General features: G+C 44.6%; 7 protein-coding genes, 1 long non-coding RNA gene and 1 pseudogene across 12 annotated transcripts; 5 read left to right on the top strand and 4 right to left on the bottom strand.

The window, feature by feature from the left end:
* Positions 1-14105: 14105 nt before the first annotated feature.
* LOC473870 (actin-binding protein WASF2-like) lies at positions 14106-37154 on the bottom strand. Its single transcript, XM_054676479.2, has 4 exons — positions 37040-37154; positions 35224-35273; positions 16596-17418; positions 14106-16557 (listed from the first exon to the last, which is right to left on the bottom strand). Exons 1-4 carry the CDS (start codon positions 37152-37154, stop codon positions 15914-15916), a joined length of 1632 nt encoding a protein of 543 aa, XP_054532454.1. The 3' UTR covers positions 14106-15913.
* A 32547-nt stretch (positions 37155-69701) lies between these two features.
* LOC134809345 (uncharacterized) lies at positions 69702-99582 on the bottom strand. Its single transcript, XR_010154830.1, has 4 exons — positions 99388-99582; positions 81954-82763; positions 81637-81733; positions 69702-70496 (listed from the first exon to the last, which is right to left on the bottom strand). It is a non-coding gene; the product is annotated as an uncharacterized LOC134809345 (long non-coding RNA).
* Positions 87302-88444, top strand: LOC473592 (spermine synthase-like; annotated as a pseudogene).
* Positions 99583-147776: 48194 nt separating the features above from the next.
* UXT (ubiquitously expressed prefoldin like chaperone) lies at positions 147777-154944 on the top strand. The gene is made up of 6 exons (XM_016943667.2): positions 147777-147910; positions 148877-148958; positions 149101-149168; positions 149450-149557; positions 154596-154659; positions 154845-154944. The coding sequence occupies exons 1-6, from the start codon at positions 147777-147779 to the stop codon at positions 154896-154898; spliced, it is 510 nt and encodes a 169-aa protein (XP_016799156.1). The 3' UTR covers positions 154899-154944.
* A 974-nt stretch (positions 154945-155918) lies between these two features.
* Positions 155919-171224, top strand: ELK1 (ETS transcription factor ELK1). 3 transcript variants are annotated; one of them, XM_016943664.4, is made up of 7 exons: positions 155934-156323; positions 156720-156825; positions 165262-165505; positions 167406-167849; positions 168562-168993; positions 169631-169732; positions 169818-171224. In XM_016943664.4, exons 3-7 carry the CDS (start codon positions 165296-165298, stop codon positions 169914-169916), a joined length of 1287 nt encoding a protein of 428 aa, XP_016799153.1. In that variant the 5' UTR covers positions 155934-156323; positions 156720-156825; positions 165262-165295; the 3' UTR covers positions 169917-171224. The 3 variants fall into 3 exon arrangements, with proteins under 3 accessions (XP_016799154.1, XP_016799153.1, XP_063660692.1); XM_016943665.4 differs by lacking the exon at positions 156720-156825 and having other exon boundaries at positions 155919-156323; XM_063804622.1 differs by lacking the exons at positions 155934-156323; positions 156720-156825 and adding an exon at positions 161617-162921.
* A 5437-nt stretch (positions 171225-176661) lies between these two features.
* On the top strand, positions 176662-182592 carry CFP (complement factor properdin). Its single transcript, XM_521039.8, has 9 exons — positions 176662-177008; positions 177104-177254; positions 178503-178678; positions 179139-179309; positions 179448-179639; positions 179834-180007; positions 180261-180452; positions 180611-180722; positions 182365-182592. The coding sequence occupies exons 1-9, from the start codon at positions 176933-176935 to the stop codon at positions 182528-182530; spliced, it is 1410 nt and encodes a 469-aa protein (XP_521039.3). The 5' UTR covers positions 176662-176932; the 3' UTR covers positions 182531-182592.
* Positions 182593-186949: 4357 nt separating this feature from the next.
* SYN1 (synapsin I) lies at positions 186950-235039 on the top strand. Of its 2 annotated transcripts, none has more exons than XM_016943248.4 (13): positions 186950-187455; positions 199683-199740; positions 199845-199936; positions 201509-201665; positions 201821-201910; positions 229440-229502; positions 230301-230443; positions 230535-230609; positions 230708-230810; positions 231667-231813; positions 232166-232253; positions 232351-232939; positions 233976-235039. In XM_016943248.4, the coding sequence occupies exons 1-13, from the start codon at positions 187079-187081 to the stop codon at positions 234001-234003; spliced, it is 2010 nt and encodes a 669-aa protein (XP_016798737.1). In that variant the 5' UTR covers positions 186950-187078; the 3' UTR covers positions 234004-235039. The 2 variants fall into 2 exon arrangements, with proteins under 2 accessions (XP_016798737.1, XP_016798736.1); XM_016943247.4 differs by having other exon boundaries at positions 233938-235039.
* TIMP1 (TIMP metallopeptidase inhibitor 1) lies at positions 220104-224726 on the bottom strand. The gene is made up of 6 exons (XM_016943251.3): positions 224464-224726; positions 223402-223530; positions 221892-221971; positions 221576-221702; positions 221226-221350; positions 220104-220372 (listed from the first exon to the last, which is right to left on the bottom strand). The coding sequence occupies exons 2-6, from the start codon at positions 223520-223522 to the stop codon at positions 220202-220204; spliced, it is 624 nt and encodes a 207-aa protein (XP_016798740.1). The 5' UTR covers positions 223523-223530; positions 224464-224726; the 3' UTR covers positions 220104-220201.
* Positions 235031-245759, bottom strand: ARAF (A-Raf proto-oncogene, serine/threonine kinase). Of its 2 annotated transcripts, none has more exons than XM_016943249.4 (16): positions 245623-245759; positions 243808-243962; positions 243541-243644; positions 241971-242073; positions 241730-241884; positions 241519-241617; positions 240090-240246; positions 239959-239986; positions 239739-239884; positions 239438-239640; positions 237979-238155; positions 237840-237886; positions 237216-237334; positions 236849-236980; positions 235861-235995; positions 235031-235613 (listed from the first exon to the last, which is right to left on the bottom strand). In XM_016943249.4, exons 2-16 carry the CDS (start codon positions 243901-243903, stop codon positions 235479-235481), a joined length of 1836 nt encoding a protein of 611 aa, XP_016798738.1. In that variant the 5' UTR covers positions 243904-243962; positions 245623-245759; the 3' UTR covers positions 235031-235478. The 2 variants fall into 2 exon arrangements, with proteins under 2 accessions (XP_016798738.1, XP_016798739.1); XM_016943250.4 differs by having other exon boundaries at positions 240090-240231.
* Positions 245760-283051: the final 37292 nt, after the last annotated feature.

Here is a 283051-nt window from a genome sequence, read left to right as displayed (position 1 = left end):
CGGAATGCAAAAGGCACGTCTTACATGGTGGCAGACAAGAGAGAATGAGAGACAAGTGAAAGGGGAAACCCCTTATAAAATCATCAGCTCTCACGAGACTTATTCACTACCATGAGAACCATATGGGGGAAACTGCCCCTGTGATTCAATTATCTCCCACCAGGTCCTTCCACAACACATGGGAATTATGGGAGCTATAATTCAAGATGAGATTTGGGTGGGGACACAGTCAAACCATATCATTCACCAAATAAAAAATTATCCAATCCAGGGCTGTAGGAAAGACAGGGAACTATGTGATAATTAGACTCTAACCCTCTAATGTCTAGAATGTTGAACTGGGCTCCAAAAAGGGTGTGACTGATCTGAGGGCACAAAGATAGAGGACACCAGAGCTTAGGAACAAGCCCTTTAAAAAAGTCTTCCCTACTTGCTGGGTCAAAAGGTTCTTCAGCTAGCATAGAGTCTCCTACCACAGTCAGGTAGGGCTTCTCATAGGAGGTACTTGAACTGGGTGTTGCAGAATGTGTAGCAGTTCATCCATTGAGGGGATATATGGATTCTTATTACCTCTGCCCCTCTGACATCTCCCAGAGGGGCACTGGCATCTCCATAATTTTCTATTTGAGGTGCTAAGAGGCAGCAAACTGGTTGTGGGGCAGGGTCAGAAATGTGTCTTAATGCTATGCTTCCATAGGAATTATGAACAATAAAATTTTCTAAAAGATGTTTTTGTTGACACATATTAAAGAAAACAACTAGTAGCCATATCAACTTAAGACTTATTTAATTGATACCTATTATTATTTCAGTTGAGATGGCTTGTGGGGGAGCTGATGGAGATTATGAGGATGTTTAGGTTCTTACTCCAACCACATCGCTCTCCTCCCATCACCAACACAGTGGGACTGGACAGTACCACTCTGATTTATCTCCCCTCTCTCCTCATGGTATCTCCTGGATGGGGACTGTACCACTCCCACTGCATCCTTTCACATCCAGTAGTATCACCAAGGAGAGGATGAATCTGTCCACCAGGAAGTCTACCCAAAGAAGTGTTACTGGCAGTGAGTCTGGGCAGGGTCTACAGTCCTCAATTCTTGTCTTCTTGAGAGAAAGAATTCAGCTGAGAGACAGAAGTAGATTTAAGGCAGAAATGAGAGTTTATTGAAGCAAAGTACACTTGAAAGGAACCAAGCAAGCAACTCAAAAGATGGAACGCCCCACCTGATTGTTGGCTCAGGGCTCTTATATAATAATTATAATATAGAGTTACTATTTCCTGATTCTTCCCAGTCTCATCCTTCCTCTTGGATAGGCTGTTGGCTAATCACCACAGGCACAGTGACTTGCCAGTATCTGGGAGGGGCGGCATGAGCCATTTGATGATTGAAGTTATGTGCATGCTGTCTTAGGGCAATTTTCACTTACTGGTCTAGTGCCCCTGGAGGAAGATCATATATAGGTCAGACTCCACCATTTTGCCCCTTACTGTGCATGCCTGGACATGTTCCCAGAGGAAGATCAAACTTTGCCATTTTAAGTTCTTATTGGGAAATTGTTGCCAACAAGCTCAAGATGTCCCTTGTTTGTTAGGAAATTTTCCCCTCCCTGTCACCAGCCACCTGACAACCACCTGACAGTCAACTGAGAGTCACTTGACACTCTTTGGGGCCCTATCCTTTTCTGCTCGTATCTGCCTATCTACCTACTCTAACAGCAGTGCAGGCCATTTCTTCCCAGGGAAGCACCACTGTTCTGCTCTGTGAGGTGGGAAGCCACAACTTCTTTCACTGTATAGCATGAACACCCTTCCAATGATATCATCTGCAAATAAAAATGATTACCTCTCCTTTCTTAATATATAATCAGTTTATTTTATCTTCATATTTCATCGCATTAGCTAGAGCTTTTTCAAAACACCGTTGTGATAGGAACAACTGTATGTCATTACTAGTTTTACGGGTAGCAACTTCAGCATTTTACCTTTTAGTAATAGGCTTCCTGGTGATTTTGAGCCTGTAATCTTTTCTGAATTTTCATATTCCCATTTTAGTCTGGTTTTAGTTTGAGAATACTGCCAAATTGTGTCAAATGCTTTTTTAGTATCCATTGATGTGATTTTGTCGTTTTCTCCTTTATTTCTTGATGTAGTGAAATAAACAGATAGATGTATTAACATTAACGATCTTTACCTTGAAGTTGAAGTAGGAGACGTAGTCAAGAAAGTAGCCATGTCTATCAGGATGTGTTAACACAATGCTTGCTTTGTGGTCATGCTCCTCTGGCTTAGGCAAGACCTAACTTCAGTGGGGACTTCAGCCAGTAGAAAGCATGCACTTTAATTTTACTTGTCCTTGGGCTGACTTTTTGCTCATTATACTAGTGAAAAACACACTACTGGGTGGAGATTTAAGATGCTAATGAGATGTGATGTATGAACAAACATGTACAGTTACCGAACATGTGCACCTAGAGGACCACCCATAACATACTTACTAGCAATGCCCTTTCCCACCCTCTTAAGAATAATCATGTAAAACTCCCCTAAAGGGAGCTTCCCTAGTGTCAGCCAGGGGTGTCTCACTCTTGAGCAGCCCACTCTGACTCAGCTCTCAGAGTGCTCTTTCAATTTTGTAATAAACTGGTTTATGGCTGTATCTCCCTTGCTGTGTGTCTCTTGCTTAAATTCTTTAAACCAAGAAGACAAGAACTGAGGACTCACAATCACCATCAACAGCCTTACTGGAAAATCCAGTTTGGTCATGGGGTAAATTTTTCTTTCCATACTTGCTGGATTCAAATTGCTAAAATTTTATTTAAGATCTTTCCATCCACAAGACAAAAAAAAAAAAAAACCTCCAGATGTTAGAGTAGATAGATAGATAGATGATAGATAGATGATAGATAGATAGATAGATAGATAGATAGATAGATAGATAGATACATAGATAGACAGGACAGACAGACAGACAGACAGACATGAGCAGGAAAGGCAGCCTCAAAGTAAGGAAGCCCTGGAAACCTTACCCCACTAGCAATCAGAAAAAACAATGGCCATATCTGGACTTGCAGTTAGGCTTATCTGGCCCTAACTGGGACTTATCTGGCCCTGGCAGGACATAACTTCAGTAGGGACTTTCCCCAGCAGTAAGCATGTGCACTTCAACTTGGCTTGCCCTCAAGGTAACGTTTTGCTCATTTTAATAGTAAATATATATATATATATACACACACACCCCTGGGTGGAGATGTAAGACATGTAACATATATACTAGCATGTACAGCCACAACGTATGCACACCTGGGGACCACCCAAAGGTGAGCATATGTTGCATCCCATTTTTTATTGTAACATCCCATTTTTTATTGTAAAAAATGCATAACATAAAATTTAGCATCTTAACCATTTCGAGGTTTATAGTTCAGTAGTGTTAAGTATATTCACATTGTTGTGCAACTGTAGCCACCTGAGGGGTTCTTCCTGCCCACTGCACAAAGAAAGACCACAGTATTGCAGTAAAGAAAGAGTTTAGGCCAGGTGTGGTGACTCACACCTGTAATCCCAGCACTTTGGGGGGCCGACGCAGGCAGATCACGAGGTCAGGAGATTGAGACCATCCTGGCCAACATGGTGAAACCCCGTCTCTACTAAAAATACAAAAATTAGCTGGGCATGGTGGTGCACACCTGTAGTCCCAGCTACTCAGGAGGCTGAGGCAGGGGAATCGCTTCAACCTGGGAGGTGGAGGTTGCAGTGAGCCGAGATCACGCCATTGCACTCCAGCCTGGGCGACAGAGCGAGACTCAGTGTCTATTAAAAAAAAAAAAAAGAGTTTAATAGTCACAAGGTGGGCCACGGCATATAATAGACAGAGTTATTATAGTACTCAAATCAATCTCCTCCAAAGCTTGTAGGTTGGGGGTTTTTCAAAGGCAGTTTGGGGGAAGCAGTAGGGGTGGCTAGGCTTGCTGCTAATTGGTTGGGGCAGAGATGAAATCATAGGAGGTGAAAGCTGTCCTCCTGCATGCTGAATTGCCTCAGGGTGGGGCCACATGAGTGGGATTGGTGAGTCTAGGTGGAGCCATGGGTGTCAGACATGCAAAAAACCTGAAAAGATATCTCAAAAGGCCAATCTACAGTAGTGGTGTTATCTGCAGGAATGGCTGGCAGTCTATGTCTAAAACTTAGCAGTATCAGGTTCCTCTCCAACCCTTAGCCTGATGGCCTTCCATTAGCTTTACAATGATTTTTGGGAAAGAGCTATTATCATTTAAACCATAACCTAAATATCTTCCAAAGTTAGTTCAGCCCCAAAGCCCAGGAATAATTAAGGAAAAGGCAAGAGGGGTGGTGGGCTAGATCAGATCTCTTTCACTGTCATAATTTGCTCACTGATATAATTTTTGCAAAGGCAGTTTCACAACTGTAACTGAGTACTCCCGTTTTCCTAAGCAACAGTTTTTTTCTCTTTTCGCCTTTCCCCTTTCCTCCTACTTCCCATTTAGCCCTTTTTCAAGTGCAAAATAACTTCTCACCTCCCCCTCTCCAGACATTTCCTACAGGGCAAGTTCATCTGTGTGCTCCAAGAGGGAACTCCCACCTCCAGGGTGTTGCCTCAGGAGGACATGCCCAGAGCATGCCCACTTAGCCACTTTTACAACTTACTTCTGCCCAGGAAGGTGGCAACACAACGGCCCAGTAGATAAGGTACAGATAAGGCTAGCAGAAGAGCCCTGCCCTTGCTCATTTCCTCCCCTACATTATATAAATGCCCACTTTTTGCTCCAAAGGTGAAGCAGTACATTTAAAGCTGGACACTTTGTGCACTCCCCCAAACTAGCTTTGGAAATAAAATCACTTTTCTGGAAAGTACCAGGACTCATTCTTGTTAATTGGACTCTACATTCAGCAAGCGACTAACCCACTTTTTGGTTGCAATTTTTGGTGGCCCATACAGGGACATGCTCTGTGCTCCAGGTAGGCTTGTGCCTGACCACCCAATTTCGCTATCAGATGAGACATGGGGTCACCTGTGAGTGCCAGCTGCTCATGGCTATCAGGTCCCACGATGAAAGCATTAGGGAGCTTCCCAGCAGCTGCAAAAAATGCTTTCTTATGGGGAAATTTCCCTTTTGCTCCCCACTCCCAGCACAACATTTGCTGCCTTCAATGCATTGCCTGTGCAAGGGAAGTGAATTCTGGGAGAAAAAGAGAAAGAGCTGACAAACTTTGGAACTGGGTAATTTGGTTGGCAGTGCACCTGACCACCCTCTGTCTCTTTTGGGGTGTCACTGAAGCCCTGCTCTACTTAAGACCTGGCTGTTAGTGACATCATTTGACCATTTTAATGCATTTGTATTTATTTGTATGTGCGGCACCATGGGACCTGTGCTCGGACTGGACTTAACAGCCCATGGAGCCATTTGGAACTGGGGAGAGGGATTCAGGACCTCACCCAGCCCCCTTGGTTGGGGAGTCGTGTGGAAGCATGCTGTCTGTTTGCATATATGAATATATGACTTTGTGTATGGGCCCTGATTTCTTTCGTCTCTACCTCCAACTTCACCCTTCTATCTTTGGAGAGCCGCTTACAGCTTTACTCTTCTCAGCTGCAGGCAGCTCTAGCTCCCTCTGGCTGGAAACAGTTTGCCTGACCAGTGACTTGCAGAAGTAGGAGGAACCCATCCCACACTGTGCAGACTTAGGGTGCTGAGGCTCTCCCTGATGGGAGATAAATGATGGTGGTGGAAGTATCAACCTCACACCACTCAATGTCTGCAGGAGGGCTCTTGAGCTCCCTTTCCATTGCTTTATTCTCTCATCTCTTTCTTCCCCTCTCTCCCCCTACCTCATGCCACCCTTGCAGAAGGCCAGGTGATATCTTCCTCTGTTTATTTTCGGCCTGCTTAATATGAGTGTGTATGTGTGTGTTTATGCATATGTACATGTATTTTGTTATGTATTGTGGTCACAAGAAACCAAATTCCTTAGAGTTAAGACGTACTCATAAATTAAGTAAAATCTTTAATAAATAAGCTGGCTTTACATTATTGGTAAAATAATATTATAAATATCTTAAGAATTGTCAACATACATTTTCATTTGAGTTTATTGATCAAGCGGTTTCATATTTATCTCTGCCAGATATCATTAGGTGCCAAAATTTGGCATAAGAGTTATAAAACTATAAACCCAGCCCAAGACACAATGATCTTTGTGTAATTTTTGATAAATAAGACATTTAATATTGTTTGAGGAAAATAGCTAAACCTTCTGAGTTATCAACAAAATGCCTATGTGTTTTAACTTTAAGGTTCTTACTTAGATGAACACATGATGTTCACAAGCTTTAAAATGGTTAACAGGGAATTAACTTTCAATAATGACTACCTCTGTGGTAAGATCTCAGTTTTCAGAAGTAATCTAAGTAAACGGTTAAAAATGGGAGAATTATATGCATATAAATGAGATAAATGCTTCTAAGTAAAACTTTTTTGTATGATTTAAGTTCTTAAAATCATTGTAGATGCTTGTTGAATGTCTGGGTCATTTCCAACTAAGAAAGGGTTATTATATAGGAAACATGTTCCAAAATTATGGACTGGTTCTCATTTATAAAATGGTAATATCTGATAGGCAGTTCAGAACTTCTTGCTTCTGGCTGCTGTGCCAATGGAGTAGCCATTCTTTATCCCTTTATTTTCTCAATAAACTTTCACTTTACTCTGTGGACTCGCCCTGAATTCTTTCTTGTGTGAGATCCAAGAACCCTCTTTTGGGGTCTGGATTGGGACCCCTTTCCACTAACATCTTCCTGGTGAACCACAAAGGGACTCTACTGAGGAGACCCCCTGATCCAGAGGAAATAGACTGCAGCACCAACTGGCTGATTTTGGGTAAGTGGTGGGGTATATTTTACCTGGGTAAAGGGTGGGATTGAGTTAGAGGCCCAACTTAGGATAGACTCTCTTAAGATAGAGAGGGTTAAAGGCCCATCTTAATAAAAGGCAAGGCTTCTTGACCAAACTTGGGTCTCAGGCCCAATTTAGGAAGGTTAGAGTCCTTCCTAAGATTTAGAGGGTTAAAGGCCCCTCTCAGTAAAGTCCCTCTTGGTTAAAAATGAATTTGGCATTATGGATTAATGCCACCGCTATTCTCTTCGGATTAATCTGTCTTATACTCTTTGCTGACGACTGTGGGTGACAGGATTAGGCATATACAAGACCGTGGAACATGGGGAACTTTTTCCTTCCCAAAAGGGGAAACTTGAGAGCTGATGGGACTGCTGGAAAAGATCCCTTCACAACTGACAAGTGGCCATTTGAACTTTTGATTCAGTGTTGCTTCAATGAGTAGGTCTTTCTCTGGCCTCCCTGAGCTCTTCACCTTCCCCACCGCAGGGAATGCTTTCTCTCTCTCTCTCTCTCTTTTTTTTTTTTTTTTTTTTTTGAGACGGAGTCTTGCTCTGTGGCCAGGTGGAGCGCAATGGCGCGATCTCGGCTCACTGCAACCTCTGCCTCCCGGGTTCAAGTGATTCTCCTGCCTCAGTCTCCCAAGCAGCTGGGACTACAGGTGTGCGCATCATACCCAGCTAGTTTTTTTGTATTTTTAGTAGAGACGGGGTTTCATCATGTTGGCCAGGATGGTCTCAATCTCTTCCTCGTGATCCACCAGCCTCGGCCTCCCAACGTGCTGGGATTACAGGCGTGAGCCACTGTGCCTGGTCCTCTCTCTCTTTCTCTCCTTTCCCTTTCCTATATTTTCTGTTACTCAGAGCAACCATCCTGCCCAAAGACCACATGTTGAAACTCCTGGTTGTAGACCTGTGAAACAAACAAAAAAAACTGGATGAAGTTTCCCTCTCATCTTGTTTTATGTCCTTGGGAGCTTGACTTTGTAACCAGGTGGGTGGTACTTTCTCTTGGTCTCCACCATCAAGGGAACAGGAATTTTGGAGTTCATGTTATAGTTAGCCTTAAAAATTATCCAGAGCAGTTAAAAACCTTTGCAAAAAGCTCAAAATTGGCTGACTCTAGACTCCTAGGAAAAGCAATGAAAACTGCTCAGTGCTGTAGCTCAGTAGCTAAGGCTTTGCCATTTTACAGTGGTAGCCCAGGCTCTCAATTCCCGGTCTAGGGAATGAGTACTTTTTGGTTGATATCTGTGTGACCTTTGCCATTTGTTGATTCTCTTCCTCTCCATGAACAACTTCTGACTTCCCTCTTGAATTTTCCTTTCTCTGAGCACCTGGGAAGTTATCTTTGGTAAAGTTCAAAAGCCAGAAATATTGACCATTTTACTTGGCTAAAAGTTGGATAATAAGAAATTTTAAAAGACTTTTTTAAAAAGAGCACTATGGTTAAAAGTCAGCTTAATTAAAAGTGGATATTCAAGCTATGGGTATATTGAAAAGGCCTTTATGGTTTTTTCTCAAATCTTGTTTTTCTTGAGAAAAAGTTTTTCTTTTCAGTCAACTGAAAAGTCATTTTTCTCCATTTTGTTTTCTTGCCACTCTTGATGCATACATGAGAGGACCTAAGAAAATTTCTAACAGGCTGGGACTCTTTGGGGAAAACAGAGGAGGTGCCACACACGCTGTTTGGGGAAAAACCTCTGTTTTCCTCATGAAACCCCAGGAATTGAAAGTGGATAGATCTCTCCCAAAATCTAAGGCCCTGTTCTGTTTTACATTGTGTTGTCTGATGTTTTTGACATTTGGGGGTATCAGAAATTACTTCGCATTATGAGAGAACTTTGGTGTCTAATTACTCAGTAGGAAATATACTTTTAGGGCTGGCTAATGGCAGTTATGGGCTTTTATGGGAGATGGACTGATTCCCTCCTCTTTGGGATCTAAGATCTGGTATAAAAATGGGACCCTTAATTTTGGGGGATCTGTTTTGCCTTCCAGCTGTGCCTGCTTACTAGGCCCTTGAAACTGAATGGTTTCCTGGCCCTGTTCCTCAAAAGGCTCTACCCTGAAGCCAGTAATCCAATTGAGAAACAAAAACTGGCAAATGAAAAATCTTACAACTACAGAATCTTCTGACTGTTTGTGTATTTATATGTGTTGTGTGTGTGTGTGATGTGTGATCAAATATTTTGTTAGAAAAATAAAAACTGTAATGCCTTTTAGTTCACATAACTTTAGTAATCTTTGAGAAATAAAGATAGTTTTAAAGATTATTGGTAAAATAAAAATGTCTTCAAAATTTAGACATTTGGTCTAAATTAGGCAGGTCAGATATTAGGTTTGATGAATGCTTTAAGGTCATAAGTTATTTCTTTGACTTTTGAAAATTGTTCAACTTACCTGCTTTAGAGCCATTAGTTTCTACGTAAGGCCTGGGGACATGTGGAGTTAGCCATAACCCCTAGCAATGCTGAAAAGAGTCAGACTTTATCTGCACTTCTGTCTGATGTCCTAAGCCCCACACCTAGTACATAATTAAAATTGCTTACTTACTAAGTTTTTCACCAAAAATAAAAGTTACTAAGAGTTAATATTGTAACATGTAATTGAAACTACTGAGGAAACAGTTTTACATGCAATGTGTGTAAGGAAAGTAAAATGTGTTTTTGGTAAAAGATTATAAGAAGGCATGGGAATGTGGATTTTTTTTTTTTTTTGCCTAGATTAAAGGGTTAAAGTCTTGTTTTAAGTTTGATAGGAAAAAGCTAAACTTTTGAGCAACTTATGGAAGGTTTATGAAAGATTAATCTTGTAAAAGAAATTCTATGTGTGAACACTGGCTAAAGTTAAAGGGGTATTCAGTTTTTTCACAAGTTGAACATTGGAATAAAAGCACAATAGGTTTTTCTTAGAGCACTGATCTGTTCTTTAACAAAAATCTGTAAAGGGTTATAAAAAGTTTATGAGACTCTTACCTTACGGTCAGGCATGAAAATTGGATAGATTTGTCTATAAGGTTTTATTAAGAATTGGGGTTGACATTAATAGCACACCAATGCAAAGGGTGAAATTGTCTTTCTCTCTTGAACAAGATTTTCATGTTATATTAAAAATATTGAAAGATTTTTGTTTGCCTTTTGAATAAATTATAGTAAAAAGAGAGGAAAGAAAAGAAACAGATTGTTTGGAAAACTAAGTCTTCCCTGTATTAATGAGTAAAGGTTTTATTTATTTATTTATTTATTTATAATAAATATGTTATTGGTATGTGTTCCAAAATTATGGAACCTCAAGAGGAGAGGAATTTACCTGACTCATATAGGCATTTGACAGTACAAACCCATGGCTGGGGCTCAGCTTTAAAAAAGGTCTTATCTGAGATTCTTTATGGAACGAAGTTTCATCAAAGCCAATTTTTAAAAAGCCTATGTGAAAATAATTATTCTTGCTGCACTTTATACAAATAAACAGGCCAAGTATAAGACTAAAGCTGATTTTATAAACAAATTAGCCCTATTATGATTTGTTTTTAATAAAAATGAAGACTGGAAAGAGAAAAATTATGTTTCAAGAACTATGGCACACCTGTTATTAGATTCTAGTCTCATCAGTTGTTTTTGTTTTTGTTTTTTTTTCTGCAATTTAGACTAACCCTGCTTATTCCTGTGAATCAACCAGTGATCTTTAACTGGAGCTCAGAAGAAACAAGAGGGATGGGTACTGTAGAAATTTGGATCAATATTCTAATTCTGGGCACATATTGGAATTGGCTAGCAACCCCGTATCAGTTTGGTCCCAACAGTTGCCCAGTTCATTGAATGCCTTATTTTTTTCATTTACTTAGAATAATTTTGCTTATTTTACTTTACTGTTGTGGAATATATTCCTGCTGTATTCTGTGTAGAAATGCTGGATAGGTAAGCTTACTCAATGTTTTCTTAAATTGAACACATACCAATCTTCCAGATATCACCTTTGATCAGAACTCGGAGTTATGAATGGCCCTCAGTGTAATGATGTTTTCTTACTGAGCTCCTCTCTACCCTGGATACAAGACACCCCAATAGTTAGGCAGGAATGTCATCGCCCTGTTTGGCCTGAAAATTACAGAAGATGGATCTTTGTCCCTCTACAATTGCTAGGATTAAGGGTTCCCTTGTAAAAGGGAGGGGGGAATATGTCAGAGGTGTTCGAACCAGAGTAACTCCATCTTGAATAGGGGCTGGGTAAAATAAGGCTGAGACCTACTGGGCTGCATTCCCAGGAGGTTAGGCATTCTTATCTCACAGGATGAAATAAAATGTCCACACAAGATTCAGTTCACAAGGACCCTGCTGATAAAACAGCATACAGTAAAGAAGCCAGTCAAAACCCACCAAAACCAAGATGGCAGCGAAAGTGACCTCTGGTAATCCTCAGTGCTCATTATACGCTAATTATAATCCATTAGCATGCTAAAAAACACTTCCACTGGTGCCTTGACAGTTTACAAATGCCATGGCAATGTCTGGAAGTTACCCTATATGGTCTAAAAAGAGGAGGACCCCTCAGTTCTGGGAAATCCCCACCCCTTTCCCAGAAAACTCATGAATAATCCACCCGTTGTTTAGCATATGATATGGTTTGGCTCTGTGTCCCCACCCAAATTTTATCTCGAATTGTAATCCCCATAATTCCCACCTGTCAAGGGAGGGACCTGGTGGGAGGTGACAGGATCATGGGGGCAGTTTCCCCCATGCTGTTCTCGTGGTAGTGAGTGAGTTCTCACAGGATCTGATGGTTCTGTAAGTGACGGTTTCCCCTGCTCTTTTCTCCCATGCCATCTTGTGAAGAAGGTGCCTGCTTCCCCTTCTGCCATAATTATACATTTCCTGAGGCCTCTCCAGCCACGCAAAACTGAGTCAATTAAACCTCTTTCCTTTATAAATCACCCAGTCTCAGGGAAGTTCTTTTATAGCAGTGTGAAAACGGATTAATACAGCATATAATCAAGAAATAACTATAAATATACTCAGTTGAGCAGCCCATGCCACTGCTCTACCCATGAAGTAGCCATTCTTTATTCCTTTACTTTTTTTGTGTGGCTACAAAGACTTTATCAAATTATTTAAAATGTTGGCATTTAAGTATTCATGTGTATACAGTTACATGGAACCTTCAGGTCAGTGGGGCACAAATGTGGTATACACACAATGAGCCTGGCAGGGAAGCAAATGAGACCAGGCTTGGAGCTACAGGGCTTTAAAAAAATTGGATGTCTTTCTGAGGGTCTGAGAAGAATAGGGCAGAAGATGAAAGGGTCACTTTAGGGGTCTGGCTTAACCCACTGCCCAGATCTCCAACTGAAGAGTTCCTTTCCCTTCCTCAGGGGAAGAGGGCCTGTTTTCAAACGGCATCCCTACTACACATACACCCCTTCCCTAAAATCTTGTTGTGGCAAACACACCCAAGAACCCACTGGAATACGTCCTTATAAATATGTTTGTATCAGAGAAAACAAGGCACTTTGGGAGCATTATGGCTTACTCTACTACATGTACATCATTCTAGACAGAAGGTAAAAATTGGTTAGTTCCTCAAGTTAATTAACTGGATAAACTTAATACAATGACAAAATTATTCCCTAACCCACACTGAGGCACGGTTAAAGTGAACACGGCAGGAGGCACAGAATGAGGCACATCTCTGCGCGACACCTGGTGCCAGGTCAGCTGGACCCCAGCAGAGCTCAAAGCCTGATGCCCCCAGGAAGCCTGACATCTCTCAGAAGCAAAGTCCCCTGGCCTTGGGGAACTGGCTCCCTCCCTCCCCATGCCCTGAGGTCAGGTGAGGGGCCGCAGTGGGAGGCAGTCCTAGAGCAGAGCTGGGACCCGGTGGGAATGCTTAAGCAGAGTCAGCAAAGCCACAGAGACCTCAGTCTGTCCAAGCTGGTGCTGCAGAGTCGGAGGATCAGCGCCACGGGAAGAGATTTCACATTAGCCCTGACAACACCGCCTTGGCTCTGCGGTGACATTGGCCAGGGTTGTTTTTGACGGCGCTCGAGCTTCCACTGGAGGCGAGCTGGAGCCTGGGCCAGCTGCTCTGAGCCTCCAAGGGCTGGCTGAGCCTGCCCCCTCCCCCGGGCTGCTCCTTTAGAATGTACCCATCTCACAACCAAGGCAAAGCCACAAGTCACTTCTGACACTATTGGAAGCTGGGCCCCAGGGCCATAGGAATGGGAGCAGGTCCCCTGGGCGGGGTGAACCAGGAAGGGAGGAGGCCCCCTGGCTTCACCGCTTAGGAGTCATTATGGGCCATTGTTCCATACTCTCACTAGCTTAGGCCCAGATTAAATAATCACTAAATTTAGCATTCTACATTACATGAGTCCAAAAACAGGATTACCTGCATTGGGTCCTTTATCATCTTAAAGGGCTCTGGGTCTAAAGAAGCCTTTTTTTTTTTTTTTTTTTGGTGCATATGCATAAGTGGAGCCCAGAGGGCCTCCCGGCTCACTGGGTCCCCGGCCCCCCGAGCTGAGGAGGCTTCGCAAGGCCGGCTGTGACAAAGTGCTGAGCTTGGCTGCATAGATTTTAATGAGAGCATCAGGCAGAGCTTTGCTGTTGCTCTCCGGGACTTGCAGATCATTACCAAACCAACTGTAGGATGAGAACACAGCACATCGAAACCCTAGGAGGTCACTGAGCTAATGATCTAATCCTACCTTCCGCAGGCAGTGCCCCTCCCCACCTCCTCCTGCCCCCAGCCCTTTCCACGATGGACTCAGTCCATTCCAGAAGCCAGGCCAACACCGCCCCCTTCAAGGTCAGAGCAGAATGACAGTGAGTGGCTCTAGCTCTCCCTTTTCCAGAAAGGAGGAGGATGGGGGTAATTCAGTCAAAGCCATTAGGCCCAAACCCTGGCCTGGCCAGGCCCCAGGTCTCCTATTTGGGAGAACCACTGCCCTCTGCCTGCCTCTCCAGCTACTGCTGGGCTGCGGCCCAGGCGCCTTCAACGGCCATTTTAGGATTCTGATGAAAGCACCTTCGGCTTCTAAGGTACAGGCTGGGAAACAAGGTGGGGGCCCACGTAGCCTGGTGTCTCAGCATGGAGCTTGGTGCCAAGTCCTGTGCTAGAGACACCTGATCTGGAGAGAGGGAAGAGGGCATACTTGGGAGTGGCCACAGCAGGAGGGCATGCTGGCCCCTACAGGCTCAGTCCCCACACCCTGAGTTCCAGGAAAGAAGGCAAAGGGGAAGCGGCCAGCAAGGGCACAGAGGCAGAACTCATGACTATACACTGTCTCCTCAAGCCGGAGGGCGTTACGAGGGCTTTGGCAATTACTACAACCATTTGCTGTGCTGGGTAGGGACAGATCCTGTTTCTCTTTGTTTCAGGGCTCTGAAAGCCAGATAAACTGGCAGAAGCCAATTTCAGCATAAGAGGCTACACAATAGTTAGGGCAGAAGAGAAGAAACCTCACTGTTGGTTAGAGCTGACCAGTTTTTTTCTGAATAATAGCACCTGTGTATTAGCTCTGGGAAAAGTGGGGAGGGAGGGAGCTTCACCATGTGCAGTGAGGGGAGCTGGAAACAGGACCTGGAGCCCCTCTGCCTTTCAGCCTGCTTCACGACTGCCAGGCCCCCCCAGGCAGGTACCAGCACAGCTGCCAGCCTGAGGGACTGAAGTTTCCACAGTTGGCAGAATCTTTGTTTAAATTGGGGAAATAAAAGGGGGAGGAGTTGCAGAGGAATTGAAAACAGCACCTGTCAAAGCTGCCTATCCCCTTCCTTCTCTCACTACTTCTGGTCCCCCAGAGGGGCTGGTCCCAAGGCTATGTGGTTGGTTGGTGACAGAAAAGGGGCAACAAAGAGTGACAAGAGAGGCTATGAAGGTCTGAGCAGCACTGACAGGGCTGGCACAGACCCTGAGCCCTCCTACTGGGACCCCAACCTATGGTGAGGTCTGGAGTAGCAATACAGCCAAGAAAGCTCTGCCCAGACTCCAGCAGGTGCCCATTCTTTGGTCCCAGAAAGCACAGGTGACTTGGAATCAGGAATTCTGGGCTCTAGCTATGTCACTATCCAATTGTGTGACCTTGAGCAAGTCACTTCCCATCTCTAGGCCTCAGCATCCTTAAAGGGTGGGACCCACGGGGCTCCACTGTTCTTCCAGTCCTGCAGCTCCAAGTCTTCAGGCTTTGCTCCTGACAGCCAGAAGAGGCCCCTGTCCTTATGTGTCAGGGATAGTTTGGTCATGGATACTAGAGGTTAAAACTGGGCCGTGTTGCCTGAAGGCATGTAGAGGTGGTGCTGGCGCATCCTGAACACCACACTCACCAAAGGGATCCTGGGAGGGAAGCAACAACACCAGCCTACAGAAGAGCATCATTTTTGGGCAGAGGAGGTGAGACATTCTTTAGAGGCTTAATGTCTCCTGGAATAAAGGGAATCCCAGGCATAGAGATCGCTTAGCAAAAGGCAGGCCCACCCTGCTGATTAGGGCAGAGGGTGAGGCAGTTTGGCCGTTGGAGCCTTCGGCCTGCTCTGCCCTTTCAGTGCACGGGAAAGGGGCCAGCTGTGTCCATTCAGGCCACTCCCTCTGCTTTAGAACCAGAAGGTGGCTGGCATTATTCGAAGTGGTTGAGGGCACAGGTTTTAGAAGACTGTAGTTGAATATGGCTCCTAAGGGAAGGCCCCATCTCCAACGGAAACCCAATCAAAGGAATCTGCTTTGGGATTTCTCCTTCCTTTAAACATGCAACAGGCACTTGAAGGAAAGAGGGAACATCCCAGCTACTGAATCTCAGGAGCCCCACAGGGCCTGACAATGGGAAGAGGAAATACATGTGATTTGGAGGAAGCACTTGGATATAGCTTTGGTTGCTTCAGGGAAAGCTTCGGCCCCTTAAAATTATGTTTTTCCTCCCTTTTCTCCCCTATGGGTCTGTTGGGGTTGGCATCAAAGAAGGCAAGTAGGAAGGAAAGAAAAAGAAGGTGGGCAGCAGGCAGAAAGAGTTAATCAGACCAGTCGTCCTCATCAAATTCAGAGGAGTCATCTTCTGAGTCACTGTACTCAACAGCAATGCGACGAGACAAGATGGTGGCCACGTCATTGCCCATGACATCCCACTTCTCTTGTTCCTGCTGCTCCTCAACCCTGCGCAGATGAAAACCTTGACAGATGGCTGAAAGCAGGTTGCTACGGGCATCGCTTATGGCAGGCAAGGAGGACTTGGGCTTGGTGGTGTCAGAAAGCGGTGGTGGTACAGCAGGCTGGCCATCTGCACCAGTGAAAGGGGGAGGAGGGGGCCCCGGAGGAGGAGGAGGGGGAGGAGGAGGTGCTCCTCTTGTTGGCTGGGACAAGGGAGGTGGTGGGAGAGTTGGGTAGTCAGCTGCCGGTGGTGGAGGAAGAGGTGGAGGGGCAGCAAAATCAGGGTGAGGTGGGAAAGATGGGCGTGAGGGTGGTGGAGGCGTCCCTGGAGACCCAAATCCTATAGGCGGTGGTGGAGGTGGGATGCCTATCATTGGAGGCGGGGGTGGTGGAGGGGCAGGTGGTGGAGCAAACCCGGGTTTAGAGCTTGGTGGAGAGCCTAGAAGAGGAGCTGGTGGTGGATGGCTTGGGCTGACCACACTGGATCTTTTGGGTCCAGCCAAACCGGGCTGACCACACTGGATCTTTTGGGTCCAGCCAAACCAGATCCTCTTTGGTTGTCCACTGGGTAACTGAATTCTGCTGGTGGAGGAGGCAAGTTGTCCTCAGAGAAGGAAGGAGAAGGTGAAGAAGCAGAGTCTGACTGTGATGGTGGTGGATAGCTACTTGCATCCACGTTTTCAACACAGCCAATGCTGCCATTCTGGTACACCAAGGTGGGTGGATACCCAAAAGGCCCCAGCTTTTCTTTGGACTCCACAAATTCTTGCCCCATCTTAATTTTCTCCCACTCTTCCTTACGTGTCTTGATTTTACGTGGGTTTACATTCCCTCGATTTGGATTATCTTTCTTTTCTTTCCTGTGCTTTCTCTTCTCTTTCATGATATCCTTGGTGTCCTGCAGCATCTTCTTCTTCCAAAGATCAAAGAAGTATGAAGGGTCTGTGTAGAATTTGAGTGCCTCTGTTCCATCGTCCCTGTAAGGGGTAAGATTGTTGAGAGGGGGAGGAGTATCACAGGTATTGTATGTTTCTAAGACAGGCACTGGGAGAGAGTTTCTGTCAAAAAGCTTCTGGTCTTGAATGGTGGAGCTTCTGAAGGCTTTTCGGGTGTTGATTCCTTGCAGTGACACTTCTTCTTCCTTGGGATCCAGCTGAGTGACTTTAACTTGTAGTCCGTCGACCCTCTCAGCAAGGGAGCTTACCCGAGAGGCAAAGGTATTTGCCTGAGTAAAGAGCTCTCCAAAATTGTCCTCTGCATATTTACTCAGGCTGCCCAGCTGTCGGATGACATTTGCCAGGGTGATGTTGGTCACGCATTCCAGCTCGCTTCTAACGCTAGGCAACGTCTGACGGCACAGGTGCCTTGGCTACTAACGGCACGGTGGACCTGCTTCAGGCAATGTTCTGAATGATGAAAAACAACCTGGCCTCCCGCAGTCACCGTCAGCGACAGGAAGGGCAGGCTGGCCGCCCAGTCTCTGCACAGAGTGTGCTCCCGCGGACCGCCTCGCGGGCTGCCACACAGCCGGCTATTCCTTTACTTTCTTAATAAAATTGCTTTCACTTTTTCAAAAAAAGAATTTCTTGCTTCCTAGTTTTATAGAAAATGTGACAAGGAAAATATGTTCTTATTGACAAAAAAAAATTTTGTCTAATTCAAAAGTTATTTAAAAGCTAATTCAAATTATGGACTTAAAAAGGTTATTGTATCCATGTAAGTTTCTGTATTGTCTTTAAAGTCCTTGCGCCGTTAAGTTACAGGGCTTTGACTCTTGAGACTAAAAAGGACACATGATTGTGTTATATCTAGTCTAAATTTTCTTGAATAGTTAAAATCATTTGCAAGCTCAAAAATGACTGCTCTAGACTCTTGGGAAGAAGCAGTAGTCGTCACCTTGTACAATAGTTCAGGAGCTAAGATCTTTGCCTTTCACACTGGCAGCCTGGGTTCAATTCCCAGCTTAGGTAATTAGTCCTTTCCCATTCGCTATGTGTGTGACTTTTTGCCATTTATTGGTTCTTTTCCCTTCCATGGACAGCTTCTGATTTCCTGTCTTGAAATTTTCTTTTCTCTGAGCTACCTTTGGAGCAATTCTAGATCTTGTAAAAACCGCTTGCTGTCTCATTGAAGATACTTCATGCACCTGTGGTAAAGTCATACCGTTAGTTAAGGCTTATTGATTTCATGTAGGAGGTAAAAGAATTCAAAAGCCAGAAATATTGGCCATTTCTCTTGACTAAAATCTAGTAATAAAATATTTTAAAATGATTCTCCTTTGGAGAGCTCTGTAGTTCGAAATCAACTTAATTAAGGCTGATATTTGCACTATATGTGCATGGATATTGTTTTAAAGCCCCTGCTCTGCCTCTAAAACCTCCTCAGTGATGGATATCTGTCTAATTCTGCACCTGCTCCTGTCTGTTCCTCCTTCCTCTTGCATCTAATCTTTTGTCACCCTACCAAATCATCTCCATATCTGTGTATTTATATATGATGTGTGTGATGTTTCGCTACCAGAATATATGACAGTGGTCTAATTTATTGGCTTAAGAATGATAAGCACTTAAATAAAATATTTTGTCAGAAAAATAGAGACTTTAATGCCTTTTAAGTCACAATGTCTCTAACAATCTTTGAAAAATAAAGACAGCTTAAAGATTATTGGTAAAGTAAAATAAAAATATCTTCAAAATTTAGATATTTGGTCTAAATTGGGGGGATCGGATACTGTTTGCTAGATGTTTTAAGGTCATAAACTGCTTCTACGACTTTTAGTAATTGTTTGACTTGCCTGTTTTACAGCAATTAGATCCTAGGTAAGGCCTGGGGACATATGAAGTTAGCCAGGCCCCCTGGCTAGGCTGGGAAGTCATGTGTTCTGCAATCTTATACATGGTTAAAATTGCTTACTCGCCAGGTTTTCACCAACAATAAAAGTTGCTAAGAGTTAACATTGTAATATGTACTTGCGACTACTGGAAAAATAGTTTTACATGCAAGGTGTGTAAGGAAAGTAGAATGTGTTTTTGGTAAAAAATTATAAGAAGGCATGAAAACATGGTTTTTGTTAAAGGGAATGTAATTTTGTCTTGTTCAGAGGTTAAGATTGTCCTAACATAGAGGAGTAATGGGACAAAACTGAAAGTTTAAGCAAGTTGTGAAGAATTTGTGAAGGGTGGATCTTATAAACGAAGTTCAGTGGGTATAAGCAAGTTGCCTAAGATTTGAAAGGGATGATTTAGTTTTTTTGTGGGTTGAACATTGAAATGAAAGCACACTGATGCAGGGCCGGAATCTGGGCCCCTGTGTCTGAGTAACAGGGTTTTCTTAGAGAATTGATCTGCTGTTTAATAGAAAGCTGTAAAGGATTATAAAAGGTTTCTGGAAATTTTACCTTATAGTCAAACTAATTAAGATTGGATAGATTTTGTTTATAAGGTTTTATTAAGAATTGGGTTTAACATTAATAGTACACTAATGCAAACAAAGGTGAAATTTAGCTTTCTCTTTTGAACAAGATTTGCATGTAATATTAAAAGATAGTGAAATATTTTTGTTTACCTTTGGAATAAATGACAGAAAAAAGCGAGGGGAGAGGAGACAGATTCAACTGGCCTCATGCATCTTTATTGGGTCCTGTTTGGAAAGCTGTTTCCCCTCTATTAATGAGTACAGATTTTTCCCTTTTATTAATGGTGACCTAGAATTTTATTTTATAATACTAAGTGTTTAAACCTTTGATATTTGACAAACTTTCCACAGTCAGATTTTAAATTAAGCCCCCTTTTTTGATCTGGTTAACACTTTTAGATATTGGGTCCCCTGAAGTCCAATAGGGACATATTCAGCTTGTTCTGTATATTAAAATCATACAGGAAGTATTGTCAAGTACAAAATGGTTTTCAGATCTCTTTGGGCTGTATTTGTATAAATGTGTTATTGGTGTGTGTTCCAAAATTGTATATGATTCTTGCAATTCTGTTATGTCTCAGTATATAAGTAATAATTATAATTGTTATATTAAATTGCTGCATGCCACAGAGATGTTCAGACTTTAATCATGGTTATTCTAAGACTTTTGTCATCCACAATTGTTTTACTTTGATTATTTTCAAACGATTTTATAATCAGCTATAGGACTCTGAGAGCTGCTCTTAAATGCAGCTTTCTGATAACTTCAGAGATTGTGGCATCAGAATAGAGGCAAAACTTCCAAGACTCCCATAGAGAGCTAATGTGTTCATGAATATTGAGTGGAACAGGACTTAATTACATAGACTGAACCAACAGAAGACCAAAATCTTTTTATGGCATTTTGTTTAAAACATTGCTAACTCTTGTTTTTCAGAGTCCAGAAAAACTTTTTCTTTTGAGCTATTTGCAGCTTTTAACAATTGCATAAAGTACACTCCTGTGAGCAAAACTTGAAACACATTTCTTTCCCTCTACTTGCTTTCTCCAGAATTTTAAAACCATTTGTTAGTATACTTAAGTTATTTGCATAAGTTCAATAAGAATCTGTTTTCTTATCTAACAAGACACAACTGGAGATACTGATTACTTTACCAAGGCTTTGGTTGGAATGGCACACTTTCATACTGCTTTAAGGAATCAAAGTTGACTTATAAAGCCCATAAAAGCCCCTTGGAAAAACTGGCCTCATGCATTGTCTGTGCAGTCCCTGTATAGGGTTTTTGACCTGTGGTAAGTAAAGAATGTCATTCTCTGACAGGCCTAGGAGCCCCAAGTTATCTTGGGACCTGAAGTGAGGAATTCACCCAAATCATACAAGTATTGCAGGCACAGATGAATCCATGGCTGGGCTCAAGGCTTTGAAAGTCTAATCCAAGATTCCTTATGGAATAAAGTTCCAGCAAAGCCAATTTTCAAAAGAGCCTATATGACAAATAATTATTCCTGCTGACTTTATGCAAACACTCAGGCCAAGAATAGTAAGACTAAAATTTATTTTGCAAATACATTTGTCCTACTGTGATTTGTCTTTAGTAAAAACAGGGACTGGAGAGAGAAAAAGTATGTTTTGGAAAAAAATGTAGTACACTTATTGTTAGATTCTAGTTTTGTTCACTGTTGTTGAGTTTTTATTATTTTCTACAATTTGGAGTGAATCCTAAATTATTTCCGGGCTATGAGTCCCCAAACTAATGTTTTCCAATTTTTTCTTTTACTTTTCTGACTTGGATTCAATGAAATTGCTAGTACCTTTTTCCTGAAGCCTTGCAAGCTGCAGCTTATTCCTTGTAACATAGGTGAGAAAAAAGTGTCAGATTGCCTCTTCCTTCCTCCTCTATAATTAAGATACTGGAGTCTAACATCTGAATAAATTGTGCCCAACATTAATCTTTGTTTTTCTTCTGTTTCCATAGAAATGCCTCTTATTAAAAATTTGTTTGTCTCCATCAGAGGCAGAGGCCTAGCTCATCTGTAATGCCGCCTCCTGGATGAGACACAGCTATTTAAGCTGATCCAGTCTCAATAACTGGACAGGGCTTATCACTACTTTCATGAGTATTCATAGCTCTCTCTGTAGCCTGTTAAATATATATACTTAGCCAACCTATCATCATATCTGGTTGTGATTGGCAGTGGGGAAACTGCTTTATAATTAAGAATTCAGGAAATGCCTCAGATAGCCCCACAAGACATGCACCAACAAATCAAAGCTATGTCTGGCCACACATTGTCTCTAGACTAATGCTTAGCATCCTGATTCAGGTCAGGACAATTCTAATGGCAAAAGTTGCTTATAACGTTAACCCGGACCGCAGGGATAGGCATATCCCTCTGTTGTGGAGTTTACTGCTGTTGTACCCTCTGTGTGGGAATATAAGGCAGGCTTTCCCAGAGACTTTATGGATGTTGCACCATAATGCTCCAGACAATATCATCTGTAAGTCTGGGTACTCATGAGTATTTCCAAATCCAAATAGATCAGTTCCATTCTGACTTCCAATGTCTATGTCCCCTTTCAGCAGCTTATCCAGAGACCTGCGTGTTTCAGTGGACTGTATAATGTAGTTGATGGAGGAGAGGGGGGATGTGGAGGGTTCAGCCCCATGGCCTAGAGGAGAAGGGAGGCAGCTCCCTGCTGATTCTAGACTCTGCAAGGTATCCCCTCACTTGTACATCCTCACTTCCCCAACTCTGACTTCATAGATCCCTTTTCTTCTCTACAAAAGAACCAGAAAAGACCTGGTCTCTGCTAAGTCATCATTTGTTTCTTTGTTTAGTTACTGCTTCCATTTACCATTGGATTTAGGAGGTTTATAATAATCAGAATAGTAACATGAATACATGTGAATCTATAATATGATCAGGGAAAACACAGACAATGTTGACACAGTCAACAACAGAGCATCAGTGGACTGTAAATATTCATGCAGTGTTGAATGAATTTTAGTAACATAGATACGAAACAGGTTCACTGTGCACTGATTACCAACTTCTCTGAGTCCAGTGGGACAGAACATCCACACACACACAACAAGTTACATGAATCAGGTTTATTACTTACAGACAGGCAGCAAGGGACAATGGAAGCCTAGGAATCATTATGAGCGGGTCCCCTGAGGCTCAGGAAAGCTGCCAGAGAAGGAAGGAGTCTTGTCTGTGTATGCCTCACTTGCCCCACAGCTGAGGGACCCCAGAAAGCAACTCACCCTGGGTTTTGTACCCTGGGGGATACATGACTTGCTTTCCTGGAGAACTGAAGGACATCTTGTTTCTAGGCATGACTGGAACAGAGCCCCGGCTGTTCCAGCCAGTCCCTGCCTATTTCAAGATGTTGCCTTCCCAGAATGTTCTACAGTTATCTTGAGAACTGCAAGTGAGAAAAGAGGGAGAACCGGGTCAGTCCAAGACCACCCAGAGAAGTGTCCTGCAATAGTTATTAAAATTAAACTATAAAGTTGTGTTCTTTGTGGCAGATATAGAATGAAAGAAATATAAGCAATTATATAATTTATATTTAATTGTCACAAGGACAATGTGACAATTCCTCTATAGTAAAGACTCTCTGGATGGAGTTTTCAAAAGATTTTTGATAAATCTTCATATAAATTGATACATGGGGGTTCTGTTCATAATTATGCTATAACAACTAGTCACAGAACCCTATTATTAGGCTGACTATATGTTCAATATATGACTATATATTGACTAATATATAATGTTGTTATTTATAGCAATATAATAACTCTGGGTGGCCTTAGACTGACCCGGTTCTCCCTCTTTTCTCACTTGCAGTTCTCAAGATAACTGTAGAACATTCTGGGAAGGCAACATCTTGAAATAGGCAGGGACTGGCTGGAACACTGGGGCTCTGTTCCAGTCATGCCTAGAAACAAGATGTCCTTCAATTCTCCAGGACAGCAAGTCATGTATCCCCCAGGGTATAAATAACACTGTTATTTATAGCAACTCCATCACGTGTATAGTAGTAGTATGGCAGTCCCCCCTTATCCGCTGGGGATATGTTCCAAGGCCCCCAGTAAATGCTTGAAACCATGGATAGTACTGATTCCTACATATCCTGTGCATGAATGTCCTTTTCCTTCTTCACAATTTCATGGAAAATTCATTCTTACTGTAGATCTTAACAACCTCAGCATACAAGTCTTTTCTTTTATTAAGTCAAGAACTTTCACTTTTTCACTTACAAGAAGTACTTTATGGCTTCTCTTTGGCATATCCAAATTGACACCATCACTACTTTTGCACTTCAGGGCCATTATAAAGTAAAATAAGGGTGACTTGAAAACAAGCACTGTGATTCCACGGGAGTTGATTTGATAACTGACATGGCTACTAAGTGACTAACAGGCAGACAGGGTATACAGCATGGATGCACTGGACACAGGGATGATTCATGTCCCAGTCAGGATGGAGTGGGATGGTATAAGATTTCATCAACGTACTCAGAACAGTGCAAAATTTAAAACTCATGAATTGTTTATTTTTGGAATGTTCTATTTAATATTTTTGGACAGTGATTGGCCATGGGTAACTGAAACCACAGAAAATGAAACCATGGATAAGGGGAGACTACTGTATTGTGTTTGCTTCTGCTATCTTCTAGAGCAGGACTTGGCAAGCTTTGTCTGCAGGGCCAGATAGTAAATATTTTAGGCTTTGTGTGTCATATGGTCTCTGTAGCAACTACTCAGTTCGGCTGTTGTAGCATGAGAGCAGCCATAGACTGTGTGTAAACAAATGAGGGTGGCTGCCTACCTCTGTTCTAGAGCATTCTTCAGAGGCAGCAAAAGGTCTAGGGTCAAAGCAAATCTCAGCAAATGTATTATAACAAGCAACCAAGAGTATTTGAGGACACACCTTTCTGATGGCCTGATTTCACACAAAGAGAAAAAGTTAAATTATATGTTCAGTGGATGGACTGAATGCATTTCAGTGACATGTAATAGTTTTCTTGGGCAGCTGTCTTTGTTCAGGCTGCCGTAACAAAATGCCATAGACTGATGGCTTAAATAACAAACATTTATTTATCACAGTTCTGGAGGCTAGGAAGTTCAAGATCAAGGTGCTGGCAAATCTTTGGCTGGTGAGGGCCCTCTTCCTGGTTTGCAGATGGTCATCTTGTTGTATCCTCACATGGCTGAGAGAGAGAAAGAGATCATCTCTCTCGTGTCTTTTCTTATATGGGCAGTAATCCCATTTATAAAGGCTCTCACCTTATGACATAATTACCTCCAAAAGGACCCACCTTCTAATACCATCACATTGGGGGTTAAGATTTCAACATATGAATTTTGGGGGAACAAACTTTCAGTCTATAACAGCAGTCTTTTGACAGTGCTTGAGCCACAGATAGATCAAAATTATAAGGGGAATTAGTTATATATATATATTTTTAGTACAATTTTAGACCGTATGGGAGCCCATTCTGTGTTCATTTCCTCCTTTTTTCTTAAAAACTGTCTATTTTTTTCATATTACAGAACTTATCCATGTGTAATTTATAATATTCAAGCTACTCAGAAACACAAAAATAGTATAATGAACCCCCTTGTATCCATCATCAATATACAACAGTTATCAATAGTTATGGGCATATGACCAATCTTGTTTTATCTACTACTGCTGGGTTATTTTAAAGAAAATCACTGAAGTAATATCATTTCTTCCTTACTTTCTTTAGTATGTATCCCTGCTTAACTACAATGCCATTATCACACTGAAAATATTAACAATATTAAGAAAATAATTTCTTAATATTATCTGTTCCTACACTGTGTATAAATTTCCTCTCTTAGACCACTTTGTGTTGCTATAACAGAAAACCACAGACTGGATAATTTATAAAGAAAATAAATTTACTTCTTACAGTTCTAGAGGCTGAGAAGTCCAAGGTCTGGCTGGGCGTGGTGGCTCACGCCTGTAATCCCAGCACTTTGGGAGGCCAAGGCGGGTGGATCACCTGAGGTCAGGAGTTCAAGATCAGCCTGGCTGACATGGCGAAACCCCATCTCTACTAAAAATACAGAAATTAGCTGGGCATGGTGGTGGGCACCTATAATCCCAGCTACTCAGGAGGCTGAGGTGAGAGAATCACTGGAACCCAGGAGGCAGAGGTTGCAGCGAGCCAAGATCATGCCATTGCACTCCAGCCTGGGCACCAAAAGGGGAACTCTGTCTCAAAAAAAAAAAAAGAAGAAGAAGTCCAAGGTCAAGGGGCCACATCTGCTGAGAGACTTCTGCTGCATCATAACATGGCAGAAGGCATCACATGGCAAAAGAGCATGTGTGTGTGAGAGAGGAAGGGGACCAAACTCATCCTTTTTATCAGGAACCCACTCCCACAATAACAACATTAATCCATTCATGAAGGCAGAGCTGTCATGACCTAATCACCTCTTAAAAGCCCTACCTCTCAACACTTTTGCATTGGAGATTAAGTTTCTAACATATGAACTTTGGGGGACACATTCAAACCATAGCATTTCCTTAATAGTCTCATAAGTGTCCTTTTAATTTAAATTTGTTTAAATTTAAATAAGAATATTGATGTTGATACTATATACTGTTCTTTTTCAGATTTCCTGTTTTACTTGTACTTATTTGTGTATTTAGTTTTGTACAATTTTATCACATGTATAAGTTTTTATATCCTCCACCACAGTGAAGATACAGAACAGTTCTGTCACCATAACGATCCTCATTGTTGCGATTTTATAACCATAACTATCTTCTCTTCTTACCCCTTTGTCTTAAAACCCCTGGCAACAACTAATCTAGTCTCTATTTCTAAAATTTTATCATTTCAAAAATGTTATATAAATGGAATCATGTGCAGATGGTCTCTGGCCTACAATGTTTTGACTTAAAATTATTTAACTTTTCCATGGTGCAAAAGTGATAAACATGCAGTAGAAACTGTACTTCAAGTATCCATACAACCATTCCGTTTTTTCACATTCAGTTCAGTATTTAATAAATTACATGAAATATTCAATGCTTTATTATAAAATAAGCTTCCTGCTAGATTATGTTGTCCAACTGTGCTAATATAAGTATTCTATGCACATTTAAGGTAGGCTAGGCTAAGCTATGATGTTCAGTAGGTTAGGTGTGTTAAATGCATTTTTGAATTATCGTATTTTCAACTTAGGATGGGTTTATCAGGATGTATGTCGAGTAGCATCTGTAGTATGTAACCTTTTGGGATTGGCTCTTTTCACCTAGCATAATTCCCTGGAGATACACGCAAGTTATCTTAGCACAATTAATCACTGTGCTAAAATTAATCAGTGGGTTCAGGTGTTGTTGAACCTGATCCATAGATTATAAAGCTCCCTGCAGCCTTTCACTTAAATGTTTAGCATCCATTGATGATCATTGCCTAGGTCCATTATTTCATTAGGATTTTCAAAATAGTGATATTTTAATGCTATCCCTCCCTCTTTGCTTATTAGCTGGAATACTTCTATAAAGAACAACTTCACTCATGATTTGGCTCTCTGTTTGTCTGTTATTGGTGTATAAGAATGCTTGTGATTTTTGTACATTGATTTTGTATCCTGAGACTTTGCTGAAGGTGCTTATCAGCTTAAGGAGATTTTGGGCTGAGACAATGGGGTTTTCTAGATATACAATCATGTCATCTGCAAACAGGGACAATTTGACTTCCTCTTTTCCTAATTGAATACCCTTTATTTCCTTCTCCTGCCTAATTGCCCTGGCCAGAACTTCCAACACTATGTTGAATAGGAGTGGTGAGAGAGGGCATCCCTGTCTTGTGCCAGTTTTCAAAGGGAATGCTTCCAGTTTTTGCCCATTCAGTATGATATTGGCTGTAGGTTTGTCATAGATAGCTCTTATTATTTTGAGATACGTCCCATCAATACCTAATTTATTGAGAGTTTTTAGCATGAAGCGTTGTTGAATTTTGTCAAAGGCCTTTTCTGCATCTATTGAGATAATCATGTGGTTTTTGTCTTTGGTTCTGTTTATATGCTGGATTACATTTATTGATTTGCGTATATTGAACCAGCCTTGCATCCCAGGGATGAAGCCCACTTGATCATGGTGGATAAGCTTTTTGATGTGCTGCTGGATTCGGTTTGCCAGTATTTTATTGAGGATTTTTGCATCAATGTTCGTCAAGGATATTGGTCTAAAATTCTCTTTTTTGGTTGTGTCTCTGCCCGGCTTTGGTATCAGGATGACACTGGCCTCATAAAATGAGTTAGGGAGGATTCCCTCTTTTTCTATTGATTGGAATAGTTTCAGAAGGAATGGTACCAGTTCCTCCTTGTACCTCTGGTAGAATTCGGCTGTGAATCCATCAGGTCCTGGACTCTTTTTGGTTGGTAAGCTATTGATTATTGCCACAATTTCAGAGCCTGTTATTGGTCTATTCAGAGATTCAACTTCTTCCTGGTTTAGTCTTGGGAGGGTGTATGTGTCAAGGAATTTATCCATTTCTTCTAGATTTTCTAGTTTATTTGCCTAGAGGTGTTTGTAGTATTCTCTGATGGTAGCTTGTATTTCTGTGGGATCGGTGGTGATATCCCCTTTATCATTTTTTATTGCGTCTATTTGATTCATCTCTCTTTTCTTCTTTATTAGTCTTGCTAGCGGTCTATCAATTTTGTTGATCCTTTCAAAAAACCAGCTCCTGGATTCATTAATTTTTTGAAGGGTTTTTTGTGTCTCTATTTCCTTCAGTTCTGCTCTGATTTTAGTTATTTCTTGCCTTCTGCTAGCTTTTGAATGTGTTTGCTCTTGCTTTTCTAGTTCTTTTAATTGTGATGTTAGGGTGTCAGTTTTGGATCTTTCCTGCTTTCTCTTGTGGGCATTTAGTGCTATAAATTTCCCTCTACACACTGCTTTGAATGTGTCCCAGAGATTCTGGTATGCTGTGTCTTTGTTCTCGTTGGTTTCAAAGAACATCCTTATTTCTGCCTTCATTTTGTTATGTACCCAGTAGTCATTCAGGAGCAGGTTGTTCAGTTTCCGTGTAGTTGAGCGGTTTTGAGTGAGTTTCTTAATCCTGAGTTCTAGTTTGATTGCACTGTGGTCTGAGAGACAGTTTGTTATAATTTCTGATCTTTTACATTTGCTGAGGAGTGCTTTACTTCCAACTATGTGGTCAATTTTGGAATAGGTGTGATGTGGTGCTGAAAAACATGTATATTCTGTTGATTTGGGGTGGAGAGTTCTGTAGATGTCTATTAGGTCCGCTTGGTGCAGAGCTGAGTTCAATTCCTGGGTATCCTTGTTGACTTTCTGTCTTGTTGATCTGTCTAATGATGACAGTGGGGTGTTAAAGTCTCCCATTATTATTGTGTGGGAGTCTAAGTCTCTTTGTAGGTCACTCAGGACTTGCTTTATGAATCTGGGTGCTCCTGTATTGGGTGCATATATATTTAGGATAGTTAGCTCTTCTTGTTGAATTGATCCCTTTACCATTATGTAATGGCCTTCTTTGTCTCTTTTGATCTTTGTTGGTTTAAAGTCTGTTTTATCAGAGACTAGGATTGCAACCCCTGCCTTTTTTTGTTTTCCATTTGCTTGGTAGGTCTTCCTCCATCCTTTTATTTTGAGCCTATGTGTGTCTCTGCACGTGAGATGGGTTTCCTGAATACAGCACACTGATGGGTCTTGACTCTTTATCCAATTTGCCAGTCTGTGTCTTTTAATTTGAGCATTTAGTCCATTTACATTTGAAGTTAATATTGTTATGTGTGAATTTGATCCTGTCATTATGATGTTAGCTGGTTATTTTGCTCGTTAGTTGATGCAGTTTCTTCCTAGCCCCAATGGTCTTTACAATTTGGCATGATTTTGCAGCAGCTGGTACCAGTTTTTCCTTTCCATGTTTAGTGCTTCCTTCAGGAGCTCTTTTAGGGCAGGCCTGGTGGTGACAAAATCTCTCAGCATTTGCTTGTCTGTAAAGTATTTTATTTCTCCTTCACTTATGAAGCTTAGTTTGGCTGGATATGAAATTCTGGGTTGAAAATTCTTTTCTTTAAGAATGTTGAATATTGGCCCCCACTGTCTTCTGGCTTGTAGAGTTTCTGCCGAGAGATCTGCTGTTAGTCTGATGGGCTTCCCTTTGTGGGTAACTCGACCTTTCTCTCTGGCTGCCCTTAACATTTTTTCCTTCATTTCAACTTTGGTGAATCTGACAATTATGTGTCTTGGAGTTGCTCTTCTCGAGGAGTATCTTTGTGGTGTTCTCTGTATTTCCTGAATCTGAATGTTGGCCTGCCTTGCTAGATTGGGGAAGTTCTCCTGGATAATATCCTGCAGAGTGTTTTCCAACTTGGTTCCATTCTCCCTGTCACTTTCAGGTACACCAATCAGATGTAGATTTGGTCTTTTCACATAGTCCCATATTTCTTGGAGGCTTTGTTCATTTCTTTTTATTCTTTTTTCTCTAAACTTCCCTTCTCACTTCATTTCATTCATTTCATCTTCCATCACTGATACCCTTTCTTCCAGTTGATCGCATCGGCTCCTGAGGCTTCTGCATTCTTCACGTAGTTCTCGAGCCTTGGCTTTCAGCTCCATCAGCTCCTTTAAGCACTTCTCTGTATTGGTTATTCTAGTTATACATTCGTCTAGATTTTTTTCAAAGTTTTCAACTTCTTTGCCTTTGGTTTGAATTTCCTCCTGTAGCTCGGAGTAGTTTGATCATCTGAAGCCTTCTTCTCTCAACTCGTCAAAGTCATTCTCCGTCCAGCTTTGTTCCGTTGCTGGTGAGGAACTGCGTTCCTTTGGAAGAGGAGAGGTGCTCTGCTTTTTAGAGTTTCCAGTTTTTCTGCTCTGTTTTTTCCCCATCTTTGTGGTTTTATCTACTTTTGGTCTTTGATGATGGTGATGTACAGATGGGTTTTTGTTGTGGATGTCCTTTCTGTTTGTTAGTTTTCCTTCTAACAGAGAGGACCCTCAGCTGCAGGTCTGTTGGAGTTTGCTAGAGGTCCACTCCAGACCCTGTTTGCCTGGGTACCAGCAGCAGTGTCTGCAGAACAGCGGATTTTCATGAACCGTGAATGCTGCTGTCTGATCGTTCCTCTGGAAGTTTTGTCTCAGAGGAGTACCGGGCCGTGTGAGGTGTCAGTCTGCCCCTACTGGGGGGTGCCTCCCAGTTAGGCTGCTCGGGGGTCAGGGATCAGGGATCAGGGACCCACTTGAGGAGGCAGTCTGCCCGTTCTCAGATCTCCAGCTGCGTGCTGGAAGAACCACTGCTCTCTTCAAAGCTGTCAGACAGGGACATTTAAGTCTGCAGAGGTTACTGCTGTCTTTTTGTTTGTCTGTGCCCTGTCCCCAGAGGTGGAGCCTACAGAGGCAGGCAGGCCTCCTTGAGCTGTGGTGGGCTCCACCCAGTTCGAGCTTCCCGGCTGCTTTGTTTACCTAAGCAAGCCTGGGCAATGGCGGGCATCCCTCCCCCAGCCTCACTGCTGCCTTGCAGTTTGATCTCAGACTGCTGTGCTAGCAATCAGCGAGACTCTGTGGGCGTAGGACCCTCCGAGCCAGGTGCGGGATATAATCTCCTGGTGCGCCGTTTTTTAAGCCCGTCAGAAAAGTGCAGTATTAGGGTGGGAGTGACCCGATTTTCCAGGTGCCGTCTGTCACCTCTTTCTTTGACTAGGAAAGGGAACTCCCTGACCCCTTGTGCTTCCCGAGTGAGGCAATGCCTCGCCCTGCTTCGGCTCACGCATGGTGTGCTGCACCCACTGTCCTGCGCCCACTGTCTGGCACTCCCTAGTGAGATGAACCCGGTACCTCAGACGGAAATGCAGAAATCACCTGTCTTCTGTGTCGCTCACGCTGGGAGCTGTAGACCGGAGCTGTTCCTATTCAGCCATCTTGGCTCCCCAGCCCCTTGTTTTTTTTTTTTTAATATGTTTATTTTAAGTACTACTGACAGATTTTATTATCTGAAACATGACATCTATTTTATGCTCACTTTATGAAATGAAATGGAAGTTACTCCCTATTATGTAGCAAATGATCATTAAACTCTTCTCAGTGACAACAGTCCACAGATTTCTAGTTGAACATTATATATATTCTATAACTCATGTTCTATTCCATTTTTCTCATTTTCCTTGATGTTTCCTACATATGAAATTCCTCTCTGCATCTTGGCTGTTGATTATTTAAGGCTGTTTCTCTCCAGATACAGGTTTCACTAGTTCTATTAAATTTAGTGTTTAATTACTCTAGCATTGAATATCTTTCCCTTTCTTCACCTTCCATCCCTCAGAATTTCAAAACTAATAACTTTTCCCCTTTATTTTAGTTTTTAATTTAAATTTTTGGGAGAGATAATATATTTACAAGGTTTGAAATTCAAAAATATGAAAGAGTACACAGTGAAAAATCTCACTCCCATCTCTTTCCTCCCATATCCCTCCCCAGGGACTACCAATATTAATGGTTTCCTTCCAGAAATATTTATATGCAAATTATATATTTTCAAATTGTATGACAGATGATGATTTCCCTCCTAGAGCTTTTCTAAAATCCTTAAGAATAAAAGTGATAGCAATATTTTATTCTTAATTTTTTAGTGGAAAAACGGATAAACCAGTTCAAGTACTAAAATTTTTGGTTTTGTGGAGATAGGTAAACCAGGGTGTTTTGTTTCAGTGGGATTGTTTTCAGTGTGTTGAAAAGTGTTCAAAGAAACAGATTGTTAGTGGGAAGGGAAAACATGGCTTGAAAACAAAAAGAATTCAGGCTTTATTCATTAATCATTCCAGCAATGTGGACAACTATTATTTAAAAAGCATAAAAGTGGGTAACATAGATAGTGTCTGCTCTTAAAATTCAGAGAAAATCATGTCTCCCTAGAAATGTAGTTAGATCATGAGATTAATTTTCAGAGCATAGGACTCTTAACTGATCTGTGAATCACATATACATTTTGAATCGTCACAAGGCAGAAAAAGCAAGCTTAATGAGGGAAGAATATGTGAATAATGATTGGATTTAGGAATACACTGGAGTTTAGAGTAAATATTACTTACTAATGGAATGCAAACTCACATATACTATCTATTTTTTCAGACCAATGACTGTATGTGTGGCCTATGAAGTTGGTGGGCTCAAGAGTGTTAAAGATAACATTTTCAGCACAGGCATGAACTTTTTACTTTGAAGAGTAGGAGCTGTAACTAAATATTTTTGGCTCCATTAAAGGGTTTGTGTTTGTGTGCGTGTGTTTTTGTGTGTGTGTATATGTGTGTGTGTGTGCATGTATGTGTGTTTGTGTGTGTATGCTAAATGAAGTACAAAGTTCAAAAAAGTTCCTCATCTGTGCCTATGAATTGACATGCTTAAGAATAAATGAAAGAAGATTTATGGATATAAGAGTATAGCATAAGAGTGAAAGTATAGTGGAGTTTTGGGGACAAGGTTCTGGATGCCAGTATTTTAGCCTGGGCTACAAGAGGAAAACAAATGGGATTTTATGATCAGATCATGCTCAGTATCTTCAAACTTGGTAGAATAGAATAATGGTGTAATTCAGGGGTCTCCAACCTCCAGATCACAGACTTGTACCAGTGGAAGATAGTCCGTGGCCTGTGAGGAACCAGGTGGCACAACAGGAGGTGAGCAGTGGGGCCGGAAAGTGAAGCTTCATTTGTATTTACAGCTGCTCCCTATCACTCACATTACCACCTGAGCTCCCCCTCCTGTCAGATCAGTGGGGGTATTAGATTCTCATAGGAGTGCAAACTCTATTGTGAACTGAGAATGCGAGGGATCTAGGTTGTGCACTCCTTATGAGAATCTAATGCCTGATGATCTGTCACTGTCTCCCATCACCCCCAGATGGAACCATCTAGTTTCAGGAAAACAAGCTCAGGGCTCCCACTGCATTATGGTGAATTGTATAATTATTTCATTATATATGACAGTGTAATAATAATAGAATAGAAATAAAGTGCACAGTGAATCTAATGCACTGGAATCATCCCGAAACCATCCCCCCTCCCTGGTCCATGGAAAAATTGTCTTCCACAAAACTAGTCCCTGGTGCCAAAAAGGTTGGGGACTGCTGGTGCAATTTATGCATTTTATAAATATTGAAAACCTGCTATAGTTCATCTTCTGTAAAAATAATTGAAATATTAGTGATTTCCTCTTCTTGGTAAGTTGATTTATTTATTACTTAGGGTAAAACTGAGCTGCTATAAGAACTAACTGGGTACTAGATAGCCTATGTAAATGGAGACAGGCTGGCTTGGTTTAAATCCAGTCTACTTGACACAGGACCCATGTCATCTTGGGCAAAGTATTTACCCATTCTGAGCTTCAGCTGTTTCTTCTGAAAGCATGTATAATAATATCTACCTCAGAGGGTTGCTATGAAAGTTAAATGAGTTTAAATATATGTATTATGTATTAATACTTTTATATTACTTAGAAAAGTACCTGGCATGTTGTAAGTGCTGTTTAAGTGTACAGCATATGATAAGAATCATCATTATCATCATCATCATGTGATTTCTCTGTGTTCAGTCTGGATAAGTTGCATACGGCTTCTCTATACTAAGCTAACTGTTCTATGTTTCAATTTCACCTTCTTTTTCTCCTTTTAGGAGGGAAGTGTGGGATTGAAATTCTTTAATAGTAAATTTCTGTTAAAAGCTTTATTTCACAATAAGAGAGTAGGTGAATTCAAGAGGGACAATTCATTGTTTCCATTTTTAATGAAAACTGTGGCAAGATGATGAACAGATAGACATGTAAGGAAAACCAAAATAGACCTTTGAGTCATTTGCTTTCATCAACAGTAACATATTGAATAATGAAAAAGATTATGAATATAAGTACATTGGAAAAACAATTCACATGAGCCCATATCTAATTAGTTCACAGAAGCCATCCCTTAAATATGATTCATTTGGAAAGGATTTGAAACATAATTAAAACTTATAAGTCCCAATAGAAGCAATGCAAGAAAAACCTTGAGATTATTAATTATAGTCAAATTTTACTTACAGCTTCTTATACTATGTTAATTCTCATACAGGTGAGAAATTTTGTGAACCTAATCAATGTAGAAAAGTCCTCAGTGACAAATTTGGATGAAGAATGTGTCCATTCTTCATCCAAAATTTCTCACTGGGAGGATAGCCTATGTAGGCAATGAATGTGAAAAAGTCTTCCCTCAGAAGTCACACATCTTCACACATCAGACTTTTCATTCTGGGGAAAAGCCCAACGAATGCAGAGAAAATGAGAACGCTTTCACCCGGTAGTCAATATTCAGTTTGCAACAGAGAATTCACACCGAAGAGAAACCCTATATATGCACTGAATGTGGGCAGGCCTTCATCCAGAAGACACACTTGATTGCACATCAGAGAATATATAGTGGAGAGAAGCCTTTTGAATGCTGTTACTGTGGGAAAGCCTTTCATTCCAAATCCCAAGTGAATGAGCATGGGAAAACCCACACAGGAGAAAAACCCTATACAGGCACAAAATGTGTGAAGGTCTTCTCCAAAAGATCCAATCTCCTTGCACACCAGAAGACTCATACTGTAGAGAGCTTATGTCTGTACTGAATGTGGAAAGGCCTTTACTTACAAATTGGTCTTGATTACACATCAAAGATGAGAAACTTTATGAATGTGGCAACTGTGGGAAAACCTTTACTCAGAAGTCTCACCTCAACATACATCTGAATTTTCACACTGGAGAGAAACCCAGTGTATGTACCTGAACATGAAAAAGCCTTCAACCATAAGTCAAACTTAATCACACATTAAAAAGTTCATGTTAGGGAAAAACTCAATGAATGCAGTGATTGTGGGAATTCTTTCAAGTCACAACTCCATGAGAATCAACAAAGTCATGCAGGAGAGAGACCCTATGCATGCACTATTGTGTATATGTACCACCTTTTCACTTTCCATGGTGTATATGTACCACCTTTTCTTTATCCAGTCTACCATTGATGGGAATTTAGGTTGATTCCATGTCTTTGCTATTGTGAATAGTGCTGCAATGAACATTCACGTGCATGTATCTTTATGGTAGAATTATTTATATTCCTTTGGGTATGTACCCAGTAATGGGATTGCTGGGTCGAATGGGAGTTCCTCTTTTTGCTCTTTGAGGAATCACCATGCTGTTTTCCACAACGATTGAACTAATTTACACTCCCACCAACAGTGTTTAAGCAAGCATTCCCTTTTCTCTGCAACTTCACCAGCATCTGTTATTTTTGACTTTTCAATAATAGTCATTCTGACTGATGTGAGATAGTATCTCGTCGTGGTTTTGATTTGCGTTTCTCTAATGATCAGAGATACTGAGCTTTTTCCATATGCTTGTTGGCTGCATGTATGTCTTCTTTTGAAAAGTGTCTGTTCATGTCCTTTGCCTACTTTTTAATGGGGTTGTTTGTTTTTCTACTGTAAATTTCTTTAAATTCCTTATAGAAACTGAAGATTAGACCTTTGTCAGATGCATGGCTTGCAAATATTTTCTCCCATTCTGTAGGTTGTCTGTTTACTCTGTTGATAGTTTATTTTGCTGTGCAGAAGCTCTTTAGTTAAATTTGATCCCATTTGTCAATTTTTGCTTTTGTTGCAATTGTTTCTGGTGTCTTTATCACGAAATCTTTGCCCATGCCTATGTCCTGAATGGTATTGCCTAGGTTTTCTTCTGGGGTTTTTATAGTTTAGGGTTTACATTTAAGTCTTTAATCCATCTTGAGTTAATTTTTTTATATGATGTAAGGAAGGGGTCCAGTTTCAATCTTCCGCATATGGCTAGCCAGTTATTTCTTGTATTCTGCTAGTTTGGGGATTGATTTGTTATTGCTTCTCTAATTCTTTCAGTTGTAATGATAGATTGTTAATTTAAGATCTTTCTAACTTTTTGATGTGGGCATTTAGTGCTATGAATTTCCCTCTTAACATTGCCTTAGCTGTGTCCCAGAGATTCTGGTATGTTGTATCTTTGTTCTAATTAGTTTCAAAGAACTTCCTGATTTCTGCCTTAATTTCATTATTTACCCAAAAGTCATTCAGGAGCATGTTGTTTAATTTCCATTTAGTTGCATGGTTTTGAGTGATTTTCTTAGTTTTGATTCTATTTTTATTTCACTGTGGTCTGAGAGTGTGTTTGGTATTATTTTGGTTCTTTTGCATTTGTTGAGAATTGTTTTATGTCTAATTATGTGGTCAGTTATAGAGTATGTGCCACGTGGTGATGAGAAGAATGTGTATGCTGTTGTTCTGGGGTGGAGAGTTCTGTAGAGGTCTATCAGATCCATTTGGTCCAATGTTGAGGGTCTCTGCTCCTTCATTAGTCCAAGGTTAGCAAGGGCAGTTCCACTGCAGAGGCAGTGGCAGAGAAGCTTTCAGTTGCGCCTGGAGGCTCTGTCCAGGGAGTTGCACAGCTGCTACTGGCTCGATAGCTCTGGCAGGAAGTGGCTGGAAGCCCAGGCCTAGAGGATCTGCCTGGTGAGGAGATACGGGAACGGGCACCCTCATAACAATCTGGCCACTTTTTCATAGGGCTGCTGCAGTTTTCCGGGGGCCCACTCCAGTGCCTTGTCGCCTCGGATTTTCCAGTATCTGGAAGTATCATCAGTGAAGGCTGCAAAACAGCAAAGATGGTGGCCTGCCCCTCTGTCTGGGAGGTCTGTCTCAGGGAGGTACCAACCTGCTGCCAGCCCGAATGCACCTGTAGGAGGTGGCTGGAGACCCTGATTGGCAGATCCCACTCAGTGAGGAGGAACAGGATTTGGGACCCACTTAAAAAAACAAGCTGGCCACGTTTTTGTAGAGCAGCTGTGCTGTGCTAGGGGTCCACTTCAGCACCTGGTTGCCTCAGACACCCCAAAACCCAAAGGCTGGAACAGCTAAGTCACCCAAACAGCAAACATGGTGGCCAATCCCTCCTTCTGGGAGCTCCATCCCAGGGAGTTTTCAAATTTCTGTCCACTGGAGAACACCGGGCAGGTGGGGGTGGGGGGAAGTGGGAGGGGGGCAGGGTGACTGGAGGCCCCGGTTGGGAGATCCTGCCCAATGAGGAAAAATGGGATTGTGGACCAGCTTTAAAAAGCAGTCTGGCCACATTTTCATAGAGCAGCTGTGCTGTTCTGGGGGATCTCTTCCACCCCAGTCAGCTTGGAGCCTCCAAAGTTGGAAGGCTGGAATGGCTAAGGTACCTGAAAAGCAAAGATGGTAGCCTGCCCCTCCCCCTAGGAGCTCTGTCCCCTACTGCTACTGGTGGCTGGCTGGAATTCTAAGCCAGTGGGTCTTATTCTATGAGGTGCCCTGAGGTGGGGCCTGTGAACTGTCACTGCTCAAACCCCTGGATTCAGCCTCTTTCCTAGGGGTATTTATGGGGGTCTAACCTCCTGCTTTTGCCAGGAAGCCCAGAAAGCCCAAGTATCTATGGCTTCCAGGTCTCTGCATGTGCCTGAGTGGCTGCTCTGCTGAGACTCCAAATAGCTCTGTGTGTCAGAGTGAAGGCCCTGGTGGAGTGGGTTCACAAGGGGATCTCCTGACCAGAAGGTTGCACATTCACTCATGGCTTACCTGGGCAGGGGAGGTTGCCCTAGCTCTGTGTCGCTCCTGGGTGGGCTTGCTTTTCTCCATTCTCCGTGGGTCAAGTTGTTTCCTTGATTAGTCCCAATGCATGTACCTGGATGTTTCAGTTGAAGGTGCCGTATTTACTCATCCCTTCCGTTCCTCTCAGTGGGAGCCATGCACACTAGCTCCTTCTAGTTGGCCACCTTGTCAAAGGAAATTTTTAAGTGGGAAGCAGTATGCTATAGGTCAGAAACTTGGATCTACATAAATAAATAAAGTGTCAGAGCACACATGGACATAAATATGGGAACAATAGACACTGTGGACCACTAGAGGGTGGAGGGGAGACGGTTAAAAAGGTAACTTTTGGGTACTATGCTCACTACCTGGGTGATGGGATTCATACTCTAAACCTCAGCATCATGCAATATTCCCATGTAACGAATCTGCACATGTACCCCTGTATCTAAAATAAAAGTTGAAAAATTTTAACAAGAAATGAAATAAATGAAGGTAAAATGCGATATTATTTTCCATATTTGTAATTGATCTAAAATATGATTGGCCATTAAGCAATAAAGTAACAGTGTATTGAACATTTATAGCATCTGTAAATGTGAAATGTACTGTCATAAGGTCCTTATACTACATGTGAAGCATTACAGTATTATTTGAATATGGACCCAGATTATATTAAAACATATATATTAGGAAACATTTCAAGGTTTACTGTGATACAATGAAAGTAAGTACAGATCACGGTGGAAGACTTCCAGCCAAGTGGTAAGATACTGCCTTACTGCAGTCACAGCACAGATACAGCAGAAAGGAGCAAGTATTTTGATCTATTTCATCATTGGCTGTTATACATTAGCATTCTTTTTAGGGCAAGTAGAACGGTGTAAGCTGACTTGTGTATAGCTGATTGGTTTCATTTCTTTGAATCACACTAACAAGGATGTCCAAAAGCTTACATTTTGTATTTTGTTGATGATTAGAGTCCGTGTTGTGGGGAAATAAAGATGACTTACATTTTGGTTAAGTGATTATGGGTGGTTGGTCTTGGGGAATATTTATACTGTAGCCTCCATTTTAATTTTATAAAACATATATTTTAAACCCTAGGACAACCACTTTAAAAGTCTTTAAAGCCAAGCTTAGTGGCTCACACCTGTAATCCCAGCACTTTGGGAGGCCAAGCCAGATGGATCACCTGAGGTCAGGAGTTCAAGACCAGCCTGGCCAACATGGTGAAACCCCGTCTCCATTAAAAATACAAAAAAATTAGCCAGGCGTGGTGGCGGGCACATGTAATCCCAGCTACTTGGGAGGCTGAGGCAGGAGAATCGCTTGAACCTGGGAGGCAAAGGTTGCAGTGAGCCAAGATCACACCATTGCACTCCAGCCTAGGCAACAAGAGTGAAATTCCATCTAAAAAAAAAAAGTGTTTAAAATAAGTATAAGTAGTAAGTCAGTGGAATCATAGATAATAGTCAATAAAAAATAGAGAAGGCAGAAAAAGAGGAAAAAAGAAACAAAGAACAAATGCAACAAAGAAAAAATAACTAGTGTGATGGTAGATTTTAATCTAACTATACCAATATTACATTAAATGTGAAGAGGTTAAACATACCATTTAAGAGGCAGATATTTTCAGATTGGATAAAGAAGCAAGATCCAACTGTATACTGTCTTTAAGAAAAACACTTTAAACATGAAGGTTTAGATCGTTTAAAAGTAAAGATATGGAGAAAGATATATTATGCAAACACTGAACAAGAGAAAGTTGGAGGGGCTATATTAATTTCAAAGTAAACTTCAGAACAAGGAAGATTATCAGGGATAAAGAGGAACATTGCATAATGATAAAGGGATCAAGTCTTCAAGAAGACATAACAATCTTAAATGTGCATGCAACTAACAACAGAGATGCAAAATACATGAGAGAAAAGCTGATGGAAATGAAAGGAGAAATAGATAAATACACAGTTAAAGTTAGAGAGTTCAACATTCCTCTCTCAGTAATTGACAGGGCACATAAGCAGAAAATAAGTAAGCCTATAACTAACCCAAACAGCACTATCAACCAACTTGGCTGAATTGACACATATAGAATACTCCACCAAATAACAACAAATTACACATCTTCTCAAGTTCCTATGGAATATGCACTAAGATTGACCATATTGTGGGCCATAAAACAAGCCTTAACAAATTAAAAAATAAAAACCATACAAAGAATATTCTCAGATCACAGCAGAGCTAAAATAAAAATCAATAACAGAAATATATCTGGAAAAATCTCCCAAATATTTGGAAATTAAACAATATACTTCAAAATAAATTTGAAATTTCAAGAGAAATTTAAAATATGTTGAATTAAACGAACATGAAAATACAACTTATCAAAATTTGCGGAATGAAGAGAAAGCAGAGAGTAAAGGGGAATTTATAATATTAAATGCATATATTAGAAAATGGGAATTACCTTAACTAGTAACAGACATTTATACATTAGAAAACAAGAAAAAAGAGCAAAGTAAACCTTATGCAAAAGGAAAGAAATAATAAAAAATTAGAGCTGAAGTCAACAAAATTAAAACAGGAAATATAAAAAGAAATCAATACAACAAAAAGGTGACTGAAAATATAAAATTGATAGACTTTTAACCAAGCTAACCAAGAAAAACAGAAGACACTAATTACCAATATCAGAAATAAAAGGGTACATCACTACTAACATAATAGACATCAAAAGGATAATAGAGACTACCACAGACAATGGTAGGTCTATAAATTTAATAACTTAGATGAAATAGACCAATTCTTTAAAAGACAAAATCTACCAAAACTCACTGAAGAAGACACAGATAACTTGAATAGCTCAATATCTATTAAATAAATTAAATTTGTAGCTAGAAACCTTCAAAGAAAAAAAAACTGTAAGCCCAGATAGCTTTATTGGTGAATTCTATCAAATATTAAGAAAGAAATAATACTAAATCTACACAATGTCTTCAGAGAAAAGGAGGAAACACTTCCCAACTCACTTAATTAGATAATTTTTACATGAATACCAAAACCAAATAAAGGCATTACAAAAAAGGAAAACTACACACCATTATCTTTCATGAACATAGATACAAAAGTCCTTAGCAAAATATTAGTACATTGAATCCAGCAATATATCAAAAAAGATAATACATCAAAAATAGTTAGATTCATTCCAGGAATGCAAGACTTGTTCAACATTCAAAAATCAATCAATGTGGGCCCAGCACGGTGGCTCACTCCTGTAATCCCAGCACTTTGGGAGGCCGAGGCGGGCGGATCACCCGAGGTCGGGAGTTCGAGACCAGCCTGACCAACATGGAAAAACCCCATCTCTACTAAAAATACAAAAATTAGCCAGGCGTGGTGGCACATACCTGTAATCCCAGCTACTCAGGAGGCTGAGGCAGGAGAATCGCTTGAACCTGGGAGGCAGAGGTTGCGGTGAGCTGAGATCGTGCCATTGCACTCCAGTCTGGGCAATAAGAGTGAAACTCCATCTCAAAAAAAAAAAAATCAATCAGTGTAATTCACAGACTGGATAAGAAAAACCATATTATCATATTAGTAGATGAAGAAAAAGCATTTGACAACCTTTCATGATTAAATCTCTTAGCAAACTAGGAATAGAAGGAATTTTCCTTAACCTAATAAAGGATATCTAAAAATAAAACCCAGAGCTAACATATTTAAAAATAAAACCCAGAGCTAACATATTTAATGGTGAGAGACTGAATGTTTCCCCCTATGATTGGAAACAAAGCAAGGACATGGTCTCTTACCACTTCCTATTTAATAGTGTACTGGAAGTTCTAGCTAGTGCAATAAGACAAGAATAAAAAGCACATAAGATTGCAAAGAAATAAGTAAAACTTTCCTTATTCACAGATGGCGTGGCTTTCTATGTAGACAATCCCAAAGAATCTATAAAGAAAATGTCCTGAAGTAATACGTGATTTTAGCAAGTTGCAAGTTACAAGATCAATATACAACATTCAGTTGTGTTCCTATACCAGCAATAAACAATTGGAATTTGAGATTTTAAAACAATATCAACTATAATAGCACCAAAAATAATCAAGTACTAATGAAAATATATCCCATGTTTATGAATTGAAAGAATTAATATTGTTAAGATAAAAATATTCCCAGGCTGTTTTGATTACTGTAGCCTTATAGTTTAGTTTGAAGTCAGGTAATGTAATGCCTCCAGCTTTGTCCCTTTTGCTTAACATTGCTTTGGCTATTTGGGCTCTTTTTTGGTTCTGTGTAAAGTTTAGAATAGTTTTTTTCTAATTCTGTGAAAAATGACATTGGTAGTTTGATAGGAACACATTTGAATCTGTAGATTGCTTTTGATAGTATGGCCATTTTAATGATATTGATTCTTCCAATCCATGAGCATGGAATGTTTTTCCATTTGTTTGTGTCATCTAATATTTCTTTCATCAGTGTCTTGTACTTCTTGTAGAGATCTTTCACCTCTATAGTTAGATGTATTCCTAGATATTTTGGGGGTTTTGTGGCTATTGTAAAAGCAAAAGAAACTATCAACAGAGTAAACAGACAACCTACAGAATGGGAGAAAATTTTTGCAAACTATGTATCTGACAAAGGTCTAATATCCAGCATCTATAAGGAACTGAAACAAATTTACAAGAGAAAAACAACCCCATTAAAAAGTGGGCAAAGGACATGAACAGACACTTCTCAAAAGAAGACATACATGTGGCCAACAATCATATATAAAAAAAGCTCAGTATCACTGATCATTAGAGAAATGCAAATCAAAACCACTATGAGATACTATCTCACACCAGTCAGAATGGCTATCACTAAAAAGTCAAAAAATAACAGATGCTGACAAGGTTGTGGTGAAAAAGGAACGCTTATACGCTGTTGGTGGGAATGCAAATTAGTTCAACCATTGTGGAAGACAGTATGGCAATTCCTCAGAGACCTAAAGACAGAACTCCCATTTTACCCAGTAATCCTATTACTGAGTATGTGCCCAAATGAATATAAATCATTCTATTATAAAGACACATGCATGCATATGTTCATTGCAGCACTATTCACAATAACAAAGACATGGAATCAACCCAAATGCCCATCAGTGATAGGCTGCATAAAAAAAATGTGGTATGCATACACCATGGAATACTATGCAGCTATGAAAAAGAATAAGATCATGTCTGTTGCAGGGACATGGATAGAGCTGGAGGCCATTATCCTTAGCAAACTAACACAGGAACAGAAAGCCAAATACTGCATATTCTCACTTATGTGGCAGCTAAATGATGAGAACACATGGGCTCATAGAGGGGAACAACATACACTGGGGCCTTTTGGAGGGTGGAGAGTGGGAGGAGGGAGACGATCAGGAAAAATAACTAATGGGTACTAGGCTTAATAACTGAGTGATGAAATAATCTGTACAACAAACCCCCATGACACAAGTTTACCTATGTAACAAACCTGCGAATGTACCCCTGAATTTTAAATAAAAGTTTTAAACAATAATAAATTAAATAAATATTATTGTACTTGATTTTATTATCCTGATTTCATATCTATATCTTCTCATAGAATAATTCAGCCTATTAGATGGAATGTAATGATGAAATAACTAATTTTATGCCTTTGATTTTATTGTTACCATTTATTCTTCTTTGTTTTTCTCTTTCTTTTTCTTTTACTGGCTTAATCAAGTTTCTGTTCATGTTCTTCTTCCACCCACCTTGTTGATTCAGCAATTTTTAATTCTGTAAATTGTTCAAGTGGATATGTTCCATTCTTAATAAGCACAACTAAGGCTGTCATGTTTCTATAAACTTGTAACTCCACCTGCACAGACAGATGCCTCCTCATTCCCATTTTTTCTCGGCAAGTTAAACAATTTTAGTTCTGAATATTTCAAATATTATTTTAAAATGTTAATTCCCAGCTATTTATATTTTACTTATGGCATGTTTCTTCTGTTTCAAGAGTCCTTATGTAACTGTTTTTATTTCAGATTCACAATCACATTTTCTTCCTTACAATTTAATTACACATATATACATTGAATATATATATATATGTGTAATTAATATATATGGATGTGTGTGTGTGTTCACAAGAGTGATTGACTACCTGCCTGGAGATCTCTCTGCTGATTCAGTTTTCACTTATTTAAAATTCTTCCTTGAGTTTTTTCTCTAATATAGTATGGTATGCTCCTTTCTAATATAGACTCTAAACATCTCTGCCTCTTGCTATTCACACCCTTGTTTAATCTCCTCTTGCATGTAGACTGGCCCTAGGGGCTTGCTTCTAATGAATAAAATAAGGCAGAAGTGACAAGATATCACTTCCAAGATCATATTATAAAATCTTGGGTGTGCCCTTGCTTACTCTATCTTGGATCACTTGCCTTGGGGGAAGCCAGCTGCCATGTCAGGAGGCACCCTTGTGAAGAGGCCCTCATAGGTGAGCTTGGAAGCAGATCTTCTGAGACTCACCAGTAGCTATGTGAGTGAGCCTAGAAGTGAATCCTTCAGCCTCAGTCAAGCCTTCAGATAAGATTGCGGCCTTCATGAAAGACACTGAGCCAGACACACTCAGCTAGCCAATGCCTGGATTCCTGACCCACAGAAACTATGTAAAATAATAAATATGAGTTATTTTAAGCTGCTGCTAAGTCTTGGGATAATTTGTTATACAGCAATAGATAACTAATATATATGATAAGTTGGAAAAATATTATTTAAATATTTTTATGTCTAAAACTGTCTTCTAGTGAATTTTCAGTCAAAGAGGAATTTTAAACTGAAATGAGTTTAGAAATCAATGATAATAAGAACACCACTTTTAAAAACCTCTGGGACCCAATTAAGGCCATAACAAGAAGATTCTGAGCCTTAAATGATTTTTATATTACTAAACAAGAAGAAAAAGAAAAGGAACCAAGATTTCAACTTATTTCACATGTCCCACCCACTGCACAAATGTAATAACCTTGCAAGTGCATAATTTACAGAGAAATAACAAATCTTAGCAATTTGGTGGATATCCCTCGAGAATATTTTTTTGATAGGATACCTTTATTATGTTTTTAGTTTTTTTCTAATTAAACAAGGAAAATATGTGTGTTCCAGAAATATCTTTTAAATGATGAGCAAGATGGAGAAAGATGAATTACCAGTAATTTTATCATCTACATATAATATTTCTATATGTTTATAGATGGAAAGGTAGATACATTTTACCAATATGAATTTATACTATATGCAAATGTTTGAATTTTTGATTACTTAAAAATAATTTTCATATTAAATATTTTATGTCAATAATAATGATTCTTTGTCTGCTATTTAAATGGTATTCCATTACATAAATTTTTTTTTTTTGAGACAGAGTCTCACTCTGTTGCCCAAGCTGGAGTGCAGTGGCATGATCTCGGCTCACTGCAACCTCTGCCTCCCAGGTTCAAGCAATTCTCCTACCTCAGTCTCCTGAATAGCTGGGACTACAGGCACGTGCCATCATACCCAGCTAATTTTTGTATTTTTAGTAGAGATGGGGTTTCACCATGCTGGCCAGGCTGATCTCGAACTCCTGACCTCAGGTGATCCGCCTGCCTCAGCCTCCCAAAGTGCTCAGATTACAGGCATGAGCCACTGCATCTGGCCCTTAGATGTTATATATTTTATTTTAACCAAGATCTTACTGTTGGTTATTTAAGTTTTTCATTATTTCCTGCCTTGATTAACAGAATTGTGCTGACTATGCTTGTGATTTTTTAAATTACTCTCTTTGGTTATTTCCTTAGCATGTATTTCTAGATTATAACTTTTGAGAAAAGGGCATAGCCCATTATTAAGCTTTTTTATATTCTTTGCCAAATTACCCCTACACTGTTGTACGCTACTATAAGCAGTGCCCATTAGCCCACACTCTGACTAACCCTAGATGTTATTATGTTTTACCTTTCTTAATTTGATCTATGAGAGATAGCATCCCATTTTTATTTAATTTCCATTACTTTTAAAAATGAAATATACCTTTAAAACTCTTAAACTGTTCATTATTTTTTAAAAATTTGTTTTCCTTTCCCTTGATGATCTATTTTTCTATTGATTGACTTAGCTTACCTTTTTTTTTTTTTTTTTGAGACGGAGTCTCACTCTGTCACCAGGCTGGAGTGCAGTGGTGCTATCTCGGCTCACTGCAACCTCCACCTCCCAGGTTCAAGAGATTCTCTTGCCTCAGCCTCCTGAGTAGCTGGGACTACTACAGGTGTGTGCCACCACACCCAGCTAATTTTTTGTATTTTTAGTAGAGACGGGGTTTCACCATGTTGGCCAGGATGGTCTTGATCTCTTGACCTCATGATCTGCCTGCCTTGGCCTCTGAAAGTGCTTGGATTACAGGCTTGAGCCACCAAGCCCGGCCGGTTTATCTATTTTTAAAGAGCTTTGTATATATTAAGGATAACAACCTTAGTAAGATTGATAATAGTTTCTCTTATATATAAATTTGTGACTATTTCTTGCTTCTTTGTCATTTGGATTTTTTTTTTTTTTGAGACAGAGTCTCACTCTGTTGCCCAGGCTGGCGTGCAGTGGCGTGATCTCAGCTCACTGCAACCTCCGCCTCCCGGGTTCAAGCGATTCTCCTGCCTCAGCCTCCTGAGTAGCTGGGATTACAGGCACACACCACCATGCCTGGCTAATTTTTTGTATCTTTAGTGGAGACAGGGTTTCACCATATTGGCCAGGCTGGTCTTGAACTCCTGAACTCAAGTGATCCACCTGCCTCAGCCTCCCAAAGTGGTGAAATTACAGGCATGAGCCACCACGCCCAGTCATCATTTGCATTTTAATTAAGGTAGATTTTTGAGAAAATTATAGACTTATCAAAATTATATGTGCATATCATAAAAATAATCAAGTAGTTTTACAAGAATTGTTACAAAAAATAGTTGTCTCCTGCTCTGCCCCACCTCTCATCCCATTCTCTTATCCCAGAGGCAACCACCTTTTACCCTTTTCAAGGATTCTATTGGTATTTACCTTCATAACTGTCAGAAACATAATTAGATTGCTCTTTGATTTTTCAATATTAAGTATTCCCTACTGACTGAATTCCTACTGGAAGAAGATGTAGTTCTCTATCTCATCCCATATGCACATCACTCGCATACATAATTCTACTGCCTCCATCCTCCTAATATAGATGCATCATAATTGTGGTCAGACTTAGGGTCAGTGATAATTATCATTATGGCTTTGTAAACTGTAGTCACAATTGAGTTTAATAATATAGATACTGTGATTACTATTCCTTTTCTGTTTCTCTCTTTGTCTTCCCTGGAGTTAACAACTGTCTGGCTTAGTTTGTTTATTTAATTTTCTATACCTTTATTATTAGTCCATCTCCAAATTTCCACTCTGATAGATTGAAATATATGGCTGCATTATGTTGCAATTCCTCCCATCAAGAGATGGAATCAATTTCCCCATCCCTTGTATCTGGGCTTCCTTGTGACTTATTTTGACTAATAGAATACAGTGGAAATATTGTGTCAGTTCCAGAGCCTGAGCTTCAAGTGGCCTTGCAGCTTCTATTCTCATCTTTTTGCTGCCTTGAGACTACTATGAAAGGAAACCTGGGCAAGACTATTGAATGAGGCAAGATTAAGTGGAGAGAAGTACCAGCCTTCCAGCTATCCCCACCAAGACCCCAGACCTGTGAGTGAGCCCATCTTAGAACATTTAGTCCCAGTCAAGCTGCCAGATGACTGTAGGCCCACTAATGACATTAGACAAGACTAGCAGAACCACTCTGCCCTCCAAATGAGCCAAGTTAAAGCTGCTGTCCTATAAAATCATGAACAAATAAAATGGTTGTCGTTTTTAGCCACTAAGTTTTGGGGTAATTTATTTTGTAGCAACAAATAACTGAGATACTTTCCAAGTGTGTAAACCTCTTCTCTATAATCTCAAATGTATTAGGTAATAACGTTAGCAATTATACTTGCAAATGCTCATATAATATTCATGTTCCAGGCAAGTCTAAGTGCTCTACCTGGATTAACTCATTTCATCCTCATTGAGGAACATAGAACAAGTAACCAGTCTAATGTCATATAGCTAATAAATTCTGGGGGTGTGATTAAAATTTGAGTTGTCATATTAATATAATTCACTATTTTTAATGAGCCTAAAAAGAAAACTTGTATGATTATTTCCATAGATACTGAAAAGATCTTTATAAAATTCAACATCCATTCATGATAGATTACATACTATATGATCTCATTTATATAACATTGTGGAAATGACAAAACTATAGGGATGAGGACAGATCAGTCATTATCAGGAACTGGTGGGGAGGAAGAATTTGGCTACAAAGAGGTAGTATGAGGGATCTTTTAGAGGTTATGAAACTGTTCTGTATCCTTACTGTGATGCAGACCCAAAAAAGGTCAATTTTACTGTGTGAACATTTAAAAACCTTCAAGAAAGGTGGAAATGATGGATACTTTCTTAACATTTAAAAATTTATATATCTCAATCCAAAAGCCAGGATCTGTGTGTGTGTGTGTGTGTGTGTAGAACTTTTTCTTTCTTCCATTATTTTATTTTGTAGTATCTTTGTGGGTCGGGAACAATTATTATTATCATCATCATTATTATTAATCTTTAAATGAAGAGATTTCTTCCTAGGCAAACAGATTGCAGAAAATGTAAAGCTGTGTTCCAGATTAATATTGCAGCTTCCTCATTCAAAGTGAAAGCCCTGATGACATAATATTGTATATGTGTGTGTATAATTTAAATGTGTGAGTGTGTAAAAGGGAGAAAAGTGGAATTATATATCTGTAGTAGTGATGCCTAGTGTGGCCACCAGAGAAGTCTGCTTCCAGTGGTCATCTGAAGTCCCAGAACTATCGTACAGAATAGCTGCACAGTAATCAAACATACATGTATTACAATGGCTTCTCAGAGCTGAATCATTGATAGATGTACATGACAATATGACATAATTTGTAATAGTACTGATATGGTTTGAATATTTGTGTACTCCAAATCTCATGTTGAAATGTGACCTCCAATGTTGGAGGTGGGACCTGGTGGGAGGAGTTTGGGTCACGGAGATGGATTCCTCGTGAATGGTTTGGTGCTCTCCTCATTGGTAGAATGAGTTCTCACTCTGAGTTCACGCGAGACTTGGTTGTTAAAGAGTATGGCATTTCCATCCTCCCCCTTTCCTGCTCCTGCTCTCATCATGTGATGCGCTTGCTCCCCTTTTGTCTTCTGCTATAATTGGAAGCTTCCTGAGGCCCTCACCAGGAGCAAATGCTGGCGCTATGCTTCCTGTACAGCCTGCAGAACTGTAAGCCAATTAAATCTCTTTCCTTTATAAATTACCCAGCCTGAGGTATTCCTTCATAGCAATGCAAATGGACTAACACAAGTATACACGCACTTGTTAGTTGATAAAACCTAGCCAGGGCTTTAAGAAATGTTCTCCTCCCGTGAAACTTCTGCTTGGGACACTTAGGGAAATTAATTTGTGGCTGGGAAGATAAGAAGAGCAGCTCTTCATGGAGATCCTCACTCAGTATCACTGGAATTCTGATCCTCTTCAATGTTTTTTTCCATAATTTTCTGTTGAACAAACCACATATTACAGAACGTTTTCAAATTTTGTTAATGTCTTGCAACACTTTGATGCAGAATTTCCAATTGATCTTGCAGCATGGCTTGCTACATGGAAGAGATGAGATGATCGGGGTAAGGGTAAATGCATTCTGGGATTGCCTGAAAGGGAAAGAATGTGCCCCCTAACCAGGGGCCTTATTGGTACAGTACAGGGAGTCCATATGATGGGACAGAGATTAACAGTGTTCCCAGGGCAGTTAGTTAAATGGGTATACTGGGAAGAAGAAGTGGAGGTGGAGAGTCTAAAGTTCTACTCACAGTGTCTTACATAGTATTTACCCTCCTAGGTACTTTCTGGAGTCAAGTCCAGGAAAGAGAATTAATAAAATGTCAGGGATGTGGGCTATTTCAGGACAAGTTAAGGAGTGAGTTCAGATTGATGAAGAGAAAGTAGATGCTATAGAGGAAAGAGTGGTTGCTCACCTGCAGCCCCTTTTCCAGTGAAGGGAATAGCAGATTAGTTTGCAAATGACTCAGCCTCAGAGAATAATCTACCTTACCTGTCTTTGCTGTTCATAGTATTCCTAAGGATAACAGGGAGGTACACATTGCCGAGTACTAAGCCCATGTCCCCCTCATACCTACCTCTTGACAGAGACCAGTTAATTCTGAAGTAATTTACAACAGTCTTCCCTCCCTCAGACTCAATACAACTCTGAGAATCTTCCCATCTCATAGGCACAACCAGCTGTTTCTCGCTGGTTCAACCTATTGTTTCTCATCCATGTAGTTTGACTTTCCAAGTTTCTTGAGGGGAATATGCCAGACTACCTACTTGGCTTCTTGCAATCCCATGATTAAATCCCAGATGAGAAAATCAATGGAAAATTCAGGAAAAGCAAGAATTTTTAACCAAAGAGTTACAAGATATCAATGCCCCCAGTCAAAGATCACCAAGAACATAGCTATACTTGAGTAAGTTGGGTTATTACTCATTGTAGCAGGAGAGAGTGCACATCATGGGGAACCATGGAGCATCTCAATAAGAGGATATTAAAAGGACATATTATAGGACTTGAGCTTTGGTTGGGCAATTTGCTGAAGGGTTCAAAGAAGTGGAGACCAGCTCTAATTGGGAGTTGTCAGAAAGTAGAACAATTCTGTGATTGAGTATCTCAACAAATCTTATCTATAGAGAAGGCAAACTAGATAGAGTGAAGATAAGGCTAAAATTGATAAATAAGCAGAAGTCATTCATTTTAGCCAAGAAAAGGGGGATATTTAGTATTTTGGGGGTTGTGCAGTGACTTTGTCTTTGTTTGTGCTTAAAGAGATAGCTTCTTTAAAAAAAAAAAATCCCAGTCTGGTCCTCAGCAGGGATATTTCACTGTCATTCTACTCTGTGGAGATGTGGATTTTGGTAGCAGAAGCCGTCATCTAATCAGGAGTCTAACTATGACTGAATGATTACATAACCCTATGGTAGAAGAGACAATGCAAGCCCTGTATGGGGTCTGGTGGTATTTTAAATGGCACCACCAAACCCCAGTGTCAGGCAGCCAAACCAAAACTGAACACATGTTATGCAGTGAAGTAGTTCAATTCCTATGACAAATTAGAAAAGAGTCCTCATTGGGCTCACACCTGTAATCCCAGCACTTTGAGAGGCCTGGCAGGAGGATCACTTGAGCCCAGGAGTTCAAGACCAACCTGGGCAACATAGCGAGACCTCGTCTCTACAAAACATAAAAATAAAAATATTAACTGGGCATGATGGTACATACCTGTAGTGCCAGAAACTTGAGAGATTGAGGTGGGAGGATCGCTTGTGCCCAGGAGATTGAGACTGCAGTGAGCTGTGATTGTGCCACTGCACTCCAGCCTGGGTGACAGAGTAAGACCCTGTCTAAAAAAAAAAAAAGTCCTGGCCTTGATGTTGCCATTGCCAACAAGAGCAGCTATTTGGGTTGAGGCCTTAATGAGATCATAACATGGTCAGAAAAATTCAAACGAGTCCAAAGGCAAAGGAATACAGACAGGTGAGAGAACAAACCTAAACAGATAACAGATTTATGCGGTTACTATACAAGGAGTGAAAAGGGAAAATCAGAAAAACTTTTTTGGCAGTACCCATCTTACTCCAGTCAAACACCAATAGAAAAACCTGACCCCACCCATTTCAGCAAGATGAGTGGGGACCTGATCCCCACCCCACCACCTTGCAGAAAGCACAGGGCAGCACTCTCATCCCCTGCTGGGGTAGTGTCAATGGGACAGAGCAGGGAGTTAATATTTCATCCTCTGCCCAGTGGAAGCATGTGGCACTCTCACTCTCCTGCCAGGTTAGTGTCACTAAGGTGGGGTGCAGATCTGATCTTACATACATCCCCCTGCCTGGAAAAAGCAGGCAGTCCTCCAATTCTTCCACAATGGTAGTATCAGGGAGGTCCGGTGTGAGCTGGGCCTCCACTCTACCTGGTATCAAAAAGACTGAACAATGCAGCAAAAGTCAGGGCCAGTCAGAACTCCACTTGCCTCCCCACCCTTGGGTCAGTGGGGCCCAGTGGGGCCCATCTAGAAGGAATGAGACTGAACAAGGCCACCACTTGGGTGTCAGTGGATCCCAGTTAGGACCTGAGAATCAAGCCACACATGGCATCAATGAGGCAGAATGAAGTGGCGGGAAACAGCTAGAGGACACACTGTTTTCCTCCACCCTTGCCATCAGCAGGGCCCAATAGGGAGCTGAGCTTCTGCTCCCACCCTGCAGCAACAGGCAGTGTGTCCGATCCTGCTTTTCCTCTCCCTCGCATCAGCAAGGCTCAGTGGAGATGACCTTATACATTGACATGTACTCAATGAGGCAGTGCAGATGTCCCCAAAGTCAAGGTGAAGTTGTATTTCTGTGCATTGGCACATCTCTTTGCCAGGGTGGTGAAAGCAGGAACCAGCAGGAAGCTAAGAGTACATACCCAACTAATCCTTGTGCTACATCTCAACAAGGTGTTACTCATACGAGTGGGTTTGATTGCTTGGCAGTGACAGTCCAATGACCACAACCAAGGAGGATTTAACAAAAGGATTTTATTACTTGCAACAAGGAGGACACTGGGGATAATTCCTCAAAGCAGCACCTCCTGGAACGAAGGTGAAAACAAGGGCTTTGGTGGGGCTGGTTAGCCGAGTCATTGTATGTAGAGGTGGAGTAAAGGCAGCACAGGTGCAGTCGTGAACATGCTTCCACATAGAAGGTGGCAAATAAGCTCCTCCCTGAGCAGGGTTTTAAGTATGCCAATGAGGAGAGTTGCCAAAGTCATCTCTAACTCAGGCATCTCTGGATCCAGCTGTTTTTGTTTGTTTGTTTGTTTTGCTGGGGCTGATCTTCTTCATGGAACTTTTTGAAATAAGAACCCAAGGTGCAACAGTTAAAAATGGATACTTTTTCACAGTACTGACTCCATGTTAGACAAAAGTTTATTTGTTTGAATATAATTATTACTTTGCTTGAGTTTGTAGATTATTCAGGAAAAACAGCCTCAGGAAACATGACCTTCAATAGAGATAAAAGAAAAGACGCTGACCAACAACTCTGGGACATGCTGACCAGCCTGATAAGAATATACGCTGATAGCGCCTGCAGAAGGCCACAAAACATTGACCAAGAAAGCAATGATTAACTGCCCACCCGAGACTGCACGCGTGCAAATGTTTTGATCATCATTTCCCCTAATTTCCCTTAAACCTCCCTGATCCAGAGACACAACTCGGTAAGGTGGTCTTTGAATCTTTGAATGCTAGTTCACTGCCTCCCCTAGGTTGCTGGCTTCTCAAGTAAAGCTAACTTTCCTTTTACCAAAGCTTGGCTTTTGAGCTTTTGGCTTTCAAATAACTAGTGGCCCAGGCCTGAGTTTGGTCACATACTCCAAAACCCAGGGACCCTGGGTTGCAAAGAGAGTGCCTACTGAAAAAGAAGATTAAAACTCAAAACGGAACAGCTGTGACTGAGCTGTGGCCTAGTGAAGTCATTGGACACTGTGATGATTCAGGCTATTTGGATGTCAGAAGACACGGATCAGGGCCAGGTAGAGTAGAAAATGCTGTTCTAGGGGGTGCTGATGGAGTCAGTAGACGTTGCCCTTGCTGTTGTTGGTGATTCACAGATACTGTGCTGGGGTCCAGTAGGGAGTCACAGAATAATAATGTGATGGAGGCTAATGATGATAGCGACAAGAGGCAGCCAAATGCCTAGGAAGATAGGGGTGGGTCCCTGGTGAAACCCCACCTTCAAGCTGAGGACAGTCCCAGGTAAAACCTTGGACCAGAGTGAAAACGTCTGTTCCTGTTTGCCTGCCCCTCCCCTATTCTGAGCCCATGAAAGCCCCAGACTCAGACACATTGCAGCGGAGGGTGGGGGGTTGGGGGGCTTTCCTGCCTTCAGGTAGGGGGACCACCCACGTATCCCCTCTCCACAGAAAGCTATTTCATCACTCATCCCTCAGTAAAACCCCCCACCTTGCTCACTCCTTGATAGCACATCCTCATTCTTCTTGGATGCTGAACAAGTGTTCAGGACCCACCTAGTGCAGGTACCCATAAAGGTTGTTGCACTGGCCCTTTGCCCTCGCCAGCAGAGGGCAGCCACCCCACACGATGGGGCCAGGAGCCAGCTGAGCTGCTAACACACCGCTGTTCAATGGGCTGTGGACAGCAGAACTAAAAGAGCTTATCCCACACTCACTTGCTCATGTGCTCCCTCCCACAAGGGGTTGAGTGGCACGGGCTGAGTAGAGAGGGTGCCCTTGCTGCGAGTCTGGCAAAGGGGCTGAGAGAAAATTCCTGTGTCAATGAGTTCATCATTAGCCCCCATCACACTATTATTCTGTAACAATAAGGCTAGTGACAATAAGGCTAAAAGTATTGGGTGCATCTGCTGAGCGCAATTGACAATCTAGAAAATGATAATAAAAGGCAGAGAGTTGTTAACAGGCAATGAAACCAAAGTGTTTCAGGGGTTATGTTGGGGGAAAATTGAAGGGGCTCAGAGAGTGTTGGGAGATCATATAGTGTCCTCAAATCCCTACTGTCCCCTGAACAGCATCTATTGTTTCCCCATTTTCTCCCAGCAGTCTGCTCTCCCGCTATTTCCTTCAGCACACCATTTGCTGAACTTCCCGTTTTCCTCCATCACGGTGTTTGTGGAAAACCTCGTGAGGTCCTTTCACTGGGCCTCACTGTTATTAGAAAAGAGGGTCCCGATCCAGATTTCAATAGCAGGTTCTTGGATCTTGCACAGGAAAGAATTAGAGACAATTCACAGAGCACAGTGAAAGAAGCAAGTTTAGTGGAAACTATTCTGTTACAGAGTAGGGTGTCCTCAGAAAGCAAGAGGAGGAAAGCATTGTCCTTTGTTAGTGTCCCTACTTATAAGAAACTATAAGGAGCTAGAATTAAACTTGGAAAGTGCAGATGTGTTCACTATGGGTAGGAGCAATTGGTGTTATTAATGACCATTAATCCTTCAACCTAAACTTGCTCATTAATGTTATCTTTAAGCAAAGTGGGCTGCATGCTTAGGACATGTGGACATTCTGCTGGCTTGGTGGGAGATGCTCTGTATGGCCGTAAATATTCTGTATTTATAATTGATGGTCAACTTAGAATGTGGCTATTTTCAGATCCTAAGTATTAACCCTATAGGTGCCTTGTGAGTGCCTAGTTACTCACTCCAAAATGGACTCACTCTAGTCACATTTTATTAAACCAGAGGCCCGGTAAGCAGGGATTCCTGTAACATCAAGATACCCCATTTGCTTTCAGCCCAATGTCTGTTGAACAACTCCCATGGTCACCGTGACCTACCACCCAGATCTCTCTTCAAGGAAAGATGGTTTCCCAGTTATCAGCTGACAGTATTCAGGACTGTAAATCCCTTCAGGAATTGCCTGAGATGCACGGAGCTACCATGCCCAAGATCATGCCCTTTCCTGGGGCAGTCCCCATCCAATGTCTGATCAAGTCTAGGGAATAAAGACTCAGCACAGCAAAGAGCCATTCTAGCTCCAAAGCTCCCTGCAGGATTGGCTAAGGCTGTCATTTGGTCTGCAGCACAGCTCAGCTTCTTCTGTTCACTCCAGCTTCCTTCCACTCTTTCCCACAGGTGTTTCTCCCAAGGGCCCTCCCTAATAAACATCCTGTACTCTAAACTCTTTCTCAGGGTCTGCTTCCTAGGGAACTCAACACATAACAATTAGTATCAGAAGTGCTCTGAGAAAGCAAGCTGTGGATGAAATGGAGTTCTGGAACTACATCACCCACTGCCCATCTGAGAAAGAAGTCATCATTATTAGTAGCAGGTGGAGTGCAAACAGCTCCTGGAATAAATAAACAATTCAATTGTTAAAACTCTCACAGGTGGTGAACTGGGCTGGCTACTGGTGGAGGGGGATGCACATGGGGGAAATAGTAACAATCAGGCTAAAAGTTTTTGGTGCCTTTGCTGAGCTCAATTGACAGTCTAGAAAACGACAATAAAAGGCACAGAGTGGTTAACAGGCAATGAAACAAAGTGTAAAAGCCTCAAGGGGCTTCCTTGGCAGCAGCATATGAAGAAGCTTTCATGTCCTGAAGTGGAAGGGCAAAGGACACTAAGGACAAGGCTCAGGACTTGGTCAGAGCAGCAGAGTACAAGGAAAGTGAAACTCTCAACTAAGGCAAATCTTCTATGCCAAGGTCAGGGCTCTGACTGGGAAAGGAAGCAACCTTGACACAGGGTACATCTGGGTTGATGACCTCCAAAATCCTGAATCTCCAGATTCCTTTTATTCCAGTTATTATGGCTATGTTGCAAATTTCTCCAAAACTTAGTTATGTAAAACAACCATTTATTATGCCTACATATTCTGTGGGTCAGAAATTCAAGGACTTGCCTCGGCAGTTCTTGCTTAGGGTTTCTCTTGTGGTTGCATTAGATATTGGCTGAGGCTAAAGTCATCTGTAACGCCATCTGGTCCTGGAGTGTCCACTTCCAAGTTAGCTCATTCACATGGCTAGCAAGTTGGTACTGGCTGTTTCTTGGCCAGGAGCCTCAGTTCTTCCCCGCATGGCTCTCTCCACAGGGTTGTTCTCACAGTGTGGCAGCTGGCTTCCCCCAGAGTGAATGATCTGAGAGGTCAAGGAAACAGCTGCAGTGGTTTCTATGACGTAGACTCAAGTGTACTGAATTGGTCATACAGGATCAAGTCCTTAACCAGTGTGAGAAGGGACTATACTAGGGCATGAATACCAGAAGGCAAGGGTTATTAGGGTCCATCTTGGATGCTGGTTACCATATCTCTGAACACTGTAAGCCTGCAGAAGTGGCCCATCCCTCCCTGTTAAGGACTATCACACCCCTATGCTGAAGTACAGTGCAGCCCCTCCACTGTGCCCCCATCAGGATCTACCCTCACTTCCCCTCTTTGCCACTATACCTATAAATAAGGTTAAGCCACGGCATAACCCACAGATATGTGCTGGGCATGAAAAGGGAGGAAAGAGGCTATACTGCAAAGGCGATGCAAGGCCTGGGCTGCATGTACCAACAAGAGCCAGAGGAGTACATATGAGGCAGAATTTTGAGGGTGCTTGATCAAGAGGGATTCTGAGGGCATTGGATCAAGAGGTGGTGGATGGGAAGAACACAAGAATGGGTAAAAGAGAAACACAGGATTTAACATCTTGGCAAGGACTTCAGGAAATGATGTAATTCACCACTGAGATGGTTCCTTACAATATGGGGCAAGCAATAATCTGTGCTAAGGGATGTTGAAATGCCAGATTTGCCATGGCAGTTAGTGGGAGAAGGGATGAAAAGTCTCAGGGAAGTGGACCTGCTGGATACACTACCAGAAACTGGATAATTACACTCCACGAGAAGTCGTATTTACAAAGGCCATTAAGAATTTTCAGGTGAGAGGGACACCGACATCACTAAGTTCAGTGGTGTCTCTCCTTTCTAGGTCAGGGCTGGCAATAGGAAAAGCTGTTACAGACTTTTGCTAACTGATTGCTTTGAGGATAGGACTGCAATGCAACAGAGGCGAGTTTCCAGACCTGAGCCACTTTCAGACCCAGAGCGCATTACCTGAAGAGGAGGTTGGTCCCAAGGAGCAAGGACACTATAGTACCACAGCAAGTATACATGATCCCTAGGGGAACACATGATTATATCAATGGATATACAGTAGGCATTGGGCACAAATTGGCAGTCATTCTCAATCAAAATTCAAACCAAAGCAGGAATATTAAAACCTTAAATACAATAGAGATCATTTACTGAAAGTCATCAAGAAACATAACACTGAATTGAAAAATACTGAAGACGTCTCCACTGAAGAAAACAACAAGATAGGCTCCATAATCACCATTACTTAGTATTGTTTTGACAGCTTTCACTACTGCAATAGAAATGAAAAGGTGTCTGCAGTGCTGTAGGGCAGGGAATATGGCTGTGCCCACTTGGCTCTTCACTGTGGGCATCATTATCTGGGGAAGGTGTCCATTCCATACAGAAGACGAAGGCAGCTCCTGCCTCACAGAGCAGAGTTGTGAACTTATACCAGAGCAGCAGGCAGCAAGGGTGGGGTCCTCCTCTGGACAGGTTTTCTGGAGGGAAGTGTCTTTGGAGCTGGTACCTAGAGCTTGCAGCAATATTTAGAGAAGCAGAGGTGCCCCTCAGTGCATAGCAATGGTGTCAAGGGACCATTTGCTAAGAAGAGGATGGGAAAGAGCCAGGAATGAGAGCCTAGGAGATAACACTGGGGTAATTGTCAGGATGCTACATGCTGTTCTGGGATGAGAATACTAGGGAAAATGAGGAGAAGATACTATGACAGCACAGCCCACTCCAACTGTACTGGTGGCAAGTGGAGGCAGGGTTCTAAAAGCCCCTCTTAATAACTATCAGAACACAGCCCAACCTCCAAAGTAAAATAGAAGCAATTATTATTAATATCTAATATGGACAACTGGTGTTTTCTTAGTCTCTATATTTCCTTGGATTCTGCTCTTGCAGATACAGGAAATGAATCAGCATGCAAAAACGACAACACAAGAAAACGAAAACAAACAAAACAGGCGAGGCATGGTAGCTCACGCCTGTAATTCCCATACTTTGGGAGGCCAAGGCAGGAGGATCACTTGAGCCCAGGAGTTCGAGGTCAGCCTGGGCAACATAGTGAGCCCCCATCTCTACAAAAAATAAAAATAAAAATAAATTAGCTGGGTGTGCTGGTATGCACCTCTGGTCCCAGCTCCTCAGGAGGCTGAGGCAAGAAGATTGCTTGAGCCCTGGAGGTCGAGACTGCACTAAATCATGATCATGTCACTGGACTCCAGCCTGGGTGACAGAGCAAGACCCTGTCTCAAACAAACAAAACAAAAACTCTGGCATGAAGGATCAGGTGTACTATTCATGGAGCACTTACTAACTCCACTTCCAAGTGCTTTATGTGTATTAATTCAGTTTTGTTCTTACATCGAATCTATGAGGTATCTGGATTTGGGTCATTTAGAAGGCCTTTCCTCACAACTGCTAGAAAGGAATTCACGTATATTATATTCTAGTACCTATATAATTTCATTATTTTTACATTTAGATCTGTCATCCATTTACAGCTTATTCTATCTAAAAACTTTCAAATCTGAGACTGAGCTGAAAAGTATAAGAAATGCTTTATTCAAACTGCTCCACAGCAGGGAGCCCCTGATCTAAATCAGTGACTTGCTGAGCAAAAGGTAACACTGTGCCAGACACTTCCTAAGTTGTAGAGAAAGGAGAGACTTAGAGTTAGCACATCTGGCGTTCTTTTTTGTTTTGTCTGTGGTCCACTGTGCTGACAGGGTGGTCCTGTTTTTATCTCTTGTACTGGGAAATTGTTTATGTTCAACAGCAGAACATCAAAGCCTAGCTGTCGGGAGAAGGCCAATTCCCAGCTGAAAGAAATCAGAGGCTGTTTCATCTTCTAAGCCCCACTTCTTCCCCGACCACACACTTTTCAGTTTTAGTTTAAGACAAAGGTTAGGATCTACCTGGGGTCTATTACTGGGCTCTTACAATTCTCATGTATGGTGCGAGATATAGATCCAATTTAATCTTTTTTTCTAAACGGCTATCCAGTTATTTAAAAGTACATCTTTGCCCCGGTGTCTTTTTATAAATTAAATTAAAAAAAATAGAGAAGGGGTTTTGCTGTGTCAGCCAGGGTGGTCTCAAACTCCTGGCCTCAAGTGATCCGCCCTCCTCAGCGTCCCAAAGTGCTGGGATTACAGGTGTGAGCCACCGTGCCCAGCCTGCCCCAGTGTCTTGAACTCTTTTCTCATACACAGTACTATAATTTCTACATATACTTGGGTCTATGCCTGGAATTTTTATTTCTAGTCTATGGTCTGTCTGCCCATTCCTGTGTCAGTATCCCATTGCTTTAATTATACGGGGGGTGGGGGTTGTAGTAGAATCTAAAGTTGGGCAGTGCTAGCCTCTCTCATTTCTCCTCCTTTTCTTGCATATGTGTTTTTACTATATGGATTTTAGAAAGTCTGGCTCCAGAGCTGAAACACCTACTTATGCTCTACTCCCTCTCTCTATGATATTTATTGACAACATTGTTTTGGGTGGAAAAAAAAAAGTAGAGAAATTGTTAAAAGAAAAAAAAAACCATTGTTTTGTGATAGATGAAGTCATTGGCCCCAACCTTTCAGCCCTTCCTGCATCTACATCCTTGCCTTGCCCTCACATGAGCAGAGTATACTTCCCTGTCTCTTCAACTTGGACTTGCACATGTGACTTACTTTGGCCAAGAGCATGTGAGAGTGAGTGTGTCAGCTCTAGGTCTAGGCTTTAAGATGTACACAACCCCATCACTGATCGCAAAGATCCTTAGTTATTAACTACACAGATTTCCTCATCACTGACCACACAGAATCCCTCCATAACCCATACCACAGAGCCTCATTAGTCACCCCATAGTTTTCCCATGTCCCCTTATGTTTCTGCCATAGCTGTGAGAAGAATATTCCCATGGGGAACCTCTGCCCCTAAAACTCAAGCCCCACACTGAGAGAGTTGAAGAATAGAGATGCCACAGCTACCGCAACCTTAAATAGAGCCACTCAACCAAGCCTAGCTTGGATGAACAGAACCCCAGCTGAACTGTAAATCTGTGAGAATGAACACTTATAGGTACATGCCTTTGAGCTCTCGTGTTGATTACCTGGTGACTAACTGACACATGAGTAATGGTTGGGAAAATTCAATACCATTAAAAGAGGTGTTAAGCAAAAAACGAAGATGCAGGGATGTGGGAATAACAATGTTACTTTTCTAAAACAGAGAAGAAATGAACTCCTATACAAGTATAAGTATGTAGAGATAATTTATGTGTGTATATATAATTATAAGCACAGGGACAAAAATAAAACAGATCACACTAGATGGATATCTCTAGGGGGTTGCTGATGTGGGTGAAGATGCAATGAAATGGGACAGAGGGGGTGGAAAAGTAAACAAGGAAGATAAAAGATATATTACATAAGCCAGTATCTATGATTAGATCATGTTCATGCATTTACTAAAAACTAAACATACACTATTGTGTATGTATAGATGAATAAATTAGTGTCATGATTTTTATTTTAGAATATGTTGCTAGAGAATGTGAAATGCAGTTACTTTAGATTTTAAAAATAACAATACATTTATACTTCCTGTTACTCCTTTTACTTTGCAACATAATCTTTATGGATTTAAGAACATGTTTCCCTCAGAACTGTATTGTGAACCTATCATTCATTTTTTCCACACTTTAAAATGCATAACTTTCCATGGTGTATAGCATTATTATTTATATAATTTCCCACAAACTTTTCTACCAAAAATCTGTTTTGAAAAATTTTACAAGAAAGCTTTCCTAATGCATTAAATTGTCAACATGAAGATTGTGATAATCAATAAGGCTGGTGCAAATAAGAAATTTCCTGGCCGGGCATGGTGGCTCACACCTGTAATCCCAGTGCTTGGGAGGCCGAGGCAGAAGGATTGCTTGAGCCCAGGCGTTCAAGACCAGCCTGGTCAACGTAGGGAGACCCCTTCTCTACCAAAAAATAAAATAAAAAATATTTTTAAAAGGAATTTCCCCCCTTCCTGCCATGCATTCTTAAAGGTTCCCTTGAGAATTATTTCCCACATGTACAGTAAGGAACAACTTCTCACTTAAGGCTTTTCCACATAAATCAATCAGATCTGATTCCTGAGAAAGCTTTATCGTTTTTCAAAAACAAACAGGTTTTCTCGAAAGTATAAATAGTTCCACACATAATGAGAACAGACTTCTGAATGGAGACTTAGCACAGTCACTACACTTGTAGGGTTTATCTTAAATGCAAGTTTTGTAGCATTTCTCCAGCGTGGAACTGTTGGTGAAGGCCTTCCCACATTCAGAACATATATAGGGTTTCTCTCCTGTGTGAATTTGCTGATGCAGTTGGAGGCATGATTTCCTAGCAAAAGATTTCCTACAGACACTGCATTAATAAGGCTTTTCTGCAGAATGAATTTTCTGATCTATAATCAACTCTGGCCTCTGTCTGAAGGTCCTCTCTCAGTCAGTACAGAGTTTCTCTCCAGTATGAGTTTTCTGGTGTGTGAGAAGGCTTAATTTTTTGGTGAAAGCACTTCCACATTCGGTACATAAATATAGCTTGGCTTCAATGTGAACTTGCTGACTGCCATAAGAGTTGTGGCTTGGAAGTTAAGAATTTCCCACGAGATTGCATCCTAAGGTTCTCTCCAGCATGAATCATCTGGTGGGTAATGAAGTTTGACTTCCAGTTGAAGGCCTCACCACATTCATTACATACATAAAGTTTCTCTCCTTGTGAGTTTTTTGATGCATATTTAGTATTGATTTCTGATTGAATGTTGTACCACATTCACAATATTCTTTTTTTAAGATATGGGGTCTCACTATGTGGCCCAGGCTGGAGTGCAGTGACTGTTCACAGGCATGATCTTATCATGGCACACTGCAGTCTTGAACTCCTGACTCAAGCGATCCTCTTGCCTCAGCTTCCCAAGTAGCTAGGACTATAGGCGCACACCACTGCACTTGACTATCGTATTCACATTGCCTCTCTTCAGTACAAATCATTTGGTGTTTCCTGAAACGTGAAATCCCAGTGAAGGCTTTTCTACAGCCACTGCACTTGTCAGGTTTCTGTCCAGTGTGAATTCTTTGTTGGACCTTGAGTGTTGCCTTCTGGATGGAGCCTTTATGTATTCACCACACTCACAGAGTGCTTTGTAGCACTGTAGAGCACTCTATGAGTTTTGTGAATACACATGCTACATGGATTTCATTTCCATGGATTGCATTTTAAAATTTCTCTCCTGCATAAATATTTTCATGTTTATTACAGAATGAACTACACATGAAAATAGTCAATAGTTAATCTTGTCAAGGTTCTTTGAGGTACTGCTTCTATTATCACTCTGTGAGTCTACATTTTGTTTCCAGTTCTTTACAAATGAATCAAATTAATGGGGTCTGTTTGTTAGAGGACAATGTTTGGAACCACTTGAAATACTTTTACAACATAGTAATAATCATAATCTCTCTTGTATTTAATGTTTTCTTTTTGATGAAAGAAATATGACTTCAAGGTTTGTTTGGATGTTCCTGATATTTCTCCATCTGGTCATCATAATTTTTTCTAACAGGAAGCATCTCACTGTGAAGTCAAGTTTTTTCAGAATTTACTGCTGTGCGACTTCAAGCCCAAATTCCCCTTCTGAAATGTAAAAGACAGAGTAATTATAACTGAAAGAATAGTTAGAGGATGGAGGAGAAAGCACATATTGTTCACCCAATTGGAACACAGGGAAATATGAGTCATATGACAATGATGATGATCATGATGATCATTATTATTATAAATATTTATGTGGCAATTACTATTTGCTGTGTATTTATCTGGGACTTATAATCTACCAGGTACTGTTATTTAATGCTCTCTAGGCATGGTGGCTCATGCCTGTAATCCCAGCATTTTGGTAAGCTGAGGCAGGAGGATCACTCTAGTCCAGGAGTTCGAGGTTGCACTCAGCAGCGTTAATCCACTGCACACCAGCCTGGGTAACAGAGAAAAACCCTGTTTCTAATTTTATAAAGACTTTTTAAAGAAAGACTTAATGCTTGCTTTGCTGGGTTTTGGACTGGCATGGAGCCTGTTACCCATTTCTCCGTTTTGGAATGGGAATTTACCCAATGCCTGTACCAGCATTGTATATTGGAAGTAAATAACTTGTTTCTTATTTTTATTTTATTATTATTATTATTTTTGAGATGGAGCCTTGCTCTGTCCCCCAGGCTGGAGTGCAGTGGCCCAATCTTGGCTCACTGCAACCTCTGCCTCCTGGGTTCAAGCGATTCTCCTGCCTCAGCCTCCCGAGTAGCTGGGATTACAGGCGTGCACCACCAGGCCCGGATAATTTTTGTATTTTTAGTAGAGACGGGGTTTCACCGTGTTGGCCAGGCTGGTCTCGAACTCCTGACCTCAGGTGATCCTCCTGCCTCGGCCTCCCAAAGTGCTGGGATTACAGGCGTGAGCCACCATGCCTGGCCTTTTATTTTACAGGCTCACAACTGTAATTAACTTGCCTTAAGTCTCAGATGAGATTTTGAACTTTGAACTTTTGAGTTGATGGTAGAACGAGTTAAGATTCTTGGTAACTGTTGGGGAGGGATGATTATATTTTGCAACACGAGAAGAACATGGGATTTGTGGGGCCAGGGGCAGAATGCTATAGTTTGGATATTTGACCCATTCAAATCTCATGTTAAACTTTGATCCCCAGTGTTAAAGGTGGGGCCTAGTGGGAGGTGTTTGGGTCATGAGGATGGATCTCTCATGAGTGGCTTGGTACTGTCCTGGCAGCAATGAGTGAGTTCTCACTCTGTTAGTTGCCACCAGAGCTGGTTGTTAAAAAGAGTCTGGCGCTTCCTCCCCTCTCTCTCACTTTCTCTCCCACTGTGTGATCTCTGCACAGACTTGCTTTCATTCACTTTCTGCCATGAGTGGAACGGTGATGGAGGCCCTCACCAGAAGCAGATGCTGGCACCATGCTTCCTGTACAGCCTGCAGAATACATGGGCAAAAATAAACCTCTTTTCTTTATAAATTAAAAAATAAAAATTTTAAATGCCTGGCATTAAACTAGAAAAATGAAGCTATCCATCAGCTGATGAATGGACAAACAAAATGTGGTATATTCATAAAATGGAATATTATTCAGCCACAAAAAAGAATGAAGTACTGTTACAAGCTACAACATGGATGAACCTTGAAAACATTATGTTAAGTGAAAGAATCCAGACACAAAAGGCCACATAGTGCATGATTCCATGTTTATGAAATGTCCAGAGGGCAAATCCAGAGACAGAAAGTAGATTACTGGTTGTCAAGGGGTGGAAGCAGGGAAAAATTGAGACTTCTTTTTTTTTTTTGTCAACAAATAATTTATTAAATTTTCAGATTTCCTGTAATTTTCCATTACTATCCATCATACATTTCTCTGCATGGTCACTCTAAAGATACAAATTCATCACATCCATTCAATAAATCAAGAAACTCAAAACTCACAAATATAGGGCTGGGCGCGGTGGCTCACGCCTGTAATCCCAGCACTTTGGGAGGCCGAGACGGGCGGATCACGAGGTCAGGAGATCAAGACCATCCTGGCTAACATGGTGAAACCCCATCTCTACTAAAAATACAAAAAATTTAGCTGGGCGTGGTGGCGGGCACCTGTAGTCCCAGCTACTCGGGAGGCTGACACAGGAGAATGGCGTGAACCCTGGAGGCAGAGCTTGCAGTGAGCTGAGATTGCACCACTGCACTCCAGCCTGGGCGATAGAGCGAGACTCTGTCAAAAAAAAAAAAAAAATCACAAGTAGAATCTTCAACTCTGTAGAATGCTACCAAGAGGTAAAATAAGATGAAGGTAGAAAGATTCACTTTGAAATGCTGCATGCAACGATATAGCAACACATTGGAAAATCTAGAGAAAATGGATAATTTTCTAGAAAAACATAAATGACCAAAACTAACCCAAGAAGAAATTTAAAATGTCAATAGACCAGTTACAAAGAAGACAGTGTAAAGTGATTTTTTAAATCCATAATTTAAAAAGTACTAGGGTTGCAAGAAGGATAATTCCAACGTTGTTTAAAGTATCCCAATAAAAAAAAACTCACCAATCATTTCATATAGCCAGTGCAGCATTAATATGAAAACCTGATAAACACAAGGCAAAACAAAACCATAGGCCAGGCACAGTAGCTCACACCTGTAATCCCAGCACTTTGGGAGGCCAAGGTGGGTAGATCACCTGAGGTCAGGAGTTCGAGACCAGCCTGGACAACATGGCAAAACCCCGTCTCTACTAAAAATACAAAAATTAGCCCAGGCCAGGAATGGTGGCTCACACCTGTAATCCCAGCACTTTGGGAGGCTGAGGCGGGCAGATCATGAGATCAGGAGATGGAGACCATCCTGGCTAACACAGCGAAACCCCGTCTCTACTAAAAATACAAAAAAACTAGCTGGGCATAGTGGTGGGCGCCTGTAGTCCCAGCTACTTGGGAGGCTGAGGCAGGAGAATGGCATGAACCCAAGGAGGCAGAGCTTGCAGTGAGCTGAGATCGCACCATTGCACTCCAGCCTGGGCTACAGAGTGAGACTCCGTCTCAAAAAAAAAAAAAAAATTAATCCAGCATGGTGGTGCATGCTTGTAATCCCAGCTCGAACCCAGGAGGTGGAGTTGCAGTGAGCCGAGATCATGCCACTGCACTGCAGCCTGGGCAACAGAGCGAGACTCTGTCTCAAAACAAAAGGAAAAAACCAAAACTATAGACCAATCTTACTTATACATATGAATGAATATTCTAAGTAAAAACCCAGCACTGTTATTAATAATTGCAACAACAAAAAAGAGTAATACACTATGGCAAAGAGCATTGTATTTCAGGAATTCAAGGGTATTTCAATATCAGTTAAGTATATATATATATTTTTTTAATTTTTATTTTTTTAATATTTCTTTTTGTATTATACTTTAAGTTCTGGGATACATGTGCAGAACGTGCAGGTTTGTTACATAGGTATACACATGCCATGGTGGTTTGCTGCACCCATCAACCCATCATCTACATTAGGTATTTCTCCTAATGCTATCCCTCCCCTAGCACCCCACCCCCTTGTAGGCCCCAGTGTGTGATGTTCCCCTCCCTGTGTCCATGTGTTCCCATTGTTCATTTCTCACTTATGAGTGAGAACATGCGATGTTTGGTTTTCTGTTCCTGTGTTAGTTTGCTGAGAATGATGGTTTCCAGCTTTATCCATGTCCCTGCAAAGGACATGAACTCATCCTTTTTTATGGCTGCATAGTATTCCATGGTGTATATGTGCCACATTTTCTTTATCCAGTCTATCATTGATGAGCATCTGGGTTGGTTCCAAGTCTTTGCTGTTGTGAACAGTGCTGCAATAAACATACGTGTACATTTGAGACTAACTTCTAATAGGTTTGGGGTTTCCCTTTGAGATGATGGATATTTTCTGGAATTAGATAGTGATGACAGTTGCACAACATAGTGAAGTGTATACTTGAAAATGGTGAATTTATGTGATAAATAAAAACATGCTATGAAGGGAAAAAAAGAATGGAGGGCTGATGTCTTGGAAGAAATTTGGGTCCCTGAAGGAACACAAGAAGCAAGTATTATTAAAAGACGTACATATGAAATTCTGGGTTGAAAATTCTTTTCTTTAAGAATGTTGAGTATTGGCCCCCACTCTCTTCTGGCTTGTAGAGTTTCTGCCAAGAGACCAGCTGTTAGTCTAATGGGCTTCCCTTTGTGGGTAACCCGACCTTTCTCTCTGGCTGCCCTTAACATTTTTTCCTTCATTTCAACTTTGGTGAATCTGACAATTATGTGTCTTGAACCAACCCAAATGTCCAACAATGATAAACTGGATTAAGAAAATGTGGCACATATACACCATGGAATACTATGCAGCCATAAAAAATGATGAGTTCATGTCCTTTGTAGGGACATGGATGAAGCTGGAAACCATCATTCTCAGCAAACTATCGCAAGGACAAAAAACCAAACACCGCATGTTCTCACTCATAGGTGTAAATTGAACAATGAGAACACATGGACACAGGAAGGGGAACATCACACATCGGGGACTGTTGTGGGGTGGGGAGAGGGGGGAGGGATAGCATTAGGAGATATACCTAATGCTAAATGACGAGTTAATGGGTGCAGCACACCAACATGGCATATGTATACGTATGTAACAAACCTGCATGTTGTGCACATGTATCCTAAAACTTAAAGTATAGTAATAATAATAATACATAAAATAAGTACATAAAAGAGCAACACAATTCTACATTATTTATTTATCTTGGAGTCTGTTTGGTAAAGCAGCTTAGAATTACCATAATTCATATATCATCTTTGCCCAGAATGGGAAACAGTGATGTTCTGATAGAATATGTGACATAGTAAGTTTTCACAAAATATTTATAGAATGAGTAAATTATGCCATTTTCGTATTCCACCATGAATTTTAGATATTGAGCATAATCTGATTAAATGCAGTTTGTTTTCCCTTTTTTGGTGAGCCTGATATACTAGATGTTAGCTCTGTCCTGTGTAAAAGCCTCTCTTCTTTCACCTTTATATTTTTACTCCTACATGTTATGATTTTTAGTTATTCTAGAGAACATAAGCATTGGATTCCTAAAAATTGATTTGGTATTTTTTCCACTTTCAATTTTCCATTTAACCTGTGTTGCACCTTTCATCATTGAGATTATTGCCACAATGTCCATTGCAAAGAATTTACTCTTGGGTTGAAAAACTCATCTGTAAGTCCCTTGTCCTACAGAGTCAGTAACATACATAAATGAAGAGATCAAGAGTCATCAGTCTTTAAAATGACTGTGTAGGTGATTTTGCATTCCACAAATTATTCATGAAATTGCCTTCAAAATCCAGTTTATTTGCAATTCCAATCTTAAGTTCATGTTCTTCTCCAGAAAGCTTAATTTTCATGCCTATTTCCAGCAATACAAAATTTATATGGGCTCAAGAATAAATTAAGTGTCCACTGTGCGAAAATTACTCTCAATCTTCCATATCTGAATTCAGGGAACATATTTTTTTGCACTCCAAAGCAGATACACTCTGCCACTTGTTTTTAAACAATTGTTTTTACTAGATTTCCATTATATTGGAGGGGATTATTGTAGAAAGCCTAATAATTTTGGCTTTAAAGCCATTGTTTTCTCTTTTCAGGTATAATTTATGTTCCTTTGAGTTTCTCTCACCAGACATTTTAAAAATAAAACAAAATATTCTCCTCTGACTACCTCCATATATTTAATACCTTCAATATTCTAAATAGGTTCTATGTCCTTAGCGCTGCAGTAATGAAAAGTAAAATATAATCCCTTATTACCAAGGATTTACTTAAAATAAAAGGACAAAAGCATCAAATACCATATGGTTTAAAACTCTCTAGTTTGAAGAATTTGCAGGCTAGGGAATCAAACAAGTGAAAAAAATACACTAGAGTAGTTAAGAACTATTTCATGGAACAGAAGCAACTGAACGAAAAATGAAAATATGCATATTGTCCACATATGCAGTACACAAAATAATCAGAAGCCCAGATACAAAATGGAGCTTTATACAGTAGACATTGAGGAAAATGTGAAACAATGAAATAGGGCATGAGATATCCTATTAGTTTTCCATTGCTGCATAACAAATTCCCACGAACTTAGTAGCTTAAGACAACACACTTTTATTATTTCACAGTTTCTGTGTGTCAAAAGTTCACACATAGCTTAACTAAGTCCTCTGTTCAGGATCTCACAAGGTGTCAGCCAGGCTATATTTTCATCTGGAAACTTGACTGGGGAAGAATCCACTTCCAAGATCATTCACGTCATTGGCAGATTTTATTTTCTTGCAGCTACATGACTGAGGGCCCTGGCTTCTTACTGGTTGTCAGCTGGAAGCTACCTTCAAATTGAAGAGGCCACCCATGGTTTCTAGAGGCTGCCTGCAGTTTCTTGCCATGTGGGTTTCCTCAATATGGACGCTTACCTCATTAAGCCAGTAAGGAGAATCTCTTGTGCCAGTCTACTAAAGCAGAGTGTTAGATAATGTAATGAAATCATGGGAGTTACATCATATCATCTTTGACTGTAATATAACCTGATTAAGGGAGTGATATCCCATCACCTTCGCCATATTCTATTTGTTAGAAACAAGTCACAGAGATTCTACCTGCACCCAAGGAGAGGAAATTATACAAGATTGTGTGACTCACTATGTATCACCTTAGTGTGTGTCCACCAGAGTCTTCCCTCTGACCACCAATGCTTTATATCCCTCTCACATGCAAAATACATTCACCCCATTCCAAGGTCCCAAAAGGCTCACCTCATTACAGTATCAGCTCCAAGCCTAAAATTTTATCACCATATTAGGTCCAGGTGCAGATGAGGCTCCTGGGTGTCATCCATTACATACAGCTTCTGAGGCACAATTCCTCTCTTTCTGTATGTGGACCTGTGAAAACAGAAGAGACAGGTTATCTTCCCCCAAAACACTGAACATACAATGGTTGGGCAGACATATAATAAAAGTCGTAGACATTCCAATTCAAGATAGAGAAAAATTGAAGTTATAAACCTTCTTTTAGAGAAGAAGTGAGTTAAGGGAGTTTAGAACTTTCAAGATGAGTTACCTTCTGTGACGGTTAATTTTATATCAACTCAACTGGGCTAAGATGCCCAGATAGCTGGTAAAACATTATTGCTAAGTGTGACTGTGAGGGTGTTCCCAGAAAACATTAACATTTGAATCAGCAGACTATGTAAAGATTTGTCTTCACCAATGTGGGCAGGCATCATCTAATCCATTGAGGGACTGAATAGAACAAAAAAATGGAGGAAGGGCAAATTCACCCTCTCTGCTTGAGCTGTGGACATCCATCTTCTCCTGCCCTCAGACATTGAGGCTATTGGTTCTTGGGCCTTCAGACTCCAGGGCTTACACCAACACCATCCCCTCACCCCCTACCCCATTTTTCAAGCCTTTGGCCTGGGACTGATAGTTGTACCATCAACTCCCCTGGTTCTCAGGACTTCAGACTCAAACTGAATTATATTATCAGCTTCATCTTTTCTAGTTCTCCAGCTTGCAGAAAGAAGATGGTGGGGACTTCTTGGCTTCCATAATGGTGTGAGCAAATTCCATAATAAATCCCCTCTTATATCCATATACCCTATTGGCTCTGTGTCTCTGGAGAACACTGACTAATACACTTTCAGGGCATTTCAAAGGCATCAAGCTCTCCCAGAAAACATGAGATTGACTTCCTAAATGGAAGTCAGTGGTGGCTCACACCTGTAATCCCAGCAGTTTGGGAGGCCGAGGCAGGTGGATCACTTGAGGCCAGGAGTTCGAGACCAGTCTGGCCAACATGGCAAAACCCCATCTCTACTAAAAATACAAAACTACAAAAATTAGCCAGGCATGGTGGCACGCACATATAATCCCAGCTACTTCGGAGGCTGAGGCTGGAGAAGCGCTGGAACCTGGGAGGCAGAGGTTGCAGTGAGCCGAGATCATGCCACTACACTCCAGCCTGGGTGATAGAGTGAGACTCTGTCTTAAAAAAAAAAAAAAAGTTTACTGAGATGATTAAAACAAAAAATTCCAAGGCTTAAGTACATGTAGGAAACATGGAGAGCACAAAAGAGGGAAAGATAAATTCTCCATGGGGAAGTGGGTTTGCCTGCCAGTGTTGGGGAAGCTTAACATGGAAAGTGAAACATGTGAGGCAAAGTGCAACAGCATGGGGGTAAAAAAAATAATAATAAAATAAATAAAGTATCTGACATCATAGAAGTGCAAATAGCTCTATGCAAAAGGACAGGAGTCTATGTCTCATGTTAGGGAAGCAAAATAAGTTTAAAAATCTAAGGACAGACTGGGTGCAGTAGCTCAGGCCTGTAATCCCAGCACTTTGGGAGGCCAAGGCGGTTGGATAACCTGAGGTCAGTAGATACAGATCAGCCTGGCCAACATGGCGAAACCCCATCTCTACCAAAAATACAAAAATTAGCCAGGCGTGTTAGCAAACACCTGTAATCCCAATTACTCAGGAGGCTGAGGCACGAGAATCAGGAGGTTAGACACCCGGGAGGTGGAGTTTGCAGTGAGCCCAGATCATGCCACTGCACTCCAGCCTGGGAGACGGAGTGAGGCAAAAGTAATAATAAATAAATAAATTAATTAATTAATTAATAAAAGCTAAGGACAAATGCTGGACTACAATCATGGGAAAAGCATGGATTTTTTACTTGAACTAATGGATCACCACTAAGGGATTCTATATACAGGAAATAAATATAAACTAACTTTTGTATCTTGAAAGAATAAATTCCACGTTACCATTGTATTTTGTACTTCAGGATAACATGTTAAAAATAGAGACTTTTTTTTTTTTTTTTGAGGAACCGACCACGAGCAGGGCCATCACACAGAGTTTTAAGTCCAGACTGAAAACACATATTGTATGATCCAATATTCCTTTAATTTTGAACTATTTAAGGCATAAGAAGTGTCAAAAGGCTCCAGAGGAATATAAAAATGTAGGATAGTTTGTACCTAGATGAAACAAGATAATTAGAGAGGTGTGCACATGAAGAACCCGATGGGCTGAGTTCTGCACTGGCCCTGTGCCTTTGACTTATTTGGAAGACAGCTCTAAATCAGTGGTTCTCAACATTGAGCGTGTATCAGAATCACCCAGAGGGCTTGTCAGCACACAGACTGCTGAGCCTCACACCCAAAAGTTAGATATTCCCTAGGTCTGGCATAGGGTCCAAGAATTTGCATCTCTAACAATATCTCAGGTGCTGTTGGTGGTGGTCCAGGGAACACACTGGAAGAACCACTGCTCCAGAAGATGGCCATGGCAAACTCTATTGCGCATTTATCATTAGGTTGACCACCTGTCCAGTTTACACCTGCTGTTCCAGCATGATTATTAATGATGCCTCTTTCACTTTCCAAAGTTTCTGAATTTGGATGATAAAGTATAAGGTCACCTCACCTATAATCCATAATAAGATCAAAAAGGGGTTTTGGAGCCGAGCACAGTGGCTCATGCCTGTAATCCCAGCACTTTGGGAGGCCAAGGCCAGTGGATCACTTGAGGTCAGAAGTTCGAGACCAGCCTGGCCAACATGGTGAAACCCTGTCTCTACAAAAAAATACAAAAATTAGCTGGGTGTGGTGGTGCATGCCTGTAATCCCAGCTACTCGGGAGGCTGAGGCTGGAGAATCCCTTGAGCCCAGGAGGCAGAGTTTGCAGTGAGCTGAGATGGTGCCACTGCACTGCAGCCTGGGTGATAGAGCGAGACTCTGTCTCTAATAAATAAATAAATAATACAAAAATTAGCCAGGCATGGTGGCACGTGCCTGTAATCCCGGCTAGTCAGGAGGCTGAGGCTGGAGAATCGCTTGAGCCTGGGAGGCGGAGTTTGCAGTGAGCCGAGATCGAGCCACTGCACTCCAGCCTGGACAACAGAGCAGGACTCTGTCTCAAAAATAAGGGGGGTGGGAGATGGTTTACATTCAATTATCAGGAAATCATTACCCTGGAAAAATTTTTCTTCACCCTTGTAGTCATTTTTCTCCCTGAGGCCAAGGTAAATCCTACAAATAACTGCATTTTCTTTCCAGCTATGTCTGATAGGAAGCTCAGAAGGAAACTGGCAGTTTAATTTTACTCTGCAGAACCCTAGGGCCCAAATGCCTACAGCCCAAATCAATTCTGATCCTGACTTCATCCATTCTTTCTATATTTTCTCTGATCTAATTTTTATGGAGCTATACTTGTACATTTTACTACAGGGATTCTTAAAAGCTCACAAAAGCTGCTGAACTGCAACAGGTGCAACAAATACATGAATTAACGATAACTCATGAGAAACGTGGTTATTTCCTGACTTTCTTGGGTAGGGACATAGGTCTGTGAAGTCAAGGTTGTGTTGCTCAGATTAAGCAGGCTGGAAATCTCCACACTTCCGCTGGACAAGAGGCTGCACCCCATGGAAAGCCAGAGAACTCCATGCCTCTGTGATCACAAGCTGCATATGTGTGACTGATCTGATCATGTGGCACTTGGAAAAAGGCAGATTTCTCATTGAGACTAAGTGTGCAATTGTCCCCTCCCAATTCATTTATTATTATTATTATTATTATTATTATTATTATGTGAGACACAGTTTCGCTCTGTCGCCCAGGCTGGAGTGCAGTGGCGCAGCTTACTGCAACCTCCACCTCCCAGATTCCAGCAATTCTCATGCCTCAGCCTCTGGAGTAGCTGGGATTACAGGTGTGCGCCACCATGCCCGGCTAATTTTTGTATTTTTATTTATTTTTGAGACAGAGTCTCGTTCTGTCACACAGGCTGGAGTGCAGTGGCACGATCTCAGCTCACTGCAACCTCCGCCTCCCTGGTGCCAGTGATTCTAGTGTCTCAGCCTCCGAAGTAGCTGGGATTATAGGCGCGTGCCACCATGCCTGGCTAATTTTTGTATTTTTATTTATTTATTGAGACAAGAGTCTTGCTCTGTCGCCCAGGCTGGAGTGCAGTGGCGCGATCTGGGCTCACTGCAACCTCTGCCTCCCGGGGTCCAGAGATTCTCCAGCCTCAGAATCTCAAGTAGCTGGGATTATAGGTGTGTGCCGCCAAGCCCAGCTAATTTTTGCATTTTTAGTAGAGACATGGTTTCACCATGTTGACCAGGCTGGTCTGCAACTCCTGACCTCAACTGATCCACCCACCTCTGCCTCTCAAAGTGCTGAGGTTACAGGCATGAGCCACAGCGCCCAGCCCATTTATTATTAACACCTGTCCTTACACCCTGACCCAAGAGTACAATTTCTAAAACTATATCTGTAGAAAATAATCATGTATGTGCACAAAGATTTAAATGTAGGAATTTTACCACGGTGATGTTCATAACAGTTAAAACCAAAACCAACTTTCATAAATATTTATTAACAGCATATTGGTTATATAAATTATGATATATTCAAAGATACGCTATTTGCAGCTGTTAAAATTGTTTAGAAAAACATATGCTGCCATGGAAAAATATTTAAGTTAAAATACAACGTAAAAAAACAAGGTAACCAAACAACATGATTCCAGTTTTCATTTAAACTAAAAGTGCACATATGAATATACTGATCACTTGCAAACATAAGCACCAAAGCACATGCCCAGAAAAAAATATATGGAAGCAAATAAATCAAATTGTTGATAGAATTTATATTTAGGAGATGGCAGAGTTAGAGGTCATTTTTACTTTCTTCTTTGTATTTATTCATAATGCATAACTTAATATTAGGAATATAATTATTTATATAATAAACAAAACTAAAACAACAGAGTTTCAGAATATATACGGGCTTACTGACTGCATGACCCTGAGCCCCTGAGAGGATGAACCCTTCCAGAGCCGACAGCATCCACAGGCAAGTCTGAAAGGAGGGAGCTGTCAGCCAGAGCCTGGCTCACTCATCGTCCTCCTCGGTTTACAGAATCTCAACGGGAACTCTGAGTGGGAAAGTTGATCTCAGCTGTGGTGGGTGAAGGTAGAAGACACAGTCAGGAGACCTGGCTCCAGTCTAGTGCTGTCACTGCCAACCTGAGAGGCCTGGGCGAGTCACTTGCCTTCTGGGGCCATTTTATTTATCTTTGAAGGGAGGAGGGAGAGCCGGAAGGACCCCGGAGACTGTGGTGGCCCTACTACCCTGCCAGTCTCTAAGTTCCAAAGAAAAAAGGGTTTTTCTATACCTAAATCAGGATAGAGAAGAAATCGGCACATCCCCAGAGGAGGGGGGAAAGGGAGTGCTGGTGAGAATCAGCTGACACCTGTAAAGAATCAATGGAGAGGGAAGGATCCGTGCTGGGGTGGGGGATAGTGTCTCCCTGGCTATGGCTGGTGGCTGCTCCCACTCGGATCTCCCCCTAGACACCCTGCAGGGAGCTGCCTCCCCCTCTCCCCTAGGCCATGGGGATGAACCCTCCACATCCCCCCATCTCTTCCATCTCAACTCCACAGAAGATTCTGATGTACAGTAAAAGGTGATCACTAAATCACTGATCCTCCCCCACAAAGCTGCTAAAAATAATTAATCACCACAGGAACCCTTGCAATGACCAAATTTGGTTACAGCCTTTTTAAAAATCTCTCTCTGTTTTGCAGATAAAGGTTACAGTCTTATAGTCCAAAGATGAGGAGAAATTCTTAAACACTTCCATGCAGAAACAAGTTTTATACAAGGGAGAGGAATAAGACCAGCAGCAGATATCTCATTGACAAAAATTGAATTCAGATGTCATTTAACATCTACAGACCATGTATTAGTTATCTATTGCTGTATTATAAATTACCACAAACTTGATGGGCTTAAAAACACACACATCTCATGGTTTCTGTAGGTTAGGAATCTGGGTATGGCTTAGCTGGGTCCTCTGTTTCAGAGTCTCTCATAGGGCTACAATCAAGGTGTCATCCAGGGGTTGTGGCTTCATCTGAAGGCTGAACTGGGGAAAGACTTACTTCCAAGCTCACTTATGTGGTTGTTCCAGGATTCTATCCCTTTGGGGATGTTGGGATGTACTGAAAGTCTCAGTTTCTGATAGTTGGAGGCTATCCTTGCTACATGGGCCTTCCCAACATGTTGCCAAAACCAACAAGGGAAAGAGCCTGTCACCAAGACAGAAGCTATGATCTCTTGTAATCTAACCACAAAGGTGGCATCCTCTCAATGTTAAGGTATTGTATTGGTTAGAAGCAAGTTACTCAAATGGAGGGAATTACACAGGGTGATGAATTCCAGGAGGCAGGGATCACTGAGGGTTATCTCAGAAGCTACTTCCCATAGACCAATCTTGTCCAATCTGCGGCCCATGGGCCACATGTAGCCCAGGACATCTTTGAATGCAGCCCAACACAAATTGGTAAACTTTCTTAAAATATTTTGAGATTTGTTTTGCTATTTTTTTTTAGCTCATTGTATGTGTGGTCCAAGACAATTCTTCTTCTTCCAGTGTGACCCGTGGAAGCCAAAAGACTGGACACGCCTACCATAGGCCACGGAGAGATAAGAATTCCAACCCTGTACCCCATCCCAAGAAACCATTCCTTGGTCAGGGCAAAAGAATGACAGTTTCAGACATGAAATAATTTGAAGAGTGTTTCACTGATTTATTCTGCTTAAAGAAAACACTTAGGGATGTATTCTAAATAAATGAATATGAAATCATAAGAGAGATCGCAAAATAAGAGAGCAAAACAATGGTTCACAATTACTGTTGAGGTAAAATACACACCCCTGAGCACACACTCATACAGTTAAAAGTTAAATTATAATACATGAAGTCACTGGGGATTTTGAATAAAAATGTTAAGTGAGATTTCTTGAAGCAGGATTAACTCAACCTGTAAGAAAAATATAGTCTTTAAATACACAGCTTAAATTTTTCTAGAAAAATAAGAAAGTAATACTATTCATCTTTTTCTATAAAATAAGGTCCGGTTATGTTCGGATAAAATAGTAAAGGAAATAAATCATGCCTGTTGGAAATGGGAAAAGTATATAATGGGACAATTAATAAAAGTAAAACTTTCCAAACTAATGAGGAAAACAGTAGGGACAAAAATGAACAGAAACTGGCCGGGCACAGTGACTCACACCTGTAATCCCAGCACTTTGGAAGGCTGAGGCGGGCAGATCACTAGAGGTCAGGAGTTTGAGACCAGCCTGGCCAATTTGGCGAAACCACATCTCTACTAAAAATACAAAAACTAGCCAGGTGTGGTGGCACATGCCTGTAATCCCAGCTACTTAGGAGGCTGAGGCAGGAGAATTGCTTGAACCTGGGAGGCAGAGGTTGCAGTGAGCCAAGATCAGGTCACTGCACTCCAGCCTGTGTGACAGAGTGGGACTCCATTTCAAAAGAAAAAAAAAAAAGAAAATACGTGACATGGTGTGAAATGGTCTAAGATATATACTTTAGGATTCATCTCTCCCCCAAAAACACAAAACCACAGAAGAAATTTGTTTTAAAAGGTAGATTTATTCTACCTTTTGATAATATAACAGCTGAAGTAGACAGAAAGACAAAAAATAAATAATCCAACTAGATTGAAAAGTCCCCACCAAGTCCTAATATCTAACAGAGAATATAGTTTCTTCTCTTATATCCATGAAAGTTTTACAAAATTATGTCATGTACCTAGGCCACAGAGAAAATATTGAACAACATTTACAAATTCATATTCTGCAGGCTACATTCTCTGACCATAATAAAAAAACATAATTACATAAAAATAAAAAAAAAGACCACTAAACTATCTTAACCAGTAAGAACCTAAGAAGCTTTCTTCAATACCTAGGATGAAAATGAGAAGTCAATTTTGTAGTTTCACCTTCCATACCAGAGTGTTTGAAACGTAGCTACATGTAGAGGAAAGTGTATAATCTCAAATACTTTACTATCAAAAAAAAAAAACAAACTGGAAGCCCCAAAATGATCGAGTTGGGAACATGACTTAGGAAATTAGAAAAAGAATAGCAAAATTAAACAAAAAAATGTAAAATAAAAATACAGAACAAAAAGTCAAGAAGTGATAAATAATACAAATAGAAGTTTATATAAATAAAATAAATATAAAATTAGGACATATAAATAAATAAAAAGCTGATCTGGGAAATCTGATCAAATTGAAAAAAAAGAAAGAAACACAATATTAGTAATGAGAAAGGAGATATTGTACCAGACAAGTAGTAATGTAAAGTAGTTGTACTGGAATATGAGGTATAAAGTCTAGAGCAACACACTTAAACATTTAGAACTATATGAGTTCCTGGGAGGAGAGTAATTATAAAAGCAGATTAAAAAAAAATCATAAGGGCTGGGTGTGGTGACTCATGCCTGTCATCCCAGCACTTTGGGAGGCCGAGGCAGGCGGATCACCTGAGGTCAGGAGTTCGAGACCAGCCTGGCCAACATGGTAAAACCCCATCTCTACTAAAAATACAAAAAAAATGCCAGGTGCGCGTCTGTAATCCCAGCTACTCAGGAGGCTGAGGCAGGAGAATCACTTGAACCCTGGAGGCAGAGGTTGCAGTGAGCCAAGATCGGGCCACCACACTCCAGCCTGGGCAACAGGGCGAGACTCCGTCTTAAAAACAACAACAACAAAAAAAAAAATCATAAGGAATCAGTGAGCATAGGAAAAAAAACAGGAAAGGTCGTTCAGGTCTGTCATTGGAGACATACCAGCACCCACAAGCAACACTACTGGACGCACCTCCAATGGCACAGAAGGCCTGGCTGGGGGCTGGCAAAGGCAGATGTGGCAGAAGTCACCTTCTGGCAAACCTACAGGTGTGAAATAGGTGTGACAGGACAGGCTGGAAAGGACAGGGCACACTCACAGCAGGGTGGTGGGGGGAGGGGGCCCAGAAGTGAAAGGCAGGACAGACTAGGGTTGGACTGAGATGGGCCAAGGCTGACAGGGCAAGGACCTCGTGGGATGGTCAGGAATGGGACAAGATGGGTGCAGGTAGGGGCGTGATGGTCATGACAGGCGAGGCCTGTCACCCACCGACTATTGGAGGTTTGGAATTGGGTTTGCAGCCACAGAGACAGGTTTAGGGAACATCATGAGATATCAAAATCCTTGTTCTTCCAAAGTCGGTGAAGAAAACTCTAGACAGTGGATGTAACGGCAGGGCAGATCCCTTGGCCTCACCCAGGTTCAGGGAAGAAAAGGAAAGGGATGGAGGAATGGATGGGAATGGGGAATTTTAAACAATCCCCCTGACCACCACCAAGGAGTGGTAGACAGAGAGACAGGAGACCAAGTGGTGGACAGAGAAGCACAGAGACAAACTCCAAGATGCCCTAAGAAAAAGGTGCATGGAGGCCGGGCGCGGTGGCTCACGCCTGTAATCCCAGCACTTTGCGAGGCCGAGGCGGGCGGATCACGAGGTCAGGAGATCGAGACCATCCTGGCTAACACGGTGAAACTCCATCACTACTAAAAATACAAAAAATTAGCCAGGCGTGGTGGTGAGCGCCTATAGTCCCAGCTATTGGGGAGGCTGAGGCAGGAGAATGGCGTGAACCCAGGAGGCGGAGCTTGCAGTGAGCCGAGATCGCACCACTGCACTCTAGCCTGGGCGACAGAGCAAGACTCCGTCTCAAAAAAAAAAAAAAAGAAAGAAAGAAAGAAAAAGATGGATGGAGCAACAGATGTGGGAGGAGAGATTCATGAGGTGTCACCTTTACACAGAGTGTGGAATACGGGACCTAGGTCCAGCAAGGCTTAAATGTCCACCCTGGAGCACAGGTCACTGGTGAACGGCTCGTGCTGGATCGTCCCGTGCAGCATCAGAGCCAGCAGCCCCACCCGGTTCATCATAGACGTGCGCACCTTCTGCTCCTGCTCAAACAGCTGTTCCAGCTTGTGCAAATGTGGGACCTGAATATGCGAGAGGGAGTCCAGGATCCTACCCCATCCCTCAGCCCCCTCGGCATGGCACCTACAGCCTGCATGCACTCCAGGTCCACGGCACGCCTCAGCTTCTCCCAGCTGTATTGGTGGTTGCACAGGCATTTGGGGAGGCAACAAAAATTACCCGTGAACTCAAAGACATTGTGCACGAGCGGACAACCACCCACCTCATCCTTTGACATCTATGGTGAAGAACAAAGGAGGATGAGTTATGAAGGAGCGAAGCCCTGGGGAATGATCAGGCACAGGGGAACAATAGGGGGATGGAGGACAGAGAGGAGAGGGATGGGGAGTGATCAGGCAGGAGGAAGAGAGGAATTCAGAGAAGAGAGGACAAATAGCGGGTGATCAGGCATAGAGGATAGAGGAATGAGGTAGACTAAGCAGGGATGGAAGAATGCAGGTGATCAGGCAGAAAGAACAGAAGCACAGAAAGAGATCCAACAGAAGGAGGGATGGCTGGAGGGCAGGTGGGCCAGGGAGAGCTGGAGAGCTGGAAGGCTGGAAAGCAGTCCGGCAGAGGAGGGAAGGGTTGAGGGTGGTCCAAGGAGGAGAAGTAGATGAGTGGGGCTTGTTGAGGCAGAGGGGAGGTGAGGGCTGAGGTGAAGGAGAGGAGGGTGGAGGGAGAGAATGGGGAGCAGTCAAACAGGGAGGAAGAAAGGATGTAGATGACAGGCAGAAAATAGAATCGGGGACAGTCAGGCAGAGAGAATGATCAGAATGGAGGAAAGTCAGAAAGTGAGGAAGAGAAGTTGAGGGCGCCGCACAAGGAGGAGGGAAGAGGGAGTTGGCCAGGCAGGGGGTGGGGCAGGAAGGGAGGATGGTTGAGCAAGAAGAGGAGCAGAATTAGGGGGTGCTTATGCAGTGAGGAGGGGCAGGACCACCCAGAAGGTGGTCGGGCAAGGAGGTCATGAACACAGACAGCCAGGTAGAGAGAAAAGGAAGAAGAGAGGGTGAGAGGCAGCAATGAGCATGGAATGTGGGGTGGTCGGGAAGGGAAGGAGGACACACAGGAGTTGCTGAGGAGATGAGGAGGGCAGTCAGGCAGGGAGGATTGGAGGAATGGAGGGTGATGAGGTAAGGAAGGGTCTCACCTTGGGGTCCCAAGAGTGCTCAGGACACAGCACCTGGAGGCGCTTACAGTACCTCTTACTCTTCAGATTGTAGACATCACAGAAGAGCCATGTGGCCCTGGAGGGGGGTGGAAAAGTGAGGTGTTAAGAGTCAGGAGGAGTGAGGTCCCACCCCAGAACCCTACCTGTACCTTGTCCCAGACCCCACCCATACCATGCCTCTAATTACACCCGCCTCTGCCTCTGAGCCCACCCACATCCTGCCCCTGACCTTGCTCAACCTTGCTTCTGACCCTGTCCACGTAATGCCTTCGACCCTTACTAGCCCCCACACTCACCTTTCAATGCAAGTAGGGTACAGGGACCCAACGGGCAATTGGCACTCATACTGGAGAAGAAAGAGCACAAATGGGAGGAACTGTGGACATATGCTGCATGTCCTCCTACAATAAAGCTCCAAACACCAGGTCTGTTGTCCCCTGCAGACCCTATGCTCCCGTCTGCACAGCCAGTGTCCCCCTCATCACTGGTTAATGCCCTGACCTTGGCTTTCATACTGGGCATGGGGGAAGAGCACACACAGGGGAAGCCATGGATGTGTGTTGCATTCCTCCTATGACAAATATCCAGGCGCCAAATCTGCCCCCACCACATGGACCCCACCCATGTGCCACCCCACCCAACCAAAAACACCCTCGTCCCATCTGACTCCCAGCCAATGTTCCAACCTTGGCAAAGCAGTGCTCCATGTGGCGAAAGGTGACACGCTTAGAGATGGGCCGCCCGCAGGAGGCGCAAAAGATCTGCAGGTCTTTGCTGCCCTTTTCACCTTTGTTGCTCTGCACAGGACAATGGAGGGACCAGGGAAGCAGTACAGGATGGGGAGGACAGGACCAGAGGCCAGGTACCTTTAAGCTCTACCTCGCCAATGCCCTCTCGCCTAGTAATCCGTGCACACAGCCTGCTGTTTGCCATGCAGAATGATGGCCTCAAGTTCATGGAAATGGTGCTCCATGTCCTTCAGGCAAGTATAGGTGTTCTGTTGCTTATGGTGGATGTGCTCGAGCATTTTCTTGCCATGCTCATTGGCAATGCAGGGGCTCCTTTGCCACTGCTGGATGTGCTGGGGAAGGATGTTATTGATGTGGCTGAAAGAAGAGAGAGCAAGAAATGAAATGGGTAGATGGGGACATCAGAGGAATGAGAAAGATGAGCTACCAAATGGTGACTCTATAGGGTACTGAGTGGTGGATGAGTGCACGTTGGTGAATGGGTGGTTGAACAGTGGACGGGTGGGTGGATGGGTGGAGGGGCAGGTGGGTGAGTGGCTATAAGGGTGGATGAGCAGGTGGGTGAGTGGCTATAAGGGTGAATGAGCAGGTGGATGAGTGGCTATAAGGGTGGATGAGCAGGTGGGTGAGTGGCTATAAGGGTGAATGAGCAGGTGGATGAGTGGCTATAAGGGTGGATGAGCAGGTGGGTGAGTGGCTATAAGGGTGAATGAGCAGGTGGATGAGTGGCTATAAGGGTGGATGAGCATCCTGGTGGATGTAATGTGGATGGGCAGTTCAGTGAGTGGGTGACTATGACGGTGGATGGGTGGGTGGCTGAGTGGAATTACAGATGGCATAGATCACACCTTACTTTGCCTTTGTCCCTTAACCTCGAGGTGCACTCACGCACCTGCCAGCCTCATGCCACAGTCATCTGAACAGTACTTGGAGCCTGGCCAGGTGGGATACACACAGCCGGGTCCTAGGCACTGCCGTGGTGAGGCTGGGTCCTTGACATGCTCCGGATGCTTCCACTTGCCTGTATGCTTCCTTTTCTGCGTCTGCTGCTTCTCCTTCTTTAGGACAAGAGTGGTCAGGGCAGGATCAGGAGGGTCGATATCAACCCCCAATCCTGCACCCCTGCCCTGAATTCCACCCCCGACCTGCCTTCATGCTCCCCATTCAATTCGTCACCTTCTGCTCTACCTTTTTCTTCAAACTCTTCATGTGCTTCACATTCATTGCCTGCTTCTGCCTGTGGGATCCATGAGCTGGAGCTTCTTGATGTCACTCACCCAAGGCTGCAGATCAGGAAATACTGACACACTCCACACAACTGTTTTCTCAAAGTGGTCTTTGGATACTCCCTGCCTCCTGTCACCTCACTGCTGAACCTCACTGCCCTCATTGTCCCCAACCTTCTACCCCAGGGCCCTCCCTCACACTTGCCAGGCTCTGATTGCCAAAAATCCCCTCTGCAAGTGTCCTGGTACAGGTCACAGTGCCAAGGCAGGTCCTCTTCAGACAACAGCTGAGGTGTGGCTGTTGCCCAGGTGCCTCCCTTACTGCCAGTGGCACCACTGCCATCTGGTACTTCTGGGCTAGCCTGGACTTCTGCGTTTGAGGCAGCTGTCAAGTGGCCAGTGTCCAGTGGGACCACAGCAAGGTCTCTGGGGGTGTTACAGGCAAGGTCTGAGGGGCAGACCCTCAGCATCAGCCCGACTCCCTGTCTACCCTGTATCCTGGACTCACCAGGGGCCAGAGATTACTAGTAGGATTCCCATGCTCTTGGAAAGAGGGCTGTTGGTCAGCCCTAAGTGGGTAGGGAAAAACCACCCTTCCCCAACACTCCTGGCCTCACCCTCAGGCCAATCTAGCCTGGGGCAACTGCACCTGCTGGACACACTAGGCCCTGCCTGCCTGGGAATGACTGATACCACCTGGTCCTGCCTGCCCACCTTATCCCTTATCCAGACACACTTGGTTGGTCCACCTGGACACATCTGCCCCCAACTTGCCTACCTCCATGCATAACGGCCTGCCTATCCGCCCAGAAAATCTGGGTGCCACCCCTTCAGATTTGCTCTGCTCAGCCTGATCCACCCCTCCCTCTAAGACACACACGCTACCCTGCTTACCCAACACGATGGACCCAGACAAGTCCACCTCTGCCTGCCCAAACACACTTGGCCCCGCCCCTCAGACAAATTCAGTCTGCCTCACTGCCTGGCCTCCTCCGCTAGTCTCCCCAGGTTCCGCCTACCCACTCCTGCGCACCTGGGGCAAGAGTGAATGGGTGATCGAATGGTGGATGGATGGGCGGATGGATTGAGGGATGATCAAACGGTGGATGGATGGGCGGACGGGTTTAGGGACGCTCAGACTCACCTTACCCTTCGTGCCCTGTGGGCCTCCAGTGCACATGGCGTCCGGTCATACCCAGCCCCGCCCCTTGCCAGGCTCCACCCCCTTCCCAGACTCTTACAGCACCACAAGCCCCTCCGCATTCTGGGACAGAAAGGACGCGGCCTCACCTCACAGCCCGCTGAAACATGTTAAGACCTGACCCTCCTCCCCACCTGCACAGGCCACATCGGGGCCTACCGGCCCTGACCCACCTACCTAGCGAAATTTTACAGTCTTTATTCTGAAAAGTACTCCTACCTGTGCCCAATATCGCCACATAAAATGCATAAATATACAAATATACTTTTGCGGCCCAGGAGATCGAGACCAGCCTGAGGCAACATCGCGAGATCTCATCTCCAGAAAAAAATTTAAAAAAATATTAGCCAGGTGTAGTGGCGCGCGCCTGTGGTCCTAGCTACTCAGAAAGCCAAGGCAGGAGGATCTCTTGAGCCCAGGAGGTAGAGGCTGCAGTGAGCCAAGATCGCGCCACTGCACTCCAGGCGAGATCGCACCACCGCACTCCAGCCTGGGCGACATGGCGAGATTCCATCTCAAAATATATACGTACATATGTACATATTTCTGTGTGCATCATATATATCAACACATGCAAACAAGTCACTACTCTCGGCAATTAAGGAAACAAGAACACACACAGGACCAATACGCATCTTGAACAAAACAGTATCAGTTGGAGAACTCATACTATCTTCAAGCTAGAGATACAATATTAATAAAAATGGACCTTGGACTTAGTCTTAAAGGGACTCTAAACACATTCTGATGAATAAGCACCACACAGCACACAGATAAGGTGCATTAGAAATCAATAAAAGGCTTAGCTTTTGTTAATTGGAAACACATATAAATAACTCTTGGTAAAAAGAAATTAGAAAACACTTAACTATTATGAAAACAATAATACTCAACTTATTGTCTTAGATGGAACTTTAAGCCATCTTAAAGTTCTTTTCTCATCTTAATATGAGAAAAGAAGAAAAATGGAAATAAATTACCCATCAGAGGATCTGACTGGGAGCATTCAACTCAACTTACAGCAAGTCCCTATTGTGATTCCAAAAACCTCCATTATCAACCCCCAAATTTCCTTCAAAGATCCTACATCCACTCTCCAATCATGAAACTCAGTCTCTCATCAAAGCTCTTGCAAAATACCTCAGCATCAAGTAGGTGCTGAACCACGGAGCCTCGTGTGAGGTGCAGCCAAAAAGCTGCGAAAGAGAAGCTTCGGGAAGCACCCTTGTCCCGCCCCTTTCTAAATTTGTCCAATTCGGGCTTGCTCAACACCTGGACGGAGCTGTTGTACCACCCAAGTTCAAGAGCATAGTTACAGAGAAACAATACAGCCATGTGTGCACAGTTCCCACATTTTGTTTTGGCTTATTTTTATTTTTTTTCTTCCAACTTTTATTTTAGGTTCAGGGGTCCATGTGCAGGTTTGTTATATGGATAAATTGAGAGTTGCTGGGGTTTGGAGTACAAAAGATTTCATCACCTAGATAGTGAATATAGTACCCGACAGGGAGTTTTTCAATCCTTACCCTCCTCCCACCCTCCACCATCAAGTAGACCCCAATGTCTATTGTTACCCTCTTTGGGTCCTGTTGGACTCATGCATTACATTTTGTAGGTGATTGATCATTGCAGTATCATATATAACAAGAAAATTGCTCCTCTTATAATTTCCAATTATTTTGAATAATTTAATATTATCACTATTTTACTATCTATTTATATTATTATTATTATTATTATTATTATTATTATTATTATTTTGAGACGGTGTCTCGCTCTGTCGCCCAGGTTGGAGTGCAGTGGCATGATCTCGGCTCGCTGCAAGCTCCGCCTCCTGGGTTCACGCCATTCTCCTGCCTCAGCCTCCCTAGTAGATGGGACTACAGGCGCCCGCCACCACGCCCGGCTAATTTTTTGTATTTTTAGTAGAGACGGGGTTTCATCGTGTTAGCCAGGATGGTCTCAATCTCCTGACCTCATGATCTGCCCTCCTCGGCCTCCCAAAGTGCTGGGATTACAGGTGTGAGCCACAGAGCCCGGCCTATTATTATTATTTTTAGAGACCGAGTCTCACTCTGTCACCCAGGATGGAGTGCAGTGGTGCAATCAAAGCTCACTGCAGCCTCGAATTCCTGGGCTCAAGCGATTCTTTCACCTCAGCCTCCCAAGTAACTGGGATTACAGACTATCTGCTATTATTTTAATTATAAGGTAGGCAATGAGAAAAAACAAACAAAAATCACATCATTTTTTTAAAGTCAGGAAACTAGGAAAAGATTTATAAAAAGTGCAGGAAAATAGCAAAATGTATGAAGGCAGGAATAAATTCACATTTGAAGTTCATCCTTTATTACATGATCAGTAACTTTTTAAAAAGTTGTTAATGGGGCGGAAGCCTGACATGCTGCACGGCCCCTCAGTCTCCCACGGCCGCCTTCCCCAGGCATGGCTCAGGGTCTCGCCTCACTATGGCAGCGGCATGGCACAGCACACTCGACTTCATGCTCAGCACCAAAGCTGATGGCGAGACCATTCTAAAAGGGCTCCAGTCCATTTTCCAGGAGCAGGGGATGGCAGAACCGGTGGACACCGGGCAGGACCACACCGCTATTTAGCAACCTGCACAAAAAAAAAAAAAAAAAAAAAACGGCAGCTTTGCCAATTTGAGAATTTACTCACATAGATTGGAGTTATTGGACCTTCAGAGTTACGATGGTGATGCACAAGGCAAAGAAGAGATCGACAGTCTTTTGAACAAAGGAGAAGAAAGAATCAAAGAATTGAGTCAGGACAGTAGTTGGCAGATGAGGCAATTACCACCTATAGTTCCAGGAGGAGCCATCCACAGATACTGGCCCACCGCAGATGGACTCCTGGTTGAATACAACATAGATGAAGTGGTATATGATGAAGATTCACCTTATCAGAACATTAAAATTCTACACTCGAAGCAATTTGGAAATATTCTCATCCTTAGTGGGAATGTTAATTTGGCAGAGAGTGATTTGACATATACCTGGGCCATCATGGGCAGTGGCAAAGTTTGCATCGGCAAAGATGTACTCATTCTGGGAGCCCGAGATGGGGGCATATTGTGTGAAATAGCCGAACTAAAACTAAAGATGGTCACTATGATAGAGATTGACGAAATGGTGATTGATGGATGTAGGAAATATATGTGGAAAACTTGCGGTGATGTCTTAGATAATCTTAAAGGAGACTGCTATATGAGGTTCAGTACTGCATTCCGGTACTGAAAAGGTATGCCAAAGAAGGGAGATAATTTGATTATGTGATTAATGATTTGATAGCTGTTCCAATCTCCATGTCTCCAGAAGATTCCACATGGGAGTTTCTCAGACTGATTCCTCACCTCTCAATGAAAGTATTGAAACAGGATGTGAAATATTTTACACAAGGGGAACTCTGTCAATCTGACGGAAGCCCTGTCTCTCTATGAAGAACAGCTGGGGTGCCTGTATTGTCCTTTGGAATTCTCAAAGGAAATAGTCTGTGTCTCTTCATACTTGGAATTGTGGGTATTTTACACCGTTTGGAAGAAAGCTAAACCTCGAAGACAAATATCTTCTAATCCTGTGTGCTGCAAATAGCCTTCCTGACCTCCATATGCTATACATGACATCAAAATGAGTCACGCAATTAATTGTGACTTCCTTAGAGTTTTCCTTTTTCAATTATTATTTTTAATTTTAAAACAGCAAATGGAAAATGTATATTTTGATGAGTATAGGGTGTTATTTTTTTGAAAGTCAGTTGAAGGATGGTTAGACAGCACAGCTAAGACTGCTAAATGCACTAACCCCCTGGAATGTGATTTGTGTTCCTTTTTATTTCTCTGTGGACTTTTTTTGTTTTCATTTTGGTACACCTTCAATTTGGATGTTTGAAGGAATGAACATCATTGTTTTGTTTCAGAAGGAAGTTCTTGATGATGTTTCCTTCCCCCAAAATTGACTTACATATTAAAATTTGGTGCTTATCATCACGATAAATAGCTAATGCTCGTGAGGCTTAATACCTAGGTGATGGGTTGATAGGTGCAGCAAACCACCATGGCACACGTTTACCTATGTAACAAACCTGCACATCCTTCGTGTGTATCCTGGAACTTAAAATAAGATAAAATAAAAAAAATTTAAAGCATTTTTTTTAAAACAAATAATAAGAGCCAAGCGTGGTGGCTCACCCCTGTAATCCCAGCACTTTGGGAGGCCGAGGTGGGTGGATCACCTGAGGTCAGGAGTTTGAGACCAGCTTAGCCAACATGGTGAAACCCCATCTCTACTAAAAATACAAAAAAAAAAAAATTAGCCGGGTGTGGTGGTGGGCGCCTGTAATCCCAGCTACTCGGGGTGGGAAACTGAGCCAGGAGAATCGCTTGAACCCGGGAGGCAGAGGTTGCAGTGAGTTGAGAACACACCATTGCACTCCAGCCTGGGTGGCAGAGGGAGACTCCGTCTCAAAAAATAAAAAATAAAAATAAATAAATAAATAAAATTTGGTGCTTAAAAGAGAGAGTTAAAAAAAATGAATAGTAATTGCTTTAATTCAAATTACAAAAGAGACCCCAAAAAAAGTTGTTAATGGAGTAAATGCTCCAGTTAATGGTTGTCATTTTGTGTAAAAATTGACAAATCCAGTCATATACTCTTTATGCCAAACCTAGCAAATCATAAGAATACAGAAAAGTTTGAAATAAAGGGATGGAAGAAAATTTGCCAGGCCCATGCTAATCAAAATAAAGCAAGGTCAGTGATATTACTAGCAAACTGAAAAGACTAAGACAAAATGTATTCACTGGAATTGAGAGGGCCCTTCCATAATGATTCAATTCACAATGAATATAAAAATTCTAATCTTATATACACTTAAGAAAATGGTGTAAAATAAACACAAAGAAAATATATTAGAACAAATGGTAAAATAGCAAAAATATATTATCATTGTGGAAGATTATAACCATACTGCTCCACTAATTCCCACTGACCCTTCAAGCCGCTGCCTTGGCATCTCTGTCTGGGAAGCTCTCTTTGCTTCTTTGCCATCTGGGTGTCTGGCCTCTCTTCTGAATGAACTTGTGGATTAATTATAATATAGCAAGGGCTGTTCATTTTATTTTAATCTTGAAATTAGGAAGAAAATATGGGTGTTGCCTGAACCTCTTACAACTGTCTTGTGTCTGTCTTCCCCACTAGAAATGAGGGAAGGGACAATGTCGGTCTTCATCACTGTCAGATGCCTAGTGCCCAGTTTACTGCCTGGCACACGGGAGGTGTCCAGTAGCAATTGGTGATTAAAGAAATATATCAGGGACTCTAACCTTCTGGTGTTTTTGCAAAATGGCAAATTACTGTAATCTATGTGGCTCCATATTATTTCCTAGAGATAAAAGCAAGTAAATGCTATAATTTACACTAAAGTTACATTTAACTAACCATGGACAAAGTGAACATTCAAAAAATGTTAAGATCTTTGTTAAGAAGCTATTTTCCCTCATTCAAGCCTGGTGTCTAATGACAGCGTCCCCAGCTAAATCTAAATCTTCACAGCTTGTGTCAAACTCAGTTTAGGGATTGGAGCATGAAGTGAGAAATCCAAGCTGAACTCAGAAGTACACTGTGAGCTCTATGTAAGAATTAAAGAAAGAGGAAAGAAACATGAAAAGCGGCTCAGCAGTTAAAGACAGGTTTACTTTGGAAAATAAACCTGAGAGGGGCTTCTGGCTGAGTTAGGACAGAGGTACTCTCTCTTACAGACTGAGAGTTTTTTTAATTTATTTTTTATTTTTTCATTTTGTTTTATTTTTGTTCAGGAACTAAGACTACAAGGCCGTACATAGGACAATTTTCTTTCAATGTTTATGATAAAAAGTCTACATGCTTACAAAGAAGGGTTCATCATGGCCTTTACAAAAAACAAATAGAAAAGAATTGCTTTTTTTATTTTACTTTAAGTTCTGGGGTACATGTGCAGAACGTGCAGGTTTTTTACATAGGTATACATGTGCCATGGTGGTTTACTGCACCTATCAACCCATCATCTAGGCTTTAAGCCCTGCAGGCATTAGGTATTTGTCCTAATGCTCTCCCTCCCCTTACCCCCCACCCCCTGATAGGCCCCGGTGTGTGATGTTCCCCTCCCTGTGTCCATGTGTTCTTGTTGTTCAACTCCCACTTATAGTGAGACCATGCAGTGTTTGGTTTTCTGTTCTTGTTTTAGTTTGCTGAGAATGATGGTTCCAGCTTCATCCATGTCCCTGCAAAGGACATGAACTCATTCTTTCTTATGGCTGCATAGTATTCCATGGTGCATACATGCCACATTTTCTTTATCCAGTCTATCGTTGATGGGCATTTGGGTTGGTTCCAAGTCTTTGCTATTGTAAATAGTGCTGCAATAAATATACGTGTGCATGTGTCTTTATAGTAGAATGATTTATAATCCTTTGGATATATACCCCGTAATGGGATTGCTAGGTCAAAGGGTATTTCTGGTTCTAGACCTTGAGGAATCACCAAACTGTCTTCCACAATAGTTGAACTAATTTACACTCCCACCAACAGTGTAAAAGCATTCCTATTTCTCCATCCTCGCCAGCATCTATTGTTTCCTGACTTTTTAATGATTGCCATTCTAACTGGCATGAGGTGGTATCTCACTGTGGTTTTGATTTGCATTTCTCTAATGACCAGTGGTGATGAGCTTTTTTTCATGTTTGTTGGCCACATAAATGTCTTCTTTTGAGAAGTGTCTGTTCATATCCTTTGCCCACTTTTTGATGGGGTTGTTTTTTTTTTTCTTGTAAACTTGTTTAAGTTCCTTGTAGATTCTGGATATTAGACCTTTGTCAGACGGATAGATTGCAAAAAGTTTCTCCCATTCTGTAGGTTGCTTGTTCACTCTGATGATAATTTCTTTTGCTGTGCAGAAGCTCTTTAGTTTAATTAGATCCCATTTGTCAATTTTAGCATTTTTTTGCAATTGCTTTTGGTGTTTTGGTCATGAAGTCTTTGCCCATGCCTATGTCCTGAATGGTATTGCCTAGGTTTTCTTCTAGGGTTTTTATGGTTTTAAGTCTTACATTTAAGTCTTTAATCCTCCTTGAGTTAATTTTTGTATAAGGTGTAAGGAAGGAGTCCAGTTTCTGTTTTCTGCATATGGCTAGCCAGTTTTTCCAGCACCATTTATTAAATGGGGAATCCTTTCCCCAATCCTTGTTTTTGCCAGGTTTGTCAAAGATCGGATGGTTGTAGATGTGTGGTGTCATTTCTGAGGCCTCTGTCTTGTTCCATTTGTCTATATATCTGTTTTGATGCCAGTACCATCCTGTTTTGGTTACTGTAAGCTTGTAGTATAGTTTGAAGTCAAGGAGTGTAATGCCTCCAGCTTTGCTCTTTTTGCTTAGGATAGTCTTGGCTATACTGGCTCTTTTTTGGTTCCATATGAAATTTAAACTAGTTTTTTCTAGTTCTGTGAAGAACGTCAATGGTAATTTGATGGGAATAGCATTGGATCTATAAATTACTTTGGGCAGTATGGCCATTTTCATGATATTGATTCTTCCTATCCACGAGCATGGAATTTTTTTCCATTTGTTTGTGTCCTCTCTTACTTTCTTGAGCAGTGGTTTGTAGTTCTCCTTGAAGAGGTCCTTCACGTCCCTTGTAAGTTGTGTTCCTAGGTATTATATTCTCTTTGTGGCAATTGTGAATGGGGTTCACTCATGGTTTGGCTCTCTGCTTGTCTATTGTTGGTGTATAGGAATGCTTGTGATTTTTGCACATTGATTTTGTATCCTGAGACTTTGCTGAAGTTGCTTATCAGCTTAAGGAGTTTTTAAGCTGAGATGATGGGGTTTTCTAAATATACAATCATGTCATCTGCAAACAGAGACAATCTGACTTATTTTCATCCTATTTGAATACCCTTTATTTCTTTCTCTTGCCTAATTGCCCTGGCCAGAGCTTCCAATACTATGTCGAATAGGAGCAGTGAGAGAGGGCGTCCTTGTCTTGTGCCAGTTTCCAAAGGGAATGCTTCCAGCTTTTGCCCATTCAGTATGATATTGGCTATGGGTTTGTCATAAATAGCTCATTATTTTGAGATATGTTCCATCAATACCTAGTTTATTGAGAGTTTTTGGCATGGAGGAGTGTCGAATTCTATCAAAGGCCTTTTCTGCATCTATTGAGATAATCATGTGGTTTTTGTCATTGGTTCAGTTTATGTGATGGATTACGTTTATTGATTTGCGTATGTTGAACCAGATTTGCATCCCAGGGATGAAGCTGACTTGATCATGGTGGATAAGCTTTTTGATGTGCTGCTGGATTTGGTTTGCCAGTATTTTATTGAGGATTTTTGCATTGATGTTCATCAGGGATACTGGCCTGAAATTTTCTCTTTTTGCTGTTGTCAGATGAAGAGTTTTTAAGGATTCAGGGTGGGAGAGTTTATCAGAGGCTTGGATTGTCTGTGTCTCTTTGCTGTGCTTATCTGGGAGGGAGAGTTTTGTGTCTGTTCCCATACATCTTCCTGCAGCCGCAGGCATACACCACCCCGGCCTCCCCGCCCCCGGTCTGCTTTTAGCTTCCTTATCTTAGTGCACCTGAAGGGAAAGGAACGTGCTTATTAAGGCCCACTGTTTTACTGGGGCCCATTGTATGAGGGTGAAGTTTGGCAGTTACTCAAGAGACTTCCCCCGCTCCTCCCTCTGTGCCCAAGCTGTCTTATCTGTGTTTTACTGTCTGCTCTTTCTGGCTGCTTGTTGTTAGAAGAGAAATTATTTCCTTGAAATGCACAAAGCTGGAAAGGCAGCTGGAACTTAAAATGGCAGTGTTTGTCCAAGATGATGGTGCTCCTACTGTGTCACTCTAAAGAAAGTGTTACCACTCTGTGGCTGTGAAAGTTGATAAATAGTACTTGCAGTATCCAAGCTAAGGTGTATTTTAACTTTCCTTTGAATTATTTTCCTTTGCATTGTTCCAATATGAGGGATCTGTGCTACTATCACTGATCACTGCTTCTGATTACGAAGTTTCAGAAAATGAAGCAGCAGCCATTGTTGTGGCCCTCTCAGATGCATCATCAATAACTTTTTGATCCTCTTCACTTCTGACTTCAAACCTACTTCTCTAATGTCTCCTGTCTCTTTACTGCTGTTTTTCTTTCACTCAGGTTTCTCATATTTTACATCATGATGAACTCCTGTCTCTGAGATGTGGATGGCTAATCCAGTTTGCCTCCAAGGTCGTCTTCCCAAAGGGCCATGGATTAAGAAATATATCACCATCAGCCAGGTGCAGTGGCTCACACCTTTAATCCCAGCACTGTGGGAGGCTGAGATGGGTGGATTGCTTGAACCCAGGAGTTCGAGACCAGCCTGGGCAACATAGTGAGTTCCCATCTCTACAAAAAATACAAAAAATTAGTGAGCATGGTGGTGCACACCTGTGGTCCCAGCTACTTGGGAGGCTGAGGCAGGAGAATGGCTTGAGCCTGAGAGACTGAGGTGGCAGTGAGCCATGATCGTGCTACTGCACTCCAGCCCAGGCAACAGAGAAAGACCCTGTTGAAAGAAAGAAAGAAAAAAAATGTCACCATCCTCCTTAGGAATCTTTCCTGGATCTCCAAGATGTTCAGGATCAGGGCTCCACTCTATAGCATGTCTTTCCAAGTTCTCTATGACAGGGCCCCACTTGCCTGTACCAAACAAGTCCGGTTCCCAGCCTCTCTAAACATCGAGCAATCAGGGAGTATTCGCTCTCTTGTTGATCCAGCATGGGCTTCCGAGTTCAGGGTCTTTACTGAGGCTTGCCTTTCCTTTACTTTTGCTAATTCCTGCTTACCCTGCAAGACTAAGCTTTGGCATCGCCATCTGGAAAACTCTATTTCCTTTCCAACTGGGTGAACTGCCCCTCTTCTGAATGCACTTGTAAGCATAATTGTAACAGTGATGGGTATTCCTTTTATTTTCTTGGAATTATAATGGGTGGGGGAGTGTTGCCTGAACCTCTCGCATCTGTGTTTGTCTATTTTTGCCTATCAACATTCAGCTTATCTTTCAAGACTCACCTCAGATGCCTGCCCCACTGGGAAGCCTTTTTCAGACCCTTTGCTCCTCCTGCCTCAGTTTTCCCACAGCATTTCTGTCATTCTGCTCAGTGTTGTTGTGTATTTTACAGGTTTCTCTCCTCCCAGCACAGTGCTCCTACAACAGTTGCTGGTGATTACTGACTTACAGCTTTGGTCTCTTCTGACTGCCCAGATACACTAGATGTTAAGTGCTTTGTTGGCAGACTGGCACGTCCTTAGAGGCAAACACTAGATTGTCCATCCAGATTCGAGGGAACAAGAACATGAACCATTCCAGGAGCAGATACTCTGAATTTAACCTTTTTCTACAGACTGTTTCTGTACTTGTAATTGATTTTTATAATGTCCAATGTATCAGTATTTTCTGTTATGGATCATGCTTTGGGTATCATGTCTAAAACTCTTTGCCTAACCTAAGGTCACAAAGATTTCCTCCTATGTTTTCTTCTAGAAGTTTTATAATTTTATATTTTACCAATAGGTCTATGGTCTATTTGAATTGATTTTCATGTAAAGTGTTAGGTTAAGTTGAAGTTTGCCTTGTTTTTTGTTTTGTTTTGTATATGGATAGTCCATTGTTCAAGCATCATTTATTTTTATTTTATTTTATTTTAAGTTCCAGGATACATGTGCAGGCTGTGCAGGCTTGTTACATAGGTAAATGTGTACCATGGTAGTTTGATGCACCTATCAACCCATCACCTAGGTATTAAGCCCAGCATGCATTAGCTATTTTTCCTGATGCTCTCCCTCTCCCCGCATCCCCCAGCACAGGCCCCAGTGTATGCTCTTTCCCTCCCCGTGTCCATGTATCCTCATTGTTCAGCTCCCACTTACAAGTGAGAACATCCAGCATCCTTTATTAAAAAGACAATACTTTCTCCACTGAAATGGCTTTGTACTTCATAAAAAAAAATTAGTTGACTAAGGCCAGGCATGGCGACTCCCACTTGTAATCTCAGTGCTTTGCAAGGCCAAGGCAGGAGGATCACTTGACACCAGCCTGGGCAGCATCATGAGACCCTGTCTCTACAAAAAATAAAAAATTAGCTGGATGTGGTGGCATTTGCCTGTAGTCCCAGCTACTCAGGAAGCTGAGGTGGGAGGATCACTTGAGCCCAGGAGTTGCAGGCTGCAATGAGCTATAATTGAACCACTGCACTCCATCTTGGGCAACAGAGTGAAACTCTGTGAAAAACAAAAGTGTTGACTAGAGGAGGATTCTGGGAAGGTGGTGGAGTAGGAAGCACCAGGAATCTACCTCCCCACAGAAATAACAGTTACACTGACATAATCTGTCTGACATAACTATTTTGGAACTCTGGAGTCTGTCAAAGGCTTGCAATTTCCAGGGGAAGCCTAAATGGTGAGTTGCAGTTAATTTCAGTCAATTTAAGCTCTTAGCACGGTAGCAGTTCCCCATCCCTGACTTATCAGCCCTATGGCAAACAGCTGTGTGCATGTTCCTGGAGCAGCTTGCACACAACTTGCAGGAGCAGAGTAGACAAAAAGAACTCTATCTTCCAGTATCGGGGATCTGTGCTTGGATCACTGATCACTGCTTCTGATCACAGAATTGCAGAAAATGAATTAGCAGCCATTGTTGTTACACCTCCCACTACTGTTGAAAGCCTCACCTCCTGGAGGTTGCAGTGAGCCAAGATCACGCCACTGCACTCCAGCCTGGGTGATAGAGCAAGACTCTGTCTCAAACAAACAAACAAACAAACAAAAAACCTCACCTCCCATCCACCCACCCCCACTGATGTGATTTCCAGGAGATTTAAAGGGTCAGTGCCTTTCTCTCTCATTTTTCTCTTTTTCCCTTTTTTGGGAGCCAGCCATAGTACACTCAAAAGCAACCATACATATGGGGGAAATTAGAAAGTCACCACACATGCCCAGGGGAAGGGACTCAGGCTTAGTAAAGACCTGAGAAGACTGAATTTATACCTCAGGGTGATTCTCAGCACAGAGACAGCCTACAACAATTAAATAAACAAGTAAATAAATAATAGAAAGCCTTGAGGAAAGGGGAGCATCTGATATACAGAGTTATTACATTATTACATTTGAATGTCCAGTTTTCAACAAGAAATCAGAAGGCATACAAAGAAACAGGAAAGTATGGCCCATTCAAGGGAAAAAATAAACTAACAGAAACCATCCCTGAAAAAGACCTGTCAGCCATGGTCTGGGAGCAGTCATGACCATACAGGAATCCAGCAGGAGGCACACCTATCCATATTTCCAGAGGCAGAACTGCAGATGTCAGTCCCAGCGGTGGACCCTGAAGCAGCCCTGTGACTTGGTTCTAGCCTCTCTCAGCCACATTCCAGAGCCAATCCTGCCTGTCTAGTGACCTACCCAGTAACCCAGCAGGAGATGGCCCAGGGAACTGGTGGGAGTCATGTGCATTCACACACCTGGTAACAGGGCTGCTGTCTGTGTACTCAACTGCAGACCTTGAAGTGGATCCTTGTCCCAACACCAGTCCCACTGACCAAGGTCCTGGAAGCAATTCTGTTGGCCCAGACACCATGCAGGATCCACACCCGCCTAGGACTCTGGTACTAGAACCACCAACTGCAGACCCCACTGCATACCCAGCTAGCAACCATGTGGCCCAGCTAAATCTCTACTTGACTGCAATCCCAGGAGCAATCCCATCAGCCCAGAGACCCTTAACTGCCTGTAGCCACAAAATTCTTTGTTTTCTTTTTTCTTTTTTAAAACTTATTAAAACTTTATTTATTTTGTAATCATTTTCTTCCTTTGAGACAAGGTCTCACTCTGTAGTCCAGGCTGGAGAGCGGTGGCATGATCACAGCTTACTACAGCCTCAACTTCCCAGGCTCAAGTGATCCTCCACCTCAGCCTCTCAAGTACTGAGACTAGAAGCGTACCACCACATCCAGCTAATTTTCACATTTTTTATAGAGATGGGAATCTCACTATGTTGCCCAGGCTGTCCTCAAACTCCTGGGCTCAAACAATCCTCTGGCCTCGGCCTCCCAAAATGCTGGGGTTACAAGCATGAGCCACTGCACCAGCCAAGGTCTTTGCTTTCTTAATCTATCTCTGAGAATGAATTTTTGAATCATGGGGGCTGCATCTTCTGCACCCACTCCAGGAACACTCCTTGCATCCCTAGTAAAGATTTCTCCTAAGCCTGGAAAGTTACCACGTGGTCCTTCCATAAAAGCCTTATTGAATTAAGTCGCAATTGGAATCTATACACCAATGAAGATCCTAATTGTCAATGACCAGAAGACAGATCCTTTGAATTAGAAAGAAAAATTTTATTTCAAATTTATTTGAAAACAATTTTAGAGAACGCTTATTCTAAACTATTTGCTTATTGTATTTATGGGAAGATCAGGCAGAACAAAGAACTCAGAAAAGTATTATTACTAGCCCTAAAAATTTCCTTAACAAAATTAAAGAACAAAAGCAGACCTAGAACAAAATTGAAATCTGCTCCCACTATAAATCCCCCTTCTCCACTCACACCCCAACTCCATGTCCCTGACCCACCAGAGGATCTATTCACTCTCTGGGCCCCTGAATTGAACCCCCCCTCCTCAAGATCCAGCCCCATCTGCTCAGCCTCTCCCTCCTCCTCTATCTTCTCAACAAATTCTCTCTGCTCCTCCTCTCCCTCCTCCTCTATCTTCTCAACAAATTCTCTCTGCTCCTCCAAACCCCGGAAAAACTCCTTAGACATCCAGCTGCCTTCTTTTATCTCTCTTTCCCTGGATGATTTACAAAAACCCTCCTGATCTTAAAAGCCCAAATCAGGCCTGGTCTTAAAACCTGAAGCTTAGAGGTTTGTTTCTCTCTGTCTCTGTCTCTCTCTCTCTTTCTGTTTCTCTCTCTCCGTCTCTGTCTTTCTCTGTCTGTCTCTTTCTCTGTCTGTCTGTCTCTCTCTTTCTTTCTCTCTGTCTCTCTCTGCCTGTCTCTCTCACTCTGTCTGTCTTCTGTCTTACTCTCTCTCTGCCTGCCTGTCTCTCTCACTCTCTCTCTCTGCGTGTCTCTCTCTCTCTTTCTTTCTCTCTGTCTCTCTCTGCCTGTCTCTCTCACTCTGTCTGTCTTCTGTCTTACTCTCTCTCTGCCTGCCTGTCTCTCTCACTCTCTCTCTCTGCGTGTCTCTCTCTCTCTCTTTCTGTCTGTACCTCATTTATGTAAGAACTGACTACCACAAAATAAATCTGGCACAGGCTCCAAGGACACTCAACAAGACTTGTTTTTCTGTGCCTTGAAACCTCTCTTATTTCCCAAGGCTTTGTAATCAGACTCCATCAGCTCCAGACCTCTCTATGCAATGCCCTCTGTAAATGTATCCTGGACTCCCTTCTCAAAGAATTCACGTCTCCTGGACAGCAACAGATATTTTAAATTATAAAGCAATTTTGCCCCCACTTTCAGAAGGACCTACCAAGTTCAGAGAATAGTTGGAGAGATCATTGGCCATCTGTAACCCCATACGTAGAGACCTTGACTGGCTGCTAAGGGGTGTATTTCCCTCTCATGATCATACTGCAGTTATTAGACAGGCCAGACGGCCTCCTGGGGAAAACTCCCCCCACAGAGTGAACAGATGGCCAGAACCCCTTCCTGGCCCTCCTGCAAATGAGGAGATCGGCCCAGCTAGTTGCTGATATTCAGGGGCCTGATAGGGACAATATCAGAGGCTCTCCTCCCAAGGTAAATTTGTCTAATGTTGAATTATGTATTCAGAACGAGGGAGAGCACCCCAAGGCTTTTGTCAAGAGACGTATGCAAGGTTTTCAAAGGCATGCAGCATTACATCCTGAAGCTCCAGAGCATAGAAATATTCCAGTTTCTGCTCTGGTCGGAAATCTTCTTGATACAAAAAGGCAAATCCAAACTAGTATAGTGGTTGGGCTGGTCAGTCTGTAAGCATTATAATGGAAGCAGGCACTCAATTATTTGAAAATAGCTTGCAAGAAAATAAAGGGAAAAAAAGAACTAAAATCAAGTCATCTTGCGGCTTGAATTGTTACAGAAACAAAGGCGTGCCTCTAAGAATGACTCAAAGTTCTTTCATATCTTTGGTCAGCCACAAGATTTTTCTAGTTTGTCTTCTGAAATTTGCAGATATTGCAAAAAGCAGAGGCATTGGAAAAATTGCTGTCCTGTACAAAAAAAAAAAAGGAAGAAACTCTCCCTAGAATCCAACACCTTCAGAAGGCTCATTATTCCCTTCCTTTGGGACAATACTACATTGATTGATGGGGTCAGCTGATCCTCAGTTGCACCTCAAAGCCCACCATTGAACTTAAAGTAGAGGATTAAGAACCGGATTTAATTGACACTGATAGGACTTCCTCTACTATTCACTCAGAAGAATTATCTCTACCTGTTACCTCTGCCTCTATTCAAGCTATTGAAAACTCTGGGCAACCTATTTCATCGCCCATATCTCAGGACACCCCAACATCCTTTGCCGTCTTAACACCTGCCATGCCTTTCCAGTTTCTGACTCCTCACTTAGCAAACCTTTTAGGTAGGGATTTATTATGTAGGTTTAATGCTGCCATACAATGTAATAAGGAAGGCGTTTTTATGTCTCTGCCTTCAGCCCAAACTTCAAACTTTCTATTAACCTTAGTATTAAAGTTAACACGCTCTCTCATGGAAACCCCCCTTGATTTAAATTCCTCTAAAGAGGATGCAATCTTAAAAGATGTCCCAGCTTGTCTCTGGGCTTAATGTGCAAGTGAGATTGGACTACTACTGAGTACAGAACCGGTACACATTGCATGAAAAAGGAACAAACATTTCCCATCAGTAGTAGCTCAGTACCCCTTCTCACAAGATGCAGAGAGAGGAATTGAACCTATCATAGACTCCCTTTTGCAGCAAGGTGTACTTATTTTCACCACTTCACCCTGTAACACCCCAATCTTACCAGTACAGAAAGAAGGAAAATTTGCTTCCAATGGAAATCAAATCTATTTGTACAAGATTTGTAAGTTGTACAAGATTTGTAATTCCCTGCCACCCTGTTATCCCCAATGCAGCTACTATCCCTACCTCAATTCCTGGTGATGTAGTTGACCTCTGCTCAGCTTTCTTTTCCTTTCCGTTGTACCCTGACTCAGTTTCTCTTTGCATTTACATTTAGAGGGAGGCAATTAACATGGACTCGCATGCTTCAGGGATATTGTAAGTCACTCTCAAAATTCTCTCTAATCCTTAAAGCCTACTTGAATTCTGTAGCCTTCACCCAAGACTCCATTCTTGTGCAATATATTGATGACCTTGCCCTTTTGCTTTGTAACCAAACTAAATAGGATACCCTTAAAGACACTCCCTCACTCTCCTAAAGGCACTAGCTGACTGAAGCCATAAAGCCTCTAGATCTAAACTTCAGTTAGTGCAAACAACTGTTACTTACTTAGAACATGAAATACCTCAGGGCACTCAGAAGTTCACCCCAAAATGCCTCGAGTCAGTTTTATCCACTCCTCTCCCTAAAATGAAAAAGCAGCTGTGTAAATTTCTACGGGCAGCTGGCTATTGACCACCATGGAGTCCTAATTTTGTGGCTATTGCCAACCCACTATATGCCCTCCTTCCAGATACCACTCCAGAGACCATTCTCTGGCCTTCAGAGGCATTAACTTCTTTTGAAGCCTCAAAATTAGCATTGCCCTACCCCCTGCTCTTGGCTTACCTAATTTTGATAAACGTTTTCACCTTTATTGTCATGAAAATAGTGAGATTGCTGCAGGTATTCTAGGGCAACCCTTTGCCTCTCAGATACAACCTGTAGCATATTTCTCATGCCAATGGAATACTGTGGCAGCAGACACGCCCCCATGCCTGCATGCAGTAGCATCAGCTGCCGCCCTAATTACTGTATTACCTAATGTATGGGTGCCAGCACCCATACATTAGGTTCCCCCATCCACCTCAATGTTTCCCATGCTGTGTCCACTCTCTTTCAAGTTCTTAAGATGCAGCACCTCTTTACACATGGACAGAGCACCTAGGAGCAAGCCCTGTGAACCAATCCCTCCATCATCTTACGCCTTTGTGACACTAAATCCTGCTACACTCCTACCCCTCCCTGATGATGAAGAGCCTCATTCCATTCCACTTGATTGCCTAGCAGCTATAGAAATGAGTTCAAAGCCATGAGGGGATCTCTCAGACTCTCCTTTAGACAACCTAGCCATGTTGCTATTTTGTAATGGCTCTTGCAAATTTAATTTTAAGGGAAACATAATAACTGGCTATGCCATAGTTTCCCCACATGAAACGCTTGAGGCATACTCTTTGCTGACTACAAAGTCAGCCCAGGCTGCTGAACCTATAGCTCTTATTAGAGCTTACACATTGGCAAAAGGAAAAACTGACATGATTTACACTGACTCCGATATGCTCTTGGAGTCTGTCATGCTGCTGGCACAATCTGGAAATCCCGTGGATTCTGAACCTCTGCTGGTACTCCTATTGCTAATGGACATATAATCGCTGCCTTATCACAGGCTGTTCACCTTCATACTAAAATTGCTATTGTTCATTGTCCATCTCACACTAAGGAGACTGACACTATATCTTTAGGAATGATAGGGTAGAAAAGGCTGCTAAGCACACAGCCAAAAACTGACCCCCTTTTTATTTTTCCACCCAATTTATAAACTTACCTTTATCCCTACCTGATATTATTCATTTTCAGGCAAATGCCCCAAAATATGAAAAAGATAAATGGGTACAAAAGGGTGCCAAGTAATTATCAGATGGATTGTATATTGGGCCAAATGGACTTCCTGTGGCCCCTTTTCATTTAACCTTTTGGCTTGTACTTATGTCTCATCGGATGGGACATATGTGCATATGAGGGATAGTTGAGGAACTAAAGAATAATTGATTTTACCCTGGGATCTACAAAATTTCTGTCCAAATTATTTCCCAATGCATTACTTGTAAATCTCATCACGTTTCTGGAGGAAACCAACACTCCTCAGGCAGTCTTCCAAGGCCCACGCTTCTCCTTGCAGCACTCCAGATACATTTCATAGATTTACTTCCAGCCTTGGCTTGTCCTGCTCTTTGGCTATAGTCTGCAGGTTTCATGGATGGATTGGAGGTTCTAATGGCACAACAGTGGTGAGGAAATTGATAACTGAGATTATACCTCACTTTGGCATCCCTTTATGGATCGAGTCAGACAAAGAAACTCATTTTACATCAGAGATAAACCTCTTGCTTGCAAAATCTCTGGAGTACTCATTAAAATTTCATGCCCCATACCATCTCCAATCCTCAGGGCAAGTGGAACATAAAAATCTAGACATTAAATGGACTTGTGAAAAATCTGTCAAGAAACAAAAGTATTACTCCTGGCCCTTATAAAAATTCTGAATACGGCTGGGCGGGGTGGCTCACACCTGTAATCCCAGCACTTTGGGAGGCTGAGGCGGGTGGATCAAAAGGTCAGGAGTTCAAGATCAGCCTGGCCAAAATGGTGAAACCCTGTCTCTACTAAAAATACAAAAAAAATTAGCCGGGCGTGGTGGTGGGCGCCTGTAATCCCAGCTACTCTGGAGGCTGAGGCAGATAATTGCTTAAACCCGGGAGGCTGAGGTTGCAGTGAGCTGAGATCGCACCATTGCACACCAGCCTCGGCGACAGAGCAAGACTCCGTCTCAAAACAAAAACAAACAATAAAACAACAGTGATCTCAGTGGCTAACAACCAGGAAAGGTCAATATCAGAGACATTCTGAGGTCTTGATACTGACTGGGGTAAGTAAGAAATCAACAGTTCGGTAATAAATTTAGCAGGGAGATACAGGGAATGAGACAGACAAAAAAGGCCTTGATAAGATCCTACTTATCCCAAGCGGTCTGGAAGACTGCACATGAGCAAATCTGCACGCATGTTCAGGAGAAAATGGAGAGGGCCTGCTATAATCTGAATGTGTCTCCCAGCATTCGTAGGTTGGAACTTAATCCTTAATGTGGCAGTATTAAGAGGTGTGGCCTTTGGAAGGTGATTAGTTCATGAGGGCTCTGCCATCATAAAATTTCCAAGTGGAAATTTTAGAACTGAAAAATACTGTCAACTAAAGAAAAAAATCAGGCTTTTAAAGAATTAAAAGTATTATTTTTTTTTTTTTTGAGACAGGGTTTCTGTTGCCCAGGCTGTAGTGCAGTGGCGCAATCTCAGCTCACTGCAGACTCCATCTCCTGGACTCAAGCGATCCTCCCACCTCAGCCTTCCAAGTAGCTGGGACTGTATGTACTTATTTTCTGTCTACTTATTCTATTGATTATTAAGATAGGAGTGTTGAAATATTTGACTGTAATTGTAAATTTATGTATTTCTCCTTGCAGTTCTATCAGGTTTTATTTGACATATTTTGAAGCTCTGTTTGTTATTAGATCCCTTAACATTGAAGATTGTTATATCCTTTTGATTAATTAACCCCTTAATTACCACAACATGACCCTATCAAGAGGAAAAGAAAAGTCACTCAAATAGTGTTTAAATATTTTATTCAACTGATGTGCATCAGTGAAAATCTTAAGAACAAGAAGCCTCCTGTACTGAAGCAGAATTAGTTTATGTTAGGCAAGAAGAACAGAAGGGTATATGAATGCAGTCTGGTCCCAGTTGCAATTTTTTTTATCTGTACCTGCTGAAAATTTCTGGTTGGAACCACTGATAAATTGATCCAGTTTTTCATGCTTTTTGCTCAGGATTATTGGTGCAATCCCATGCCTGCAACTTTCAGAACAGTTCTTTGAGAGCTGTTTTTTTAATCCTCGCAGTTTTTTAAGGTTCAAGGGGGAAGGAGATAGTTTTTAAGAAGTGGGTGTGGAGTGGAGAATAAGAAAACAAGGGAAAGGAGGCAAAGGTTGAAACAAGAAAAACTGAGGTTTGTTTTCATTCTTTTATAACTCTTCCTCTTGGCCAAAATAAACTCCTTTCTTCACTGGCCAAATCTATAGAGAGATAAAACAAAAGTACAGGAATGTATAAGATTCAAGAATTAAGTAAAGAAGGCTCCGACGATGAGCAGTGGAGGAGCAGTTTGTTCTTTGATCTTTTGTTCCTTAATTGTAGTTTGGATCATCTGTTTGGACAGGACAGTACTGGTGGTCTTAATTAAACATGATAGAATGCATTTGATTAGAGATATTCCTATCAGGAAAAATAGTAAAAGCTTCCGAGCCTTTGGAGAAAAGTATATCCTCAGAATGATGTCCCTGTTCAGAATATCCAGGGAAACATGTCCCATCCCTATCTACCTGATGACAGCCCATAGGTCCCAGGAATCAGAACTCTGTTGCTCACCTGATAAATGTTTTGGTTGGCTTCACAGATGTGTTGATTCACCAAAAAGACATCAGAAAGGTTTTTGGAATCTGTGTATGTCATTCATCCTCAACAGCGGCACATATACCTCCCATAGATGCCAGGATGATCTATAATGCCAGTCAATGACGAACACCAGCCTTCCGGAGTTCCTGAATTTCTTGAGTGTGTCAGTATTTTTGGTAACATGGTTAGTGGCTTGGGTGGCTTCACAAATGAAAGCCTGGAAAACTAGGCATTGTGTAGAACTTGAATAGTCCACAGGGCTAATCTCTTAAGGGATGGATGCAACATAAAACATTTCACTGAGTGTGGAGATCTCACTTCGATTGATTCCAAGTCTTTCAGCTTCTTCACACAGTCCCTCTCATCACCTACTAAGAATGGGCATTTTTTCAGAGGGTGGATTGTTCTCCTGGCTCGGGAACTAGGATTTAACTTCTGAACTAAAAATGTGATAAACTGTTCAAACTCAGTCCAATTGTATAGTCAGAAAGAGGAAAGAGATGGGAAAGACAGCATGACCCTGTCCAATTTGCTGGCAAAAATCAGCAATCCTTAGACCTCAAAACAAAATACGAATCACCTGGGGTCTCTCCAGCATCTAAAAAACACTCATACTTTTATCATTGTGGTTTGCCTGGGTGAAGATAGTGTTGAGGCCAGACCAACAACATCTACCTGCTTCAGCCTTTCCAGAAAAACAAGTTCTACCTCTTCAGAATATAATTTGTTAATCTTGGAGATTTGTCAGAGACCCAGTTTGGGGACTATGCCCCAAACAACAGCAATAGTGGTGTGGAGAGTTCTCTCAGGGTCAAGAACAAGTAAGGAACGAGTAGTATTTGTGAAGGTACAATGGAACTGACAGAAAAAAAAGTGAGCAAAAGCAAAAATCATAGGTGACATTAGCTTCATAATCATAAATCTTAAAAAAAATCCAAGAACTTTGGGCATTAAGGAAAGGAGAGAAGAGAAATGAAATGTGGCAGAGAAATAAGGAGAGGGTGCAGTGGCTCATGCCTGTAATCCTAGCCCTTTGGGATGCCAAGGCAGGAGGACTGCTTGAGGCCAGGGGTTCAAGACCAGCCTGGGCAACATAGTGAGAACCCATCTCTACAAAAAAAAATAAAAATTAGCCGGGCATGGTGTTGTACCTATAGTCCCAGCTACTTAGGAGGCTGAGGCAGAAGGATTGCTTGAGCCTGAGAAATCGAGGCTGAGAAATCGAGGCTGCAGTGAGCTATAATTGTGCCACTGCACTCCAGTCTGGGTGACAGAGCAAGACCCTATCTCTGAAAAAAAAGGAAAGGGCATTTTTATGCCCAGCACTTAGAGATACAATAGTCTCCCTTTATCTGCAATTTTATTTTTCATGGTTTTAGTTACCCTTAATCAACTGTGGTCTGAAAATAGACGAGTACAGTACAATAAGATATTTAGGGAGAGACAAAGAAAGACCACATTCACATAACTTTTATTATAGTGTATTGTTATAATTGTTCTACTTTATTATTGTTGTTATTAATCTCTCATTGTGCCTAATTTACAAATTACACTTTATCATAGATATGTATATGTAGGGAAGAACATAGTATATATAGCGTTTGGTACTATCTGTGGTTTCAGGCATCCACTTGGGGTCTTGAAATGCATCTCTCATGGATAAGGGAGAACTACTGTAATTCTATAGAGATGCACAAATTCAGAAATTAAAAGGTAAAGGATAAGAAACAAGGCTAGGAAGAAAAGGAAAATAATAAAGATCAAAAAGATATTTTGTTCCATCATCTTGAGCAGAAGCTGTGCACTGTTCAAGGTCATCTGCTTGTTCCTATATTCTTGGGGAAATGTCTCCTTCATGCCATTGTCTGCCTCAGAAGTGTTTCAGGGATCTCTCAGTTTCCAGTGAAAGTAGAAGTCCAGTCCATCAAAGGTCAATGTCTCTTTATCTAGGAGACATAGACCCAATTATCTATTCCTTATAACTTAGCTGTGGTAAGGAGGACCTGGTAGAGGCCCTTCCAGTGGAGCTCCAGAGCAGTTTTTCATTCGTGTCTCTTCCATTAGAATAAGCCTTCTAGTTGTAAGTCATGCAGAGGCTTAGAAGGTGGCTCCTTTGAAAAGGCAATTTGAACCTGTTGATGATGAATCTGAGTATATCCCATTAGTCCTTTATAGTATTGAGCCATATCTGCTTGCAACAAAGTAGAGTCTAAAATAAGGGATGTGATGTCCAATTTCATTGGTCTGGCTGTAACAAGTTCATAAGATAACAATCTATGTTTGCCAGAAGAACACCAGATGGTCAATTGGGCCAATTGGAGAACCTTAGTCCAAGGTAATTATAAGTCTTCAGAGAGTTTAGCAAGTTTTAATTTTAAAGTACCTCTCCAGTTTTTTCTGAGGATTAGGGATGGTAAGGAAAGTGTAATTTTTGGCTAATAGGCAGCACCTTACAAAGTTCCTTAATTATGGTCCCCATAAATTTAGTATCTCAGCCAGTAAGAGAAGTAAGCAGGGAATTCCCAAGTAGGAAAGACAAAACCTACTGTTTTTAGCCACAGAGCCACTGCTTTTCAACCAGGGGAAGCTTTTGGCCAACCAAAGAAAAGGCAGAAAACAGTAAATATGTATTCAGATCCACATGACGTAGTGATGCAGGAATTCTCTCGACCCCTTCATTGGACTTGTGACTTACTCAGCCCACCACACTCAACCCCTTATGAGAGGGAGAATGCTAGCAAGTGAGTGCGGGATCTGGCCAGCTGCTTTGGGCACCAGAAGGAACAAGCTCCATGTGGGCCCTGTGGCAGCACCCAGGTGGGAGTGCCTGCAACCCCTGAAGCCCCAGAGGGCATATTATAATGCTCTCTTAGCCCTGTCATCCATGGACAGCAGTGTGTTATCAGCTCAGTTGTACCTTTGCCTCATCACATGGGGTGGCTGTCCTCTGCCAGCAAGAGCAAAGGACCATTGTGACAGCCTTTTTTAGGTACCTGCACTCGGTGAGTCCCAAGATTTTGTCCAGTGCCCAAGAAGAATGAGGTCACACTGACAAATTGAGGGACAGCGAATGCAGAGAATTGCTTAGAGTGATGAAAGTGGCTCTCAGTGGGAGCTGAAAAGGGGACAAGACAGACAGGTAATCTTCCCTCATAGTCTGGCTGTCTCTGGCCAGCTCTTCTCTGAAGTCCAGCCATCCTTCTGAAATCAGGTTGCCTCTCTCTGAAATCAAATTGTCTCTCTCTCTTCTACCAGCTGAGTCTGGGGTCTTTATAGGCACAGGACTGTGGGGGTGGGGCGGGCCATGGCTAATCTTGGAAAAAGCAATATTTGATTGGTAAAAAGGCATTATTCAGAAAGAACCAATTGGGAGAGAGTGGGCGAACAGGGATAGAAGTTTTCACTTTAGGCCATGGGTTTCAGGCTTTTCAGCTCAAAGGTGAGGTTCTTGGCAGGGACCCTACCTTGCCTGCCTCTATCAGTAGGAAGTTATATAAAGTCCATTTGTCAATGTTCAAAAAGTCCTCAAGACTGTAGTTCCTATGTCCCATTTTTATAGTTTTTCCAGGGCTGTGAGTCTGGCAGGCGGAATGTTCATTGGAGACCTCGTCTACTACCTGATTAAAATTTCCCCACCAATGTTGTCCCAGAATAGTTTTACATTTTCTTGACTATGATGGGTCACAGTGTGCAAATTTTTACCAACTCCCATCCCAGAGAATGGATAACTTCTGGAGAAATCAAGCAACTGTTTTGCTGTCTCCATAAAGAGCACATCCAGTTCTCTCCCAATATCTTTTTTTTCTGAATCTGTTACTTATTTGTGACTGCAATTTGCTGAAGATTTCGTAGAAGTAATCTGGAGTTACCAAGTCATGTTTAATTTGGTGAACTAACTGAATTCAGGTGAAATGAATTCCATGGGGAGGAGAAAGACATCTAGAAATGCTCAAATGTGCTCACTATGCTTAAGAGTACCAGCAGCAGTTAGGAAATCCTGTTGTTGCCATATCATGTGGCAATCATAAACCACACCACACGTATACCTGCAATCTGTGTATGTGTTAGCTCTTTTATCCCTTGCTCACTTCCAGGCTGAAGTCCAGCCTGTAAGTTCACTTCCTTTTGCTGACTTGACTTCAGGAAGGGGATTGAATTTAATAGGCTCTTAGGAAGTGGTTACAGCATATCCAGCTTGAAATTATCCTTGTTCAGTCTTAGATATGACCCATCTACAAAGAATTCTAAGTCTGAGTTCTGTAGAGTAGTCTCAAGGAGGTCAGAGTGAGGCATGAAAAGTTATTTGGTTAAAGTCATAATGTTCTCCTAACCTTGGTGGAGGGAGTAAGGTAGCTATACCTATTTATGGTAAAATAAGCTGGGAATAGAGCCACCTATTCATAGGAAGTGAGGCCAAATTAAAATATAGAGAAAATATTTGAACACACATTTCACCAAAGAAAATATACAGATGGCAAATAAGTACATGAAAAGATGCTCAATATAATTAGTCACTAGGAAAATGCAAATTAAAACCACAATGAGATAACACTATACCTGTTTGAATGGCTAAAATTAAAAAGACCAACCATACCAAGTTTTGGCAAGGATGCAGAGGAGTGGAAGTCTCCTACACTGCTGGTGGGAATGTAAAATAGTACAACTTTGGAAAACAGTTCGGCAATTTCTTTAAAGGTTTAACATAAACCTACCACATCACTTAGCCATTCCACTCCTAAGTATTAACCCGAAAGGAAAGGAAATATGTATGCATACAGAAGCATGCATGCAAATGTTCATAGTAGTTTTATTTAGAACAGCAAAAACTGGAAACAACCCAAATGCCCATCAACAGGTAAATGGATAAACAAATTCTGGTATATCCATAAGATGGAATACTACCCAGCAATAAAGGAATGACTTCTTGATGTACGCAAGTTTGATGAATTTTAAAATAATTACGCTAAGTGAAAGAAGTCAGACTCAAAAGACTACATATTGTATAACTCCCTTTATACACACATCTAGAAAATGCAAACTAATCCATGGTGACAGAAAGCAGGGCAGTGGTTGCCTAAATATGGGGAGATAGGAAGAATCTCAAAGGCATATGAGAAAACTTTTTGTGTTGATGGATATGCTCTTATTTTTACTGTTATGGTTCCACAGATATATACACATGAAAAAATATATCGAATGTACTTTACATATGTGAAGTTTATTATATGTCAATTATATCTTTAAAAGATACAGAGGTAGAGATCTATTCATTCCAAGAGGATGATAGGCCCCTAAAGAAAACTACACCAAGGCCCACCATAATTAAAGTGTAGAAACAAGTGATTGAAAATAGGAAATATTTAAGGAAATCAAAGCAAAAAGATACACTATCTACAGAGAAACATAGATAAGAAAAACAATAGGCTATTTATCAGAAATAAAGCAAGCCAGAGGACATCTTGAAAGTATTAAAGCTCTTGACCTAGAATTATATGCCCCATAAAAATATCTGTCATAAATTAAGATGACCAGCATTACAAGAAATATTAAGTGAAATCAGAAGGCAGAAGGAAAATGTCAAATGGATATGTTAAACAGGTGGGTGTCTTCACTTGGGCTGCTATAACAAAATACCACAGATAGACTGGGTGGATTAAAAAACAAACATTTAATTCCCAATTTCTGGAGGCTGGGAAGTTCAAGATGAAGGCACCAGCAGATTCAGTGTCTGGTGAGGACTCTCTGTCTGATGGCTGCCTTCTTGTTGTATTTGTGGTGGAGGAGGAGAGGAGGAGAGGAAGAGGAGCTCTCTTCTTATAAGGGTGTTAATTTCAGCATGAGATCTCTACCCTCATGACCTAATTACCTCCCAAAGGCCCCATCTCCAAGTACCAACATACTGGAGGTTAGGGCTTCAACATGACTTTTAGGGGAACACAGTTCATTCCACAGCAGTGGGTAAATATAAAAGACATCTTTATCATGTTTAAATTCTTTTAAAATAATTGTTTAAAGCAAAAATAGTAACAACGTTTTATGCAAAAATTACACTCCTCAGTTAAAAATTGTTTCTATGTCTCCTTCTCAGATTCAATAAGCAACACATAAATGTAGAAATGAAAAGTCATCAACCTGTAAAAATAATTGTGTATATGAGCTTGAAGCCACAAATTACTGAAAAAATTGTCTTTAAAATCTAGTTTTGGCCAGGTGCGATGGCTCATGCCTGTAATCCCAACACTTTGGGAGATTGAGGTGGGGGGATCACTTGAGGTCAGAAGTTCAAGACCAGCATGGCCAACATGGTAAAACCCCATCTCTACTAAAAATACAAAAATTAGCCAGGCGGGGTGGCACATGCCTGTAATCCCAGCTACTCGGGAGGCTGAGGCAGGAGAATTGCTTGAATCCAGGAGGCAGAGGTTGCAGTGAGCTGAGATCATGCCACTGCACTCCAGCCTGGGTGACAGAGCCAGATTCTGTCTCAAAAAAAAAATCTAGTTAATTACCAAATTCAGTACAGATGGTCCCCGGCTTAGAATGGTTCAACTTATGATTTTTTTTTTTTACCTTATAATAGTGCAAAAATGATATGCATCCAATAGAAACCATACTTTGAATACCTATACAACCATTCTGTTTTTCACTTTTAGTACAGTATTCAATAAATTACAAGAGCTATTCAACACTTTATTATAAAATAGGCTTTATGTTAGATGATTTTGCTGAACTGTAGGCTAATATAAGTGTTCTGAGCACATTTAAGGTAGGTTAGGCTAAGCTACAATGTTCAGTAGGTTAAATGCATTTTCAACTAGTGATATTTTCAACTTATGACGGGTTTATAGGGATGTAACCCCCATCATAAATGGAGAAACATCTGTATTAAGTACACATCCTCTTTCCCCATGAAGCTTGCATTTTTCCTATTATGTGTTAATACAACATTTATATGTGCTTCACGGAGCACAGAAGTGTCCGTTGCTCTAAAAACTAAATTCCAACCTCACTACCTGTCTAGGGAGATATAATTTGTGCATTATGGAAAAGCAACAATTATAGTATACAAAACTTACAATATATTCTTTACCAAACTTACCAATAATTTACATTTTACCCCATTTGCTTATATACGTATAATTTTTTCTGAACCATGAAAAAGGGAACATTGTTTCCTTTTATTCATAAATATTTGAGTGTGTATCTCCTAATAACAAGAATATTCTCTTAAGATAAATGCAGTAAAATTATCAAAAGCAGGAAATTTAACATTGATACAACACTATTACCGAATCCATATTCCATAATGAAATTTTGCAATTGTCCCAAATTGTCCTTTATACCTACTTTTTTCATACCATTAAATTAGGCCTATTGTTAAATACCCAATGCCATAAAAGGAGGCAAGAGAAGGCCGGGCGCGGTGGCTCACACCTGTAATCCCAGCACTTTGGGAGGCCGAGACGGGCAGATCACGAGGTCAGGAGATCGAGACTATCCTGGCTAACACAGTGAAACCCTGTCTCTACTAAATATATATATATAAAATTAAAATTAGCCAGGCGTGGTGGCGGGCACCTGTAGTCCCAACTACTAGGGAGGCCGAGGCAGGAGAATGGCGTGAACCCAGGAGGCGGAGCTTGCAGTGAGCCGAGATTGTGCCACTGCACTCCAGCCTGGGCGACAGAGCGAGACTCCATCTCAAAAAAACAAAAAACAAACAAACAAAAAGGCAAGAGAAAAATCCAGTCCATAGAGAGCTGTTGCAGAAAATCAGGAAATGAAATTTCATACATAACTAAGGAAAGTTCTTCCCAACAATCATTAAGTGGAAGGAAATTCTAAATCAACATCCCAAACAGAATGAAACCATGGCTTTCAAGTCATCATGAGAAAGTATCTAACTATGACTCAAAATCCACAGGCAATCAAAGATGAATATATTTGACTACATTAAAAATTGTTTAGTGTGCACGGAAAAGTATAAACAAAGTCAAAAGACAACTGACAAACTGGGAGAAAATACTTGAAATATATATACCTCAGACAAGGGCTAATCTCTAATGTGTAAAGGAGGGATCAACAAACTTTTCCTGTAAAGGGCCTTTTGTAATGGTCTAAATGTTCCCCAAAATGTATGTGTTGAAACTTAATCTCCATTGTGGTGGTATTAAGAGGTGGGGCCTTTTGGGAACTGATTAAAGTAATGGATTCATGACTTATAAAAGGGCTGGAGGGAAGTAGCTTAGGCCCTTTTATGCCTTCTACCTTCCCCACTGCATGTGGGGAATGCAGCAACAAGTCACCATCTTGGAAGCAGAGACTGGGCCTTCACCTTGATCTTGGACTTCCGGCCTCTAGAACTGTGAAAAATAAATTTCTGTTGTTTATACATTACCCAGTCTGGGGTATTCTGTTATAGCAGCCCAAACAGACTAAGACAGGGCCTGATAGTAAATATTTCTGGTTTTGTGAATCATATGATCTCTGTCATACCCAATCAACTCTGCAGTTATAATGTAAAAACAGTATAGACAATATGCAAACAAATGAGTGTGTGTGTGCAACAATAAAACTTTATTTATAAAAACTGGTGGGTGGGCCAGGCATGGTGGCTCACGCCTGTAATTCCAGCACTTTGGGAGGCTGAGGCAGGCGGATCACAAGGTCAGGAGATCGAGAACATCCTGGTTAACACAGTGAAACCCCATCTCTACTAAAAATACAAAAAATTAGCTGGGTGTGGTGGCATGCACCTGTAGTCCCAGCTACTCAGGAGGCTGAGGCAGGAGAATCACTTGAACCTGGGAGGCAGAGGTTGCAGTGAGCCAAGATCACGCCACTGGACTCCAGCCTGGGCGACAAGAGCGAAACTCTGTCTCAAAAATAAAAAAATAAAACAAATAAATAAATAAAAAACTGGTGGTGGGCCAGATTTAGCCTATGGTCCCTCATTTGCTAACCCCTGATATAAAGGGCTATTAAAATTGAGAGACAAGGGCCTAAAAACATTACAGACAAGCGGGAAGAAGACATGAACAGGCAATTCACAAAAAAAGACATATGATGGTCACCAAACATACTTTTTATTTTTAAAATAAATTTTATTGTGTATATTTGAGGTTTACAACATGATGTTATGAGATACATATAAATAGTAAAATGGTTACTGTAGTGAAGCAAATTAACATATCCATCATCTCACGTAGTTACTTTTTAGTGACAATAGCAACTAAAATCTACTTATTTAACAAAAATCCCTATTACAGCACAATTTTATTGCCTATAGTCCTCATGTTGTACATTAGATCTCTAGACTTGTTCATCCCACATATCTGCTTCTTTGTGTCTTTGAGCTACATCTCCCCATTTCCTCCCCACCCAACCCCATCCCTGGTGATATGGTTAGGCTTCGTGTCCCCACCCAAATCTCATCTCCAGTTGTAATCCCCATAATCCCCATGTGTCAAGGGTGGGACCAGGTGGAGGTAATTGGATCATGGGGGCGGTTTCCCCCATGCTGTTCTCGTGATAGTGAGTGAGTTCTCATGAGACCTGATGGTTTTATAAGCGTCTGGCATTTCCCCTGTTTGCACTCACTCCGTCCTGCCTCCCTGTGAAGAAGGTGCCTGCATCTCTTTGCCTTCTGCCACAGTTGTAAGTTTCCTGAGGCCCCCCCAACAATGCGGAACTGTGAGTCTATTAAACCTCTTTCCTTTATAAATCATCCAGAGTCAGGCATTTCTTCACAGCAGTGTGAGAACGGACTAATACACCTGGTAACCACTGTTTTATTCTCTATATCTGGATATTTTAAGTTTTGTTTGTTAGATTTCATACATAAGTGAAATCATGCAATATTTTTCTTTCTGTATCTAACTTATTTCACTTAGCATAATGTTCTGCAGGTCCATCTATGTTGTGGCAAATGGCAGGATCTCCTCCTTTTATATGGCTGAATAATATTTCACCACCTAGTGAAAATATCTGCACTCCCATGTTCGTTGTAGCATTTTTCACAATAGCCAAGATATGGAAACAACCTACCTGTCCATTAATGGACAAATGGATCAAGAAAATGTGATATATATATATATATACACACAATGGAATATTATTCAACCAAACATATTTTTAAAGTTCAAACTCATTTATAATTAGAGAAATGCACACTAAAACAACATTGAGATTTCATTTCTCATCTTTTGGACTGGTAAATATTAAAAGTATGATAAGATATTATGTTGGTGAAGCTGTAGGGGAACAGTCACTCTTGCATATTTCTGTTGGGAATGAAAACTGGTACAGTCCTTCTGGAGGGGAATTGGAGAATACTTAACAATATCCTGAAGATACATCTCTAACAATAGCAAAATACAATGCACAAAGTTATTCATTACAGCATTGTAATTACAAAATATAAATGTCTATACATAGGAGAGTAGTTGAACAAACTAAGGTATATACACACAATGGAGTACTAGGTAACTGTTAAAAAGAGGAATATCATGAATTAATACAGAATAATTTCTAGGACATATCTGTAAGTGAAAAAGCAAAGCTCTAAAGAATATCTACTGTATGCTATCCTTCACAGAAAGAAGGGATATGAGAAGACATACATGTACCTGCTCATTTGTGCAAAAGAAATACAGGTGAATAAACTATAATAGAAACTAAAGAGATTACTTACTTATAAGGGGATGGTGGGAAAGGGACAGGATAGTAGGGATGAGATAAGTGGCACTTCTTTGAAGGGACCTTTTGTGCAGCTTTTTCTCTTGGAACCATACTGTTTCACATACCCTAAAAAAATCAAATTCAAAATGGACTATGATGTGGGGGAAACTCTAAATGGCATACAAACTAGCAAATGAACATACATGTATTAAAAATGAATAGCATAGTGACACTGAAGAACATGGGAAACAGAAGAATTCACCTAAATGTTCCAATTATCAGTAGAGGGCACTAGAAAGACTTTGGAAGAGGAAGAGATTTCTCTTCCTGGTTCTCATGAGCTCCCCTCATCAGGCTCCTGCAGCATCTGCGGCTTACACAATGCATCTCTAGGTGGCCAGCAGTGCCCAGTGGCCAGCAGCATGTGGCACATCCCTATGAACAGCTTCCCCCGGCAGCCCTCTAGTGACTTTGCTGTGAGTTCCAAAGCATGACTCCTGCCCATGGACAGCTTCCTTCTGCATTACAGAGGGCAGATTTCCAAAGCACCCCAGCAATCTTCTCTGCCATCCAGTAGGTCACAGTGGAGCCCTTTCCAGTGAGGTCTGGTTCTGAGAGGGGGTGGAAAGATGGAGAGTGGCCTCTTTCTTAGGCACTGGAGACAATGGCTACTCCCTAAATCTGATATTCCTCCTTTGTTTTGGGAGCAGTGAGGGTTCTTCTTACCTCTTACTAGCCAATCCCCCATTTCTCCAATCTCCTGTTATAGTTAATAGTTATATTAAACATTCTCTATTTAAACTACCATGTGGTTTGTATCTCTTGATTGGATTCCAGGGATACATTAAAGTAACAGTGGAACACAAGTTGAACACTTAGTCCCCAGATCTTGGCTTCTCAATACCATTCTCTAAGAAAAAGAATCAGAGGTTCTTGGAGAAGTGGCTGAGTCCAGGACTGGAGCAGGGAAACTACAAGATGAGCCTGAAATATCTTGTGGGGTCAGAAAGTAAGACAGTGCTCACAGAAGGACAGGGCATGTCTGAAGGATGCAGGAACCAGCATGAAGGAGCTCCCCATGGCCAAAGCTGGAATCTGAGGAACAAAATAAACAGTGGTAGTACTGGCTTATAACCCACAGAGTAAAATAAATGTCCATGAGTCCGTGCTGTTGTAAACACAAGATTGAATAAATTAATAAACAGGAGAGATGAGACAAATCCTTTGGAAAATTCCAAATAACTTGTGTAAATAGATAACCCCCCTTCCAGGAGGTGGTAGTTAACCTCCCACTCCTCCCCCAGATATGTGTGTGCTTAGTGACTTGCTTCCAAGGAGCAAAGTATGAAAAAGGGAGAACAAGGAACGTTCAGTGGAGAAATCTGGCAAATGCCTGCCAGATGATCAGGGTTAATATTGTCAGTGCTAAGTCATGTTGATGGCATGTACCCCTGATGTGAAGTGATGAGAAGGGTACTTCACTTCTGTGGTATTCTTCCCAAAATCCAAAGCCCCAGTCCAGTAATGAGGGAAATAGCAGACAAATCTAAATTGAAGAATATTCCATCAAACACCTGACCAGTACTCCTCAAAATTTTCAAGGTCATCAAAAACAAGAAAAGTATAAGCAATTGTCACAGTCTAAAGGAGATTGTGGAGACCGAAGAGATGTGACAACTAAATGTAATGTGGCATCCTGGATGAGATCCTGGAACACAAAAAGGACATTATTTTAAAACTAGCGAAATCCAAAGGATGTGTGTAGTTTAGTCCACAGTAATGTACCAACGATGGTTCATTACTTGTGATAAATATACCATAGCAATATGGAAGGTTAACAATAGGGAAAACTGGGTAAGGGGTATATGAAAACTCTCTGTACTATCTTTGGAACTTTTCTATAAATTTAAAACTCTTCTAAATTAAAAGTTTATTTAAATATTTTAAAAGGACACGGGAGTCAACCTTAAGGAGCTCCCAATTACCACAGATGGAATAATTTGAGTAACACAATAAATAATGATAGTATTGAAGAATAATCTGTACAATAAAATAGCCACACGTTTATAGTGATGTAAATTTAAAAGTTGAATAAATAAATCAGAGAGAAAGAGAAGGGGTAGCTTTTTTTTTTTTTTTTGAGACAGGGTCTTGCTCTGGCACCCAGGCTGGAGTGCAGTGGCACAATCTTAGCTCACTGCAGTCTTGACCTCCTGGGCTCAAGAGATCCTCCCCCTCAGCCTCTTGAGTAGCTGGAACCACAGGTGTGCATGACCATGCCTGGCTAATTTTTGCATTTTTTTTTTGTAGAGACAGGGTTTCACCATGTTGCCCAGGCTGCTCTTGAACTCCTGGGTTCAAGCGATCCACCTGCCTCAGCCTCCCAAAGTGGTCAGATTATAGGTGTGAGTCATGGCACCCAGCCAGGATAGCTTTCTCTTATAGAGGAATTCCAATTAATAAATGTAGAAGGAATGAGAAAACATAAAATTGCTATTGGGCTAGCATCACGGTAATAATTGTTGCAAGCATGATCTACCAATGGATGCTAAAATTTGCAGGCAAAAGTTTGAATAGAAACAGGATATTTGCATAATCTCAAAGTATCTCTTCCAAGATATTTATTAAATACAACAGGAAAAATAGGAACTTTACAGTGGAGAAACTGGCAGACATTACTTTAACCAAAGGATCAAGGTTAACATCGACATCACATACCTCCCAGTAAGATGCCCTAAGAACACTTCTGCAGCATTCTTGCTAAAACGTGTAACCTCAGTGTAATCATGGGAAACATCAGACAAACCTAAATTGAGAGACATTCTACAAAATACCTAAATTGTATTCTTCAATAGTGTCAAGGTCATGAAAGGCAAGGAAGGACTGAGAAACAAAACATGGGAGGAATTCCTGAAACAGAAAAAAGATTAGTGGAAAAACTGGTGAAATTTGAATTAAGTCTATAGTTTATTTAACAGTACTGTGCCGGGGAGCGGGAACGGGGCTCTGGGGGGATCAGCTGATGTCTGTAAAGAACCGATGAAAGGGAAGGGTCCCTGCTGGGGTGGGGGATAGCATCTCCTTGGCTGTGGCCAGTGGCTGTTCCCACCCGGACCTCCCCCTCAGACACCCTGCAGGGAGCTGCCTTTTCCTTCTTCCCTAGGCCATGGGGCTAGACCCTCCACATCCCCTCTTCTCCACCAGCTGAGTCACACAGTCCATTGAAACACGCAGGGCCCTGGACGTGGCAGCATCAGCCATGTGGCGCTCACTCTCGGTGGGAGGATCCTAATCTGTCTCCAAGGCAGCAGGTCCAGAATCTGCAGCTTCCTCTGACTCACCTGCTCCTGCCCTGAGGCTCTGGGGACAGATGTCAGGTACCTCATTTAACTTAATCACAGTGACTCTGTCAGCTGGATAACAATGATTATCATTTGGCCCATTATATAATAGTAGCAGCTGAAACCCCATATGGAACCCCATACAGAGTCGGCTCCCAATAAATGGTATTTCTATTTTCCACTGTCTTCTAAGCAAGCGTTCCAGCTGAGGGATGATATCTCGTGCACACAAACAGATCTTTCACATATTTCAGTGCACATTCAGGGAAACCTACACAGCTCTCTCTGACAAAGACAAAAAACTCAAACTTACCTTCCCCATCCCCTTCTTTTGGTGATGGACACCAAACATCAGGTGAGCATCAGGTCCACCTATAGCTGACCAACTTAGGACTGTTGATCTTTGGTAACCTCAGGTCCCAAATCCCTGGAACCATGACCCTGATTCCTCTGGCTGCCAATCACTGACCAGCAGAATCCACCCATGGCTGAACTACAGGGACTGCAGTGGGCATTTTAAGGTCCCCCAATCACTGGCATGGCCCAGGTTCCTCCTAACATTTATCCACAGTAATAACCAATTACTATGTCCCAGAGTGGGCCATTAGCAACCTTTTATGAGAACCTTGAATAATGTCCAACACAGGCTCCCCAATGCCATGCCCTCAGCAGGTCTTCAACCACTGATCTTTCAGATTGCCAATTACTAATCCATATAGTGTCTGAAACTGACTCATGGAGAAGAGAAACACTGACCACTCCTGAAGCAAGTTATGGTTTCCATTCCAGGAATCAACCCAGTGGCCCTCATGAGTGTTCATAGCAACTTTATTCATAATAACCCCAAACTAACCATCGGCAGGTGATTGGATAAAAAAACCTGAGGAACATCCATACAATGGAATAGTATTCAGAATAAAAAGGAACAAAAAATTGATACATGCAACAGCATGGAGGAATCTCAAAAGCAACGTGCCCAATAAGGCCGGGTGTGGTAGCTTACACCTGTAATCCCAGCACTTTGGAAGGCTGAGGCAGGAGGATCGCTTGAGCCCAGGAGTGTGAGACCAGCCTAGGCAACACAGCAAGACCCTGTCTGTACAAAAATAAAAATACAAAAATTACCAGGGCTTGGTGGTGCACCTGTAGTCCTAACTACTTGGGAGGCTAAGGTGGGAGGATCGCTTCAGCCTAGGAGGTTGAGGCTGCAGTGAGCTATGATGGCACCACTGCACTCCAGCCTGAATAACAGAGCGACACCCTGTCCCTCTAATATATATAATTTATTCAGTATATATATATATGTATATGTATATGTGTGGTGTGTGTGTGTGTGTGTATTGAATAAAAGAAACCAGAAAGAAAATAGTACAATTGTATGGATTCCATTTACATGAAGTTTTAGGACTGGTGAAGAGGACTGACTGGGAAGAGACTACGATGGAACTTTCTGAGGTAATAGAAGTATCTTGGTAGAGATGAAGGTTATTTACATGAGTCTATACATTTGTAAAAACTCAACGTGCTACATACCCAAGATGGAAGCATTTTGTTGCATATAAATTATACTTCACTAAAGGAAACAATCAGAAATACTGTGGGAATGTGCGTTTCAGATCAGTTTGTACCAGCAAGATAGTTACTTGTATGCTTGTCTATGTGAAATGCACAAGGACACTGACTCTTGGCAAAGGTCCACTAGGAACCAGATAAAGATGGAAATTAAGGGAGCAGAGCAACAAACAGCCCCTACTGCTCCACCCTATTGCAGCCCTCCCTCCCTGAGAAAGGATTTTTCTTGCACATAAACCAAATAAGTCATAAAGAGCCACGCACCTCAAAAAAAGTCCAGGAGATGAAATGACTTCTTGGAAGCTGAGGGAGACCTACCTTCACACATTTGGCACATATTTATGGCACTAACCTCGGTCCACGCATTGTAGTATGGAGAGAGAGCATCAAACAAAATTTATTAGTCCTCTGTACCGAGGCAGCTGCTGCTATGTCCCCAAGCCTTTCGGGTGGGACTTCAAGCAGGGAGAGGGCCACAAGGGAGGATCCCTGCAGGTGCTAAGGTTAGAAAAGTAGAAAGAATCTGTGAAAACATTGATAAGTTTGGGAAAAAACACACCTATGTTTCTTTGCAAAGGCATGGGCTGGTATTTTTCTGAGGTAAATCCTGTGTTCTACGTTTCTTGGTTTTTGTTTTTCAGTGCCACGATTCTCAAACTTTAGTGTGTATCAGAATAACCTGATGGGTTTGGTAAAACACAGATTGCTGAGTTCAACCCTTAGAGTTTCTGATTCAGCCTGTCTTAACTGGAGTCCAATATTTTCTTTTTTTAATTTAATGTTATTTTAAGTTCTGGGATACATGTGCAGCATATGCAGGTTTTTTACATAGGTAAACGTGTGCCATGGTGGTTTGCTGCACCTATCAACCCATCACCACCTAGGTAGTAAGCCCCACATGCATTAGCTATTTATCCTGATGCTCTCCCTTCCCCCACCCCCACCCCCACCCCCAACAGGCCCCAGTGTGTGTTTTTCTCCTCCCCGTGTCCATGTGTATTGTTCAGCTCCCACTTATAAGTGAGAACATGCAGTGTTCGGTATTCTGTTCCTGCATTAGTTTGCTGAGGATAATGGCTTCCAGCTCCATCCATGTCCCTGCAAAAGACATGATCTCGTTCCTTTATATGGCTGCATAGTATTCCATGGTATATCTGTATGTTTTTTATTTTAACTTTTCTCTTATTGGGGGATAAAATACACAGTAAAGTATACAGTGTGCTCAAACATTATAAGTGTAATGCCTGGTTTTTGACAACTCATTCAAATCCGCATATAGAATACTCCCCCAGAAGGCTCCCTCATGCCCCTTCTCAGTCTATATACTGTCTCCCATCACAGGTAACCAATGACCTTCTTTCTGCCCCTAGAGACTAGATTTGCCTGTTCTAGGGTTTTGGATAATCATACAATACAGAGCTATGCATATGGAGTCACATAATCACACAAAATAGAGTATTTTTTGTGTGGCTTCTTTCACTCAGCATAATGCTTTTTAAATTCATCCATATTGTATTAGTCAGTAATTTTGTTTCTTTTTATGGCTGTGTAATAAATAAGTCCATTGTATGGATGAATCACAATGTGCTGACCCATTCACAAGTTGAGAGATATTTGGATTGTTTCCTGATTTTCCCAATTATGAATGAATCATAAGATTTACCAGACACATTACGACCCCATTCCCAACTTCTTTCTTGTATTACAGATGGTCAAGAAGGGAAAACAAGAAGCCCCAAAGCCACTGAAAGAGAAAGAAAAGTGCAACTTGGAAAGGGGTATGGTTGTGAAACTGGCTGTGATCCTCGTGGCTAACACAGCGGAGCTAGCAAAACAAACAAACAAACCACATGGCTTAACAGTTTATTTTACCAGCCTCAGGAGGGAAGAGTGGGGACTTTCCAGAACAGGCTCCCCCAAACCAAGTGCCAATGTGAAGGGATTTCTACACCCCACAGAGCAAGGCTGTAGTGAATTCCTAGAATTTTATGACATCCAGTCTGAATATAAGTTGGACTTTCTCATACAAGAAAGAAGCAGGGCTTAGTCACCCTTGACACAGTCTCCAGTTCTCCACCTGTTCCTCAATGTGGTCGACCCAGATAACTGCTTATACAATCACCTGCTGGTGACCACCTCCCCCAGTGGACAGCTAGACGCAACCCACTTGACTTGCCCCTCTGATCCCCACACCCCATGTGGACTGCACAGATATGCCGCAGTGACCACCTCCCAGTGACGGGGTGACTCCATGGAACTTGCGCCTGCTTGCTCTACACCCACCAATTAGAACTCTTCATGGGAAAGCTGCTCAGGTAATGCCCTAGACCCCCAAAAAGGCTTCACCCCACAGGTCCGTCCCCACGTACCCTTCTCTGTCCCCACTCGCTGGCTGAGCATGTGTGTCGTGGACAGCTCTCTGCATCCCCTTGGCCCTGTGAGGTGTGCTGCCCTCTTCCGTCTGGACCTGAAATGAATGCGCTGCCTCCATGACTTCATGTGTTCTGTTGAGTTGCCTCTCTGCGTCTCACCTGCCCCACACACCCAAACCTAACTTCTCTCCCGGTCAGAGCTCTCCTAGAGAGTGGCTATCTTGGTAGGAATAAGCTGGACTCAGGTCAGACAAGAGCCACAAGGGCGTCTGCCAGAACAAACAGGTTTTCTGGGAGGGTCATGCGTCAGACACAGGCACTAAGCCGCCCACCAGGACAAAGAATTCTCTGGAAGGCCCATTGTAAACACCCACAACCACATTCCCTGGAGCCCCAACAGGATGGGGTTAGAGTTTATGGCCACTCTCAGGAGACAGACCTCAAGACCAAATTAGAAAAAAAAAAAAAAAAGAATGGCTTTTAGGTAGGTGATACATTATGGTTGGGTTAGGCAGGGAGAAATGTTAGGTCCAGATTCTTGTTCAGCTGATGAGAATAGAAAATGTTTAGAAATGGCTTCGTGACCAGCTTGAGCAGCAATAGCAAGACCTCATCTCTACAAAAAAAAAAAAAAAAAAAAAAAGGAAGAGGAAGAAGAGGAAGGAAGGAGGAGAAGGGAGAAGGTGGATGGGAGAAGGAAGAAGAAGGGAAAAGGAGAATAAAAGAAGAAGAAAAAAAGAAAAACAAAAAGAAGAAGAGAAGGAAAGAAAGAAGGAGGAAGGAGGAGGATGAAGAGGGAGAGAAGAAGAAAGAAGAAGAGAAGGAGGAGGAAGAGGAGGAGGAGGAAGGAAAAAGAAGGAAGAAGGAGAAGGAGAAGAAAAGAAGAAAAAAGAAAGAAAAGAAAAGAAAGAAAGAGAAAGAAAGAGGAAAGAAAGAAAAAAAAGAAAGAAAGAAAAAGAAAGATGAAGGAGGAGGAGAAAAAGAAGAAAGGAGAAGAACAGGAGGAGGAGAAAAAGAAGAAAGGAGAAGAACAGGAGGAGGAGGAAGAAGAAATGGCAAAGGGGCTGAGAACCTAGGTGTGAGGGCTGAGGTCCCAATGAGGGCATGTTCATATCCAGTTTTTCCCAGGGTTTATGGGGCATAGCTCATGGAGGTGACAACGAGGAGACATTTGGAACATCTCATCCTACATAGTTGGCCACAAGTGAACACAGTATTAAAATTCTGCTAAAACAAATATGTCATTCCACTGCACATATTGTAAAAACTTCATGTGAAAACCCTATTTTCAATGGTCCAAAACTCTCATAAATCCCTTATAGAAGAACAGTGACCTTCTGGGCACCTAGAAGGGAATGACACTTTGGAAGGGAAATTACCCTGAACCTTGTCATCTGGTCCAGACAGAGCCAGCTAGGGAAACAAAGGGGGAGGGGATCTTTCTACCACATGCACTATATGATTTATTCCTCACCACATCTCAAAGGGGTAGGGATTTTTATTGCCATTTTACTGATTAGAAAACTGTGACTTAAAGAGTTTAGGTTACAATGCCTGGATTTGTATAAAGTCTGTGGTAGAGTTCATACCAAGTTTACAACCTGGATTTTTTGGCCCCGACTCTACTCTTTTGTCCTTGATTGGAAAATGATATCTGTAAGTGGTGTAGTGATACCTGAAGGTACTCACTAGCAACATAAAATCTGAGTTGTCCTCCTACATCCCAGCAAGTAGAAGTGCTCTGTGGTATCATGATAGATTTCTCATTTTTAATTCTAGAAGTTCTATCAACTTTTGTCTTGTATGTTTTGAGATCATTATATATTAAGTGCAGATGATTTTTGCATTAAAACTTCTTAGTGTCATGAATTTTTTATCATTATGTAGTTATTCTTGTTTTTAGTATTTTTGGCCTTAAGATCTATTTTGTCTGCTATTAATATAACTACACCATCCTTTGACTTTCAACCTTTCTGACCTTATCTTTTAGATGCCTCCTAAAAACAGACTATAACTTGCATTTTTTAATCCAGTGACAATATTTATCTTTTAGCTGATGAGCTTAATCCATTGCATTTATTATGATTATTAACATATTTGAATTTATTTCTCCCATCTTATTGAATGTATTCTATTTGTCCTACCTTTTCTATTTTTATTTTTTTCTTCCTTTCTCGCCTTTTTCTCTGTCAAATTTTTTGTTTTTAATTTTCTCTCATTCCATTTTCTCCCTGCTCTAATTCATTTGTTCTGTATCTATTCTTGTAAAGGCTAGTTGAGCTTTTAAGCATCCAAAACTACATAAATATTTGTAACTATTTTTACCCATAGTGCAAAGGACTAGAGCATTTTAAATCCTGTCCTGAGTTTTCACCTGTTTACAAAAGGCACAACAAAAACCGAAGTTCCCAGAAGGTTAAAAATAAAAGAATGGAAAAGTAAACATGGTTAAAATTGTAAATTTTATGTTATGTATATTTTACCACAATAAAAAAAAAATTGAAAAAGACATACCAGGCCAGGTGCAGTGCCTCACGCCTGTAATCCCAGCACTTTGGTAGGCCAAGGTGGGCGGATCACTTGAGGCCGGGAGTTCGAAACCAGCCTGGCCAACATGGTGAAACCCATCTCTACCAAAAATACAAAAAATTAGCCGGGCCTGGTGGTGCATGCCTGTAGTCCCAACTACTGAGGAGGATGAGGTGGGAGAATCGCTTGAACCCAGGAGACAGAGGTTGCAGTGAGCTGAGATCATGCCACTGCACTCCAGCCTGGGCAACAGAGCAAGAACCTGTCTAAAAAAAAAGAAAAGGAAAGAAAGATAGAAAGAAAAGGAAAGAGATATACCAAATAAATACTGACCCAAAAAAGGCTGGTATAGTTATATTAATATTAGATAAAATAGGCTGTAAGGGCAAAAAGAAATGCTGTCTATCCTTGCTGTCTCCAATTATTATCCTTCCACTTTCTCTCTGCCCCACTCCAATGAAGATTCTGCGCCTTTCACTATTCAATCGGTTTTTGACAATCACCAGTGACCTTCAGGGTGTGAAATCCAATGGTAATTCCTCATCTTACCCGACCTGTCAGCATTTGATAGAATTGATCCCTCTCTTCTTGAAACATACTAATCACTTGCCTTCCTAGATTTGCTTCTCTTCTTTCTCCTACCTCACACGCCACTCTCACAATCCCATTTGCTGGTTGCTCCTCATCTCTGCCACCTGGAAAAGGGGGAGTGTCGCAGAGGTGAGTTCTCAGCCTCTTCTTTTTGCTCCCTCTATGCGCTCCCTAGGTGACAGTATCCAGTCTTGTGACTTTAGGTACGATTTACATACCCAATACCCGCAGATTTATATCTGCAGCTATACCTCTACATCCAGATTCATGGAAAACAGCACACAGACATTTTCCACTTAGATGCCATGCAGGCAATGTCTAACTTAATATCTCAACAACCAAATTCCTCTCCCCACCATCAGCCAAGTCTCCTCCTTCCTCAGTGTTTCTACCTAAGGCAATGGAAACTATGACGTTTTCATTTGCTCATGTCAGAAACACTTGGCTCCTTTCTTTTGTGTCATTATTATTATTTTGAGAGACATGGTCTTGCTCTGTCACCCAGGTTGGAGTGCAGTGGCATGATCAAGACTCACTACAGTCTCAACCGGCCAGGATCAAGCCATTCTCCCACCTCAGCCTCCTGAGTAGCTGGGACCACAAGCATGCGCCACCATACCCTGCTAATTGTTTTATTTGTTGTAGAGATGGTATCTCTCTATGTTGCCCAGGCTGGTCTCGAACTCCTGGCCTCAAGTGATCCTCCTGCCTCAGCCTCCCAAAGTGTTGGAATTACAGGCATGAGCCACCATGCCCAGCCTTGTCTCATTCTTCACTTCTTTTTTTTCCCCCTTATATACCAGCCAACCCATCAGAAAATACTGTCAGTTCTCTCTTGAAATTATATCCAGAATCTGACAACTTACTGCTCCCTCCATTGCTGCCACCCTGGTCCAAACCAGTATTATCTCTCATCTGGATTTCCTAGCAGTCTCCTAACTGGCCTTCCTGCTTCTGCCCTCATCCCTCTATACCCAATTTTAAATATGATAGCCATAAGGATTCCTCAAAAGCATAAGTGATATCACTGATCACTGATATCTCTGATCAAAGCCCTCTAATGCATCCTACCTCGTTGGTAGAAAAAGGCAAAGTCCTTACAATGACTTATAAGGCCTTATCAGATCAAGACCTGCTACATCTCTGATTTCACCTTCTTCCATTCTTGCCTTTATGTGTTCAACTTTGGACTCACTGATGCCCTTGCCGTTGCTGGAACATCCCACGCACAGCTTCAGAGCCTTTGCTCTTTCTCAACTCACATGGCTCTCTTTTCAGCTATTCCTTAACTGAGAGGTTTTCCTTGCCCAATCTGTACAGAATAGAAACTCCAACCTCCACACTTTTCTGTCTCCCTCTACATGCTCTTCCGTTGCACTTGCTTGTTGGTTTATCATCAATCTCCCACCCCACCCCACCACTCCTGCTACTAGAATGTAAGCACCATGAGGTCAAGGACTTTGTCTTATTCACTACTGTAGATCCATTGCTTTGAATAGTGCCTGGCACAAAGGAATTGCTCAACAAATTGCACATTAGTGAAGAGCATGGACTATGGGGCTAGAAACGCAGCTCAAATCTGGGCTCTATCACTTAGTAGAGTGGCCTCAGTCAAGTTGCCTCATTTTTCTCTGCCTAATCTTCCTCATCTGTAAAATGGGGATCATAATTGGGTTTTTGAGGGGATTCAATGAAATAATACATGGAAAGCCCTTGAAACAGTTCCTGGCAAATACTTTCTTACTACGAATGAATGAAAAGTTATTGCTAGTGTAAAAATATGATTGCTACATAAGAATAAAAGGAACAAATAAAAAAGGGAAAAAAGAATAAAAAGAACAATTAACCAGAAAGAAATAAAGTGTCTAAACTTTTATTTATTTAGTCGCATTGCCTCAAAAAAAATAAAGAAAAAGATATCAGGATTATCTAGAGAATTATTTTTAAAATTTAACAACTCATAGTCATTAGAGAAGATTCTAACATGTCTAGCAGTAAATTACACGTATGTCTTAAACCATGTGGTCATTATATTGTATGTTCTGTGTTCTAAATAATCCTATTTGTATTATCCATAAGCAAACTTGCTTTCAAAGAATATTTGCCAGTAATCTGAAATATTTTACTTTATAAAGTCAAATAATTGCTATTTTTGTGTTTGCACAAAAACTAAATTTTAAAAGTCATTTGGCAAAATCAAATTTTCAAATGAGTGCACTGGCAGACTTTTTTTAAAAGTAATTTTTTGATGAATTAACCAAGTGCTTAGTTTCAAACATAACAAAAACATAAATAAAAATAATAAATCAAAAAAGAATTTGTGTATAACCATTACAGATGGCAACATTTTAAAAAGGAAACAAATTATAAATCATTTATAAGGCCATAAATTGAAACATTTGTATACAATTAATGTCCATCAAGGCATTTTCAGAACTTAAACATGTTGAATAGACTATTTAATGAAAACAGAACTAAGATTCTAAAATTCATTAGCTATGAATTTTAAATATTATAAGATAGATAAGGAAAATCTGAGCCAGATATTTGTGGTGACAGGAATTATATTTGGCTGAGTGCAGTGGCTCATGTCTGTAACCCCAACACTCTGGGAGGCTGAGGCGGGAGGATTGCTTGAGGCCAGGAGTTCAAGACCAGCCTGGGCAACACGGCAAAATCCTGTCTCTAAAAAAAATTATTTTTTTTAATTAGCCAGGCATGGTGGCATACACTTTTAGTCCTGGCTAATTGAAAGGTAGAGGCAGGAGAATCGCTTGAATCCAGGAGGTAGAGGCTGCAGTAAGCTATGATCATGCCACTGCGCTCCAGCCCAGGTAACAGAGCAAATCCTTGTCTCAAAAATAAGGGAACATTTAACTTCTATAAAAACAAAAAAAATCACCTATGTTAGTAGGAGAATCATTTTAGACAAAATCATTTTAGAAATAACTATTTTTTAAAAATTAGCTGAGTGTGGTGGTATGTGCCTATGGCCCAAGCTACTTGGGAGGCTGAGGTGGGAGGATTGCTTGATCCCAGGAGGTCAAGGCTGCAGTAAGCGGAGATAGCACCACTGCACTCTAGCCTGGGCAACAGAGGGAGACCCTGTCTCTAAAAACGAGAAAAGAAAAGAAAAGGAATGACAACTTTTAACATTAAAGCCTTAAAAAATTTCAGAACATACTAGAATGGGATATGACTTATTCTTTCAGTTGGTTATAGAAAAATAAAACAAAAAAATTATTCCTGTTACGTAATGTAAGGTAACTAAGAAATAAGTAGTGCAGTAAGCTTAAAGTGATGTCTATTTATGTAAGTGTGAATATATTTTAAACACCATCTGACTATGTTTGTCAAGTTACACCAATGGATTAACCACAGATGTCCATGGTAAGGATGCAATATTTCATCTGCTATGAGGGATATTGTATTAGTCCATTTTCACGCTGCTATAAAGAACTGCCTGAGACTGGGTGATTTATAAAGGAAAGAGGTTTAAATAACTCACAGCTCAGCATGGCTGGGAAGGCCTCAGGAAACTTGCAATTATGGCAGAAGGCAAAGGGGAAGCAAGGCACTGTCTTCACGAGGCAGCAGGAAGGAGAAGTGCCAAGTGAAAGGGGAAGATCCCCTTATAAAACCATCAGATCTCGTGAGAACTCACTCACTATCATGAAAACAGCATGGAGGAAACTGCCTCCATGATTCAATTCAATTACCTCCACCTGGTCTCTCCCTTGACACGTGGGGATTATGGGGATTACAATTCAAGATAAGATTTGGGTGGGGAACACAAAGCCTAATTCTAAGAATTAAAGAAAGAGGAAAGAAACATGAAAGGTGGCTCAACAGTCAAGGACAGGTTTATTTTAGAGAAAACAAACCTGACAGGGGATTCTGGCCAAGTTAGATCAGAGCCCACTCTCTTACAGACTAAGAGTTTTTAAAGATTTAGGGTGGGAGAGTTTATCAGAGGCTTGGACTGCTTCTGTGTCTCTTCATTTTGCTTATCTGGGAGGGAGAGTTTTGTGTCTGTTCCCATACATCTTCCTGCAGCTGCAGGCATACCCCCCCCCCCAGTCTACTTTTAGCTTCCCTATCTTAGTGCACCTGAAGGGAAAGGAATGTGCTTAGTAAGGCCCACAGTTTCACTGGGGTCCATTGTATGAGGGTGAAGTTCGGCAGTTACCCAGGAGACTTCCTCCCCGCCTCCCTCTGTGCCTGAGCTGTCTTATCTGTGTTTTACTGTCTGCTCTTTTCTGGCTGCTTGTAGTTAGAAAAGAAGTGATTTCCTTGAAATGCATGAGGCTAGAAAGGGAGCTTGAACTTAGAGTGGCGGTGTTTGTCCAAGATGACGGTGCTCCTGCTCTGTCATTAACCATATCAGATATTAAAGAAGAAACACATTTTTTCTAGAAGTGAGGAAAGAATATTAAACAAAAGTGATAGGCAAAAAAGACAGAGAACGTCATCACTGAAATAAGGGCACCATTAATAGGGAGAGCAATAATAGTACTCACTTATTGCTGCTTCAAACCATTATCTTCTATAGTTGGGAATAATGCAATAACCATTCTTATGTGTCACAATCATCACATATATACAAATACACATGTGAAAATACAGATACTGCATGGTGACTAAGCATGTTTGGAATAAATCAAGAGTCTAAGTCACGACATACATAAATCATTTATATCTAAACTGCTAATTCAAGACAGGCAGCGTGGTGTAATGGTTAAGAACATGAATGCTGGAGCCAGATATGTATTCAAATCCTGCCCCTTAATGGTTTCTCAGATATGGCACAAAAAGTACACATAAAGAACTCTTACACTTTGCTAAAACAAAATAAATAAATAACCCAACTAAAAAATGGGCAAAGGCTGGGAGCAGTGGCTCACGCCTGTAATCCCAGCACTTTGGGAGGCTGAGGCGGGCGGATCACCTGAGGTCAGGAGTTTGAAACCAGCCTGGCCAATATGGCAAAACCCCACCTCTACTAAAAATACAAAAATTACCCAGGCATGGTGGTGCATGCCTGTAATCCTAGCTACTTGGGAGGCTGAGACAGGAGAATGGCTTGAACCAGGGAGGCGGAGGTTGCAGTAAGCCGAGATTGCGCCACTGCACTCCAGCCTGAGCAACAGAGCAAGACTCCGTCTTAAAAAATAAACAAATAAATAAATAAATATACTGCTAATTCATACTGGTACACATTTTTGTGAAACATACTAACACTTTTTAAGTGATGCAATCAAAACTCTAGTTACAAGGAAGGGAGAGACATCTGGAAAGGTTGACTAAGGAGCTTGGCAATCCTCTCCACAAAACGCCATGACAAAAGTGGACAAAATTGCCAAAAACAACCAGTTAAAGACTCTGGAAATTTACCAAGGTAATATAACAAATTGGGAAGTGGTTATTCAAGAAAATCTACTGAGGCTTGGAAGCAGAGCAAGATGGCCAAATAGAAGCTTCCACTGATTGTCCCCCGAGAGGAACACCAAATTGAACAACTACACACACAGAAAACCACCTTCACAAGAACCAAAAAGCAGGTAAGCAGTCACAGTACTTGGTTTTAATATTATTTTAAGGAAAGAGGCACTAAAGAAGGTAGGAAAGACAGTCTTGAATCACCTACACTACCCTTCCCTCACCATCTGGCAGTGGCCACGTGGTGCAGAGAGAGAATCTGTGTGCTTGAGGAAGGGAGAACACAGTGAATGTGGGACTTTGCATTGGAACTCAGTGCTGCTGTGTCACAGCGAAAAGCAACATGGGGCAGAACTCAGCTGGCGTCTATGGAGGGAGCATTTAGATGAGCCCTAACCAGACGACATCCATCCCAGCAATCAAAACCTGAGTTCCAGCAAGCTCTGCCATCACTGGCTAAAATACTCTGAGGTTCCTATTTCTCCACAGCCTCACCAGCATCTATTGTTTCTTGACTTTTTAGTAATCACCATTCTGACTGGCGTGAGATGGCATCTCATTATGGTTTTGATTTGCATTTCTCTAATGATCATTGATGTGGAGCTTTTTTTCATATTTTTGTTGGCCACGTAAATGTCTTCTTTTGAGAAGTGTCTGTTCATATCCTTTGCCCACTTTTTGATGGGGTTATTTGTTTTTTCTTGTAAATTTGTTTAAGTTCCTTGTAAATTCTGGATATTAGACCATTGTCACGTGGGTGGATTGCAAAAATTTTCTCCCGTTCTGTAGGTTACCTGTTCACTCTGATGATAGTTTCTTTTGCTGTGCAGAAGCTCTTTAGTTTAATTAGATCCCATTTCTTTGCTTTTGTTGCAATTGCTTTTGGTGTTTTAGTCATGAAGTCTTTGCCCATGCCTATGTCCTGAATGGTATTGCCTAGGTTTTCTTCTAGGGTTTTTATGGTTTGGGGTTTTACATTTAAGTCTTTAATCCATCTTGAGTTAATTTTTGTATAAAGTGTAAGGAAGAGGTCTAGTTTCAGCTTTCTACATATGGCTAGGCAGTTTTCCCAGCACCATTTATCAAATAGGAGATCCTTTCCCCATTGCTTGTTTTTGTCAGGTTTGTCAAAGATCAGATGGTTGTAGATGTGTGGTTTTATCTTACACTGTTGGTGGGAATATAAATTAGTTCAACCATTGTGGAAGACAGTATGGTGATTCCTCAAGGATCTAGAACAAGAAATACCATTTGACCCAGCAATCTCATTACTGGGTATATACCCAAAGGAATATAAATCATTCTACTATAAAGACACATGCATGCATATGTTTATTGCAGCACTATTCACAATAGCCAAGTCATGGAACCAACCCAAATGCCCATCAATGATAGACTGGATAAAGGAAATGTGGTACATATACACCATGGAATACTATGCAGCCATAAAAAGGAATGAAATCATGTCTTTTGCAGGGACATGGTTGAAGCTGGAAGCCATCATCCTCAGCAAACTGACACAGGAACAGAAAACCAAACACTGCATGTTCTCACTCATAAGTGGGAGTTAAACAATGAGAACACATGGACACAAGGAGGGGAACATCACACACCAGGGCCTGTCAGGGGGTAGGGGACAAGGGGAGGGAACTTAGATGACAGGTCAATAGGTGCAGCAAACCACCATGGCACATGTATACCTGTGTAACAAACCTGCACATTCTGCATGTGCATCTTGGAACTTAAAGCAAAATAAAAAATATAAATAAAAACTCTGGGGTTTTAAATAAACTTGAAAGGCAGTCTAGGCCACAAGGACTGCAATTCCTAGGCAAGTCCTGGTGCTGTGCTGAGCTTAGAGCCAATGGACTTGGGGTGCATGTGACCTAGTGAGACAGCAGCTGGGGTGGCCAAGGGAGTGCTTGTGTCACCCCTCTCCTAACCCCAGGCAGCACAGCTTGGAGCTCTGGGAGAGACTCTTACCCTCTGCTTGGGGAGAGGAGAGTGAAGAGTTAAAGGGACTTTGTCTTGCAACTTGGATACCAGCTCAGCCACAGTAGAACAGGGTATCAGGCAGAATTCTGAGGCCCCCGTTCCAGGCCCTAGCTCCCAGGCACTTTAGACACACCCTAGGCCAGAAAGGAACCTGCTGCCTTGAAGGGAAGGATCCAGTCCTGGCAGGAGTCATCACCTACTGACTAAAGAGTCATTAGGCCCTGAATACTTAGAGGTGATAGCCAGGCACTACTCACCATGGGCGTTGGATGAGATTCAGAGCCATGCTGGCATCAGGTGTGACCCAGCACATTCCCAGCTGTGGTGGCTATGGGGAGCGACTCCTTCTGCTTGAGGAAAGGAGAGAGAAGAGTGAAGGGGACTTTGTCTTGCAGCTTGGGTACCAGCTTAGCCACAGTGGGGTAGAGCACCAACTAGGTTCCTGGGGTCCCCGATTCCAGGCCTTGGCTCCTTGACCTGCCCTGGGCCAGAGGGGAGCCCACTGCCCTGAAGGAAGAGACTCAGGACTGGCAGCATTCACCACAAGCTGACTGACAAGCCCTTGGGCCTCGAATGAACATCAACAGTAGCCAGGCAGTACCTTCTGCAAGCCTAGAGTGGTGGTAGCCACAGGGAGACATGTCCTTGCTTGAAGAAAGGGGAAGCATGAGTAGGAAGGACTTAGTCTTACAACTTGGGTGCCGGCTCCACCACAGTAGAATAGAGCACTAGGTCGAATCCTAAGGTTCCTGACTCCAGGCCATGGCTCCTGGATGGCATCTCTGAACCTGCCTGGGGCCTGGGGGAACTCACTGCCCAGAAGGAAATACACAAGCCTGGCTGGATTCACCACCTGCTGACTGTAGAGTCCTTGGGCCTTGAGTGAACATAGGCGGTACCCAGGCAATGGACACCATGGACCTTGGGCAAGACCCAGTGCTGTGCTGGCTTTGGGTCTGACCCAGCGAAGTCCTAGTTGTTGTAAACACAGAGGTGCTTGTGTCACCCCTCCCCCAGCTACAGGCAGCTCAGCACAGACAGAGAGACTTCATTTGTTTGGGGAAAAGTAAAGGAAGAGAGCAAGAGTCTCTGCCTGGCAATACAGGGAATTATCTTGGATCTTACCCAAGATCACCAAAGAGGTACCTCTACCATTCTGCAAAAGTCACAGCATTACTGAGCTCAGGGTGCTCTCTAATGCAGATATGACTGCAGTGGCCAAAGACTTAGATCACAAAACCCAAGTTCCTTCGAATACTTGGAAAGCCTTCCCAAAAAGGACAGGTATAAACAAGTCCAGGCTGCAAAGACTACTATAAATACCTAACTTTTCAATGCCCAGACACCAGTGAACATCCTCAAGCATTAAGGCCATCCAGGAAAACATGTCCTCACCAAATGAACTAAATAAGACACCAGGAACCAATCCTGGAGAGGCAGAGATATGTGACCTTTCAGACAGAGAATTCAAAATAGCTGTTTTGAGGAAGCTCAACAAAATTCAAGGTAACCCAGGGAAGGAATTTGAAATTCTATCAGATAAATTTAACAAAGAGATTGAAATAAAAAGAATCAAGCAGATATTCTGGAGATGAAAAATGCAATTAACATACTGAAGAATGCATCAGAGTCACTTAAGAGCAGAATTGATCAAGCAGAAAAAAGAATTAGTGAGCCTGAAGACAGGCTATTTGAAAATATACAGTCAGAGGAGACAAAAAACCTTACAGGCCAGGAGAGAGTGGCATGACATATTTAAAGTGTTGAAGGAAAAACACCTTTTACCCTAGAATAGTATATTCAGTAACAATATCCTTCAAACATGAAGGTGCAAATCTCACTGGTACTAATAAGTACACAGAAAAACACAGAATAGTGTAAAAATGTAACAGCAGTATGTAAACTACTTCTATCTTGAGTAGAAAGACTAAAAGATGAACCTATCAAAAATAATAATACCACAACTTTTCAAGATAGAGTCAGTATAATAAGCTATAAATAGAAACAACAAAAAGTTTAAAAGCTGGGGAATGAAGTTAAAGTGTAGCATTTTATTAGTTTTCACTTCGATTGTTGGTTATGACAAAAACCATATGATCATTTCAACTGATGCTAAAAAGCATTTGATAAAATTCAACATCCCTTCATGACAAAAACCTTCAAAAACCTGGGTATAGAAGGAATATACCTCAACATAATAAAAGCCATATGTGGCAGACCCACAGCTAGTATCACAACGAATGGAGAAAAACTGAAAGCTTTTCCTCTAAGATCTGGAACAAGACAAGGATACCCACTTTCACCACTCTTATTCAACATAGTCCTGGGAGTCCTAGCTAGAGCAATCAGACAAGAAAAAGAAATAAAAGGCATCTGAATTGGAAAGGAAAAAGTCAGATTATCCTTGTTTGCAGATAATATGATCTTACAGTTAGAAAAGCCTAAAGACTTCACCCACCTTATACAAAAATCAATTCAAGATGGATTAAAGACTTAAACGTTAGATCTAAAACCATAAAAACCCTAGAAGAAAACCTAGGCATTACCATTCAGGACATAGGCATGGGCAAGGACTTCATGTCTAAAACACCAAAAGCAATGGCAACAAAAGCCAAAATTGACAAATGGGATCTAATTAAAATAAGAGCTTCTGCACAGCAAAAGAAACTACCATCAGAGTGAACAGGCAACCTACAAAATGGGAGAAAATTTTTGCAACCTACTCATCTGACAAAGGGCTAATATCCAGAATCTACAATGAACTCAAACAAATTTACAAGAAAAAAACAAACAACCCCATCAAAAAGTGGGTGAAGGACATGAACAGACACTTCTCAAAAGAAGACATTTATGCAGCCAAAAAACACATGAAAAAATGCTCACCATCACTGGCCATCAGAGAAATGCAAATCAAAACCACAATGAGATACTATTTCACACCAGTTAGAATGGCAATCATTAAAAAGTCAGGAAACAACAGGTGCTGGAGAGGATGTGGAGAAATAGGAACACTTTTACACTGTTGGTGGGACTGGAAACTAGTTCAACCATTGTGGAAGTCAGTGTGGCGATTCCTCAGGGATCTAGAACTAGAAATACCATTTGACCCAGCTATCCCATTACTGGGTATATACCCAAAGGACTATAAATCATGCTGCTATAAAGACACATGCACACATATGTTTATTGCGGCATTATTCACAATAGCAAAGACTTGGAACCAACCCAAATGTCCAACAATGATAGACTGGATTAAGAAAATGTGGCACATATACACCATGGAATACTATGCAGCCATAAAAAATGATGAGTTCATGTCCTTTGTAGGGACATGGATGAAACTGGAAATCATCATTCTCAGTAAACTATCGCAAGAACAAAAAACCAAACACCGCATATTCTCACTCATAGGTGGGAATTGAACAATGAGAACACATGGACACAGGAAGGGGAACATCACACTCTGGGGACTGTTGTGGGGTGGGGGGAGGGGGGAGGGATAGCATTGGGAGATATACCTAATGCTAGATGACGAGTTAGTGGGTGCAGCGCACCAGCATGGCACATGTATACGTATGTAACTAACCTGCACATTGTGCACATGTACCCTAAAACTTAAAGTATAATAATAATAAAGAAAGAAAGAAAGAAAAAAAAGATAATTCAAAAGATCAGTCTGAATGGAAGAACAGTAGTTGTAAAAATCAAAGGAAAATAATCAGAAGAAGTCAAGTTTTACTTAAAATGAAGAGCAGAACAGTTCATTAGAGACTATTACAATTTCCCACCTGTGTCAATCCTGATGCTTTGAATAACTCCTGTGGTGATCTGCTTCCATAATAACTATTTGGAGAATGAAGTGACGACAGTCTGCTATATATTTTGTTTCTAACCTATAAAAAACAGCATTTTATACTTTAAAAATGAATCAAGACAAACTTGGAAGATTATGGTAGTCACAATAGCTGTATTGAGAGACAATTCACCCTTTTAAAGTATACAACTTAGTGTTGTGTGTTTTGTTTTGTTTTGTTGAGACAGTCTCTGTTGCCCAGGCTGGAGTGCAGTGGTGTGATCTTAGCTAATTTTTTTGTAATTTTTGTAGAGATGGGGTTTTACCATGTTGCCCAGGCTGATCTCAAACTCCTGGGCAACAAGTGAACCTCCCACCTCAAGCTCCCAAAGTGCTGGGATTACATGCGTGAGCCACCACACCTGGCTTCAGTGGTTTTTTTTTTTTTTTACTATATTCAAACAGTTGTGTGACTATCACCATTATCTAACTTCAGAAATTTTTTATCACCTCAAATAGAAATCCCATAGTCACTAACAGCTACTTCTCAATTCTGCCTCCTTCCCATTCCCTGACAATTATTAATCTAATTTCTGTCTCTATGGGTTTGCCTGTTCCGGACATTTCATATAAACAGTAGATTATGGTTTTAATTTCTCTATTGTACTTGCTGAAATCAAGCCATGTATGTTTACAAAAGTTATCATGTATAACGGAAATATTATTAGACTTGGAATTAGAAAACTTGCTCAAGTATACTTCAAATTTAGTTATGCAATTTACTAATCATCTTGGCAAATAAATTAAATTAAACAAAAAAAGACTTCACCAAAAAACTACTAGAACTAATAAACAAATTCAGTCAAGTTGCAGAATACAAAATCAACATACAAAAATCAATAACATTTCTATATGCCAACAACAAACCATCTGAAAAAGAAGTCAGCAAAGTAATCCCATTTACAATACCTACAAATAAAATAAAATACCTAGGAATAAACTTCGCCAAAGAAGTGAAATATCTCCACAATAAAACTGTGAAACAAAGAAATTGAAGAGGACACAAAAAATGGAGACATATTCCATATTCATGGATTGGAAGAATCAATATGGTTTAAATGACCATACTACCGAAAGCAATCTACAGATTCAATGCAACCCCTGTCAAAATACCAATGACATTCTTCACAGAAATAGAAAACATAATCCTAAGCCTGGGCAACATGATGAAACCCATCTCTAATATATATATATAAAATATATATATGATATATATAATATATATATCATATATATAAATTATATTATGTATATATTATATATTATATATTATATAAAATATATATAATATATTATATATAATATATATAATATATAATATATATTATATATATAATATATATTATATAATATATATAATATATAATATATATAAAATATATATATAGATATAAATTAGCCAGGCATGGTGGCACATGCCTGTAGTCCTAGCTACTCAAGAAGCTGAGGTGGGAGGATTGTTTGAGCTTAGGAGGTCAAGGCTGCAGCAAGACAAGATCAAGCCATTGCACTCCAACCTGGGTGACAGAGTGAGACCCTGTCTGAAAGAAAGAAAAGAAAAAAAGAAAGAGAGAGAGAGAGAGAAAGAAAATCTGTATATTGAAGAGATATCTGCACTCCCATGTTTATTGCAGCACTGTTCATAATAGCCAAGATTTGGAAGGAGCCTAAGTGTCTGTCAACAGATGAATGGATAAAGGAAATGTGATACATATGCACAATGGAGTGCTATTCAGCCACAAAAAAAGAATGAGATCCTGTCATTTGCAACAACATGGATGGAACTGGAAGATATTGAGTGAAATAAGCCAGGCACAAAAAGACACACTTCACATGTTCTCACTTATTTGTGGGAGCTAAAAATTAATGCGATTGGACTCATGGAGATAAAGAATAGAATGATGGTTCCCAGAGGCCAGGAAGGGTAGTGGGGTTGCAGGAGAAGTGGGGATGGCTAATGTGTACAAAAATATAATTAGATAGAATGAATAAGATCTAGTATTTGATAGCACAACAGGGTGACTATAGTCAACAACAATTTATTGTGCATTTCAAAATAACTGAGACTATAATTGGATTGTTTGTACACAAAGAAAGGCTAAATGATTGAGATGATGGATACCCCATTTACCCTGATGTGATTTTTATACATTGTATGCCTGTATCAAAATATGTCATGTACCCCATAAATATATACACCTATGTACCCACAAAAATTAAAATATTTTTAAAAATCAATATATTAAATGTTCTGACAAGCTCTGATAGGAAAAAGTAAAAGAAAATCTACTGAAGCTCAGATCTCAGTAAGAATAGTAGGTTCCTGTGGTGTTTTAATCTAGAGCTGTTACTATCTCCTCCAGCTCTGAGGCACAGAAGCTCCACCAAGAAAGGGCAGACCCAAAGAACCAGCAGCTCTGCTGCAGGAGAGGGCTGACTTTATTTAGAGCAGTGAGGAAAATTCTATGCACAGGAGCAACACTTAAAACAACAGTGATCTCAGGCTGAGGCAGGAGAATCGCTTGAGCCTGGGAGGCAGAGATCGCAGTGAGCCAAGATTGCGCCAGTGCACTCCAGCCTGGGCGACAGAGACTTAATCTCAAAACAAAATAAAATAAAACAAAACAAAACAACACAACACAACACAACAGTGATCTCAGGCGGGGCGTGGTGGCTCACACCTGTAATCCCAGCACTTTAGGAGGCCAAGTGGGGGTGGATCACTTGAGGTCAGGAGTTCAAGATCAGCTTGGCCAACATGGTAAAACGCTGTCTCTACTAAAAATACAAAAATTAGCCAGGCATGGAGGAGCATGCCTGTAATCCCAGCTACTCGGGAGGCTGAGGCACGAGAATTGCTTGAACTCGGGAGGCTGAGGTTGCAGTGAGCCAAGATTGCACCACTGTACTCCAGCCCAGGCAACAGAGTCAGACTCTGTCTTCAAACAAACAAACAAGAAAACAACAGTGATCTCAGTGGCTAACAACCAGGAAAGGTCAATATCAGAGACATTCTGAGGTCTTGATACTGACTGGGGTTAAGTAATAAATCAACAGTTCAGTAATAAATTTAACAGGGAGATACAGGGAATGAGACAGGCAAAAAAGGCCTTGATAAGATCCTACTTACCCCAGGCAGTCTGGAAGACAGCACATAAGCAAATCTGCATGCATGTTCAGGAGAAAATGGAGGGGGCCTGCTATAGTCTGAATGTATCTCCCAATATTCGTAGATTGGAACTTAATCCCTAATGTAGCAGTATTAAGAGGTGTGGCCTTTGGAAGGTGATTAGTTCATGAGGGCTCTGCCATCATAAAATTTCCAAATGAAAATTTTAGAACTGAAAAATACTGTCAACTAAAGAAAAAAATCAGGCTTTTAAAGAATTAAAGTTATTTATTTATTTTTTTTGAGACAGGGTCTCTGTCACCTAGGCTGGAGTGCAGTGGCACAATGTCGGCTCACTGCAGACAGACGCCATCTCTTGGGCTCAAGCGATCCTCCCACCTCAGCCTTCCGAGTAGCTGGGACTAGAGGTATGCGCCACTGTACCCGGCCAATTTTTGTATTTTTGTGGAGACGGGGTTTGACCATGTTGCCTAGGCTGGTCTTGAACTTCTGAACTCAAGAGATCTGCTCACTTCAGCCTCCCAAAGTGCTGGGATTACAGGTGTGAGCCACTGTGCCTGGCCTAAGTTAATTTTATTCAGAACTCTTACTGAAGATTGCAACCGGAGAGAGTCTTTCAGAGAGTTTCTGTTAAACTGCTCCAACTGTTTTAGGCCACAGTTTATACACAGGTGGTGGCAGCTCTGCATGTAGCTTAGAAGTTACATCAAATGTGCTCAGAAGTTACATTAGAGCAAAATCACATCAAGGCTTGGGTATGAGGGCACATCTGGTTATAGATTACAGAGGCCTAATTATTAATCCGGTCAGATAATCCTGTTATCTTCTGTATAGGAAGAGGCCAGGATTAGGATCGCTGAACTTATCCTTTCTAAAACTGCTGTGATTCACACAAGGGACACGGCAGGCTGTCCTCCATACTGCTGATCATCTTCAGAACATTCTTCCAGTGGGTGGTGCTGAGTCACTGAGTCAGGGGCTTTGTAAAATTCCACTGATAAGGGATTTTGTGAAATTCTGCTGGTAAGCCGAATGAGCAAACATAGCTTCTTACATATGGTACTTTGTCTCACAATAACTGAATCGAAAGCTCAATGAATGGGTTCAAAGGCAGAATGAAGAGGACACAAGAAAGAATCACGAATCATGAAGATAGAACAATAGAAATTACTCCAAACAGCAGAGAAAAGTAGACTGAAAACCAATGAATAGAGCCTCAGGGACTAGTGGAACCAAATATTCGATCATTTGTGTTATCAAAGTCCAGAAAAGAGAGAAGAAAGAGGAAAGAGCTGAAAAAGTATTCAAAGAAACAATGTCTGAAATTTTGCCATATTTGGCTAAAAATATAAACCTGTTGAATACAAACAGATTCAAAAGGCTAAGCAAACCCTAAACAGGATAAACATAAAGAAATCCATGCTGAGGCACATCAGAGTCAAACTTCTGAAAACTAAAGTCAAAGAAAATTTTTTTCTTTTTTTTTCTTGAGACAGAGTCTTGCTCTGTTGCCCAGGCTGGAGTGCAGGGGCATGATCTCGGCTCACTGCAGCCTCTGCCTCCTGGGTTCCAGCGATTCTCCTGCCTCAGCCTCCTGAGTAGCTGGGATTACAGGCACGTGCCTCCACGCCCAGCTAATTTTTGTATTTTTAGTAGAGATGGGAATTTCACCATATTGGCCAGTCTAGTCTTGAGCGCCTGACCTCAAGTGCTCTGCCCACCTCAGCCTCCCAAAATGCTGGGATTACAAGCCATTATGCCTGGCCTAAAGACAAATAAAAATTCTTGAAAGCAGGAGGAAACGACATCTTATCTACATAAGAAAAATAATTTTAATGACAGTGAATTTCTCATTGGAAAACATGGAAGCCAGAAGGAAGTGGCACAACAGTTTTCAAGAGATGACATAAAAGGAATACCAACCAAGAATTCTTTAGCTGGCAGAAATGTCCTTAGGAATGATGGTGAGATCAAGACATTCTCAGATGAAGGAAAACTAAGAGAATGTGTTACCAGCAGACTTACCTTGAAAGAATGGCTAAAGAAAATCCTTACAACAGAAGGGCAATGATATAAGAAGGAATCTTGGAACATCAGAAAGGAAAACAACAAAAGGAGCAAAAATATCAATAAATAGACTTTATTTTCCCTGTCAAGTTTATTAAATGGTGCTTGATGGTTGAAGTATAAATTACAACATTGAGATGATTCCCAATATAGAGAGAGGAAATATTTATTTAACATTTAATGTTATAAAGGGGGAGGAAAAGGGACTTAAAAGGAGTAAGGACTTTACATTTTACTGAAATTGGTAAGAGAAATAAACAAAATGTGGCATATATGCACAAGGGACTATTATTCAGCCATAGAAAGGAAAAAAGTACTAATAAGTATTATAACATGGACAAATGAAACTTAAAAACATTATGCTAAGTGAAAGAAGCCAGGCATAAAAGGCCACATAGTGTATATGATTCTATTTATTGAAATGTGCAGAATACAAAAATTTTTACAGATGAAATTAAATTTGTGGTTGCTTAGGGCTGGGGTGGGGAGAACACACTGAGGAGTGGGTACAGCAGTTCTATTTGGGGTGATGAAAATACTCTAGATTGCTGGGCGTGGTGCCTCACGCCTGTAATCCCAGTACTTCGGGAGGCCGAGGTGGGTGGATCGAATGAGCTCAGGAGTTCAAGACCTGCCTGGGTAACACAGTGGAACCCCATCTCTACAAAAAATACAAAACTTAGCCGGCGTGGTGGCACATGCCTATAGTCTCAGCTACTTGAGGGGGTGAGGCAGGGAGGATCGCTTGCGTTTGAGAGGTTGAGGCTGTAGTGAGCCAAGATCCTACCACTGCACTCCAGCCTGGGTGACAGCGTGAGACCCTGTCTCAAAAAAAAAAAAAAAATATTAAAAAAATAAAGTTAGATTGTGGTGATGTTTGTACAACTCTGTGAATATATTAAAAACTGCTGAACTGTATACTTCAAATGTGTGGGTTTTATTGTATGTGAATTACATCTCAATAAAGCTGTTTTTTAAAAACAGATCACAGATTTAAATGTCAAACATAAAATTAAAAAACTTTAAAAATAAAACACAGGAGAACGTCTTTGGGAGCTACGGCTTGTGAAGAGTTCTTAGACACAACAACAAAAGCATGATCCAAAAAATGTTTTTAAATCAATAAACTAGACTTCAAAATTAAATGTGTTTGCTCTAACAAAGACCTTGTTAAGAGGACAAAAAGACAAACTACAGCCTGGGAGGAAATATTTGCAAACCACATATCTGACAAAGAACTCATACCTAGAATATGTAAGGAACTCTCAAAACTCAAGTTTTTTTTTTTTTTTAAAGCAATCCATTTGGTAAATGAGCAAAGAATGTGAAGAGACATTTCACCATAAAGGACATGTAGATGACAAATAAGCACATGGCAAGATGTTCTACATCATTAGCTATCAGGGAAATGCAGCCTCCCCTGGGCCTTAGTCATTTCTTGCTCTTCTTGGGAAAAGGCAAAGACAGAGACCTATGAGTCAGAGCTGGGGGCAGGAAGTTGGATGGAAAGGAGAGAAGATTCAAATGCAGACATAAGAGACACAGTCCATCTCACATCTTGGAGCTGGAAACAAGCTGACTGTGTCTCTCATATCTCCCAGAAGCACCAGCCTGAAAATGTGCACCCATAAGCCAGGTTAAGAGGTTGCCAGTGGAAGCCAGGGAGACCCACCTGGTTAGAGCCCCAACCTCTGTATTGGTGACAGACATTGTACAGAGCAGGGGTTGGCAAAACTTTTCTGTAAAAGGCCAGATAGTCAATACTTTAGGATGTTCATACCATGTGGTCTCTTTGGCAACTACTCAACTCTGCCATTATAGCATGAAAGCAGTAACAGATAATATGTAAACGCATGAGTGAGACTTGTGTTCCAAGAAAATTTTATTAATGGACACTAAAATGCAAATTTCATATAATTTTGATGTGTCACAAAATATTAGTTTTACTTTTCTAAAGCCCTTTAAAGATGTAAATAGTATTCCTAGTTTGCAGGCTATAGGAAACTGTAAAGGGTCAGCAAACCAGGGGCCATAATTTGCTGACCCCTGATATAGAGCTTAGATGAGGAGGTTCACTGTTATGCGTACCACTGTCACTCAACACTTGATTTACAATGCAGTGACCTCCCTTAAATCCATAAATTCGGCCGGGTGAGGTGGCTCATGCCTGTAATCCCAGCGCCCTGGGAGGCCGAGGTGGGCAGATCACTTGAGGCCACAAGTTCGAGACCAGCCTGGCCAACATGGTGAAACCCTGTGTCTATTAAAAATACAAAAATTAGCTAGGTGGCATGGTAGTGTGTGCCCGTAGTCCTAGCTACTCCAGAGGCTGAAGCAGAAGAATCACTTGAAACCAGGAGGCGGAGGTTGCCATGAGCAGAGATCACACCACTACACTCCAGCCTTGGCAACAAAGTGAGACTCTGTCTCAAAAAAAATCTATAAATTCTACTTCTAGGAATTTATCACAAGGAAATAATCATGGCTCCGCACAAAAATTTGACAGCAAAGACTTATCCCATTCTGGTTATAACAACGAAAATATCTGAACACATTCAAATATCCAGTGACAGAGGAGTGGCTCAAAAATCTGAGGCCATCCAAAGAATGGAATGCTATGCAGCCATGTCAACAATTATCCTATGGTCTGGAAAGAAAGCAAATGTGATCAAATATTAACAACGAGTGAATCCAGGCCGGGCATGGTGGCTCACGCCTGTAATCCCAGCACCCTGGGAGGCCGAGTTAGGCGAACTGATTGAGCTCAGGCATTCGAGACCAGCCTGGGCAACATGGTGAAACCCCATTTCTACAAAAAAATTAGCTGGGCATGGTGGCTCATGCCTGTAGTCCCAGCTATGCAGGAGGCTTAGGCGGGAGGATTGCTTGAGCCCGGTGGCAGAGGTTGCAGTGAACCGAGATCACACCACTGCATTCTAGCCTAGGCAAGAGAGCAAGACCCTGCCTCTAAAAAAATTTTAAAAATTCAAAATAAAACAACTGGCGAACTTAAGTGCAGGGTATATGAGTGTTCACTGTCAACTTTTCTGTAGGTTTGAAATGTAAAAATAAAGTTGGAAATATATTTTTAAGTAAAAAATTCTTTTTTGTGAAATATAAGTTAATAGACTTACACAGACTCATCTCCAGCCCATCAGAATTGTGTTCTCTGTTAAATAAATATAAGTGTCTTCTTTTCTCTCTTTTCACAGGAAAGTGGTATAGATTAACTAGATAATATTTTTCTACCTAGTATCTATTCCAATCACACTCAATGTAATTTAAACTATATGTAACATGAGATTTACAGACCAAAAAAACTAATCTCAATGTTTTCATTTTACAATTATCTCGTTCTAAGGGCAAAGAAAAGCTTAACTTGGCCAGGTGTGCTGGCTCATGCCCATAATCTCGGCATTTTGGGAGGCCGAGGTGGGCAAATCACTTAAGCCTAGGAGTTTGAGACCAGCCTGGGCAACATAGTGAGACTCTGTCTCTACAAAAAATTTTTTTAAAAATTAGATGGGCGTGGTGGTGTATGCCAGTAGTCCCAGGTACTCCAGAGGCTGAAGCGGGAGGATCACGAGCCTGGGAGGTTGAGGCTGCAATGAGTCATGATCATACCACTGCACTCCAGCCTAGGGGACACAGACCCTGTCTAAAAAAGAAAAAAAAGAAAGAAAGAGAGAGAGAGAGAAAGAAAGAGAGAGAGAGAGAGAGAAAAGAAAGGAAGGAAGGAAGGAAGGAAGGGCTTAACTTGCTTGGGTTTTGAGCATTTGAAAAAAAAAACTTGCTTTTACATATGAAACACAAATTATCTGGGAAGACTTCCTTGGTAGGGGTGGGTGCTCTAGGCTCTACAGATGGAAATAGCATTTGGGGATTCATCCCATGGTCTGGATTCTTCTCCAGGCAAAGGCCCATTCTTGCTGGGTTATAAGTTCTTGTTTGAAAATCTAACCTGAAAAATAAATTCACTCAGTCACTCTAGTGCATAAGAATAAATTCACAAAAACCTTACCATTTAAATAAAAACATGGGAACTATGCCTAACTACAAGATGGCCAATCTTCGGCAGAGGACTTCAGCCACCCTCTCCATTTGACTATCAAACGAGGTGATTAGACAGAGAGTGTTGTCAATTTCCACTTGAGCCTCACTTATGGGTTGCGAGTGCAGAGCTGGAGTTATCAAAGATGAATTTTAGAAAATCTGTCTCTGTTTAAAACCTTTTAAATGCTCATACTCAGTCCCATTGCCAGGAGTGAAATCCAAACCTCCCGTGTGAAAAATCAATATCCAGGCCGACAGATCACACGGGATCTTCCTTATAGACCAGAACCATAGTCAATTTTTAGGTCCTTTTAAATATTAAACTCTTCACTTCCTCTCTCTACCTCCACCTGTGCGTCGCGCCTACCTTAGAACCCGCCAAATCCCATTAAATCCCACCCCCACCAGCCACACACGGTCTCCATAGGCTCCAGGCGCCGCTTTTGCAGTCCCCCATTGGCCGGTTTATTGCCAGACGGCCCCTGCTCGCACGCCCTAGTCTTCTTTGATCTCCTCGGATTCCGTGAAGCCCCGCCCTTCTCTTCTCCCCTTTAGCCCGTCTTCTTCCACTCAGGCCCGCCCCTTCCCAACTGGCTATTTGGTTGGCCAGCGCGCTTGCCACTTACGTCATTCACCCGCGCCACCCGGAAGCGGCGGTTCCTACCAACCGTTCTTATTGCTGGCGGCCTGAGGTAAAGGCCGCGCTTGGGTGTCCCTGGGTGGTAGTGTCCCCGAGTTGGGAGGGGCGGAAGGCTGAACCTCCAGCTTGAGCCGGACAAGCCGATTCCCAGCGTTGAGAGGGTAGAGATGAACTGTGTGTGAGGCCAAACTGGATCGGTCAACATGGTCTTCCCCCTCCCCACTCCCCAGGAGCCCATCATGGCGACGCCCCCTAAGCGGCGGGCGGTGGAGGCCACGGGGGAGAAAGTGCTGCGCTACGAGACCTTCATCAGTGACGTGCTGCAGCGGGACTTGCGGTGAGTGACAGTGCGGGGGGCGGGGCGTTTGGAACATTCCACGTGGTGGGTGGGGCGTTCAAAGTTAGGGCCAACCCTTTGGATTGGCGGGCGAGGCGTTCAGAGTCCGGCCCCGCGCTCCTTGGAGCGAGAAGTGGGGACGACATCCGGGGTGCAGTTTGGCTGGGACGTGGCGTTCATAGCAGGGGCGTGTCAGCGCATGCGCGGCCTCCGATGTTTAACGGATTAAGGCTTGTTTTCTGGAGCCACAGTTCTCGGGTTCGAATCCTGGCTCGGCCATTCTTCATCCTTGTGAATACGTCCTACCTCGCCTTTCTGTGCCCTATAAACTTTACTCTTCTGTGAAATGGGGAGTTTTCTGGAACCTTCCCCTTGCAGTGGTTTTGAGTTTTTGATGTGTCCCATCTTTGTAAAGAATTTAGCATGGATGCCTGAAACATAGTAGAGGTTCAATGAGTATGAAGAAATATTATTGCAATCTTTGTTAATCTAAGCAGGAAATAAGGTGTTCAGAACTAGGCCTATGAGCATCCTAAAAGGGATGGAGGATTTTTCTAGGGTGAGGATGGGACATTATGATTGGAGTTCAGTATTGGGAGTGTAATAATAGTAATTATAACTAACATGTATATAGAGAGTTTACCATTTGATAGGCATTATTCTAGATGCTTTGTAGTAAACGCTCATTTAATCCTAATGACTCTACAAGGTAATACTGTCATTTGTACTTTATAAATGGGGAAACTGAGTCCCAAACAGGTTATTTACTTGCCAAAGTCACACATCTATAAAGGATAGAGCCCAGATCCAAACCCAGGCAGTCTGACCCAGAGCCCAAAATTAACTTATGCACTAAAAAGCCTTTTCAGTGTATGGTGACATGAGAGTGTCAGAGGGTCATGATATGAGGTATACTAGGAGGAATGGGGCTGCCTATTGGTCACCATTGTACTTTCGTCCCATCAGAAAGGTGCTGGACCATCGAGACAAGGTATATGAGCAGCTGGCCAAATACCTTCAACTGAGAAATGTCATTGAGCGACTCCAGGTAAAGACTATCGGATTGGGTACCATTTTTTTGGTATGTGTGGGCAAGGGAGGGAAATGGGAAGAGAGACTCCAGACCCAACCCTGTCACCTGACCTAAGAGTTCACCACTGACCCCTACCTCTTTTTCCCTGGCCCCACAGGAAGCTAAGCACTCGGAGTTATATATGCAGGTGGATTTGGGCTGTAACTTCTTCGTTGACACAGTGGTGTGAGTGTCTACCCGCCCCTCTGAGCCCACAGGGTTCAGCTTACCCCTTCCCTCATGCAACATATATTTTTTTGAGTATCTTCTATGTACCAGGCACTATGCGAGGTTTTATATCCCAGTAGGATATAAGCTAGGTGCTGGGGATGTGACAGTGAATAAAATAGGACAAAATCCCTGCCTTCCCAGAGCCTCAATTTGGGGAAGGGTGGGGAGCAAAACATAAACTATGCTAAACAGTGATAAGGACTTCTCCCCACTTCCTCTAACCTCTCTTTCCTCAGCCCAGATACTTCACGCATCTATGTGGCCCTGGGATATGGTTTTTTCCTGGAGTTGACACTGGCAGAAGCTCTCAAGTTCATTGATCGTAAGAGCTCTCTCCTCACAGAGTAAGTCCATTCCATGAGGATAGTGTGTAAAAACACCACCATTTCCAACACTCTTCTCCCTTTACCCATGGCTGCCTGGAATGATACTTAAGGACTCGTCTCCCCTCCTCTTCAGAGCTGGGGCTGAAGAAATGGGGTTGCAAAGCCCATGTGTAGCACATAATAAGCACTCAAAAAATGATCTTTGTATTGTTCATTCACGCAAACATTTATTGGGCATCTTCTGTATGCCAGGCACTGTGCTTAGCAGTGGGAATGCAGCAGTGAACAAGACAGAAGAGTTCCTTGAAGGCTTACAATCTAGAAGGACTATACTGTTATACATAAATACAATTATGACCAGATCCATGAGGTCTCAGCCTGTTAGAATTGGTAACAAGAAAACTAGTTACCTATGATTTCACTTCCTGCTAATTTTACTATTCATTCACTGTGTTCCTGCCACACTCACCTTCACATGCTTCTTTCAGCACCCCAAGAATGATCCCACCCCAGGGATATTGCTGTAGCTGTTCTCTCTGCCTGCACTGCTCTTTCCCCCAGTACCCACATGGCTTCCTTTCTCCTCACTCACTCACTCTTGCTTAAATGTCACTTCCTCAACGAGGCCCTCTGTAACCTAACTTTCAAATTACAGCCCCTGGCATGCTTGATTCCCCTCCTTCTACTTTTTTTCTACTAACACTTATCACCCCCTAATATTTACTATGTAATTTCTTTCTCATGTTGTCTCCTCCAATTAGAATGTAAGTTTTACAAAGGGGGAGATTTGGTTTATTCCCTTATACCCAGGTGACTAGAGTAGTACAAGCATATAGTAGACACTCTGTGTTTTTGTTTTTAAGAGATGGTGTCTTGCTGTGTTGCCCAGGCTGGAATGCAGTGACTGTTTACGCTGCGATCATAGCATACTACATCCTCAAACTCCTGGGCTCAAGCAATCCCCTTGCTTCAGCCTGCCAAGTAACTGGGACTACAGGCGCACCGCTGTACCTGGCTTTGTGTTTGTTGAAATAATTTGAAAGGGTATGCTGGAAGCATATTAAAGTGGTTATTGAAGCAGATCTGTGTTGGGGGTGATGGGGAGAGAAAATGTGGGCTCCAGTTGAGTTTAAGGCAGGAGTGTCCAATCTTTTGGTTTCCGTGGGCCACATTGGGAGATTTGTCTTGGGCCATACATAAAATACACTAATGCTAATGATAGCTGATGAGCTAAAAGAAAAAAGTTGCAAAAAAAAAATCACATAATGTTTTAAGAAAGTTTATGAATTTGTGTTGGGCTGCATTCAAAGCCGTCCTGGACCGCATGTGGCCCACTGGTTGCGGGTTGGACAAGCTTGATTTACGGTTTTGTGCAGGGAAGGGCAGTTGGGAGCATAGATGAGGGATTTGAAATGTAGCTAGGGAAGGCCTCCCAGAGGAAGGGACATTCGAATCATTTGACTGGGTGACAAAGCCATGGGGCTATCTGGCGAAGAGCATTCCTGGCAAGAGGAATAGTGTGCCTGGCATGCTAGTGAAACTACCAAGAGAGGTGAGCTTGGTTTCAATGGAATGAGCATGGGGGCACTGAGCAATACACTTAGATTAACAACATCTCACAAGTGTGAGTACCATTGATTTAAACTTCTTTGTTGGTTATGTTTATGTCTGTTCCTACATTCATTTTTTCCAGAGTTGCCTCCCTTAGAGTTTCAGTAATTTTTATCTTTTCAAACCTTTCCAGCCATGGGAAGGACTAGCAGGTGCTAGTGGACCCAAAAGAACCTCAGACCTGCTGAGATTTCTGATTCTTGGTGTTCAGACCAATTAGCAAATAGTTTAATTAAACGGCCTGCTTTCATGGTCAACACAATTCTGAACTGGTGGTCATTTAGACCAAGTCCACTTTGTTTTTGAGACGGAATTTTGCTCTTGTCGCCCAGGCTGGAGTGCAGTGGTGCGATCTTGGCTCACTGCAACCTCTGCCTCCTGGGCTTAAGGGATTCTCCTGCCTCAGCCTCCCAAGTAGCTGGGACTACAGGCATCCACCACCACTCCCGACTAATTTTTGTATTTTTAGTAGAGACAGGGTTTTGCCATGTTGGCCAGGCTGGTCTCAAACTCCGACCTCAGATGATCTGCCCACCTCAGCCTCCCAAAGTGCTGGGATTGCAGGTGTGAGCTACCGCGCCCAGCTAAAGTCCAGTTTGTATAAGAAGGCTTTCCTTGTTATGTCACAGGATTCCTGAGCCTATCAAATAGATTTTAATGTTTTGACACTCCACGTACTTCCCCAAAATGAAGTATTTAAATTGTCAGTGCCTGCCCCCTTGCCTGGTCTTTTTGATGTACTGACCTGGTCTATTAGTGTGATGAAAAATATGGTTGACTCTTACTGCTTTATTGTAATTAGTAGGACTGTCTAGAAGTTTAATTTTTCTAAGAGATGAAGATTTGAGTCTATGTAGCTGGCTGTCCTTTAAAATATTTGGTTACTTGGGATATACTTTGAACTAACTTTCTGGTCATTTTATGTGATCAAAAGTGTCAGTTCTTCCTGTTCCTAGTATATTTCTTTGTTTGGGAAGTGGAAGGGATGAAATCTCTATATTCTTTCCTGATGACACAGAAAGGAGTACACATCCACATCTCATGAATAGACATGTAATTATAGAAGAAACAGCCTAATGGCCGGGCGCGGTGGCTCACGCCTGTAATCCCAGCACTTTGGGAGGCCGAGGTGGGTGGATCACGAGGTCAGGAGTTCAAGACCAGCCTGTCCAAGATAGTGAAACCCCGTCTCTACTAAAAATACAAAAAATTAGCCGGGAACGGTGGCAGGCGCCTGTAATCCCAGCTACTTAGGAGGCTGAGGCAGGAGAATCGCTTGAACTCGGAGGGTGGAGGTTGCAGTGAGCCGAGATCACGCCACTGCACTCCAGCCTGGGCGACACAGTGAGACTCCATCTCAAAAAAAAAAAAAAAGCATAACCATATGACTATTCACACTGCCTTACATACTAAATCAGTAGTAATTTGCTTCTCACATAGCAAATAAAAATAAATCAGCAGTAATAAACATATCCCTTTTGTGTTACAGCTAGCATTTGGTGAACTCTGTATTTTTCTCCCTTTTAAAGTGTTGAACTCATAGGTTTTCATAAGGTAAGCTTACACCATTAACTAATTTTGTTCTCTTTTTTGATGTTAAAATTGTCCCTTAGGAGCTGATCAGGTTCATTCTTCTGTTCTTTAAGCGTTACCCCCAGAATATTCTTGAAAGTATTCTTGCTTTCTGGCAACAACACCCATACTTCATTTATTTCCTGTCCCTAAACATACACTCAACCAACTTCAGGTTCCTTTTAATGGAGTAGTCACTTATTCATTCAACATACGTTGGGTGCCTCCTCTGTGCCACACACTGTTCTGGTCCCTGGGGATAGAGCAGGAAACAAAAAAAAACAAAATCTGCCCTCATACAGCTGACATTCTAGTCAGGGGAGACAAACAATAAACAAATGAATGATGTAGTATGTCAGATGTTGACAGTGCTATGGAGAAAGCATATCATGGAGATCAGAAGCATTACCTGCAATGGAACAGTCATGATTTTAAGAAGAATGGCTGACTGGATGTGAAGTGTGAGAGAGAGGAGTCCAGGTTTTTGGCTGAGCAGCTGGAGGGATGGAGTTGCCATTATCTGAGATGGAGAAGTTAGGGGAGGAGTAGATTTGGAGGGGAAGGTCAGGAGTTTAGTCTGGAACCTGTTAAGTATGAGGCACTTATTAAACACTGAAGTGGATTTTTAGAAGATGTCATTAAAACTAGTCAAGTTCAGGAGAGAGTTCTGGGCTAGAAATAAAAATGTGGGAGATATTGGTATATACATGGGTTCATACTACTTTTTTTTCCAATTTAACATCCTATCTTATTGCTCTCTGCTTTTCCAACAGTATTTAGTTTCATTTACCCCTCAAACTGACTCCTACATTGACAGCACAATAAAATCCACATTCCTTATTATATTAAGACCCTGTGTGATCTAACCTCCTCCTATCTCTTGGACCTTGTCTTAGGCCACTTTCCCTCCCCACTCACTTAATTTCTAACACTCTGACCTCACTGCTTCTCAAACAGCTCTTTGTTGCCTCTTGTCCTTTTTGTGGAAAAGGCCTTCCTACTGCTTAACCATTAGGCATTCTTCGATTCCTTCTCATTCTTCATTCTTGAGAAAGGCCTTCCTTGACCCTTTATATCAATTAGGATTCTTTTGGGCGAGATCTGATCCAAACTGGCTTAGAGAAAAGGAGTCAACTGACTGGTTCATGTAATTCAACCTCCTTCCTCTGCTGCAACCTTCCCTTGGCTCCCATCTCACTTAAGGTCAAAGCCAGGGTCCTTACCATGGCCTTGTAGGCTTCACACAGTTTGTCTCCCTCATTACCTCTCTGACCTCACCTCTTACATTCCCCCTTCACTTATTCTTCTCCAGCCAGAGTGGCCTCTTTGCTGCACCTCAAACATGCCAGGCACACTCCCACCTCAGTGCCTTTGTGTTTGCTGCCCCTTGTGTGTGGAACACATCCTCCATATAGCCACACTACTCAAAATTCACTGTCTTTAAGTCTTTACTCAAATGCTTCTCAGTGAAGCCATCCCTGAGCCCTCTTTAAAATTGCAGCCCCCCACTCCTGTACTCCTTATTGTCTCTCATTTTTAATTTTTGTTATTGTAGTTAGAACCATCTGACACATAGCTTTTATTCCATTGGTTTTTTGTTATGTCTTTCTTTACAAGAATTTGAAGTCCATCAGGCCGGGAGTTTTGTTTGTTGTGTTTGCTGCTATCTCCCAGTGCCTAAAATTGCCTGGCATACAGTAGGCATTTAATAATCTTTGAATCAGTGAAAAACAGATGGTGGCTTGGCATTTCTGCATAGGAATGAGCCAGGTGGAAATCATCCAGGATATAAGTAGATCTTGAAGTGATAAGGAAGGGTCATCCTCATAATCATGTGGGGCCCATTTTGCCCTTTCTTGTTTCTTTTCTCTAGGCTCAGCAACAGCCTCACCAAGGACTCCATGAATATCAAAGCCCATATCCACATGTTGCTAGAGGTGAGAGCAGCTCACCCCACTACCAGACTCTGTGTTTAGGGTGGTGACCTGAAGAAGGGAGAGAGCGAAAGAAGGGAAGGACCATCTTTCCCTCTAAACTGGAGTCAAGGGAGGGAGGTCAGAGCAAGCCTGGGGGCGTAACCCAGACCCAGTCTTTGTTCAATCTCTTCTGTCCTCTTTTTCAGGGGCTTAGAGAACTACAAGGCCTGCAGAATTTCCCAGAGAAGCCTCACCATTGACTTCTTCCCCCCATCCTCAGACATTAAAGAGCCTGAATGCCTTTGAGTCACATGGCCCTTCTTTTTCCCCATAAACCCTGCTAGTTGCCACGGGGGCTGTTCCTAGGGCACAAAGTTACTGAGAGACCCAGAGATCCAGTCTCTCTGTGGAACCTCTAAAATGCCCCAGCAGTCCTGCCTCCAGCCTGTTGCCTGGCAGTATTTGCCAGTTGACCTTATGCACTGCCCTCTCTTCTGTCATCTTGGCAACCTGGGCCCCCCACCTCACCCTTTCTTCCATTCCTTTTCCTAGACGCCACCCTTTGAATTGCCATAGAGAATGGGCCAATTCATGGTGGAGGTTTGTTCATTCCCACAACAATCAAAGGGCCCTAAGGTTTACCCTTTCACACACCCAATCATTCCCCAGGTACCCTAAATTACACCCAAACCCTAACTCAGCCCTACCTTGTCTTAGCCCCTACTTGTAAGTATTCCAGCTTCCAATGGGCACAGACCTGGATCCCGCTCTCCCTAGTCGGGCCCCTATTCTAGGTTGAGTTCAGCCACCGCCAATCAACGCAGAGCCAGGTTCCTCCCCTTTTTAACTCTGGCCGCAGTTCAACCCTGCCCTCTGAAAGCATTTCGTTTCTGCCACTCAATGCTCTTTCGTGTGCCTGACAGCCATCCTGCCCTCCTACCTCCGCTGTGTTCTAAATTCGTCTTCTACCCAGCTCTATGGTCTTGTCTAACCGTAGAGCTGCCCTGCCCGCCTACGCGGAGCCCAGTCCGACCCACTCCCGCCGGCTGCTACGCCCATTTCTATACAAGTCCTGCTTCCGCTGAGCAGCATGGCGTGCGACACCGCCCCCTTGGTGTTTTGGCAGGGGTCTAGAAGTCCCTCGTCCGCCAATCAGAGAAAAACAGGGCCACCCACCCCCGTCCTTGGGGGCTGTCTTCCATCAATCCCATGTAAGCCAATCAGTGTGAGGCAGACCCCCGCCCCCCCGACACAGGCCCCGAGCCTCTTCAGTTGCTCACAGTCCGTCAGTCCTTGAGCCAATCGGCGTGGAGCACCGTGAAGGCCGAACGCGCCTCCTCGGGACTCCAGGGGCCGTGAGCGTTCCATCATTTCCCCTTACGCCAATCACGGCACAGCTCTGTAGGGAAGGGCCCGTCCCCCAACCCCTCGAGGCCTTGCGGCCGATTAATAGCGCTTTGGCCAATCAGCGAGCGGCGGGACATTGGGCTCCTCCTCCTCGGGCCCACGTGAGCTGTAGGGAAACGCAGGGGCGGCTTCTAGGTGCTGCCGCCGCCGCCGCCACCGCCACCACCACCTCCACCGCCGCCTCGGAACCCAGGCCTGGGGGGCGGTGGGGCCGCGTATGGAGCCCCCGCCCCCCGGAGCTGCCAACATTGCCAACGCCACCGCCACGCTACACACAGGTGAGCTCTGGGCCTGGAGGGTGGAGGGCCCAGTCCGTGACCCCACGTATCCTTCCCGCCCCCGCGCAGAGGATGTGGCTTGGCCGGTGGCCTGCTGGTGTTCGACTCCCCGCCGCCACCACCACGGCTGGTGGACCTGCGTGTGGCATTGCTCAAGCCCTTCGTCCCTTATAGTGGATCTGACCGTGGCCTAACCTCCCCCTCCCGTTGTATAATGGATCGGTCTGCGTGCTTATGTTTTTCCCCACGCCAACTTAGGGTGGACTCGTCCATAGGCTTTCCCCCTACCCCTACCCCCACCCGCCCCCCACCCACCCCCACTTATAGGGAGCTAGCCTGTGACAGTGTTCAGCCCCCTTAATAGTAGGTGTATCTGAGTGTTTGGATTTCTCCTAGCCTCAACTTTCAGGAGACCCGTCCGTGGCCTTATTTATTCCACCCTTCCTGTACATCGTAGCGAATCAATCCGTGGCGCCGCACTCCTCCGCATCCCTCTTTAACAGTGAGTCTACCTGAGTTTGTATTCCTGCCTCCTCCAGTCCCCCAATGCATCAGTCCATGGCTTTTTTCAAAACCACCCCCCCACCACCACCACCACCATTTTATAGTGGATCAGTCTTCATGTTTGGATTCACGTCCCTTTAGCTATCAGTCCATTGCCCTATCTGTCTTCTCTTTTTCGTAGACTGTCGCTCTAGCGCTTGGGGTTCTCTCCTTTTTAATAGTGGGTTAGTTTAGTGCTTTACATCTCCCTATTTTCAGTAGCTCAGTCCATAGCCTTTTCCCTCTCTGCTTTGAATCAGTCTGTGTGATGGCTCTTCTCTCCTCTCACTGTGGTGCAGGAGTCTGTAAGGTTTTCTGCTCCCCTTCCCCTCAGACGATGAGCCTCATCACCCCTCCCTTTGCAGTGGATCTGTTCATTGGCCTTCCTCCCCCACACCCCTGTATGCTTGCACAGTCCCCCGCATACCCTCCCGTGAGTCCAGTGCTTTGTAATTGGGGGAAGATCGGCCGTGTACTTTCAATTTCCTTCTCTTTTTTTTCCCTTCCCAGAAGAGAACGTGCTGATCCTCTTTTCCTTGTGATGGAGCACTGTACGGCCTTCCCTGTCCTCCACCTCTTAATAGTGGGTCAGCCTGGTCACACTCGTAACCACAAAGACGTTCTACCTCACTACAATAAGTGAATACATTAGCGCCAGTGATGATAGTAATGCCAATAGGAGCTAGCGTTTATTGAGCACCTGCCGTATATCAGGCAGAGTGTTTCATATGAATGAGTTCCTTTAATCCTCACCACAACCCCATGAGATAGGTAGTGAGGAAGTTGGGCCATAGGGAGGTTAAATTCCTTACTCAAAGGTGGCCCAGGAAGTACTCAGGACACAGGATAATTTTTGAGGCTCCCCTCTTAGATCCCATCCCACCCCACGTGAGGCCTCAGTCCTTAAAAACCAAATTAGTTCTCACCTCCAAGCTTTTGTTCTTGCTGTTCCCTCTGCCTGCAGAGCAGTCTTCATTCCTCACCTTCTCTCAGCACCCACCCACCCCCCAATCCCAGCAGCTGTGTGACCTTAGATGAGTGATTTAACCACTTCCTCTCTGTGCCTTTTTCTTCATTTGTGAAATGGGGGATCAGAACTAGAATCCCTTCCAGTGTAAATAAATATTAACTGTGAATTAATGGTAAAACAAGTAACCTTTCTAGCATTACTGCCTATACCTTCCCACCCCCTTACTGTGCTCCAACCACACTGGTTCCACCACACAGCTCCTCAAACATAGCAGTCATGGGCCAGCCTCAGGGCCTTTGCATTGGCTGTTCTTTGTGCCTTGAACACCACCCCCAGATCTCTGCATGGTTCCTTTCAGCACTCTGTTCAAATACCAACCCCCAAAGGATGTTTACCACACTGTGGTGTGTGGAATGCAGTATAAAAAGATACATGTATGAAAGATGTTTCTAAGAATGCCAGTTTATATATGAGTAAGGGTTTTCCTCCTTTTCAAAAGGATGTGTTCACAAGACTGAGGTACGTAATATGCTCTGTAAAGGCATAGGTATAAAAGCTGTTTCTAAGAGTGCTAGTTGTATATGTGAATAAGGACTGTGTTGTTGCATTGAAAGAATGTGTTCACAAAACTGTGGTGTGTAGCTGGGCACAGGGGTGTGCACTTATAGTCCCAGCTACTCAGGAGGCTGAGGTGGGAGGATAGCTTGAGCCCAGGAGTTCCAGGCCAGCCTGGGCAATATAGCGAGATCCCTTTTTCTGAAAAAAAACCCAAAAAACAACCACTGTGGTGTGTGTAATACACTCTCTTAAAGGCGCAGGCGTAAAAGATGTTTCTAAGAGTGATTTGATTTTGTTGTACCTGGGTAGTGTTATTTCATTAAAGGTTGATTGTCACACCATGGTACTTAGAATATACTATACAAAGGCACATGTATAAAAAAGAAGTTCCTAACAATGCTACTTGTAAAAACAAAAAAAGTCAACCCCTCCCTGACCATCTGAAGCTGCACACCCAGCAGGGCTCAAGCCAGGTCCCTGCTTTGTCCCGTTGCCCTTTATCACTGTCTGACACACTGTGTGGGTTACTTGTTTGTTGTCTGTCTCTCCTCATTAGAATGTGAGTCCCATGAGGACTCAGTTTTTGTCTGCTCATTCACTGCTATGTCTCCAGCAACTGAAAATGTACCAGGTAAACAGCAGATGCTCAATAAGAATTTATCCCATGAATAAATGGGAAAAAGATAATTTGAGACACCAGTGTAGGGGTCACATGGGGAAGAAGAAGGGATATGAGAGCTAATTAGTTGGGACTGTTCCTGCAACCAACCTTTACTGAGCCCCTTGTGAGTACCAGGCACTCTTCTAGGTGCTGGAATATGGCAAGGAATGAAACAGGGCGAAATATTTGTGCTTGTGGAGCTGACATTTATTAAAAGTTGGGGAGGCTGGGCACGGTGGCTCACACCAGTAATCCTAGCACTTTGGGAGGCTGAGGTGGGTGGATTGCCTGAGCTCAGGAGTTCAAGACCAGCCTGGGCATCACGGTGAAACCCCATCTCTACTAAAATACAAAAAAATTAGCTGGGTGTGGCGGCGTGCGCCTGTAATCCCAGTTACTTGGGAGGCTGAGGCAGGAGAATTGCTTGAACCCAGGAGGCGGAGGTTGCAGTGAGCCAAGATTGCACCACTGCACTCCAGCGTGGGTGACAGAGCGAGACTCTGTCTCAAAAAAAAAAAAAAAAAAAAAAAAAAACCAAGCTGGGGAGACAGACTATGTGAACAAAATAAATAAGTAAATTAGCATAATAAACAAATGCTGAGAAGAAATAATGAAATAGGGCAGGTAGGAATCTAGTATTGGGGGTGGTTGAAATCTTAGGCATAGGGAAGGTGACTCTTGAATTAGGGCCTCACGGTGGAGACGGAGAGAGCCTTAATGTCTAGGGGAAGAGCATACCAGGCAGAAGGAAGCGCCAGTTCAGAGGCCCTGAGGTGGGATGGTGCCTGCCATGTTCAAGGAACATCAAGGCGGCCAGTGTGGCTGGAGCAGAGTGCGGGGAAGGGTAGAAGGTGAGGTCACACAGGTGATGGGAGCCAGATAATGCAGGTGATACATAGGATAGGATTGCAGGGGCAGGGGGAGAAGGACACACTAGCTAATAGCTAATATCTGTGGAGTATCTGCCACACATCAGAGGCACTTTTCTGTTCAAATACCAACCCCCAAAGGATGTTTACCACACGGTGGTGCCTGGAATGCAGTACAAAAAGATACATGTGTCAAAGATATTTCTAAGAATGCCAGTTTATATATGAATAAGGGTTTTCCTCCTTTTCAAAAGGATATGTTCACAAAACTGAGGTATGTAATATGCTCTGTGAAGGCACAGGTATAAAAGCTGTTTCTAAGAGTGCTAGTTGTATATGTGAATAAGGACTGTGTTGTTGCATTGAAAGAATGTGTTCACAAAACTGTGGTGTATAGCTGGGCACAGAGGCTGAGGTGGGAGGATCACTTGAGCCCAGGAGTTCCAGGCCAGCCTGTGCAACATAGTGAGATCCCCGTCTCCGAAAAAAAACCCAAAAAATAACCACTGTGGTGTGCATAATGCACTCTCCTAAAGGCACAGGCGTAAAAGATGTTTCTAAGAGTGATTTGATTTTCTGGCACCTGGGTAGTGTTATTTCAGTAAATATTCATTGTTAAACACTGTGGTGCTTGGAATATACTATACAAAGGCACATGTATAAAAAAGAAGTTCCTAACAATGCTACTTGTAAAAACAACAAAAAAAGTCAACCCCTCAAGTCTTTTACAGAAGTATTTTACAGAATTGACACAGTTAATCCTCACAGAAGCCTTGGAGGGTAGGTGTACTTTTGAGAATATTTGACTTTGAGAGTAAAATATCCCCATTTTACAGATGAGGAAACAAGCAAAGAGAGACTGAGTAACTTGCTCAGGGTAACCTTGAGCCAGAATAGCCAGAACAGGGGCAGAGGAACATAAGGCTGAAGACTCAGAAAGAAGAACAGATTTGCAAGGGCAGGCAGGTTATTTGGCACCTTTGATCACGCAGAGGAAGAATGAATTCTTCCTGGAATGCGATGATTGTGTAATTGAGTCCATGAAGTGAGGGAAGAGCTCTCCCTGTGGGGAGAGCAGCCCGTGCTTACCCTCAGAGGTTGGAACTGTCTCGGGAACGGTAGATAGTTCAGGGTGGCTGCCTCAGAGCCTTTGTACACGCCGTTCGCTCCGCCTGAAGGCCCTCCCCCAGAGAGGGCAGCCTGGCTTGCTACCTCCCCTCCTTCAGGCCAGGTGTCACTTCCTTGGGGAAGAACTCCTTGTACACCCTGTGTAAAAACAGCATTCCTGTCACTCTCTAGGATCTTACCCTTCTCTGTTTCTCTTCATGGAGAACTGGTGGTGTAAGGCGATTGCTCACTAGAGCCAAACCACTTAGGTTTTGAATTCCGGCTCTGCCAACTTCCAGCTGTGTGACTTGGGGCAGGTTACTTCTCTGCACCTCCATTGCCTCATGTGGAAAATGGGGGAAATGATAATCCCCACCCTTTAACGGTGGTTTGAGGATTCAATGAGTTAAGTGATTCAAAGAGTGTGCAGCCCACGGTAAGGATCGTATGCCTGGCTTGCATTTTTAAATTATTAAAATGTATTCATAGCATACCCGTAGATGTCTGACAGGCCTCTGAAACTGACCATCTCCAAAACTGGTGTGACCCCCCTCAAAACTTACTCTCCTGCAAGGCTCCCACCTCAGCTGACCACAATGCTGTCTTTGTGGGTGATTAGGCCACAAACCTAGACTCACCCTGGACCCTTCTCTCACCTCCCCGGGGCATGCTATCTGTCAGCAAGTCCTATTCTGTGTTCAGGCTTTCTCCAGACCCCAGCTACTTCTCGCCAGCCCCACTGCTACCACCATCATCTACCGCAGTGGCTTCTTCAGCCCCGACAGTCTGTTCTTCTCACAACCGCCAGGGGGATCCTGTTGAAATCTCAGTCACAGCCTGTCATCCCTCTGTTCACAACCCTCTTGTGGCTCCTGTCTCACTCAACATCCTGACAGCACCCGAAAAAGCCTGGCTCAGTCTGGCCCCCGTCACTCTGTTCTCCTCTCCCGCTGCCTCCCTCCTCTCCCCCGAACCCATGTCGGCCTCCTCTCCCCATGTCACCTGCCAGGCACTCTCCAGCCTTGGGCCCTTCACACCGGCTGCCGCTTCCACCTGGCTTGCTGCTCTCAGATACTCACGAGCTCAGTTCCTTCACCTCCTTTTGGTCTCTGCCCAGTTGTCCCCTCCTTGGCGACTACTCTCCCCTGACTCTCCATGTAAAAGTAACAGCTCTCCCCTGCTTGATTTTTTTCCCATAACCCTTACCACCATCCGACGCACTCTTGTACATGTTTGCCTTTTTTCTCATCTGCCTTCCCTGCTAAGATATGAGCTCCTCTGGAGCAGGGATTGTTGTCTGTTGCGTTCTCGACTGTATCCGCAGCACCTGGCCCACAGTAGGCACTCACCAAATGCTTGCTAAGTGAAGGAGATGGAAAGAAGTAAACATATCAAAGCAAGGCAGATTACTAGAACTCTTATGAGGGGTCAAGTGGGAGAAATAACAAAATACAAAGCCCCGTGTGCTGTTGAAGCTGGAAGCCCACCGTCACCTTTCACTCAGCTGATAGGTTCTGTTGCAGCTGAAAGAAGAACTGGTAAAATTGCCTGTCTTTGCCACCAGGAGTCACTCTGAACTCTTTGGACTTCTGAAACAAGCCTGCCTGCAAAACAAATTCAGTGAGGTCTCTGGTGACAGGACTCTCTAATCGGACACTTCATGGCTTTGTGACTTGTATAATTGAACAGGAAGCTCATGTTTATTTCCAGTTTGCTCTCAGGAAAGAAAGCAGTAATGGGGTGACAGGGAGGATCCTGTTCTTTGAAGGACATGCTGAGAGGGAACAGTCGGTGTGAGGGGCCCTTTAGCCTAATGGTGAAATGCTTAGTCAACTGGAACCTGACTGCCTGGCTCCAAATGCTGGCTCTGCCACATGTGGCCTATGGAAGGTACGTAGACATTTGTGCCTCCGCTGCCTCATTTATAAGTTAATGACAGGAAGACTACCTACTTCTCAGAGGCATGATCAGGGATAAATAAGTCAATGCCCATTAAAAAAAAAATAACAGTACAGGTGTACATGCCCTTACCCAAAACCCCTGGGGCCAGATGTGTTTCAGAATTTCCATTTCTTCACATTTCAGAAAGGTAACATGATGCATATACGATGTTACATAACACCCCTTAGTAAGCTCTGTAATCGGCTGTGTTCATATTTCTGCAGCAAAATGTATGAACACTCGCAATAAGTGAGATTCAATAAAGACCAGAAAGGGCCTTGTTTCATTTCAAATCAGGTTTTGCCGCCAAAAGAGTTAAAAGAAGCTTTCTGCCCTTAGAGCATTTTGGATGTTGGAATGGCAGATAAGGGACTATGAACAAATCAGAAACTAATATTTAGAGCTTATCATACACCTCAGGCATATAATATTTAATCTGTACAATATCTCTGTGAACTAGGTATTGTTATCCCCATTTTACTAATGGGCATATCATTATCCCTGTTTTACACATGAGAAAATTGAGGTACAAAGAGGTTAAAGAATATCAGCCAAGCGTGGTGCCTCATGCCTGTAATCCTAGCACTTTAGGAGGCCAGGGAGAGAGGATTGCTTGAGCCCAGGAGTTCAAGAACAGCCTGGGCAACATAGTGAGACCCCATTTCTTAAAAAAAGAAAAAGAATATGCCCAGGGTCACACAGCTAATAAGTGGCAGAACCAGGATTCAAACACTGGCAATCTGGCCCTAGTGCCTGGGCAGTTGTCCAGCAGGCCATATTGCCTCTCTGCTTAGAAGAGTACCTGATGTGTATTAAGCTCTCAATAGATGTTAATTATTGCTGTCATCAAGAAAGAGAATATTCAGGGCCGAGCACGGTATCTCACACCTGTAATCCTAGCACTTTGGGAAGCCAAGGTGGGAGGTGGGTGGATCACTTGAGGTCAGGAGTTCAAGACCAGTCTGGCCAATATGGTGAAACCATGTCTCTACTAAAAATACAAAAATTAGCCGGGCGTGGTCGTGGGTACCTGTAATCCCAGCTATGCGGGAGGCTGAGGCATGAGAATCGCTTGAACCTGGGAGGCAGAGGTTGCAGTGAGTCAAGATTGTGCCACTATACTGCGCTCCAGCCTGGGCAACAGAGAGAGACTCCATCTCAAAAAAAAAAAGAACGAGAACATTCAGGGACAGTAACAGGACAGAGAGATCAGGCATTCATTCAGTTTTAGGACGGCTTCATAAAGGAAAGGACCTTTGGGCTGGGACTTGAAAGATAAGAAAGACTGCTAGGCGGAAGAAGGAAGCCCCACGTGGAGTGAGCAGCCTTTGCAAGGGTCTGGCAAAAAAAAAAAAGAACCTTCTGAAAAACTTGACATTTATATGGTAGAAGATACAGATAATATTCAAATGAGGAGGATGGAACTAGTTTTCTATTCTTGCTGTAACAAATAATCACAAATTTAGCTGCTTAAAACAACACATTTGTTATCTTACAGTTCTGTAGGTCAGAAGTCCCACACTGGTCTCAGCTGGAATCAAGGTATTGGCAGGGTTGCGTTCCTTCTGGAGGCTCTAGGGGAAAATCCATTTCCTGCTCATTCAAGTTGTTGGCAGAATCCAATTCCTTGAGTTTGTAGGACTGAAGTCCCTGTTTCCTTACTGTCTGTCAGCTGACAGCCATTCCCAGCTTTAAGAGGCTGCCCACAGTCCTTGATTCTGAGCCTCCTTCCTCCATCTTCAAAGCCAACAATGGCAGGTTGAGTCCCTCTCACATTTTGAATCTCCCCTGCCTCTTCTGTCATCACATCTCTGAGCTACCTTTCTTTCTCCATCATCTGCTTTTCAGAGCTCATATGATTAGATTGAATTTCATCAAATAATCCAGAAATAATCTCCCTGTCTTAGGGTTTGTAACCTTAATTTCATCTGCAAAGTTCCTTTCTGCTATGTAGTGTAAATAACATACAGGTTCCGAGGATTAGGATGCGGAGCAGGGGTGGCATCATTTGGCCTACCACAGTCTGCCCTCTGACCCCCACAGATTCACATTCGTTTCACATGCAAAATACATTCACACCATCCTAAGATACCCATGAGTTGTATCCCATCACAGGGAGCATCCCAAGCAAGACTGGGGAGCTAGAAGTTAGTCTGGGAAGGTTTAGGGAATGATGGTAGGGTTTGAGGACAGAGATGGAGAAAAGATGACAAAAAAAGGAATCCTCCTCCCGCTGACCTCTGCCCCTCCTGTGTCCACAGCCTCTCAACTCAGCTGTTTGCTCTCCAGGTACCCCTGGGATGGCGTGAGCACTCCCCCAGCGATGGACCCATCTGTGACGCTGTGGCAGTTTCTGCTGCAGCTGCTGAGAGAGCAAGGCAATGGCCACATCATCTCCTGGACTTCACGGGATGGTGGTGAATTCAAGCTGGTGGATGCAGAGGAGGTGGCCCGGCTGTGGGGGCTACGCAAGAACAAGACCAACATGAATTACGACAAGCTCAGCCGGGCCTTGCGGTACTACTATGACAAGGTACAGTCTCTCAGCCCAGGGCTGGGACCCCCCCCTGACATTTATATCAGAGATTTTATTTTGTTTTAATTGCCATAGCTATGACTTTGAAAGCAATGTTAAAATTTATCAGGTTTTAACCCATCCATTGGTACCCTCAGACCAGTATTGGGCCCCTAAACACTATCTCACCTACTTTCTTGTCTTACTGCTTTGGCGAAAACCATCACTGCATTATTAATACTGACTCTTTCTACTCCCACTCTGAGATCCCCAAAGTGATGCTGCCCTGCCATGCACAACGTTTCATTTTCCTGCCGTATTCCTATAGCCAACATCTTGAAAACACGGTTAATAATGGCTGGTCCTCATTCTGTCCTCTGAAACCCCTGGACCAGTGCTGGGCTTCCCTAGTTATTTCATAGTCTTCTCTTATTCCAGAATATTTCATATTCCTAGAATCAAAACCTCCCTGACAGTATTATACCAACTTTTGCTTACTTCGTCCTCTGGGACCCCCAACATTTTTAACTAATTATTTTCTTCTCTTATTCCTTAAGCTAAAACCTCTGAAACAACATGTTTAATGCCAACTTCCACACACTGTCTTCTTAAATTCCCAGAGCAGCACTGGTCTACCCCAATATTTATATCAATTGTTTTCATTATCTTATTCCTACAGCTAAAATTTAAAATTTCCCCCATCCTGCCCTCTCAGACCCCCAGGCCACTGCTGGGTTTCTCCTCCCCCCAATATTTATACCAGTTATTTCATTTTCTTAATCCTTCTACTGAAATTTCCCAAACAATATTCATGAATATCCCTTTTTATTCCTCTTCCGAGAAACACAGGCCCACCCTGTGACATATCTGACACTGTGGAAGCACTAAGACTTCCACAGAATGCCCTAGTGCCTCCACACTCCCAGAACTGCCCTGGTCATATGCTGCACACCCTTCATAGTTTATGGCATTTATTCCATTTTCATATTTTATTCCTTGAGCTCAACCCTCCAGAACAATACTAGTAATGAAGCTATCTCACTCTGCCCTCTGGGAACACTAGGTCATCTCTGAGACCCACCAGACCTGAAAAACCCCAAACATGCTCTGTGACCCAGCAAAGCCAGCCTTGATATAGGCCCCCTCCCAATATTTATACCAGTATTTTTAATATTCTTGTCTAATTGCTGTTAGTTACTTCATTTTCTTACCATTTTAGCTTCAACCTCCACAGTGGTATTAATAATGAGGCCTCCTCACCCACTCCTCTGCAGTGACCTTGCCCTGTTCCACTTCTGTATCATTAGCTTCAAATAATCCTCTGTATTAATAATTCATCACCCCATCCATCTACATTAATTTACTTTCTTCCAACATTTATATCAGTTACTTCATTTTCTTGTCTTATTGCATTTGCTAGTCTCCAAAACTGTGTCCTGACAGTCACCCACAAGGCCTGGCCCTGTGAACCTCTGGTTCTTGGAGCCAGGAAGAAGACCTGCTCCCACACCTACTGCCCTTCATGGGCCCCATTGTGAAGAGGAGCTACAGTGTGGAGGGAGTGGGAAAATCAGATAGACGGACCTGGAGAGTGACAAAGGGAGGCTTGGAAAGGGGTGGATGGGAAGGGGCTTAAAGAAAAAATTATTGTGGAGAGAAGAGAGAAAGGGGAGGAACTGGGGAGGAATATAGATAAGGGGAATCTGGGGGGAGAGGAAAGAGGTAGAAACCAATGGGAGAGGAAATGGGCTGAGAGAGAAACTTACAGAGGAGGGACGGGAAAGCCGGAGAGGAGCAAGTGGGAAGAAAGCCACTAGTAGAAGAGAAATGCCACTCCACCCCCCTCCTCCCCCCTGACACCCTGCCTCCAGCCTGCCCCTTTCCTCTAAGGCCCTCTGTTCCTCTCCTCCCTTCCTAGAACATCATCCGCAAGGTGAGCGGCCAGAAGTTCGTCTACAAGTTTGTGTCCTACCCTGAGGTCGCAGGGTGCTCCACTGAGGACTGCCCGCCCCAGCCAGAGGTGTCTGTTACCTCCACCATGCCAAATGTGGCCCCTGCTGCTATACATGCCGCCCCAGGGGACACTGTCTCTGGAAAGCCAGGCACACCCAAGGGTGCGGGAATGGCAGGCCCAGGCGGTTTGGCGCGCAGCAGCCGGAACGAGTACATGCGCTCGGGCCTCTATTCCACCTTCACCATCCAGTCTCTGCAGCCGCAGCCACCCCCTCATCCTCGGCCTGCTGTGGTGCTCCCCAATGCAGCTCCTGCAGGGGCAGCAGCGCCCCCCTCGGGGAGCAGGAGCACCAGTCCAAGCCCCTTGGAGGCCTGTCTGGAGGCTGAAGAGGCCGGCTTGCCTCTGCAGGTAAGGACTGGAATATAGAAATTCAGTAAGAGGAGGCAGTAAAGAGGAAGGATGTGTAATCCCCGGATGACGAGGGAGGCTGGTAGAAGAGACATAGCTGTCCCGTTAAAGGAGATAATGGTGGAAGGAAGACATCCTCTTAGAAGGAGGGGTGGGGCAGAGAGCTACACAAATCCTGAGACAGAAAGGGGAGAATACTGTGCTACAGTTAGTAGCTGCCGAACATGTAGGTGCCTGGAATATGTTTAATGCACTGGTTCTCACACTCTAGTGCTCATCAGAATCACCTGTAGGTCTTGTTAAACCACAGATTGCCAGGCACACCCCCAGAGTTTCTGAATCTGTGGGGCTGGGGAGGGGCCCAATAATTTGCATTTTTAACTTGTTACCAAATGAGGCAGATATTGCTGGTCCACAGGAAGGTAAATTTTTGAGAACCACTGTTTTAATGAATGAGGATGGTATCCCTCAGATTCCTACCCGCTTCAGGTTGTCTCACCCCAAGTCCCCTGTCCCATAGGAGGACCTGCCCCAGAGGAAGCCCTACTTCCTTGACGAAGTCCTATGTCCTGTTGGAGGACTTGCTCTGATGTGCAGTCATGCCCTGAGTACCAAGTGCCACCTTCCCGGGGAAATGACTGGGTGGCCCACAGGAGAATCCTGTGGTCCCAACAATCCTTACACACCCTCTTTGTGCCTGCTCCTCTACCAGGTCATCCTGACCCCGCCCGAGGCCCCAAACCTGAAATCGGAAGAGCTTAATGTGGAGCCGGGTTTGGGCCGGGCTTTGCCCCCAGAAGTGAAAGTAGAAGGGCCCAAGGAAGAGTTGGAAGTTGCGGGGGAGAGAGGGTTTGTGCCAGAAACCACCAAGGCCGAGCCAGAAGTCCCTCCACAGGAGGGCGTGCCAGCCCGGCTGCCCGCGGTTGTTATGGACACCGCAGGGCAGGCGGGCAGCCATGCGGCTTCCAGCCCTGAGATCTCCCAGCCGCAGAAGGGCCGGAAGCCCCGGGACCTAGAGCTTCCACTCAGCCCGAGCCTGCTAGGTGGGCCGGGACCCGAACGGACCCCAGGATCGGGAAGTGGCTCCGGCCTCCAGGCTCCTGGGCCGGCGCTGACCCCATCCCTGCTTCCTACGCATACATTGGTGAGTGCCTGCGGAGGGGTGGGGTGTGTGGGCGCCAGCACCAATGGGATTGGCATGTGGCGGGTGACTGACAGGAATCAGAGGAGGGTGAGTGTGGTTGTTCCTGAATAGGGTGGAGCCTTTGAGTGTGATTGACTGGGCTGATGCTGGGCTGGAGGGATGGAGTTTGATTAGTGAAGGGCAGGGCTGGGGACTTTTGTGGGTGGGACCGAGGGTCTTTCTGTGGGACTGTTTCTAGGTTGGGGTGTGGCTTAAGGAACCTGAGCAGGGCTTTTTGGTCTGGGATGTGCATATGGGGTTTCATGGGTGGGACATGAGTTGGAAGTTGACCCTGAGCTGTTGGGATGGTGACTTGAGAGGTTTGAGAGCAGCATTTGGATAGGGTCTTGTGGGTGGTCTTGACCAATGAGGTCTCAGCAACTGAGGGTGGGCTCTCGGGAGTGGGGAGTGGGGGGTGTCTGCAGAGTTTGAGAGATCATAGGCATGGCCTCCATGGTTACCATCTAGGTGTGTGCACTTTGGGGAGTGACCCTGGGAGTGTGAGTGGGAAATCTGTGGTGGGGCCGGGACCAAGTCCCTTCCAGCGTCCCACATCTACTTTCTACTCACTTGAGCTCCGACCACCCTCTCCCCACAGACCCCGGTGCTGCTGACACCCAGCTCGCTGCCTCCCAGCATTCACTTCTGGAGCACCCTGAGTCCCATTGCGCCCCGTAGCCCGGCCAAGCTCTCCTTCCAGGTAGGATCCTCTTTCCCCGTTTTGGACAGGGTGAGAGACCCAAGAATGGCCCCCATCTGTGACCTCTCCCTCTTTTTGCCCCCAGTTTCCATCCAGTGGCAGCGCCCAGGTGCACATCCCTTCTATCAGCGTGGATGGCCTCTCGACCCCCGTGGTGCTCTCCCCAGGGCCCCAGAAGCCATGACTACTACCACCACCACCACCACCCCTTCTGGGGTCACTCCATCCATGCTCTCTCCAGCCAGCCATCTCAAGGAGAAACATAGTTCAACTGAAAGACTCATGCTCTGATTGTGGTGGGGTGGGGATCCTTGGGAAGAATTACTCCCAAGAGTAACTCTCATTATCTCCTCCACAGAAAACACACAGCTTCCACAACTTCTCTGTTTTCTGTCAGTCCCCCAGTGGCCGCCCTTACACGTCTCCTACTTCAATGGTAGGGGCGGTTTATTTATTTATTTTTTGAAGGCCACTGGGAGGAGCCTGACCTAACCTTTTAGGGTGGTTAGGACATCTCCCCCACCTCCCCACTTTTTTCCCCAAGACAAGACAATCGGGGTCTGGCTTGAGAACGACCTTTCTTTCTTTATTTCTCAGCCTGCCCTTGGGGAGATGAGGGAGCCCTGTCTGCGTTTTCGGATGTGAGTAGAAGAGTTAGTTTGTTTTGTTTTATTATTCCTGGCCATACTCAGGGGTCCAGGAAGAATTTGTACCATTTAATGGGTTGGGAGTCTTGGCCAAGGAAGAATCACACCCTTGGAATAGAAATTTCCACCTCCCCAACCTTTCTCTCAGACAGCTTATCCTTTTCAACCAACTTTTTGGCCAGGGAGGAATGTCCCTTTTGTTCTTCCCCCTGAGAAGCCATTCCTTTGTCTGCCAACCTCCCTGGGGTCCTGCCTGTTTCCTCCCAATGGAGGGTTTTTTTGGGGGGTGGTCCCCGTCTGGGGGGCCCCTCCAGCCAGTACTCCAGGTCTCCCTGTCTCTCCCCCGCTGCCATTTTGATAGTATAATCTATTTTTAAATGGGGCTTTTCAATAGGGGAGAGGGAGTCATCTCTTCCTATATTTGGTGGGGTGGGTGGGAAGGAAGGGATTTGGGGGGGAATCTTCCTGCTGCCTCCCCCACTCCAAGTGTTTATTTTTGATACCAAACGTGAATTTTCAGTTCCCTCCCTCCCAGCCCCCCAATTTCCTGCGGGCGGGTACAAAGGACCCTTTCAATGTCCCTGGAGTTGGGAGGGAGGAATGGGGGACATAAAGCCTGTCCTGTCTCTATTCTAGGCAAGAGAGAGTGGGTTCAAAAGACTCCTGGGCTCACCTGTTAGCGCTGGCCCAGCCCAGGCCTTGGGACCTGGGGGTTGGTGATTTGGGGGACGGTGCTACACTCGTCTCCACTGTTTGTTTTACTTCCCCAAAATGGACCTTTTTTTTTTCTAAAGAGTCCCAGAGAATGGGGAATTGTTCCTGTAAATATATATTTTTCAAAGTGATGCTGGAGGCTGCTGGCACTTTTTCTCTGATGTTGTCAGGACTAGCTGAGCGTGACACGCATGACTGTGTGTGGAGGGTGTGAGGCAGAGGTCGATTGTGAGAGAAACGGTGTGATGGCGTGTGTGAGAAACAGTAGTAGGGACTGCATATCGGTAACCATGTGTGTGTCAGAGACGTGGAAAGCTGTGATTGTGTGTGAGAGTGTGCAGAAGTTGTGACCACAGACTTTTGATGGTGTGTCTATGTGGGAAATTGTGGCTGTGTTTCAGAAAATAACTGAGCCTGGATGAATAGTCAAGGTACTGTACAAGAACCTGTGATGGTATGCACAAAATAATGTCTACGAGAAGGGAACGGGGACTGCAGCCCTGTCACTGTTTGATGGCGAGCAAGACAGACTGGGTGACCAAAACCACATGTGAGAGACTACGTGGGCATGAAACTACAGTAGAGGTTGTCAGGGATTGTGGCAAAGATTGTGTAGGTGACAAACCTCACTGTAGGCGACTCAACGTTTGAGAAATAGATGATGTGCAAAACTGTTTACTTGAGGCTGTAGTGTCAGCTAAAGCCGTAAGACTGTATGGGTGCGAACTTGATTGTACGGGAGAGAATGGCTGGGAGACCAAACCAGTGACCGAGACCAAAGATACAAGAAGGTGCAATTGTGTGTACGAAAGCAGGCGTGAGAGACTGCAGCAAAGACTGAGAAAAACGAATGGCTGTGACTGGGAGAGTGTGACAGGCTGTGTGTGTGTGTGTGTGTGTGTGTGTGTGTGTGTGTACACCTGAAACTAGTTGCAAATAGATTTACCATTACTACCACAGTCTATCCCACAGGTTCAGGGACTGTGAGAAAGTGGGAGAGAAAATGACGGTGAGCCGGACGGAGCCACTGACATGGTGTGAGAGACCACGTCACTGGGCATGCAAGGGAGAGGGACAAGGAACTGTTTATGAGAGACTTGGCAGTAGCAGTAACTGGAAGTCAGAAACTGTGGGAGAGTAACTTGACAACTGAGTGATGTCAGAGCACCAGGGGGTCTGTGAAACAGTTCATAAGAAACCATAAATCAGGGGCCATACAAAAGAGCTGAGCAAATGAGACATGCCAAGTGACCACGTGACAGTGTGTGAGAAACTTGTAAAGCTGTGCACGTGTGTCCGTGATGAGCTGACCATATGAAGAAAATGACGGTGTGCACGACTGAGACAGGGCATGGGTGACTGTGGGTGACTTATCGAGGGCCTAGTGGTGATTGTGAAATACTGACCGAGTATATCAGAAGCTGACTGAGGGACAGTGATGACTGAGACAGTGGCTGAGAAACGGATTGTGTGTCCATGGGTAAAACCCTTTGCAAGAGACTTTATGAAAGGCTGTAAATCAAGGACTGAGGGTACTGGAAGCTGATTGAGAAGAAACGTGAGACTAGGTGACGACAGTGTCTGAGATACTGTGTGATTGTGTATGCGTGTGAATGTCTTTGTGGGAGAGGCTGTAATCAGGGATCGTGGGTGTGTGAAAAAGTGGCTTGAGTGAGAAAGGGGTAGGAGAGGTGATTTTTGTGCATGTGTGGGAAACTTCATGAGAGACTAGTTAGTGGTGACTATAAATCAGTGACTATTTGTGTATGTGAGAAAGTAACAGGCCAAATGAGTGGCTAAACGTTTCATGAGATTGTGTGACTGCACGTGTATGTAAGGAACTGACTGGTGAGAGAAAATATTGGCAATATTGACTGAATGAGACAGGCTGTTAAACATGATTGTGTGTGTGAAACTGTTAGGAGACTGTAGTAAGGCTGGAATCCATGACACAGAAAATGACTATGAGCGACAGAATGTCTGAGAGGCTGTGTGATTAAGAGAATATAGTAGAGGCTGTAAATCCGGGCTGGGTGCGGTGGCTCATGCTTGTAATCCCAGCACTTTGGGAGGCCAAGGTGGGAGGATCACTTGAGGCCAGGAGCTTGAGACCAGCCTAGGCCACATGGTGAGACCCCGTCGCTACTAAAAATTTAAAAAATTAGCATAACGTAGTGTTGTGCACCTGTAATCCCAGCTACATGGGAGGCTGACGTGGGAGGACTACTTGAGGCCAGGATTTTGAGTTTGAGACCAACCTGGGCAACATAGAAGGACCCTGCCGCTACCAAAACAAAAAACAAAATTACCCAGGTATAGTGGTGCATGCCTGTAGTCCCAGCTACTGAGGACACTGAGGTGGGAGGATCGCTTCAGCCCAGGAGTTTTGAGTTTGAGACCAGCCTGGGCAATGTGGCAAAACCCTGTCTCTCCAAATAATTTAAAAAATTAGCCAGGTGTGGCGTGTGCCTGTAGTCCCAGTTACTCGGGAGGCTGAGGTGGGAGGATGGTTTGAGCCCAGGAGGTTGAGGCTGTAGTCTGCGATCACGCCACTGCACTCCAGCCTGGGTAACAGAACCAGACCCTGTCTCGAAAAGAAAAGAAAGAAAAGAAAAACAGAACTGTGTAGATAGGTTTTAAAAAAAAAAGAGAGAGAAAATAACAGACCAAATGAGACTGTGTGAGAGGTCTAATGCCCTGCAGACCCTCGAATGTTCCAGGCCCTGGAGAAAAACCCTCTTCTGTTTTTCCTGTTCCTCCACAGGCCCCTCCTGCTCAGTCCGCTGGGCTGGCTTCTCCTACTTCTCTAAAACTTGAAATGCTGGGGTTCCCCAGGGCAAAGCCCTGGGATTCCCTTCTCTCTTCTCACGCATCCTCTCTAGGTCATCTTATCCAGGTCTTCACACTTGAAATACTACTTATCCTCCATGGGATGCCCACATTTTTACCTCTAACTCAGACTGTCCTTCTGGCATTTTATCAGAATCTCTAAAGTTTTGTTTATTTCATTGATTGATTCATTTAGCAGATGTTTATTTAGCATCCACTGTTTCCTGGTGCCTATCTAATGCCCTGCAGACCCAGCAGTTAACAAGCCAGACAAAAATCCCTGCCCTTGTGGAACTGATATTTAGGGAGTGAGAATAACAAGAAGCAGGCAAATACATAGTAGCAGGTAGGGATGTAATAATTAAATAAGACAAGACTCTCACTCTTTGTTTAAGGAATCTGCAGTCATTTTATTGCCTAAACGTGTGGGAAAAGATAGAGTGCTGACAGTCCTCTTCCACAGGGAATCCTATGAGTATTTATACAGTTTAGAAACAAAGGAAATATTGTTAATATTATTACGAGGGCAACAGGTGGTTAAATAAAGCAGCCAGCCAGAATTTCAGGTTTCTTTCTTTTTTTTTTTTTTTTTTTGGGGGGGGGGACAGAGTCTCACTCTGTCGCCCAGGCTGGAGTGCAGTGGCACGATCTCAGCTCACTAGAGCCTCTGCCTCCCGAGTTCAAGCGATTCTCCTGCCTCAGCCTCCCAAGTAGCTGGGATTACAGGCATCCGCCACCACGCCTGGCTAATTTTTGTATTTTTAGTAGAGACAGCGTTTCACCATGTTGACCAGGCTGGTCTCGAACTCCTGACGTCAGGTGATCCACCTGCCTCAATCTCCCAAAGTGTTGGGATTACAGGCGTGAGCCACCATGCCCGGCCAATTTCAGGTCTCTTGGAGAGTGTTTTCACAGGATAACACAGCAATGATTGTCTTGAAGTCGTAGAATCTTAATAAGACTCCTTTGTTCAAAGCACATTTTCAAGGATAGCCTTATGTTATCAGAGAACAGAGTACGTCTGTAATGGATACAGATATTAACACATACTTTACTGCCCATAAAACAAGTGTTCCTGAAGAACTTCTGTTTTAACAGCTGACCAAATTATTACAGTTGAATTTGCAGAATGGTGTCTCTCCCTGCTTCCCTGAGAGCAGAGGAAATTAGGCATTGCCTTCCTATCTTTCTTGTGCTTCTTTTTGTTAATTAAAAGCAAAATAAAAATTTTAAAGCGGGCCCTGGAGTTTCATTAGGGTTTATAAAAAAAAAATAAAAAAATAAAAAAAAAAGAAGGGCTGGTGTGATGGCTCATGCCTGCAATCCCAGCACTTTGGGAGGCTGAGGTTGGGAGAAAATATTGAAGCCAGGAGTTTGAGACCAGCCTGGGCAACACAACGAGACCCCATCTATACAGAAAATAAAAACATTAGTTGTGTGGTGGTGTGTGCCTGTAGTCCCAGCTACTTGGGGACGCTAAGGTGGGAAAATCACTTGAGCCCAGGAGTTTGAGGCTGCAATGAGCTATGATCAGACCACTGCACTCCAGCCCAGGTGACAGCAAGACTCTGTCTCTTTAAAACAAAACAAACAAAAAAACAGGTTTGGAGGCTACTGGGCTAGAGAGTGACAGGGATGCCAGACAAGGGTATGGGGAAGGCCTCTGTGAGGAGGGGCAACATTTATTATCCATCTTCTCGAGGGCCAGGATTTTTGTCTGTCCTATTCTCTGCTCTAATGCTAAGAACCGCATCTGGCATCCAGTAGGTGCTCAATAAATGTTGAATAAATTTATCAAACACAGAGCACCTACTATATGCCAGGCACTGTTCTAAAGACTTTCCAAAAGCTTAACTCCTGGCCGGGCACGGTGACTCACGCCTGTAATCCTAGCACTTTGGGAGGCCAAGGCAGGTGGATAACCTGAGGTCAGGAGTTCGAGACCAGCCTGGCCAACATGGTGAAACCCTGTCTCCACTAAAAATACAAAAATTAGCTGGACATGGTGGTACACGGCTGTAATCCCAGCTACTCAGGAGGCTGAGGCAGGAGAATTGGTTGAAATCGAGAGGCAGAGGTTGCAGTGAGCCGAGATCGTGACACTGCACACCAGCCTGGGCGACAGAGTGAGACTCCATCTCGACAAAACAAACAAAAGCTTAACTCGCAATCTTTGCAACACACCCTACCTATGTTGTAGGTGCTGTCTGTGAGCACATTTTACAGAGGGGAAACAGGCTCCAGAAGGGGAGTGTTATCTGCCCGAGGGTTCTCTGATGGAATATGGCCCAGCTTATTCCCTCCTAATCACCCCAGACCCTGGTGTTGTCCCCACCTGGGCCCATGGAACAATGGATAGACCCCATTCCCCTCCTGAATCCCTCCCCAGGCTCCTGCCACTTCCCTTTCTCACTTCCCTTGTGCTGACCTCCCCGACCACAAGCTGACCACAGGGAACCTCTCAGGAAAGGAGGGCCGAGGTTAAGGGAGGGTGGAAGGTGGAGCAACTGCCTCGATGCTCCCTCCACCCCCACGAACAGGAACATACTGAGCACGGCACACTCACTTCACCCTGGTTCAACACCCCCACGAGGTTGACCCTGTCATTATGTTAGAGATTATGCATTTTCCACATAGGGAAACTGAGGCTCAGGGGTGTTAAGTGACTCACCCAAGGTCACACGGCTAGGAAGTTGCTGCACGCTCCTATGCTCCATTTCCTCTGGGTGAGAATTTGTCCTAGGAGCTTCTATTGAACACTGTGAGGTTGCTGGGAGGAGCGCGAGGTGCTGGGGATACAGTAACAAACAGAACAAGACCAAGAGTAAGACAGGAAATGGGGAGGGGAGAGTAGAGAAGGAGGCAGAGGGGACAGGGTGGGGTCAAAGCAGGATGCCCTCCCAGTTCCTCCTGCCTCTAGGTTCCTCTTTCCCTGCTGATTCCAGGAGCCTATCAACCCAGATAAAGCGGGACCTCCTCTCTGGTAGAGGTGCAGGGGGCAGTACTCAACATGATCACAGAGGGAGCGCAGGCCCCTCGATTGTTGCTGCCGCCGCTGCTCCTGCTGCTCACCCTGCCAGCCACAGGTGAGGGGGTGAGGGCCCAGCTGGCCCCAGGGGTGTCCAGGCCCACCACATCCCTGACCGAGCCCCACCCACCCATCCCCCCGGCCCTGTTACAGGCTCAGACCCCGTGCTCTGCTTCACCCAGTATGAAGAATCCTCCGGCAAGTGCAAGGGCCTCCTGGGGGGTGGTGTCAGCGTGGAAGACTGCTGTCTCAACACTGCCTTTGCCTACCAGAAACGTAATGGTGGGCTCTGTCAGCCTTGCAGGTTAGGGGGAGCCTGGGGTGGGGGATGGGGTGGAGGGAAGGACTGTCTGGGGGGGTCACCCAAAACTGGGCACTTTCTTTCTCTGGGACTTCCAAGGGTGGCCCTGAGGCCCTGATCGTGACCATACCTCAGGGTTTCTCAACCTTGTTACTATTGACATTTGGGGCTGGAAATTCTTGGCTGGGGGAGGGGATTGCTTACCTGTGTATTGTGGGATGTTTTGTAACACCCCTAGCCTTCCACTAGATGCCAGTAGCAATTCTCCCCACCAGCTGTGACAACCAAACATGTCAGCAGACATTGCCAAATGTCCCCTGGGGGTCAAAATCACCCCTGATTGAGAACCACTGACATAGCTCACACATATTGAGCACCTCCTGCACACTGGAAGCATTGCAGGTGGGGTGCAGCTTGGTATTTCCCTAATTTTGATGACAGCTCATGTTTATTGAGTGCTTACTGTATATGGACACACTGTGGGGGCGGGAAAGTTTGGGGAATTCAAAGGGCAGCTCTAGGCCCCTAATTATGATGACACTTCACATTCATTGAGCACTCCCTGTATACCAGCTGCATGGCAGGGTTGGGAGATGAGCTTGAGGATTTCTGAGGGTAGCTCTAGTCTCCTGATCATGATTTCCAGCTTGCATGGATTGAGCCCTTACCGTATGCCAGACCTGTTTTCTGCTTGCTTACTATATATCCCAGATACACCGTGGGCATGGGGAGCTTGGGGATTTTTGAGGGCAGCTCTGGGCCCCAAGTCATGTCAACAGTTCATCACATCTATTTGGCATGAACAGCATACCTAGGGCTATGCAGTGGGTTGGGGATAGATCTGGGGTTATTTCTGAGGAGGCCTCTGAGGTCATAGGGATGATGGCTCAGGTTTATTAAGCACTTTCTATTTACCTACTACCATGTAGTGTGGTGATCTGGTGGGTTTCTGACAGCAGCCCTTGGTTCCTAGTCCTTACCTTTGCTTACTGCGGACCTGGTGTTGGCCTTGCCAGCCTTCCAATGGTAACTCCAGATGCCTGATTGTGAAGGTAAATGACATTATCAAGCACTTATTGTATATCCACTGCTTCCCATTCAGTATCCCAATATCCCTAAAAGGTAAGGACTTATCAATCCATCGCACACGCACTTGCCTAGCAACCCTTCGTGTCTGCCCACACTCTGGAGTCCCACATGCCATTCTTGTTAGCTCATGCCAGGATGGGATGTGTGTGCTCTTCTCCACAGGTCCCCACGATGGTCCCTGTGGTCCACATGGGCCCCCTGTTCAGTGACGTGCTCTGAGGGCTCCCAGCTGCGGTACCGGCGCTGTGTGGGCTGGAATGGGCAGTGCTCTGAAAAGGTGGCACCTGGGACCTTGGAGTGGCAGCTCCAGGCCTGTGAGGACCAGCAGTGCTGTCCTGGTGAGGAGGATGAGCAAGGCGGGCAAGCACTCCCTGTCACCCAGCACTGGTGGGAACTATCGGTACAGAGGTCCTCAGAGTGGGCCCGTCCCCAGTGTTTGTAAGGACCTAAGGAGGAGAGTGGCGGGAGGTGAGGTCAGAGAGGTGAGGAGGGTCCATTGCCTGGGGGCCACGGAGAGGACGTTGGCTTTTCGTCTGAGTAATTTGGACTGTGGGCAGAGGAGGAACGTGATCTGACTGGGGTTGGGAGGAGAACAGACTGTGCACGGTGAGGGTGAGAGGGGAAGCAGAGGCACCCATGTGAAGGCTGCTGCGGCAGGCCCGGTGAGCGGGGATGGTGGGCCCAGAATGGTGGCAGAGGATATAAGGACAGGATTAGCTCATGTGGGGCACTCAAGGAAGCAAAGAGCCCTGAATGACACCCCACCTCCATCCCATTACCCTCTCTTCTCTCCCACAGAGATGGGCGGCTGGTCTGGCTGGGGGCCCTGGGAGCCTTGCTCTGTCACCTGCTCCAAAGGGACCCGGACCCGCAAGCGAGCCTGTAATCACCCTGCTCCCAAGTGTGGGGGCCACTGCCCAGGACAGGCACAGGAATCAGAGGCCTGTGACACCCAGCAGGTCTGCCCCAGTGAGTGAGGGAAGCCACAGGATGCTGATGGGTGCACCCAGCGTGGGTCTGCGGGGTTACAGCAGGGAACTGCCAGGCTGAGAGGACTTTAGCATGCATGACCACACCTGCATCCCTCCACCTCCCACCCCACCACAGCACACGGGGCCTGGGCCACCTGGGGCCCCTGGACCCCCTGCTCAGCCTCCTGCCACGGTGGACCCCACGAACCTAAGGAGACACGAAGCCGCAAGTGTTCTGCACCTGAGCCCTCCCAGAAGCCTCCTGGGAAGCCCTGCCCGGGGCTAGCCTACGAGCACCGGAGGTGCACCGGCCTGCCACCCTGCCCAGGTACACCAGGATGAGGCTGCTGATGTTGCTGGTGGGGCTCTTGATTGAGGGCATAGATGCTCTGCCATTTCTAGAGTTCCTAGGCCATGTGACCATGCAGCCCTTCATTTGGGGACAGTCTGCTTCAAGGGTCTAGGGGCTGAGAGGAAGGATTGAGGAGGCCTTTCTCCTCACTCCCTTTCCTCCTCCAACAGTGGCTGGGGGCTGGGGGCCTTGGAGCCCTGTGAGCCCCTGCCCTGTGACCTGTGGCCTGGGCCAGACCATGGAACAACGGACGTGCGATCAACCTGTGCCCCAGCATGGGGGCCCCTTCTGTGCTGGCGATGCCACCCGGACCCACATCTGCAACACAGCTGTGCCCTGCCCTGGTCAGCATCTCAGGGTTCACGATTTGCATGCCTAAGCCCCCCTTGCCCTTCTCTGCTGCCCAGCTCCTGCTGCTGAGGCCTTGTTCCTGTCTCTGATTCCTCCTTTCCTGGCCCTGATACCTTGTTTCCACCCCTGGTCCCCCATTCACACATCTGATCACCTCTACTCCCTCCTACCGCCCTCATTCCTTCCTCTGAACCCCCTTGCTGATTCCCTGCTTTGGTCCAATCCCCTGTTGCCCTGTCTCTGCAGTGGATGGAGAGTGGGACTCGTGGGGGGAGTGGAGCCCCTGTATCCGACGGAACATGAAGTCCATCAGCTGTCAAGAAATCCCGGGCCAGCAGTCACGCGGGAGGACCTGCAGGGGCCGCAAGTTTGACGGACATCGATGTGCCGGGCAACAGCAGGATATCCGGCACTGCTACAGCATCCAGCACTGCCCCTGTGAGTGTCCCACAGACTGTGCTCTGAGGGTGGGGTGGCCCATGCAGGATAAGGGGTTTCCAACTCTCTGCTGTGGACCTCACGTCTCTGCAGCCTCCCTCTCACCTTCCCACCAAGACCTCCAGTTCTGACTCTGTGACCCCTACCCCTCATTGCAGTGAAAGGATCATGGTCAGAGTGGAGTACCTGGGGGCTGTGCATGCCCCCCTGTGGACCTAATCCTACCCGTGCCCGCCAGCGCCTCTGCACACCCTTGCTCCCCAAGTACCCGTGAGTGAGAGGGCAAAGTATGCCTGGGAGGGGGTCATGATATTACAGGCGGGAGAGTCGGCTACCCCAGGAAACCAGGGTTTCCACTGCTGAATCTAAGGTATCTGCCTTGCCGAGTGCCACCTCCCAGCTGCAGGAAGTGGGGAGAAACTAAAGAAGATGAGAAAGAAGTTCTTGGAGGATAATTCGTAGCCTCTGTGCCCCTCAGTCACTTGTTCAGTCACTCATCCACTCTCCCATTCACTTAGTCCTTCATGTGTCATTGACTCCGACCTTCAGTTACCCATGCTTTTAGCTGCCATCACTCAGGCCTCCATTCACTGCCTGCCTCCCACAGTCACTCATGCCTCCATCCACTTTGTCAGCATCTCACTGAGCCAAGGCACTCCAAGGCTTTTTCAGCAACAGTTGCAGATACACACAGCCCAGATCCTGTGGATCCTCCAAGGGACCCAGCTGAGCAGGCCCCTGACAGGAGGCATATGAGGAACAGCTGGTGCATGCAACAGGTGCTTGCCACCTCAACCTAGGTCCAGGAAGCTGACTGGGCCTCCCAGGGCAGGTAGGGGTTGGGAAAGGCATTCCTGGCATCAAGACTGTGAACGGAGCCTTGGAGCTAGGTGATTAGCTGCTATAAGTGTTTCCAGGTGCCAGAGGGGCCCAGGTGTTAGAGAGGGTTAAAATGTTCATCCCTTTTCTTCCTTCCACATACATCAAGCTACTAGATTAAGTGAACTATTCCCAGCTCGTGGAAGGGCTGCCATCTGGGAAGGGATCTCCCGGCTGGGGGGGTTAGAGTGGGGCCTGAAGATGAATTAGAGGTGTTGAATGGAGGCACAAAGGACTTGAGTGAGCGAGAGACTGAGTGGAGGAAGAAGCAATTGAGAGAACTGGGATGGGAGTGAATGGAGGGCTTTCCTAGTGGGACAAATAACCCAGGTAAAGACCTTTCTGGACAGGGACTGAGCTTGAATAAAGTGGAGGAGACAGAGAGAGAGATTGGCTTGGGGCAGGGATTTGGGCCCAACAATAAGGCCTTGAATGTCAGGACAAGGCATTGAGTTTTTTCCTGGAGGCAGTGGAAAGAGATATAAAGGGTATATATTTCGGAGGTAAAAGAAAGTAGCTCATGCCAACAAGTAACATTCACCAGCATTTATTGAGCACTTGCTGTGTGCCAGGCACTGCTCTGAGCACTTTACCTGAATTAACTCATTTATCCTCATTCAACCCCGTGAGGTGAGTATTAATATTACTATTCCTACCATTCTCATTTTGCAGATGAGGGAAACCGAGGCACAGGGAAGCTAAAGAAATTGCCCAATATCCTATAGCTAAAAAGTAGTGTTGGGAGGCCAGGCACAGTGGCTCACGCCTGTAATCCCAGCAACACTTTGGGAGGCTGAGGCAGGAGCATCACTTGAGCCCAGGAGATTGAGGCTGCAGTGAGCTATGATTGTGCCACTGCACTGCAGCCTGGGCAACAGAGTGAGACCCTGCCTCAAAAAAAAAAAAAAGGAAAAGAAAAAAAAAAAAACCAAAAGTAGCCCTCGGCACATAGCAGGCACTCAATAAGAATTGAATGCATTCTTGCCTTCCCTGAGATTCTCCCTTCCGTTCCTCCCCACCCCTAATGCCTCAGGCCCACCGTTTCCATGGTCGAAGGTCAGGGCGAGAAGAACGTGACCTTCTGGGGGAGACCGCTGCCACGGTGTGAGGAGCTACAAGGGCAGAAGCTGGTGGTGGAGGAGAAACGACCATGTCTACACGTGCCTGCTTGCAAAGACCCTGAGGAAGAGGAACTCTAACACTTCTCTCCTCCACTCTGAGCCCCCTGACCTTCCAAACCTCAATAAACTAGCCTCTTCGAGCTCGTCTACGATTCCTTAAAGGAGGAAAAACAACCTATCCCCTTCCCCAAAAGTAGGGTGATAGCATCTCATAGGGCAAACAGCACAGCACGGGCCAAGACACAGCAGCCTGTTGCGGAAAACAGTATTTTCCACTGTGGTCGCAGGTTGGCAGGAGTGAAAGCGAGTGTGCAGTCCCAGCCTCTCCCCGCCGCTGCCATAACCCCAATGTCTGGGTCCGCGCAGCCCCCTTAGAGCCTCAGGGCCGCCCGGCACGTTCCTCTGCAGAGCTCCGCGTTACGGGTTTCCTGATTGGCTACTTGTCCTGGCAGGCACTTCTTGATTGGCCGGCGTGCTTGTTCGTTGTCTCCCCGTCTCCTGGACCTCCCTAGATTCCCACCAGCCGGAACCTTGGAGGAGCCTCTGCCGGCCGACTCCGACTCCGCGTCAGTCGAGGATGAACGGCAGAGGCGTGGCCGAGGCTGGCACCCTGCCGCCCGAGCACCTGCACCCACCCACTCCCGACAGCCCAGCTCCAGTGCCACAATTACCAGCGACAAATAGCTTGGCGAGGCGGGGGGCGGGCCGAGGAAGTGCCTGTGTTGCGCTCTGAGCTGAGGAGGGGCAAAGAAGCTAGAGTCAGTATCCGCCCGGAGGAGCCCCCAAGACAAATCCAGACACTTTCCTCTGGTAATTTGTTCATTCATTCAACACTTATTAGCGCCTGCTGTATACCAAAGCTAAGTCTGAGCATCTAGGGTGGAGGAGGGCTGGTAGAAAGAGGACATCTGAGCGAGGGAACAGACTCAGAAGGTATTCCTTTCGTGTGAACATCTATTCAACACTTAACGCCTACTGTATACTAACAATAGTGCTGGACATCACGGAGAATAGAGAAGAAGAGGAATCAGAGCGTTACGTGTCTCCGCAGTAAAGGGAACAAAGCCAGACACCAGTGCTTTTAGCATTTGCTCATTCATTTACCACTTACTGAATGCCGGGCCCCTTGTGAAGAGACGCATCATAAGAATCATAATAATCATGGTAATAGCTACTACTTAGAAAGGACTTACTGTGTGCTTAGTAGTGTCTTAAGGCTTTCCATAGCATGAACTCATTTCGTCCACAGCAAACCCATGTGGGTAAGTATTATTATCCCCATTTTACAAAGGAAACACGCACAGAAAGGTAGTAGGCTGGACATTTTTGAAGCATCATGGATTGTGATGAGGTCTTAAATGTCAAGAGTGCTGTGGGTGGAGGGGACCCGTCTGTGTGGGAAGGTTCGGGTAGGAGGTTTGTGACATGCACACCCAGAGTATATTGGTACACTTACTTGACTTCTCTGGTTCGTTTTCCCCTTATTCAAGTGGACCAGTCAATGAGTTGAAGTGAAGATGAAGTTGATGAGTACTTACTTGGTCATCTTGGGAAGACTGAGCCAAAGTGAGGGGTTCTGGTTGCTACTACAGGGTATGAGAGAGGTATACGTTTACAAGAAAGTGGGAATTCAGCTGTGTGTGTGTGAGAGAGAGATGCAGACCCTTGGGGCTGTGCAAGAATTAAGGATGTATTGATATGTGGCATGTGTGTGAGGTTACAATTGTATGTATGCCATAACAATGCAGGAGTCCCGTGTGTGCACATACACATTAAGGTGCCATGGACATGTATGTGTGAGTCACAAACATGGGTACAATACTGAATGTGAACATATGTCAGGGGTGTGTGTTTGAGAGTCGTTGCTCACCAATGTACAGCAAAATAATTCTTGGGGCCCCTTTTGTACGCCTATTCCTGCTGAACAAGATGGAGACAGTTTGGGGGAGCCTAACCTTTGCCTTAGTGAATTGAGGCACTCCTGAGGTGAATCCTCATTCCTCTACAAAACAATCTACAAAAAATTAATTTCTGGAAATTGAGCCACGTGGAAAAATGAAATGGTGCTGGGGCCACAAGTACTAGGAACCTAGGAATGGGGACCCTAGGAAGAGGCGCAGCCTGGAGATAGATTCCCGAGGAACCTGAATTCAGACCTAAAGGAGCCAGAAAGATCTGTAGACCTGCAGCTGTTCCTGTCCCCAAAGAGGGCACCGCGCCCTGCACAGCTTGTTTGCTTCCGTTACTGGGCAAAAAACCAGGGAGCACATACTTCAAGACATTGGAAAATATCTGATTTGCAGGGAGATCCCCATCTGGGTAACACTAGGATTTGGAATGCCAGAGAAGGAATCCTGAAGGGAGGAGAAAAGAGTGGCCAAATCAAAGGCCTGGAGGTGGGACTGAAGCTGGCTGGGTTGGAGGAGGGAGTAGAGGATGGTTTGGGAAGTGTTTGACTTGGGTACTGTGGAAGCCTAGGGCAGGAGGGGATAGAATCTGAGACCTGGGGGTGAGGGGTTCCTGCAGACAGTGGCCAAAGGCAGCCCTCGAGAGAGAAGGAGAGGACATTCCTGGCAGAAGCTACAACACATGCAAAGGTACAGAGGTTGCCCCCTTCCTACCCCTCTCCTTAGAGGTGGGTTAGAGATGTATCCTTTTTACAGATGAGGAAACCAAATCTCAGAAAGATTAAGTCACTTTCCCAAGTGTATGGTGGAGGCCCCACTTGAACCCAGGCACTGTGTCTCCAGACCCCACACTATTACTGCCTTGTTTAAACCAGCCAATGATTTAATGAATAAAGGATGAACAAATGAATAAGTGGATGAGTCACCTGAAAATTCTGCAGGCAAAAGAGACTCCATATCTACTTACTTCTTGCCTATCTTCTGCCACCTCTCCTAGTCCACCATCACTGCTCACTATGGTCAAGGTCCTACCCAATCTGGCCCCTGCTACCACAACCCCCTTCAGCTTGTTCCAGCCACATTGGCACTGGATGTTTCCTCTTCCTGGCACATTCTTAAAAGAAAAAAAATGTGTTGATCATAAAGTGAACATGACCCTTTGGGAATTAATTGGAGTTCTTGTATTCCCTCATCTGTAAAATAGACATTATATTATCCACCCCACTGGATTGTTGTGAGGGTTGGATGAAATGATGCATGTAAACAGCTTAGTTAAGAGTTGGGTACAATCAGTGAACAAATGATTATGAATTAGTGCTTTTATTGTAGTCAGAATCATAAAGATTTGACAGGTTCCCATATCCCACCTCTGCTTGGACTACCTCATTTGCTCATATGCAAACATTATTTGGTACCTACTGTGTGTGCACCATGGGATGGGCCTGCCCCTGTGGAAAGTTCTTGGGTGCAGGGGGAGACAGCCATGGGCACTGATGACATCAGGTAGTTATCGTGAGTTTTGGCTGTGTCCAGAGCAAAGGGATGGTGGCGTATATACCAAGTGTGTTCTGGTGTGGGGGTGGACACGCACCAGGGCTAGGGCTGCAGAGAATGTCTGTGTTGCAGATCTAGGTTTCTCCATGATCGTCGGTGGGAATGTGTTTTGTCTGCAAGTGTATGCTCATATGAGTTTCCCTGGGTCTCTGTGTCAGTGTGTTGCCTGTGTGTGTGGGGGTATGGGTGTATGCATGCATGTATGTAACATGCCCATGTGTGTTACCTTGAACTTGTATGTCTGTATGTATACCTAGATTGGCGTGTGTTCTGTCTGTACATGCCCTTGTATGTTTCCTCACTTTTGTGTGTGTTTATATGTGTGTCATTTCTTGTGTGCCTCCAGGCCCCCCTTGCCACCTTGGGCAAGGGTGTGTACACCACCCAAGTGTCCACCTCCGCTTGTCTGATGCTGTCTATGACGCCCCCGCTCTCTGCCTAGCTGAGCCTGTGTGGATGTGGGAGACTAATCTCCCCGCGGGCACTGCGTGTGACCTCACCCCCCTCTGTGAGGGGGTTATTTCTCTACTTTCGTGTCTCTGAGTGTGTTTCCAGTGCCCCCCTCCCCCCAAAAAATGCCTTCTGAGTTGAATATCAACACTACAAACCGAGTATCTGCAGAGGGCCCTGCGTATGAGTGCGAGTGGGTTTTAGGACCAGGATGAGGCGGGGTGGGGGTGCCTACCTGACGACCGACCCCGACCCACTGGACAAGCACCCAACCCCCATTCCCAAATTGCGCATCCCCTATCAGAGAGGGGGAGGGGAAACAGGATGCGGCGAGGCGCGTGCGCACTGCCAGCTTCAGCACCGCGGACAGTGCCTTCGCCCCCGCCTGGCGGCGCGCGCCACCGCCGCCTCAGCACTGAAGGCGCGCTGACGTCACTCGCCGGTCCCCCGCAAACTCCCCTTCCCGGCCACCTTGGTCGCGTCCGCGCCGCCGCCGGCCCAGCCGGACCGCACCACGCGAGGCGCGAGATAGGGGGGCACGGGCGCGACCATCCGCGCTGCGGCGCCGGCGACTCAGCGCTGCCTCAGTCTGCAGTGGGCAGCGGAGGAGTCGTGTCGTGCCTGAGAGCGCAGCTGTGCTCCTGGGCACCGCGCAGTCCGCCCCCGCGGCTCCTGGCCAGACCACCCCTAGGACCCCCTGCCCCAAGTCGCAGCCATGAACTACCTGCGGCGCCGCCTGTCGGACAGCAACTTTATGGCCAATCTGCCAAATGGGTACATGACAGACCTGCAGCGTCCGCAGCCGCCCCCGCCGCCGCCCGGTGCCCACAGCCCCGGAGCCACGCCCGGTCCCGGGACCGCCACTGCCGAGAGGTCCTCCGGGGTCGCCCCAGCGGCCTCTCCGGCCGCCCCTAGCCCCGGGTCCTCGGGGGGCGGTGGCTTCTTCTCGTCGCTGTCCAACGCGGTCAAGCAGACCACGGCGGCAGCAGCTGCCACCTTCAGCGAGCAGGTGGGCGGCGGCTCTGGGGGCGCAGGCCGCGGGGGAGCCGCCTCCAGGGTGCTGCTGGTCATCGACGAGCCGCACACCGACTGGTAAGCCACTGCCGCGGACGTCTCCCGTGGGCCTGGGTCCCCAGATCGTTCTTCTGCGAATGAGCAATTATCGAGCGCCGCTTGTGTGCCTGACACCTGGCCCTCTCACCTAAATCTTTTTCCTTTAAATTATTAAGCTGGATGCTTCCTCTGTGCCCCGCCCTTGTCGCCCCCCCTCCGCCCCTTAAACCTTGATGGATCCAGGGAGCAATTATCAGGCACCTGCTGCGTACCTGTTCCCTACTCCCCCTCCCCCAAAAGTCTTTGGCTTCAATATATCCTATGAGCCTTCGAAAACCGAACGTGTCCTTCCTACCCTCCCCAACCCTTGCCCCATAGGCCTTGTCCTCTAATGGATCTTGTGAGCACTTATCTAGTACCTGCAGTATGCCTCATCCAAGAGCCCTTCCCCGAGGCCTTTGATTTCAATGAGGTTTGTGAGCATTCTTTGAGAGCCTGATACTGTCCTGTTCTCCTCAACCCTTGCCCTGAGGCCTTCTCTAATGGGTCTTGTGAGCATGTGTCCAGTCTATGCTATGTGTCCCACCCCAGCTCCGTCCTTAAAGCCCTTTTAAACTATTTAGTAAACATTGAGTACCTGCTGTGTATCCCACCCCAGCTTCTCTCCAAAAGCTTTGCCTTTCATGGATCCTGTGAGTTTTGATTGGATGCCTTCTCTGTGCCCCAACTCCAAGCCCTCTCTCTGAGGGCCTTTTCTCCAAAGGATGTAGGAAGCATTTGTTAAGTGCCTGATACGTGCCGCACCCCCAAACCCCTTCTCAAACAAATCATTTTCCTCCAGTGAGTTCCATGAGCAGTTTTGAACCTTCTTTGTGTGACTCATCTTCAGACCGTCTCCTCAAAGACCTTTCCCTACAGTGGATCTAGAAAACATTTATTGAGTGCCTCTTGTATCCCCCGTTCTCCAGCTACTTCTTCAAAGACCTTTCCTTTGGTGGATCCATCTAGCATTTATCAACTGCCTGCAGTGTGAGCCTTCTCTAAAAGTTCTTTCCTCCAGTGTATTCAGCAAGCATGCATTGACTGGTGCCTGCTGTATACCCCACCCTAAAACCCTTTCTGCAATACCCTTTCCTCCAGTGGCTTCAGTCTGCATGTAATGAGCACTTTCTGCATGACCCAACCTTAGATCTCTCCATAAAGGCCTGTGCCTCCAGTTAATACAGTGCTCAGATATCTGGCACTTGCTGTGTGTACCATTCCAGTCACTCTTTCCAAAGACCTTTTCTTTTAATCACTCCTTGGAGTATTTATGGAGCACCTACTGTGTACCTGATTGTGTGCCTTCTTCACAAAAGCCTTTTCTCCTATGGATGAAGAATGGAGCTCCCATAGATCAACTTTCTGCACTCCCATTTCCCCTCCCCATAGGACTTTTCCTTCAGGGATGCAGTGAGCCTTGATCAGGTGACTATATGTCCATCCCCAGCCCCACTCCCCAAAGGCCTTTTCTTCTAATGGATCCAGTGAGCATTTATTCCTTGTCTGTCATGTGCTCCATTTTAATCATCCTCCCCCAAAGACCTTTTCTTCCAATGGCTCCCCTGAGCATTTATGGAGTGTCTTCTGTGTGTTCTGTATATTCACACCTCCTCCCCAGAATTGTTTTCTTAACAGTAGATCCAGTGAGCACATATGCAGGACCTGATGTTTTGGGGAGTACATTCTTCTTCCTTACCCCTAGGAGAGCCTGTTCCAATCACAAGGCCTCTCCCAAGGTCCTTTCCTGTGATAAATCCAGAGCTGAGTTTATAATGATCACCCCTTTCCCACTCCCTTCAGTACCCCTAGGATTCCCTCTACCAACTTTAATTCATACCCCCAAAGGGCTTTTAGTCTATTTAAGTAACACTTATTTAAGTAAACACTTTTACTTAATAGTTTTACTATTGACTTAATTTACTAAATAAATTTAGTAAATTTACTAAATTTACTATTTACTTAATAGTTTTACTATTTAAGTAAACACTTATTGAGCACTTACTGTATAAGTCACTTTCAACTTCCTCTTTCCAAGTCTCTGGAAATCCCTGACCCTGCCTCAAGAGCTCTCTCTCTAGGGGTCTACTTCAGCCTAAATGTATTGAGTACCAGCTGTTTACTGGTTAGATTACCTCTCCCCCAGGAGCCTTTACCGAGTAGCCTTTCTCTCTATTCAGAGCAATTTATTCATTCTGCAGATATTTATTGCATCCTTTCCATGAAAGTGTGGGAGGCATTTATTATGCACCATTATATACTAGGAATAACCCTTCTTCAGCTCCCCTTCCTTCTTTTTTTTCTAAATGCAGGTGTGCTTGAAATCCTCACCTGCCAGCTGGCCTTGCTATACCTTTTCCTCCATGCAACCCCACAATCATTTAATGAGCATTTATCGTATACTACTGAGAACCCTGCGTTAAATGCCTCTTCTCCCCTTTTTGTAGTCCCAATTCCCCCTTCAACAATCTCCATCCTGCCTTTTACACAACACAATCCTGAAAGCTCACAATGTGCACTGTTTTCCATTTATTCTAGCTAGGCCTCTTCCTCCACTTAGTAGCCATCTCCCCAGCTGCCTTTTTCTCCCCGAATTAGTCCAGAAAACACTTATTAATCTCTTACTGTATTATTTTCAAACAGCCACATTATCATCCCTGCAGCAGGCTTCTCTGCTTTTTTCTCTATCAATCTGTAAAGCATTTATGGAGCACGTGCTGTAATTCCTTCACCAACGTCCACTCACCAACGTGTTATCTTCCTGGTTAAGTTTGCTCCATTGAAGTCAGCAAACATCAATGAGGCCTCTGCTGGATATAGGTAATCACCCTCCTTTAGACTTCCGGTCTCCACTCCAGCCCTCCATGCAGGTCCTTTGCGTCTGCTTCCTTCTTTCCATCAAGCATTTATTATCTATGGAATACTGACAAGTCCCTTCCCCTTTCCATAATCACAAATCCAATGTTTTCCATTTTTTCTTTGTCCAGAAAACATTTATTGAGCACCTGCTGAATTCAGTGAAAGATCCATCCCTTCCCCTTCTGCATCTCAGAAGCCCCCCTTTGTCCCAGCATCCCCTCCAGTCTTTTCTTCCAGGCAAGCTAGCAAATATTTATTTAGTGTCTACTATATGTGGGGTGGGGTGGACAAAGGGACAGAGCCTATGTATGTACGCCAGGCTCAGTGTGGGGAACAGAGACCTGTTTTACCAACTTGCAGACACTCGGAACCACACTAGCTTCAGGGATTTCAGCCCCAAATAAAGCAGGAGTTGTGCAAACTCTGTGATGGAATGTACACCCAAATACAGTCTGACGCCTTTTCCACCAAACCTCACCACCCTCATTCCTTCCTGGGTCTCAATTCCTCTGTGGTTTAAAGTTGAAAACTCTAAGTTGAGACTCATCTCCCCCATTTTGTGGGTAATTTTGTCCTGTGTTTTTCTTTTTTTTTTTTTTTTTTTTTTGAGACGGAGTCTTGCTCTGTCGCCCAGGCTGGAGTGCAATGGCACGATCTCGGCTCACTGCAACCTCCGTCTCCTGGGTTCAAGCGAGCCTCCTGAGTAGCTGGGACTACAGGCACATGCCACTATGCCTGGCTAATTTTTGTATTTTTCGTAGAGATGGGGTTTCACCAGGTTGGTCAGGCTGGTCTCGAACTTCTGACCTCGTGATCCACCCGCCTCGGCCTCCCAGAGTGCTGGGATTACAGGCTTGAGCCACCGTGCCCGGCTCTCTGGTGTTTCTCAAACTATGGGTCACCTATTGGCTTATGACCAGCATTTCACTTTCTTCTTGAAGTAGGATAAATAAAAATAGAGAATAACAGAGCATATTGCACATAGTAAATGGAGTTGTTGTTTAGCAAAACATATAATGTTATTCCATTAAGATATACAATCTGTAATGTATATTATATATGACATATGGTATGTAATACATGTGTTATACAACGGCTTTACAGTACATAATACATCTATATGTATATGTTCTTCTTCATGAAATGAAATAAAATAGCATAGAAAAATCAGACTGCATTACACATAGTAAAGGTAATTATCTATTGAAACTTTAATTCCAGTTATGCATATGTATTTATATACATTCTAAATACATATACACATATGTAATATACAACATTTTATATGTTACATAATATATAAGACATTCTATATTCTCATATTTGCTGTACAACATATGTGTCTTATATAATACATATATAGGATGAGTTATTATGCAAATACATATATAGTGGGTTATATAAGCTTTATTTCTTACTGTGGCTTCTTTTCTCAGATATATTTCCCTGGAAGCAGACCCCGAGACTCTGAGATTTGCATGCAGATTTACTGGGGAGAGCGCTTGGGAATAACACCTGTGGGGGAGGTTGCGAGGGAAGCAGGATTGTGCAGAGGGAAAAGTTGAGCTGTGATGCAACCACAAAAGAGGCCTCGGCCAATCCTCTGGGGAGCTCTGGCACTGGAATGACCCTTCAGAGTTGTCCCAGTTGAAGCGGGGTGGCCAGGCTTTGAATTCCTATGTCAGTCATTGGCTGTAGGCTGCCCCCTGGGAGGAGGCATAATCTTGGGTGAGGCAAATCCCTGTTGCAGAGGCCAATGCCCAGTGAGGGACACCTATGAGCCATCAGCAGCGGATAATTCCAGAAGCTGAGGATAGATGCAAAGGTCTGGAACAAGGAGGTAAGGATCTGGGGGGAGCATATAGTCCACACCTTGCACTGCTCCGATCCACTTCCTTCTTATAGTAAGTTCACCCCATTGGGGAACGGCATTTCCAGAATTCTAATCGGTCTTGTTTTCTCAGGGACACTTGAAAGAGCACGGTAGTGAGATGAGCCATAGTCTCTGCTGCTGCAGTTGATTTCAACGTCATAAATGATACTCATCCTCTCCTTCTTTTGTTACCCATTCTAGATTCCCCCCACCCTCAGCTAGCACCACTCTTGGTCTGGGTGGCTCCCATCCTGCAGAGATCCCTGAGCCTTTAGTCCCCATGCCCTTCTCAGGCTGTAGCTGCTGTACAAACAACCACATTTCCCATTTACTATCAAAGTTGAGCAAGGAGTACCAACAGATGCCCAAGTGGATCCCCTGGGTGCCAGACATACTCCTCCCTGCCTCCACTGTGTACCAGCAGCTCTACCTCCTCCTGAGGAGCAAGGTTGGTCACATCCCCTGCCAAGACAATGACTCCTTTTTATGTCCCTTGGCATGAGAAACACGAAGTGCCCTGAGGGCAATCATAGCTTACAGTTTAATGGGATTCTTGCTGTGTCCCCTGGTAGCAGTGTTCCCCCTTGGAGAACCAGGACCTCTAACCTTGCAGAGCCCTGAGGGAACAGGAAGCACAATTTCAAAAGTGGATCACTGGGATTGCTGGTAAGCTGGGCCACTCCTTCCTAACCTCTGTGTCCCCAAACCGGTGTATTCTACCTGTTAGGAACACAGCACCTACAATGGCCATTGATTTAGGGTTGACACTGTTTTGGAGGATGGTGCCCATTCTTGCATGATCTCACCTTCAACCTGGGATCTTAGCTGTGGCTGCACCAAATTGTTCCATCATTCCGTCAGGCCAGCAGCTCCCGGGTGGCGTGGTGTGTAATACCATCAGTTAATTCCATGGTCATGGGCCCACTTTTGCACCTCCTTTGCTTTGCACTCCTTTACTTTGCTATAAAGTGTGTCCTTTGGTTTGACGCAGTGTTATGCGGGGTCTCGTGCTGGTGGATCAAACGTTATGTAAGCCCTTAGACAGTGAGCTGGCTGAGGTCCTGCAGTAAGAAAAGGCAAACTCAAATATGGAATATTCCAGTCAAAATCGATTACTGTTCTTTGCAGGATGGAAGGGGCCCAATCTAATCAGCTTGCCACAAAGTGGTTGGTTGGCCTTCTGGAGGGATGGTGGTGTGTCAGGGATTCAATGTTAGTCTCTGTTGCTGGCAGATTGGACATTCAGCAGTAACACTGCTGCCCCCACACATAGCTTCTCTCTCTGCTGCTATTGCCACTTATTCATGTGCCCATCTGCTAACACTGGGGTGGCTGATTAGAGCCTGGCTGACATCATCGGGCTGACTCATGCTGTCTACCTGGTTGCCTAGTGTCACTTCCATGGCGCCATGGCAGATGCTGTCTGGTGGGTGTTAACACACGATCCAAAGATCCTCGCTCCTCCCTTTTTTTTTTTTTTTTTTTTTTTGGAGACGGAGTCTCGCTCTGTTGCCCAGGCTGGTGCTGTGGCGCGATCTTGGCTCAGTGCAACCTCCACCTCCCAGGTTGAAGCAATTCCCCTGCCTCAGCCTCCCAAGTAGCTGGGATTACAGGCGTGCGCCACCACGCCCGGCTAATTTTTGTATTTTTAGTAGAGATGGGGTTTCACCACGTTGGCTAAGCTGGTCTTGAACTCCTGACCTCAGGTAATCCGCCCACCTCGGCCTCCCAAAGTGCTGGGATTACAGGCGTGAGCCACCACGCCCGGTCTCACTCCTCATTTCTTGCCCATTCCTAGGTGTCTGCCCACATTTCTGTATCCCAGACCTCTTTGTCTGGATCTTCCAGTCTTTTTATTTCCAGGCCCCTGACCAACCAGCCAAACCATTTACCACTGCCCATAAGTGTATATATGTATTCTAATCTTGAGGCACTTCTCTTTCTGCACAAAGGAGATGAGCAGGTGCACAGCCTGAAGCTCTGCCCACTGGGAGCTCTGCCACTGTCTTTCAAGGCCATTCCAGTTGGTTTATAGTGCAACCACTGCCCATTTTTGGCTTCCACCCACATACTAAGGCAACCCATTTGTGAACCAAGCTTAGACCTTTCCCTCTTTCATCAGCTAGTTTTAAGGAGTCCCCTTAGTGAGACAGGCACTAGCACAACAGTGTGGAAGACATGGGGATCAGGGTTACTTACCTGCTCATGCACTTTGCTTGGTTCTGCTTGGGCTCAATCCTGACTGCTGGGCCCACCTGACTTTATTATTTGGCGGGCCCAGCAGGACCCACCTTATAATGGGAACTTCTGGATGCACAATCATTTGGTGCCTGGTCAAGCATTCTGTCTCTATCAGGGCCCAGCACCTCAATGGGGTGTCTTTCTCAAAAGGCGTAAAATTCTCTGCTGCAGATGGCATGGCTTTGCTCCAGAACCCCAAGGGCCTCCCACTCAGGCTTCCCATAAGCTCCTCACTGCATCTTTCCCCACTACTGACACCTCCAGTATCATAAGATCTGCCAGATCATCTGGCCTAAATGGCAGGACTGCTTGTACCACAGCCTGGACCTGCTGCAGAGCCCTTTTCTGCTCTGGCCCTCACACAAAGCTGGTAGCTTTACATATCGCCTGGAATATGGGTCAGAGCATTATTTGTGTGTGGGGGATATGCTGCCTCCAGAATGGGAAGAGGCCTCCTAGGTATTGTGGTTTCCTCTTCATGGTGGAAGGTGCGTGATTCAATGCTTTGCTCTATTCTTTGGAGGGGCTGTCCTGGTTTACTGCCCTGGACCACTGGATTCCTAAAAATTTTACTAATGCAGCAGTCCCCTGAGTCTTTGTGGAGTTTATCCTCCACCCTCTGTAGTGGATGTGTCTTACCAGGGCAATATGCTCACCCTCTCTTGCTCATCTTGCACAATCAGTATGATGTAATCCATGTGGTGGTCCAGTGTGCTATTCCATGGGATGTCCAGATAGTCCAGTTTTCTCTGGACTATATTATGACACCAGGTCAGAGAGATAGCATAGCCCTACAGCAAGACCATCTATGAATATTATCATCAGTCTCATGTGAGTGTGAACTGTTTCTGATCCTTTTTTCTAATCAGAATAAAAAAGAATGCATTCGCCAAGTCAGCGGCCACCTGCTGTACCTGAGGTCTTATTAATCTGCTCTGGCAATGACAGCATGTCCAGTATGGCAGGTATAACTAAGGGTACTACTTGATTGTGCTTGCAGTAATCTGCAAGCATTCTCCAGGACCCATCTGACCTCTCCAGGGGCCAGACTGCTCAACTCGATGGAGATAAGATGAGACCAACACCCCTGCATCCTTTAGATCTTTCAATGTGGCATTGATTTCCATCATCACCCATAGGATGCACACAATATTGTTTGTGGTTTATTGTTTTGTTCAGGGCATGGGGGTGTGCGCCATTTTAGAAGCTTCTATTTGGACTTCCCTACTGAAACAGCTCTTATCCCACAGGCTGAGGAGCCCATGTAGGGGTTCTGACAACTACAAAGTATGCCATTGCAATTACGCATTTGTGAACTGAGGAAGTGACCACTGGGTGGGTCTCTAGACCCACCAGACCCACTGTAAGCAGGACCTGGGCCAGGACTCATTTATCACCTTACCGCTACTGTGCTTCTCAGCGTGACTGGTACCACCCTCACCAGCATATTTCTTATTAATTTCATAAGTTGAGTGTATCCTCCAGGCCTTAATCAGCTGGTGGGTTTTCCAGACTTCAGTAGTATATCTACTCCAACATGTCTGCTTCTTTGAGCCCTTTAATCCTTCCCTGTGCAATCTGCCATGGAAGTTCTGCTTCACTTAGTGTGGGCCATTGTTTACTCCAGGTTTCCAAATACCAGTGTGTTAGTAACACTTCCTAGAGTCCTCGCCAGGGTTTTAAGTTCCGTATCCTGGGAGAGCACACCAACTTCCTGTTCTACCTCCTTCGCCCATTGTCCTCAGGATCCAGTCTCATGCATACCTTCCCAGCTCCTGCCAATACGTACTAGCCAGATTCTTTAGGTTCTTCTACAGATCATTTCTCTCCCTTTGCAAGCCTAGAACCTGTCCAGTCAGGTTTCACTAGGATTTCACCCTAATTTTTGCTCTGGTTTCCAGGAGGGTAGGTGGGGGGTAGACTCTGAGGGGGGCAGGCATTGTCTTACAAAGCACCTGCATCATCCGAGGCCTCTGCATTATCTTCAAGCAGAAGGTCTATATTCTAACTCAGGGGAGTAGTCTACTTCAGCAGGCCCAGTGGATGCAGGTGAGTCTGTAAGTTCAAGGTGTTTAACTGCATCTGCCCAGATATCCCCATCTCAGTGTCCTACTCCTGTCCTATTAGGGACATGAGCATGGCCCAGGAGATGTGCTGGGCCTGAGAAGTCAACTTTCTCCAAAGCTCCGCCACCACGTAGAATTAAATTCTGAGCCTGGCCCTCCCTTCTGTCTGCCCTCTGACTGCAGGAGATGAGGGTTTCCTTAAATGCAGTCAGGGAGATCCTCTGGCTTTCACATTTTGCCTTGAATTCACCCTGAGCATGTCAGGTCTTTCTTCAGCTACTCAATGGCGTTTAGGGAATAGTCACCCAAGTCTGGTTACCATTTCCCTGACATCACTCAAGTTCCAGGGATATTTCACCATCCAGTACATTCCCTTCCACCAGAATCCCATTACAGCCCACCATCAGGAAAAGTCACCGCTACTCCAAAACCCTGGGGGCCTGCACTGTATTCTCCCACCTGGGAGAAGAAATTCCACACAGCATCTTTTCCTACTACTGACACCTCCAGTGTCATAGGATCTGCTGGATCATATGGCCTAAGTCACATCCTGCTTGCACCACAGCCCGGACCTGCTGCAGAGCACTTTGCATTGCTACAGCATATCGGAGGCTATCTATGCCCCACCTCCCACTACTGATGGGTCCTCACTGCCATCTGGCTGCTGGGTAACCCAGCTCCAGAATTGCATTAGACCACCCTTGTAGTTTAACTTCCATGGCCCACTGTTTTAGGTTGGGTTCCCTGGAAAAAGACTTTGAGGTGGAGATTTGCATGCAGGAGGCTTACTGGAGTGTGCCATTGGGATCAACGCTTGTGAGGAGGGTTGGGTTGAGCAGAGGAAGAGGCTGGCTCAAGATGTAGTTGCCTTAGGGGCCTCCGCTGCTCTCAGGGGGAGCCCTGGGGCTGGGAGGGTCCTTCAGAGTCAGCCCAGATTGAGGCAAGGAGGCTGGCCTTTCTTTCCCTTCATAGACCAGACCATGGGGATGCCCTCATGAAGTAGGTGTAACCTTGGACAAGGCAGTTCCCTGTGACAAGACAATTCCCAGTGGGGACACAGCCATGAGCTGTCAGTAGCTGCCATTCAAGGTACATTGTCCCTGAAGAGGAGGCCTGAGCAGACCACCACAGTATCCAACTACACTTATGGTCAGAAAAGTTTTAGAAACAGTGATACACCCTCATCATCCCCACTCATCAGTTTATAGATGAAAAATGTGCAGGGCTGAGAGAGATTCTCTCTCAACACTTCTGAGGGGATAGTGTCAGTGATGGGGTGTGTGTGTGTGTGTGTGTGTGTGTGTGTGTGTCAGAGAGAGAGCAAGGAAAAAGAAGTAGCTGTACTTGGGGTCTCTTGCATATGTCAGTCAAGTCACCAGGGTCCATTTGTGCCGTGTGTGTGTGTGTGTGTGTGTGTGTGTGTGTGTGTGTGTCTGTCCAAGACCCTGATTGTATGCGTGTCAGTGACCAGTAGCCCTGAAAGTGTCTCTCCCCCTCATCCCCCTTCCATGATAAACCTGATTGAGGATGAGCTTCCATCCCTGGAGCAAGCAGCCTGTTGGCTAGAAATCTTGAGCCTGGGGGAGGAGGCCACCGGAAACCAAGCCCAGCTGGGGACGGGCCCGGGGACAATGACATAGCAGTTCGTGATGTTCCTACTGCTGCTCCCACTCCCCCTCCCTCCTGTTGCTCCCTCTCCTCCTCAGCTGCATTCCTCCCTGCCCCCCATCATTGCCAGCTACACTGGCTTCTCTAGAGCCACCCAGCCTGCACCACTCAATCCACTCCTCCTTATCGGATTCAGCTGCCCACCTATGGCCATTGTGTTTCTCACAACACACAACCACACATGGTGAATGTGCTCCTCCTTGCGAAAGGGCCAGAGAGCAGAGAGATGCTTCAGGCCACACAGCCAGACACAGGCACTGACATATACACAGGCACTAAAAAATACACAAAAACAGGCACGCTTCAGAGAAATGTAGTTTCTTTCTCTCCTTCCTTCCTTCCTTCCCCTTCCTTCCTTCTCCTTCCTTCCTTCCTTCCTTCCTTCCTTCCTTCCTTCCTTCCTTCCTTCCCCTTCCTTCCTTCTCCTTCCTTCCTTCCTTCCTTCCTTCCTTCCTTCCTTCCTTCCTTCCTTCCTTCCTTCCTTCCTTCCTTTCTTTCTCTTTATTTCTTTCTCTTTTTTGCCTAGGTCTTGCTCTGTTCCCCAAGCTGGAGTGCAGTGGTGCAATCACGGCTCACTACAGCCTCGACCTCCTGGGCTCAAGCCATTCTCCTGCCTCAGCCTCCCCAGTAGCTGGGACTACAGGCAGACACCACTATGCCTGGCTAGTTTTTGTTTTTTGGGTTTTTTGGAGATGGAGTCTCACTCTTGTTGCCCAGGCTGGAGTGTAATAGCACCATTTTGGCTCACTGCAACTTCCGCCTCCTGGGTCCAAGTGATTCTCCTGCCTCAGCCTCCCAAGTAGCTGGGAATACAGGCATGCACCACTACACCTGGCTAATTTTGTATTTTAGTAGAGAAGGGGTTTCACCATGTTGGTCAGGCTGGTCTCGAACTCTTGACCTCAGGTGATCCACCCGCCTTGGCCTCTCAAAGTTGTGGGATTATAGACGTGAGCCCCAGCCCTCGGCTTTTTTTTTTTTTTTTTTTTCAATTTTTTTTGTAGAGATGGGGGTCTCTCTATATTGTCCAGGGTGGTCTCCAACCCTTGGCCTGAAGCAATCCTCCTACCTCCAGCCTCCCAAAGTGCTGAGATTACAGGCGTAAGCCACCATACCTGGCCAGATAGGTGTTTTCTAAGGTTCTTTGCTGTTTACCGGTCTCCATGCAATTTCAAAGTATGTTCTAATTTACATAGTACTGCTAATTTTGTGAAGTTTTTACAAAAAATTTACAATGGCAATGTGATGAGCAGACTAAATTTTGGGAAATACCTGCTCTCTGCAGTGTAAGGCCACATTTTACAGTTTGCAATGTCCTTTAATATTTTTGTAACTCCATGAGGATTACAACAGACATTATTCACAAAGCACTCTTGATTTTTTCAAAATATTTCAATAATTATAAGGCACTTTGTGGTTTCTTTAGTAGCATTGAAGGGGCAAAAGGGTCAAGGGCCTGTGTTTTGTCTTCCCTTCTGAGATTTCATCATTGACAGATGTGTTCTGTTTTTCCTCTCCAGGGCAAAATACTTCAAAGGGAAAAAGATCCATGGAGAAATTGACATTAAAGTAGAACAGGTAAGTTGGGACATTTGGACCTGGGGGTCAGTTGTCCATACTGCAAACTGAGTGGCCATTTTTGTGTGATGTAGGTGAATCACCAGTTTTTTTCTCCTTCCCAGGCCGAATTCTCTGATCTCAACCTTGTGGCCCATGCCAATGGTGGATTCTCTGTGGATATGGAAGTTCTTCGGAACGGGGTGAAGGTCGTGCGGTGAGTATAAAAAGGGTACCTTGGTGTTATGAGCAAGGCATAAGAACTCTCCCTTAGAGCTGGGGGAAAGTTCCTACCTCCCCACCCATCCTTCTGTGGGCAAGAACTTAGGCATGGAATGTGGGGAGACAACTTTTCTTCAGAAAAAGAGCCAGGGACCCCAGGATGCCACAAGTCAGACTTTAAAAAAAAAAAAATATATATATATATATATATATTTCAGACAGGGTCTTGCTCTGTCTCCCAGGCTGGAATGCACTGGCACAATCATGGCTCTCTGCAGCTGCAACCTCTCAGGCTCAAGTGATCCTCCCACCTCAGCCTCCCAAGTAGCTGAGACTACAGGTGCGCACCACCATGCCTGGCTAATTTTTATGTTTTTTGTAGAGATGGGGGGGGTCCTCACTATGTTGCCCAGGTTTGTCTCAAACTTCCGGGCTCAAACAATCTACCTGCCTTGTCCTCTCAAAGTGCTGGGATTACAGGCATGAGCCGCCACACCCAGCCTTCAATTATTAATTAAATAAACATTTGCTAGACATCTGCTGCATGCCAGATGCTGCTCTCAGGACTTCATATTCAATAAATATTTATTGTACACCTACTGTGTGCCAGGAGATATTCTACATGCTGAAAGGCCAAAAAAAAAAAAAAAAGAAAAAGAACCTGGGCCTTATGAAACTTACGTTCTACTGTGAGATACACACAATACACAAATAAATAAGAAAATGTAAAAGTGCTAAGAAAAAACATAACAGTGGCCGGATGTGATGGCTCATGCCTATAATCCCAGCACTTTGGGAGGCCAAGGTGGGTGGATTGCTTGAGCCCAGGAGTTCAAAATCAGCCTGGCCAACATGGTGAAACCCCGTCTCTACTAAAAATAAAAAAATTAGCCAGGCGTGGTGGCAGGTGCCTGTAATCCCAGCTACTCAGGAGGCTGAGGCAGGGAAATCGCTTGAACCCGAGAGGCGGAGATTGCAGTGAGCCATGATTGCTCCAGCGCCTGGACAACAGAGCAACACTCCGTCTCAACAAAAAAAAAAAAGAAAAAAATATATATATAGCACTAAAGCAGATGTAGCAATTGTTGGATGATGGTGGGGTCTGCAGTTGGGATAGGGTGGCCTGGTTGCAGGAGAGACATTTGAGGAAAGACCTGATGGAGGTGAAGGAGTGATCCATGCAGATATCTAGGGGGGAAGTGCTTTAGGCAGATGGAACAGCCTTGGTAAAGGTCCCGAGGTTAGAATTTATTCTGGGCAGAACACTGAAGACAGCTTGCAGTCTGAGAGATGGTGACCAGGGAGTTGTCAGAGCTGTGTCGGTAAGCTGCAAGCTGACCTTGCTGAGAAGGGAACAGGTAGGAGAGAGGCTTAAAGGGGATCACCAGGTGGGCAGAGGGTAGAAAGGGTGCACTAGGCAGAGGGAACAGCTCACACATGTGTGCAGAGGTGAGAAACCACTTTGCAATTTCTGGGAGCTATGGAGATTTAAAAACTTGGTCTTTGTTTCGAGAGTGATTGGGAGCTTCTGGGGGAACTCTCAACACTCCTACCCCTGCCACACTAGGTCTCTGAAGCCGGATTTTGTGCTGATCCGCCAGCACGCCTTCAGCATGGCACGCAACGGAGACTACCGCAGTTTGGTCATTGGGCTGCAGTATGCTGGAATCCCCAGTGTTAACTCCTTGCATTCTGTCTACAACTTCTGTGACAAGCCCTGGGTGGTAAGTAACAGGAAGGGTGCCACTGGCAGAGGGAACAGCTCATGCATGTATGTGGGAGCTTGAAACCACTCTGCGATTTGGGGAAGTGAGGGTGTTCAGAAACTTACAGATTCGTGGTGAAGGACTCACTGACCCAGCTCTCCTGGTTCTCATAGTTTGCCCAGATGGTTCGACTGCATAAGAAACTGGGGACAGAAGAATTCCCTCTAATTGATCAGACCTTCTACCCCAATCACAAAGAAATGGTGAGTTTGGGGAAAATAGAGTGGGCAGGAGGGAAGAGTCATAACTACTGCAATAATATTAAATATTGGTATATTATCAGCAGTGCGATATCAAGAGTGTGGCTGCTGTGTACACGTGGAGTCATGAAGTTGCTTTGTGATAGGGTCTACCGTGAATTTCCTTATGCTTACAAGGAAAACTAAATCATGATCCATTCTAATATTTATCAGATCCTGTTACTCATGTTATCTATTTTTGCCAGTATTAAAAACCTATTTCTAATGTGAATTGACAGAATTAATGTAATGAATCAGAATATATTACATATAGAAATTAAGTCATTATTACTAACATTATCAAATATTCCTTCTGATAGAAATTTTACCTATATTCAAATTAGGATTGCCAATAACATTTATCAATAATAATGTTATAAATTAAATTGTTGGCAAGGCACAGTGGCTCATGCCTGTAATCCCAGCACTTTGAGAGGCTGAGGTGAGCAGATCATGAGGTCAGGAGATCAAGACCAGCCTGGTCAACATAATGAGACCCCGTCTCTACTAAAAATACAAAAATTAGCTGGGCATGGTGGTGCGTGCCTGTAGTCCCAGCTACTTGGGAGGCTGAGGCAGGAGAATCACTTGAACCCGGGAGTTGGAGGTTGCAGTGACCAGAGATCACGCCACTGCACTCCAGCTTGGGCAACAGAGTCCCACCTCAGCCTCCCTCCTATTAATTAATTAATAGAAATTGAACTTTTGGTTACTATTATGAAATATAATCACTGGCCGGGCGCGGTGGCTCATGCCTGTAATCCCAACACTTCGGGAGGCCGAAGTGGGCGGATCACCTGAGGTCGGGAGTTTGAGACCAGCCTGACCAACATGGAGAAACCCTGTCTCTACTAAAAAAATACAAAATTAGCCCGGCGTGGTGGTGCATGCCTGTAATCCCAGCTACTTGGGAAGTTGAGGCAGGGGAATCGCTGGAACCCGGGAGGCGGAGGTTGTGGTGAGCCAAGATCACGCTATTACACTCCAGCTTGGGCAACAAGAGCAAAACTCCGTCTCAAAAAAAAAAAAAATATATATATATATATATATATATATAAAAATCACTAATATTACAAATTATCACTAATATTATAAATTATTTTTACTGTTGTAAATTGAGTACCTATGTCATGAATTAAATTATAGTTTCTAGTAGAAATTGAATAATCATTACTAATAGCATCAAAGATTATTGCTGTTATTACAAATGATTATTGCTATTACAAATTATGCTCTAATATAAATTATAAGTACCTGTTTTGACTTACATAAACATGGCACGCAGTGGAGACTACCACAGTTGGGTCATTGGGCTACAATATGCCAGAATAAAATATGCTGAACGTTTAAATAATAGAAATTGAATTATCATTGCTAATATCATCAAATATAACAACTAATATTACAATGCATTACAGTGTTACAAATTAAGTTTATTAGTATAAATGATTAGTACTTATGTTGTAAATTGTTATAATTATTTTTTAAAAATTTAAACCCAAAGTGGGAGGATCTCGTGAGCCCAGGAGTTTGAGACCAGCCTGGGCAACATAGCGAGACCCCATTTCTACAAAAAATTTAAAAATCAGCCCGGCGTGGTGGCATACACCTGTAGTCCCAGCTACTTGGGAGGCTGAGGTGGGAAGATCGCTTGAGCCCTGGAGGTTGAGGCTGCAGTGAGCCATGATAGCACCACCGCACCCCAACCTGGGCAACAGAGTGAGACCCTGTCTCAAAACATTAAATAAATAAGTAAATAAAATTAAACCATTAGTACAAACAGTGTAAAAATTTTTACAGATATAACTATTACCAGTGTTACAAATTAAGATTACTAATATAACCCATGAGTACCTGTGTTTTGAATTATCTTGTAGTTCCTAATAGAAATAATTACTAATATGGTTAACATTCTAACTATTATTTAAAAAATCACTAATATTAAAATTTTGATTACTAATATAAATTATGAGTACCACAGTTATGAATCAAATTTTAGTTACAAATAGAAATTAAATAATTGTTACTAATGCAATCAAATTGTATAAGTAATTTTGTCAATTTTTACCAATATTACAAATTATGTTTACTCATGTAAATGATCATCACCAATTTTATGACTAAAATTACAATTAAATATAAATATTGATCCAACACTATCAACTTGATTAAATAAACATTGCTACTAATATTAGCAATTCTTACCAGTATTACAAATTATGATCACTGATATACGTCAACAGTGTTGTAAGTTAAGTTTACTTACAGATAAAGATTGAATCATTAGTTTTTCTTTTTTTTTTTGAGGAGGAGTCTCGCTCTGTCGCCAGGCTGGAGTGCAGTGGCACAATCTCAGCTCACTGCAGCCTCCGCCTCCTGGGTTCAAGCGAATCTCCTGCCTCAGCCTCCCGAGTAGCTGGGACTACAGGTGCGTGCCACCACGCCCAGCTACTTTTTGTATTTTTAGTAGAAAAGGGGTTTCACCATGTTGGCCAGCATGGTCTCAATCTGCCCGCCTCGGCCTCCCAAAGTGCTGGGATTACAGGCGTGAACCACCATGCCCGGCTTGAATCATTAGTTTTAAGGAAACCCAATTTGTTTATCATTATTATTAGTCTACATTCTTTGAGAGACAGTAGAGCAGAATGTGATTAAGAGCATGGACTCTGTAGCCAGAATTTCTGTATAAGAATCTTACCTCCACAACTTATTAGTTGCTTAACACAGGAAAAGTTACTTAAACGCCCTGTACCTCAGTTTATTCATCTGCAAAATGTAGGTAATAATAGTTCCCGCCTCATATAGTTGGTGTGAGAATGAAATTACTTAGTAAATGTAAGGTGTCTAGAACAATGCATCTGGCATATATTAACTGCTACCTCAGTGTTGACAAATTTCTCCTTCTATTCTTAGTTGGTTGAGTATTTTTGTTGTGAAAGGATGTTGGACATTGTCAAATGCTTCTTCTGTGTTTATTGACATGATTGTGTGAATTTTGTCCTTTATTCTATGAATATGGTATATAGTACATTAATTGATTTTCATGCAAGTTGATACATTCATAAGTTTGTTTATGATGTGTCTAGGTGTAGACATTTGCATTCCTAGGCTAAATCTCACTTGGCCTTGGTATAAATCCTTTTTGTATGTTGTAGGATTTAGTTTGTGATTATTTTGTTAAGGATTATTGTATCTATATTCGTAAGAGACATTGCTCTGTAGTTTTCTTATGATGTCTTTTTCTGGTTTTGGTATCAGGATAACACTGGCCTCATAGAATAAGTTGGACAGTGTTCCTTCTTCTATTTTTGGGAAGATTTTGTGAAGATTGGCATTAATTTTTTTTCTTTTTTTGAGACAGGGTCTTGCTGTGTTGCTCAGGCTGGTCTTGAACCCCTGGGCTCAAGCGATCCTCCTGCTTTGGCCTACCAAAATGCTAGGATTACAGGTGTGAGCCACCATGCCTGGTCGGTATTAATTCTTTTTAAATGTTTAGTAGAATTCACCAGTGAAGACATCTGGTCCTGGGTTTGTCTTTGTAGGAAGTTTTACTTATTCCTAAATCAATCTCTTCACTTGTTATAGGTCTATTGAGATTTTCCATTGCTTACTGAGTCAGTTTTTGTAGTTTGTGTCTTTCTAGGAATTTGTCCATTTCATCTAGGTTTTCTAACTTACTGGCACATAATTGTTCACAGTACTCTCTTATAATACTTTTTATTTCTGTAAGGTCAGTAGTATGTCCACTCTTTGATTCCTCATTTTAGTAATTAGAATTTTCTGCCCTTTTTTATTCTTAGTCTAAAGGTTTATCAATTTTATTGATCTTTTCAAAGAACCAAATTTTTGTTTTATTAGTTCTCTATTTTTAAAATTCTTTATGTCATTTATTTCTACTCTTATTATGTTTTTCCTTGTGCTTGCTTTGGACTTAGTTTGCTCTTTTCTTTCTAATTTCCTAGAAAAAAATGGAAGATTAGGTTACTGATTTTGATATCTTTCTTCTTTTTAGATATAGGCAGTTACAACTATGAATTCTCCTTTAAGCACCACTTTAACTGCATCCCTTACCTTTTGATATGTTGTGTGTTCATTTTCATTCATCTCAAAGTATCTTCTAATTTCACTTGTGATTTCTTCTTTGACCTATTGGTTATTTAGGAGTGTGTTACTTTCCACATATTTGTAAATTTTTCAAATTTTCTTCTGTTTTTGATGTCTAATTTCATTCCATTGTGGTCAGAGAACATATTTTGTATAATTTCAGTCCTTTTCAATTTACTGAGATTTGTTTTCTGGCTTAACATATAGTCTGTCCTGAAGAATGTTCCATGTGCACTGAAGAAGAATGTGTATTCTGCCATTGTAGGGTGAAGTGTTCTATAGATGTTTATGAGGTCTAATTGGTTTATAGCATTTTTCAAATCTTCCTTATTGGCCATGCACAGTAGCTCACACCTGTAATTCCAGCACCTTGGGAGTCTGAGGTGGGTGGATTGCTTGAGTGCAGGAGTTCAAGACCATCCTGGGCTACATGGCAAAACCCCAACTCTGCAAAAAATACACATGCACACACAAAAAGCCACATGGTGGCACACGCCTATAGTCCCAGCTACTCAGGAGGCTGAAGTGGGAGGATCACTTGAGCCCAGAAAGTGGAGGTTGCAGTGAGCTGAGATTGCACCACTGCACTCCAGTCTGAGTGAGACCACGTCTCCAAAAAAAAAAAAAACTTCCTTGTTGGTTCCCTGTCTAGTTGTTTTATCCATTTCTTTAAATGAGATATTGAAGTCTTCAGCTATAATTGTTGAATTGTCTATTTCTGTCTCCAATTCTGCCTGTTTTTATTTCATATATTTTGTGCTGTGTTGTTAGGTGCACATATACTTCTTATTGTTAAATCTTCTTGATGGATTGACCATTTATGCTTATAAAATATTTTTCTTTATCTCAAGTAACAATTGCTGTTTTAAATTCTATTTTACCTCATATTAGTATAGCTATTCCAGCTCTCTTTTGGCTATTGTTTGCATGGTAAATCTTTTTCCATCCATTTACTTTCAACTTATTTGGGTCTTTGAATCTAAAATGTGCCTCTTACAGATAGCATATAATTAAGTCACGTTTTTCATCCACTGTGCCTATTAACCCTTTACCATTTGTGCTGAGAACACTCTCTGATGGCACTTGCGGCTGCAGTGTTCACCCCGAGATAACTTTGCCACAAACTGTCTCATTTTTATTATTATTTTCACATCACTCTAGTATATCGACTTTGGAAACAAAAGACATCATTCTATTTATAGCATTCTGTTTTTAGGAGTGGTATTTCCACTTACAAAATATAGTAATTCTCAATCATTGAAAATGTCAAATCCTAGAAAATGTAGCATCCCTACAAATGATGTTAACATCGTTCTTGAACAGTCGTTGGATGAAGAATCATTTGATGAATCTGATTTTTCCAAAATAGATGGTTCTGATGATTCAGATGATTCTGATGATTCAGATGATTCTGATGTTAGTTCAGCTTAGAAATAACTCCAAGAATAGTTTTTATATTATGTTTTGACATTGAAAATCAGTTAGCTTTGCTTCAGCCTCAAAGAGCATGTTTATGTAAAATCTAGTGAGCACAGGCAGCAAGCTGCACGTTTTTTTTTCCTAAACAGGAAAAGGGTTAATCGCGGTGTTTAATTAACTTATGTTATTGTAATTCCTGATAAGGTAGGGTTTATGTTTGCAATTTTGCTATTTGTTTTCTATATCTTATTTTTTGTTCCTGTATTCCTCTAGTAATGCCTTCTTTTAAGTTAAACAGATATTTTCTAGTGTACCATTTTTAATTTTTCTGTTATTTCTTCCCTATGTCTTTTATTCATTTTTTTAATTTAAAAAATTTTTATTTTTTTTTGATACAGGGTCTTGCTCTGTCACCCAGGCCAGAGTGCCATGGTAGGAACATGGCTCATTGGAGCCTCAACCTCCTGGGCTCAAGCTACCCTCCTGCCTCAGCCTCCTGAATAGCTGGGACCACAGGCATATGCTATCATGCTCAGCTAATTTTTAGTTTTTTATTATTTATTTATTTATTTATTTATTTATTTTGAGACAGAGTCTCACTCTGTCACCCAGGCTGGAATGCAGTGGCACGATCTCGGCTCACTGCAACCTCCACCTCCTGGGTTCAAGCAATTCTCCTGCCTCAGCCTTCTTAGTAGCTGGGACTACAGGCGCCTGCCACCACACCCAGCTAATTTTTTTGTATTTTTAGTTGAGGTGGGGTTTCACCATGTTGGCCAGGCTGGTCTCGAACTCCTGACCTTGTGATCCGCCCGCCTTGGCTTCCCAAAGTACTGGGATTACAGGCGTGTGCCACCGCACCTGGCCAATTTTTAATTTTTTTATAGAGACAGGACCTTGCCATATTGCCCATGCTGGTCTCAAACTCCTGAGCTCAAGTTACCCACCTTGGCCTCCCAAAGTGTTGTGATTACAGGCATGAGCCACTGCACTTAGCCTGTTTTTTTTTTCTTAGTTGTTTCCTTGGGTATTACAATTAACGTCATTATTTATATTACTCCAATTAGAATTAATACCAAATTAAGCTCAGTAATACAAAGAAATTGCCTCTATATAACTTTATTCCATCATCCCTCCTTTGTGCTATTATTGTCAAACAAATTACATCTTTACACATTGTGTGCCCATGAACATAGTTATAGTTATTGCTTTATGCAGTTGTCTTTTAAATCAGGAGTAAAAAAGTGTTACACGCAAAAAAATGCATTTATACTGTCTTTTATATTTACCTATGTAGTTAACTTTACAGGTGCTATTTATTTCTTTATGTAGATTTACATTACTAGCTAGTATCATTTTATTTCACCCTGAAGGACTCCGTTTAGCATTTTTTGTAGAAGTGTGTTAGTGATGAACTATCTCAGTTTTTGTTTATCTGTGAATGTCTTAATTTCTCCTTCATTTTTGAAAGATAATTTTGCTGGATGTAGAATTCTTGTTTGGCAGTCTTTTTCTTTCAGTACTTTGAATATGTTGTCCTACTGCCCTCTGACTTCAATATTTCTAATGAGAAATTAGCTGCTAATCCTATTGAGGATTCCTTGTATATGATGAGTTACTTCTCTCTTACTTTCAAGATTCTCTCTGTCTTTAGCTTTTATAAGTTTATGATGTGTCTGGGTGCCTATCTCTTTGAATTTATCTTAGTTGGAGTTCGGTGCACTTCTTGAATGAATAGATTAATGCTTTAAATCAAATTGGGGGAATTTTTAGCCATTATTCCTTCAAATAGTCTTTCTTGCACCTTTTTTTCTCTCTTTTCTCTCTCCTTTTGGGACTTCCATTATGTGGGTGTTTATATGCTTCATGGTGTTCCACAGACCTCTAGGACTGTGTTCATTTTGTTTACTTTTCTTCTTCCTGTTCCTCAGATTGGATCATCTCACCTGACCTGTCTTCAAATTCACTGATTCTTTACTCTGCCAGCTCAAAGCTACTGTTGATCCCCTCTAGTGAATTTTTCATTTCAGTTATTATGCTTTTTATCTCCAGAATTTCTTTCTTTTTTTTTTTTTTTGAGATGGAGTTTCACTCCTGTCACCCAGGCTAGAGTGCAATGGCACAATCTCGGCTCACTGCAACCTCCACCTCCCAGGTTCAAGCAATTCTCGTGCCTCAGCCTCCTGAGTAGCTGGGATTACAGGCACACGCCACCATGCCTGGATAATTTTTGTATTTTTAGTTGAGAGGGGGGTTTCACCGTATTGGCCAGGCTGGTCTCAAACTCCTGACCTCAGGTGATCCACCCGCCTCAGTCTCCCAAAGTGCTGGGATTACAGGCATGAGCCACCATGCCCGGCCCAGAATTTCTTTTTCATGTAATTTCTCTTTATTGATACTCTGTACTTATTAGGATATCATTTTATCCTTTCCTTTAGTTCTTTAAACATAGTTTCCTTTAGTTCTTTGAAAATATTAAAAATCACTGATTTACAGTTTTTGCCTATTAAGTCTAACATCTGGGTTTCCTCAGGGATAGTGTTTGACTGCTTTTTTCCCTGTGTTTGGGCCACACTTAATTTTGTTTCTTTGCATCTCTCATACATTTTTGTTGAAAACTGGACATCTAAATAATATAATGTGGCAACTCTGGGAATCAGATTCTCTCCCCTCCTCAGGATTTGTTTTTATTGCTTTGTATTGTTTTGTTTTTAGTGACCTTCCTGAACTAATTCTGTAAAGCCTGTGTTCTTTGTCATATGTGGCTACCCAAGTCTCTGCTCCATTAGCTTAGTGGTCAGCTAATGATTGGACAGATATTTCTTTAAATCACCTGAAACCAGTAAGTCTCCCAGACTTTGCTGATGGGCTCTATGTGCATGTCAGGGTGTGCCTTTAATGCAAAGGCAGGCTGTTTACAACTTTGCCTTATCCTTCATTTCCTGCTTGTGCAGAGTTTTGAGGTCAGCCAGAGATCCTAGGCATACATACAGCCTTATGCGTATTTGTGGTTTTCTAGATTCCCAGGCATATGTCAGAGCTTTTTAAAGCCTAATAATGGACTGATAATGGATATATAATTACCTAGATTTTCCTTTTAAGTTTTCTTGAAAAGCTTGTTTTTTCCTAAATGTTATCACTGCTGTGTTAAACAGTTGCTGCTAATTGTTTCTGAAAAGCACCCCCAGAGAAAGCTGTTTATACCAGATGAGCCCCATGAGTGGAGTATTCAGGATAGTGCCAGACAGATCAAATAAAGACAGTTCTCTGGAAATGAGGTTTTGGAGGAACTCCAACCCTGTTCTGCCTCCTCCAATGGTTGCTAGTCTGCTGATTTTCACTGGAATTGCAGGGCTGTTGATTTTCAAGGCTCTTGTGGAGGTGAGGAGAAGGGGATGTGTACAAGAGAAGTTCAAATGCCACAGTTTCCTGTTGTTACCAAGATTCAGCCATTTTCTTGAAAAAACGCTTTCTGAATTGTAAACCTTGGTCAATTTCCAGAGTTCTGATAAGTTTGTTTTGACAATTTTTGCCAGTGTTCTCATTGCTTTTAAGCAATTTTAAGGAGGAGAGGACAGGCTCTTACATTTCTGCTGACATCACCTCCAGGCATATCTTGTTCTTTCCCGGCCCCAGCCCAAAGATAATAGTATTTCAAAGCCAAGATCTGGGAACTAGATTTACTCATTGCTACTGGAATGTTCTTGCTTCAAGGCCCTCTCATTGTACACAGCTAGGACATTTCATTTCTTTATGTATATATATATAATTTCATATATGTGTATATATAAAATTGTTATATGTGTGTGAGTAGAAGAATCAAACTGTTTTTTCTTCTGCTCTCACAATACAATGTGTGGAGGCTTTTACACACACACCAAGAAGCAATTAATTCTGCAGCAAATTAATATACCAGCTGGATGTCCTGCAATTCAATTCTGACACTATCTACCTGGAGGATAGCATCAGATCACACAGGTTAAGGATGTAGTCCACAGGAATAAGCCCTACTTCTAATGCTGATGGCAAGCCCCAGGTTATTTTACCTGTGCTTCTGACCAACTAGCTATAAATCGGGGTCCACAACCCCTTCCTCAGGTTCAATTAGTTTGCTAGTGTGGCTCATGGAGCTCAGGGAAACACTTATTTACATGATCGGTTTATTGTAAAGAGTATTACATTACAAAGGATACAGATGAAGAGATGCAGAGGACGAAGCATGTGGGAAAGAGCACAGAGCTTCCATGCCCCACCCCCAGGTAGCCACCCTCCAGGAACCCCACATGTTCGGCTATCCAGAAGCTCTCCAACTCCATCCTCTTCAGCCCTTCATGGAGACTTCATTGCATAGGCAGGATTTATAACTGTATAGAAATGTGATGGGACAGCCGGGCGCAGTGGCTCACACCTGTAATCCCAGCACTTTGGGAGGCTGAGGCAGGCGGATCACCTGAGGTCGGGAGTTCTAGACCAGCCTGACCAACATGGAGAAACCCCGTACCTACTAAAAATACAAAATTAGCCAGGGGCAGTGGCGCATGCCTGTAATCCCAGCTACTCGAGCGGCTGAGGCAGGAGAATTGCTTGAACCAAGGAGACGGAGGTTGCGGTGAGCTGAGATCACACCATTGCACTCCAGCCTGGGCAACAAGAGCGAAACTCTGTCTCAAAAAAAAAAAAAAAAGAAAAGAAAAGAAAAGAAAGAAAGAAATGTGATGGGACAAAAAGGGTGTGATCTTGTACTAACAGACTGAGTGGGGAAACCCAGCAAGGCCTGTCTGTTCAGAGCCTTAGACTCTCTCTGCAACATCCCTTCCTTCTGGGTATTGGGCAGGACCCCTTCTAAAAGGGAGGTCTTTTTTTTTCTTTTTCTTTTTTTTTTTTTTTGAGACAGAGTCTCACTTTGTCGCCCAACTGGAGTGTGGTGGTGTGGTCTTGGCTCACTGCAGCCTCTGCCTCCCGGGTTCAAGCAATTCTCTTGCATCAGCCTCCCAAGTAGCTGGGACTACAGGTGTGCGCCACCACACCCAGCTAATTATTTTTGTATTTTTAGTAGAGATGGGGTTTCACCATGTTAGCCAGGCTGGTCTTGAACTCCTGGCCTCAGGTGATCCACTTGCCTCGGCCTCCCAAAGTTCTGGGATTACAGACGTGAGCCACTGCACCCAGCCTTTTTTTTTTTTTGAGATAGAGTCCGTGACTCTGTCGCCCAGGCTGGAGTGCAGTGGCGCAATCTTGGCTCACTGCAACCTCTGCCTCCTGGACTCAAGCAACCTTCCCACCTCAGCCTCCTGAGTAGCTGGGGCCACAGGTGCGTGCCACCATGCCTAGCTAATTCTTTTGTATTTTTTATAAGAGATTGGGTTTCACCATGTTGCTCAGGCTACTCTCAAACTCCTGAGCCTGAGCGATCTACCTGCCTTGGCCTCCCAAAGTGCTAGGATTACAGGCATGAGCCACCACGCCTGGTAATGCTGATTTAATTTTATATTTTTAAATGTAAGACGTTAGCGTGGTTCTAAAAGTCAAAATATAAAAAAGGCATCCACAGATAAAATAGAAAACCTAGATGAAAATAAGTAATTTCCTGGGGAAACACAGTTTACCAAAATCGACCCCATTAGAGGTTAACAAACCAATTTCCATAAAAGAAATAGAGAAAGTTTTTAAGGAACTTCCCCATAAAAAATCATCAGGCCCAGATGATTTCACAGGGGAATTCCACTGAAATGCTAGAGACTAGTTAATCCCAATGGCCACATAAATTGTTCCACAGAATGGAAAATGAAGACAAACTTCCATATTACCTTTCTAAAGCAATTATAACATTAATAGCACAAAGAAAAGCATAGACCTGGTGCAGTGGCTCACGGCTATAATCACAGCATGTTGGGAGGCCAGGGCAGGTGGATCACTTGAGATCAGGAGTTCGAGACCAGCCTGACCAACATGGTAAAACCCCATCTCTACTAAAAATATAAAAATTAGCTGGGCGTGGTGGTGTGCGCCTGTAGTCCCAGCTACTCCGGAGGCTGAGGCAGGAGAATAACTTGAACCTAGGAGGCAGAGGTTGAGTGAGCTGAGATCATGCCACTGCACTCCAGCCTGGGTGATAGAGCGAGACTTTGTCTCAAAAAAAAAAAAAGCATAGACCATTTTTACTATAAATATCAATGCAAAAATCCTAAATAAAATATTAGCAAAGAAATTCAAAACCACATTAAGGGTGAGCACGGTGGCTTACATCGTAATCCCAACACTTTGGGAGGCCAAGGCAGGAGGATCACTTGAGCCCAGGAGTTCAAGACCAGCCTGGTCAACATGGTGAAACCCCATCTCTATCAAAAAAACAAAACAAAACAAAAAAAACACAAAATTAGCCAGACATGGTGGTGCACCCTTGTAGTCCCAGCTACTCGGGAGGCTGAGGCGGGAGGATCACTTAAGTCCAGGAGTTTGAGGCTGCAGTGAGCTATGATCCCACCACTGCACTCCAGCCTGGGTGACAGAGCGAGACCTTGTCTCAAAAAATAAAAATAAAAAAGAACGCAGTAACAGCAGCATATGAAATCAACATGCAGAAATCAGTAGTTTTTATATACACAAATAACCAGATAGAAGGTATAATAGAAGAGAAAACATATACAATAACAACAAAAAAAATAAGATATTTTGGGATAAGATCAACAAGGGATGTGCAAAGTGATATGAGGAAAAGTTTAAAACACTCCTGAAAGGCACAAAGGTAGACTTAGGCAGATGGAAAGACATTCCTTGTTCTCGGGTAGAATGAATTAACATCATGAAAATGGCAGTTCACCTTCTCACGTCCTTATTTAATTTATATATTTAATGTGGTTCCCAAAAATATACCTACAAACTTATATCTAGAGCTAAATGAGTTGATAGTAAAGTTCATATGGAAAAGCGAACATGCAAGAAAAACTAGGAAAACCCTGAAAAAGAAAAGTGATAATAAGGACTCATACTCCCAGCCCACAGGGAGCCTGATGCCTCTGCCACCAGACATTTTACGAAGATTTCATTTATTTGTTTATTTATTTATTTATTTATTTGAGACAAAATCTTGCTGTATTGCCCAGGCCGGAGTGCAGTGGCATGATTGTAGCTCACTGCAGCCCCAACCTCCTGGGTTCCAGCAATCCTTCCACCTCAGCCTCCTGAGTAGCTATAATTACAGGTGCATGTATAGCTAATTTTTTTATTGTTTATTTTGTAGAGGCATGGTCTTGCTATGTTGCCTAGGTTGGTCTCAAACTCCTGGCCTCAAGTAATCCTTCTGCCTTGGCCTCCCCAAAACTCTGGGATTATAGGCGTGAGCCGCCATGTCCAGCCTGAAACTTTTATAATTTAAATAGTATGATGCTGACCCATGAATAGACAGGCTGACAGATTAAAGGAAGAAAAACAAAAGTCCAGTTATAGATCCATGTACATATGGAACTTTAGTGTATGATCAAAGTAGTGACTCAAGTCACTAGAGCAAAGAGGGACTTTTTAGTAAAGTTTCGTTTTTGCCATCTAAATTCTTCATTCTTCTGAAATTCCTTTTCATATACAGTGTGAAGGAGGTAGGGATTGAGTTCATCTTTTTCCTTATAGGTAAGCCCTTGTCCCCCACTGAGCTTGTATGCCACCTCTGTCATATATATACTAACTTTTTTTTTTTTTGAGACAGGGTGTCTCTCTGTTGCCCAGGCTGGAGTGCAGTGGTGCAATCTTGGCTCACTGCAGCCTCCGCCTCCTGGGTTCAAGCAATTCTCCCACCTCAGCCTCCCAAGTAGCTGGGATTACAGGGGCATCCCACCACACCCAGCTAATTTTTGCATTTGTAGTAGAGACGGGGTTTCACCATGTTGGCCAGGCTGGTCTCGAACTCCTGACTTCAGGTGATCCACCCGCCTCGGCCTCCTAAAGTGCTGGGATTATAGGTGTGAGCCACCGCGCCCGGCCTATACTAACATTTCATATCTCTGTCCTGCAGGTTCAGAACTCTATTCTGTTCCATTGGCCACTTTCTGTAAACCTGTACCAAAGCCATACTACCTTAACAGCAACTTTTCTCATTAATTCCTGGTGCCTGGTAGGGCAGCAGCACCTCCTGGCTGTTTTGTAACTATGTAGTTCTGACAAGAGTAGAAACAGAAAGGGAACCACGAAGAGTGGGAACAGGAGCTGGAGCAGGGCTTGATAGTAGGGAACATGCAGGCGGAGCCTGATGGCCCACGCCTGTAATCCCAGCACTTTGGGAGGCTGAGCTGGGAGGATCGCTTGAGCCTAGGAGTTCCGGACCAGCCTGGGCAACATGATGAAACCCCGTCTCTACAAAAAATTAGCTGAGCATGGTGGCATGTGCCTGTAGTCCCAGCTACTTAGCTGGCTGAGGTGGGAGGATCGCTTGAGCCCAGGAGGTTGAGGTTGCAATGAACCATGATTGCACCACTGCACTCCAGCTGGGGCAACAGAGTGAGACTCTGTCTCAAAAATAAAATAAAACAAAATAAAACATTTTACAAAAGAGTAGGGAATATGTAGAAGGACCAAGGGATAGGAAGTAGGCAACGGGGACAAGGAGCAGGGAATAGGAAGAAGAAGTAGGGGAGCAAGAGGCAGGAAGAACAGGGGTGAGCCACAACACAAAGGGGACGCCTGTGGCTGCGGGAGTCCCTGAGGGACTCACTCAAGGCCCCATCGCATCCTTTCCTATAGAAAGTCAGGAAGCCCTTTCTGGGCTCCTCCCTGAGCCCCTTCCAAGGATGCACCCCCCATCTCGCAGAGTGCAGACTTCTATCCCTCAAAGGACCTGGAGGGACAGAGGCCATGTCCCAAGGACCAGTGTAGCATGACCATATGTCCCTTGGCTAGGACATGCTATGATCCCCAAGTCTCAAAGACTCAGAACACTACGGACTGGGGACAGAATTTGCTGTGACGGGCTGAAGTTGGGAACATAGTATTGTGAGGCGGGGGTTCTTCGTGGGGAGAATGCTCCAGGGATGGGGACTTTTTGTTCCAGGGTGGTGCAGAGGGAGACCTGAGGGTGAGGAGTCCACACAGGGTGGGGACAGGTTGGCTGGCCTGCCGTTAGGAATCCCTAAAGGGGAACCCCTCCTCATGGTGTCGCCACAGTTGTTGTGGGTGGGCGTGTAGAAGGATCTAACCACATTGCTCTTTATTTTCAGGTGCTTCTGTGAGCCACAGGTTCAGGACTCCACTAGGAAACTGGATTGTCTGTGAGGGGGAAAAGAGAGAGGGACACTGGGACTGAGGAACATTTATGGCGTAAAGAGCTGGGATCTTAGTATCACATCAGGAGCTTTTGGGTCTCGGAGACCTACCCCATTCCTTCAGGCAGAGCAGGGTCAGGAGCTTGTATTTTGGTGAGGAGACTGGTGTGGGGGAGAAATGGACATTAAATTATTGGTATTAATCATACACATTGTTTCCAATATTGTATATTATCATGCCTAATATCAAACATTGTTTGCAATATTATAAATAATCACTACTAAAGTTATAAGTTAAGTTATAGTTATCATAACTACTTCTAGTAACTAATGCTTGTAAGTGCTATATGCCTAGCACTGTTCCAAGTACTTCACATATACAACCTCATTTAATATGGACATTGTCTCTATGAGTTAGGCCTTCTTTTTATCCCTGTCTTACAGATGCAGGAACTGAGGCTCAAAGAGGCAATATGATTTATTCAAGGACACAGAGCTAAGACATGGCAGGGGCAAGATTTGAATGCAGATGATCTGGCTCCAGGGTTCCTGCTTTTTTTTTTTTTTTTTTTTTTTTGAGACGGAGTCTGGCTCTGTTGCCCAGGCTGGAGTGCAGTGGCTTGATCTCAGCTCACTGCAAGCTCCGCCTCCCAGGTTCATGCCATTCTCCTGCCTCTCGAGTAGCTGGGACTACAGGCGCCCACCACCATACTCGGCTAATTTTTTTTTTTTTTTTTTGGTATTTTTAGTAGAGACAGGGTTTCACCTTGTTAGCCAGGATGGTCTCGATCTCCTGACCTCGTGATCTGCCCACCTTGGCCTCCCAAATTGCTGGGATTACAGGCGTAAGCCACCGTGCCCGGCCTTTTTTTTTTTTTTTTTGAGACAGTCTTGCTCTATCCCCCAGCCTGGGGTGCAGTGGCATGATCTCAGCTCCCTGCAACTTCCGCCTCCTGGGTTCAAACGATTCTTGTGCCTCAGCCTCCCAAGTAACTGGGACCACAGGGCATGCGCCACCACAGCTGGCTAAATTTTGTATATTTAGTAGAGATGGAAACCATGTTGGCCAGGCTCGTCTTGAACTCCTGACCTCGTGATCTGCCCACCTTGGCCTCCCAAAGTGCTAGTATTACAGGCGTCAGCCACCGTGACTGTCCCATTTCCTGTGTTTTGACCCCCCCAAAAATATCCAAGGGGCAAAGACACCCCATAAACATCCTCTAACCCCACCACAGACCTCTGAAGGATTCTGGGCCAGGACTGTGACGCCCATGTTTAAACATGGCGAGAAGGACTGAGGCTCAGGTGAGAGAAGGACTGGCCCCCAGGCTCCCCACTGAGCTGGGTCCCATGCTGAATACCACATGGCTGTGACCCCTACAAGCTTCCTCTCAGCTGTCACAGAGTCTCTCCCAGAGATTCACCCACAGACACTCCGAATGCTGGGGATGGAGGATGCTCACTTGACCTATTTTAACGGATGTTCTACAAGAGCAATGGGGGATGTAATGAGCCCAGGGTTACAGATCCTGCCAGGAGCTCATGCCAGGTCTCTGGTGGAGGTAGCCTCGTCTGCTGTTCTGGACTCTGTGTCCCCTGAGACCTGTTCTGGTCTCCGGTCCTCCCTGTCCATTCTGCATTGCACTTGGCGAAGGGCTGACCTGCAGGGTAGACAGGTCATCAGGAGAACGACCTCCACACTGGGTTCCATCCTTCCCCTGCTACTTCACCTTCCCCCTAGGGCTTGGAAGAGCTGAGGACTTAGGAAATGGGCCCTGAGGCCAGGGAGCAGCTTAAGAGTGCAGGTAGCTGACACTAAGGTTTGGCGAATTGCCAGGAGCGGTCAGCCTCTTGCAGGCAGCTGAGGGAACATTGACAAGGTCACCAGGGATGAACCAGGGCTCGGGCCCTTACCTTACAGTTGTGCCCATCAGCAAAGGCTGCGGTTGGCCCCTTCGGTGGACAAGGTTCAGACCCTCCGAGGGCGTAACCAAGGTGTAGATGTTGATGTAGAAATTGTTGCTGCATGCGCATTCCCTGCTTAAGTGGCTGAGTACTGTGTGTTCAAAATCTGCCCATTCCCATCCGGGACATAATTTGGGCCATGGGGTAACCTCCCAGGAGTGTAAAAGGCTCTGGGACAGGACCACAGAAGATCCAGGGGGCTGTGCTTGGTGACCTAGAATGCCCTGGAGGAGACCTGGGTTCTTACTGGTAAGAGCAGTGGGTACTCTGATGAGAGGGAATTTGGGGATCCTTTTCTTTACCAAAGGAGATATATTGGGGCCCTTTTCAAGCAGGTTCAGGTCAGGAGGACACAGGTGCTCCATTGAATGTTTGCACCAGTCTGAAATTCTAGTTCCCAAGGGCCTCACTTGAGTCAAGACCTTTGGAGTATGAGGGGCAGGAGCCAGGGACTGGACCCCGCTGTGGAAGCAGGAAGGCCTCAGAGGGGAGTATTTGGAGGTTCTCTCGCTCAGTTTTTCTAGAGAAAGGATGATTCATAAAGGTGAGGGTCGAGTCTAGAGACCCTAGTTTGGGTGAGGGGACAGTTGGGTTGAGGGAGGTGTGTGGAGGGTATGGGCCAGCATATCTGGCTGGTCTTAATTTTGAACCCTACCTGCATTTCATTGCTGTCAGTATTTCCTTCCAAGTTGGTCAGAGGAGTGAGGGGAGAAGTAGGGGAGGGAGGATGGCAGAGCTTGGGGATTTTTAGCTCATACCTTCTCTCCATCCCACCTCTCCTCTGCCCCAAACAGCCCCTTCCAAGGAATGTCCTGCAGCCATGGCTGGGGAGCCAGGGCCACCCCTTCTTCCCAAGTCCCCAGCTGGGTTACTGTGGGACTCTGGGTGCCCTGGGTCCCCTTTCACTCAAGTCAGACTCATGGTACAAAACCTGAGGATGAGGACAGTAACACCCACGTGTTTGGATGGGGCATCCTCACTGGACAACATCAGGACTGTGCTTGAGGCAATGACAGTCATTTGCCAATTGGTAGGGCATTTGTCAATGACTCTGTCAGCTGGCAAGATGTGTGAATGGGGAATTTCCAGTAAGGCAGTGATTTGTCAGCTGTGGGATAATTTATAACTAGAAAGCCCTGGGCAAATAGCAATTAGGAATCAGTATAGGAAAATGTTTTAAAGTATTGGCTGGAGAAATTATTCAGAGGTTACGGTTGATAATGCAGGTTCAGTGACCATTACTGCTGTTGCAGATCATCAGTGCTAATGCCAATGTTGAGAATTACTACCAGTACATCAGAATTTAAGTAAAATATAAAAACCCAACATTTGGCATCCCTCATCCCCACTGGTCCCGGAGTGCTCACACCAGGTCATCAGCAACATGGGTTTGTTCCCAGGCACTACACAGAAACAATGTCTGCTGGGTGGTAACTCTTTATTTCATTGTCCGGAAGAAAGATGGGAGTGGGAACAGGGTGGACACTGTGCAGGCTTCAGCTTCCACTCCGGGCAGGATTCAGGCTATCTGGGACCGCAGGGACTGCCAGGTGCACAGCCCTGGCTCCCGAGGCAGGCAGGCAAGGTGACGGGACTGGAAGCCCTTTTCAGAGCCTTGGAGGAGCTGGTCCGTCCACAAGCAATGAGTGCCACTCTGCAGTTTGCAGGGGATGGATAAACAGGGAAACACCTGGAAGGGAGGAGGGAAACATCTCTGAGGGCTTCTCCCTGCCTCCCCCGTGGAGCAGAACTTCCTCTCCTCAGCTTTCAACACTGAGCCGCTGGGGAGACTTGCTCTCACCCCACCTAAGTACATACCCCAGGACAGCCCCTCCCATTGAGGGAAATGTCACTGGGTCCTGAAAGATAACAGTAAGCCAGTAAATCAGTGTCCTGGAATGGTGGCTGGGGAATAGGCCCTGGGGGTCAGTCAGGCAGGTCGCCTGTGGAATTGTCCCAAAGGACAGGGAAAAACTGGCAGTAGTAAGGGGCCCCACCCGGTTGGCGGCTAAGGAGTTTAAGCACAGGAATAGCCAGTGGGGCTTCAAGATAGTCACTGGGCTCAGAGGCCATCAGGAGCCATCAGGGAACAGGCGTGGACTAGCCAGGAGGTCAGTGTAACACCCTCTGGTGTCTGGAATAGTCAGAGCTGCAGAGCAACAAGCAGATGTGCTGAGGAAGGGTCAGTGGGATTAGGGAACAGCACTTTGGGTTCTTGGAGAACATTCTGGGGAACGAAGAAACAATCCCAGGGGCTCAGGAACGGGGAGTGGGATTACAGAATAGTCACAAGGGAGAATTAGAGGGACCAGGGAGGGACAGGCGATCACAGGGTATTGGACACAGGGAAAGGGAGCAGCCAGAATTTGTAAGGGAGCAGTCTCGGGCTTGGGGAAATAGCAAGAGAGATCAGGGACAGCCCTTAGGGTTGGGGAGCAGCCACAGGGACACAGAATAGCCAGAGGGAGCAAGAAACAAGCCCACGATTTAGGGAATGGCCCCGGGAAGGATCTCCCGTTGGAGGTCAGGGTCCAGGCACTCACTGTGCATTCCTCACAGCCAACAGTGTAGGTCTTGGTGAAGCCCCGGCGCTGAGCTAAGCTCAGGCTGTTCCAGGGAGCCACGAAACTGCAGGTAGTGATGTGCAAGAGTCCGTCCTGCAGTTTTCCTAAGGAGAAAGGCGGGTGGGCGGCGGGGGGGGGGGGACGGACAAGCAGCTTGTGATTGGCTGAGCTGCCAGGCTGGCAAAGGCCCGGCCTTCTGATAGACTGAAATTGGGGTGGTCCCCATTTCCAGTGGGACCATTCCCATCAGAGCCTCGCCCCCTCGTGGTTGCTAGGCCGCGCCCCAGGGACTGGTTGGTGTGGCACAGGGCGCGGGGACGGTGCCTCACCAGCAATGAGAAACTCCTCGCTGCGATTGTGGGACCTGTGGAAGTATCCGCAGACACTCTCCATGGCGGGGGTGTAGACGAACCGGATGTCAGCGGCATCCCCTAAGGCTTGGAACCCTTTATACATCTGTTGATGGATGAGGGGAAGTGTCTCTTTTACTGACATAATCCTCCCACTCCAGGTTCTTCCCTGAAGTCATATAGCATCCCAAGATCACAGCCAACTTTCTCGCACCAACCAGTGGCCAGAAGTTTCTGTTTTGACCAGGAGGAAGATGTTAGAAAATGCTGGGAAAGAGGCGGGGGCAGGGGATACCTTGGTCATCTTGATCTCATAACGCTGGTATAAGGTGGTCTGGTTGACTTCTGGTGTCCCCACGAACTTGGCCCTGATGACTGCAGGAGAGGAGGGAAATATGAGTCAAATGGACTGCATGAGCCAATAAAAATAAGATCATCATCATCATCATCATCATACCAGCAAAGCGCATACATAAATAGGGGTTATTGGATGCCAGACAGCACACAAAGTGATTTACACATTTGTTCATTGATTCATCTGTATGTTGAGTGTCTCTCTTTGCCAGGCACTGCTTAAGCCATTTTCATACATTGATTTGTTCATTTACTCCTCAAATATTTGGGAGTGCCCACTGTGTGCCAGACATTGTTCTGGGTGTTAGGGACACAACAGTGAACAAAACACAGAAATCCCTTTCCTTGTGGAGTTCACATTCTAGCCAGAAGGAGACAGGCTAAGAACAAACAAAATAAGGATATGGAATGTTAGACATTAAGTATAATGGGGAATTACAGACCTGGGTAAGGGGCTGACAAAGATTCTTTGCTTGACCAAACTTTACTCAGGCTCCTGAACCTCCTCCTAGGCCCATCTGTGCACTTCCTTGTAAAATCCAGTTTTAGCCGAGAGCCTTGCTAAGTCAGTTTAGCAAGAACCCCTATCTTCTATATCTGATCATCCTCAATCTTTGATCATCCTCAATACCTGATCATCCTCAATCTCTGATCATCCTCAATACCTGATCATCCTCAATCTCTGATCATCCTCAATACCTGATCATCCTCAATCTCTGATCATCCTCAATACCTGATCATCCTCAATCTCTGATCATCCTCAATACCTGATCATCCTCAATCTCTGATCATCCTTGCTATCTGACTGGGTTCTTCATCTTCCACCATCCCCCAGGTGATGTCTGATTCCCCTTGGCCTGCCTTCAGCAAGAATCCTGTTACGTCGGTTTAGCCAGAATCCCCCTTACCCCTGATGTTTCTTCTTAGTAATTTCCACCCACAGACCCTCACACTGCTCCTTAGCTACACATTCCCACTGGCCCATGCTATATTCAGTGTTGAGCCCAATCTCTCCCACCGACTGCAAGATCCCATTGCAGTGGTTCCTATACCCATCACCATGGTCCTGAATATGGTCTTCCTTACTGTGTTATAACAAGTATCACTGAATATTTTTCTGTTTAACAGGAGATCAGGAGTACTAAGGGGCAGGGGTTAAAATTTTAAACAGGATGGCCAGGGAAGGCCATCCTGAGAAGGTGACGTTTGAGGCAGCCACCCATGTGGATACCTGGGGGGAAAGTGTACCAGGCAGAGGGAGCAGCCAGCATGCAGATCCTGTGGTGGGCTTGGGCACAGAGTACTCAAGGAAGTGTGAGGATGCCAGTGTGGCTAAAGCAGAAGTGCAGGGACGAGTGGAATCATTCTAGAGGTAAGTGCCATGGTGAGCCCCACTGGACTGAAAGGGAAACCAAGGCAGAGTGTGTGGGCTGAGTGGGGTGAGGACTCACCGAGGTCGGAATTGCAGAAGGCCGTCTGTGGGTGGGGTGGGACACAGGTGCAGGCCCTGCTGGGGGCTATCAGCCACAGCAACAACAGGATGCCGGAAGCCAGGGGCTCAAAGGGGGCCATGGTGGGTTCTGTGGGGAAGGGGGATGTCAGGCAGGCCCCGGCCCAGCTGATCTGCTGACCTGGGCAGGTCATCCACCCCATCTTGCCCCGGGGCAGCCTATGGGGGGGATTAGGGGGCTGGATTTGGGCTTGAGGGGTTGGTAAGCTTAGGGATTTTAAGGGGATTGGGGAGCGCAGAGGAATTTAGGGTTTAGAGAGTTGGGAGAGTTTAAATTATTGAGGGACTGAGTGAGTTGCGGGGTTATGGGGTTGTGGCACTTGGGGGAGAACGAGGCTGAGGAAGTTTGAGGAATGAGGGGATTGGGGAATTCTGGAGGTTGAGGAGTTTGGGGGTGAGGAATTTGGGATTGGGGGCTGGAGGAGTTTGGAGAAGGCAGAGTTTAGGGGTTGTGTATATTAAGAGATATAAGAGGCTGGGGGAATTTAGGGAGGTTGAGGAATTTGGAGGAGGTTGGGGGTTTAGGGAGCTGGGGGAGTTTGGAGGTTGAAGGGGTTGGGGGAATTTGGGGGCTTAAGGCAATGGGGATACTTGAGGAATTTGAGGGCAAAAGAAGTTTGGGAGCTGGGGAACTGGGGATTGGGGAGCTGGGGGAGTTTAGGGAGCTGCAGGGGTTAGCGGTGGGTATTTAGGGGGCGATGAGGGAAATTGCGGGATGAAGGAATTTGCGGGGGGATTTGGAAAGCATTTGTGATATTAGGGGGTCATGGGTTTGGGGGAATTGGGGGCGGATGTCAGGGGTTCTAGGGAGTTTGGAGCCTCGGGGTTGGGAAAGCAGTTCCAGCCTCCGACCCTCTTCCCCCTAGACTAGCCCAGGGTCCTGGTACCCGCAGGCCAAGCTGAGTAGACAGGCATCTGGCACGGGAGTGCACGGGCCTGGTGGCCAGCACACAAGCTGCAGCCCAGCTCCGGTCCCTGCTGGGCCACCCCGGGCCCTGCTTACCTCTGGTGTCTCTCTGGGCGCTGGATCTGCGGCGATGGCGGCAGGGCCTGAGCGCTAGAGGATAAATGTCCACGCTAGGGGCGGGGGTGGCAGCGGGTGCGGAAACCACAGGCCTCCAGGCTTCCTGGATGCATTACTCATCCACCCACCATCAGTGCAGAAGCCAAGGGGCGGGCCGACGAAAGGAGATACACCCTCCTCCTCTCCCACCCGCCTCCTCTCCCTCTCCCTGGGCCTCGCCCGGGCCAGCCCCCTCCCCCACCTCCACGTCAGTCACTATTCCTTCCAAGCCGCCTCAGCGGAGAGCTTAGAGGCCGCATTTCCCCCGGCCCAGTCCCCTAAAGTCTCCAGAATCTATCCAATCACCCACATCCCCCAAGCTCCCTATGACTCAAACCCAAATTAGTTCAGCCCTTCAACATTTATTGTGCATCTACTGTGTGCCAAGCACACAAAAATCCCTTGTTTTGTATGTCTGACATGCTGGTGAGGGGTGGCAGAGAGGGAACAAATTAAGTAGCAGCAGTGGAGGGAGATAAGGCAGGTGAAAGGGGAGGAATACAAAATGGGGAAACTGAGGCACGGAGCAGTTAAGTGACTTACCCAGGATCACAGAGTCAATACATGGCAGAACTGAGACTGGAACTCAGGTGGCCAGGAGCCAAAGCCAGGGTCTCAAATAACACAGGCAAATAGCCGGCATTTATACAGCACCTACTGTATACCAGGCACTCAGCATAGTTTATCTCACTCAAAGCTCACAACAAATCTCTGAGATGGGTACCGGTTCTTATTCCCGTTTTACAGATGAGGAAATATGGGGCGTAGAGGAACTGTAGAATTTTCCTAAGATCACAGGGCATGGCCGGGATTCAAACGGAGGCTACCTGGCACCAGGGTTGTAACTCAGGAGTGGCACCGTCCTAGCAAGCAGGGAATGGTGCGGGTGAATGAATGAGCATTGGGAAGGGGGTGGCCATGAATGATGGTGAAAGAAGCAAGTGAGTGGGTCAGTAGAAAACTAATCCCCACCCCATCCTGCCCTGCCCCTTCCCCATGGACCTGTACCCCTGGTGCGGGGTGGGGTGGGGCAATCCTTGCCCACCAGCTTTTTGACAATGCAGGAACCTTCCCTGGGGTTCTGATTAACATCCTTAATTCGAGAGGATAGATCAATAATAATAATTGTAGTGATGATGGCAGCCACTTATTGAGCACTTTCTGTGTACTATGTGCTAAAGTGTTTGTATAAATTATCTCATTCACTCACCATACTCCCTTGCTAATTAAGTTTGATTAACTCAGGGATGTTAGCCCAATAACAAGAACACAACAAAAACTACCAGCAGCCCTTATGAAGTGCTTACTGCGTATCCAGCACTATTCTGGGTGGGAGGAATGTGAGGGATGAGAAATTGCCTAATGGGTACAATGTACACTATTTGGTTGATGGGGACACTAAAAGCCCAGACTTCACCACTATGTAATATATCCATGTCACAAAACTGCAGCTGTACCCTCTAAATCTATTTTTTTTTTTTTTTTGACAGAGTCTTGCTCTGTCACCCAGGCTGGAGTGCAGTGGCGCGATCTCAGCTCACTGCAACCTCCGCCTCCGGGGTTCAAGAGATTCTCCTGTCTCAGCCTCCTGAGTAGCTGGGATTACAGCCACACCACCACCACCCCCAGCTAATTTTTGTAGTTTTAGTAGAGACGGGGGTTTCACCATATTGGTCAGATCTCGAACTCCTGACCTCAGGTGATCCACCTGCCTCGACCTCCCAAAGTGTTGGGATTACAGGCGTGAGCCACCACACCCGGCCTTCTAAATCTTTTTTTTTTTTTTTAGACAGAGTTTCGATCTTGTTTCCCAGGCTGGAGTGCAATGGCAAGATCTTGGCTCACTGCAACCTCCACCTCCTGGGTTCAAGCAATTCTCCTGCCTCAGCCTCCTCAGTAGCTGGGGTTACAGGCACACGCCACCACGCCTGGCTAATTTTTGTATTTTTAGTAGAGACGGGGTTTCACCATGTTGGCCAGGCTGGTCTCAAACTCCTGACCTCGGGTGATCCGCCCACCTCAGCCTCCCAAAGTGCTGCGATTACATGCGTGAGCTACGGCACCCAGCCTAAATCTATTTTTTAAGAAAGCACTTGGCCGGGCATGGTGGCTCACACCTGTAATCCCAGCACTTTGGGAGGCTGAGGCAGGCAGATCGCTTGAGCTCAGGAGTTCAAGACCAGTCTGGGCAACATGGTGAAACCCTGTCTCTATTTAAAAAAAAAAAAAAGCACTGTTCTAAAGTCTTTTTACAGACATTATCTCATTTAATCAATCCCGATTGCCTCTTTGTTCATTAATGTTAGTTAAGGAAGAGATGTTAAGCCAATAATAACAGTACCCAACACTTCTTGAGGATCGAGGCTTACTGTATGCCCGATACCATGTAGAGCATTTTTCCCAAAATAACTAACTTATTTCTCACAATATCCCTGTGAGTTAGATATAGCTCATGTTCTCATTATACAGATGAGGAAACTTAGACACAAAAGGGCTGAGTGACCTACCCAGGAATGAGAATGAAGAAATGGCTCTGTTGCGGGGTGGTGGGGGCAGGGTGGGGGGGGGGTACAAAAACAGGGAGGAAGGGAAGTAAACCAAAAAAATCTGTAGGAGCTGATTATGAAAGTGGGACAGTGAGAGTGAATGAGACGGGGCTGAGTAACCTGGTGCCTCCGAGGGAGAAATGAGGGCAGGGGAAGTCCTGCCTTGGCCCCTCGCTGACTCTGGTTCTGACGCCAACTCTTTGAAACCTGAGTCAGCACAGAGTGTTGCCGACTGTTTACATGAGGAGTCGTGTGGATCCGGTTATTGTGCAGTTTTGAAATGGAGAGTGGGAGGGGTGTTCATGGAGGGGTGTGTGACCATCTGGGGAGCTGGATGGGTGTGGGGGCCCATGGGGGTCCAGGAGGCGTGTGCAAAGCGGACACCTGACAATGCCCACAGCATACCAGGTGCTTGGGCCTCATTGTGCTCTTTGTGCAGATGGGGAAACTGAGGCTCAGGGAGGGGTTGTGTCCTTCATGGCCTTAGGAAGAAGAAAGGCCAAAATTCAGACCTAGGGCTTTCCAGGAGCTCCCAGAGTCAGAGTTCAAAGCACTCTGCATGCACACATGTACGGGCACACACACATATACAGAGCGTTGTGTTCAGGCTCAAGTCCAGAGAAAACAAGGACAGTTAACGAAAAGAGGCACCTAGAAACCTCAGGGTTGTTGGGGGAGGTATGGGTGTGTACGCACAGCTCTCTGGTGTGTTGTGTGTCCATTCCTAAGAGTCGAGCATGTGCCAGTGTGTTTTGTGTGTTACTTCTGGGAGTTGTCTACCAGCCTCGGCAAAGCAGATCTGGGTTGCATATGTAACTGAGTGCATTATGCACTTCTGTGTGCTGTGCGCACACCTGGGTGGTACTGTATGCATCTGCCTCGGCATCATTTCCCTGGCCCGCTGCCCAGAGATGCCCCAAACCCCCGTCCCAACATCGTGTCTCTCAGCCCACCTCATAATGACGCCAGTCATTTGGGAAATGAGGAAGGGGGTGTGTGCAGAGGGAGGCCTTAAGGTCAATCGGTCACCCTGAGTCTGCGGGCTTCCTGTGCCTGTCGGGAACTGGGAACCACCACCGCCCCAGCAGCCCCTCCGGGAATGCCATCTCTCTACCTTGTCAGCGAGAGGGAGGGCCACCAGAGGGGCACTGTGCAGCTGTGCTGTGGGGGTGGGGGTGGAGGGAGCGGGGAGCCTAGGGCCGTCCAACCTGGTTTCCTCTACCCCATCCAGGAGCGGGGGAGACTTGAGGTATCCCTCTCGCCTGAATGTGTGACTGTATGTGTGTTGGGGTGGGAGTGTCCAGGAATGTTTTCTGCAAACTGAGTTGTGGGTGTCTCTGGTTGTGTGTAGCCTCTCTGTATTGTATATGTGGCAAGGCATGTTGTGTGTGTGTCTAGATATACTTTTTGTATGCCCAGGAATGTGGCGTGGGTCTCTTACGGGTCCCAGTGGTGATGTGAATACCTGGAAGTGCATACACCTCTGTGTGTTGTGTAGGGCCTTATTTGCTGTGCATTTGCCTAGGGGTGTTTTATGTGTGCCTGTGTGTTGAGTATGTGCCCGGTTCTGTGGAGTGCGCCTGTGGAGTTGTGTGTCTCTTGATTGGACGGGTAATCTTTTGTGTTGTGTGTGTTCCCCTGATGGTGATGTGGGTTTGGGTGAGGGGAGGGAAACTGGGTGTGTGCCCAAGTATTGATTGTGTGCCTAAGGGTGTCCAGTGTGTGCTGCCCTGGAGTGCTGGCTGCTGACCCACGCTATGGGCACCTGGCTGGCTGAATGACTGTGTGGGTGTCTGTGCTGCTCCAGAGCTCATGTGCTTTGAGCCTGTGTTGGCTGTCAGTCTCAATGTCACTGGCATCTCTGGGTTTGGCGATGTACATCTGAGTTCCAAGGGCTCATGCCTCTCAATAGTTTATGTGTGCAGGTGAGGCTTACATACAAGGTTTGGCTGAGGGGTTCAGTCACTACATGCTCACCACCACTCCCCACCCCCCCCACCCCCACACACACGCACTGGCACACACTTGCCTCACTATCATCCATCCACTGTAAAAACAAACTTTCTTTTTACTGGAACAGTCCCCCACGCTCATACCATGCCTCTGCCCGGGAAAGCAGGGGCGGGACGTCTGGAACTTGTTGGTGGGGTGGAGTGAGGGACAGACAGACAGGGCTCTGGGTTCAATTCTGGGCCCGGAGGTGGAGACACTGTGTGACCCCCAGCTGCTGCCTGCCTGTCTCTGACCCGTGTGTCCTGGGAAGTGACTCATAATGCAGTTCCCACTGGCTGGGATCCCCTCAGTGCCGCCCCACCCCTGGAGGTCACCCTTTCTGCCCTGAGCATGTCTCCTCTGCCTTTTCCCCACCAGCTCAGCAGTACAACGTACCCCGTGGTTGTGAAGATGGGGCACGCACACTCTGGGATGGGCAAGGTGAGTCTCTGGCTGGGCTGTGCATAGGTAGATGTGTATTTGTGCAATGCACACCAGTCATTCTGTGTGATCGCGTCTCCTGGGGTGTCGTTATCTATCAGGTTGGTGCAAAAGTAATTGCGGGTTTTGCCAGTTCTTATGGTAAAAACCACAATTACTTTTGCACCAACCTAATAGATTTTTGTTTTCTCACATTCAGCTGACCTCATCGACCCCTTTTTCCTCCTGCATTCAGCCAATTTTGTGTGTCCTGTTATTTTGCTTGTCTCCAGCATCGTGTCTGTGTGTACATGCATGCCTGTGCCAAACACACATGATGTGGTGTGATCTTTTATGTTCCAAAGTCTTGGGGTCCTGTGTGCTTTACATCCATCTGATTTTGTCTCTGTGTACGTAGAAAGTAGACTTGTAATTTGTGTCCGAGTTTCTGTATCTTAGCATGTTGTGTGTACAATTGATTTTGCGTCTGGATGCCTATATTAGTATATTGTACATACACAGTTTTTTCACAGCTTTAGTGAGAGATAATTCACACACCCTACAACTTACCCATTTAAAGTAGACAATTCAATACATTTTGGTATGCTCAGTGTTCTACACACCCAACTTTGTGCCTGTGTGCTCACATACAAAACAGGAGACCCATGATCGTGCCTGCTTGAGCGCCTTGGCATGTCCACCTAATTTTTGTGTACTCGCCTCACCTGTGTGTCATGTATACATGCTCCCCCAGGCACCCCCACTCCCCACAGCTGCTCTATCCTGACCAGGCCCTGATCCTTGCCCGCACGTCCACAGGTCAAGGTTGACAACCAGCATGACTTCCAGGACATCGCAAGTGTCGTGGCACTGACCAAGACGTATGCCACTGCCGAGCCCTTCATCGATGCCAAATATGACGTGCGTGTCCAGAAGATTGGGCAGAACTACAAGGCCTACATGTGAGTGGAGAGACCAAGGCCCTGGGAGGGGTCCCCTGCCTTGCCTCATGCAGCTGAGGCACCCCTGAGCTTCTGTCCCCTTGTCCCCCAGGAGGACGTCAGTGTCAGGGAACTGGAAGACCAATACTGGCTCTGCGATGCTGGAGCAAATTGCCATGTCTGACAGGTGGGCAGCCCGAACTCAGGGTGTGAGGGGAAGGAGGGGTGGGAGCACGGCAGCTCAGGTGAGAGACTGACAGGCTTCCCCACCCTTTGTCTTGGCAGATACAAGCTGTGGGTGGACACGTGCTCAGAGATTTTTGGGGGACTGGACATCTGCGCAGTGGAAGCGCTACATGGCAAGGACGGAAGGGATCACATCATTGAGGTATGAGCACCCAGGGGTAGGTGGGGTAGAGGGAGGAACAGATGCCAGGCAGCAGCAGTGCAAACTGAAGCACTCCATGGCACAGAGGTCCTCAGCCAACAGCAATGTGCTTAGTACACTGTAAGGTGCCTGACGAACTTTCGAAGGGGCCATCCCTTGCAATGGCAGAACACTAGACTGAACTTGCACGTCCCTGGTGACTAGCAAAACCCTTATTAGATTGTTTAGTGCTCTGCGAATCGAGACATCTTGGTGAATGGCGAGGCCCTTAGTAACCTTTAAAGTATTCTGCGAACTGGACCAACAGCAAAGCATTTTGGAAAGGACAAAGCACCTAGAAAACCGTGAAGCAGGGATCGGCAAACATTTTCTGTAAAGGAGCAGACGGTACCTATTTTAGGCTTTGTAGGCCACGTAGCCTCTGCCGTAACTACTCAACTCTGCAAAAGCAGCCATAGACGATATGTTAAAAAAATAAGTGTGGCTGTGTTCCAATAAAACTTTGTTTATGGACATTGAAATTTAAATTTCATGCCATTTTCGCATGTTATAAAATCTTTCGATTTTTTTCAACTGTTACAAAATTTAAAGACCCATCCTTAGCTCTGGGTCATACAGAACCAGGTGGTCGGCCAGGTTGGGCCCATGGGCCCTAATTTGCTGAGCCCTGCTCTGAAGCACCTTCTAAGCTGTAAGGTACCTTGGAACAGACAAGCCTTCCTCACCGTGCACAATCAGTGCCTCAGACACTGGGACTCAGCGGCGGCCATGCCCTTGGCCAACTGAAAGCACGGCGTTACTGCTGCCTCAGGTGCGAGGCCTGCCTCTCCCCTCACGGATCCTTTCCTTCCCCCAGGTGGTGGGTTCCTCCATGCCGCTCATTGGTGACCACCAGGATGAAGACAAACAGCTCATCGTAGAGCTCGTGGTCAACAAGATGGCTCAGGCCCTGCCCCGGCAGCGACAGCGGGATGCCTCCCCTGGCAGGGGCTCCCATGGCCAGGTCAGGCCCCTGGCGCTGAGCTAGTGGCTTGAGCTAGTGTGGGGAGGCCGGCCCTGGGTCATGCTGTGCCATGAAGCTGATAATCTGTAGGCTCACAGCATCACCTTTGCACACATGTGGCTGCGATTGCCAATTGTTTAAAACATTGATAAGCAGCTGCTGCCCTGACTTCCCTGAGCACCTCCCTGCCCTGCCCCTGGGAACAGGTCCCCCACCCCACAACCCAGAGTACCCTCAGCTCAGCCACAAGTGGGGCAACACCCAGCGCACAGGGAACCTGTGTCATCACTGGCTGATGCTCCACTGGCTGGTAACTATTTTTAACCTCTCCTGCTCCATTCCTCTGCCGCAGACTCCGTCCCCAGGGGCCCTGCCCTTGGGCCGCCAGACCTCCCAGCAGCCCGCAGGGCCCCCGGCTCAGCAGCGACCCCCACCACAGGGTAAGCGAGAGGCTGGCGGTCGCAGTCCCCTCCCTCAGCCCGCCATCTCTTACCCGCTCACTCTCACGTGTGCTCTTTCTCTCCCTCTGTCCCCCAGGCGGCCCTCCACAGCCGGGTCCAGGCCCCCAGCGCCAGGGACCCCCATTGCAGCAGCGCCCGCCGCCGCAGGGCCAGCAGCACCTTTCAGGCCTTGGACCCCCAGCTGGCAGCCCCCTGCCCCAGCGCCTTCCAAGTCCCACCTCAGCGCCCCAGCAGCCCGCGTCCCAGGCCGCGCCGCCGACCCAGGGTCAAGGCCGCCAATCCCGGCCAGTGGCGGGAGGCCCCGGGGCGCCTCCAGCAGCCCGCCCGCCCGCCTCTCCGTCTCCCCAGCGCCAGGCGGGCCCCCCACAGGCTACCCGTCAGACATCCGTCTCTGGCCCGGCTCCGCCAAAGGCCTCTGGGGCCCCACCGGGCGGGCAGCAGCGCCAGGGCCCGCCCCAGAAACCCCCAGGCCCAGCCGGCCCCACACGCCAGGCCAGCCAGGCGGGTCCCGTGCCCCGCACTGGGCCACCCACCACGCAGCAGCCTCGGCCCAGCGGCCCGGGCCCCGCTGGACGTCCCAAACCACAGCTGGCCCAGAAACCCAGCCAGGACGTGCCGCCACCCGCCACCGCCGCTGCAGGGGGACCTCCGCACCCCCAGCTCAAGTAAGGGGACCCCTACAGCAGCCCTCGCCTTGCTGCTCACAAAGCGGGCCGCTGCCCCAGTAGAGCAGCCCTAGCTCCCTTGCTCCTCAGACCCAGGTCCTATGCAGGGGTCCCACGAACTCTCTCCAGCCTGAGCCAAGCCCTTCCCCCAAGCTTTGGCTCCTCCCGGCCCACCAGAGGCTCCGCACCCCCACCCCAGGAATTTGGTGCCAGAATCCCAGAGAAACTGCACTCAGTTCGAATTCCTCCTCAAAGGCCCTGGGAAAGTTTCCTCCTCTAGGGCCTCCCAGGCACCTGGCTGACCCACCCTCTGCAACTTCCTGCCCGGCCCAGAGCCTTCCCTGCCAAACTGCCCCCCCCCCAACCCATCCCTAAAACTCCTGGCCCGAGTCCTAGTCCTCCTATCATCTGGCTCTTCCCACTCCATCCTCATACTTTTCCTCCTCCTTCACATCCTTCTGGCCCATCTCAGTCTCCCCGCGAATCATCACCCATCTGCCTTTTCTGGTCCATTCCAACTCCCATCCCAGCTCAGACGTCCTCCCTGCCCCACCCAGCTGCTCTGCCTTAGGCTGACTTGCCCAACAGCCTGTCCTTGGTCCAAGCCCTTTCTATGCCCTCCTAGACACCTCACCCTTAGATTGGAAACCTCCCTGCTCATCTTCCCCTTTGTATCAAACTAGCCAAGAATTCACAGAGAAGGTTCTGCCCAGGACTCTTGCCACGAATCCCACACTTCACCCTGGATCCAAGTCCTCCCAGCCTGTCCCAGATCTCGCCTCCCTGGCCCAGGACTCCACCCACTCCACCTGAGTGCTCCCAGCCTTGAGAACCTGTTAGGGTCCAGGCCCATGGTGGCAGGTGGGGAGGTCACAGGCACAGCCCCAGGATCAGAGGGGCAGGGCTGGGGCTGGGCCTGGGGTAACGTTGTGTTTCTCTCCCCTTCCTCCCCTTCCTCTTCCCCCTTCCTCCCACGCCTCCACCTTGTCTCTCTCTAGCAAATCCCAGTCTCTGACCAATGCCTTCAACCTTCCAGAGCCAGCCCCGCCCAGGCCCAGCCTTAGCCAGGACGAGGTGAAAGCTGAGACCATCCGCAGCCTGAGGAAGTCTTTCGCCAGCCTCTTCTCCGACTGATACCCCACTCTGAGAACCCCAAAATCCCTGGGCAACCCTTCTCTGGGCCCTGAATCCATTTCTCACTTTTGGAGTCTCCAAATCCCTTGAGAACCCATCTCCCGGTTCTCCAAGATTCCACCTCTCATTCCTCAAGATCCCCGAGTACCTTGAGAAACCTGACTCCTCCTGGCCCTAAATCCGGTTCTCACATGTGGAATCCCCAAGTCCTTTTAGAACCCCACTCGTGGTCACTTCAGGATCTACTTCTGTTTTAGAACCTCCACATTCCTGAAGACCTCCACCCCTGGTTTCCCCAGAGGGCGTTTTCCTTCCTGGAAGTGCCCAAATACCAGGCAACCCATTGCAGAATCCCTTCCTGGAGCCCTAAAGTTCCTGGAAAACCCTATTTTTGGTCCCAAATCTCTCCAGCACACCTATTTCCCATCATAATTTTCCAAATCCTCAAGAAACCCCTACTGTTGAGCCCCTTCCCATGGATCTTCCATCCCTCTGAAGATCCACATCTTCAAATGCCACCCAACACCTAGCCCCACAAGGATTTCCCTTCACCAGCTCCCCTCAACCTCATTCAATACCTTGGGAGCTCCTCCCACTTCCAGGACCCCTCGGTTCCCCCAGGGACCCCCTCCCCAGTTTCCTGCCTCTGACAGCTGTCTTTAAATATGCAAACTCCACCCATCTTCCCAGAATCCTTTGCACACGGAAGGCCAGTGGTCTCCGCTTCCCCACCTTTGCTGTGATGTCTGTGTCTGTGACTGACGTGGCCTCCTTTTGTGCCGTGCTTGGCATATGTGGTCCTCGTTCATCGTGCCGCCTGTGGTGATGCGTGCAGTGACGCTGTTTATGTGGTCCGCACCTCCCCCTGACCTTCACTCCTTGCCTGGACTCACCCCACCCCTCAGCGGCTCTGAACCCCAAGAGAAGAGTCGGGAAACAAAATAAACAAGCAAAGGCCCAGCAGAATTCTGTGCTTCTTGGTGAAGAAAGAGAGGAGTCCTTGAATGGCGGGGGAGACACAAAAGGGACCCCCAAAATCCACATGGGGTGCTGGGAACCCCAAAATCCAGTGGAAGGCACATCAGGCACAAATTCCAGAGAGGTTCTGAGTGGAATCCCTGCCACAAATCCCAGCCATTGGAGATGGAGGAGCTCCCAAAATTTAGAAGTATCCCCAAAGCCAAGAGGAAACCAAATGATGGAGGAGACAGGGGGCTCAGTCTTTGGCAGGGGTCCCCCAATTCCAGAAGAACTGGAAAAGCACATGGGGACCCCCTCATCTCCCAGGGTGGGGAATGGGGGATCCTGAGGCAGCATCAGGGCAGAGACGAACATTGATTGGCTGGTGGGCAAGGCTCCTTGGCGTGGAGGGCTGAGATTGGCTCCCTGGTGGCTTGGGCGGGGCCTAAGGCACAAGGCGGGCTGCGCTGAGTAGGCAGGCAGGCAACTCATCGGCCTGGGTGCGGTGCAAGGAGGGTTCCGAGGCACTCCGCTCAATCTTGGGGAGTGACCGTTGCAGCAGCTCAATTGTGGCCAGGATCTGAGGGCAGGTGGGGGTGAGGAGGGGTGTCCAGAGCCCTGTGGGCATCCCAACAGCCCCAGCCTCATGGCGAAACACACACACACACACACACACACACCCCCAACAGTCCCAGCCTCATGGCGAAACACACACACACACACACACACTATACCTCTGAGCTTTCATATTCACATCTGCCTCCATCTCAGTCTTCCTCTATCCCAGAGTCACCCACCCAAGGTGTCCAGCCCCCTACCCAGCCCACCTGGGGGAAGAGGGGCCGCTCCTCCCGCTGGAACTTGAGGCAGTCAGACAGCAGGCGCCGCATGGCCTTGGGGCAGTTGCTGGAGATTTTGCTGAGGTCCGGGGACAGATAGCCACGGCCCACCATAAAGATAATCTGGGGGCAGAGGGGGGCAGGAAAGGGGTGATCTGGGGTCAGGGGCTGGGAGGCCCAAGGAATTTTGTATTGAGGGACTTGGAAGGTTCATTTTTAGTGAGCTGGGGTACTGTCAGTATCAAGGCCCAGAGGATTCTCTGTCCTTGAGGACTTGGGAGGATTCTCTGCTTTCAGAACAGAGGGATTTAAATTGGGGGTTGTCAAGGATTGTAGGTATCTGGGGCTCAGAGGATTATAGGCCCACGGGTTTCTAGGAGGCTTAGGGACCTGGAAAGTACTGAGTCTCGGGAAAACATGGAGTTCTGGGTCTGGGGGAGCTTGTACTTCCGTGGGGGTCTGGGGCCTAGAGGGTTCTAGGTATCCCGGCCCTGGGGCCTGCTAGATACCCAAGGGCTAGGTGACTGTGGGTGTCCATGACTATTCCAGAAGCACAAAGGGGTTCTGTTTCTGGGGAGAAATGGGATGCTGGGAGAAATGAGATCTGGGCTTTGAGGATCTGGGGGATTTTGAGTACCCAGAGCAGACGACTATAGGCGTCTAGGGATACAGAGGGCTTTGGGGTATTTGGGGGGCTCGGGGGATTCTAGGTATGGAGATTCGGGGCATTTTGGACTTCAAAGATTTTTGTCCCAGAGGGCTGTGGATGTGAGAAGAGGGAAGTTGGGGTAGGGGAGACCCAGAGAATTTATTGTAAGTGTCTGGAGCCCAAGGGATTCTGGGAGTCCTTATCCTAGAAAATTTTAGGTTTCTGGGGAAAGTGTGGCATTTATCAGTGCAAAGGAGGGGATGTGGGGTATGGATGCCTGAGGGGATCCCTCAGCCCAGGGAACTGTGGGTAAGGTGTGGGGCTCACCTGGTCACGGCAGCCAATGTGGCTGTAAGGCAGTGAGCCAGTCATAAGCTCGTAGAGCACAACCCCGTAGGCATAGACGTCTGACTGGAAGCTGTAGGGGTTCGGGTCCTGCATACGGATCACCTCAGCTGCCTACAACAGGCCAGACCGGGCAGGGGGACCACGGAGGTCAGCAAATGGCTGGTCCACAGTCCCAGATCCCACTGGCCACACAGGGTACAACTCAGAGCCACCCACACGAGGTGGGACGTGAGGAGTCCAGACACCCACATCTGGCACAGGCATCCCCGTCCCCACTTGGCCCCACACACCCCAATCCCGGAGCCCACGTCCCCATGTGCCCCCCATCCAGCCTGGCCCAACTCACCATCCACAGCACAGATCCTGAGGGCTGCTCCAAGGGCTGGGCCCCGCTCCATCGAGTCTTCACTGTGGCCAAGCCAAAGTCACCGATCTTCACCGTGAGCCCCTCATGTAGGAAGATGTCCGCCAGCGTCAAGGACCACTACAGGGACTCCTAATAGCCATGCCTCTCACCCTGCCTCGGAGGTTCCCATTGGTGCCCCTATACCACTCATCCCTCTGATCCTGACCAGGAGCCCCTTAATATCAAGCAAACTATCCACAACCTTGACGTGGGCAGGGAACGCCTGCTAATGCCCCCCACACTCAGCCCCGCTGTGACTCCTGAACAGGAAGCCCCTCGGAGGGCACCCGAACCCACTATGCCTCTGATGTTGACCATAATGCCCTCCACAACTGTCAGACATCAGACTCTAACCAGAGTCCCCAAGAATAGTACCTGAACCAGCCACACCTCTGACTTCTAAGAGACTGCCATTAAAGCCCCCTGGCTGGCCATAGCTCTGCCACCTGGCAAGGAGCTCTGGGACACATGCCCCTCCCTTGTAATTCCCAGAACCCCCACAAGAGGCATCCTTCTAAGCCCTTGACACCCCCACTCAACCCCAGCCCAGGGACAGATAGATACTGTTAGACTTGAGATCTCGGTGGATGATGTTCTTGGCATGGAGGTAGCTGTGGGGGTGGAGGCAGGTGGCGGATTGGCTGGGGGTTACCTCATTTCCCCCACCCTTTCCCCCCACCCCTCCCCAGGCTGGGAGGCTCACTCCATGCCCTGGGCAGTCTGCCGGGCCACGTCGATGAGCTGGACCATGTCGAAGCGTGTGTCGGCCACATGCAGGTGATGGTAGAGGCTGGAGCCCTCACACCACTGTGTGATGATGGCAAATCCCGGCCGGGTCATGAAGCCCATAAACAGCAAGATGTTGACATGTCTCGTCTTCCTGCAGGCAGGGAGGGCAGTGTCAGAGGTGGGGAGGAAAAATAGCAACTGTCACTTACCGAGCATCAGGAGTGGCACTGTTCTTTACCTTCCTCGGTCATTTATTTTCACCCTGTCTTTTGGGGCACTCAGGACCAAAGCATTGCCAGATTCCATGAATTTGTGAGATGTGTTTACTGGGCTATGATTCTCTGCTGTGGGCTTATATGTGAAGCTTCCCCATCCGAGTCTCCCAACAAAAGCAGGAGGGAGGAATTGCTGCCCCTCCCCCTCCCTGCCTACAGCAGCATTTCTAATCATTAACATCCCCCACCCCTCTGACTCTGACCATTACCTGGGTCTGTGACCATCTCACAGATGAGAAAGCAGAATGCCAGCCTTCCTCACTGATGTATCAATATAATATGGATAGATGCAGGATTAAAACATTGGTGATATATGATGATTAGAGCCTGTTCAGCAGCATGAGAAGCTTAGAGGTAAAGAGCTTGGAGTCTGGACTCATGTTCAAATCTAGGCCTCACCAGGTACTCAAGGTACAACCTTGGGAAGGACATTTAACCTCTCTGGGCCTCATGTTCCTCAACTGTAAAACTGATCATTGCATTAGCTACCTTATTCTCTGTAACATAATTGTGCCCATCTGACACAGAGGAAAAGCCAATGCCAACATCCCCAGGGTTGGTAGACGCTATCCAGCACTACCTATAGTATATAGGTATACAGTACTATGCTACATAGTAACTATAGCAGCAAAAAGGAGACACCTGGCTTTCTTAGCGTGACTAGATGAATACTGTATTGATTACATATTACAGCAATTATAATAATTAAGCAATGATTAAATTATGGTGATGATAATATTGTTTAAATCAAGGTATTAGAATTAATGAATAACAAGAACCAACACTATAAACAAAACATTACCATTGTAGCCCAAGCAGAGGGGAAGGAAAGATGGAAGCCTTCCTGGCAATGCAGTAACAAGAATGGTGGCCCACACACAGACCCAGTTCGCAGCAGGCAAATGAGAAGACTCACATTTTGGAGGCAGAACCATTCATTAATAACCCAAACACAAACAACTGCATGATCACAGGTCCTCTAAACATACTCATTTCCCAGAGGGGAAAGGGACACCCTTCAGAGAGAAACAACTTCTGATGATGGTTTAACAACACAAACACAGGTGATGTCCAGGAAGCACTCCAAGCATGGCCTTTTCCCAGAGAGATGCCAAGGCCGGGCCTGCCACCCCCATCCACGCACACATGCCACCTCACCTGAGCACCTGCATCTCATTCTTGAAAGCCTGGGCCTGCTCAGCTGTGGGCTGGGACACCTTGAGCACCTTCACGGCCACATCGCCATGCCACCGCCCTCGAAACACGGTGCCAAACGAGCCCGTCCCGATCCTCTTCAGCAGCTGCACCTCACTGGGTGGTACCTCCCAGTAATAGCCTGAGTCCCGGTACCCCAGGTTCTTCTGTGGGCCAGATGGGTGGCATCTAAGAGGCCTGCCCACATCCCTCATCCCACGTCACTCAGCCTTGGTGGCCCCAAAAGGATCCCCCTCGAGCATACCACTTTCTTCTTGTCATCGGCCAAGGACTTCCGCTCGCGCTGCTCTGCTGGTGACTTGGAATGTGGGGACTTCCTCCCCGAGGACACGCTGGCTGGGCTGGGGCTCCCCCGGGGGGTTCCATCACTACCTCCTCTACTACCGGCAGCTGCAGTTGCAGAGAGGATGTGAGTGGAGGTAAGTGGGGCGGCGGGGGTCAGGGTGCAGGCACAGGGGACTCACCATCAGTGCTGAAACTCTGGCCAGTGAGCTAGAAGAAGAGGGACAGGAGTCAAAAAGAGGGCACGGAGGCCAACAGGGATGGCTCTACCCTCTGCCCTGTGGTCCCCGGCATTGTCCCCCACAGCACCAACCTGGATGAGGTTGGAGTCCATGGGGGCCGTGGTGCTGACCATATGGACGTTGGGAGTGGACGTGGAGCGGATGCGCTGTAGGGGGGCATTGGCTGGGGCAGGGAAGGGGAAGTGCTCCGGGTCACAGTGCTGGGTGCGGGGGCTGCCAGGGGAAAGGCTGTGAAATCACTGCCAGGAATCAGAGAACCGAGAAAGCCCCCCACCCCACCCCCAGCCATAAACATGCATTTGGCTCACACAGAGCGAATGTCCACTGGCAGTACTATTATTCATTGCTTCAAGAAACATTTATTGAGTGCCTGCTGTGTGCCAGATACCATTCTAGGTGGTGGAGATAAAACTGTAAAACAAAATAACAGTTCTTGCCCTGGTGGGGCTGAAATAAAAAACAAATATATAATATGCCTGATGGTGATAGGTGCAATAAAGAAAAATAGTAAAGCAAAATAAGGAGACACAAAGTGTTCCTAGAAAGTGTCAGGAAAGGTTTCTCTGAGGAGGAGATGACAATGGAGTAAACGCCTAAAGGCAGGATAGCAGGCCACACAAATAGTGGGGAAAGGGTAACGTATCATATTTTATAATTATATATTATAATTACATGTACTCTTCAAATGTTATATAATATGTATCATCTATATAAAAATGGCAATGTTTTAAAATATACATATTACCATATTGTTATACATACATGTTATACATATGATATATGCTAAACATATTGTAAAGTTACAAAAATATGTTAATGTTCCCTTCACTATCCTGAAATGAAACTCAAAGGTAATTAATGCACATACACTCATAATTTAAAATAATACCCTAACTTTATTTTATGTATCATATAAACATGTATGATGTTCTACATTATATAAAATTATGTAATACAACATGATACAATAACATAAATATACCATAAAATATGCACATCATAAAATATATATTAGAGCAATAATATATTTTAATATAGCTATAGTTTTATATAATATTTAACATAAAAAAGCAATAAAAGGGAAGTAATTTATGATAAAATAATACGTATTTCAAAATGGAAAGGCTTGAGTATGATTATACTAGAATTAGCAAAGTAGTTAGATGCTTATAAATATATTTATAATTAATAATAAAAAAATTGATTATTTACACTGTACCAGATCCTGTTCTAGGTACTGAACATGTCTTAACTCATTTAAGCCTCACCAGAACCTTATATGGTAGAAAGTATCATCATCCCCTCTTTACAGATGAGAAAACTGAGGCCCAGAGAAATGAGGTGACTTGCCCAAGGTCCCAGTTTCATGCCCTTACTCACACTTGTAGGTGCTCAATAAATGTTTGTCAAGTAAACAAATGAATAAAGTATGGCTCGTGGTCTACAAGAGCCCCAAGATCTTTTTCTCCCCCAGCAGCTCTTCAGCTAAGGCATCCCTACCTGGGACCCTGGGGGGTTAGCAACTCATTCAGGGGGCGGTTCGAGGGAGCCTCATGCTGTCTGGAGCCTCCGGACAAATCCTGGACACTGTGGTAGAACCTTGAGGGCATGAAGGGTATAAAGCAAGGGGACACGGGTCAGCTGTCTGTAAGGGCCTTGTGGCTGGGCCTCTGTGCTCCCCATCCCCCCACCCACCCCAGGCTGGGCTCACTGTTGGCGGTTGGTACTCATGTCAACACAGACTGTGGGGACCTTGGAGGAACAATGCTGGTGGAACTTGTAGCCACAGGTTTGGCAACGGAAGCCATGGAACAGAAACTTAAGGCAGAAGTCACAGAACGCCAGGCTGAAGAAGGTCTTCCGTACCTGATGCCACAGAGCAGGGAAGTTTGAGACCTGGTCAAGGACACCCCCCCACCATGGTCCACCCCCACCGTCCACCCTGCACTCACAAAATTGTGCATGGTCAGCGGGACATCTTCAAGGACCTCGACAATGAGCTCCTCGCCATCCAGGGGAGCAATGGCTGTGTCCCAGGCAGTGACCGTCTTTCGTCTGCAGGGGGCATGGAAAGGAATGAGTGGGAGGTTGGGTAGGGGCCATGGGGAGGCAGGGAACCCCCACAAGTCCCTCCAAGCCTGCTACCCACAGGGTCATGTCTGGCATGTTTAATTCTCATCACAGCAACTCTAGAAATTAGTCACTATCCTTGCCCCAACTTTACAGATGGGGAAACAGGCTCAGAGGGATAAAGTGACTGGCCCTGGGCCACAAGGGTAATGAGAGGCAGGACGGTGTGAAGAGTCCATGCTCTGAAACGGAAGGGGAGAAGCAAATGAAACTAAACAACTACATCTTAGAAGCGCTAAGCCAGCCCCTGAAAAGGGGGCTGAGGAGGCACTGAAACAACAAATAAAGTGCAGTGTGTGAACTGCATCATAAATTAAGGAACCCCACGAGAGAGGAATAAATAAAGTCAGCAAGACCCAACTCAGCAGACAGAGAATGGGGAAAATGAGGAAGAAGAGAGCTGATGAAGTCATGACATCGTGAAAGGACAAAATAGATGAAATCTGGGCAGAAGTGATGGACCAGGGTGAGGACTTGGGGGCCAGGGGAGAATGAGTTGCTGACCTTACAGGCCAATAAACCAATGAAGTAACAAAACAAAAGATGGATGAACTCATAGATCACTTGAACTACAGTAGTCCTCCCTTATCTGTGGTTTCACTCTCCATGGTTTCAGTTACCTGTGGTCAACCGGGTGGGAAAGTATTAAATTGAAAATTGCAGAAATAAACAATTCATAAGTTTTAAATTACGTGCATTCTGAGTAGCGTGATGAAATCCTGCACCATCCCACCCAGGATGTGAATCACCTCTTTATCTAGCAGATCCACACTGTCTACGCTACCGCCCATCACTTAGTAGCCTGCTCAGTTATCAAACAACTGACTCAATATCATAGTGGCTGTCTTCAAGTGACTGCCATTTTACTTAATAATGGCCCAAAAGCACAAGAGTAGTGTTGGTGGCAATTCGGACATGCCAAAGAGAAGCTGTAAAGTGCTTCCTTTAAGCAAAAAGGTAAAAGTTCTTGACTTAAAAGAAAATCATATGCTGAGGTTGCTGAGATCTACTGTAAGAAAGAATCTTCCATCTTTGGAATTGTGAAGAAGGAAAAATAAATTCATGCTAGTTTTGATGTCATACCTCAAACTGCAAAAGTGATGGCCGGAGTGCATGATACGTGCTTAGTTAAGACGGAGAAGGCATTACATTTATGGGTAGAAGACAAGAATAGAAACATGTTCCGACTGATAGCAATTGGGTTCGGTACTATCTATGGTTTCAAGCATCCACTGGGGGTCTTGGAACATGTACCCTGCAGATAAGGGGGGACTAAAGACTAAGGGAAGACTAATGGAAGACTCTGCGATAAAGTACAGAAGGAATCAAATGACTGAGGAGGGGATGGGAGGTGGGACACCCAGTGGGTGGGCGTGGGGCTGCCACACTCACCCCTTGATGAGTCGGTAGACCACACAGCAGTCCTGATTTAGACCCCGCACCTTCAGGGCCTTGTCTAGAGAGTCGTAGACACTCATGCCATCCCGGACAGTCACCTGTGTGTATGTGCAGATGTAGGGGTCCTCAATGCCCAACAGAAGCCGCAGCTGATGTTCCCATCCTTCTGCAAAGGCCTCCCCCAACCGTTGTCACCCTTTTGATCCCAGAGTTACAACTGGGTCCATCCACAGCCCCTGCCATTTCGCTTCCATGACTCACCACCGTGCGTTGCTTGTTGGGCAGGTATACTTTGACGGTGCCCACTGCCCGGGATGGCTCGGCCCCATTGGCAGGGGGGCCCCGTGGTGGCTCCATGGAGCCTTAGATTTTGTCAAGATGGGCTGAGGTGGGGCTGGGCAGGTGCCATGGGGCTCCTACAAGAAGGCAGACAGAAGAATTCAGAGGTCCAATAATGATAGTCTAGAAGCAAAGTGGCAGGGGACAAAATAAAATTCAAAGTCCAGGCTCCTGTCGCCCCCTGCAGCCTAATTTTCACACGACAGTCCAAGAGATCCTGCTCACATCTGAAGTCCTTCCAGTTCCTTCTCTGCTCAGGCCCTCCTGTTGCTTGTCTCACTCTTGAGTGCCAAGGTCTCAGCTTCACTGCACAGGGTTGCGGGGGAGATAACAGGGAAGGGGGACAGAGCATACTGTCTTGGAAGGTACAGGAGCACACAAGACTCTGTGCTGGGGACCAATGGGGAAGTCAGTACACACTGCACTGAGCTGTCAGGTACATAAGAAGCACGAACAGAATGTCCTGGGTTTTTTTTTTTTTTCTTTTCTGTTTTTTTTTTTTTTGACAGAGTTTCGCTCTTGTTGCCCAGGCTGGAGTGCAATGGCATGGTCTCAGCTCACCGCAACCTCCACCTCCCAAGTTGAAGCCATTCTCCCGCCTCAGCCTCCTGAGTAGCTGGAACTACAGGCGTGTGCCACCACGCCCGGCTAATTTTTTGTATTTTTAGTAGAGACGGGGTTTCACCATGTTGGCCAGGCTGGTCTCGAACTCCTGACCTCAGGTGATCCACCCGCCTCAGCCTCCCAAAGTGTCCTGGTTTTTTAACAGAGAACGGGGGAAATGCCAGATACTGTGGTGAGGGAGGAGTCGCAGGCAGGGTGATGGGAAAGAGAGGATTATCAGATACTGCCCTTAGTTTGGGGAAGATGGAGGTTGCACCAAACATGTCCTTAAAGGGCACTGTGGACATCCCTAAGCCCTGGGGTATAATGTTGATGTTAGGACCACAGACACCGTTGTTAGGTGGCTAATGGAAGTCCCAAGCCTCTATGATGAGGAATTCATGGTGGGGGGGGGGTCACTACATACTATGCGGAAGGGAGATGTAACAGGCGTCACTAGGGACTGTAATGGGGAGAAGGGTGGAAATGGAAATGACCAGACATTTAGCCGAACTGGGGAGGTAATGGTGGACCACCAGACATTGTCATAGCAAAAGGAGAAGGAAGGTATGGTGTTGCGGGGAGAAAAATGGAGGTAAAGAGGGAGCTCCAAAATTCTCCTTGACAACTTGTGAGGGGTCACAGGCATATTACTGGTCTAAACTGAATGAGGGATCATGGAAGGCGGTTACAGAGGCGAGAATCCTGACATTCTCCCGGCGGGGGCGGTCAGACACTGATCCAGAATAAGGAAACCGGGGAGTGAACCGCGTTTCCACACACTCCCCGCAGTTGGTAAGGAAAGGTCATTGGACACCTTAGCGGGGGTTAAGACGGAATCCCGGCACCACTCGGTCGGGTCCCGCCTACCAAAGGGCTTCCGGCTCTGCGCAGGCGCACCACCACTAGCAGCGGGCGAAACCATCACCCGCAGCCTTGCCCGCCTATTCCTGTTACCCACCCCACCCCCGCTGTCGACGATGGTCTCGCCCCGGGTCAAACCATTCCTCCGGTTCCGGGCAGGGAACGCCGGGGCCCAGGCGCAGCCATCCTGGAGCTGAGCTTTCGGTCCGGGCTCCCTGCCCGTGCCCGGCAGCCGCTCCAGAAACCGAGCCCTCCCGGGCCCGCCCTCACCTGTCACGCCGCCACAGCCGCCGCCGCCTCCATCTTGGGCCTCTCTTCTTGTTTCCTCACAGAGTCCGCCTCCGTCGCCTCTCGGACTCTCGTTATTGGCTCTGCGGGACTCAGCCTTCCACCCTTATTGGATCAGGGTCACGTCTGTCAAGGCAAGACCAACGAAATGTGAGTCGTGTTCCGGATTAGGAGGGGCCGCCTGAAACGCCAAGATCTGGGACAAGCGCACGTCCTGACTCGCGCAGGCGCAGTTGAGGCAAGACCTGCGTGCCTAGGGCTTTAACCCCAACAGTGGCATAGACGTATAAAGCAGAACACGGGTCATTTGGGGCTGACCTTAGGGCTTTGGCATCTGGGCGGAGAAATCCTTAAGTACCCTTTTTGGGCCAGTGCCCTAAGCACCCTTTTATGATTTTCCCGTGTCTCAGTTTTACCATCTTTGAAATGGGTTGGAATCAGAACAAATGATCGGCGATGTTCACCAGCTCTAGGAGACTGTAGTTCATAGCCTTTGAGGACAGCGGGTCTCTGGTGTGGCGGGGGCTGGGGGACTGGGCCTAGGAGGGGCGGCCTGCTGTCTGGGAGGCTTCCTTTAGGAATGGGGTTGATTAGGACTATGAAAAACTAGTCACAGGTGGCCAGGTGAAGAGGGAAGTGCGGACCTGGAAGGGAGCACGATGCCAGTCAATGTGTGGAGGTATTGTGGGATAAACACAAATTTTTAAAGATCGAATTTTCCCTGGTGTCAAAAGAGAAAGACGTCTCTCTTAGAGCATTTCCTTTAGAAAACTTGTAACTGTAAAATTTTCTCTGTCCCTTTGAGATGTATGTAAGTCCTTTAAAAAGCTAAATCTCTTGCCAGTTTTACATCCCCGGAATGTTTTTCTTAAGAGCCTTGTAGCCATCTCTTTGAAATGTAAACATCAATGAAAATAGCACCCCTGTCTTTCCCTGTCTTCGTGGGAATTTGATCTGCGTGCCTGGCTTCAAGTTATTACCTGCTTGTCATAGAGATATGAGTTTTCGTTTTCCTTTGGATAAAGGCAATTAACTAACACAGATAGCCACCCTAATTACCAGGTGAATTTGGGATGAAGTATGTGTACCAAATGGTGCCGTCAAGTTTCTTGAGCACAAGTTATTGTTTGAGAATATGTTTGTAATGGGCTGTATCTGCCTGCTACATAAACGGATGAGATTTCTTTCTGTCTTTGAAACCTCTGTAGCAGATTGTTTGTGATGTGCATCACAGTCTGGTGTAATGCTTATTCAGTTATAAAACTTTCCATTCCTGCCGGGTGCGGTGACTGATGCCTGTAATCCCAGCACTTTGGGAGGCCAAGGCGGGCGGATCACTTGAGGCCAGGAGTTCGAGACCAGCCTGGCCAACATGGCGAAACCCCATCTTTACTAAAAATGCAAAAAAAAAAAAAGTCAGTTGGGCGCGGTGGCGCGCGCCTGTAATCCCAGCTACCTAGAATGCTGAGGCAGGAGAATCACTTGAACCCAGGAGACAGAGATTGCAGTGAGCCGAGATCACGCCACTTGCCACTTGCACTCCAGCCTGGGTGACAGAGTGACCCTGTCTCAATAAAACAAAAAACAAAAAAAAACTTTTCATTCTTGTCTACTTTGTGGAGAGGATTCATTGGGTTGGCACGAGATTCTCTTTTTCATTATTTCCCCAACACCATGAATGGCCTGTTGTGTTTCAAGTGACTGCATTCTCCTGTTTGGAGATTTAGCATCCTTTGGCAATGTAATGGGAAAGATCAGAGGAAGGTCATAGGTGAGGGGGGGCCTCAACATATTTCAATCTGTATTTATCACATGGCTTTCTCTGTCTATAAGAAGGAAGACAGAAGTTCTGCCTACTGGCCTCCCATATAATTTCCATTTCCCAACTCCCCTTTTCTTTTCTTTCTTTTTTTTTTTTTTTTTTTTTGAGACAGAGCCTTGCTCTGTCACCCAGGCTGGAGTACAGTGGCAAGATCTTGGCTCACTGCAACCTCCGCCTCCTGGGTTCAAGTGATTCTCCTGCCTCAGCCTCCCAAGTAGCTGGGACTACAGGCGCCCACGACCATGCCCGGCTAATTTTTATATTTTTAGTAGAGACGGGATTTCACTATGTTGGCCAGGCTGCTCTGAAACTCCTGACCTCAAGTGATCTGCCCACCTCGGCCTCCCAAAGTGCTGGGATTACAGGCTTGAGCCACCACACCTGGCCCCAACTCCACTTTTCTATTCGGATCTTCACCATTTAATGGCTAAAAAAAAATTTTTTTTTTTAGAGACAGGATCTCACTACGTTGCCCAGGCTGGTGTCGAGCTCCTGGCCTCGTTCTCCCAACACTCTAGGATTACAGGCATGAGCCACCATGCCCAACTCCAATGGATAAAATTAAAAAGACTGACAATACTATGTATTGATGATAATGTAGAGCAATTGGAACTTTCATACATTGCTATTGGGAGTGTAAAGTGGCACAAGCACTTTAGAAACAGTTTGGCAGTTTCATATAAAATTAAACATAGACCTGCCATGCAATCAATCCAGCAATCTCACTCCTAGGTATTTACTCTAGAGAAATGAAAACACATGTCCAATGGTGTGCTGGTAAATGTTTAACAACCAACGCTCCAGGAAGAAAATAGCTCTAATTTGTACTGTCCCCATGGCTTATTTCAGGCTACCAATATGACAGTCGCTGAACCAGATTTAAAAGAGATGCACAAAATCCGCTCTGGTGAGCCAGCTACAACATGCTACTATTACAATATGTCTGCACAAAAACTTGTATGCAAATGTTCAGATTAGCTTTTTCTTAATAGCAAAAAACTGGAAACAGCCCAGGTGTCCAGAAACAGAACTGACGAAAAAATACAACAATGGGATTATGGAATACTACTCAGCAATGAAAGGGAATAAATTACTGACATATAGGAAGAGCATAGATGAATCTCGTAGACATGGGGCAAAATGAAAAAAGCCAGACACAAAAGAGAAATACTGTATTCCACCCATATGAAATCTAAACCAGGCAAAACTAATCTATAGTGAAGGAAATCACATTAGATGTTGTTTTGAGGGAGAATGACTGGGAAGTGCATTAAAGAACTTTTGCAGGTGATTGGAATGTTCTGTATGCATTTGTCAGAACTCATTGAACTCTATTTTTATTATTATCTTTTTTTATTTTTGAGACAGAGTCTGGCTCTGTCACCCAGACTGGAGTGCAGTGGCACGGTCATGGCTCACTGCGCCTTGACCTCCTGGGCTTAAGTAATTCTCCCACCTCGGCCTCCCAAGTAGCTGGGATTACAGGCATGCACCACCACACTCAGCTAATTTTTAAAATTTTCTGTGGAGATGGAGTCTCACTATGTTGCCCAGGCTGTTCTTAAACTCCTGGGCTCAAGTGATCCTCCCACCTCGGCCTCCCAAAGTGCTGGGATTACAGGCATGAGCCACCTTGCCCAGCCTCATTGAACTCTACACTGAAAATGGATATATTTTGCTTTATGTGTAATATACCAGAATAAGAACTGCATGGCAAAAAAAAAAAAAAAAAGAAGAAGGCCACAAACATAATTCTAAACATTTGTTTCTTACAAATTCTTATTGGTTAGAGAAATTATTTTGAAAAAATTCTTTTTTCTGAAATTAAATCCCTAGACCCTGAATCTCCATCTCCCACTGCAGAAGCCCTGGCAAACACCTCAGTGCCAGTGGGGTCAGGAACAACTCCTGTTTGGAGCTCAGTGAGGGGCTTTGGGGAGGGGAATAGGGGAGTGCATTTTACATTTCAATTCACTTAAATATTTAATTTGTTTAAAAACTTTAATTTCTAGGCAGTATTTGAAGACAGACCTCTGGCTCCATCGTTCAACGTTTACAAAAAGATGAGAAAAATGCCAGCAAAAGCTCATTGCTTTTGCAGGATGGGGGAAGGAGGGGAAGGGTAGGGGACACAGCCCACTCAAAGGCAATGCTTTCTCCCCCAAGGACTCATAGACTCACTTCACACCCATCTCAACTGGCACTTCAGCCAAGTACCTTACAGGTACCTGACACTTTAAAGCATGAAGTCCTTTAAAGTGATTTAGGTTTGGTTTTCTTTTGTTTTGCGACAGAGTCTGGCTCTGTCACCCAGGCTGGAGTGCAGTGGTGCAATCACAGCTCACTGCGGCCTCGACCTCCTGGGCTCAAGCCATCCTCCCAGAAAGCTGGGACCACAGACGCATGTCACAGCGCCTGGCCTTTTTGATTTTTTGTCATTATCATCACCACCATATTTAAACCATTGGAAGTACCATGTATTAAGACAAAAATTAAAACCCAAACTAGTTGATTATAGTTTTCTGACATCCCCCTTGTAATTATCCATCTGGAAAAAAATGTAAAGTTATCAAAGTACTTGTTGGTTTTTATTGTTGTTCATTTTAAAGTCTCAGAAATATGTCTGAAAAATTTTTAAAATCTGAAGTGTTCACCGACTGCCGTTGTAATGCTACTTTTATAGCTGAGGACATTAAGGTTCAGGCTGCCCTAACCAGAGGGGAAAAGGAGAGAGTGCTCCAGGACTTCGTTTGATAAAAAGTGTTTAACAAGGGTGCGGGCCATGGGCACCTCCTTAAGGAATCCCAGATCCACCCAGCAGTCCTGCGTGCCTGGGGACCTCCTCTAAAACGTGCGACTCTCATTTTCCAAAGCCGCCGACCTCACCGGCCCCTGCTGCGGCCTGGAGAGCGCCATCTCTGGGACCCCATCCCACCGCCGCCCTCTCAGCTGTTCATTTCGGGGGAGTTGACCGTGCATGCACATTTCTCTGAGACCGGGAACACAGGTTTGACTCAGGCCCCTCAACCACCAGCTCCGCTCTGCCAACCCAGGGAGCCTCTCTCCGCAACAGGCCCCCCCAACAGGCAGCGAGATCTGCCAATAGCAGTGCAGTAGAAGGCGGGCCTTGGGATACCCTGGGCATTGATAGGCTCTACTTCACCACGGAGCCACTGACAGACCAATAGCTATGCACAGGAGGTGGCCAATGGGAGGTGTGTGGGCCTGAGACCGGCTACAAACAAGGAACTTAATGTTGCTTTTAAATTAGTGATGAGGCAACAGTAATTGTTCCATCGAAATCCTTAATAAAAGTAGAGTGTGGAAGTTTCCACTTCTGTACATTCCTAGAAGGGATTTTTAATATACAACCCTCGGGGGAGAGGTGTAGGAAATTTACAAGTAAGTGAATTTAACCATGACTTTTTAACTGTTCTTATTAAAAAGTCTTTCTTAGCAAAATTCATTGAGTAGTAATTTCAATTTGCTATCCCTATGAAAAACACACCATTTAACAGACAGAGTTTTGGGGTTTTTTTTGTTTTTTTTGTTTTGTTTTGTTTTGTTTGTTTGTTTTTGGAAACAGAGTCTCGCTCTGTCGCCCAGGCTGGAGTACAGTGGTGAGATCTCGGCTCAGTGCAAGCTCTGCCTCCCGGGTTCACAGCATTCTCCTGCCTCAGCCTCCCGAGTAGCTGGGACTACAGCGTGCGCCACCACGCCCGGTTAATATTTTGTATTTTAGTGAGACGGGGTTTCACCATGTTGCCCAGGCTAGTCTCGAACTCCTGAGCTCAGGCAATATGCCTGCCTTGGCCTCACAAAGTGCTAGGATTACAGGCGTGAGCCAGCACGCCCGGCCTGTTTAATTATTTTTTTAAAGTTCATTATATGTTATATAGGGTACCTCCATATTTTCATAAAATTAAACAAAAGTGCAGGCTGACTTTGGGAGGCCGAGGCGGGTGGATCACGAGGTCAGGAGATCGAGACCATCCTGGCTAACACAGGTGAAACCCCTTCTCTATTAAAAATACAAAAAAAATTAGCCGGGCGTGGTGGTGGACACCTGTAGTCCCAGCTACTCAGGAGGCTGAGGCAGGAGAATGGTGTGAACCCGGGAGGCAGAGTTTGCAGTGAGCCAAGATCACGCCACTGCACTCTAGCCTGGGCGACACAGCGAGACTCCTTTAAAAAAAAAAAAAAAAGTGCAGGCTGATATATTTTCCATTTCCAAACCCAAGGATCAGATGAGTGGAAAAACATGATTAAATCAAATAACAGTCGTATAATTTTATTATTAAAGATTTACTCTGATGAGGACATTCTGTGCTAAGTATGATTATTTCTCAAATAGGAAAATATTTACTAGTTAAGCAAAGGGATCAATATGAACCCATAAACAAACACTGAGCAGTGGGGGCCACCTTTAAGATGCCATGGACAGTGACAGACACCTCTCTCCCTCCCTGGTAGCTCCCTTGGTAGGGATTACAATTCAGTATGGTCAGCAATTATTTTTAAAGTGTAATTAATTAAACAAAGAAACAAAAAGCATTTCCACCAAACAAGGAATTCTGAAATGTCTTCTTTTGGTTTCAATCAGAAATACACTTTGTAAAAATTTTCTCAAGGTTTACACATTTATTCCAAGCACATATACACTGACCCACAGTAGATTTCACCACCCATCGTAGGAGAAAAAAAAGTGTAATATCTGTTGGTTTACATCATCTATATTTAATAAATTTTGATTCAATTTATAAAATTATTGTAAATGAAATTTCAAATATACTCCAAATAATTTTCATTTTTTCTGGATAAGTGAACCACATGTTGTCTTTGCTATATCATTATTGATATAATATGTAGTCCTCTCTGTATATAGTATAAAATAGCTTGCAATAGTTTTTGTCACCCATGTAAATGTTGCCTACCATGATGTGGTATGAGAAAATCAATTCTGAAGTTACCCAGAATGCCTTAATACTTGACCACTTATCTAGTTAGAGTGTGTGAATATCCTCAGGTCCTGCTATGTATTAATAACTGTGCGATCTTGGACAAGCTGTTTCTTCTCTTGGTGTCTGTTTCATCTTTAATTTTTTTTAACTTTAAGTCAACTGATTATAGGCTTTAACATCTTTAATATTTTCTAAAAGTATTTTCACCATAGGGTTCTTGTAAGATTCTGTGAACTAATCTGCATCAAACTTTACAGAATGCCTGATGCATAGTGACTGTGTAGTACTTATTAACTGTTCCTGTTATCACTGTCATCACCACTGAAATTATTAAAGTATCAAAGCAAATATCTATGTCCCTTGGCAGTACTTATTGAATGATCCAAGTTCAAGGACACTGATAAGATTACGCAAGAATAAACACCCAAATAATCCAAAATGAAGTCTAGTTTCATTTCAGAAGGTTCAGTCACAGCATCGACAGATGTTTTAGCAATCCTGGTGGCCTGCAGGTACCCAGGTCAGCCAGTGCTGGCCAGTAGTGTTTGTTATGGACTAAATTGTGTTTCCCCAAAAATTACATGTTGAAGCCTTAACCCCCAGTGTGACTGTATTTTGAGACAGGGCCTTTAAAAGAGGAAATTAAGGTTAAATGAGTTCATAATGGTGGGGTCCTAATCCAATAGAATTGGTGTTCTTGTAAGAAGAGGAAGGCTGGGCGTAGTGGCTCACACCTGTAATCCCAGCACTTTGGGAGGCCGAGGCAGGAGAATCCCTTGAACCCAGGAGGCAGAGGTTGCAGTGAGCCAAGATCGCGCTATTGCACTGTAGCCTGGGCGACAAGAGCAAAATTCAAAAACAAACAAAAAAAAAAATGAAGAGGAAGAGGTGGGGTGGAGTGACTCACACCTGTAATCCCAGCACCTTGGGCAGCGAGGTGGGAGAATCACTTGAGACCAGGAGTTGAAGACCAACCTGGGCAACATAGTGAGGTCCCATCTCTACAAAAAAAAAAAATTAATTAGCTGGGCATTGGGGTGTGCACCTCTAGTCCCTGCTTCCCAGGAGGCTGAGGTGGGAGGATCACTTGAGCCCAGGACTTTGAGGTTACAGTGAGATATGATTGCACTTCAGCCTGGGTGACAGAGTGAGAACTTGACCCCCCACCCAAAAAAAAAAAAAAAGATGAGAAAGAGACAGCAGGGGCACGAGTGCACAAAAAAAGGCCGTGTGAGGACACAGCAAGAAGGTGGCCATCTGTAAGCCAAGGAGCAAGGGCTCAGGAGGAACAAAAGCTGCTGACACCTTGATCTTGAACTTCCAGCTTTAGAATGAGAAGAAAATAAATTTCTGTTGTTTAAGCCATTCAGTCTGTGGTATTTAGTTATGGTAGCCCTAGCAAACTAATACAATGTTGTTCACATCAACTAAATCCTTGTTGATATTTTTTAGCTTACTTGTTCTATCAGCTTTTGAAAGAGGGGAATTGAAATCTATTTCTCCCTGCAATTCTGTTGGCTTTGCTTCATGTAATTTGAAGCTCTGTTTTAGGTGCATAAGTGTCTTTTGTTTTTTTTATTTTTATTTTTTATTTTTTTGAGACTGAGTCTCACTCTGTCAACCCAGGCTGGAGTGCAGTGGCGTGATATCGGCTCACTGCAACCTCTGCCTCCCGGATTCAAGCGATTCTCCTGCCTCAGCCTCCCGAGTAGCTAGGACTACAGGTATGCGCCACCACACCTGGCTAATTTTTGTATTTTTAGTACAGACGGGGTTTCACCATGTTGGCCAGGCTGGTCTCGAACTCCTGACCTCAGGTGATCCACCTATCTTGGCCTCCCAAAGTGCTGAGATTACAGGCGTGAGCCACCACACCTGGCCAGGTACATAAGTGTTTAGCATTGTTATGTTCTCTTGATTAATTGACTGCTTTATCATTATGGAATGGCCTTCTTTTCCATTATATATTTTTTGCTCTGGAATCTAAATTGTGTGATATATATATAGCTACCCCAGCTTTCTTTTCACTGGTGTTAATACAGTGTATTTTTCCCCGTGGCACACACCTGTAGTCCCAGCTACTCAGGAGGCTGAGGTGGGAGGATCGATTGAGCCCAGGAGGTCAAGGCTGCAATGGGTGTGATCACACCACTGTACTCCAGCCTGGGCAACAGAGCAAGACCCTGTCCCCACCCCCACCTTCCCATCGAGAAAAGAAGAGAAAAGAACACAGAGAGATTAGTGTATCCTTTTGCCAAATTCCCCCCATAATAACATATTGCAAAACTATAGTACAATATTATGACAAAGAAATGTATTCGATTCAAGGAGTCTACCAGATTTCACCTCAATTCCTCCTCTCTGTGCTATGGCCTGGAAACTCTATCCCTTATCACGGCAGTGAGCTGGGACAGTCATAGGGCTCACCTTGTTTATTTCCCATTTCTCAGGGGCCACTGTCCTACATTGCCTGATATCCAGTGTCTTTAAAACCTTTGTTTCACTTACATAGTCTGGGATTTTTTGGCTGTTTCAGATGGGAAGTTACATTTGGTCCCTGTTAATTGATTTTGGCTAGAAGCAGAAGTGCCTGTTCCTTTTCTTAATGACTCCGCACAATCTGCAAAACCAATACCTTGGGTGCTTTTCTCAAAGTAATGATATAACTCTGGCCAAAGTTTCTTTCTTTCTTTCTTTTTTGAGACAGGGACTCACTCTGGTCACCAAGACTGGAGTGCAGTGGCACGATCATGGCTCGCTGCAGCCTCAAACTTCTAGGCTCAAGTGATCCTCCCACCTCAGCCTCCTGAGTAGCTAGGATTACAAGGCACGTGCCACCCCCCACCACGATTACTTTTTTTTTTTTTTTCGTAGAGACAGGGTCTCCCTATGTTGCCCAGGCTGATCTCAAACTCCTGGGCTCAAGCGATCCTCCTACCTCAGCCTCCCAAAAATGTTGGGATTATAGGCGTGAGCCATTGCATCTGGCCCCAAAGTCTCTCTCTCTTTTTTTTTTTTTTTTTTTTTGAGGTGGAGTCTCGCTCTGTCGCCCAGGCTGGAGTGCAGTGGCATGATCTTGGCTCACTGCAACCTGTGTCTCCTGAGCAGCTGGGACTACAGGTGCGTGCCACCAGGCCCGGCTAATTTTTGTATTTTTAGTAGAGACAGGGTTTCACCATGTTGGCCAGGCTGGTCTGAAACTCCTGACCTCAAATAATCCGCCCTCCTCAGCCTCCCAAAGTGCTGGGATTACAAGCATGAGCCACCGTGCCCGGCCCCAAAGTCTGTTTAAAAGCTGCTGTTTACCCCAAAACTTTTGGCTTCTTTCACACTGGCAGGAGAAGTTTCTCTACACAGAGTATCTTTTCTCTTGAGAAGGACTGTCTGTCAACCCTGGGTTTAATTAATTCTAGACTAGCAGTTAAATGCTTGGTGTAGAAATAGTCTACAAGAAGCCTCTCTGAACCTATTCTGGTTCAAAAAGAAACAGTCTAGATACACAATATACTTCAGCACAATATTTCTGTCAGTCACCTCTTTTTTTTTATTTATTTTTTTCTTTTTTTGAGATGGAGTCTCGCTCTATCCCCCAGGCTGGAGTGCAGTGGCACAATCTCGGCTCACTGCAACCTCCACCTCCCGGGTTCAAGCGATTCTCCTGTCTCAGCTTCCTGATTAGCTGGGTTTACAGGTGAGCGCCACCACGCCTGGCTAATTTTGGTATTTTTAGTAGAGACGGGGTTTCACCATGTTGGTCAGGCTGGTCTCAAACTCCTGACCTCGTGATCCGCCTGCCTCAGCCTCCCAAAGTGCTGGGATTACAGGCATGAGCCACCGCACCTGGCACCAGTCACCTCTTTTATATGAAACATAAATATCTTTAGGCATAGAGAGAATATTCTCTGAGCCCTCTGGAATAAAAAGTACTATGCTATAGAATTTCATCCTCAGCTTTAATATCTAATGAAATGTTACCAATATATTTATGGGGAACAGGTGTGTCTAGTACATTTAGCTTGTTATTTATGGTAGAGAATGAAGGCACCTTAACCATGTTATGGACTCAATGTTTGAGTCCCAAAACTCATATGTGGGAAACTCTAACCCCTAGTGTGGCTATATTTGGAGATAGGGCCTCTAAAGAAGCAATTAAGGTTTAATGAGGTCATAAGAGTGGGATGCCGATCTGAGGGACTGGTGTCCTCATAAAAAAAGACACCAAGACCTCGTCCCCTCTCATGCCCAAAGAAGAGGTCACCTGAGCACACAGCGAGAGAGCAGCCACCTACAAACCCAGACAAGTAGCCTCAGAATAAATCTACCTTGCCTGTACCTGCCTCCAGAACTATGAGAAAATAAATGTCTATTGTTTAAGCCCCCAAGTCTCTGTGTATTTTGTCATGGCAGCCCAAGCAAGTAATACACCATATTTCTTGTTCAAGGATGGGATCTTGTTTAAGGTGGCTCACACCTGTAAACCCAGCACTGTGGGAGGCCAAGGCAGGAGGACTGCTTGAGCCCAGGAGTTCAAGACCAGTCTGGGCAACAAAGTGAAACCCCATCTCTACAAGAAATCAAAAAATTAGCTGGGCATGGTGGCACACACCTGTAGTCCTAGCTACTTGGGAGGCTGAGGCCTGAGGATTGCTTCAGCATGGGAGATTGAGGCTAGAGTGGGCTATGATCAGGCCACTGCACCCCAGCCTGGTGAAAGAGCAAGACCCTGTCTCAAAAACAAAACAAAACAAAACAAAAAAACTGATCTGGGAACGTTTCTTTCCTCTAGATTACACAACATTTTTTGTCTCAGATTCAAGTTCTCAATAACTCCATGATCAAAGATGATGTTATCCAGGGGCATGGAAGGAAAATATTCAAATGTCTTTTATGTTTCCTTGGGAAATCACTAAAAAACAATAAGTTATTGATATCCGCAAATGCACTCACCTGACAACCTTTGACATTTTATAGGCGATGCCTAATTTTCAAGTCTAAAATTTTTTTTTTTTTGAGATGGAGTTTCGCTCTTATCACCCAGGCTAGAGTGCAGTGGTGCGATCTCGGCTCACTGCAACCTCTGCCTCCCAGGTTCAAGTGATTCTCCTGCCTCAGCCTCCCAAGTAGCTGAGATTACAGGCACCCACCACCACACCCGGCTAATTTTTGTATTTTTGTAGAGACGGGGTTTCACCATGTTGGCCAGGCTGGTCTCGAACTCCTGACCTCAGGTGATCCACTCACCTCGGCCTCCCAAAGTGCTGGGATTACAGGTGTGAGCCACTGCCCCTGGCCTAAGTCTAAACATTACTCTATCTCATGAGCACTCTTTTTCAATACAGAAGGAAAAAGAGATGTCTTGTGGCATAAATGTAGAGTGGGGTGTCTGAAGTTGGGATCAGTCCAGGCAAAAGCTGACAAAGTCGAGGTTCAGCAGATATGGAAAATAAGATCCTCTTTTCTCCCTCCCTGGTCCCAAGGATGAGAAGGCTGAACTCGGTAGGGACAGAATGAGGGGTCCTAGATCTGTCTTTCACAGCAGGCCTACCCTAGCTCCTCTAAATCTGTGTTTACTCTTTTATCCCAATCTTGTTCCTGAAACAATGTCACTTGTATTATAATATTAGAATGATTTTGATTGATGCTAAAAACATGGTACTGAAGCTATTGAGAATGCCACAGAAGAGTGAGTTTCACTTAAACTTCCTGTTTAAAAAGTGGAGCTCTTGTGAGAAATGACATCTTTTTTTTTTTTTTTTTTTTGAGACGAAGTCTGGCTCTGTTGCCCAGGCTAGAGTACAGTGGCACAATCTCGGCTCACTGCAACCTCTACCTCCTGGGTTCAAGCAATTCTTCTGCCTCTGCCTCCCAAGTAGCTGGGACTACAGGTGTCTACCACCACTCCCAGCTAATTTTTGTATTTTCAGTAGAGATGGGGTTTCACCATATTGGCCAGGCTGGTCTCGAACTCCTGACGTCAGGTGATCCACCTGCCTTGGCCTCCCAAAGTGCTGGGATTACAGGCATGAGCCACCGTGCCTGGCCCATGCCTGGCTCTTAATACGAAGTTCTAATTCAGATACAATTCTCAATTTCTAGAGCAATATATATATATTTTTACAACTAGAGGGCAGGTTTTCATGTTTTATCCAACAGTCTGAGTGACTTTGTATTTGTACAAACTAATAGAAAACCAAGCTGAGTTAAATAACTTTTTCCATTTGTATCTTCATTCAAAATGCACACATTTCACAGTAGGCCGAAAGTTTGCAACTTGAGGTGTAATCTAGATATATAATATTAACTTTATATTATATACATAAGTTTGTTGAAACCATGTACTTTTTGAGACAGGGTCTTGCTCTGTCACCCAGGCTGGAGTGTAGTGGCATGATCACGGCTCACTGCAGCCTCAGACTGCTGGGCTCAAGGGATCCTCCCAACTCAGCCTCTGGAGTCTCAGTAGCTGGGACTACAGGCGTGCACAACCAGGCCCAGTTAATTTTTTAATTTTCTGTACAGACGGGGTCTCACTGTGTTGCTCAGGCTGGTCTCAAATTCCTGGGCTCAAGTGATCCTCCCACCTCAGCTTCCCCAAGCGCTGGGATTTCAGGCATGAGCCACCACGCCCAGCTCTGAAACCATGTACCTTGAAGCCAAAGACTCATCCATCTAATCAGGTAGTCACAATGTTTATCATTTCCTTTAAAACCTTACAGCATAGGCAGCAAGATAAAAAGGAGATATTGCAGGTTGGTTTTTCTTTTTTTTTTTTTTTTGAGATGGAGTCTCGCTCTGTCACCCAGGCTGGAGTGCAGTAGCATGATCTCAGCTCACTGAAACCTCTGCTTCCTGGGTTCAAGTGATTCTCCTGCCTCAGCCTCCTGAGTAGCTGAGATTACAGGCACTCAACACCACACGCAGCTAATTTTTGTATTTTTAGTAGAGACGGGGTTTCACCCTGTTGGCCAGGCTGGTCTCGAACTCCTGACCTCAAGTGATCCGCCCGCCTCGGCCTTCCAAAGTGCTGGGAGGTTGGTTTTTCTAACCAGCCGGCTCTGAGATAGAGTTGAGCGCACAGACTGTTTACTTGCTATCAATGCATGTGAAGGAAAGCGGAAGAGGTAGGATTGGACAGAGGGACCATACAGCTATGATACAGTCCCTAGCACAGCCTTGGATGATCCTGCAGGAAAGTTCTGGAGCTACGTTGGTCCATCAGAGATTTCTCGAGCTGGCTGAAGATGACCAGGCCTTTGTATCCCCTCATTGATCAATTGTGGATGTGGACTGCCCTGGGAAGGGTATGCCCTTGCACAAGGAGGCTTTCCGCAGCTGAGGCCACTCCTGAAGGGGCTGGCAATTGAGTGCTATCTGCTCACAGCACTGCCAGTGCTGGGAAAACAAGCCCCTGCTTGAAGTGGGATCCAGGAGGCACATCAGAGTGTCTGCCTCAGGTAGGTTGGTCTTAATTGACACCTGAGGACAACAAGTCATTCTAATTGGGAGTTCCTAACCATGCACAGTGAGCTGACATTTGATTAGAAAGGTCTCACTGTGGGCTGGGCGCAGTGGCTCATGCCTGTAATCCCAGCACTTTGGGAGGCCCAGGCGGGTGGATCACTTGAAGCCAGGAGTTCGAGACCAGCCTGGCCAACGTGGTGAAACCGTCTCTAATAAAAATACAAAAATTAGCCGGGTGTGGTGGCCCATGCTTGTAATCCCAGCTACTCGGGAGGCTGAGGCATGAGAATCACTTGAACCTGGGAGGCGGAGGTTGCAGTGAGCCGAGATCATGCCACTGCACTCCAGCCTGGGTGACAGAGTGAGACTCAGTCTCAAAAAAAAAAGAAAGGTGTCACTGTGGAAGGCTACTAATAGTTGTTTATCTACCATGCAACACTGGAGGCTTTGATAATTTGTAAAATGAGCATTTTAAATGTCTTTTCATTTGCAACATTAGTTTTTGTTATTAGCTTGTGGATGTTAGAAATGGGCTCCCACGGGTCAAATCACTGGGGTTTAAGATCCGTGCACCAACTAAAATATTTAGAGAAATCCTGCACTGGCATGACCCACATAGTAAAGAGATGCCTCCTTAGGCTCTGTGGACATGTGTTTGCATCTCTGGCTGATAGAGAGTGTGTATCCTTAAAGTTAGTAGATATCGCCAAGCTATTTCCAATGACAATACACCTATTGACAGTTCCATCAGACTTTTACATGTTTGACAATCTTTTTTTTTTTGAGACGGAGTCTGGCTCTGTCACCAAGCTAGAGTGCAGTGGTGCGATCTTGGCTCACTGCAACCTCTGACCCCCTGGTTCAAGCTATTCTCCTGCCTCAGCCTCCCGAGTAGCTGGGATTACAGGCGCCTACCACCACGCCCAGCTAATTTTTGTATTTTTAGTAGAGACGGGGTTTTACCATGTTGGCCAGGATGGTCTCAATCTCCTGACATCGTGATCCGCCAGCCTCGGCCTCCCAAAGTGCTAGGATTATGGGCGTGAGCCACCGCGCCTGGCCATGTTTGACAATCTTATTGTGGTTTTAATGTGCAATTTCCTTGTTTCTAGTGAGACAGAGCCCTTTTTCACATGTTTAGATGTCATCTGAACTTCCTTCACTGTGAGTTGCTGATAGTTATTCTTTTCCATTGTGTTTCTTCTTTTTATATTGATTTACAAAACTCCATTATTTACTAAAGGCTTTACAGTTAGTTCTGCCTTTCTTTCTTTCTCTTTTTTTTTTTTTTTTCTGAGACACTGTCTCACTCTGTCATCCAGGTTGGAGTGCAGTGGCGCAGCCATGGTTCACTGCAACCTCTGCCTTACAGGTTCAAGTGATTCTGGTGCCTCAGCCTCCCAAGTAGCTGGGACTACAGGTGCATGCCACTAGGCCCAACTGATTTTTAAATTTTCAGTTGAGATGAGGTCTCACTATGTTGCCCAGGCTGGTCTTGAACTCCTGAGCTCAAGTGATCCCCCCATCTCAGCCTCCCTAAGTGCTGGGATTACAGGCATGAGCCACCATACTGGGCCTAGTTCTGCCTTTCATGTTCAGATCTGTAATATCCTGTGAGTTGATGTTTGGTGGATAGTGTGCAATAGGGAACCAATTTTATTTATTTATTTTTCCCTATAGATATGCAATTGGGCTCAGATTTTTTTTTAGACAGGGTCTCACTCTGTCACCCAGGCTGGAGTGCAGTAGTGCAGTCATAGCTCACTATAACCTTGAACAACTGGGCTCAAGTGACCCTCCCACCTCAGCATCCTGAGTAGCTGGGACTACAGGTACACGCCACCACATCCAGGTAATTTTCTTATTGTTTGTAGAGACAGGGTTTCACCATGTTGCCAAGGCTGGTCTTGAGCTCCTGGCCTCAAACAATCCTCCTGCCCCAGCCTCCCAAAGCACTGGGATTCCAGGCATAAGCCACCTCACCCAGCTCAGAACCACTGTTTTGAAAGGTCTGCCCTTCCCCATTGATCTGTAATAACACCTTGATCATAGACCAAGGGTCCATGCTGGGCATGCTGCTGTGCTTTCCATCCACCTTCATTTATCTGCTTGTCTATCCCTGCAGCAGTACCATGCTGTGCTAAGTTATATGTGCTCTGACATCTGGTGGAACAAGTTCTTCCAAATTTGCTTTTCTTTAAGAAGAACATCTATACAGTGTTCTTTTTTTTGAGACAGAGTCTCGCTCTGTCGCCCAGGCTGGAGTGCAGTAGCGTGATCTTGGCTCACCACAACCTCCGCCTCCTGGGTTCAAGCGATTCTCCTGCCTCAGCCTCCCAAGTAGCTGGGACTACAGGCGCCCACCACCATGCCCGGCTAATTTTTTTTGTGTTTTTGTATTTGTATTATTTTGTATTTGTAGAGATGGGGTTTCACTATGTTGGCCAGGCTGGTCTTGAACTCCTGACCTCATGATCCGTCCACCTCGGCCTCCCAAAGTGGTGGAATTACAGGCGTGAACCACAGCGCCCGGCCCATCTATGCAATATTCTAAGCCCACCCCTCGCAGGTCCTAAAGTAAGAATCCAAATAGAAGCCACACACCACATATATTAATATTTACAAATTATTAATAAAACTAAAAATTTCCATCCCTTCCCTGGAACCCCAAGCAACCACCAATTATTTATTTATTATAGAGATGGAGTCTCACTATGTTGCCCAGGCTGGTCTTGAAGTCTTGGCCTCAAGTGATCCTTCCGCCTCAGCCTCCCAAAATGCTGGGATTACAGGCATGAGCCATCATGCCCAGCCAACCACTGATCTTTTATTCCCTCATCAGTTTCACCTTTTCCAGAAATGTCATATACTTGGAATCACAGTATGTAACCTTTTAAACTGGCTTCTTTCACTTAACAATATTCATTTAAATATCACCTGAGTCTTTTCATGGCTTAATAGCTAATTTCTTCTTTTTATTTTAGAACATCTTAAATTTTTAATCCTTATTTACAGGTTACCTAGACCACTTCTGATTGAGAAAACTAGCAGCCAAGTGCAATGGCTCACACCTGTAATCCCAGCAATTTGGGAGGCCAAGGTGGAAGGATTGCTTGAGCCCAGGAGTTCAAGACCAGCCTGCACAACAGAGCAAGATCCCGTCTCTACAAAAAAATTAAAAATTAGCTGGGTGTGGTGGTTGCCCGCCTGCGGTCCCAGCTACTTGAGAAGCTGAGGTGAGATCTCTTGAGCCCAGGAGGTTGAGGCTGCGGTGAGCTGTGATCACACCCCTGCATCCCAGTCTGGATGACACAGGGAGACTATCTCTAAACAAAAGCATACAGGGTAAAATTTTAGCAAGTGAGGAATCTGGATAGAGGATATACAGTTCTTTGTTCTATTCTTACAAGTTTTCTGTTTGAAATTATTTCAAAATAAGCATTTTATTTTATTATTTATTTATTTATTTAGAGGCAGAGTCTCGCTTTGTCGCCCAGGCTGGAGTGCAATGGCTCGATCTTGGCTCACCGCAACCTCCGCCTCCTGGGTTCAAGCAGTTCTCCTGTCTCAGCCTCCAAAGCAGCTAGGATTACAGGCACACGCCACCACGCCTGGCTAATTTTTGTATTTTTAGTAGAGATGGGGTTTCACCATATTAGCCAGGGTGGTCTCGATCTCCTGACCTCGTGATCCACCCACCTCAGCCTCCCAAAGTGCTGGGATTACAGGCGTGAGCCACCGCGCCCAGCCTTATTTTATTTTATTTTATTTTTATTTTTTTGAGACAAAGTCTCGCTCTGTCGCTCAGGCTGGAGTGCAGTGGTGCGATCTTGGCTTACTGCAACCTCCGCCATCTGGGTTTAAGAGATCCTTGTGCCTCAGCCTCCCGAGTAGCTGGGACTACAGGCGCCTGCCACCATGCCTGGCTAATTTTTGTATTTTTAGTAGAGACGGGGTTTCACCATGTTGGCCAGGCTGGTCTCAAACTCCTGACCTCAAGTGATCCACCCGCCTCAGCCTCCCAAAGTGCTGGGATTACAGGCGTGAGCCACCGCGCTTAGCACAAAATAAGCATTTTAAAATGCAAAATAAAATATGGTGGAAAAGAGAAGAAATCCCCTATCTTGGAACTAAAGAATGCCTACAAACATACTTATTCTGTGTGTCTACATATATGTACATAGGACTTCCATGTCAGCAGGTTTGGCTCAAGGGTTTCCTGGCCCTTCCTTGTACTCACAGTTTAGAGAAGCCCTCCGTGTCTGCAATGGGTTTGATGACTGGGCCCATCCACGGGTACTGAGGAAGGCAATGCCCAGAGGGCAGAGGCCAGTTAAGGTCCAAGGAGATGAGGTCTCCCTGAAGAATAGTTGGAGGACTAAAGAATGAGTGGGGCTTAGCCAAGTGACAGCTGGGGTTGGAGTGATAGTAACAGTTCCAGTTTCCTAAGAAGAGGGGCTTGTGATCTAGATGAGGTTCCTTTTTCTTCGGAGGGTTGGGGAGTTCATGGTATGAAAAGTATCTGAATCTCTAAATATTTGTGGAATAAATGGGTAAATGATCCTTTCATTCAAAATATACTTTAATGACAGAAAGTCATCAGACAGGGTCTTCTCTTCCTTGAAATCAAGATAAAAATAACGGCACTTCATGGTGCAGTGTTTTTCATTTCTTTCTGGAAAAGATATCTGTACCCTCTGCACATAAGTGGGTGCTTCTACTTTTTGGCTACAAGGGTTAAAATGATCAGTTATATACAGGCTAAATAAATTACTTTCTTGTATATTATTTTACACATAAGCACCCACTTATGTTCTAAAAATTCTTTTAATACAGATTTTTAAAAATTGCTCCAAGTGTTTTTAATCTTTTTGATGGACATATATTTACTTCCTGTCTCTTGCCTTTTTGTTGTTGTTTGTTTGTTTGTTTTGAGACAGACTGGAGTGCAGTGGCGCGATCTCGGATCACTGCAACCACCGCCTCCCGGGTTCATGCAATTTTCGTTCCTCAGCCTCCCGAGTAGCTGGGATTACAGGCGCCCGACACCACGCCCAGCTAAGTTTCGTATTTTTGTAGAGAGAGGGTTTCACCATGTTGGCCAGGCTGGTCCCGAACTCCTGACCTCAAATAATCTACCCACCTTGGCCTCCCAAAGTGCTGGGATTAAAGGCATGAGCCACCATACCCAGCCGCTTTTTCAAACTATATTTTCTCTTTCTGAAAAGAGAATATTCAAAATAAAAGAAACACGATAATGGTGTAAAATCTGGGAAATTAAAGAATGGAGCGAAATAAGCTATAATCTCTTTAGTAATAATCATGGTTTACCATTGTGATATATTCCTTTTTAATGCATTTTCCTCTGAAGCCTTTATATGTCTCTATATCTTTTAAATACATTTTAAAATGAGAATAGGAATCTGAGGGGAATAAAAGCTGTAATATAAAATACGCGCAGGCTCATTCACATGATGGAAATGTTTTCCAGAGCCACTGGGTATTCTTAGAAACCATTTCTACCGCCGCCTAGACTAAAAGGAAGTGCAGACACCGTCAGTTGTTAGCTGACCGGCTGCAACTGGAACCTGAGAGCCCTTTGGCTGGAGTGTGGGAGGAGAGGAATTCTCGTTCCTGATTTGCTGATTGGTGTCTGCAGTGTCTTCTGTGTATGCCTGACTGTGGCTCAGAATACAGGGCCCTCTGCTGGGCTATGTGGAAAATTCCATCCAGGGAATTTTCTGGAAAGAACCGAGCCATGGAGAATGTAGGGGAAATATTCTAAGAACTAAAGAAAACAACTAAGTACTCATTTGACTTGATACAAGTTGGAAACTGCTTGGCAGATACAATATTGACGTGGTCAAATTAGAAAGCTCACCCCACACACACACATCCACCCTCCTTTTTGTTATAAACATCTGAGATGTACTGCCGTGTGAAGTTTATTTTTAAAAGTTAATGACTAAAATGGGCCGGGCACAGTGGCTCACGCCTGTAATCCCAGCACTTTGTGAGGCTGAGGTGGGTGGTGGTGCACACCAGTCATACCAGCTACTCGAGAGGTTGAGAGGTAAGAGAATTGCTTGAACCCTGGAGGCGGAGGTTTCAGTGAGCTGAGATCGTGCCACTGCACTGCATCCTGCTAGACAGAGCGAGACTCTCTTAAAAAGAAAAAAAAGAGTTAATGACTCAAATGGTACAGTTTTATCATCACTCTGGAAAGCAAAACTGTGTAATTTTAAATATTCATACGTTTATTATCTTCAAAATCTAAATGAACTTTTGTTTTTTATTTGTTTTTATTATTATTATTATTATTATTATTATTATTATTATTATTTTGGGACAAGATCTCGCTCTGTCACCTAGACTGGAGTGCAGTGGCGCTATCATAGCTCACTGCAGGCTTGAACTCACAGGCTCAAGCCATCCTCTCACCTCATCATCCCCCCCACCAACTGCAGCCCCACCACCACCTCAGCTCCCCCACCAGTAGCTGGGACTACAGGCGTGCACCACCATGCCTGGCTAATATTTTTTATTATCTTTGTAAAGACGAGGATCTCCCTATGTTGCCCAGGCTGGTCCCAGACTCCTGGGCTCAAGTCATCTTCTGTCCTTGGTCTCCCAAAGTGCTGGGATACACCCATGAGCCACCGCACCCAGCCTGTTTTTTTTTTTTAAATATTAAACTTCCTATCCACCTGGAGTAGTGTAAACTTGTTCTGTGATTCGGCAGTTTTCTTCTCAGAATCACTTGTCTCTAGCCACATGTTGGAGCAGAGAATGTCATGAAACCATTGGTTTAGGTGCTGGGTGTAGGCTCATTCTTTGCTCCTCATATAACCTAGTTAGTTAAGATATTAACAAAAGAGAAGAGGGTAATATCTAAATATAGACTTTTATATAATGAGATACTAATACATCCATTAAAACAAATGCACTCACTTGGAAAGATGCCATTATTTTACTGCCAAGTGAATAAAAATAGCTTGCAGAGCAGTAAGTACTCACTGATCTCATTTTCCTTAAAAAAATTATCTTGGTATAAGATCAGCAAAATGTTCCAAAGCACATGCAAAGAATTAAAATTTTGGGGGGCCTAATTCATTGATTTTTTTTCGTGACTTCCAATTTGTCAATTATAAAAATATTTTCCCTGGCTGGGCGTGGTGGCTCATGCCTGTAATCCTGGCACTTTGGGAGGCCAAGGCAGGTGGATTGCCTGAGCTCAGGAGTTTGAGACCATCCTGGGCGACATGGTGAAACCACATCTCTACTAAAAATACAAAAAAAAAAAATTAGTCAGGCGTGGTGGTGGGCACCTGTAGTCCCAGCTACTTGGGAGGCTGAGGCAGGAGAATTGCTTGAACTCAAGAGGCCAAAGTTGCAGTGAGCCGAGCTTGAGCCACTGCACTCCAGCCTGGGCGACAGAGCGAGACTCCATTTCCAAATATATATATATATATTTTTTTCCCCTTGTTTTAACGTAATACTCCCAAGTTTGTTGATTGGTTTTATTTTTTATTTATTTTTTTTTTGTTTTACATTTAAAGCTTCTATCCAGATGAAATTTATTTTGGCATGAGGAGTAAGATAGATACTGAATTTTCTTTTTTATTTCCCCAAGTAACTGCTAGGGGACCCTAGAAATAATTGAAAGTTATTTGAATTTCTCAGGAAAATAGCACTTTGAAGTTCTCAGTTAGTGAAAGCTTTCAAAGGAAGAAAAATTTCAGAACCCTTTAAATATTGCACTTAACTGGGCATGGTGGCTAGCACCTGTAATCTCAGCTACTCCAGAGGCTGAGGTAGGAGGACTGCTTGAACCTGGGAGGCAGAGGTTGCAATGAGCCGAGATCAAGCCACTACGCCAGCCTGGGCAACAGAGGGAGACCCTGTCCGTGAATTAGGTCAGTCTTGCATTGCTATAAAGAAATACCTGAGACTGGGTAATTTATAAAGAAAAGAGGCTTAATTGGCTCACAGTTTTATACAGGACTGTACAGGAAGGAGCCTGGGGAGGCCTCAAGGAGCTTTTACTCATGACGGAAGCCGAAGTGGGAACAGGTATCTCACATGGCAGAGCGAGAGCAAAGGGTGGGGAGGTGCCACACACTTTAAACAACCAAATATCTCGTGAAGTGAACCCACTCACTATAGCGAGGACAGCACCAAGCCATGAAGGATCCGCCCCCATGACCCAATCACCTCCCACCAGGCCCCACCTCAAACACTGAGGATTACAATTCAACATGAGCTTTGGCAAGGACATATATTCAAACTATATCACCCCATCTCTAAAGAAAAATTTGTAAGTAAATAAGTAAAAATAAATATTTGCACTTTTTTTTTAAAGATGCCCAGGCTGGAGTGCAATGGCGTGATCTCGGCTCACTGTAACCTCCGCCTCCCAGGTTCAAGCGATTCTCCTGCCTCAGCCTCCCGAGTAGCTGAGACTAGACTACAGGTTCCCGCCACCACACCCAGCTAATGTTTATACTTTTAATAGAGACGGGGTTTCACCATGTTGGCCAGGATGGTCTCGATCTCTTAACCTCATGATCCGCCCGCCTTGGCCTCCCAAAGTACTGGGATTACAGGCATGAGCCACAGCACCTGGCCGGTTTTTTTTTTTTGTAGTTTTAGTAGAGACAGGATTTCACCATGTTGGTCAGGCCAATCTCAAACTCCTGACCTCAGGTGATCCGCCTGCCTCGGCCTCCCAAAGTGCTGGGATTACACATGTGAGCCACTGCGCCCAGCCTTATCTCAACTTTTTATATTGATTACATGGTGAAATGATAACATTTTGGATATAATGGATTAAATAAAATATATTAAATTATTTTTAAAAATCAGTAGTTTGCGGAAAGGCACTTTGAGATCTTGTAAACATTCTGTTCCTCATCAAATTTTCAGTGTATTCATTTATTTATATCAGTATGGACTCATGGTTCCCTATTTTATTCTATGAGTTATAGGTTATTTTTTATTTTAAAAAATTTATATTCTTTTCATCACATAAATTGGGATAGCGATGGAGAAGAATGATGTACTGCAGCAGATCTGAATAGTCATACAAGTGAGTATGTAGAATATATGTTAGTTACCCCAGAGCATGAAGAGTGAAATTCTCATGAGCTAAACATTCACATGATGGATTTTACGGTGTTACTGTAAGTCCACCTAGCATTTCCAGTTGAGCACATCCTTCCTAGGTGAAATGATAGAAAGAATAACAAACCCTTGAGTGCTAGCTCTGTATCAAGTGCTGCCCTAAGCGATTCCACATATGAACTCACCTACATTTCACAGATAAGGAGACAGGCTTGGAGGAAGGCAGTAACTTAGCCAGGAACACAGCACGAGTGTGAGCCAGAGCCAAGATTCTAACCCAGGCAGCGTGGCTCCCACCACCACGTTCTTGCTTGCTGTTCTCTTCTGTGTCCAGAAGATTCCTTCCTGCCCCACCTTGTTCTCACCACTCTCTGGTTAATTCTATGTAGCCATGGTCTAAACCAGTTATACAATCATCCTAGGTGAGCTGCACATTTTTAAAAATTAAACTTTGATTTTGAGATCAGTGTCAATTCCCATGCAATTGCAAGAATAATACAGAGAGATCCTATGTGCCCTTCACCCAGTTTCCTCCAATGGTGACACCTTCCAGAATAACAGCACAATATCACAACCAGGATGTGGCCATTGACACAACCCCGGGATGTCTCCTGCTGCCCTTTCGCAACCACGCCTGCTACACTAGTGCTTGCCGTGTATCCCCTCCAGGTTCCTAATCCCTGACACTAATCTGTTCTCTATCTCTAGAATGTTGTCATTTCACGACTGTTATAGAACTTGAATTATACAACATGTGACCTGTTGGATTTGACTTTTTTCACTCAGCATAGTTCCCTGGAGATTCATCCAAGTTGCTGCATGTATCAACATCTTGTACCTTTTTTTTTCTTCTTTTTTTGAAACAGGGTCTCACTCTGTCACTCAGGCTGGAGTGTAGTGGCGCGATCACGGCTCACTGCAACCTCCCCCTCCCGGGCTCAAGTGATCCTCCCACCTCAATCAACCTCCCAGATAGCTGGGACTACAGGTGCAAACCACCACACCAGGGTAATTTTTGTATTTTTTGTAGAGACGGGGTTTTGCCATGTTGCCCAGGCTGGTCTCGAACTCCTGGGCTCAAGTGATCCACCTACCTCAGCCTCCCAAGGTGCTGAGATAACAGGCATGAGCCACTGCACCCAGCCCATCTTATTCCTTTTTCTTGTTGAATAGTATTCCACAGTATGGATGTACCATGGTTTGTTTAACCATCCACCTATTGAAGAATGTCTGGGTTGTTTCCAGTCTTTCATTATTTCTAACATAGCTGCTATGAACATTAATGTACAGGTTTTTATGTGAATATAGGTTTTCATTTCTCTAGGATAACTGCCCAAGAGTGCAATTGCTAGGTTATATGGTAATTGCATGTTTAGTTTGTAAGAAGCTACCAGACTGTCTGGATCATTTTACATTCCCACCTGCCATGCATGAGTGATCCGTTTTCTCTGCATCCTGGCCAGCATCTCGTATTGTCACTGTTTTTTTTTTTAATTTTAGCCATTCTGATATTCATGACTGATAGCTGATTGTGGTTTTAATTTGCATTTTCTTTTCTTTTTCTTTCTTTCTTTTTTTTTTTTGAGATGGAGTCTCACTTTGTCACCCAGGCTGGAGTGCAGTGGCGCGATCTCGGCTCACTACAACCTCTGCCTGTTGGGCTCAAGCAATTCTCCTGCCCCAGCTTCCCCAGTAGCTGGGACTACAGGTGCGCACCACCACGCTGGGCTAATTTTTCTATTTTTAGTATAAAAAAAATACAGGGTTTTACTATGTTGGCCAGACTGGTCTCGAACTCCTGAGCTCAGGTGATCTGCCCACGTCAGCCTCCCAAAGTGATGGGATTACAGGCTTGAGCCACCACTCCTGGCCTAATTTGCATTTTCTTAATGGCCAGTGATATTGAACATCTTTTCATGTGGATATTTGCCATCTGTACATCCCATTCAGTGAAATGTCTCTTCGCATCTTTTGCCAATTTTCTAAAGGGATTGTTTGCTTCTTTACTGTTGAGTTTTGAGAGTTCTTTTTATATTGTAGATACTAGCCTTTTGTCGAATATGTCATTTACAAATATTTTCTCGCAGCCTATAGCTTGTCTTTTCACAGAGCAAAAGTTTCTAATGATCAAATTTCCCATTTATGAATTGTGGTTTTTATCTTCTGAATTCTTTTTGCCTAGTCTTAATCCCAAATATATAGTCCTAGGTTTTTCCCTAGAAGCATTATAGTTTTACACTTCACATTTAAGTCAATGATCCATCCATTTGGAGTTAATTTTTGTACTAAGTGTGATTTAGGTCCAGGCTCCTTTTTTGGTTTTTGTTTGTTTGTTTTTGCTATTTGATGTCCTATGGCTCCAGCATTATTTGTTCCACTGAACTGCTTTTGCCCCTTTGTAAAGAATCGGTTGGCAGCCCAGCCCGGGCAACATGGCAAAACCCTGTCTCTACAATAAATACAAAAATTAGCCAGGCACGGTCGTGTGTGCATGTAGTACCAGCAACTTGGGAGGCTGAGGTGGGAGGATCACCTGAGTCCTGGAGGTCGAGGCTGCAGTGAGCCGTGATCATGTCACTGCACTCCAGGCTGGACGACAGAGTGAGACTCAGTTGGTAACCTGGACAACATAGCAAGACCCCATCTCTACCAAAAATTTTTAAAAAATAGCCAGGTGTGCTGCTGAACGCCTGTAGTCCCAGCTATTTGGGAGGATGAGGTGGGAGGATCATCTGAGTCCAGGAGGTCAAGGCTACAGTGAGTTGTGATCATGCCACTGCACTCCAGCCTAGGTGACAGAGTGAGACCCTGTGTCTAACAAAAAAATAAATAAATTAAAAATAAAAATTAAAAAATCAGTTGGACACATTGGTATGGGTCTATTTCTGGGTTCTCTATTCTGTTCCATTGGTCTATGTGTCTATCCCTTCTCCAATACCACACTGTCTTGATTACTGTGGTTTGGGTTTGGTTTGGACAAATGTATAACGCATGTTTCCACCATTATAGTATCATACAGAAGAGTTCCACTGCCCTAGAAGTCCTCCATGCTCTGTTTATTAATCCCTCCCTCCCTCCAGCCCCTAACAACCACTGATCTTTTTTTTCTTTTTGAGGCAGGGTCTGACTCTGTCGCCCAGGCTGGAGCACAGTGGCATGATCACAGCTCACTGCAGCCTCCAACTCCTGGGTGCAGGCAATTCTCCTGCCTTGACCTCCAAAGCTGGGACCACAGGTGTGTGCCACCATACCCAGCTAATTTTTGTATTTTTTTGTAGAGATGGGGTTTCACCATGTTGCCCAGGCTGGTCTGGAACTCCTGTGCTCAAGCAATCCTCCTGCCTTGGCCTCCCAAACTGCTAGGATTACAGGCGTGTGCCACTGTTCCCAGCCTCAACTATATTTTCTAAATGTTTATTTCTAGTGTATAGGAATGCAATGGATTTTGAGATATCTAGTCTGTATTATAGCAACTTTGCTGAAGTCTCTTATTTCTAAAACTTTCTCTGTAGAGTCTTTGATTTTTCTGTATAGACAATCATAACTTCTGAAAATCACAGTATTTTTTCCTTTTTTCCTATCGTTACACCTATTATATCCCCCTTTTTTATTCCTGCCCTAGTTAAGACCTCCAGTAAAATATTGGACAGAATAGGTGATAATGGTTACCCACATGCTTGTCAATTTCTTGGTCTTCATCTTCCTTTCGTCTCCAACCTTTCTTGTGGTATAACTGTCACTCTGCCTCAAGTACACCATTTAGAAGTTAGTTTAGTGATAGTCTGTTGGTAATAAGCTTGCTCTGACTATATTTTCTGAAATGTATTTTGCCTGCATCTTTTGTTGGGTAAATGCATTTTAAAAATCATCTTTATTGGGGTATAATTGACATATGATAAACTATATATATTTAAAGGTTACTCTTTGATAAGTTTGATGTACACATCAGTGAAACCATCACCATAGTCAAGATAGTGAACATGGCCAGGCGTGGTGGCTCATGCCTGTAATCCTAGCACTTTGGGAGGCCAAAGCGGGTGGATCACCTGAGGTCGGGAGTTCAAGACCAGCCTGGCCAACATGGTGAAACCCCATCTCTACTAAAAATACAAAATTAGCCAGGTGTGGTGGCACATGCCTGTAATCCCAGCTACTTGGGAGGCTGAGGCAGGAGAATTGCTTGAACCTGGGAGGTGGAGGTTGCAGTGAGCCAAGATCGCGCCATTGCACTCCAGCCTGGGCAACAAGAACAAAACTCCGTCTCAAAAAAAAAAAAAAGAAAAAAAGAAAAGATACCGAGCATATCCTTCACCTCCAAAAGTTTCCTTGGTTCTGTGTAATCCGTTCTGCCCCTTTCTGTCCCCGCTGTCTGCCAGGCAGCCACCAATCTGCTTTCTGTCACCACAGATTCACTGGCACTTTCTAGAATTCTGTATAAATGGAATCATACAGTATGTGCACTTTCTTGTGTGGCTTCTTTCATGCAGCATTACTATTTTGAGATTCATCAATGTCATTGTGTATGTCAATATTCATTCTTTTTTATTGCTTAGTAGTATTTCATTGTATGGCTGTTCCACAGTTTATCCATTCACTTGTTGATGGACATTTGGATCATTTCCCGTTTTCATCTATTACAAATAAAGCTGCTATGAACAATTCATGTAAAGCAGTATATAGTAATTTTATTTATCTGATCATTTTTGTGGATTAACATGTAAGACTACATTTGAAGAACAGTATCTAATATATTAATAACATCTATTCCAACACCATGCACAAATATTTTTTGTTGAATTTTTTTTGTCTTTTTTTTGAAACAGGGTCTCTCCCTGTTGCCTAGGCTAGAGTGCAGTGGTGGGATCATTGCTCACTGTGGCCTCCAACTCCTGGGTTCAAGCAATCCTCCTGCCTCGGCCTCCTGAGTAGCTGGGACTACAGGCCTGTGCCACCATGTCCGGCTTTTATTTTATTTTTTCTTTAGTAGAGACAGAGTCTAATTCTGTCATCCTGGCTGGAGTGCAATGGTGCAATCATAGCTCACTGCAGCCTCAAACTCCTGGGTTCAAGTGATCCTCCCATCTTGGCCTCCCAAGTAGCTGGGACTATAGGTGCACACCACCATGCCCAGCTAATTTTTCAAAACTTTTTGTGGAGACAGGGTTTAACTATGTTGCCTGGGCTTTTTGCTGAAGTTTTTATGATGATGTTACAAAGCAAGTTTAAAAAAAACCTTTTAGGAGTAGCTGATTTTAAAGTCACTAAAATCAGTAACATAAAATGATATTTTTGAAGTGAGGCATGATAGAGGTGATAATATCACTTCCATGGCTCCCAGGACACTGAACTCCTGATTTTTCATACACCTCTCTCTGAGTAGTTCATTCAACATTTTATTCATCAAATAATTATGGAATTGGCCAGGTGCAGTGGCTCAGGCCTGTAATCCCAGCACTTTGGGAGGCCAAGGTGGGAGGATCACTTGAACTCAGGAGTTCAAGACCAGCCTGGGCAACATGGTGGAACCCCATTTCTACAAAAAATTTAAAAATTAGCCTGGCGTGGTGGTGCATACCTGTAGTCCTAGCTACTTGGGAGACTGAGGCTGGAGGATTGCTTGAACCTAGGAGTTGGAGGCTGCAGTGAGCCGTGATTGCATCACTGCATTCCAGCGTGGGTGACAGCGAGACCCCCATCTTAAATAATAATTACAATTATTATTATCATAGAACTATTACTCTGTGCCAGGCACTGTTCTAGGTAGTTGAGTACTTAGCAGTGAACAAATCAGACAGCATTCGTGTTCTCACAGATCTAACATTCCTATGGAAAGTTGGCTCCTCTTTGGAATTTTTTTTTTTTTAAGACAGAGTCTTACTCTGTCACCCAGGTTGGAATGCAGTGGCATCATCTTGGCTCACTGCAACCTCTGCCGCCTGGGTTCAAGTGACTCTCCTGCCTCAGTCTCCCAAGTAGCTGGGATTATAGGCGCCTGCCACCATGCTTGGCTAATTTTTGTAGTTTTAGTAGAGATGGGTTTCACCATCTTGGCCAGGCTGGTCTTGAACTCCTGACCTCATGATCCACTCACCTTGGCCTCCCAAAGTGCTGAGATTACAGGTGTGAGCCACTGCCATGCCCGGCTTTTTTTTTTTTTTTTTTTTGAGACAGAGTTTCACTCTTGTTGCCCAGGCTGAAGTGCAATGGCGAAATCTCAGCTCACTGCAACCTCCGCCTCCCGGGTTCAAGTGATTCTCCCACCTCAGCCTCCCGAGTAGCTGGGATTACAGGCACATCCCACCATGCCCAACTAATTTTTGTATTTCTAGCAGAGATGCGGTTTCACCGTGTTGGCCAGGCTAGTCTCGAACTCCTGACCTCAAATGACCCGCCCACCTCAGCCTCCCAAAGTGCTGGGATTACAGGCATGAGCCACTGTGCCTGGCTTGGAATTTTTAAGTAAACTTCTGATACTAAGCACAGCCCTGATACCTGAGGGTTCCCTGGCCTTTGGTTCTTGAGCCTCTGCCTTCTCTCTGCGTGCTTTCATTGGGCAATTACCTCCTTGCTCATTATTTTATTTTATTTTATTTATGAGACAGGGTCTCACTCTGTCATCCAGGCTGAAGTGCAGTGGCACGATCTTGGCTCACTGCAGCCTCGACCTCCCGGGCTCAGGTGATCCTCTCACCTCAGCCTTCCAAGTAGCTGGGACCACAGGCATGCACCACCATGCCCAGCTAAATTTTTGTTATTTTTGTAGAGACACGGTTTTACCATGTTGCCCAGGCTGGTCTCAAACTCCTAGGCTCAAGCGATCCACCTGCCTTGGCCTCCCAAAGTGCTGGGATTAGAGGCGTGAGCCACTGTGTCCAGTGCTTGCTCATTGTTTTAAACTTCTATCTACACACTTCTCACTACCGAACATGTCTTAGGGTTCTGATCTCTCTCCTGTTTCATCTATGGGAATGTCCCACAGATATTTCAAGCTCGATATATCTAGAATGATCTGTCCCCTCTACCTTCCTCTCTCATTTTCCTCCTCTGGTCCTAACACTTAAATAACTCTGAAATGCAAGTACTCCAAACCTAGAAGTTGAACTCTCCTTCCCCCACATTTCATGAAATAACAAGACTTGTGGATTTTACATCCTCAAATGATTCTGTTCTAGTCCCTCTTTTTTTGGACGGAGTCTCACTCTGTTGCCTAGGCTGGAGTGCAGTGGCAAGATCTTGGCTCACTGCAACCTCCGCCTCCCGGGTTCAAGTGATTCTCCCACCTCAGCTTCCCAAGTAGCTGGGATTACAGGCACATGCCATCATGCCCGGCTAATTTTTGTATTTTTAGTAGAGACAGGGTTTCACCATGTTGGCCTAGCTGGTCTGGAACTCCTGGGCTCAAGTGATCCACCCACCTAGGCCTCCCAAAGTGCTGGGAGTACAGGCGTGAGCCACCGCGCCTGACCTAGGCCCTCTATTTTGTCCGTCTTTCGTGGCTGTAGTTCAAGTCATATACTCCTAATCTATTCTCCCCCTTTGTTGTGGGTTGAATTGTGTCCCTCCCCCCGCCAAATTCACATGCTGAAGTCCTAATACCCAGTGCCTCAGAATGTGACCTTATTTGGAGATAAGGTCTTTACAGAGGTAACCAAGTTAAAATGAGGTCAGTGGTGTGTGGGCCCTAAACCAATCTGAGTGGTGTCCTTGTAAAAAGGGGAACTTTGTTTTTTCATTTTTTGCCTTTTTTTTTTGGTGACAGTCTGGCTCTGTCATCCAGGCTGGAGTGCAGTGGCATGATCTCAGCTCACTGCAACCTCTGCCTCCCGGATTCAAGCGATTCTCCTGCCTCAGCCTCCTGAGTAGCTGGGATTACAGGCGTGCGCCACCATGCCTGGCTACTTTTTGTATTTTTAGTAGAGATGGGGTTTCTCCATATTGGCCAGGCTGGTCTCGAACTCCTGACCTCGAGTGATCTGCCCACCTCAACCTCCCAAAGTGCTGGGATTACAGGTGTGAGCCACCACACCTGGCCATAAAAAGGGGAACTTTGGACTCAGAGACACGGACACAGGGAGAATGCCATGCGAAGATGAAGGCAGAGATGGGGTGATGCTTTTATAGGCCACAGAAGGCCAAAGATCGACAGCAACCACCAGCAGCTGGAGGAGAGGCCTGGAACAGCTTCTCCCTCACAGCCCCCAGAAGGAACCAACCCTGCCAACACCTTGATCTCAGACTTGCAGCCTCTAGAACTGTGAGACAGTACATTTTTGTCATGGAAGCCCCAGTTTGTGGTAGGTTGTTATGGCAGCCTGAGCAGATTAATCCATCCTTCTCTGCTGGCTTGTCTCCCAGTCACTCAACACTGTAGCCAGGGAAATCAGATCCAAAGAGAAATATTCCCCTGTTCTCCTGCTGAAACCCACTCAGTGGTTCTTCCTCACCTCCAAAAAGTGGCCCATGCACCTTCAAGTGGAGTCAAAGTGGTTCCTATCCTGGTCCGTCCTAACTGTCCCATCTTTCAAGCCCCCTCCCATTTCAGCCTTTTCACTGATCTGCTTATGGTCTCTTCACCACCTGGTGCTGGTTTGTCCCTGGGTCTTGATTCCTCCTGGTCTCTCTGTTTGTAAAATTCCTCTGTGTTTCCTTCAATTGGTTCATCCTTATTCCTTCAATGCAACTTTTTAAAAATTTATTTGTAGTAGAGACAGGTTGCTCTGTAGCCCAGGCTGGAGTGCAGTGGTACAATCATAGTTCACTGAAGCCTCAAACTCCTGGGCTAAAGCGATCCTCCCACCTCAGCCCTCAGCCTCCCCAGTAGCTGGGCCCATAGGCATGCACCATCGTGCCCAGCTAAGTTTATATATATAATTTTTTTTCTAGATATGAAGTCTCCCTATGTTGCCCAGGCCGGTCTTGAATGCCTGGGCTCAAGCAATCCTCCCACCTCAGCCTCTCAGAGTGATGGGATTACAGGTATGAGCCACTGAATCTGGCCTCAGTGCTAGTCTCTTTTAGAAATAATGATACGTGGCCAGGTGTGGTGGCTCATGCCTATAATCCCAATACTTTGGGAGGCCGAGGTGGGAGGATCGCTTGAGCCCAGGAGTTTGAGACCAGCCTGAGCAATATGGCGAAGCCCCATCTCTACCAAAAACCAACAAACAAACAAACAAAAAACAAAAAATTAGCCAGGCATGGTGGCGCTTGTATTCCCAGCTACTCAGGAGGCTGAGGTAGGAGGACCACTTGAGCTGGGGGAGGCTGAGGCTGCAGTGAGCCAAGATTGTGCCACTGTGCTCTAGCCTGTGTGACAGGCTGAGACCCTGTCTCAATAAAAAGAAAGGAAATAATGATACTCAATGCTAAAATGGAATATAATGTAGGATTTTTAGAATAAAACAACTCACTTGGAAAGCAAAACCTCAAGGAGGGTTATGCCCTTATGCCCAGGAATCCTGCTGTGGCCAGATAGTTAAAGGGAAAAATGGAGAAACAAGTCAATGTTTCCAGATGAAATGATGAGCCTTTACTCTTAGCTGCAGCATGAGTGTTCATGTCGTGGCCTGGCCCTGGGCCACTGTGACATGGGGACCTCCAGCACAGAGAAGCCCGCTGTTTCTTTCCTGTGATTCCAGAGCCTCACAAGACAGGCATGGGACTGAGCCCCAGAACAGTGAAACCCCAGACCTGGTGGCAAAGGAGCAGCAGGAGCTGAAAGTGCCCGCTGCAGAGCTGATGGTGTGGCACCAACTCAGGGTGTGGGGGGACTGTCTTTCCGTGGGGGTCACACCGAGTGTTACCACCTCCTTCCCTATCAAACACTGGGACAGGCAATATATGTGGGGTGGGACCTTTCTCTTCCTTTCTTGTTGGTTGGGGTGGTGGTGAGTAGGGAAGAACCAAGGAGAGAAGACAAGGATGGAGTGCTTATGTGGCCACATAGGCCCAACTTTGGGCCTACTCTCCACAAGTGAGAGGAGGGGAGAGGCCCCAAGTACCAGCCTGTGACGGGGCTGTGGTCGCTCACACTGTGGTCAAGAAGGCCCAAGGCAGTTAAAATGGAGGCACTTCTGCCAGGCATGTGGGGTCAGACCCACAGGTCTCCGAGGAGCTGGAACAAGGCCTTCATCCTGGCTTCTCTCTGCAGAGAACACCCCTGGGCCTGCTTTCTGACAGAACTTGCCTCAAGGAGGGGGTGGGTGGCAACCCAGCACTTATTTGATGCCTACTGTATGCTAGGCACCATGCCAGCTGCTTTTCTGCAGCTTATCGAATTCAATGTTCACAAGAAGCTTGCAAAAGAGTATATGGCATCTGCCTCCCACGCCTCCTGCCTTGATTCAAGTCTTCATCCCCTCTCACCTGGATTATAATTTTCATTTCCTAACTGTTTTCTTTGCTTCCAGATCTTGGTTTTGTCTATTTGTCTTTATAGACAAAGTTACAGAATTTTTAACTGTATTCAAACACACAAATGGTAGCAAACTGCACTGGCAAGCATGGTACCTGACGGTTGGACCAAAGGCCATGAGGGAAGCTTTGAGGGCCTTTGGCGCTGCTAGTCCTTCCTCCTCTGCCCCTTGTTGCCACCTTCAATATCAGTTAAACATGTGTGGGAACAATGTCACTTTTAAGGAGGTTGGGCTCTACCTCATTACCAAGAAGTACCTCAGATTCTGAGGAAAAGCAGAAACTCTCGAGGTGCCAACCTGCTTCATGGGCCTGGCCGGCTCCAGCCTCAGCCCCACAGTTACCTGGATGCTGCCTGGGCCCGGGGCAGGGGAAAAGACAGGAAGACTCTTTCCACTCAGCAGTGCTGGGGAGCTGGAGAGATTGTGGGTCACTGAGATGAGACCTCGAAACTGACAGGCAGAACTCTGGGTAGCTATCAGCCTCTCCTGGGGGTATAACAATCCATAAAGAAAGAGCACCAACTTAGCCTGGCACAGGGGCTCACACCTGCAATCCCGAGGCAGGAGGACCACTTGAAGTCAGGAGTTCAAGACCAGTCTGGTGGCCAAGCATGGTGGCTCATGCCTGCAATCCCAACACTTTGGGAGGCTGAGGCAGGAGGATTGCTTGAGCCTGGGAGTTCAAGACTAGCCTGGGCAACATGGCGAGACCCCATCTAACTTTTTATTTTACAAAAAATAAAAAATTAGTCAGGCACGGTGGTGAATGCCTGTAGTCTCAGCTACTCAAGAGGCTGAGATGGGAGGATCACTTAAGCCTAGGAAGTTCAGGCTGCCGTGAACCATGGTTGTGCCACTGCACTCCAGCCTGGGCAACAGAGCAAGACTCTGTCTCAAAAAAAAAGACCATCCTGGGCAGCATAGCAAGATCCCATCTCTACAAAAGATAAAAAAATTAGCTGGGCATGGTGGCACACACCTGTAATCCTAGCTATTCAGGAGGCTGAGCTAGGAGGATTGCTTGAGTCCAGGAGTTCCAGGCTGCAGTGAGCTCTGATTGTATCACTGCACTCCAGCTTGAGCAACAAATCAAGACAGAAGAAGGAAGGAAGGAAGGAAGGAAGGAAGGAAGGAAGGAAGGAAGGAAGGAAGGAAGGAAGGAAGGGGAAGGAAGGCGGGGGGAGAGAGGGAGGGAGGGAAGGAAGGAAGGAAGGATCAACTTGATTCACAAATGGATCGAATCAAATACTTTTGCAGAAATCCTAACAAATGACTCACCCAGAATATTTAAACATTGTCATTGGGTTGCAGTGAGGGTGGAAACTTGGTGAAAACTAGCCCTCTAAAGGCAGAAAGATCATAGATGTCCATGTTAGGGCTCCACACCAGTCTGAGCTCCCCCTTAACCCACCTTCGCTCCCTGAGGTCTCCCCTTGCATACACACTGCCAGTGGCCAACCTTCCCAAACACCAGTCTGACCAAACATTTCCTCCGCTCCTCCTGTTGTCCTCTGTGATCCAGCTACTGCCCCCCACCCACCTCCCCTGCTCCCAGGCAGCCTTCTTTGTCTACTTGGCAAATCCCTTCTCACCTCCCACAGCTTAATTCTTTTTTCTCTTTTTCTTTCTTTCTTTTTTTTTTTTTTTGAGACAGAGTATCAGTCTGTCACCCAGGCTGGAGTGCAGTGGCAAGATCTCAGCTCACTGCAACCTCCGCCTCCTTGGTTCAAGCAATTCTCCTGCCTCAGTCTCCCTAGTAGCTGGGATTACAGGTGCCCACCACCACACCCGGCTAATTTTGTATTTTTAGTGGACACGGGGTTTCACCATGTTGACCAGGCTGGTCTCGAACTCCTGAACTCAAGTGATCTGCCCGCCTCAGCCTCCCAAAGTGCTGGGATTACAGGCGTGAACCACAGCACCCAGCCCCACAGCCTAATTCTAAGGTGACTTCTTGGCAGCAGCGTTCCTGGCCCCCTTCTGCCCCTCAGGTGGAGTTGAGCAACTCGCCCCAGCGCTCCCAGCTTTTCGCATGTGCTGTTGGCAGGCCTCCCAAGGTCCCTGACTGCACTCGGCTGTAATGCCAGCTTCTTTCTTTCCTGCCCTGAACGCCCTCTCACTCCCCTTTCATCCCAAATACCAGGACCAACATCCAGTCCACCCTATGCCTGGTTTTGCATCCTCAGATTCAACCAACCAAAGATAGAAAATATTCAGAAAAAAAAATAAAATAAAAATAATACAAATAATACAGTATAACAACTATTTACATAGTATGAGGTATTATAAGTTATCTAGAGATGGTTTAAAGTGTACAAGAGGATATGTGTACATTACATGCAACCACTACACCATTTAATATCTGGGGTGTGAGTATCCGTGGGTTTTGGTATCCGTGGGGGTCCTGGAACCAATTTCTCCTGGATACTGAGGGATGACTGTACTTGGCGAATGTGTGGATAGAAGAATAAATGGAGGCTGGGCTGGTGGCTCACGTCTGTAATCCTAGCACTTCGGGAGGCCGAGGCGGGTGGATTGCCTGAGCTCAGGAGTTTGAGACCAGCCTGGGCAACACGGTGAAACTCCGTCTCTACTAAAATACAAAAAATTAGCCAGGTGTGGCGGCAGGCGCCTGTAATCCCAGCTACTCAGGAGGCTGAGGCAGGAGAATTGCTGGAACCCGGGAGGTGGAGGTTGCAGTGAGCCGAGATCGCACCACTGCACTCCAGCCTGGGTGACAGAGCAAGACTCCGTCTAAAAAATAAAATAAAATAAGAAGAATAAATGGAAAATGTGTGTGGATCCTGAGACTTTGTGAAGTTCAGTCATGTGTCCAAGATCTGAGATCTAAGCTTTGTGAATGAATCAGTAGAAACCCCTGGGCTCCAGTGTTGGCAGGTCTCCTCCTCCATGCAGCCCTCCCAGGGAACTGGCTCTGCTTGGGAAGTCTGTGGGGTCCCTGGGGCAGCAGCTGGGTGAGTCCTGGAATCAATCCTCATGTCTGGCTGCCGAGGGGCATCTCCTTCCTTAAAATCATTTGCGGGAGGCTTGGGTCGGGCCGTCCAGTCCTTCCTTAGTCTGGGACTGCAGGAGAAATGGTGGGGACCAAGCACACAGAGGCAGGTAGAGGTGTGGTAAGTGGCGATTCTGGGTGAGACAGGATGCTAATTGGATCCCACTTGGGGTGACTTGATAACGGGTTTGTGGAGGGTCACTGAGGACCCTCCTGGCACCACGAGGATTCACTCAGCCTGGTGGTTGGACTAAGAGAAGGCCCTGTGGCCAGGAGCCCGGTTGGGTTTTGAGGTTATTCTGAAGAGGGGGTGCTGGGTGAGTTGGGGTATTGATGCCCGGCAGCCCAAGCAAAGGGTTCGAAGGACGCGGGGAGGTGGCTGCCTCCCGTCCCCCACAGGCTCCTCTGCCGCCTCCTGAACAGTTTTCCTGCCACGTCGAGGTGCCATGCTCGGGCATTCCCGGGGTCCTGGGCCAGGAAATGGCAGGTCCCTGGATCAGGAGGCCCGAGAGCTCTGGTCCTCGAGTCTCACTTCCTCTGCCCGCAGGAGGGGACTGGAGGGGTGGGGTTGTGCGCCACCCCGATTGCACCCAGATTCGGTCGTTTCCAGAACCTC

The sequence above is a fragment of the Pan troglodytes genome, chromosome X, assembly GCF_028858775.2.
Source record: "Pan troglodytes isolate AG18354 chromosome X, NHGRI_mPanTro3-v2.0_pri, whole genome shotgun sequence".
In the NCBI taxonomy this organism is placed as follows: Eukaryota; Metazoa; Chordata; class Mammalia; order Primates; family Hominidae; genus Pan; species Pan troglodytes.
The sequence above is the reverse complement of the archived record's forward strand: the minus strand, read 5'-3'. Positions and strand labels throughout refer to the sequence as shown.

Bases quoted from the DNA above. Each gene is read 5' to 3' on its own strand.
- LOC473870 (XM_054676479.2), bottom strand. From the start codon at position 37,154: ATGATACTTCCAGATACTGGAAAATCCGAGGCGACAAGGCACTGGAGT. The intron at 17,419-35,223 runs GTGAGACTTCTG...TGCCGTTAGTAG, and splicing joins AAATTCAGATGTATGTTGAG to CCAAGGCACCTGTGCCGTCA. The intron at 16,558-16,595 runs CTGGTTTGGCTG...AGTGTGGTCAGC, and splicing joins AGTGGACAACCAAAGAGGAT to CCGGTTTGGCTGGACCCAAA.
- UXT (XM_016943667.2), top strand. From the start codon at position 147,777: ATGGTCTTCCCCCTCCCCACTCCCCAGGAGCCCATCATGGCGACGCCC. The intron at 147,911-148,876 runs GTGAGTGACAGT...TCGTCCCATCAG, and splicing joins GTGCTGCAGCGGGACTTGCG to AAAGGTGCTGGACCATCGAG. The intron at 154,660-154,844 runs GTGAGAGCAGCT...CCTCTTTTTCAG, and splicing joins ATATCCACATGTTGCTAGAG to GGGCTTAGAGAACTACAAGG.
- ELK1 (XM_063804622.1), top strand. From the start codon at position 162,803: ATGCTGAGAGGGAACAGTCGGTGTGAGGGGCCCTTTAGCCTAATGGTG. The intron at 162,922-165,261 runs GTACGTAGACAT...TTTGCTCTCCAG, and splicing joins CCACATGTGGCCTATGGAAG to GTACCCCTGGGATGGCGTGA. The intron at 169,733-169,817 runs GTAGGATCCTCT...TTTTGCCCCCAG, and splicing joins CGGCCAAGCTCTCCTTCCAG to TTTCCATCCAGTGGCAGCGC.
- CFP (XM_521039.8), top strand. From the start codon at position 176,933: ATGATCACAGAGGGAGCGCAGGCCCCTCGATTGTTGCTGCCGCCGCTG. The intron at 180,453-180,610 runs GTGAGTGTCCCA...CCCTCATTGCAG, and splicing joins CAGCATCCAGCACTGCCCCT to TGAAAGGATCATGGTCAGAG. The intron at 180,723-182,364 runs GTGAGTGAGAGG...CTAATGCCTCAG, and splicing joins CCCTTGCTCCCCAAGTACCC to GCCCACCGTTTCCATGGTCG.
- SYN1 (XM_016943247.4), top strand. From the start codon at position 187,079: ATGAACTACCTGCGGCGCCGCCTGTCGGACAGCAACTTTATGGCCAAT. The intron at 230,811-231,666 runs GTATGAGCACCC...TCCTTCCCCCAG, and splicing joins GAAGGGATCACATCATTGAG to GTGGTGGGTTCCTCCATGCC. The intron at 232,940-233,937 runs GTAAGGGGACCC...GTCTCTCTCTAG, and splicing joins CCTCCGCACCCCCAGCTCAA to CAAATCCCAGTCTCTGACCA.
- TIMP1 (XM_016943251.3), bottom strand. From the start codon at position 223,522: ATGGCCCCCTTTGAGCCCCTGGCTTCCGGCATCCTGTTGTTGCTGTGG. The intron at 221,703-221,891 runs GTATCCCCTGCC...ATCCATCAACAG, and splicing joins ATGAGATCAAGATGACCAAG to ATGTATAAAGGGTTCCAAGC. The intron at 221,351-221,575 runs GTGAGGCACCGT...CTTTCTCCTTAG, and splicing joins CGAGGAGTTTCTCATTGCTG to GAAAACTGCAGGACGGACTC.
- ARAF (XM_016943249.4), bottom strand. From the start codon at position 243,903: ATGGAGCCACCACGGGGCCCCCCTGCCAATGGGGCCGAGCCATCCCGG. The intron at 241,885-241,970 runs GTGAGTGCAGGG...CTGTGGCATCAG, and splicing joins CGCTGACCATGCACAATTTT to GTACGGAAGACCTTCTTCAG. The intron at 239,885-239,958 runs GTGAGTCCCCTG...CTGCAACTGCAG, and splicing joins CCAGAGTTTCAGCACTGATG to CTGCCGGTAGTAGAGGAGGT.